General features: G+C 36.3%; 5 protein-coding genes across 8 annotated transcripts; 1 reads left to right on the top strand and 4 right to left on the bottom strand.

Annotated features, from left to right (window-relative positions):
- Positions 1–6,527: 6,527 nt before the first annotated feature.
- On the bottom strand, positions 6,528–41,258 carry ABHD18 (abhydrolase domain containing 18). The gene is made up of 13 exons (XM_082652929.1): positions 41,137–41,258; positions 31,774–31,882; positions 31,046–31,130; positions 27,191–27,291; positions 25,538–25,616; positions 25,087–25,181; positions 23,533–23,550; positions 19,768–19,906; positions 17,549–17,638; positions 16,775–16,876; positions 12,390–12,768; positions 11,771–11,933; positions 6,528–8,850 (listed from the first exon to the last, which is right to left on the bottom strand). Exons 2-13 carry the CDS (start codon positions 31,863–31,865, stop codon positions 8,799–8,801), a joined length of 1,395 nt encoding a protein of 464 aa, XP_082509055.1. The 5' UTR covers positions 31,866–31,882; positions 41,137–41,258; the 3' UTR covers positions 6,528–8,798.
- Positions 41,259–41,582: 324 nt separating this feature from the next.
- Positions 41,583–83,433, top strand: MFSD8 (major facilitator superfamily domain containing 8). Its single transcript, XM_082653027.1, has 12 exons — positions 41,583–41,689; positions 50,906–50,997; positions 55,345–55,388; positions 60,682–60,922; positions 61,745–61,858; positions 64,176–64,320; positions 65,040–65,095; positions 68,575–68,683; positions 76,165–76,299; positions 79,491–79,594; positions 79,682–79,929; positions 81,702–83,433. The coding sequence occupies exons 1-12, from the start codon at positions 41,625–41,627 to the stop codon at positions 81,906–81,908; spliced, it is 1,560 nt and encodes a 519-aa protein (XP_082509153.1). The 5' UTR covers positions 41,583–41,624; the 3' UTR covers positions 81,909–83,433.
- Positions 83,434–88,389: 4,956 nt separating this feature from the next.
- PLK4 (polo like kinase 4) lies at positions 88,390–105,533 on the bottom strand (the record flags this gene model as incomplete). Of its 2 annotated transcripts, none has more annotated exons than XM_082653860.1 (16): positions 88,390–88,990; positions 90,399–90,505; positions 91,976–92,116; positions 92,907–93,054; positions 93,206–93,297; positions 93,393–93,526; positions 94,433–94,582; positions 95,782–95,884; positions 96,258–96,362; positions 97,219–97,586; positions 99,488–99,594; positions 100,316–101,342; positions 103,554–103,668; positions 103,750–103,845; positions 104,585–104,680; positions 105,336–105,533. In XM_082653860.1, 16 exons carry the CDS (start codon positions 105,363–105,365, stop codon positions 88,888–88,890), a joined length of 2,922 nt encoding a protein of 973 aa, XP_082509986.1. In that variant the 3' UTR covers positions 88,390–88,887. The 2 variants fall into 2 exon arrangements, with proteins under 2 accessions (XP_082509986.1, XP_082509985.1); XM_082653859.1 differs by lacking the exon at positions 105,336–105,533 and adding an exon at positions 104,818–104,850.
- Positions 105,534–147,707: 42,174 nt separating this feature from the next.
- On the bottom strand, positions 147,708–198,169 carry HSPA4L (heat shock protein family A (Hsp70) member 4 like). Of its 3 annotated transcripts, XM_082653113.1 has the most exons (19): positions 198,033–198,169; positions 187,268–187,325; positions 185,160–185,300; positions 181,735–181,857; positions 178,842–178,941; positions 178,346–178,479; positions 176,325–176,569; positions 176,106–176,182; positions 175,318–175,469; positions 174,737–174,843; positions 173,379–173,512; positions 171,539–171,738; positions 165,689–165,787; positions 163,638–163,775; positions 159,799–159,924; positions 159,393–159,500; positions 156,891–157,010; positions 152,333–152,494; positions 147,708–149,334 (listed from the first exon to the last, which is right to left on the bottom strand). In XM_082653113.1, exons 1-19 carry the CDS (start codon positions 198,137–198,139, stop codon positions 149,143–149,145), a joined length of 2,523 nt encoding a protein of 840 aa, XP_082509239.1. In that variant the 5' UTR covers positions 198,140–198,169; the 3' UTR covers positions 147,708–149,142. The 3 variants fall into 3 exon arrangements, with proteins under 3 accessions (XP_082509239.1, XP_082509241.1, XP_082509240.1); XM_082653115.1 differs by lacking the exon at positions 159,799–159,924 and having other exon boundaries at positions 198,033–198,145; XM_082653114.1 differs by lacking the exon at positions 181,735–181,857 and having other exon boundaries at positions 198,033–198,145.
- A 7,272-nt stretch (positions 198,170–205,441) lies between these two features.
- SLC25A31 (solute carrier family 25 member 31) lies at positions 205,442–231,142 on the bottom strand (the record flags this gene model as incomplete). Its single annotated transcript, XM_082653870.1, has 6 exons — positions 205,442–205,642; positions 209,083–209,208; positions 210,884–211,038; positions 213,145–213,262; positions 222,257–222,384; positions 230,899–231,142. The coding sequence occupies 6 exons, from the start codon at positions 231,140–231,142 to the stop codon at positions 205,442–205,444; spliced, it is 972 nt and encodes a 323-aa protein (XP_082509996.1).
- Positions 231,143–236,314: the final 5,172 nt, after the last annotated feature.

Below are 236,314 nucleotides of genomic sequence, written 5' to 3'. Positions count from 1 at the left end.
GCCTCTCACTGCTGTGGCCTCTCCCGTTGCGGAGCACAGGCTCTGGACGCGCAGGCTCAGCGCCCATGACTCACGGTCCCAGGCGCTCTGTGGCATGTGGGATCCTCCCGGGCTGGGGCACGAACCCGTGTCCCCTGCATCGGCAGGCGGACTCCCAACCACTGCGCCACCAGGGAAGCCCGCATTATGTCTTTTAAAAGAGTACATAAAGTAAAAAATATTTTATTGCTAAAAATGCTAACCATCATCTGAGCCTTCAGTGAGTCGTAATCTTTCTGCTGTTGGAGGTCTTGCCTTAATATTGATGGTTGTTGACTGATCAGGGTGGTGGATGCTAAAGGCTGGGGTGGGCGTGGCCATTTCTTAAAATAAGACAACCATGAAGTTGCCGCATTAACTGACTGCTTCCTTTCACAAACAATTTCTCTATAGCATGCAATGCTGTTTGATAGCATTTTACCCCAGTAGAACTTTTTTCAGAATTGGAATCAATCCTCTTGTTAAACCCTACCGCTGCTTTACCAACTAAGTTTGTGTAATATTCTAAATCCTTTATTGTTATTTCAACAATCTTCATGGCGTCTTCACTAGGAGTAGATTCCATCTCATGCAACCACTTTCTTTGCTTATCCATAAGAAGCAATTCCTGGACTTCCCTGGTGGTCCAGTGGTTATGACTCTGCACTCCCAATGCAGGGGGCACGGGTTCAATCCCATGTCGGTGAAGATCCCCGCATGCCTCGTGGTTCGGCTGGAAAAAAAAAAAAAGTAACTCCATATCCATTCAGGTTTTATCATGAGATTGAAGCAATTCAGTCACATCTTCAGGCTCCACTTCTAATTCCAGTTCTCTTGCTATTCTACCATATCTGCAGTTCCTTCCTCCACTGAAGTCTTGAACACTTAAAAGACATCCCTGAGGGTTGGAATCAACTTCTTCCAAATTCCTGTTAATGTTGATATTTTGACCTCTTTCCATCAATCACAAATTATCTTAATGGCATCTAGAATGGCGAATCCTTTCCAGAAGGTTTTCAATTGACTTCGCCTAGATCCATCAGATAAATCACTATCTATGGCAGCTATAGCCTTACAAAAGCTATTTCTTAAATAATAAGACTGAAAGTTGAAATGACTCCTTGATTCTCGGACTTCAGAATGGATGTTGTATTAGCAGGCATGAAAACAACGATCTCATTGTACATCCTCATCAGATCTCTTGGGTGACCAGGTGCATTGTTGGTGAGAATAATATTTTGAAGAGAATCTTTTTTTCTGAGCAGTAGGTCTCAAGAGTGGGTTTAAAATATTCAGTAAACCATGTTATAAAGAGATGTGCTGTCACCCAGGCTTTGTTTTTCCATTTATAACACACAGGCAGAGTAGATTTAGCATTATTCTTAAGGGCCCTAGGACTTTTTGGAATGGTAAATGAGCATTGGCTTCAACTTAAAGTCACCAGCTGCGTTAGCCCCTAACAAGAAAGCCAGCCTGTCCTTTGAAGCTTTGCAGGCAGGCATTGACTTCTTCTCTCTAGCTATAAAAGTCCTAGATGGCATCTTATTCCAATGGAAGAATGTTTCATTTACATTGAAAATCTGCTGTTTAATGAAGCCACCTGCATTAATTATCTTAGCTAGGTCATCTGGATAAATTGCTGCAGTTTCTGCATGAGCACTCACTGCTTCCCCTTGCACTTTCATGTTTTGAAGATAGCTTCTTTCCTTAAATCTTATGAACCAATTTCTGCTAGTTTCAACCTTTTCTTTTGCAGCTTCCTCACCTCTCTCAGTCTCATAGAATTGAAGAGTCAGGGGCTTGCTCTGAATTAGGCTTTGGCTTAAGGGAATATTGTAGTTGGTTTGGTCTTCTATCCAGACCACCAAGACTTTCTCCATATCAGCAATAAGACTGTTTCACTTTCTTATCACTTGTGTGTTCACTGGAGTTGCACTTTTAGTTTCTTTCAAGAACTTTTCCTTTGAATTCACAAGTTGGCTAACTGCTGCAAGAGGCATAGCTCTATTCTCTGGAGGAATTTGTTCCCAGAAGTGTCATGATTACTTTCTGATATAAAAAAACCCTGAAGACCTGGCAGGTATCAGGACACAGAGCACATTACCAGACCAGCTGCATAGAATCTTTATCCATTTTGGAGATACCAAAGAGTGAATTAAAGATATGACCCTAAAGTAGAAATAAGAGCAAACCCCAGATAGTCCTGTCGGTACAGTTCTGCAAGTGACAGCAAACCTATCTCCTCTCAAGTAGATTTTATTACTCAAAAGGTCTTCCCAATGCATCTCTCAGATTACCAATTTATTTTCTCCCACTTTACAGCCTAAGACATATAAAATGACATCTAGAAGGAAGACTATGAAATAATAAATGTACAAACATATTTATATTTCCAAGTAGAAAATATATTCAGTTCCATGTTATCGTTGTGTATCAACTAGCCAATTGGTGTTTTGTAGAGGAGTTGCAGGTTGGGGAATTAGTTCAGGACTGAATGCTTAGCAGGCGATGCTGTTGGTATAGGATTACAGTTGAGGTTGAGTAAAAACGCAGACCAGGATCAGTGATTGCCTTTTGCCTGAGTGTAAGGACTTAAAGTCAGTTGTTATCTACAGGGCAAGGGAAGTGGATCAAAGGTCTATGAGTTCGTGACAAGTGTCTCTAAAACATACAATAGCAAAGGCATCTATTTTGGTGACTGATATGGATGGAAAAATCTTGAGGAGTAACTGCTCTAGAAGTGAAAGCAAAAATTTTCTAAAGAAATGCTTTAACTTTTCAAAGAGCCAATATATCTACTTTTTTTTTTTTTTTTTTTTTTTTTTGGTGGTACGCGGGCATCCGCCGCGGCCTCTCCCGCCGCGGAGCACAGGCTCCGGACGCGCAGGCCCAGCGGCCACGGCCCACGGGCCCAGCCGCTCCACGGCACGTGGGACCCTTCCGGGCCAGGCACAAACCCGCGCCCGCTGCATCGGCAGGCGGACTCCCAACCACTGCACCACCAGGATAACCCATATTTGCATTTTAAAAAGCAATTTCATGTGGTTAAGAAGGGAACATGTGGAACTTCCCTGGTGGTCCAGTGGTAAAGAATCCGCCTTCCAATGCAGGGGACGTGGCTTCGATCCCTGGTCAGGGAACTAGGATTCCACATGCTTCAGGACAGCTAAGCCCACGCGCCTCAACTAGAGAGTCCACGTGCAGCAACGAAGACCCGACGCAGTCAAAAATAAATTAAATGAATAAATAATAAATTTTTTTTAAAAAAGAAGGGAAGATGTAATCTTTATGGTTGAAGAAAATAAAGCAAAAGGGGTAGCGTTTCTTCCTTGCTCATACTTGTCTCTGCTTTATGTTTAAGGTTTACAGAAGCTTTGCTGCACGTAAGTGCATAAATGCATCCTCAGCTCATTCTGTTCTAATACACATCTACCCTTAACAATATAGAAGCAAAAGGGACACAGGCCCTCTTGGCTACTTTAATATCTCTTGGGTGCTGATAACACCCAGAAATTGGGAATTCTTTTCCAAAATCTATGTTGATTTAATGACTTTATATCCTTTCCTTCAGCAGCTATTCCTCTTCCCTTGAGTCCTTGAAAGCACATCGTTCTTTTTTAACATCTTTATTGGAGTATAATTGCTTTACAATGCTGTGTTAGTTTCTGCTTTATAACAAAGTGAATCAGCCATACATAAACATATATCCCCATATCTCCTCCCTCTTGTGTCTCCCTCCCATCCTCCCTATCCCACCCCTCTAGGTGGTCACAAAGCACCGAGCTGATCTCCCTGTGTTATGCGGCTGCTTCCCACTAGCTATCTATTTTACATTTGGTAGTGTGTATCTGTCCATGCCACTCTCTCACTTCGTCCCAGCTTACCCTTCCCCCTCCCCGTGTCCAAGTCCATTCTCTACATCTGCATCTTTATTCCTGTCCTGCCACTAGGTTCTTCAGAACCTTTTTTTTTTTTTTTTAAGATTCCATATATATGTGTTAGCATACGGTATTTGTTTTTCTCTTTCTGACATACTTCATTCTGTATGACAGACTCCAAGTCCATCCACCTCACTACAAATAGCTCAATTTCATTTCTTTTTATGGCTGAGTAATATTCCATTGTATATATGTGCCACATCTTCTTTATCCATTCATCTGTCAGTGGACACTTAGGTTGCTTCCATGTCCTGGCTATTGTAAATAGAGCTGCAATGAACATTGTGGTACATGACTCTTTTTGAATTATGGTTTTCTCAGGGTATATGCCCAGTAGTGGAGTTGCTGGGTCATATGGTAGTTCTATTTTTAGATTTTTAAGGAACCTCCCTACTGTTCTCCATAGTGGCTATATCAATTTTAACAGTGCAAGAGGGTTCCCTTTTCTCCACACCCTCTCCAGCATTTATTGTTTGTAGATTTTTTGATGATGGCCATTCTGACTGGTGTGAGGTGATATCTAATTGTAGTTTTGATTTGCATTTCTCTAATGATTAGTGATGTTGAGCATCTTTTCATGTGTTTCTTGGCAATCTGTATATCTTCCTTGGAGAAATGTCTATTTAGGTCTTCTGCCCATTTTTGGATTGGGTTTTTTGTTTGTTTGTTGTTTTTTTGTTTTTTTTGTGGTACACGGGCCTCTCACTGCTGTGGCCTCCTCTGTTGTGGAGCAACAGGCTCCGGACGCGCAGGCTCAGCGGCCATGGCTCATGGGCCTAGCCGCTCCGTGGCATGTAGGATCTTCCCGGACCACGGCACGAACCCGTGTACCCTGCATCGGCAGGCGGACTCTCAACCACTGCGCCACCAGGGAAGCCTGGGTTGTTTGTTTTTTTTGATATTGAGCTGCATGAACTGCTTGTATATTTTGGAGATTAATCCTTCGTCAGTTGCTTCGTTTGCAAATATTTTCTCCCATTCTGAGGGTTGACTTTTCGTCTTGTTTATGTTTTCCTTTGCTGAAGCACATGGTTCTTAAACCTGGCTGCACATTAGAATTGCCCGGGGAGCTTGGGTACCTCAAGGCAACTAAATCTGAATCTTTGGGGTGAGGTCTGAGCATTCTTACCTATGTTTTTAAAACTCCCCCACGTGATTTATTTTTATTTATTTTTATTATTTTGGCTGTGCCAGGTCTTAGTCGCAGCATGTGATATCTTCGTTTGCGGCATGTTTTTAGTGGCAGCATGTGGACTTAGTTGTGGCATGCATGTGGGATCTAGTTCCCTGACCAGGGATCCAACCCGGGCCCTCTGCATTGGGAGCTCAGAGTCTTACCCACTGGACCACCAGGGAACTCCCCACCAGGTGATTCTAATATGCAGCCAAGGCCTGAGATCCAATTAGAGCCATGGCTCTTAGGTTCTTCAAGTGTAACCCCTTAGATAACAGCATCAGTGTCCTAGGAAACTTGTTAGAATTACAAATTCCCCAGCCCTGCCCCAGACTCACTGAATCAGAAACTCTGGGCACTGGGGCCCAGAAATCTTTTTAACAGGTCTCCAGGTGATTCCTATGCAGGCAAAAATTTGAGAACCACTGACCTTAGAAGGGTGTTTTTCAAAACGTAATGTGTATTTGAACCATCTGGAGATCTTATTCAAATGCAGATTCTGACTCAGGAAGTTTGGGATGGCACCTGAGATTCTAAGTTTCTAACAAACTCCCAGAGGATGCTGCAAATCTACTGACCACACTTAGAGCAGTAAAGTGGTACGTACTTTAGGTAGGTACTTTATCCAGGTACTGTATATAGGAAAACTTTTATCCCAGCTAGTTTATACACAGATTAAACTTTTTACAGTTGTTTATACAGTTTTTCTTAATTAACACAATCTGGTGAATCTGCCTATTAGCTCTTTTAGTCCTGAGGAAAATCCTTGGATTTTTGGTCCAATATTTTCTAGTTAAAACTGTTTTCAAAGTCCTTCACAAAGTCATTGGTTTCTTAGGATTCTGCCTATAACAGTATTCCTAGAATTAGGTTACTCTGCTCCTGCAAAATGGTCAAAATGTACCTCTTTTCCCTTTGTCTAATCTGCCATAACCTTTCTTTTATTTCCAAACCAAGTTTCTACAGCAGCCTCTGCTCAGGACCCCTATTCCCAGTCCTATAGTTCTTATCTCTAGATTTTAATTGTTTGCAGTACATTTACTAGTGTAAATGTAATAATATCTAATAGTGAGTAACACAACATTTAGATTGGTCTGTCAGAATGCTGGTTTCCCTGACATCACACATTTTGGGGGGAAATTTGGCTCTTGTTGTAGATACTGAATACTGTTTTGCTAGAGACTCCTTTGCTTATATTTGCCTTACGCTGTTTGGGTCATAATATTACTAAGAAGGAACATACACTTAGTTCAAGTTTGGCTATATTAATCAAATGTGACATGGGTTTTCTGCGTTTAGAATAATATGTCTTGAACATAACAAGTAATTAATTTTTAAGACTTTTATTTGAAGTAAAAAATATTTGGAAATTATTTTTAAAATTTCAGTTACAGAGTCAATAATTCAATAATCTTTATAAAAGAAAGCACCACCTTAAAATTTACATTCATAAGAAACAATCTAAAATGCATATGCTAAAATGATTTAATAGTACTTACAACATTATCAAATCATGAAATTCAGAAATGTTTTTTAACCACAGATCTAAGTCGGGGTGTCAGGCTCAGATGTCTTCAGGGCTAAGTGGGAAACACAAAGTAGTGAAGTAGTCTCATACAAGAGCTTGGAGTCTGGTGGATTATGGCAAACTGGGGAATGCATACCCAGTCTAAAGACTTCTCGAATTCAAAAATTTTGCTGGAGGTATTATGCACACTGAATAAAACAACTGTGGGACAAGCTGTCCTGTACTGATTGCCAGTTTGCAACTCTGGGCTAAATGAATTTCTAGCAATTTATGTACCCAGTCTTCAAAATGGCAGACAGCACTTCTTTAGGTAGTTGTGTGCATATATTCTTAGAACATCTGGATAAGAGAAGAAATTTTAAAAACACCTCTTTCACATTTATTTGGGAGAAATTAGTTATGCCTAAGAATTAATTAAACTGAAATGAAATTTCATTCTTTTACCAATAGAAAGTTACATACCATAGTACATTATTGCTTAGTAGGAAATATTTATGTGAAAAATAAAGTACTGGTTTCACTAAAGCCATTGCTCAGAAAGCAATCACCTCACTAAATACATAAGAAAATACTTGTAATTCAGTTAACAACAGGGTTTACTTTATCTTTAAAGGGTATTTTGTTGGAGAACTTTAGTAGATTTCATACTTCTAGTGAAAAGTAAAGGTTCTAATCTGAACATGTAAAATTGCTATAGCTCAAATGGCTGTAACTATGTTTGTTTATGTCAAAGTAGATTTACAGAATTTACAACACTGTATGCCATCAGTGACTTCACATTAATCATTTAAAAATAGTTTTTAAAAATTAAGGTGATGGAGGCATTAGAGGGCCAAATAAAATCTCCTTTAAAAAGCTACAAAGGCATCTTATAATTCAAATATCCTTACTAGACTAGGAATACATATTTTAAAATAACCCACAGACAACACATATTTCAAAAAAATAAAACTCAAATATATTTTTTCTAAACCCCAAATATTTTCTACTTTTAAAAACATTTTAGTGCTTGGCTTGAGAAGTTTAACATAAAAAGAAAGCACCAGGAATTCCCTGGCGGTCCAGTGGTTAGGACTCTGCACTCTCGCTGAGGGCCCGGGTTCAATTCCTAGTTGGGGAACTAAGATCCCAAAGGCCGGGCGGTGCAGCCAAAAAAGTTTAAAAGTAAAATAAAATAAAAAGAAAGCACCAAGTGTAGCCATATAATATTTTTAAAAAGTACTAGTTATTATATCTTTTCCATAAAATAAAGTTTATACGGACAGATCAATTTCATATGTGGCCATTAATTTCTGAAATTAAAAAACCAAAGCTGTTAAGTACTTGGCCTAAAGTTAGATGTTTAGCAAATTCAGAGTATGTATACAAGAAAATGTTAAGAAACAGTTATTAATTAACGCAATAGGTCTTTCATTATTTCAGTGTTCATGAATTGAATCTTTTCAAGTAGGGGAAAAATGTTTGGCATTTTTTTCTAACCTAATATTTGGCGAAGTTTTAAAGTTTAGCCAAGTCTTATGCATCTTATCTGCATTCTCACATTCAATTTAATTATTAAAAGTACTTAAGTAGAAAGCAAACAGGATTTTTTAGTATTCAAAGTTAAAACTGATTTTACACATGATAAGTATCCATGGCAGAAAATTAAAGTTGAAAATAAGATTATAAATTCACTGTGGATCCGTAAAAGAAATAAACATGTTTCTCGAATCAAATCAATAATAGAAATGTCATGTAAGGTCATATATACAATATAGGGTGACATATTACAAACTAAGTTTGACTTAGCAGTTCTTTAAAAACCAATAGGGTTTCTATGAATAAATTTGTTTTAAATTAATAAATTATTCATAATTTAAAATATAAAGTTTACATAAATAGTAACAACAGACTAGATATTGATTTTATGGGATTCCCACAAATAGTACAAAATAGTTCAGCATTATTTCATCCAAATATTGGTTTACAATTATTCAAATGTATTTAAAGATTATAGTTGACTGATCTGTAACACTGAATTCCAGACTAAATTGACAGCAATTAGATATATAGTGCTGTCTGCTTGTTCTTCACATCATCAAAGGATCAAACTCCTTCCATAAGAAACATGATGGCTGCACTGGTTACATACGTGATCCCATTAGTTAGCGTATTTACGGAGGAAGCGTTCAAATGCATCATAGATGGCGCGCCTAAAATTAAATATGAAAGAAAAACTACAAGTAATTCGCAAAAAAAGGGGGACAGACAGTGTTTTTACTATAAGTTATTTGCAAATACCCTGTGTCTTGCAAGCTGACCTCCTCTCCAAATATCAATAGCTGTGGAAGAGGCAGGTACATGAGGCTGAGTGTTTGGATCCATGTAACTTCACCAGCACTGGAAAACTTCAAATGTACTTCCAACCGATGGTTCATAAATGCCAACTTTTCCCATGAAGCACTTTTTTGTGCCTTTAAATTTATATATGTATACATTTTTGTATAAAATATGAAATGATAAAATGAAAAGGAACTGGTTTCTTTTTATTCTGTTACTTGTTGAAAATTAACTGGCTATAGAACTTTTCAAATGTAATATTCAATCTACTGCATAGATTATGATATAGCAACTGAAATTAAAAGCCTTAGTTTCCGGGGCTTCCCTGGTGGCGCAATGGTTGAGAGTCCGCCTGCCGATGCAGGGAACACGGGTTCGTGCCCCGGTCCGGGAGGATCCCACATGCCGCGGAGCGGCTGGGCCCGTGAGCTATGGCCGCTGAGCCTGCGCGTCCAGAGCCTGTGCTTCACAATGGAAGAGGCCACAACAGTGAGAGGCCCGCGTACCGCAAAAAAAAAAAAAAAAAAAAGCCTTAGTTTCCTACATTAACTCCACTAGGTATTGTAGTATTTTAATTGGAAAGGAAGAGTCAAACTGATCTGGCCCAGGTTCACAAGATATTATTTTTAAGGCTTATTTTTTTTTCCTATTGTCAAATACATTTTCATTGTAGAAAATTCAGAAAAAGGGAAAAAAGTCATAATCCCATCACTCTAAGATATCTACATTTAATCTTTTCCTACAAGCTTTTTTTTAAAAATGCTTATGTCTGCATTTTCACCCAGTTTAAATGATAACTGAGATCATATTAATCCTGTGTTATACTTGTTTGACTAAGCATTTCCCCACATCCTTAAAAAGATATTAAGATTAACTTTAAAATTGGCATCTGCTACAGACTGTGATTTCCAATTTGTTGGAAAGACAAAGCTTTGTATAATGTTTGTGTGTATTTGGCTCAAAAATCTATAAAATGAGGTCTAAGGTTGCAGTCTGGGCTTCTGTACATGGTATGAGGAGCGTTAGTAAAGATATACATATGCATTTTAAATCATTTGAATAGTCTCTTATTCATTTGTATTATCAATCAGTTCTAAATAACTTAACCCAAATTATTAGAGCACATAAAGGATTGGCTTGTTTTATTTTTAAATCTGGGGAATGAAAAGCCTGAATTTGTAAAATTCTACTACTCCGATGTCATTTTTTTTTTTTTTTTGCGGTACGCGGGCCTCTCACTGTTGTGGCCTCTCCCGTTGCGAAGCACAGGCTCCGGACACGCAGGCTCAGCGGCCATGGCTCACAGGCCCAGCCGCTCTGTAGCACGTGGGATCTTCCCGGACTGGGGCATGAACCCGTGTCCCCTGCATCGGCAGGCAGACTCTCAACCATTGCGCCACCAGGGAAGCCCTAAATTTTGTTAGGTTTTGAAGTGACTAGTGGGAAGTAGGAGAAGCCAAATGGCTTAGCAGTTACTCCACCAGAGCATGTTATTTAATCTTTTTTGTTTCCTGTGTTTCTGTGTAAAGGTGATATTAAAAATAACATATGAAGCAATTGCTCTAGTACCTAGCACATGTTGATAGCTAACATTTATCTTTTTCTCAAATGAAGCCTTCAGATTAGCACTTATGAGTTTTTACTGCTGGCTTCTATTCTTCCTAATGCCTCTCAGCCACACTCCCACGTAGATACATAAAAGAGTAAAAGAAATTTGACAACGATTTACTAAAACAAGCATGTGCGTTCCCTGCATTCACATGTATAACAGAACTTTAGACTCTTGAGCAACCCTAGCAACACTAAGTACTCACAATTTTCGTTTGTTTTTGTCTTAGTTTTGCTGTGCCAGAGGGTCACTTGAGTACTGGATAAGTAGTCTGCTCACTCACCAACTAACAGGGACTCAAATGCTTGATACATGAGTATTTTTTAAAAGATCATACTATAAAAAGAAAGGGTTACTATATTCTTGAGGACATTACAGACTTGGAGAATTAGACTGTACCTCAAAAAGGTGATATCTATAAACTGAACTACATAAGCAACAACATACAAAGAATTATTCCTTAGGTTAAAAAGAACTAAAACATGTCAAACATACAGCACATGCATTCTTCTATTATACCACTATCCAGCTGGCAGTTTTGGAACACTGCACAGGGCACTGGTCTAAGCACTTTATGTGAACTAATTTAACCATTAATGATAAATATTCCAATGATACCTGTTAACAATCAAATCTGAATAGAAGTAGAAATAAAACAGCATTATCAAAAAACTAGAATAATAGCAAAAAGTCTTTATAAATTTTATCAAATACCAGAGTTGTACAAGGTTATTAACAATAAAACCAGTATTTCACTTCTCTTTTAGGGTTCAATATTCACCTGCTACTGAAAAACATTGCTACATTATTCCACAGATACTCAGGTCATTCTGAGAGAAGAACATCAGAGTGGAGTGAAAAGTTCATGATGAGCTAAAGCGAGTTTTGCAAACGCTAATGTTCCTCCCTACACCCTAAAACACCTGGCTATTAATATCTGAAGAGGGTAAAACCACACAACAAAGCATGCCTATCACATGCTATTTCCTAGTTCTCTAGAAGGAAAAGAAAATAAAAAGACAAGATAGGAAAGAGTATCACAGTGTGAGAATTGAGAGAGGCAGGAAGGAAATGATAGGGCTAAAATGTATAATAAAAATACCCAATCTTTATATTTGTTGAGCCAAAAAAGTCCCCAAAACAAACAACAAATAAATAGACACCTGTTAGACCAATCATCTTACCTGAAGAGTCCTTGTTTAAAAAGATAAGCACTAATATGACCCCCTTCTAGATATCGGATTTCACAACCAGGCCAAATTTCTTGTAGACTTCGAACTCCTGTTCGTGGAATATAGGCATCTTCTTTGGCTTGAACCACTATGATGAGGCTTGGGTCAACTGGAACTAGGTACAGGATTTTTTTAAGATGCAACATATATACTTTTAAGAAGCCCTAAGAATTTTATATAAATACTAGTAATCATATTGGAAAATAAAATACACCATACAATGCAGTAAGTAAAACATTTGCCGAACTAAAACTTTTGATTATTAAACTTCTGATTATTATTATCTAATACAAAATTGAGATGAATATTCTAAAGAAGATACAAAACCCAATGTTTTTAAAGAACTAATAAAATGGTCTTAGATTTTCATGGATAAAATTTAAATATGATACATTTACATAACCAACTTATCTTAGAAAAAACAATGTGGAGCCAACAATAAATATATTCTTGAAAATATGAAATTATCTTGTAAAGCATCCTTAAAAATATTTCACATATTTTACATATCATCAGCATGATTATCACATATCATCAGCAAATATTCTCAATTTCATATAAAAATTAATACCTGAGAAATTTGCTACATGAGTACATTCATCCATAACTCCTTTCATAAATATTAAAGGTTCTTTCTGAAGAGTGTTTCTTCTTTGTTCTTTACTGAGTAGGTGGTATGACTGAGGATTACAGCGCGTATAACTACTTTTGTTGGTTGAAAGTGTTTGATTGAAGCACCCCATCCTAGAGGTATCTTGCAACAAGAGTCCTTCTGATGTGGCACTGATAGATGTTTTACTAGATTTATGGCACTCAGCAGCTTTTTGGGACACAACTTGGTCCGCCATATCTAAATTTAAAGTTCTAGAAACCAGGTTAAGGTTAGTTAGCTTGTCTGCACTGCTAGGGAAGTGTTTCAGGAATTCTTGTCCCATTTTGAAAGAATCTGTCTGATTATATGAAAGAAAAGAAAATGTCATTTAATATAAAATAGGATTTTATTTAACAACCTTGTTAAAACAGAGAAAACACAAACGTCCATCAATGGATAAACAAAATGTAGTATATACATACAATAGATTATTATTCAGTCTTAAAAGGGAATGAAATTCTGACACATGCTACAACATGGGTGAACTTTGAAGACATTATGCAAAATGAATAAGCCAGACACAAAAGGACAATATTGTATGATTCCATTTTTATGCGGTACCTAGAGTACTCAAATTCATTCAGATAGAAAGTAGAATGGTAGTTGCCAGGGGATGGGAAGAGGGGTGAATAGAGTTTTGTTTAATGGGTACAGAGTTTCAGTTTAGGAAGATGAAAAAGTTCTGGAGATGGATGGTGGTGATGGTTGCACAACAATGTAAATGTACTTAATACTACTGAACTGTACACTTAAAAATGGTTAAAATGGTAAATTTTATATTGTGTATATTTTACCATAATAAAAACAAAAAGAGAAAAAGAGATGTCAAAATTTAACTGAGAATGAAGATAAATGATACTTTATTGCTGAATGTTTCTTACTAAATAGTAAAGACTATCATTTAGCCTGTGACATGCGTTTTGTTTTGTTTTGGCTGCACCTTGCGGCTTGCAGGATCTCAATTCCCTGACCAGGGATTGAACCTGGGTCCCCAGCAGTGGAAGCACGGAGTCCTAACCACTGGACCTCCAGGGAATTCCCGCCTGTGTCATGTTTTTTATTGCCAAAATTTTGAAATCCATGATTTGCTTTAACCTTAGAACTTCTAAAATTCTTATGAGTGCATCCTGGCAGTAATACACCAGCCACCCCAAATCCCTTTCTCAGGCTGAACTAAGAAAAATTAAAAATTATCAAGGTTGGACATCCCTGGTGGTGCAGTGGTTAAGAATCCACCTGCCAATGCAGGGGATACGGGTTCGAGCCCTGATCCGGGAGGACTCCACATGCCGCAGAGCAACTAAGCCCGTGCGCAACCACAACTACTGAGCCTGCGCTCTAGAGACTAAGAGCCACAACTACTGAGCCCGTGTGCTACAACTACTGAAGCCCGTGCGCCTAGAGCCCAAGCTCCCCAAAAGAGAAGCCACTGCAATGAGAAGCCCGTCCGTGCACCACAGCAAAGAGTAGCCCCCACTCGCCGCAACTAGAGAAAGCCCGCGCACAGCAACGAAGACCCAATGCAGCCATAAATAAATAAATTAATTAATTAAAAACAAAAAACTTATAAACATGTTCAATTTCACTTATCCTTAAGTAAATTTTTTTTTGCTGAGGGATGCAGGATCTTAGTTCCATGACCAGGGATTGAACCCATGCCCCTTGCAGTAGAAGCGTGGAGTCCTAACTACTGGACAGCACCGCCAGGGAAGTCCCTACTTAAATAAATTAAATAAAAACTATACCAAATTTCCCTGTCTGGCTGACCAAAAAACCATGTAAGTCTGACAACACACTGAATTTGTGAACTTATGGGAAAACAGACACACATGTTCCTGCTGGTAGTGTAAATTCACACAACTAGAATTAGACAAAATCTAAGATTACAACTGCTTATACCCTTCTACTCAGCAACAACATTTCTAGGAATTTGCACTTGTGAAATGATGTATGTACAATGTTACTTATTGCAGAACTGTTGGTTAATAGTGAAGGATGAGAAGCAACATAAATGCCCATCAACAGGATACTGGTTAATAAATCATGGTACATCCCTCCATATAATAGGTAGTTATGCAGCAGTGAAAAAGAAAAAGGAAACATTTGTGTATTGTCCATAAGAAAAGGGAAGAGAGAAAAGTTGAGATTTCTTTCAGTTTGAAAAATTCCTTGAAATACTAAATAATATAGTGGGTTATTTGTTGATAGAGATAGGACCTAGGCAAACTGGGAACAAGGGCAGGAATCGTTTTACTATATTTCTTTTTATGCTTTTTTGATACTTGAACTATATGACCATACAACCTATTTAAAAAATAAAAGAACGAAAAATGGGTTGAAGGCAAGGGAAAACAAACAAACCACAACAACCTGGTTAGCAGAACAAATCACTAAAGCTATCCAGATCACAGAAATATAAAAAGGAAGGAAAGGAGGTTTAGTAACATCAGGAAATGGAAGATCAAAGCATCCTAGAATTATTCAGAGCAGTACATCAACAAATTTAATTTCTTTTGATTGGGAAAACACAGTTTTTAAAATTAAAAAAAGGAAGCTGGCTTGATATTTCTTGAATATTCATAACTGTGAACTAGTTCTAACTAAGACAAAAGGACTCTTGTATACAATCACCAGGAGTCACAGAGAGAAAGGGCTGGAGAAGAATACACTGTCATTTCAGACAGCCAAAATTTATGAACCTCCCTTAAAAAAATGCATGTTAGGTTTTCTCATAAGCTCTCAAATATAAGTATCTTTCTGATTATATGTATAGTGGGACACAGGAACTAGCTAACAGGGAGAGCTATTTTGTAATACAGTTCTTAGGCAAGTAATTAACTGCCCTTTGAGGCTCCGCAAAATAGACCTATTTTACAAGAGTGAGCCCCCCCCCGCCTCCCTTCCCCCTCCCCTTCCCCCTCCCCCTCCCCCCTCCCCCGCCTCCCTTCCCCCCTCCCCTCCCCCCCCACCGCCGCCTCCCTCTCCCCCTTCCCCGACCAAGCTGCACTGCAGGCTGGATCTTCTTCCAGACCAGGGGTCAAACCCGTGCGCCTGCAGTGGGCGTGCAGGGTCCTAACCGCTGGACTGCCAGAGAAGTCCCCTACAAAAGTGAGTTTTATTTTGATGGAATTACAAATAAAAAGTCCTCGTTGATAGTAGAAAGAGTCTTTTTCCCTGAGGTTTCTTGAGGTTCTCTGTAACTTTTAAACTGAATGTGCAAAATTTTAAAATTCATGAAAAGAAAAAAACATTTCTGAAAAGAATTGGTCACCTTAGGAGGATAATAGAGAACCAACTCATTTCCCTGATAATTGGTAAATTAAGGTATATGCAATGAACTATGAGGTAACCAAATAATTGATAAGGGAAGTGGCTTTTTTTAAAATCAAAGTATTCCAATTAATAAATGAAAAAAGAGGATAGAATTAGAGTATCAGCATTTTGCAACACTCAATATAATAGACACAGACATTAAGCATCAACGGCTGCTTACACCACAAAATGAGCAGCCAGACATTATCTGCTTCCTATACTCTTACTAAAGAATGATAAACTGAGTTTAATCAAGCCTCTAGACCTAGTTGCCAATTTGCAGGCAACAGAGAGCATGGAGGAATATGCTAACGTGTACCATGAGAATGCAAACAAAAATCTAGACTGTGAGAAACTCTACAGGTAAATAGCCCAAGTTCTTCAATAGATAAATTATAAGGAAAAGAAAAGGATGAAAGGGAACTTATAGATTAAAAGACACTTAAAAGACCCATAAAATAAAAGAACTGAAGTGTCCAGGGATGCATATTTGACAGAAGGAAGTAATCACTATAAAAATCAGGATAATGATAACTAAATAGTAGGAGGAGAAAGGTCTTCTGATTAGGACACATGAAAGTGGTTTGTGGGTTGCGTGCTAAGTTCTGAGCTGGGTGGTCAAGTTCTATTCAAATGTGTTAGCCATTTAATAAATGTAGTAAGCTATGCACTTGCTTTGCATGATTTTCTATATTTTATTTTTAAATGAAGAATTTTATTAAGTAAAAAATATTACTGCTTTTTAAAAATCTGCAATTCAGGGAATTCCCTGGCAGTCCAGTGGTTAGGACTCCGTGCTCTCATTGCTGAGGGCTGGGTTCAATCCCTGGCTGGGGAACTAAAATCTCACAAGTCACGTGGAGCGGTCACACACAAAAAAGTTATATATGTTAAAAAAACAAAACAAAACTGCAATTCTTTTAAAAAATCTGAATCATTAAACATGATCAACATTTCCCCCACAATGTTCTGCAGAAGTTAAAAATACTTACTCCACAATATTCAAGCATGTGAATAATTTCTTCTTCATAAACTGTCTGTGTATAATACTGCTTTTCTAGCTCCCTCCAATTAATCGATTTACTTAGCACGCCCTGAAATAACAAACTAAATTAAGATCAAATCACACGTATAAAGCACGTTGTCCAATAGTTTTTATTATTATTACTGTGCAGAAAAAAATTAACAAAGCAGACTTGAGATCTCCTATCTTTAAACAAGCCTGCTTGTGAGGTTGGCCCTTGCCTAGAGTCTGGTAACTTGACAGTAAACAGTTCTTTACCCTGATATAAAACTTCCAACATGATAAAGTGGGTCACTGTGCCTAAACTGCTTATACAAACAATGTAGTTTCTACTGAACACCTGATTTCCTTCTGGAATTTAGTACATGCTAGGCAGAGGGTGCCTAAGCGACTGACCCCTGATATAAACCCTGGACTCCTAGGTTCAAATGAGCTTCACTGATGGACAACACTTTGCACATATTGTCATAACTCATTGCTGAGGGAATTAAACACAACATGAGAGACTCCACTGGAAGGTTATGCCTGGTTTCCTCTGGACTTTGCCTTGTGTGCCTTTTCCCTTGATTGATTTTGTAGTGTATCATTTTGCTGCAGTAAGTTTTAGTTGTGAGTACGGCTATATACTGAGTCCTGCGATTCCTTCCAGTGAATCACCAAGCCTGGGGGTGATTTTGGAACCCTGCAAACAATTACCGTTAATTATATATAATTATCTAAACATTAATTGCAATTAAATTACCGTAGTGAAGACCCCAGATGCTGTGGACCAAGACAGACATGGAATCAGTGGCATGGGCTTAGGCCAGCTGGATACTGCTAAGGAAGCCATCTGTAACATGATAACAGAGAGATTCAGTTTAAAGTTTACATTCACCAAAATGAAAAATATTTAATATTAAGAAGTACTTTGTATAGTAGCTGATGAGATAAGACATGAACACAAAGTCTCTTAAACACTCATTAGAATGTCTAGCAAACTCTCCAAATTCCCCAAACCATAAAACTCAACAATGACATATAACTGCCCTCTAAAAAAGCAATAAAATGTATTAGGAAATTTTAAGTACCTTAAGACCCATCACAGAAAGCTACTTTCTACTGATAAATATAGAGCAAACATGCTAGGATGTAGATGCTGGGCAGTAGGCTAAGCACACTCATTATGTAAGTGACCTGCTCAGAAAGAGCAAAATCTCAACCATAAAATCTCAGGCTTTCGAGGTTGACTGAAAGATGTCAAGAATTTGGTGAACTACAAAGCAGATTATAACTGATATAAACTGATATAAAATGATGTAGTATGTTTAGAGAAGGGAAATGTTATTTTTGGCTAGAGGAATCAGAGAAGGCTTCATGAAATGGTTGAGTCTTTTAGGTGAAATGAAAGATGGAGGTGTGGTCTTCCATATAAAGGAGACAGCATAATCAAAGGCAAGATGGTGAGAAACACAGGGTCTGGTAGGGAAACAGCCAATATATTTCAGTTACGCTGGTCAGTAGGGCACATGTGACCAATGGGGTAGGGGAGATAGGTAGGGCTAGAAAGATCGATCAGGATCAGATTAGAGGTCGCTTTGTTCTGTAGATAATGGGGAATTAATAAAGAGACCTGAGCAAAGGAGTGTTATTGTCAAGTGATTCAATGAAGCTAAATAGTATTTTATAACATTGATTAGAGAGGGTGAGATTTGAGGTAGGGAAACCAGTTTATATGTAGTAGTCCAGCTGACTGTTATAACACCCCGACCTGGGTCATAACAATGGAAACACTACTAGTTAGGAAAAGAAATCCTTTCCCACTCTTCAGTTTCACTGTCTTTAGTTGTTTTGAATTTGAGTTTTTGAAGCTAATTTTATCAGTTTCACTCTTTGGTAGTTGTTTTGAATTTGAGTAAGGTTTTACACTTAATTTTATAATTCAAATGACTTACACAATATATATATATATTTTAATGTACTGTATGACTAATATGTCCAGAAAATGAACCAGAGCATGTTCCTGGCCCTCACTGAATCAATTGCTTTATAGAGAAAACAGACTGCTAGACAAGTAATCACAGTATAATGAAATAAGTACGTGTTATTGAGAAACTAAGTATAGTCTAGGATAAGGCTGGGAATCCGGAAGAGTTTCTCACAGGAAGTAAGCTCTACTCTGGAAGCGAAAGGACAAGCTCTTATTCGGCCAGGTGAAAGGGAATGAGGAGGCACTAGATGGGTGCCAGCACCTGGCATTGCTAGTGCCCAGTTCAATAGCAAAACCTGTGGAAGGTTTTAAGCAGGAGAGAGCAGAGATCAGATTTAGGAAGACCACTCTAGTTAACAGTGTGGAGAAAAAGCCTTAAGAATAAGGTTAAGGAGTGAAAAGACTAGACAGAGAAACCAATTAGGAGGCCGTTTTAGTACACTCTAGAAAGCAAAGGTAAAACAGGTTGATGGAGAGAAGAGATAAAGGAAAAGTGTTTTCCAAATTAGCTATCTTCACCAATTTAACAGCAAAATAAGGCATTTATAGTTGACACTTGAAGTTAAGTTTATAATCAACTTTTAATAAAATATTAAATCTAACACCTGAGATATAGCTGTGGAGTAAGTAGTATAATCAGTGTCTACATGAATCATACAAAAAATATCGTTACTTCATAATTGGAATGAAAATTTAGAATCTGTTTCTGCTTTCACCAAAACTAAAATTAATTCTATACCTAAAGTGAATTTTTAAATAAATAGATTCCCTAGATCTTCCCCCCACCTCCCACACTATACAACCCCTTTCAGTGCTCACAGCCCACAGGCAAGGAGACTGGGCAATCGTTCAAGGCTGCAATTTTCTCCGGCATGCGTATACTATGAGACTCCCACAGAGGAGGATGTGTCATAAATCCATTACCTTGCTTGATTCCCTAGATTTTATAAACATAACCACAATTAAATATCAGTTAAAATGAAAATGCTTACGTGTCCTCCCATGGATATTCCGGTCATTCCTAGAGGTCCATAACCCTCCCTCTCTAGCCAGTGCAAGAGAGCTGCAGATTCTAAAACAAGAGCTCCTCCCATCACAAAAAGATCAGACACGTTTTTTAAGCTGGACCTTCTAGCCTCACAAAACAAAAGAGAAAATTATTCATTTTATGTATTTACATGATAATACATGCAAATTGAAAACAGGCAGCCAGAATACATGTTTTTCCTTTAAAGGACCAGATAGCTAAGTAAAACAATGGAATAAATGGATGGAATTGGAATGCTGCTAACATTGTTCTGCATATTAATCACCTAAAACTTATTTTTTAAAAAAGCTGTATCTAGGGACTTCTCTGGTGGTACAGTGGTTAAGAATCTGCCTGCCAATGCAGGGGACATGGGTTCGAGCCCTGGTCCAGGAAGATCCCACATGCTGCGGAGCAACTAAGCCCGTGCGCCACAACTACTGAGCCTGCGCTCTAGAGCCCGTGAGCCACAACTACTGAAGCCTGCGTGCCTAGAGCCTGTGCTCCACAACAAGAGAAGCCACCGCAATGAGAAGCCCACACACCACAACGAAGAGTAGCCCCCGCTTGCTGCAACTAGAGAAAGCCTGCGCACATCAAGGAAGACCCAACGCAGCCAAAAATAAATTAAAAAAAAAAAAAGCTGTATCTGCTCTACAACATATAATTTTCATTGAGTTTCAACTACCAAACTATTTTGAAGTCCAGAAAAGAATGTCTTATTTACTTGATATAACTTAAAACTGTTAAAATATGTATGAGAAAATATTTCTATACTGTCAATTTTTCATTAAATTACCACGACTGATATAAGGAAAAACAAATTTATAGTTGTCCCTTCTAAGAAAAAAATAATTACAATAGAACATAAAGCACATTTTTTTTAAAGCTGTGTAAAATAATTCACCTAATTCTAGGCATTTTTCACAGAACTAGAGCAAATTTTTTTTTAACTTATATGGAAACACAAAAGACCCCGAATAGCTAAAGCAATCTTGAGAAAGAAAAATGGAGCTGGAGGAAGCAGACTCCAGCTGATTCCTGTAGTATACTGTAGCTATACTACAAAGCTACAGTAATCAAAACAGTATGGTACTGGCACAAAAACAGAAATATAGATCAATGGAATAGGATAGAAAGCCCAGAAATAAACTCATGCACCTATGGTCATTTACTCTATGACAAGGGAGGCAAGAATATACAATGGAGAAAAGACAGTCTCTTCAATAAGTGGTGCTGGAAAAACTGGACAGCTACATGTAAAAGAATGAAATTAGAACATTCTCTAACACCATACACAAAAATAAACTCAAAATGGATTAAAGACCTAAGTGTAAGACCAGGTACTATAAAACTCTTGGAGGAAAACATAGGCAGAACATTCTGACATAAATCACAGCAATATCTTTTTCTATCACCTATTAAAAACAAAAATAAACAAATGGGACCTAATTAAACTCAAAAGCTTTTCCACAGCAAAGGAAACCATAAACAAAACAAAAAGACAACCCACAGAATGGGAGATAATATTTGCAAACAAAGCAACCGACAAGGGATTAATCTCCAGAATACACAAACAGCTCTTACAGCTCTGTGTCAAAAAAAAACAAACAACCCAATCAAAAAATGGTCAAAAGATCTAAATAGCCATTCCTCCAAAGAAGACATACAGATGGCCAAAAAGCACATGATAAGATGCTCAACAACACTAATAATTAGAAAAATGCAAATCAAACCTGCAGTGAGGTATCACCTCGCACCAGTCAGAATGGCCATCAGCAAAAAGTCTACGAACAATAAATGCTGGAGAGGGTGTGGAGAAAAGGGAACCCACCTACACTGTTGGTGGGAATGTAAATTGGTACAACCTCTATGGAGAACAGTATGGAGCTTCCTTAAAAAACTTAAAATAGAACTACCATATGATCCAGCAATCCCACTCCTGGGCATATCCAGAGAAAACCATAATCTGAAAGGATACATGCACCCCAATGTTCATTGCAGCACTATTTACAATAGCTAAGACATGGAAGCAACCTAAATGTCCATCAACAGAGGAGTGGATAAAGAAGATGTGGTATATCTATCTATCTATCTATCTATACAATGGAATATTACTCAGCCATAAAAATGAAATAATGCCATTTGCAGCAACATGGATGGACCTCAAGATTATCATACTAAGTGAAGTAAGTCATACTGAGAAAGACAAATAGCATATGATATCAATCATATGTGGAATCTAATTTTAAAAAAGATACAAATAAACTTATTTACAAAACAGAAACAGACTTACAGATATCAAAAACACACTTACAGTTACCAAAGGGGAAATGTGGCGGGGGAGGGATAAATCAGGAGCTTGGGATGAACATACACATACTATTATATATAAGATAGATAACCGGGACTTCCCTGATGGTGCAGTGGTTAAAAATCAGCCTGCCAGGGCTTCCCTGGTGGTGTAGAGGTTAAGAATCCACCTGCCAATGCAGGGGACACGGGTTTGAGCCCTGGTCTGGGAAGATCCCACATGCCACGGAGCAACTAGGCCCATGTGCCACAACTACTGAGCCTGCACTCTAGAGCCCGCGAGCCTAGAGCCCGTGCTCCGCAACAAGAGAAGCCACCGCAATGAGAAGCCCTTGTACTGCAACGAAGAGCAGCCCCCTCTTGCCACAACTAGAGGAAGCCCGTGTGCAGCAACGAAGACCCAACGCAGCCAAAAATAAAAAAATAAATAAATTTAAATTAAGAAAAAAAGATAGATAACCAACAAGGACTTACTGTATAGCACAGCAAACTCTACTCAATATTCTGTGATAACCTATGTGAGAAGAGAATCTAAAAAATAGTGAATAGATGTATTTGTATAACTGACTCACTTTGCTGTACAGCAGAAACTAAAACAACGTTGTAAATAATTATACTCAAATAAAATTAAAATCTTAAAAAAAGGAACAAGGCAACAACAACAAAAAATAAAATAAATAGCAATGTAAAAGAATTCAAATAATACTAGGCTCATGTATTACCAAAATCTTAAATGTTGCTTATTTTCACAAAATACGTAATTTATGAATATAATGTTAGAACATTTTTATAATACATGTTTTGATTAATTTAAATACACACCAATTCAATTGAAACTTTCTGTTTTAGAAACTGATTTTACATAAGTACATTTCTTTATAAGAAGCACTTAAATATATATTTTTAGAATCCGGAACTATTCTTATATAATTATAAAAAATATGATTTTATTACTAAAGTGACCAAGTTACAATCTATTTTTTTAAGTCTTTATTGAATTTGCTACAATATTGCTTCTGTTTTATGTTTTGTTTTGGTTTTTTTTGGCTGCGAGGCATGTGGGATCTTAGCTCCTTGACCAGGGATCGAACCCACACCCCCTGCATTGGAAGGCAAAGTCTTAACCACTGAACTGCCAGGGAAGTCCCTATAATCTATTTTTTTAAATTTAATTCATATAAAGACATACATAATTAGCTCCTATATGAAACCTTGCCAAAATGTACAAAAATTCATTTTGTCAATGGTTATTTATTATACAACCATGTAGAATAATTATATGCAAAGATCCAGGTACCACAAGAATGCAAGGGGCCCAGAATTCTGTTTTTCAGAAAAAATGGTTAGGCTATCAAAAATTTTAAGATGGCTGAAAATTCAGTATAAAGACTGGAAAATGAAGATAACACATACTTACATTTGGTCCTTGGGTTTCCTGCAGCCATTTAAGAATGTGGGTCAAAGAGAAAGTTTTTAAATAATTAAACACACTCTGTGTCTCAAAACACATTAACTTAAGCAAAATAGTTAAACTTGAAGACAATTTAATGCTGAAATAACTATTTTCCAAATAGGCTGTTAAGGAGTTCTCAGGTTTTTCAACTTAATTATTTTTCTTTTTTTAAAAAGCTTCATTGAGACATAATCACATACCATACAATTCACCCATCTAAAGTGTACAATTCAATATTTTAGTAATTCAGCAGGGTTGTGTAATCCCCAACTTAATATTAAAATGAAGTTTATTGGTCTCTTTTTTCACTTATAAAAAAATCTAGAAAATTCAGAAAATCATGTTAGAAGAAAAACTATTTTATCTACAGACAACCATATTAATATTTTTTTGTATTTCTTTCCAAAATTTTCCCTTAGGCACAGTTTCTAAATAGAAAATAATGGATTTTCTATTTTAGGTTTTTTGCATACCTATGCCATACCATAGAGTTTTATATTCTCTTTTTGCATTATAAATACTTTTCATTCATTACTGTAAACTTTTTAAATAATAACTAACTGTTAAAATTTACTGCATCCTTATTATTTACCAGTATTAACTATTCTAATACTCTGAATAACCTAAGAGATTATTCCCATTTACCAAGGAAAAGTTGAGGTACTAAAAGGTTAACTAACAGGTTCAAGGTCATACAGGTAGTAAAGTAATAAACATAACACAACCAACTGTACAACATTCCAATGCTATGAACCACAATTTACTTAACCATTTTTCTACTGTTAGACATTTAAGCTATTTCTAATGTTTTACTATTATAAGTTATAAGCTATTAAATATCTTTCCTCTTTTCTATCATTTTCTCTTTTCTTAATATTTTATCCTTAGAATAAACTTCCCAGAATCAAAATGTCAAGGGATGTGAGATTTTTAAAGGTTTCTGATGCATATAGTAAAAATGCTTTCCCAAAGGGTTGAACTGCTTTTCACAGTCATCAGTAATAAGAGTGCCCATTTCACAATAGCCTTATGACTACTGTGTTTTATTTTTTAAATCTTTTGTAACTACTCTTTTAACTTTACATTTCTCTTACTACCAGCAACGCTGAACATTTCTTTATATCTGCGCATCAGTTTCATTTCTTCTTCTGGGACTAGTCTGACATAATCTTGAAAATTAAGTTAAGAACTGTTCTAAACCTCAACTGATACTTAAATGTAAATGAGGGTTTCCTTAATAAGTCAAACACTTGACTTATTAATATTAAAATCCAGTATAAATCTCAAAAGAAACAGAAGAGCGGTTTATCTTCATTATACAACAGAAGCAAAATCCTTAAATTGCCTTTTAAAAAGGCATGAAACAATTTTTCACTTCTTTTCATTCTTGCTCCTTAATTCTTAAGCATTTTCTGAACTGACTAAATTTAACTGGTTTAGAAAAGCTGGTTACTATCATTCCTTTTGATGACTAAATCTATAAATAAATAAATAAGAGAAAAGATTTCTAGGTATCACAAAAGGATATAATAAGGGTTTTCTAACAGCAAAGAAGCCATTCGGGCTTCTTTAATCATAGGACGAGCCATTAGTGTTCGTCGTCTCCAGTAATGCTGAGGAAAGAAAAGATGATGTACTTAAAGAATATAATAAATAAATTAGGAGTGTGGGATTAACATATACACACTACTATATATAAAATAGGTAAACAACAAGGACCTGCTGTATAGCATCGGGAACTCTACTCAATATTCTGTAATAACCTATATGGGAAAAGAATCTACAAAAGAATGGATATATGTACAAGTATAACTGAATCACTTTGCTGTACACCTGAAACTAACACAATATTGTAAATCAACTGTAGTCTAATATAAAATTAAAATTAAATTAAAAAATATAATAACCACATCTGTTAAGGAGAGTAGCTTAACAAGTTAGGGATTAAGATGTTATAATAAAGTCTTACATGATCTCCTGTTCCAGCAAGATGAATGCATACGGGTCTATATTTGCTGTTCCATTCTTTAGGCACAATAAATTGGAACCTATTTAAAATAAAACACATCAGTGAAACTAAAAGCCTTTTAATACAAACTTTGAATTATTAAAAGTTTCATAATTAAATTATCTGGGACAAAAGGTCATTCAGAATTTTGACATTCAAACTGTAATTGACTTGCTGTTTTCCATGTCCTGTTGGATGAAAGTACAGGTGCTTTATGGCATGATTATTCATCTATAAATTCTATTTCAATAGATATTAGCAATGTAGAATTGTGTATTTAAAATATCATGATCATTTAGTAGTTTAAAAAAATCTGAGTTTTCAGGCACTGATGAATTTTCATTATCATTTATTTATTAAAATGCATTAAAATTCTGTTATAATGGTTATGGGAATGTAATAAACATAAACATATGTTTTGGTAGAAAAAAAAACCTGTAATTGACTGACTAAACTAATGTTTGCCCAACTGGCAACAAAGATACTGTAAATTTGCTTGGTGTTACGGTATTAAAAATTCAATTACAATATAAGCACAGAATTTATTGCAATCATTTTTACCTTATTCAATACCACAACTTTATATATGCATAATGAAATTTTCTTATTTTTAAAGACATCAATATATATGATTAAGTCCTAGAAAAACAATTCTTTAGATAGCTCCACTTCTTTTCCTTGCAGGAATAATGCTTGGCTGTACAAGCTGTTGATATCAATAACATAGTTCATGTTATCTTTTTTTCAACTTGCAGTATATAACAGGATTTGATTTATTAAAACTTTTATGTTTGCAGGTAAAAGCAAACCACACCAGAAAAAACACAGTCTTCTCTATTTGTCGTCTTCTTATCATAGTATCTTGGTCCTCTCATTTAATGTTTTTTCCTATATGACTTCTTCTTTTTTTTATCATTGTAGTAAAATGTATATAACATAAAATTTACCATTTTTACCATTTTTAAGTGTACAGTTCAGTGACATTAAGTACACTTACATTGTTATGCAATCACTACCACCATCCATCTTCAGAACTTTTTTATCTTCCCAAACTGATTTACTTCTCCTTTCAATTTCCTTAGCAGTTGACATTTTGGAATTATTATCACAGTAGAACACTGCACTCTGTCAGCTCAAGGTTTGACCTTAGGCGGTTGTGTTCTCAGGCAACATAAACCTGAATTCTGAGCTTACTTTGCCTGGGCAAGGGAAAATATCACTACTTATCTATTGTCAATAAATTGTTGAATAGAACATAGACAAGAAAATTTAGGATGGTTTAATGATTATATCTGTTTTGTGCTCATGAAAACTAACTCTTAATTTTCAGTCTCATAATCAAAACTACCAACATTAACAACTCTGCTTCATTTAGCATTCCCAGCACTGTGCTGCTTCTTGAAATTTTGAAGATTAAGCTGATAACTTAAGTTCAAATGTATACTAAAACTCTGTATTTTTACTCCGTCCCACCCCACATTTAATGGAAAAATGCTAAATAATTATTGCAATTAATAATAAGTAATTTGAAATATTATGGCATTGATATTATTGTAATTGTATAAGTGAACGTAAACAACCTACTACTTTAACTTTCTGAATAAAAATACTTACCTTGCAATAACAGATTCAACTGGCATGATATCAGGCACATAGTGGGCCATGGGGGAAACAAAGTGTCCATCTAGGATCTTACAGTCTGACTGCTCTTCAATCTAAAAAAAAGCAAAACGAAGATGCATACACAAGGACAGTGGTATCTAGGTCTATCATAGATGTTTTCTGTTAAAAAGTTCTATTCAATTGTAACTTTTTTTTTAGTGCCTACTAAGTATCCTTTTGCCCCATTCTGCTTTCTAAAGGCTCCTACACACATTTCATTTCCTTCTATGTTCTCTACTTGAGCCTACTTGGGAAAACAAACTATAAGTAAACCTTATTTGTACAATGATATACAATAACAAAATAAAATATTTGTTACAAGAATTCAACAATATAAAAACAATTTACAAACAAATTATAATTTACCACAATCAAATAAGGGTTGACATTATATATGTTAGAATGGCTTGTTTTCAGGTAACCTATTGATGAAATGAGTCATGTCAACACATTAAATAAGGAGAAATGTGACAGTTACATATGTAGCAAAGGCATTTACTAATATTCAACACCTAAGTTTTTTCTTCCACCTCAAATAGTTATTTTTTTTAAATAAAAAAATCTTTATCAGGCCAATAGTCAAAATTAAATTAGCAGTAAAGCATCACATATTTTCATTAAAACCAGAAACAAAAAACTGTATTTTTAGAAGCTAAATATATCAACCTCTTTAAAAAACAAAAATACTAACCAGTTGTTTCAGCATCATTTATTAAATAATCCACACTTTCTCTGCAAATGACTTAAAATACTACTTTGTCATGAAGTAACTTTCCATAAATTTTTTTGTAAAATTATTTTTTGGAAAATAATTTTACAAATTATTTTCAATCATTTATCATGTCTCATTAGCATATCATTTATTTCTAAACCAGTGTCAGGCTGTGCTGATCATACTGTGCCTTACAATACCCATTGATATATGACTGACATAGTTTTTACTTACCACTCTTCCTTTTCAAGTATTCCTGATCTGGCTGTACTTCCCAAATATATATTTGAGTTCTTCCCAAAATAATTTTAGGATCCTTTTATGGATCTTAGCACTAAACTTAATATTTTAATTGGGATTGCATTGCATTTTAATGGTAAGGAGACCTAACGTGTATAATACGAAATTTTTAATCCAGGAAGTGTTTACATTTTAGTCATCTTTGTGCCTCCTACAGTTTTTTTTTTTTTTTTTTTGCGGTATGCGGGCCTCTCACTGTTGTGGCCTCTCCTGTTGCAGAGAACAGGCTCTGGACGCGCAGGCTCAGCGGCCATGGCTCAGGGGCCCAGCCGCTCTGCGGCATGTGGGATCTTCCCGGACCGGTGCACGAACCTGCGTCCCCTGCATCGGCAGGTGGACTCTCAACCACTGCGCCACCAGGGAAGCCCCCTCCTACAGTTTTAAAGTTTTCTTTTATCTATTTTAGAAGAATTATTTGACAAAGCAGGCAGCACAAACTAATGTGAAAGGGAATAATAATTCAACAAATAGTGTTGGGATAAATGGCAATTTGGTAAGAAAAAAACACTTTCAGAGCCATATATAAGACAGATTTAAAAATTAATCAAACTACAACTCAACACTAAAAAGAGGAATAACCCAATTAAAAATGGGCAAGGTTTCACAGATATTTCTCAAAAGAAGATATACAAATGGCCAATAAGTACATGAAAGGATGCTCAACATCACAGTCATTAGGGAAAGACATATCAAAATCACAATAAAATTATACTTCACACCCACTAGGAAGGCTAGGGCAAGTAGAAATATTAGTAAGAACGTGGAGAAATTGAAAGCATTATACACCACTTGTGGAAAAGTAAAATGGTGCACTTTGGAAAACAGTTGACAGTTTGTTAAAAATTTAAGCATACAGTTACCATGTGACTGAGCAATTCCACTCCTAGATATATACCCAAGGGAACTGAAAAAAATATATCCACAAGAACACTAGTACATGAATATTCATAGCATTATTATTCATAACAGTTAAAAAGTAGAAACAACTCAGGACTTCCCTAGTGGTCCAGTGGTAAAGAATCCGCCTTGCAATGCAGGGGATGCAGATTTGATCCCTGGTCAGGGAACTAAGATCCCGCATGCCGCGGGGCAACTAAACTTGCGCACCACAACTACTAAGCTTGCACACCTCAACTAGAGAGAAGCCCGGGTGCCGCAAACTACAGAGTCCACACACTCTGGAGCCACAACTACAGAGCCCATGCACCCTGGAGCCTGCGTGTCACAACTAGAGAAGAGAAAACCCGTACGCCACAACTAGAGAGAAGCCCTCGTGCCACAACAAAAGATCCCACATGCCTCAACGAAGATCCCATGTGCCGCAACTAAGACCTGATGGAGCCAAAAAAAAAAAGTAGAAACTCAAATGCCCATCAACTGAATAATGGATAAACAAAATGTTGTACATATACACAATGGGATATTATTTAGCCATAAAAAAGAATGAAGCAGTGGTACATGGTACAACATGGATGAACCTTAAAAATTTGCTAAGTGAAATAAGCCAGAAACAAAAGGCCACATGTTGGATGATTCCATTTATATGAAATTTCCAGAATGGGTGAATCCACAGAGACAACAGATGAGTGATTATCAGCAGGTGGGAGGCTGGGGAAGTGGGAGGTAACAGCTAATGGGTACAGGGTTTCTTTTGGGGGCAATAAAAATGTTCTGGAATTAGATAGTGATAGTTGCACATCTTGGAAATGTAATAATAAAAAACAACAACACTGAATTGTACATTTTAAAAGGTTAATTTTTCTGTATTTGAATTATATCTCAATCTTTAAAAACCGAGAGTGAGAGAGCAAGAGAGAGAAGGTGGGGAGAGGAAGGATATCTGTAAGAAAGCATTCTAAAATCCTAACAGTAATTCCTCCTTGGGAGGAAAATGGAATTAGGAGGTGGAAAGTGGCATAAATTACAGTTTTGATCTTTACTTGGTATGTTTTAAATTTGTTCAAGCCTATGATTTTTTAATAGGAAAAAAACAGAGAAAATGGAAATATTTAGCAAAATTTGAGGGAGAAATGTTCTAAATCCAGAAGATACAAAAGGAACAGCTATGTGGTATAGAGGAGGGATTTCCAATTTATAAGATCCTGTTTTTAGCAGTGAAAGTCTTTTGAAAAATAAAATCTGCTAAAGACATCCAATATATAAATGCAACGAAAGTAGAGTTACTGTGGTTGAAGGCCATGAGGGATGTGAAGCCTACCCAGCTGCAGGCCCTCCCCTACAGCGCTTCAAGTATCCAATTACATAAGCCTAGAAGTGTTTTACAGGAAAACATGGCTGCTTAAAAACAAAATTATTTCAAATATATTTTCTCATATTCTCTAATTTTATAGCATTTTCTTTCTACCCTTCTCTCAGCAATTAACTATATCCCATAACATTTCCCTGATGTTATTTAACAGTTGTTTTGCTAGTAACTTCTCATGTGCTGATTCTCTCAGTAGAGTACTTCCCTGTATTACTTGTAATTCTTCTGAATGTTGAATAATTTAACTCTCTTGAGCCTAAAGATAAAAGATGAGGCTCAAAAAGATCCATCCCTAAATATTTTCTTGTATTTAGTTAAGTATTAAATATATGCTCCCATATAAACATGCATATAGTTACTATAAGCATTCAGTTAGGGTACATAATAGCATTTAAAAAATATTAAATGAAAAATCTATATTGTACTCATGTTTTAGAGTTTATTATTATACTCCAACATTCAGCCCACTCTTGCCACACAGTTATATAAAACCTGAATTTCTATAATTGCATTTCTTTCATCTGAATACCTTATCGATGTATATTGGATAATCACTTGAAACCAGATTCTGACATCTTTCTCGATTTCCAATAATCTTTCTGAATTCAAACAGTCTATTATGGGAAGGGGGGGAAAAAAAGAAAAAACTTCAGTATTCCCATTATATTGAGACTGATGAAAAGTAATTAAAAATTAGCAAGTCCAGTTCATAAACTATGTTAAAATTTAATTTTAATAATTAAAGAAAAAATTAGGCTTTGATTTTTTTCAAGCTTGACATTTTGTCTCAGAAAAAACATGAGAAATATCATTGCTCCAAAAGTAATTAACATATTCAAGACTCAAAATTAAAGGCACAAATCCCTAAAATTATTTTTCACAAGTTCAAATACTTCCATGAGCTACACTATATCACAGTTTCACAGTCGTTACAAATTCAAGTTACCCAAGAAAGTTTAGTCCCTGAAATCTGTAATGGATAAAAAATTACCAAAGTTAAAAATCTGTGTCTGAGAGCTCTTTATTTTTAAGTCTGAATTACTTTTAAAATAGTTCAATTTATGATTATATGGGTTAAAACTTAAGAGCAATAATTAGATAAAAGAGAAAAGGAAATAATTTCTTTCTTATATAGTAGTTAATGCTTAATTTACCAATCACTTTATATTTATAGTAAAGGACTTTGTAACTGAAATGAAGTTTCAAATGTTTACTAAAACAACAAATTTAGAAGAGGCATTCAGAAAAAAGGCTTACCTTTTGAGATCCTCTGGCCTTCCCCATCCTCTGATAAAAAGTTTTGTAAGGAGAAGTCTCCGATATAGAATATCTAACTTGCTCACACCCATTAGTAGCAAACAAACATCTATAAAACAAAAATTTAAATGACTTTAAAACATTTTATTTTACTCGGCAGGTCAACTTTCTAACCACCTCTACAAATATCAGGTAAAAATTAAACGTTGATCTACTCTCTTGGCAACTTTTAAATACACAACACAGTATTGTTAACTATAATTACCATGCTGTACATTATATCCCCACGACTTATTTATCTTAGAGATCTTAAAAGTACTCATTACAAGAAAAAAAACTGTAACTATGAGAGGTGATGGATGTTAACTAAACTCATTGTGGTAAACACATCACAGTATACACATATATCAGGTCATTATGTGATATACTTTAAAATAATACAACATTATCAATTATATCTCAATAAAACTGGGGGAAAATTTAAAAATGAGATTAAACTGGAACTTTGAATGTATTCTCTTGGAAATAAGATACAAGATACAGGAAAAAGAACTCGGATCAAAGTAGAGAAGAATTAGAGCCCTGAGCTACAGTAAACTCTGAATTCCTCTAGGGCAGGACCTTCCCATCCTCAGTACAGTGACTGACAGTAAATATTCAATATTTGTTGAATAGGAGTGGCTAATACCTATGTAGTACTATTTTATCTGCCAGACACCATTTAAAAACTACACACACACATACACACACACACACACACACACACACACACACACGTACGTTCTTGCTTAAACATCCCAACAATCTTATGAAGATATAGTACCCCAAGACAAGGAAACTGAGGCACAGAGAGGATATGATTTACTTAAGGTCACACAACAAGTGGGGGGCAGACCTAAGACTGAATCTCAGGCACATGGCTGAAGATCTGCTATACTACACTGCCTGTCTTCTACTCTACAGTGCATGAAAATTAATCAGTAATTTTAGTAGTAATTAATCAGTGCTACTACTACTTACGTACCACTTATCTACCTTTCCCAAACATTTCTAAAGTTTTAAAGAAAATCTGCCTCCGTCTTTTCAAACTGAATGGTGTAGTTTTGATTTCCAGGCAAAACCTGATTCAGGTTCAGGGTTTATTCTACTTAGAAAAATGGAAAATGGAAATTTGCAGCTCCATCAGTGAGCTTTAATAAGGGCTTATCTATTACTTTGAATGCTTTTTGGGGAACCACCATTTATGTCATATTTTTACTCTTTGATTTGTAACAAACTACAACTTTAACTTAATGCTCTTCTTTGTTTGCATAAGTGTACGATCTAATCCACCATCAATCGGACTGGCACTTTATTATTTTTATGACTGGACCAGCAAAACCAAATCATTCATACTGCCTCTTACGATTCTCAGGACCAAGAATAAACATTTACTAGATAATATACTTGTCAGGCCAGCGGTCCCCAACCTTTTTGGCACCAGCGACCGGGTTCGTGGAAGAGAGTTTCTCCACGCACGGACAGCGGCAGAAAGGGTTCAGGCGGTACTGTGAGCGATGGGGAGCGGCAGATGAAGCTTTGCTTGCTGGCCCGCCGCTCACCTCCTGCTGTGCGGCCTGGTTCCTAACAGGCTTCAGACCAGTACCGATTCGCAGCCCAGGGGTTGGGGACCCCTGTGTTAGGCAATACAATCAATAGCCAGAGTATAGTATCTAGTATTTTTTGAAACTGCCCACCTCTCTTTTTCCCCAATTTCCACGTGTTATTCATTTTTTATTCTTGATTAAATTTGCTTTTTGCATAATAATGCTAGGAAAAACCCCATAATGCATATCCATCTCTGTTTATTACACTATTCATATCTACTACTATAAGTAAACAAACTGGTATTCTGATTACTAGATTCCTATGAATTATCATTAATCAGTTCACCATAGCTCAGCCATTATTGAATGGCCTAAATGTAAGTTTCTGAATTTTTAAGAATGAGTATTATTTTTTTCATTCATGCAACAGTATTTATTAAGTGCTTACTATATGCCAAGAATTATTTTAGGTCCTGTGCTACAAGATGATCAAGGCACGTTCTTCCTCTCATGGATCTTATACTTCAGGGAAAGAAAACAAATTATTTTTAGGAAAAAAAGTAAGCAAGACTAGATGATGACAACATTATTATCATAATATAACAAGACAACATGATAAAGACCAGAGGGCTCCTTTGATGGTCAAAAAAAGCCTCACTTAACCAAAGAGGTAACATTTAAACCAAGACCTACATGACGAAAAAGAGCTGCCAAATCTTTAAACTGCAAATCTCATTAAAATCATATAAGTTCTGAAGTCTATTCATGTACTATGTTCCAATGAAATTTGTTAAAAACTATCTAGTTAGTGAATAGGGCACAGGAACAGATAATTTATACAAGAAGAAAGGCAAGTGACAGTGATCACATATTCTCTTCTTCATTTTCTAGTTGAAAAATATTCACTGTATGGGCTTCCCTGGTGGCGCAGTGGTTGAGAGTCCGCCTGCCGATGCAGGGGACACAGGTTCGTGCCCCGGTCCGGGAAGATCCCACATGCCACGGAGCGGCTGGGCCCGTGAGTCTTGGCCGCTGAGTCTGAGCGTCTGGAGCCTGTGCTCCGCAACGGGAGAGGCCACAACAGTGAGAGGCCCGCGTACCACAGGGAAAAAAAAAAAAAATACAGAGTAAAGTTAAGAAGTGTCTCTTCATTTCTGCTAAGCTTCCTCTCCTTCCAAAAGGTAACTGCTATTAATGCTGTACTCTTGTGACCACTTGTTCTATCCATTTATATACATACACATATTTTAGGGATTTTGGTGTGTGTGTGTGGTTTTTCTTTAGTGATTTTATTTTTAAAAAGATTTATTTATTATTTATTTAATTTATTTTTGGCTGTGTTGGGTCTTATTTGCAGCACGCGGGATCTTTGTTGAAGCGTGCAGGGTCTTCATTGTGGTGTGTGGGTTTCTCTCTAGTTGCAGCATGCGGGTTTGGGGTTTTCTCTTCTCTAGTTGTGGCACACAGGTTCCAGGGCACGTGGGTTCTGTAGTTTGCAGCATGCAAGCAGTAGTTGAGGCGTGCGAGCTCAGTAGTTGTGGCACCTGGGCTTAGTTGCCCTGAGGCATGTGGGATCTTAGTTCCCTGAGCAGGGATCGAACCCACGCCCCCTGCATTGCAAGATGGATTCTTTACCACTGGACCACCAGGGAAGGCCTGGTGTGTTTCTTTAAACACAGAAGAGATCAACTACAGTATTTGTATTTTTTGACATTTCTTCCTCACCCTGATTATTTATAAATATCTGCAAAGCCCTTTCAATTTCAGGATGTACAGGCCTACCTCATTTTTTCTATTAATGGGTGAGTTTAACCTATTTATATATTTTTATTATGATGATAATTTTTCTATTTTTTTGTTTTATTGACTTCAGTATTTTTTAATTATTCATATTTGTTTTACATTTGAGTGTATGTACATTTGAAAGTGATACATTTAAGATGCAATATATCATAACAGCTAAAAGCATATACTCTAGAGGCAAACTCCCTTGGTTGAATCCTTTACTATGTGACTTTGAGCAAGTCACTTATCCTTTCTGTAACCCATCTGTAAAACAGGGATAATGACAGTACTTACCTCAGATTGGTGTGAGAAATAAATGAGTTACTATACTTGAAGCACTTAAACAGCACTTTGCAAATTTAAGTGCTATACTTACTAATAATAGCAACATTATTATTGATTATCCTTATAACTATTTAATACTCAAACCTGTATTTCCATGTTCTATATAATATTTATTAACTCCTGATGATAACTAATGAAAGATATATTTGATCCCTTCTCCCCACCACCCAATTTTAGTTGATATTTTTTTACTGCTTATCTTTATAACTTTAAGTATACTAATATCTCTAATCCTTAAATGATAGCTCTATAACTGATTGTGAAAGCTGAGGAAATCTGTATACTTTTTTTTTTAAGAAGAAAAATTTTATTTCAAACAGGTTCAGTGGTATGTGTGCTACAGCAAAGGCTGATTGTAGCAGTTTCCTTTCAAACCTGCACTGATGTATAAATTAGACATTATTTGGGAATGATTAATTTCTGGTAAAATGTAGATTTAATCCAACATTACACCAATTTTTACATTTATTGTAGACCCTATTTTAGTACTAGAGGTTAAATTTTCATCACCAAAAAATGAGAATATCCTTACAGCTACTTCTAAGGTAATGAGCTGTGAAATTAATTCCTCACTATTGCTTTGAAAATATACCCCTAGGTTGTTAAGAGAAATTCCGACTTCATCCAAATCTGTTATTTAATTCTTCAGTCATCATCTACTGTTGGCTTGATTGTCACTCCTCTTCTTATTTGACCCCAACCAATTAAACGCCAGTGTTTCTCAACTCTTCGGCTAAGGGCAATTTTTTCTCCTGATTCTGTGCACACAGGATTGGTCAAAACGATTTTGCCCAAATCAGCCTTGACTGCACTAACTCTTCCTTCTGTCGACAGGGATCCTATGTTCACCATAAGTACTTCATTCTTAGACAGCTTTTGCACTTTTGCTGCTTTCTTGTCTCCTTCAGTGAGTACACCTAGAAGCCGTCTAAGCAGGAAATAGGAAATTTCCAATTCTGTGAAGACCTCAGGTAAAGCTCCAACTGCACCAAGTACCTGCCCCACCATTCCGTCAGCCTGGCACAAAGCGTGATCAATATATATATATATTTTTTTTGCGGCACGCGGGCCCCTCACTGATGTGGCCTCTCCCGCCGCGGAGCACAGGCTCTGGACGCGCTGGGCTCACGGGCCCAGCCGCTCCGCGGCATGTGGGATCCTCCCGGACCGGGGTACGAACCCGTGTCCGCTGCATTGGCAGGCGGACTCTCAACCACTGCGCCACCAGGGAAGCCCTACTTAGTTCTTCTGAGTTGTTCTAGCAAATTATTGATCCAAGGGGGTTAAAGGAAGCCCCAAATCTGTAGCCAAGTCAGTCAAATGTCTGGCTGGCATCAGAAGCAATGGCATCTGGAGAACTGAACCTTTAACTGGTGGGATCTGCACTGACTCCTGTAGTGTTAATCTATGGGTGATTAATATCACCCATAGATTAACTCAATAGAGTTCAAGTGAGTATACCCAGCTGTAGTAGAAATGGATCAGTTTATTCTTTACCCAAATAGCAAAATTCTTAATTAGTGTTCTGTATTTCAAATAAGAGACCAACTCTTTTTATATATTAAGATATGCAACTCTATTCAGGGGGCTTCTAGAGCATAAGGAAAAAATTCCGAGTGATGAATGATGATTTTAATTTTTTACTCTTTGTGAAACTGTGCAACTCAGATTGGGACTTGAACCCATGGGCCAGGGCTTGAACCCAGCCAAAACCCAGACTGGGACTCGAACCCACAGTCTTTTAACTGAGATCACACACCTGGTCTCAGGACTTAATGAAGCTCAGGTTCTTGATGTCTCATTGCAGAAAGAATTCAGGGAGAGACAAAGTGAAAGGTAAAAAGTGGATTTATTTAGAGAGAAACACAATCCACAGAGTGTGGGCCATCTCAGAAGGTGAGAAAGGCACCAGGGTACCGGGTTGTCAGTTTTTATAAGGGTAGGTAATTCCATAGGCTAGTGAGTGGGAGGAGTATTCCAGCTATTTTGGGGAAGGGGTGGGAATTTCCAGAAAGTGGGCCACTACCTACTTTTTGACCTTTATGGTCGGCCTTGGAACTGTCATGGTGCCTGTGGGTGTGTCATTTAGCTTGCTGATGTGTTAAAATGAGCGTATCCTGAGGTTTAAGGTCTAGCGGAAGTCGACTAGTCTGCCATCTTGGACCTATTTGGTTCTAATCAGTTTATGTCCTGTCCTCAGGCTCTGTCATTCTTTTAAAGGTTGTGCCCTGCCCCCTTCCCTCCTGTTTCACTTGGGTCTTTCTGGAATTGTTCAAAAAATAGCACTGATACATTTTCATGTACATTTATTAAACTGCAGGAGAACAACAGCATGTCATTACAAGACAGGACTTCATTATCTTTTGCAAGTATTATAGACTACTTATTTTCTCTACAGTGATAGGAAAAGAATGGGGGGCCAATATCTTCCCTTGTAACATCCACAGCTTCAAAAGCAATATGCATATTCCATGTTAGTGTAAAAAACAACAAAATTCTAACACTCATGTTTTACAGTAAGAAGAAAAGTACTAAACTATTCATGAGACAACCCATTTTTCTACACAGTATTCTTCTGGGGTGGTAATAGATAAACAAGCTAAGACAAACATGCAAAAGTACAAAGTTGCCAGAGAACAGGAAAAGACCTGAGAAAAATGAACTCCTCAAGTATTTTGTAAAGTTCTATATTTATTAGGTGCCTAAATTGTTTAGGCATTTCTAATTTTCAACCCTATACTAGGAAAGATGCTAAATCACTTTAATTTCATGTAACATAGGCCATAAGAGTCAGCACTCCAAATCTAGAGCCAGCATTTTCCTTGCTACATTTACCTGACAGTAAACAACTGACCAATCATGAACAGAAAGCAAATCAAACACACACATGGCTTATGATAATCTTCGTTCTGGGAGTCTGGGGTTACACAGATCTTCTTAAATCCCATTTCAGCCCCAAGAATGATATAAAATACCAGGTTTTCTGGGATGCTCTAAACATGTAGGTCTTTCTAGGCAGGGCTAACTGCTATCCAGTGCCACCATGAACAGATAATAATCCAAGCCCAGGGTAAAGATAACTCCAATATACCAAGAGGAGGCCCCATCTGGAGCCACATCAGATACTTTTTAAAGTCCCCACATTAAGCTGAACTGACACCAGTGAGCTTGTGCAGAAACAGGACCCACTTTTGCAGTGTGTATCAAGCCAAACTGACACAATTGTCATCTATACTTTTATATAGACAATGCAAAAAAGAAAAACAAAGTGAAACAAATATAGAAGTTCTAGTATAGTGCCAAGGAATGAAAAGTCTTTCTTGGAAATGAGCTCTATTGCTAAAATGACACTCAATGTCTATTTACGCCATCTAGTACTTTTACCGCCTATCACTCAAGTACTTAAGCATTTAAGTGCAACACTAATTGTTTCTGGACTTTTATCCTCATATAGTTGATACATATCTCAAAGGCATATATGAAATAAAAAAAAATACCACCATGTACAAGAACTTTACTCCACAAAAATGCAGACCTAATTTTTATCTTATAACTTCACTTTAAAATCACTTATTTTCAATGCAAGTTTAAGTAGCAACTTACAGTAGGGTTTAGATACACCAATATCCACTATTAAAATCTATTACGCTACCTCGACAAATTTAATTCCTTTCCATCTTAATTTGGAGAAGAATAAGAAAACAGGAACTTTGTTTATTTGTTTGGAGAGGTATCTATTCTAGCTGTCTATTCTATTCTAAGCAGTCACCTAAGGAAATACAACAGGTGGACTGTATCATATGCTTATGTGAAACATTTAGCAAATAATCGAATCTCTTTTCAAATTTAGTTCTTCTTTTCCATGGGCTTTAAAAGAAATAATTAGGTTTTTAAACAAATTTTTTTAATGTTTACTGTGGATGTTGTATGTTTCTAAGAAATGATTTGTTCCTTTTTTTTTTTTTATTGGTACAATACACAGAGCTTATTTAGATTTCACCAGTTGTACATGCATTCATCCCATGTACTTCTGCCATCTGAAGTCATCACTTGGAGGCAACAATGGAAAATAGCAGTGTCAGAAGACCTGGGTTCTTCACTAGCAGTGTGAAGGGGGCTTGAATAAGCCACCTTAAACTATAAAGAGGGAATAATAGCTGGCCTAATACATAATAGCAAATTATTTCATTTATATAAAAATTGATTACTTGTTTTGAAATATTTTAAGAGATATGGGAAAAGAATCTTGACCTTCTTTTCATAGGAAGGCTGGTGGTGAAAAGCACAGGTTTTATAGTCAGGAGTCCTGTGTTTCTTGGATTCTAGCTCTGTTGCTAATTGGAGGTGTGACCCTAGGCAAATTACTTAATCTCCATACTTTCAATTTCCTTGTATGCTTGAGACAATTCCACCTCAGAGGATTGTTGTAGGGATGAAATGAGGTAATTCAATAAGTGTTCATTCAACATATATTTATTTAGTAACCATTCTGCTTGGTGCAATACTGGTTAAAAGTTCCTTTATCAAATATACATATATATATATATGCCATACTCTGTGCTAGGCTCCAGAGATTTAAAAGAAGCTGAAGATATAGTAAAGCAACATTATGACAAAAAAATACTAATTTTACCCATGTACCTTCTTGGAAACAATCACAGGAATCTGATATGCTTTTGTGAGCTGTTACAAACAAATTTGCAAGACTGAATCCAAGTATACAATGTCAGGTCTGGATTCAGAAGATAATTCTGAACTAGTAGAAAACACATTTCAAGTTTAGCTGTTCACCAGTGGAATGTGTCAAACAGGATACACACAAGGTCACAAACAAGACAAAGATCAGAGTGATGTCATATACCATACAACACATAACCAGTATAGTGCCTGGCATAGGATAAGTGCTCCTAAATATTGATCGAAAACAACTGAATTTGAGTCTCAACTCTGATACTTTCACACTGAGTGATTCTGGGTAAGTTATTAACTTTTCTAAGCCTTAGTTCTCTGTAAAATAGAAACGTGTCTGCTTTACCTGTCATAGAACAGTTGTGATCAAATGAAATCACATAAGAATGTATCTAGTGCTAATAAAACAGTAATTGTGACACACATGACTACTGCTACCAATTAGCTTACAAGCCTGCTTGTAGGGGTAAGACGTTAATATGTAAGCACCAGGAAGGGAGCAGCACCAAGATCTACTGAAAACAAACAAAAACAACCCAGAACATATTTTCTAAAAATGTCATTTTCCTTGTGATGAAAAGATCTGGTCATTGTCAAACTGGTGCTGTGGCTTTTCTAACCCCCAGGTTACAGCAGCAGGCTCTGCTGAGTGGCATCTTGCACGGCGGAAGCTCTCAGTCCACGCAGGCGGCGGTGGGTTCGAATTTGAGGATCATCTTCATCCCAGGTCCTAATAAGGCACTACGGGTAAGGTGCCTTTGTAGTTAGCCGAGCAAGAAAACCACAGCGCGTAACCACCTCCACCTTCCACAGGGAGAAGGGACAGCCCGCCTGCCCACCTCACTCGGCCCGGGACCCCCGCATCTCCCGCCAAGCCTTGCGCTCTCAGTCCTGCCTACTGGCACGTAGGCAAGCGCGGCAAGAGGCTTGGGAAGCGCGGCTGGGACCGTCTACTTACTCAATGGCCGCTTGGTGGGCGCCTGCTGTCCAGCTGGCCGAGACTCCGAACACCGCGGCTCTCTAGCCTCTCGGGACTCGCCTCCTTTCTGAGGCCCAACCGCAGCTACAGCAACCTCTCCAGGAACTGAGAAGCGACGGGGAGCTGACAGGGAAGCTGGGGAGGAGGACGAACCCTGGGCGGGGTGGCTGTTTGGACACGCCCCCGAACCCTCCCCGGCTCTTCCGCGCCTTGTTCCGGGAGGCGGAGAGGCCCGTACCCTGGAGGTGGATAAGGACTTAGGGCCCCGCCCTTAACACTCATCATCCTCTCGGCACCGCCCCTCCTCCCGGGGGCCCCCGCCTCTGACCTGGGGTGCTCCGCCCACTCTGGTCTCTGGGCGTGCACGCGCACTTGCTGGCCTGTTTTGACAGCTTCAGGCCGCCTGGAATGGGAGGGAGCAGGAGGTATCGCGAGAGTTGGCCCCAAGCCTTGTGGGAACAGTAATTATGGCGAGCTTGGGGGTAGAGGCTGAGCAGGAGCCGCTCTTAGGCCACAGCATACCCGGAAGCAGGTGAGCGGATGTTGGGGGAAGGCCTTCTGACCCTCCTGCGCTATTGGGACTGGTCCCTTTCCCTGCATCAGGCTTTGTGGGCCGAAGGAGGGGTGTCAGGGTGGCGGGAGCCGGCGGCAGGTTGCGCGAGACTTGGAGATGCGCTTTCACTTCCGCGGGGCGCCTTGAGCCGGCGGGTTCTGTTGAAGGTGTTGAAGAAACGCAAACTGCCTCTTGTACCGTTACACCAACGCTGATGCAGCAACCAAGCCTCTGCATTTGGCCCTTTACAGAACTGATTATACGTTTCACACAGTTTTATTCGAGACTTGAAGATACCGGTCTCAGTATTCACTTAACTAATTGCCTGATAACTTCTTGATACTTTTTTGCAAGTAAACCTAAGATGACCTCCCCTTTCTCCTATGTCAAATGTATAAAGACTAATTTTTAAGCATTTAAGGGATGAAGTGTATTTTGACCCTTATTATCCTGGTTATTTTGACCCTGGAGTTGTTAGAGTTTGTTTCTTACTCTGCAGTTATGTATTTAAACCTTTAGGAAAACGAAGTTAAGTATTATTTTAAACATATATAATTATTACAGTAAAGTAACTAAATTCACAGGTAAACTTCAGCTGTCTATATGTGGAGATATGTCAGTCCCAACATCCCAATTCATCCCACTGCCCCCCCAACCATAAGTTTGTTCTCTACATCTGAGACTCTATTTCTGCTTTGCAAATAAGTTCATCTCTACCATTTTTCTAGATTCCACATATAAGTGATATCATGATATTTGTTTTTCTTTTTCTGACTTACTTCACTCTGTATGACAGTCTCTAGATCTGTCCACGTCTCTGCAAGTGGTACTGTTTCCTTCTTTTTATGGCTGAGTAATATTTCATTGTATATATGTTCCACATCTTCTTTATCCATTTCTCTGTCGATGGACATTGAGGTTGCTTCCATGTCCTAGCTGTTGTAAATAGTGCTGCAGTGAACATTGGAGTGCATGCATCATTTCGAATTATGGTTTTCTCTGGATGTATGCCTAGGAGTGGGATTGCTGGATCATGTAGTAGCTCTATTTTTAGTTTTTTAAGGAACCTCCATACTGTTCTCCATAATGGCTGTACCAATTTACATTCCCACCAACCGTGTAGGAGGGTTCTCTTTTCTCCACACTCTCTCCAGCATTTATCGTTTGTAGAATTTTTGTTGATGGCCATTCTGACCAGTGTGAGGTGATAGCTCATTGTAGTTTCTCTAATAATTAATGATGTTGACCATCTTTTCATGTATTTGTTGGCCATCTGTATGTTTTCTTTGGAGAAATGTCTGTTTAGGTCTTCTGCCCAGGTTTTGATTGGGTTGTTTGTGGGTTTTTTGATATTGAGCTGCATGTGCAGTTGGTATATTTTGGAGATTATTCCCTTGTCAGATGCTTCGTTTGCAAATATTTTCTCCCATTCTGAGGGCTGTCTTTTCATTTTGTTTATGGTTTCTTTTGTTGTGCAAAAGTTTTTAAGTTTAATTAGGTCTCATTTGTTTATTTTTGTTTTTATTTTCATTACTCTAGGAGATGGTAGAAAAAGATCTTGCTGTGATTTATGTCAGAGAGTATTCTGCCTATATTTTCCTCTAAGAGTTTTATACAATAGTATCCAACCTTACATTTAGGTCCTTAATCCTTTGAGTTTATTTCTGTGTATGAGCACCAAACCTTTTTTAAAAATCACTTTGTTTGAAACCCTTTGGAAAATGTATTTGTCAGGTCCCTGATTTACTAAATGGAATATATGGAATGTAATTTTGTTTACATTTTATCTTGAGATCATTAAAATGAATGTCACTGCTGAAATATATTGTGATAGAGTGACATCCTCCGGGCCTAATAAGGCATTTGGGACTATGTGCTGCTATACTGATTTGTTCTACAGTGCTATACTTTTCACATCTATTTTTCATTTTTCAGCCTATTCTGTTTCTGGCAGACTAATCATCATCATGTTTTTGTTATCTGTTGGCAACCTCTGTTTTTGTTGCTGTCTGCAAACTTCTCCCAACTTTTCTTTGGGACTTCTAGTTTGCTGTGGCTTTGAAAATCATGTATCTAAGCTTAATAGAATTGTAGGGAGTTAGAACATGGAAGCTCTGACCGAAAGCTAAAGGTCTCTCGTATTAATCAAGTGCATGAGCTTGAGTACATGGACTTTGTGATTTCTGGATTTTTCAGCATTGTTTTTGCTTCCTCCTAATTCTTGGTTGTTTTCCAGATAGATTTCAGGATCCTTGAGTTATGGTTAGATGTATTCTTATGGTACATTCTGTCACTTTGTCCAAATAAACCTACTTTAAAAGGGGATTTTTTTTTCTTTCTCTTTTGTTCAAGTAATTGATGCTCATTAGGGTCCATTTAAATTCAGATGTTCTGCCTATCTGAATTTAATTTCTAGATTTAACATTTTTAAAATAAAAAGAGTATTTTGAGAATAATTCAATAAGTGTACTGTCTTTAAAAACGTAGATTCCCTAGTAAAGGGAACATATGTAAAACTAACTGGCAAGCCCTGTTCACTTTGAGTAAATTGCAAAAAGATGAGCCTAGTTCACCACCAACCTCAGCCTTTTATCAAGTCCTCAGGAATCCCCACTGACCTTATCCATAGAATTTAAGAGACCAGGGTTGGCAGACTTTTCCTGTAAAGGCCCATATGGTAAATATTTTAGGCTTTGCAGGCCAGGAGGCAAAATCAAAGTTATTATATAGGTACTTAGATAACAAGAAAGAAAATAAATTTCCACAAAATTTTGTAGTAATGAAATTTAAAATGTAATAATAAATGAGTACAATTTTTTGTAATACAAGTCTAATAATGAATGTTATTGTTCATTGTCAATGTTATTGTCAAAGTTAATGTTTTCTGTCATGAAATTGATCACAAATATTCAACTGTAAAAACCATTCTTAGCTCATGGGCTACACAAAAACATGTGGTAGACCAGATTTGGCCTATTAGACTGTAGTTTGCTGATCCCTCTCTTAGAATATCCTAAAGTATTATAGGTGCTTAAAATTTTTCTTTGCAACGTTAGCCTAGTCTCTGTAAAACAAATATTACTAGAACTTATGGTTGTATACAAGATACTTTTATAGAACATTCTCAATTTATTTCTTTTAATTTCTATAACTTTTATACCATTGCACTATTTTGTCAGTGACCACACACTGCTTTCTTTTTCCTCTTTCAATATGGGTTCTTTTTTGCTGTTCAGTAGTTCACAGATGCTCTCTCTGGTAAAAGTACAATTTTATTTTTCCCCTCAGTAAATCCATGTGTATTCCTCATAGTTTTTGAGTCGCAACTTTGATAAACATGCTATCATTTTTTTTTAATTATTATTTATTTATTTGTTTTATTTTTGGCTGTGTTGGGTCTTCGTTTCTGTGCGAGGGCTTTCTCTAGTTGTGGCAAGTGGGGGCCACTCTTCATCGCGGTGCGCGGGCCTCTCACTATCGCGGCCTCTCTTGTTGCGGAGCACAGGCTCCAGACGCGCAGGCTCAGTAGTTGTGGCTCACGGGCCTAGTTGCTCTGCGGCATGTGGGATCTTCCCAGACCAGGGCTTGAACCCGTGTCCCCTGCATTAGCAGGCAGATTCTCAACCACTGCGCCACCAGGGAAGCCCCATGCTATCATTTGAGGTATAGTTTGTAATGAAAATTTTGGACAGGACAAAACCCTTTAGCATTGCAACTTTACTTGAAGGAGAATCTCAAATGGAGAACTAATACCAGAATACAGCAATGATAATAGAAAGGAATCAAAATGTTAAACAAATCACGTTGGAATGTAATAAAAATGGTAACTTGATTGAAGGACAGTTATATTCTCCTATGTTCCTACTATCTCCAACAAGGAAGAAAGATACATTTCTTCACCAAAGTTATACTTTTTTTTTTAATTTTTATTTTTTTTTTGGCTGCGTTGGATCTTCATTGCTGTGCATGGGCTTTCTCTAGTTGTAGAGAGCGTGGGCTACTCTTCATTGCAGTGTGCAGGCTTCTTATTGCAGTGGCTTCTCTTGTTGCAGAGCATGGGCTCTAGGCACACGGGCTTCAGTAGTTGCAGCATGCAGGCTCAGTAGTTGTGGCGCACAGGCTTGGTTGCTCCACGGCATGTGGGATCTTCCCGGGCCAGGGATCGAACCTGTGTCCCCTTCATTGGCAGGCGGATTCTTAACCACTGCACCACCAGGGAAGCCTCCACAGGTTCGATCCCTGGCCTGGGAAGATCCCACATGCCGTGGAGCAACTAAGCCTGTGTGCCACAACTACTGAGCCTGAGCTCTAGAGCCCGCAAGCCAAAACTACTGAGCCCATGTGCCACAACTACTGAAGCCTGCATGCCTAGAGCCCGTGCTCCGCAACAAGAGAAGCCACGACAATGAGAAGCCCGTGCACTGCAACAAAGAGTAACCCCCCCTCACCGCAACTAGAGAAAGCCCGCACACAGCAACAAAGACCCAACACAGCCAAAAATAAATAAATACATGAATAGATAAATAAATTTATTTTAAAAAATAAGGAAAAGTAAAATTTTTATTTTGAAACATTTTAAATCTGTAGAAAAATTGAAAAAACAGTGCAATAAATACCTGATTACCCTGTCATTGTTAGCCTTTTCCACACTGCACAAATCTTTCTACACACACACACACATACACATACACAACCACCCCTCTTTTGCCAGACTACCCAAAAGTAGGTTGCAGACACTATGGCACTTTATCCTAAACATTTTAGTCTGCAGCCTCCATCTCCCCAAAACATAGACATTCTTTTACACAGCTATGTCACTGTTACCAGAGCTAGAAATACACTACTAATTCAAAATATCATGTACTATACAGACTATACTCATATTTTTCCAGTTGTTCCAAAAATGTACTCTACAGCTATTCTTTTTTAAACAGGATCTGATTAATGTTCAAGCATTGATCCTTATGTATTTTTAGACTCCTCCAACCTAAAACTATCCCCTGACCTTCTCTTTTGTTCTTAATAACATTGAATCCTCTGGTAAGTCTAGATTAGTTTTCTGTTTTCTTTGGAACATCTCACGTTCTGAATTTGTGAACCATTTCTGGGTAGATCCTGGTCAAACATTTCTGGCAAGAAAATCCCATGGCTTATGTTGAGAACATCCCAGTGTATTCTGTCAGGAAGCATTGGATGCCAGGCCATCCCACTGTCGGGGATGCCACGCTTGACTACTTGGTTAAGAGGGTGACTGTTATATCTCTCAATTATAAAGGCTCATTTTCCATTTTCTGATTAGTGGATCGACAAAAGAGTGATACTTTGAGGACTTTTGACCTTCCAACCAGTTATTTTAGGATTCACTGATGATCTTTGCTTTCATCCATTATTACATGGAGAGTAAATGGTGATTTTCTATCATCCCTTCAATATTTAATAGCTGTCATTAAAAGAAGAAAGATTTTTGACTGACCTTCAAGTCAAAGTCACTCAAACAAACAATTTTATTACATTTTTTTTCAGAATCAGATTATTTACTTCTCTTAGTTCCATAACTTAGATAAGATATGAGCAAATTGGTTATTTGAAAATGTTCAGGCTTATTTTAGGGATAGTTCTTATTCATGATTATCAGTTAGATTTCTGATCTCCAGAAAATAATAATGAGTTCATTAAAACTATAATAGTAACCCAGTACTTTAAACTGATACAAGAATTCAGTGCTGTGGGATTGAATGGTGTATACCTTTTGCTGATATGTAATAATAGCAAGTCCCCTACATACGAACAAGTTCCATTCTGAGAGCGCATTCGTAAGTCCCTAGGTACCCAATAACACAATCGGCTATGTAGTACTGTACTGTAATAGGTTTATAATACTTTTCACACAAATAACACATAAAAAACAAACAAACACAAAAAAATACACCATTTTTAATCTTACAGTACAGTACCTTGAAAAGTACAGTAGTACAGTACAACAGCTGGCATACAGGGAATGGCATCGAGTGAACAGGCCAGAAGAGTTAATGACTGGAGGAGGGAGAGGAGGTGGGAGATGGCAGAGCTGAAGGATCGACAGCAATAGGAGACAGAGGGCAAGCTGCAGTTTCACTCATGCGTGACGTTGGTGGCACAGGTTCTGGTTCCTTGCTGGATTCAATTCTATCTACCCCCTTGAAAAAAACGATCCAATGATGTTCGGATAGTAGCTCTTTTTTTCTCGTCATGGATGACACGGTAGCACTGGATTGCATTCTGAATGGCTGCTGCAACCTTCATGTAATGTTCTACGTCAGGCCCTGTGCCTCACAAGCTAACAGTGCCGCCTCAAATAAAGAGAATCCCCTTGCCATTTCCTGCTACGTGAATCTCTTCGGTTCTTCAGTTACTTCTCCTTCCTCTTGTCTCTCTTTGTCCTTTCTCTGGGTCTCCAGTTTCATCAGGTCTTCATTAGTTAGCTCCTCGTGTTGCACAGCAAGGAGTTCGATGAAGTCGTCCTCTTGCAGATCTAGCTCCGGCTTCTCGCTGAGGGTCACTAAGTTGCTGAAGACCTCTTTGGACTCCTCATCCACGTTCTCAAATCCATGAAAATCGTGAACAAACTGCAGGCAAAGTTTCTTCCAAACCCCATTGATGGTGGTGGCCATAACCTCACGCCAAGCAGTCAGTGTTTTTTGTGGCCTTGTAGATGTTCTGGTCCTTCCAAAACTGTTGCAAGGTTGTTCCTGATTCATCAGTCACCTTTACTGCCTGACTAAAAGTGTAACGTGAATAATATTTCTTGAAAGTGGCTGTAACTCCCTGGTCCATAAGTTGGGTGAGGAACATAGTACTTGGTGGCAGATGCGCTACTTTGATGTTGGGATGAAAGTCGTTCATGAATGGGGGGTGGTCTGGAGCATTATCGAGCAGCAAAAGAATGTTCCAAGCAATAGTTCTCTACCTCCGGGATAAAGTGGTGGAAAAACCAATCCTGGAAAATGGCCTGTGTAACCCAGGCTTTGGGGTTACTCTTCCACACAACAGGAAGAGAGCCCTTGGCTATGTTTTTAAGGGCTCTTGGGTTCTCTGAATGATAAACTAAGAGAGGCTTCAGCTTCATATCGCCGGAAGCATTGCCACCAGACAACAGAGTTAGCTTATCCTTTGCTGCTCTATAACCTGCCATTGACTTTTCCTCCTTACTGATGTAACTTTGGTCTGGCATCCTCTTCCAGTACAGTCCTGTCTCATCCACATTAAAAACCTGCTTGGGTGAGTACGTGCCTTCATCAATAATTTCTCAAAGCATTTCAGGAAATTCCCAGGCAGCTACCGTATCTGCACTCGCTGCCTCGCCGCTTACTTTTATGTTGTGAAGCTTGGCTGTAGCATTGAACTGATGAAACCAGCCATGACTGGCATTAAAAGATGCGCCCTTTGATTCTTCACCGTATTTCTTCTTCAAGTCTTCATAAAGTCTTTTGGCTTCCACTTGAATCAGCATTAATCTGAGTGGGACTCAACACTGATACTGATCCTGCATCTACACCCTGAGAACTTTCTCCATCTCCGTCATTTTCCCACACTTCTTTGATATTATTGTCGACATCATTGGCACATCAGACTTCATGTATTCCATGATCTCGTCCATGTTCTTAGAATCGTGCTGATGGTTGAACGATTCATGTTATAAGAATGAGCGACGTCAACCATCTTTTTGCCTCGCTCCACTCTCTCAATTATATTCACTTCTGTTTCTGTCGTTATCACTTGGCACTTCTTAGTGGTACCAGACACATCACCGCTGCTTTTACGCTTGCTTCTGGACATCCTGGGCTTGAAATAAAGATACTGTTCTACTGTACTCTATACAGTACTGTACAGTAAAGTACACAAAAGCACAACCACTTTTAGAGGATGCACACATGTGACAATGTTTGCCAGACACGTGAACTAACTTATGTGATTGGACATGCGAACGCGTATTCGCATCTTTGAAAGTTTGCAACTTGAAGGTTCGTGTGTAGGGGACTTCCTGTATCTGCATTATGTATTCCAAATTTCAATATATTGATTTGCAAATACGAGCATCTGGGGTTCTGCTATTTTTCAGGTATGCGACATTACAGTATTTTTGTGGAACAGCATATACAGTGTTAAGCACTTCATATATATTATATCAGGAACTGATATATCTGGCACATAATAGATCTAATAAATGTTATTTCTCTTCTTCATTCCCTCTCTAACATTCCCAGTCATGTCACATTTAAAAAAACATACTTTCTTTTTTGAAGACTAACAGTACTAAGTCTGTTTTAGAAAATAATGTTGGAACATAAGGTGGCATTTTTTCTGTTGTGCTTGTTTTAATTATTTGAAAACATATAATGCTTATATTAGGGTAAATTTGTTAACTCTTTTTGTGTGCATATGTGAAAATGTAATGGGTACACATGCTAACGTTATCACCTGACAGGTAGGCTACGTGGTTAACATACTTGCCCTTAATCCAGGTCAAGGGTGATAATGAAAGGTCAACCCAGTCTGGAGGGGCCTTGGTCTCTCTTTGGTCCACTAACAGAGCTTGTCTGGTAACCTGTGTTGGAGCAAAGGCAAATGTTTCAGGAGGTTCCAGGGCTACGAATGTCTTAGGTCATATCAAACCTTCCTGGTGTCACTTCTATATTAATTTTGCTGAAAGTACCCAACTAAAATAGCTTCCTACAGCAAAGTTAATTTGCTGTCATCAAGTAGAGCATGTCATAATGATGACAGTTATTATCGTTTAATAGTTAATAGTTGTATATCCCACCTGTAGGAGATCTAATGGTTGTAGCTAGTTTATTTTGTTTATTTTGATATACTTTATTCATTTTGTCAGTTTAGCAAATTTAAACATGCTTGATTCATAAGTTTATAGCATGCCAACAATAGCAAAATAATTGGTTCACAAAATGTTTTGCCTTTTTAAGCTGCCTCATGTCTCCCAACTTCCTATGCACAGTGATCCATAAATATAATCCATGGAAATTAAAAGATATAATACTTATTTATAGATGAATTAGTATAGTAAAAACCAATATTAGTAAACTATACCTCTATCATATCATTTTCATGACTTTAGGAGAGAGAAAATAAAATTATGCCACAGAAAGATTTGCATGTACTGAGATAACTTTATACTACATTTTTCTTCTTTATACCTAGAGAATGGGATATTATAGAAACTGAGGAGCATTATAAGAGCCGATGGAGATCAATTAGGATTCTGTATCTTACTATGTTTCTTAGCAGTGTAGGTAAGTATTTGAAATTATACATAATTTAAAAAATTTAGATAAAATATCATATTTTAATGTCATTTAATTAAAAATTATTTTTTTATTATGGTAAAAACCACATAACATAAAATGTACCATCTTAACCATTTCTAAGATCAGAGTTGTAAATATCCCTACATGGTTGTATAACCAATCTCCAGAACTTTTTTATCTTGCAAAATTGAAACTCTATAGCCATTAAACAACAACTCATTTCCCCTTCCCTCAACCACCATTAACCATCATTTTGCTTTCTGTTTCTATGAACCTGGCTACTCTAGATAGTTCATATAAATGAAATCATACAGTATTTTTAATTTTGTGATTAATTTATTTCATTTAGCGTAATGTCCTCAAGGTTCATCCATGTTGTAGCATGTGTCAGAATTTCCTTCCTTTTTAAGGTTGAGTAATAGTCTGTTGTATAAATTGTAGGAGAGGGAAAACTTTTTCTTTACTTTCTTAGATTTTATAGCTAAGAAAGTAAACGAAAGGTTTTTAATTTGGGGCCTGCAAATTAAACTGACAAAAGGCAGATCAACAGGAGAAAAGCATAAAAATTTATTTGATGTTAATATTTTTATGTGAGATACGGGGCTTCATAGAAAAGTGAAAACCCCAAAGAAAGGGTTTTAGACTCAGGGACTTATATACTATTTTAACAAGGGTCTCTAATTGTGGAGAGGTGACTAGACAAAGAAAAGGGGTTAGCTTTCTAGGGATGGTAAATTGTGGGAAAGTGACTAGGAAATACATGGGGGAAACTAATGGAGGATGAGGGTTATTTGAGTAAGGTTTGTTTGTGCAGACTCATCTCAGCATTGATGCTCCATCTGCAGTGATAAGAATATTTTCTTCTTCCTGGTACTGGAAGAGCACATTTCTCAGGGGAAATTTATGCCCAGTTTTTAGGCAGAAAGGGGGAAGACAGAAAGCCCTTCTGTGTCTGCTGTTTGTTAGTTGCCTTCAGCTCAAAATAATCAATATGCCAAAGCAGCATATTTTGGGGTAGAATGTTCTGATCCCCTTCAGTATATACCACATTTTGTTTATCCATTTATTGGTTGATGAACATTTGGGTTGATTCCATATCTTGTTTCTTACAAATAGCTGCTGTGAACATGGGTGTGCAAATATCTCTTTAACATCCTGCTTTCAGTTCTTTTGGGTATATATCCAGAAGTGGAATTGCTATATCATATGATAATTCTATTTTTAACTTTTTGAGGAACTGCTATACTTTTTTCCATAGCTGCTGCTGCATTTTACATTCTAATCAACAGTCAGGGTTCAGATTTTTCCACATCCTCACCAACTCTTATTTTATGTTTATTTGACATTAGTCATTCTAATCGGGTAGTAGCTTATCGTGACTTTGGTTTGTATCTCCTTACTCACTTACTTACTCTCCTTACTCACGTTAGGCATCTTTTCACATGCATATTGACCATTTGTATATTTTCTTTGAAGAAATGTCTGTTCAAGTCCTTTGCCCATTTTTTAAATAAGGTTGTTTTTTGTTGTTGAGTTGTAGGAGTTCTTTATATATTCTGAATATTAATCCCTGATCAGATATATGATTTGCAAATATTTTCAACCATTCCGTGACTCTTATTCACTCTGCTGATTGTGCCCTTTTATTCACAGAAGTTTTAAATTTTGATGTAGTTTAATGTATTTGCTTTTTACTTTTGTTGCCTGTGAACCTCATTTAACTTTTATATTGACACATACCAATAGTAAAGTCCAAGAATATTAATCTGTATAGCTTGATTATTTTAACCTATTAACATTATTTCTGAAAATATATTTACTGAAAAAGTTAACCTTTATGAGGAAAAAAATTTTTAATATTAAGAACTGTAATTATGTTAAAAATGGTAAGGAATGAAAATATATAGGAATTCTCAATACTGTGATAGTTTATAAAGGAATGTTTTAGGGAATCAATTTTTTTTCCAATCGTGGACTCTAAGTCCATAGGCAATAATTTTACAAACGGTTTCTTTCCTGAGATGGATTTAGTGAAGGTCATTTGACTAAGTTGTTTTCCATATCCTTTCCATTTATCCCAGGTCACCCTCTTGTTCTCTCTCTCTTGCCAGTCTTCTTTATGATTCAACATTGAGCAAAAATAGACTTTAAATAAAGCTAAAACTAAAGAAAAGTACAAAATAAAGGATATTTTCAACAGTTTTTTGGATTGTATATCCATTATTATGCTTTCCACAAATATCAGGAAAAAATGTTGATTCAAATTGGCTTGAACAGTAATTTGTATTTTCTTGTAAGATATCCATAGTGGGACAACTCCAGGTGAAGTTCACTGGCTCTGCTTCTGAATAAGTTTTTTGGTTTTGCTCTCTTCTGCATATTGCCTTCATTCTTAGGCTATAGGAGGGATGCAGCAGCAGTTCCACGTGTCACATCCTTCCACAGTAATTTTTATTGATTGAAAGGGACTTATTTTTTAAACCTCCAAAGAGACAAGGAGTCCTTTCTTGGAGGTCCCAAAGTAGACCTCCCCTTATTTCTCACTGGTCAGAATTGGGTTACCTGTTAATTTCTAAACCCATCATCAGCTGGGATAGTGAGATCTAATCAGGATGTACCCTCTGGAATTTGGAGTGGACACAGTGTCCTCTAAAGCCTGTGGCTTTGTGGAGGAGTGATGGATACCTCAATACAACCAGGATTCTATCGGAGAGGAGGAAGGGGGCAAATGAATGTTGTGTAGGTAACAATCTCTGCAACAGATTGTTTTTTTATTTAAAGCATTTCTAATTTTTATACTCATTTATCTAAAATATAAGTAATAATTTCAAATTTAACAGCAAAAAATTTTTTAACTTTAGATTTTAATTGGCATGTGAAACATTTTACCTGTTTACAAGTTTCTTGATTGTGAGATAGTAGTCTTATTTTCAAACATTAGTTGATTCTTTTCATCAAGTCAATGTGTTAATTCAAAATACACTAAGATGAAACTAATAATTAAATTATTTTTTAAAACAGACTTTTAAAAAGGAATGTAGTACTGATACTGCAACAACATAGATGAACCTTGAAAGCATTATGCAAAGAAAGAAGCCAGACACAAAAGACCACGTATTGTGTGGTTCTATTCATATGAAAGTCCAGAATAGGAAAATCTATAGAGACAGAAAGTAGATTAGTGGTTGCTTAGGGCTGTTGGGGAAATGATAGAGGATAGAAGAGTATAGCTAAAGGGTCCAGGGTTTCTTTTTGAGGTGACTAAAATATTCTAAAATTGACTGTAGTCATGGTTGCACATATCTGGCACGCTAAGAACCATTGAATTGTACACTTTAAATGGGTGAATTCATTGTGAATTATATCTTAATAGAGCTGTTTTTTTAAAAAATAGCCTTGATAGAATTGTGATTGGATGTACCTAATATTTAAAATCGACAAATAACATTGGAGTTTATCATTACAGTTCTCAAGCAATAAAAGCTAGCAGAGATAATTTTCTTTTAAGGTATGCCCATCTTGAGAAATTCTGGTTCTTTATAGCCACTGCCCCCTTTAAAGATAATTTTCCTTCTTCTTAGTCCTCCCTACAGTGAATTATCTCTCCCAAACAACACAGATTAGAAGTCTAGCAATTCCTCTATAACAAAGTAGCCTTACCTCCATTCATTTCTGCTATAAAAACTTAACAAAACTCTCAGTAATTTTCTTTTCTTTTTTTTTTAAAAATAAATTTATTTATTTTTGGCTGCGTTGGTTCTTCGTTTCTGTGCATGGGTTTTCTCTAGTTGCGGTGAGCAGGGGCTACTCTTCGTTGCAGTGCGCGGGCTTCTCATTGCGGTGGCTTCTCTTGCTGCAGAGCATGGGCTCTAGGTGCACAGGTTTCAGTAGTTGTGGCTCGTGGACTCTAGAGCGCAGGCTCAGTAGTTGTGGCGCACGGGCTTAGTTGCTCCACAGCATGTGGGATCCTTCCAGACCAGGACGCAAACCCGTGTCCCCTGCATTGGCAGGCAGATTCTTAAACACTCTGCCACCAGGGAAGTTCCAGTAATTTTCATTTACAGTAAAGACACGTGAATGAGGAGAAATAGGTCCTCTGCTTTTATTATGTTAATTGTGGTGAGGGACTATAATTATATATATGTTTTCCAGCCTTTAATATTTATTTTCCTTCTGATAAATAAAACTCCATTGCTTAATAAATTAGACATTTGTGGTTATAAATTTGTAAATTCATAATGATGTATTAAAATCCATGCTATAGTTCAAAAATTTGTATCTATAGTGATGAAATTATTATAAGTATAAATAACAGAATTTGCCTCTTCACAGGATTTTCTATTGTGTTAATGTCAATATGGCCATATCTCCAAAAGGTTTGTGCACTTTATTCATCTCTTATGTAGCTGTAGTAGTAATAACTCTTATGTAGTTAAGAGTTTTCTAGAGAATCTCTTTGGTATTCAGAGTTAATCTTTACTAAAATAACTTGAGATAATAATTCTTCAAAAGAGGCTTATAAGTAAGGTGACTGTATGCTTGATTGTGCAAACCAGAGCACTCTTGAAGTGAAAAGAGTGCTTTAGCAGGAAAATAGGATTATATCCAGACAATCGCAGGCAAATGTAGATGTATGGTCACCTACTTATTAGCCACTTTCCCATCCCATCCGTACCCCTTCCCTAATAAAAAGGAAACTAAGCTAGACATAGTCTGAATTCCTATAATGTATAAATGATATTGCTATGGAATAACTTGTTGCTTTCTGATAGAATAATTTGGGTTGTCAGGTGACATTGTGAAAAGAATAGACAATACATGTGTTTTGATGCTGTGGTTACTACATGGGAAGGAGGGAGTGACAAGAAGATGCAAGTTTGGTGGGTACTCTAACATCAGTTGATCATCAGTTGATGATCAAGTCCTGTCAATTCTACCTTTTTAAAAAATATATTTGACATATAACTGTCAGTTCTGTCTTAAAATTCCAGTAATGAATTTATTAAAAATCAGTATTTAAGGTAGAGACATAATTAATCTATAATAATATTTCAGTTAAGGTTCTTGAAGGAGTTCCTCTGTGCTTCCTAACTCCTCTTCACTCCTTAACCTGCTACAATCTGATTAACTCCTCTGCTACCCTGCAACTGCTCTTGATGAGGTCTCCAAGGACTTAATCGCTCACCAAATAGTAGATACTTTTCAGTCCTTACTTTAGGTGACATTTGGGTAGTGTTTGACATTGTTGTCCTCTCTTTGCTTCTTGAAACTCTCTCTTAGCTTCCATGACATTACTCTTAACTCTTTATTCTTAAATTATTTTGTGTATTTTTCTTTATCAACTTGCCCCTTATATTTTGGTTTTCTCCAGAGGAGAGAGAGAAAGAGACAGAGAGAAAGAGAGAGAGAGAGAGTGAGAGAGAGAGAGAGAGAGAGAGAGAGAGAGAGAGTGTGTGTGTGTGTGTGTGTGTGTGTGTGTGTGTGTGTGTGTTTCAGCCTAGATCCTGAGCCTTGGCCAATATTAGATCTATAGACAGTAATTTATTATATCATGTACTTGGATGAACCTAAGGTCCTCAGATCTTTACACTTTTTCCTCCTTTTTTTTCTGGAGTGCTTTCCTTCCCTCCATCTCTCCTTTCCTCTGCCATTCCCTTCCTCCCCTTCTTCTCCACTATTTTTTATTAATTCTTCAAGGCTTTGATCCAATGTCACCTCCTCTGAAAAGCCTTTTCTTACTGTCCCTCACCCCAGTTTGCATTAGAAGGTTTTCCTATGTGCTTCCATATCCCTTTATCATTAATACTTATCATTGAGTGTTGTAACAGCGTTTAAAAATTATACCTATTATATAAGAAATTTATTGATATCTTATATTTCATTATAGATTTTTTAGTTTTTATAATTTTTTTTTCTTTTTTTTTTTTTTGCGGTACGCGGGCCTCTCACCGTTGTGGCCTCTCCCGTTGCGGAGCACAGGCTCCGGACGCACAGGCTCAGTGGCCATGGCTCATGGGCCCAGCTGCTCCGCGGCATGTGGGATCTTCCCGGACCGGGGCATGAACTCGTGTCCCCCGCATCGGCAGGCAGACTCTCAACCACTGCGCCACCAGGGAAGCCCAGTTTTTATAATTTTTAACTTAAAAATCCTATTTTCTTATGCTATCTTTTAAAAGAAATATAGGAAAAAAATACACATTTTACTTTTTAGTGATTTAGTGCCACATTTTCACTGCCATTTTGAAAATTAATTTAAACTAATTAAAAATTTATTTTACATGAAGTCATTACTCATGACACTAAAAATTCTTTCCATACTGGCAGAATTATTAGAATTGGAACAGAATATTTAACAATTCTGGAGCAATATCTTCTGTGCTAAAATATGTATTTCCATGTATAAAAACTCTTGATTTCTATGGTCCCTGTATCTAGTTTGTTTAACCTCAGAATTCTCAAAAGAAAGGTATTTACAAAATTAGGTCTACTCAGCATAATAAGTTGAATTTTGAAAAGGTACACTCCTTTCTCCAGATATTTGTAATCTCTTCAAAGGTAAATTTATTGAGAGCACATGAACATATCAGTAGTTCTTTGGCAATACAAGCATAACATTTTCACCAAAAACCTTGTGAGTTAATTTTCTCAAGTTATTTCATAATAATATTATAGCTCATTGTGTGCCAGGCACAATACTAAATCTTTCATCTAAATCATCTTTTAATCTTCATAACAACTCTGTGAGGTGGTCATTATCACTCCTGTTTAACAGATAAAGAAACTCAGACTAGAGAAGTTAGGTAGCTTGCCCAAGATCACACAGCTAGAAAATGGTAGAATCAAGCCTATCCGAAACCAAAATCTGACTCTACAGTGCTATGTTACCTACTGTCTTAAGATTTTTCATTCTTTTTTTAAAATGTTATTTGTTTATTTATTTTATTGAAGTATAGTTGATTTACAATGTTTCAGGTGTATAGCAAAGTGATTCAATTATGCACACACACACACACACACACACACACACATTCTTTTTCTGATTCGTTTCCATTATAGGTTTTTACAAGCTACTGAATATAGTTCCCTGTGCTATACAGTAGGTCACTGCTGTTTATCAAAATTTTCATTTTTAATTGAAGGCTACTATCTCTTTTACGATAATGTGTTACCAAATATTACTTAGCTTAAAAGTCATCTGTGAGAAAGATAAAAAGCTAGGCCCAACCACCCCTCTAAAACCCCCAAACAGTAAGTTATCTGTCCGAAAGGAATTTGGCACTGCTGTGAATCGCTGACTTGTGCTTCTGACCCTGGCTGATAGACAGCTATCAGCCCAGTGATTCCGTAGCCTGTGTTGCCCAGAGTTGTGATTGATTTCCAGGAAAACTCATATTCTTAAACCCAGATTTTGAATTGGAATGATAGGTTATCTGTAGGCCCAGGGACATAGTGGGACTACTCATGCATGTTACAATAAAATATAATAATAAAACTGACATATCAGTAAAAACAAAATACCAAGAAATATTAATTTTTTATGTATAGGTAACATTCATTTAGTGCATACTATAGGCAGACATGACCCTAGGCACTATACATGTCTTGGCTTAAATAATTCTCATAACAACTCTGTGAAGTTACCCCCATTTGACAGATAAAGAATTAAAGCATGCTGGTTTTTTTCCTCAGCTACTCAAAAATGTAGGATTTTTCAGAATCAGTTAAGTAGAACCTGGTTTGGAAACTCCTTGATGGCAAGAACTGTGTTTATTCAATTTGTATTCATATAGCCTCGCACAGGTTTTGTCACAGAGAAGGCCTTAGTGACAGTTAATTGGATGAATAAGCAATAATCTGTAAGTAAATAGTTGAGGAGGCTTGGAACACATCTCAGCTCCCGTAGCGAAGCATTACGAGTTCTAGAACTTTGACTTTGTCAATATTATTAACATGTTTAGAGAAGAATGTTTTGAAATTCAGTACTACGCACTGTGGGCTTTTTTTTAAGAGAAGAGATGCATCTAACTTTCACTGAAGTGTGCAAAACCAAGCAAGTTTACAGATAATTACCATACAATATGAGTGGGTAAAAGTCTTAAGAGCTTGATGTGTGAGTGTGTGTGCGTGTTCACAGGGGAGAGGGAGCTAGAGGGAGAGGGAGAGAGGCAGAGAGGCAGAGAGAGACAGAAGGAGTGGGGGCTGGGGGAGAGAGGGACATACACACAGACTGACACAGACAGACAGACATGGGGGTTAGGGAGATGTTGCTGATCCAGACTAAAGAGATCCTGGAAGACTTCCCAAAAGCAGTTATATCTGAGCTGAGTTTGGAAGGCCTACAGAAACTGGTCACCAGAAGGGGCAGTCTGGGCCACGGAGTAAGAGATGGCCAGAGGATTGGAAACAACATGCTGTTATTACTATAAGAGAGAGAGAAACACACAGGAGCACAGATAACAGTTCAATTACTGAACTGATACCTTCTGTTGTAGTATAGAACCTGTATCTTCCAAACCATTTTACTTTCCTGTTACAATTCTAGCAGAATTCTAGCAGATTCCAGTTTTCCAGTCATTGTAAAGAATAGTATCCAATAAAAATAGCAAATATTGTTAAAATTGTTAGAGCCATCTTCAAGAGTCAGCTCACTTCTGTCCATGAAATGGACACTTGACTATTATGATCAATTGATATCCTGAGAAGACACTTTTATCCTTTTGCTTTCAAACCACTAGATATTTAATATTAAAATTGTTTTCATTGCTTTTTTGAAAATTAATTTTTAAATTTATATGACATGAAGTCATTATACTTATTCACTCTTATTTCTCATGCCACACAAACAGAAATGTACCTAAATAACTTCATTTTAAGCTTTTTAAAAATATCTTTGGAAGAGAAAAGGCCATGGTTTTCCTTATTAAGTTGTTCTACCACTTAACCTATATATGTTTAAACTTATGTCCTAAAATTTAATGGCTCTTATTTTTCCAAATTATTATATAACCTACCATATTTTTAAAAACCCCATCTGTTGATTTATTCCATAGTCCCTTTTGTAAGCTAAAATTTTCTGTTTTCTGAAAGTATTTTCTGAGTTGTAATCATTTGGTTTTAACCTCAGTATTAATGATATATAAATCCTCTTTGGTAGAATCCTGGATTGTCTATGCTGAAAGGAAGAATTAGTAGTAGGTTTAATGAGAGAAATTTTATTATTGTCTTTAAGCATTTGATTATTGTGCCCAGTTAAAAAAAATAGATTCACAGTGCTAATGGTTGTTTAGTTTATAGAGTAGCATAAGGTAAATAATTGTATTTACTTTACAAGAATTAAAGAATGGCATATTATTTTTATGATGTTATTGTTAGGTATATAATGTGATTTTTTTAACAAGATTTTTATGACAGAATTTCTATAATTGTTCTAAAATATGAAGTTTCCTAAACATTTTTCCTTGTGTATAGTGAATTGTTAACACATTTAATTGTAATGTCAGAAGTTTGAATACCTTACTGTAAGTAATGGTGTTATAAAACTTATGTGTTAGAATTATTGTTTTTATTTTTTTAATAAGAAATGTTACATGGTCAGAAAAAATGTATTTGGATTTTTAACTTTACTTTTCTCGGATAACAATTCTTAAAGCATTGTACTTTTTTCTGCAGATTGATCAGACTGCCGATGCAAGTTTTTTGGGCTGGGTTATTGCTTCTTTTAGCCTTGGCCAAATGGTAGCTTCACCTATATTTGGTTTGTGGTCTAACTATCGACCAAGAAAAGAGCCTCTTACTGTTTCCATTTTCATTTCGGTGGCAGCCAACTGCCTCTATGCATATGTCCAGGTTCCAGCTTCTCATAATAAATACTACATGTTGGTTGCTCGTGGATTGGTGGGATTTGGAGCAGGTAATATGCATGCATGTATATTTTTGGTTGTGTTGGACTCACATTCATCCTGACATTTATGGCCTTCTCTCATCTAGGGTCACCTCTTCTCAATCTCCTATACGACATTCAACATACAGATGTCTCATTGCAAATATCTTTCCTATCATTTTGCCTTTGCTCATGATGTTCCCATTACCTATAGTTTCTCTCTTCTGTTCCCATGATTCTTCATCCTTCAAGATTCAGTTCAAGTTCCACCTCTTCCATGAAGCTTTCTTAGGCTACACTACTGCTTCTCCAACATGTCTCTGGCATTTGCTTATATACTGTTTTGCACTGTTTTCATCCCTTATCACCAACTAGCTAGTAAAGTTAGTGTAATTAGAGACAATCTATGACTTTTGAAAATATTCTCTAGCCCCTAGCAGAGTCTCTTCAACATAAATGCTCAGCAAATTTTTTTGACTCAAATTTTTAGGATTATTTTTATAAACATGCAGAGTGTGTAGCATATTTCTTTTAAAACAATGTAGCAATTAGTAGGACTCCATTCACTCAATGCTTTCTTGGTATTTAATGATGAAAAAAGTTTAAGTTTCCTGTATGCCATTTTTTCACTCATTCATTCACATCTTTAACTGTGTTTTCACAATACTAAAAGTAATATTTTCCATTAATTGATACATTTGTTCACTATACATGCCTTGTATAATCATAAAGAGGAAGCAGTAACTATGTTGTAGGTTAATATTTCTTCTTCTGTATAGAGCCAAATGAAGTCGAATTTTTATAAACTGGAGAATATTTTCTTTTACTTTGTATTATTGTGTCTTTTCTTAGGAAATGTAGCTGTTATTAGATCATATATTGCTGGTGCTACCTCTCTTCAGGAAAGAACAAGTTCCATGGCAAACACAAGTGCATGTCAAGCATTAGGTTTTATTCTAGGTCCAGGTAGGTGTTCTTCACTTATCATTACTTGGATTTGAATTGGGAAACCTTTTGAGGTTCAAATGTTAGATGCAATTCAAGTATAAAACCTCATAGCTGAAGGCAAAGGGAGGGAAACTGATATTTTTTGATCTAGCAGTGAGGCTAGGCTCTTTATATGTGTTAACTCATGTTCCCTAAATTAAATGTTATTAGTCCCACTGTACAGATTAGGACACCAAGGCATAGAGAATCTAAGTAACTTATCCAGGGTCACCCTGATATTAAATGGGAAATATGAGATTCAAACCTCACTGTCTGATTCCAAAGTATACATTCTGTCAGATAATCATTTAGCTTGACATCTCAGCAAGAGTTTGCTTTTTTTTTTCCTGTTTATGAGAAACAAAATTCTTTTAATTGAAGGATTTGAGAAAAGTTATAGGAGTTTTTTTCCCCTTTTTGCCCATACCTTTAAGACTTTTCTAAGGTTGAAGAAAATGAAAGAGTTTAAAAAAGATTTACTAGTCTCTTCTTCTTTCCAAGCTTTCATAGTTTAATGAATATAAAAATATATTAATGAGATTTAATATTTCCCTAAGGCCAATTAATTTTCTGCTAAATGAGTAGAGAAATTAATTTTTTATGCCTAGCATAACTTTGAAAAGCCATATAATTGGCCCATGCTTTTAATATTGCAGTTATAAATAGAATCAATTTGAATCCAGCTCAGTATACTTCATCATTAACACCCCAACCTCCAGTTTCCATTACTTTGCTTCAACAGAAGAAAGCCTAATTCATCATTCACCAGAATCTGGTATTTTAGTTCAGTGTTCTGGAATAAAATATAAGCAGAAATCTAGAACAATTGAACCTATTGCTTTACTATATGCATGAGGGCATAGTCTGGGTCTTGTTAAGCTTACCACTCTACCCTCAGTTTCTAGCACAGTACCTGGTATAGGCTTAGGTTCTCAGTAAATATTTTGGCCATCTATTTTAAAGATTATTCACGGGGCTTCCCTGGTGGTGCAGTGGTTAAGAATCTGCCTGCCAATGCAGGGGACACGGGTTTGAGCCCTGGTCTGGGAAGATCCCACATGCTGCAGAGCAACTAAGCCCGTGTGCTACAACTACTGAAGCCTGCGCCCCTGGAGCCCGTGCTCCTCAACAAGAGAAGCCACCGCAATGAGAAGCCCACACTCGCCTCAATTAGAGAAAGCCCGCTGGCAGCAATGAAGACCCAACGCAACCAAAAATAAGTAAATAAGTAAATAAAGTTTTTAAAAAAAGATTATCACTAAAACATTTTATATTAAAGATGAGTAAATGTAGGCCTGAAAAGATTAGATGACTTTTCCAATAATAACCACATCAATAAGCACAAACATTGAGTGCTAACCATATGCTAGATGCTGTTCTAAGTGCTTTAGGTGCAGTATTTTACTTAATCCTCACTCTAAGGTTACATTGTAAAGTCCTGGCAGAACGAGATATAGAATCTAAATCAGGAGAGCAAACCAATACTTACCCAATCTGATTTTTGCCACAGATCCAAATTGAAAGTGGTATTAAATATATATAATTTAAGTACCATATACACAGTAATATTTTAAAATATTGAGTTAAAATGTGACAGTTTCGGGCTTCCCTGGTGGCGCAGTGGTTGAGAGTCCGCCTGCCAATGCAGGGGACACGGGTTCGTGCCCCCGTCTGGGAAGATCCCACATGCCGCGGAGCGGCTGGGCCCGTGAGCCATGGCTGCTGAGCCTGCGTGTCTGGAGCCTGTGCTCCGCAACGGGAGAGGCCACAACAGTAAGAGGCCCGCGTACCGCAAAAAAAAAAAAAAAAAAGTGACAGTTTCTTATAATGAAATTGATTAAACTTTAATAATTTACTTATGGAAGAAATTGTATAACTTAAATTTCATACAGAGATGTATTTTAAAAAAAGAAAATACTGACAAGTTATGTTAGGTATAATCCCTTGTGAATGCCTGTACATCAGTGCTTCTCACCCATTTTTTATGTTATTGTCTCCCTAAGGAGGCTTTTTAGACATTTCTTTCCTAATCACTCCATCCCATGAAATTTTAATACCACAGACCTATATTGTATGTATTTTATGTACTGTATGCATATCTGTGCTTTATACAGAAAAAGAGTAAATGTTTTGCCTCTCCCCACCAAGAACCAATTTTCTTGCCCCTGCTGAGATGTCTGATGCAGATGGATGATTCCATATATTACTTCCAATTCTATGGTAAATATTTCTCACATTTATTTTAGCCTGTGCCTCCCATATAATAATTAATCTGTATACATTTTATTTTAATAAGTTTTTCAGACTTGTTTCGCACTCATTGGAGAAAAGGGCGTGACATGGGATACCATTAAGCTGCAGATAAACATGTACACAGCACCAGTTTTACTTGGCGCCTTCCTGGGAATTTTAAATATTATTCTGATTCTTACTGTATTAAGGTAATTAGATAGAAATGATAAAACTACTCTTGTAGATTGTGAAATTAAATAAGCATTATCATTGTTGGAGAATTATTATTTCTATGATGTCTTTATTTGGTTTTTGATGTTTAGTTGTGTTCATATTTTCTTATCAGCTAACGCATGTGGTACTGACAACTAAAATAATAGATGATGAATAAGAACAGATTATAAGGTCTTTAAAGATTCAAGGTTTGGTCTTGGTCTACTAATGATAGATTCTAAGTAGGGGAAATGGCATGAAAGCAACATTTTAAGTAGATTAATGATTAGGTTCAACCTTAGATACAAAAGTTACTCATAATGTGTATCTCTTATCTTTTATATATTAGAAAAAATTTTATAAAACTGCAGAAGTTTTGTTACTTTATATTTCTTTGGAGTGTTTTATCCAAGAGTCCAAAATGTTTATAACTCATGTTAAAAATCATTGGAAAACTTCAAATACTGATTAAGGCAGCTCATGTGTGCTTTTGGATGAATTGAGGGTTTTTTCATTTTATATGATAATATAATAATAATTGTAACTTGTATTTTAAAAATTTTATCGGTTATATATCATAATAATTTCATTACTCAGAAGACAGTAAAAGAAACTATACCAGAATGTGAAAAAATAGAAAGCTAGTAATAAATTTAAATTATTATCTATTATACTAAGCCTTTCATGGATACAATATTTATGTTTTTCTTTTAAGAGAACATCGTGTGGATGACTCAGGACGACAGTGTAAAAATATTAATTTTGAAGAAGGTACTATTGACCTGTTTGACTAAATTACTATAATATTACAAAGTGTTCCTAATGATTCTGTCTCTTTGATATTCACTTGAATTTTGTCTCTGAGGACAGTACAATGGGTAACTGGGGAAGATCTTCAAAGTTGAAAGTTAGCTAAGTTGATTTTTTTTAAAGGCATGCCTATGTCAGTGACTTGGTGTGCACAATTGGTAAGGTTAAGACCATTGCTAAAAATCACTTCATCTTGTTTTCAAAAAGCCAATATCCTAAAATCCTTGAGATCTTTGGAATGATTTCAGTATTATTGCTACCAAATGTATATTTCTGTTTCAAGTATTTCTTTATTCACTTAATCATGGGAATAAGTATGGTTTCTCTTTTGTATTTTTATTCTTTTGGTATACTCTACAAATACCCATTTTCATCCTTCATATCTTTCTCTGACTTATAAATAGGTACCCAGTCTGATAAGTAGGTATATTTTACTAAATAAACCATTATTTAAGTACTCTTAGTTATGTCCTCCTTGAGGATTGTCCCCCCATGCAAAAGAATGCAATTTAGTCCTTGTCCTCAAGGAGTTTATAAAGTTTTGGAAAAGACCCTGTTAATTTTACCAAGTTCTTTGATAGACATTTTATTTAATTTTTACAACAAAACTGGTGGAAGATAAAAGTAGTCGGGTGGAGAGCAGAGTGGTGAGGAGCTATAGCAAATTTTGAACAAAGGAGAAGTATGACGATAGATTGCAAGTGAGGCTAATCCAGATATGTAAAGGCCTGAACTACAGCAGTAACTGAGAATGGAGAAGGGATGAGATATGAGCTTTTGAAGAAAAAAAAAAAGATTCTGACAGGTTGGATAGGGAATATTAAGGAATGGAGGGGGTTGTTGAAGATGTCTGCTGGGTTTTGATTCTAGATAATTGAAAGAATGAGAGAAGGAGAATTTAAGAAGGGACACTGACTGAAAAGATAAGGTGATTTCAATTTGGTTCAAACCAAATATAATGCTACCCTAGAACAACTAAAAAATTCCAGAGGCATCTGTAATTCTGGCAGTAGAGATCAAAGCTAGAGATAGAAATTTGGGAATCATCTAGTGAAAAACACTACAGCAACAAAGAGAGAGTGAGAGAAAGGAGGAAAGGAAGGGGTAGATGAATCAAGTGTGGCAAAATATTGTTGAATCGAGGACATAGATGGATAAGGATGTGTTTGAAAGTTTTCAAAATAAAAAGAAAGAAAAAAAGAAACAATGAGTGGTGAGGAAGTGCCGGCAGTGGGTTTAAGCTACTGTTTTGAAAAGGTGTAAGATAGGATGCTAACTTAAAGGACCTATCTCTCTACCTCTTTAAAGGTAAAGAGAATGAGCAAGTTAAAGAGGTTGAGGTTGAGGGGCTGAGAAAGGGAAGATGCACAAGAAATCTTTCATAAGTTGAAGGGGATAACCATATAGATCCTTGCTTTATTGACTTTAATATGCTTAGAAAACACCTGGGAACCTTGTTAAAATGCAGAGTCTGTTTCAGTAGGCCTGGAGAGGAAGAATCTACATTTATAACAAGCTCCTATGGGAACTGATGCTGCTGGTCTATGAACCACACTTTGAGTAGCAAAGACATACAGGTACATTGTCAAATGTGGTAGCCACTAGTCATATTTGGCTGTTTAAACTTAATTACATTTAAGGAATTCCTCATTCTCACTATCTCACTAGCTACATTTCTTTTTTTTTTTTTTTTTTTTTGGCTCTGTGGCATGGCTTGCAGGATCTTAGTTCCCTAACCAGGGATTGAACCCGGGCCACATCAGTGAAAGCGCCGAGTCCTAGCCACTGGACCTCCAGGGAACTCCCACACTAGCTACATGTCAAGTGCTTAGTTAATGGGTATATGTGACTAACAGCCAGCTGTACTGGACAGTAGAGAGAAGGAACATTTCCATCACGTCAGAGTTCTATTGGACAACACAGCTCTAAAGCACAAATCGGAGTTTAAAAAGGAGAGATCTATTTTCTTTCATAAGATTTCTAGGTCCTTCAAAATAATTTTTATAAAACAAAGATCGTTTTTAAATTTTAATAAATGTTTAGATAAAACATCAAGTTGTTCCTATTATTAAAGATGTTATCATGGGATAGGATTTAATTTCCAATTACAGTTTTTTAATCAATATGCAGTGTTTTCTTAAAATTCTTATAATTAGGATACCTAGTCAGTTCCCACAGTTTAGGATGCAACATTTCTGAGTCTCCCCACTAAAGCTAGCACTGGTTGGAGGCTGCAGAAAAGTAAACTCCAGTCTAACTTGGGGCAATGTTGATATTTGATTCAAAGGAGTAAAGACTGGCTTCTAGATGGTGATTGAGAATCAGGGAGGTCTATCCAAAATAATTTGAGGCCCACAGGGACCAAAGTCTACCCCAGAAAAGGAACTGGACAAAGGTGTGACTGCTTTTCTTTGTGTGAAAGGGAGGTCATAACCCTATGTCAAGTGTCCAAGGTGCTTAATTGCCCCCAAGTATAGCAGACTATTTTCAAATCTCACTTATTATTGGAGGAAGAACTCCTCCTCAGGAATCCTGAGATATAAAGTCAGGCACTATTACGAAAAAATTATAGAAATTTATGTGTCTTAGGAAAATCACCCCCTGCCCCCACTTCTGCCACACATACACTTAAAGATAACATAAATACATTCTTGTATTACTTACCTGGTTTACTCTGAATAAGTGGGTAAATTATAAAGTAGCATGATGGATGTGTATACATACATGTATCAATATATATGGCTTCACATTTCTCAATTACATCAGATATAGCTTATATTGAGTGTGTTACTTAACTATATAGTTCAAGATAAGTGAACATCTTAACTCATTTGCCTTCCTAATTTATAAAACCACCATCAAATCTTGGTAGTTCTTTGCAAAACATATAAATGATAACGTAAGAACTTAAAAAAAATTGTGGTTAAAAAATAAGGATATTTACTAATAGTAATTCTACGTACTGTTGAAATTCAAAATATATATCCATTGAGGTGAATCATAGAACTGAGAACTTATTTAATAAACTATTTGAGGTCTTCATGAAATCCGTGTAACTTTAAAATTTAGGTAAGGTAGAAAAAAATCTGCAACTGAAATTTAAAGCAAATTTAGTATTTAGCATGAGATCATTTTATAGAATTCTATGGACATACATTTCTGTTTTTGATTGAGAGACACCGAATAGAAAATCTGAGTATTTCCTTTAGGTAACAAAATTGAAGTGTATGTCCTGGGAAGAAAATTCACTTTAATTTTAAATGCCATTTAAAAGTTATTTCTGTTATGTAAATTGTTAATTTTTAAATTGCTTTGAAAGCCTAAAAAAATGATTTTAAATGTTTAGTCATTGAATTTGCTACATATAATTTTACACTGTTTTAGTGTCATAAGAAAAATTAGTTGTGTAGGTAATATAATTTTTCTTCTGTTTACTACAGCAAGTACAGATGAAGTTCAGGTCCCCCAAGGAAATATTGATCAAGTTGCTGTTGTGGCCACCAATGTTCTGTTTTTTGTGATTCTGTTTATCTTTGCCCTTTTTGAAACGTAAGTTATTTTCTGTTTTCATCTAAATCTGATTGTGTAAATAACCTGTATTTCTTAATGCAATGTTAATCAGGAATATAGATGTTCTCAAAATCCTTATGTAAGGCATATTTTTCTTATCATGATGTAAAAAGCATATATAAAGTTTTTGCCTTTAACTTGAATGTAGTTAATTCTCTGCCTGTAATCTTACTGCCTTATCTTCCTTCCTTATAAGGGAGTCTGTTTCACTAGTCTTTCTCCCTTTCTTCTGAGTTTTATAATAAATACGCTTATAAAACTTTGTGTATTAATTTAATTTACTTTAAGCTATATAGCTCCCTACATATGTATGTTGGGTTCAGTCTAGAAATTTTAACTCTGTTTAAGCCCTGATCCTGAAAAAACTTAGTATATTGCAGAATCTCTGCCTTGTGTAGGCTTTGTTGACCATTAGTTATCATATGGCTTTTTTTGTTTTTTAGTTGGAGTATAGTTGCTTTACAGTATTGTGTTAGTTTTTGCTGTACAACGAAGTGAATCAGCTGTATGTATGCATACATCCCCTCCCTTTGGGGCGTCCCTCCCACTTCCCCCATGATCCCACCCACCTAGATCATCACAGAGCATTGAGCTGAGCTCCCTGTGCTATATACAGCAGGTTCCACTAGCTGTCTGTTTTACACATGGTAGCATATATATGTCAATCCTAATCTCCCAATTCATCCCACCCTCCCCTTCCCCACCGTGTCCACATATCCGTTCTCTACATCTGCGTCTCAATTCCTGCCCTGAAGATACGTTCATCTGTACCATTTTTCTAGATTCCACATATCTGCGTTAATATACTATATTTGTTTTTACGTTTCTGACTTACTTTACTCTGTATGACATACTCTGGGTCCAACCACATCTGTACAAATGACCCAATTTTTTATGGCTGAGTAATATTCCATTGTATATATGTACCACATCTTCTTTATCCTTTCATCTGTTGATGGACATTTAGGTTGTTTCCATGTCCTGCCTATTGTAAATAGTGCTGCAGTGAACACTGGGGTACATGTGTCTCTTTGAATTATGGTTTTCTCCAGATATATGCCCAGGAGTGGGACTGCAGTGTCATATGGTAGCTCTATTTTTAGTTTTTTAATGAACGTCCATACTGTTCTCCATAGTGGCTGTATCAATTTACATTCCCACCAACAGTGCAAGAGGGTTCCCTTTTCTCCACACCCTCTCCAGCATTTATTGTTTGTAGATTTTTTGATGATGGCCATTCTGACCAGTGTGAGGTGATACCTCATTGTAGTTTTGATATGCATTTCTCTAATGATTAGTAATGTTGAGCATCTTTTCAAGTGCCTCTTGGCCATCTGTATGTCTTCTTTGGAGAAATGTCTATTTAGATATTCTTCCCATTTTTTGATTTTTTTTTTTTTTGATATTGAGCTGCATGAGCTGTTTGTATATTTTGGAGACTAATCCCTTGTTGGTCGTCACTTTGTTTGCAAATATTTTCTCCCATTCCGTGGGTTGTCTTTTCATTTTGTTTATGGTTTCCTTTGCTGTGCAAAACCTTTTAAATTTAATTAGGTCTCACTTGTTTATTTTTGTTTTTATTTTCATTACCCTAGGAGGTGGATCCAAAAAGATATTGCTGTGATTTATGTCAGAGAGTGTTCTATGTTTTCCTCTAAGAATTTTATAGTGTCTGGTCTTATATTTAGGTTTTTAATCCATTTTGAGTTTATTTTTGTATATAGTGTCAGAGAATGTTCTAATTTTGTTCTTTTACTTGTAGAGATCCCGTTTACCCAGCACAACTTATTGAAGAGACTGTCTTTTCACCCTTGTATATTCTTGCCTCATTTGTCATAGATTAGGTGACCATAGGTGTGTGGGTTTATCTCTGGACTTTCTATCCTGTTCCATTGATCTATTTTTCTGTTTTTGTGCCAGTACCGTACTGTCTTGATTACTGTAGCTTTGTAGTATAATCTGAAGTCAGGGAGCCTGATTCCTCCAGCTCCATTTTTCTTTCTCAAGATTGCTTTGGCTATTCGGGGTCTTTTATGTTTCCATATAAATTGTAAAATTTTTTGTTCTAATTCTGTGAAAAATGCCATTGGTAATTTGATAGGGAATGTGTTGAATCTGTAGATTGCTTTGGGTAGTATAGTCATTTTTACAGGGTTGATTCTTCACATCCAAGAACATGGTATATCTCTCCATCTGTTGTGTCATCTTTGATTTCTTTCATCAGTGTTTTATAGTTTTCTGAGTACAGGTCTTTTGCCTCCTTAGGTAGGTTGATTCCTCGGTATCTTATTCTTTTTTGTTGCAATGGTAAATGAGATTGTTTCCTTAATTTCTCTTTCTGATTTTTCGTTCTTAGTGTATAGGAATGTAAGAGATTTCTCTGCTTTAATTTTTATCCTGCAACTTTACAAAATTCATTGATTAGCTCTAGTAGTTTTCTGGTGGAATCTTTAGGATTACCTATGTATAGTATCATGCCATCTGCGAACGGTGACAGTTTTACTTCTTTTCCAATTTGTATTGCTTTTATTTCTTTTTGTTCTCTGATTGCCATGGCTAGGACTTCCAAAACTATGATGAATATTAGTGGTGAGAGTGGACATCCTTGTCTTGTTCCTGATCTTAGAGGAAATGCTTTGTTTTTCACCATTGAGAATGATGTTTGCTGTGGGTTTGTCATATATGGCCTTTATTATGTTGAGGTAGGTTCCCTCTATGCCCACTTTCTGGAGAGTTTTTATCATAAATGGGTGTTGAATTTCATCAAAAGCTTTTTCTGCATCTATTGAGATATGATCATATGGTTTTTATTCTTTAATTTGTTAATATGGTGTATCACATTGATTGATTTCATATATTGAAGAATCCTTGCATCCCTGGGATAAATCCCACTTGATCATGGTGTGTGATCCTTTTAATGTGTTGTTGGTTTCTGTTTGCTAGAATTTTGTTTAGGATTTTTGCATCTATGTTCATCAGTGATATTGGTCTGTAATTTCCTTTTTTGGTGTTATCTTTGTCTGGTTTCAGTATCAGGGTGATTGTGGCCTTGTAGAACGAGTTTGGGAGTGTTCCTTCCTCTGCAATATTTTGGAAGAGTTTGAGAAGGATAGGTGTTAGCTCTTCTCTAAATGTTTGATAGAATTTGCCTGTGAAGCCATCTGGTTCTGGACTTTTATTTGCTGCAAGCTTTATAATTACAGTTTGAATTTCATTACTTGTGATTCATCTGTTTATATTTTTTAATTCTTCTTGAATCAGTCTTGGAATGTTGTACCTTTCTATGAATTTGTCCATTTCTTCCAGGTTGTCCATTTTATTGGCATATAGTTGCTTGAAGTAGTCTCTTCTGAGCCATTGTATTTCTGCGGTGTCAGTTGTAATTTCTCCTTTTTCATTTCTAATGTTACTGATTTGAATACTCTCCCTTTTTTCTTGCTGAGTCCGGCTAAAGGTTTATCAATTTTGTTTCTGTTCTCAAAGAACCAACTTTTAGTTTTATTGATCTTTGCTATTGTTTTCTTCATTTCTATTTCATTTATTTCTATTCTGATCTTTATGATTTCTTTCTTTCTACTAACTTTGGTGTTTTTTGTTCTTCTTTCTCTAGTTGCTTTAGGTGTAAGTTTAGATTGTGTATTTGAGATTTTTCTTGTTCCCTGAGTTGAGATTGAATTACTATAAACTTCCCTCTTAGAACTGCATTTGCTGCATCCCATGAGTTTTGGGTTGTCATGTTTTCATTGTCATTTGTTTCTATGTATTTTTTAAAATTTCCTCTTTGATTTCTTCAGTGATCTCTTGGTCATTTAGTAGTGTATTGTTTACCCTCCATGTGTTTGTGTTTTTTTCCTGTAATTGATTTCTAATCACATAGCGTTGTGGTTGGAAAAGATGCTTGATATGATTTCAGTTTTCTTAAATTTCCCGAGGCTTGATTTGTGATCCAAGATGTGATCTATCCTGGAGAATGTTCCATGTGCACTTGAGAAGAAAGTGTATTCTGCCGCTTTCGGGTGGACTGTCCTATAAATATCAATTAAATCTATCTGGTTTGTTGGTCATTTAAAGCTTGTATTTCCTTATTTATTTTCTGTCTGGATGATCTGTCTATTGGTGTAAGTGGGGTGTTAAAGTCCCCCACTATTATTGTGTTACTGTCGATTTCCCCTTTTATGGCTGTTAGCATTTGCCTTATGTATTGAGGTGCTCCTATGCTGGGTGCATAAATATTTTTAATTGTTATATCCTCTTCTTGGATTGATCCATTGATCATTATGTAGTGTCCTTCCTTATCTCTTTTAACAGTCTTTATTTTAAAGTCTATTTTATTTGATATGAGTATTGCTGCTCCAGCTTTCTTTTGATTTCCATTTGCATGGCACATCTTTTTCTATCTCCTCACTTTCAGTCTGTATGTGTCCCTAGGTCTGAAGTGGGTCTCTTCTTTTTTTATTATTTTAATTAATTAATTTATTTTTGGCTGTGTTGGGTCTTTGTTGCTGCGCGTGGGCTTTCTCTAGTTGTGGCGAGCGAGGGCTATTCTTCATTGTGGTGTGTGGGCTTCTCATTGCAGTGGCTTCTCTTGTTGTGGAGCACGGGCTCTAGGCACACGGGCCTCAGTAGTTGTGGCATGCGGGCTCAGTAGTTGTGGCTTGCGGGCTTTAGAGTGCAGGCTCAGTAGTTGTGGGTCACGGGCTTAGTTGCTTAGCAATATGTGGGATCTTCCCAGACCAGGTATCGAACCCCTGTCCCCTGTGTTGGCAGGCAGATTCTTAACCATTGTGCCACCAGGAAAATCCCTGAAGTGGGCCTCTTGTAGACAGCTTATATATGGGTGTTGTTTTTGTATCCATTCAGCCAGTCTTTGTCTTTTGGTTGGAGCATTTAATCCATTTACATTCAAGGTAATTATCGATATGTATGCTCCTATTACCATTTTCTTAATTGTTTTGGGTTTGTTTTTGTGTGTCTTTTTCTCCTCTTGTGTTTCCCTCCTAGAGAAGTTTCTTTAGAATTTGTTGTAGAGCTGGTTTGGTGGTGTTGAATTCTCTTAGCTTTTGCTTGTCTGTAAAGCTTTTGATTTCTCTGTTGAATGTGAATGAGATCCTTGCTGGGTAGAGTAATCTTGGTTGTAAGTTTTTCCCTTTCATCACTTTAAATATATCCTGCCACTCCCTTCTGTCCTGCAGCACCCTACTTATATATGTTGGGTTCAGTCTAGAAATTTTAACTCTGTTTAAGCTCTGATCCTGAAGAAAGCTAGTATATTACAAAATCTCTGCCTCATGTAGGCTTTGTTGACTGTTAGTTACCATATGGCTTTTAAAAAAATATATTTATTTATTTTTAAAAATATTTATTTATTTATTTATTTATTTATTTATTTATTTTGGTCGTACTGGGTCTTAGTTGCAGCATGTGGGATCTTTTTAGATGCAGCATGCAGACTTCTTAGTTGCGACATGTGCACTCTTAGTTGCAGCATGCGAACTCTTAAAAGTTGCAGCATGCATACGGGATCTAGTTCCCTAACCAGGGATTGAACCCGGGCCCCCTGCGTTGGGTATGCAGAGTTCTACCCACTGGACCACCAGGGACATCCCTTGTCATATGGCTTTTTAATTTTTAAAATACCTTTCCATTATTAAAATAGTATATTCTTGTAAATATTCCAAACACTACAACTGTATTTCCACATCCACTTCTTTCCCTGGAGGTAACCACTGCTGATACGTCAGTGTGTGTTGTTTTGAAACATTTTTTTCTATACAACTGTAAGTATTAAGGGGGGTGTGTGTGTGTGTGTGTGTGTGTCTTTAAACCAACAAGAATATGTGATATTATCATTTGACAACTTGTTTTTTTCACTTTTTGATATATTGTAACATTTTTATGCCAGTACATTTTATGCCAGATATACTTGATTTTTTTTTTTTTAAATTATTGAGATACATGGAATTTTTAGCTCGTCTGATTTTGGGGGTATTTATTTTATTATGGTATATATACATAACATAAACTTACTATTTTAACTTCTTTTTTCAATTTAAAGGATATAATTTATTCTCTTGTATATTTATTTCCCATTTTTGAACCATGTTATTGGACATGTATTAAACTTGTAGTCTGCTATGATTCTTAGAGCTTTTCTGCCATATTTTCTTTTGTTTTTATTGAGGCCAGATTTGTATATAATAATGTATTTGTTTCAGGTGTACCATTTTAATTACTTTTAATTGCACAATTCAGTGGCATTAAATATATTCACAGTGTTGTGCAACCATTACCACCACCCGTTTCCAGAACCTTTTTATCATCCCAAACAGAAGTGCTACACCCATTTATCACTAAGTCCCATTCCCCCTCACCCAGCCCCTGGTTTCCTCTATTCGCCTTTCTTTCTTTATGAATTTGCCTATTTTAGGTACTTCGTATGAGTGGAATCATGCATCTTTTGTCATTTTTTGTCTTGTATGTTTCACTTGGCATGATGTTTTCAAGGTTCATCCATGTTGTAGCATGTGTCAGAATTTTATACCTTTTTATGGCTGAATAATATTCCACTGTTATTTATAAACCAATTTTGTTTATCCATTCATCCGTCAGTGGAAATGTGCGTTATTTCCATCTTTTGGCGATTGTAAATAATGCTACTATGAACATCAGTGTACAAGTATCTGAGTCCCTGCTTTCAGTTCTTTTGGGTATATACCAGGAAGTGGATCATATGATAATTCTATGTTTCACTTATTGAGAAATGAGTGAATTATCTTCCAAAGCAGCTCATCTGATTTTAAAATTAAAGATGGTGATTTTTTTTAAAAGAATGAATATTTTGAATATTTTTAAATTCCTTTTTTTAGCCAGTTAACAGAAGGAGACAGAAAGTAGGAAAAGAAGCTTGGCAAGGAAGGAGACAGATAGTCATATAAAGGAAGAGCAGCATTCGAAGGTAGGGAGAAAAATATGTACATTCAAAGATAGGTATGAGAGAGACAGAGGAAGAGAAAAAAAAATCCCAGAAGTTTCTAATAACTTAATCATAGTAAGTTAATAACTTAATCATAGTAACATTATTTCATTGAAAAGAGACCAGTTTAAATCAAAACACAACCATGATTTTTAAATTATATTAGAATGGTAGGAATTATGGTTGGTTTGTTTCCTTTTCCTGTTTTTCAAACTTTTTGCAGTGTTGGACATGTTACTTATATAATTACAGTAAATATTAAAAAATAAAAATGCAAACAGCCAAACTTAGTAGCTTGTGCATGTTACAACAAAATGTACTTAAAATGTCTTAAAATTTCTGTTTCTGTAGATCTGGTGTCATTGTTAAAAGGGATGCAGATTCTTGAATGTGTTGGTATCATTATTAAATCTTACTGTTTCAACTTTAAATAACAATGCCTATGATTGAAATAAAAGAAGAATAATTTCTTTTTTATTTTTCTTAGCATTGTTACTCCATTAACAATGGATATGTATGCCTGGACCAGAGAACAAGCTGTGTTATATGATGGCATAATACTTGCTGCTCTTGGAGTTGAGGCAGTTATTATTTTCATGGGGATAAAATTACTTTCCAAAAAGTAGGTTATTTGTCTTCGGTTTTATTTCAAGTCTTTTTTTTTTTAAAGTGAAACATGAAACAGAGCTAATGATGTAAATGAATATATTAGTAAAGTAATATAAAGCTTTTCTGTCATTATGCATGAGTTTTAGTCCTTGAATGTTTGCAAACAGATTTAAAATTTATTAAGGGAGCATATTTCTGTACCATGTAGTATATTCTTTGGTAAAGCAAGATATTTTACAAAGTGAATAATTGTCTTTTAATGTATCTTTTGTATATTGTGTTTTATTTAAAGTATTTCTATAAGCGTATTTCATAAAACATTGTTCTGCTGTGAAAGATTAATGGTTAAGTGTGGAAAATTCTGGTTAAAATCACCAAACTTCTTTACTCTAAAACTTCTAAATCTTCAGTATATATACTGTATCACCTTCATGACAAGAGTACGTAGCATTTCGCAAAGTTTTTTGTAACTTTGATCACAGAATACTTTTTTAAAGAAGCATTTTGTAAAAGTATAACTGTAAAGAGCCCACTAAAAAAAATACTTGTATAAAATTAAGTTCATTCATATAGTCTGGAGTGGAACATTAGTTGATAAATTTAGACAGTTCTAATGATTTAATTATTCCTAAAATATTTTAACAATACTTTAGAACTTTAATAAAGTTCTAAAATCAATTAACAAATATTGAGTCAGTGCGTAGGGTTAGGTGTTATGGGGAATACTACAAAGATTCATATCCTTATAGAGCCAAGTAGAGGGGCCAAGATATAGACATAGACATAGATTCATATTCAAAGTTAAATAATAGTACATGCATTACATCTTGCTACAGAAGTAGAGTGGTCCTGCTGATAGGCATTCTTACAGATGATCCAATTTCATGTCCTTCAAAGAGCTTGTATTCTACTGGGGGGAAAGCTAATAAACACAAATGTGAAATCAGGTCATGGGAAGTACTATGAAGAATAGAGCAGAGGAAGAGAATAAAAAGTGGCAAGGCAGGGTTGAGAGAGAGGGGAAGTGTTGTTTTGATTGACTGCTCATGGAGGGCAGCTCAAACGGAAGTTACATCCAAGCAGAGACCTCAGTGAAGTCAGAGAACAGCCATGCAGTGGCCTGGAGCTCTCTTGCCCCAGAAGACTGTGCTTCGTACGTTTAAGGAACAAGCAGAAAGGCCGTTTTGGCCAGAGAAGAATGAGAGAAATGGCAAATGGGAGAAGATCAGGTTGGAAAGATGTGAAGCCTTGTAGGTATTCTGAGGGTAATGGGAGGTGTTGGGTTTGTTTTTTTGTTTTAGGAATCTTTGATCTTGTTTGCATATTTTATTTTAAAAATTAATTTATTAATTAATCCATTCATTCTTGGCTGCGTTGGGTCCTCGTCACTGCATGCAGGCTCTCTCCAGTTGCAGCGAGTGGGGGCCACTCCTTGCCACGGTGTGCAGTCCTCTCATTGCAGTGGCCTCTCCCGTTGCGGAGCAAGGGCTCCAGGCGCATGGGCTTCAGTAGTTGTGGCACGCAGGCTCAGCAGTTGTGGCACGCAGTCTCAGCAGTTGTGGCTCGCGGGTTCAGCTGCTCCACATCATGTGGGATCCTCCTGGACCAGGGGTTGAACCTGCGTCCCCTGCATTGGCAGGCGGATTCCCAACCACTGCGCCACCAGGGAAGTCCCTGTATATTTCATTGTTTGTTATGGAAAATTTCAAACATATACAAAGGTACAGAGAGAATCATGTACTGAATGTTTAATATCTATTGCCTAGCTTCAACAATTATAACCTTGGACAATCTTGATTCATCTATACCACCACCTACTCCACACTGCCTATCCCCTACATCTGGATTATTTTGAAGCTGATGTTAGACATTATTTCATGTCTTCCATAAATATTTCAGTATGTATCTCTAAAAGTTAATGATGACAGCATTTATCACATCTAAAAAAATTAACAGTGATTTCTAAATATCATCAGATATCCAGGGAGTATTCAAATTTTCTCCACTGTCTCAAATTTTAAAAAAAATTTGTTTTGTTTTATATTGTTTTATTTCACAGCTTACTCACTTGACTCAGGCTCTTACGTTTCTTAAGTCTCTTTTAATCTGTAAGTTTCTTTACCATCTCTTCCATCTCTCTCTTTTTCTCCCTTACAAATTGAAGCAACCAAGATGTTTGCCCTATAGTTTCCCACATTTTGGATCTTGTTGAATAAATCCCTGTGGTGTCTTTGTTTGTTTTTTAATATTTTCCTGTGTTTACTATATTTCTTGAAAATTGGTACTTAGATCTAGAAGCTTGATGAGACTTGAGTTCAGTGTTTTGGCAAGAATGTTTTATAGGTGGTGGTATGTGCTTACATCAGGAGAAATGTAAAGTTTTGTTTATCTCTTTTTATGATGTAAGTGGCCATTGACCATTCCTTAGATCCATTAATTTATTAATAGATCAGTGCAAAATGCTGGTATTTTAATTCTATCATTCCTTTATTTATTTGCTGGAACACTTTCTATAAAGAGAACTTTTCCATCACTACCTATTTGGTTATCCTGAGGTACAGTTTTTGTAGGAGAGACAGGGTGATCCTTTTCTTTTATTAACTGATTTTTAAAATACTGAGTGGGTTCCCTAACATCCTCTAAAAATGACCAAGAGTATTTTATTTTAATATAGTATGAATTTATAAATAACATTTTGATGTGTTTCAAGCCATTGTCATTACTGTTCTTTTTGGTGTTCACGTTGTCATATTCTTAGCCAGCTTCCTCAAATTGGCTCTGAGGCCTTTTTTTTGGTGGGGGGCCACGCCGTGAGGTCTGCAGGATCTTAGTTCCCCGACCAGGGATTGAACCTGTGCCCCCTACAGTAGAAGCTCACAGCCCTAACCACTGGACCTCCAGGGAATTCCCTCTGAGTCGTCGTAATCATAACCTAGTAGTCACTGGTAATTTCTGTTCTTCCTGTTATGATAAGATATCCAGGCTCATCTTATATATTTTCTGTCCCAGACCTGATATCAGCCAGTTTTCAGAGGAGTCCTGGTTCCTTTTAGTGGGAAATTATATTTTGCATTCGTTTAATTAGTATATCACTAAAAGTATCAAGATATTATTTTATTTATAGTCTTAAAAATTCTAAAAGTAATGAAGCTATGTTATAATACAATGTTTCATTTTTTAATTACAGTTTCTCTCCTTTAACAGGGTTGGCGAGCGTGCTATTCTGCTGGGAGGACTCATTGTTATATGGGTTGGCTTCTTTATCTTGTTACCTTGGGGACATCAGTTTCCCAAAATACAGTGGGAAGGTATACCTATACATAATTCTATAATGTTAGCCCCTGTTATTCATTTAAATTAACAAGTAATACACTGTACTGATTTTGTTCTTACAGATTTACATAATAATTCAATCCCTAATACCACATTTGGAGAAATAATTATTACTCTTTGGAAGATTCCAAGAGAAGATCACAATGAAGGACCAACTGGTTGCCCAGTTGAACAAGCCTGGTGCCTCTACACCCCCATGATCCATCTGGCCCAGTTCCTCACATCAGCTGTGCTAATTGGAATAGGCTATCCATCCTGCAATGTTATGTCATATACATTATATTCAAAAATTCTGGGGCCAAAACCTCAGGTGAGTCAGCTAGCATGACGCTGCAATTGCGTGAGGTATACTTGTAAGCACTCACATTTTTTGTGACCATTCTGTATTTGTTTTGTTTTTGGCTGTGTTGGGTCTTTGTTGCGTGGGCTTTCTCTGGTTGCTAAGAGTGGGGGCTACTCTTGGTTGTGGTGTGCAGGCTTCTCACTGGGTGGCTTCTCCTGTTGTGGAGCACGGGATCTAGGCACGTGGGCTCAGTAGTTGTGGCTCACAGGCTTTAGAGCGCAGGCTCAGTAGTTGCAGCTCATGGGCTTAGTTGCTCCGCGGCACGTGGGATCTTCCGGGACCAGGGCTCGAACCCGTGTCCCCTGCATTGGCAGGCAGATTCTTAACCACTGTGCTACCAGGGAAGTCCCTGTAATCTGCTTTTTTAAATAAATATAACAATACGCTGTAAATATTCTCCCATGACATTTAATTTTCTTTTAGGGAATTATTTTTAATGGAGACATATTCCATCTTATGTATGTACCATCATTTATTTAGTCATTTTCCTATTATTATATATTTAGCTTATTTCCAGGTTTTACTTCTGACTTTTCTTTTTAGTAGCAGTTATTTAAATGGCAACAAAATGAAAATAGTATCTTGTTCTTTATAAAAATTAAATTGATAGTTTTACATTTTCAAGGTAGAAATTAATGTTTATTGAAATAAAGCAAAGAAAAAAATTTTTAACGTCAGTGTATTAAAGCTATAATAATAGGTAAAACATTTTGGTAATTTCTGGGTTTTTTAATCTATAAAGTTATATTTTCACATTTTCAAAATCAAGAATAAAAGCATATTAATTACAAAAACAATACATGATGGTTGTAACAAAATTCAAGTAATTTGAAATGTATATAGCAGAAAAGGAAGGCTCTCCTTACCTCCATCACACTAAAGTCAACCACTGTTTACTTCATTTGTACACGTCACGATATTTTTTATGCCTTTTCAAACATATCCACCCTCATGCCTTTTTAAAAAAAGATAAAATGAATTATATCTCATGTATATAAACCTTTTTTACATCTTGGATTTTTTTTCCCCTTAATATACCGTGGCCTTCTTTCCATGTCAATGTGTATAGAGATGTTATTCTTGTTATAAGATCTTATTCTGTATAAGACCATATTCTTTTAAGCACCTGTTTAGCATTCCATTTATTAAATGTACCATAGTTTATTTACTTAATCCATGCTTGACAGGTTATTTACAATTGGAGGATATTAAAAGTAATGCTGCATTGCACGTTCTTGGGTATATTGTATGGGCTATAGTTTTGGATACAGTAGTTGGAGCAGTGACATTGTGGTATAGTGGAAATTAATACAGTGGAGTCAGCCAAACAGGGCTTCATATCTCTTGGATAAGTTACTTGAATTTTCTGAGCTTTAGCTTCCACATTTGTTAAGTGGGGATAATACCAATCATAGAAATTTGTGAACGTTGGAAACAATATATGTAGAGCACCTGACACAGCGTCTGGAAAATAGCAAGTACAGAATAAATGGTAGCCTTAAAAAGTAAATTTATGAATCATTTCAGCAGACAGTGTTCGTTCTTTTACACTTTTATTTTCCTAAACAGTATATCAAATAAGTTTATTGCTCATTATTTGCTGTATTTATAGAGAGGTACTTTAATTTAAAAATAACGGAGGAAGTGATTCTCGTGTTTGTCATAGTTTGGTAATATTAGCATCATCCTTGCTTTTAAAATAACTACACCTGAGTATCAGTTTGCTTCTCCCCCAACAGGGTATGTACATGGGCTGGTTAACAGCGTCTGGAAGTGCAGCACGGATTCTTGGACCTGTCTTCATCAGTCAAGTGTACGCTGCCTGGGGTCCACGATGGGCTTTCAGCCTTGTGTGTGGAATCGTGGTGCTCACCATCACACTCCTGGGTGTGGTTTACAGAAGACTCATTGCTTTTTCTGTAAGGCATGGAAGGATTCAAGAATAACCTAGCTAAGACTGTGGTGGAAAGTACTTGCTGTGTGGAACTTTGTCTTTTAAGGCTCGCTAGATGATTGCTAAGAGTCAGTTTCCTAAAGTCAGGTTGTAGATATTGCATATGTTGAATAACAAGAACATTGAATAAAATAGGGAATTCTGTGTGTAATTATGAATAGCAAGATAATATAAAAATTCTGGATCATAGTTTCCTTATCTCAAAAAAGAAATAGTCTTCATATGACATTTTTTGGGGGGTGGCATAAAGTCATGAGTGAATAGACAGTGGTCTATAAATGTGAAGTTATACTCTTAAGTCAAACTGCAGAGGCGTCATTAAAATAACGAGAATATGCAGTGAAATCATAAGGAGAGTTCTGTATGAATTACCTGTAATAGAATGAAATTATAGAAATCTTTTACCTAATAGAGGTACTTTTATTCACAGCTATCTCCTTTTTATTAAAAAATGCATTTTCTGTTATTATAAAGTTTTCCTTATGAAGTAAAATCATGACTTAAATTTTATACTTACCATGCCTGCCATCCTCCCTTAGCTTCTATAAGTCATGATTTTTAATACTACACTTTCCATCTTATTTTAGTTCAGGATCTTACTAATTAACCCCTAAGTTAATGGATGTGTATGAATAATGCTCATATTTGAGCAATAAAGAGGATTAAGAGATTAAGATGGATTTTGCTACCTGTAGTACAGATAACTACTTTTTTCTTTCAAGTCCTAATAAATAATTCACTTTAGAAACATAAGCCAGATATGTGTTATTGTATACATATACTGAACAGCAAACTGTTAAAATTATTGGCATTTTCTAATTCCCTTAAATTCTAGAGAAAAACTATTACCTTATTTATTTTTTCTCTCTCAGTAGTGGTAGGGAAGACCCAACGGTTTTCAATCTGTGTCTGCATAGCTACTCAGAACTGCAGAATTTTAAATTTGGATAAGCCCGACAGCCCCAATATAGGCAGGCTAATAAATCTGAGGTAAAATAGCTGTAATCTAACAGTTTACCGAGTTTACTAGAAATTGGCTAAATCACATCATGTACACTTTACTACCTCACATAAGTTTAATGCTGCTAAAAGGGACTAGTACAGAACTATCTATATGGATAATCAGTATTATCCAAAAATGCAAAAATATTTCTAAATACTTTTCCAAATGTTTCCTACTCTAAGTTATAAATATTTCAAATCTAAGAGTAAACACTATAATTTGCACTTTATGTTGTTTGTTGTACCTTTTTTTGGGGGGGTGGCTTGAATAACAAAAATTTATTTTTCATAGTTCTGGAAGCTAGAAGGCTTGAGATCAAGTTGTCAGCAGGGTTGGTTTTTTTCTGAGGCCTCTCCTTGGTTTGTAGATGGTTATCTTTTCCCTTTGTCATTTGTTTTTTTCCAGCTTTATCAATATATAATTGACATATGACATTGTATACGTTTAAGGTGTACAACATATTGATTTGATACTTACGTATTGCAAAATGATTACCACCATAGCATTAGGTAACACCTCCATCATATCACATAATTACTGTTTCTTTTTTCGTGGTGTGAACATTTAAGATCTATCTACTCTCTTAGCAACTTTTAAGTATATAATACAGTGTTATTAACTATAATCACCATGCTGTACAATAGATCCCTAGAACTTATTCATCTTATAACAGGAAGTTTATACTCTTTGACCAACATCTCCCCATTTCCTTCACGGCCTAGCCACTGGCAACTGTCATTCCACTCTCTGCCTCTAATAGTTTGTCTCTTTTAGATTCCACATACAAGTCATATCATATAGTATTTGTCCCTTTCTTTCTGACTTACTTCACTTAGCATAATGCCCTCAGGGTCCATCCATCTTGTCACAAATGGCAGGGTCTCCTTTCTTATGGCTGAATAATATTCATACACACACACTTACTTACATTTTCCTTATCCATTCATCTGTTGATGGACATCTAGGTTGTGCATCGTATCTTGGCTGTTGTGAATAATGCTGCAATGAACATGAGAGTGCAGATATCTCTTTGAGATCCTGCCTTCATCTTCTTTGGATATATACCCAGAAGTGGAATTCCTGGGTCACATGGTAGTTCTTAATTTTTTGAGGACCCTCTATACTGTTTTCCATGGTGGCTACACCAATTTACATTCCTATCAACAGGACATGAGGGTTCCCTTTCTCTACATACTTGCAAACAGTTGTTATTTGTATCTTTTTGATAGCCATTTTAACAAGCGTGAGGTGATATAGTTCATCGTGTACCTCTGTTTGACTTTATTTTTAGGCATTCTCCATTTTGTGGCTTGTCTTGCCAAAAGGACCCAGGAATCAAATAAAGGGACTTATACTAGCCAAAAATGGGACAATTAAAGCATTGAGAATAATATCTGCAGCCAATTTAAACACATCAAATGTGTGAAAATCTGTGAGTTCATAATGATACTAAAAGTAAGAAACACACTGGTCACCTTTGGAGGTTGCTAGGGCTTTAACTCTTTACTCTAAAAACCAGGAAATAAAGACTTAAGCTTCTCTTCTGCCTTTCCTGTATCTAAACTTCAGGGTAATAAAATATTGATGAGGGAAAGTTATCTCCTATAGAATAATCCAAGCTAATAAATACAAGGGACTAATAGAATTAGAAAAAACCCCATCTAGCATCCTTTAGTGAAATAATATTATAGATATGGGCACCATTCATCAGTGAATGATAAAACTAGTGAGGTGGAAGATTATTGAGGAACTTTCCAAAGGCTGGATGAAGCCAACACCTGAACGCACTGATCACTCTTAACATCATTAAAAGTGGGTAAGCGTTACGTGCCTCCTGATTTGATGCAGCAAGTACTCAGCACCACCTATGTAAGTGTTCCTGCCAAAAAACACTGAGTCAGAATCTAATCAAGCCTGTAGATGTAAACTACCAGTTTATAGGAAATACGAAAGATACAACTAAAAGCCACCTCTAGGAAGTAATCATCTAAGCCCAGAAGATGATATATTCTATAGACAAATGGTCCAGTTTCTTAAAATTAAAAAAAAAAATGCCGTGGAAAAAATAAAAGTTGAGAGATCAGCAGTCATAGATGAAAAGAAACTTCAGATATATAAGTCAAATGCATTATATAGATCTTATTTTGGATCTTGTTTTAAGTCAAATGTAAAAGTATTTTTGAGGTAACTGGAGAAATTTGAAACTGGACTCACCATTAAATATTAAGGAATTACTGTAAATTCTGAGATGTGTGTTATTGGTTATGCTTTTAAAAGCTCTTTATCTATTAAAGGTACTAAAGAGTTTATGATAGAAATTATATGATTTCTGGGATTTGCCTCAAAATACTCCAGTGGGGGAAGGATATCAGTAAGAGAGATGTAACAGGATTGGCAAAATATTTGTTGAAGTTGGGTGGGAGACACATGGAGGTTCCTTATCCTGGTATATCTGTACTTCTGTTTTTAAATTTCCACAATTAATTTAACGTAAGTTAATAACATAATCAGCTGTGTATTTTAGAATGAGCTGGCTGCAGTGTGAAGTATGAATTGGAATGGATGTGGAGGACATTTATCATGTATGTGACCACTCTTCACTTCCTGCAGACCCTTCTACATTTGCAGAATTTCTCACATTGAGCCTCTCCTTTTAGATAGAAGCCAAAATGCATTCGTTCTCTCTACCTTTGCAGCCAGGCCATGAGCTTGTGTTTCTGGCTCTGCCAGTACACTCCTCCAATGTGAAACTTCGTTAAGGAACTGAGAAAAAAGAGGAAGTGAGCAACGTAAGCAAAACTTACTTTAGTGAGGGAGCAAGGTCAGTGGCTAAATTCTCGAGAAAGCCGTCAGAGCTCCCAGAACAGTCCCCTAGCTTCATCAGCATGGCTGTGGGATCTGTGCTGAGCAGCGTTGTTAGGATGTCTTCTTCTGGGGAAGCTCCTACATTATGATTCAGCCATTGTTTTTAGCTGCAAAGCCTGAATCTCTTTCCCTCCTCGAGCGTCTGTGAGCGGATATCCTTTAATAAATATATTCTCTGTGTAAACTAACTAGGTTAGATTTTGATGTTTGCAAGTAAAAACCCTGACTCGTATAGGAGGCAAGAGTAGATGTTTAGAGACGAGCAGCAGGCTATTGCAGTAGTTCAGATGAGTGATGCTGGTGACTTGAATTAGGGAACTGACAGTGGAATTGGGAATTTAAAGCATGTAAAATATATTTTAGAGGTAGACTTGGATTAACTGGTGATTAGATGAGGTAAAAGAAGGTGTTAAGAATGAGTTCCAGGATTCTGACATGAACAGCTAGTGATGCAGATGCCATTTACTGGAATAAATACTGAGGAGAAACAGGAAAAGTGCAGTTGAACTAATGTTGTCATAGACAACAAAGGCATGCCAGACAGATATGCCCATAAAATAGATAAAAACAGAATGTATTATAAAATGAGATGAAAGAAATTACGAAGTAATGGAAAGATTAAAAAATAACATCGTAATTTGAAAAACTGAGAAATGGGAAAATTTCCCAATGAACTAGAGAAGATAATAGGAAGGTATGAAAATATTGCTGGCCGAGCTCAGGAAAGAATACAAAACTTAAAAAATAATTTCAGACATGAAGAACAAATTAGAAGGAACACAAGAGTAAATAAGATGCCATAGATAACTTCTTAAGGGAAATTAAAGATGGAGGAAAATTAACAAAGAGAAAAAAATGATGTGGAGAAAGTGATGGATATAAAAATTAGGCACAGGTGATTTAACATACATATAGCAGAAGTCCTTGAAGAAGAAAACCAAAAGCAATGAAACAGAACAAATTCTAAAAACTTTAATTCAGGAAAAATCTGCTGAAAGAAAATTTAAATATGCATATGAAAAGGAAATTCAACGTGAAAGAAGGGAGGAAAGGAAAATAAAAGCAAAGAAGTATGGTTAGTAGAAAACACAGAATAAGATGGGAAGTAAATGCAATAGAACTGTAATGACAAACAGTGAAAATAAATCAGAAATGATAATAAATGTAAACAAAGTAGACTACAGAGCTTATTACATTGGATTGAAAAAATTCAGCTGTATATTATATATAAGAGAAATACCTGAAACATAGACACATTAAGACTTATTAAGGAGATGATAAAAAAAATACACCTAAATTCTGTCAAAGCAAAATGTATTTGAGTCTTTAGCTTTCAAAATTAAGCTAGGACTTTAATTATTTCCATTTTTAAGAGGAAATTCTTTCTTCTAATCATATTTTTATCGCTAAGAGAAGGGTTTACATAATTTTCCTCCCCAAAGTTGGATTACCTATGTATTAAAATAATTCTAATAGATATTACCAAATTGCTTTATCATTTACACCGTAATCAACAACACCTGAGAAAGCCCTGCTCATTGTACCACTATTATTTTTTTTTTACGAATCTTTCATAAAGGGAAATGATTTTTGTTTTAATCTTGTATTTCTCCAACTACAGATGTGGTTGAGTATATTATATGGATTTTGATTCATTATATGGATTTTCTCCTTTGTGAATTATCTGTTCATATCTTTTGCCTATTTTTTTATTGGGTTGTCTTTTCCTTATTAACTGTGCAACTTATGTTACAAATTATTATTTTTCTTCTCATTGCCATAGGTAACAACCTCCAAAACAATGCTGAATAATTGTGACATTGGGTATTCCTGACTATTTAATGGAATTGGCTCCAATATTTCTCTGATTATAAAAATCAGCAGGAAGCATTAACAGTCTTTATATTTAAGTAGTTTCATTCTATTCCTATTTTACCTTGAGTATTTCATTAAGAATTGCTGTCCCACTATCAAATATTCTTTTTCCTCATTTTAGTTAATTGCATTGTTGAGGTCTTCAGTGTTAAAATGTTTATCATTAAAATATACAGATATTTTCAGATAAAGGTAGAGAAACAATGTACTTACCATTTGAAAAATTAATTTAAAAAATTTAATTGGGTCTTAAACAGGCAAAAAAACTAAAAATGAGTTTACTATGTAAATTATTTTAAATTATATATTTTTCTTTTTTAAAAAAAACTTTTGGCTGTGTTGGGTCTTCATTGCTGCACGCGGGCTTTCTCTAGTTGCAGCAAGCGGGGGCTACTACTCGTTGCGGTGTGCGGGCTTCTCATTGTGGTGGCTTCTCTCGTTGCAGAGCACGGGCTCTAGGCGTGCAGGCTTCAGCAGTTGCAGCATGTGGGCTCAGTAGTTGTGGCTTGTGGGCTCTAGAGCGCAGGCTCAGTAGTTGTGGTGAACGGGCTTAGTTGCTCTGCAGCATGTGGGATCTTCACGGACCAGGGATTGAACCCCATGTCCCCTGCATTGGCAGGTGGGTTCTTAACCACTGCACCACCAGGGAAGTCCCTAAATTAAGTATTTAATTAAATAAATCAAAAGATAAAGTAACACTGTATTTATTATTTTTTAATAAAATGCATTTTCAGAAATGTTTCATCACAAACTAGTGCTACAAAAATAAATATAAAACAAATATACATGTTTACATATGTTACTTGTAACATAAATACACATTATTTACATGTTCAAAATTCTGAAACTCCAGCATGTTTTGTCCATGATTCTTAACATGTCTAAGAAGTAGGGAAAAAAATAAAAGCACAAATATACCACACACCATTTATATTTTTGCTTTAAAAGATTGTTCAATACAAATATGTGAACACAGTAATTTTAGGAGTATATGTTCTAAGAGCAAAGTTAGGTGTCCTATTTTAGTCTACGACCACATTTTGTAAGTGACTCAAGTTTCATTCTGCTTTGTTCTCTCATTAGAATACATCTGTTATGGTATAGATTAAAATTCTCTTTTATAGAAGGGCTTTCTGAAGAAGTTTTTTAAAATGAAAAAAGTCACTTTACTTGAAAGCCAACAAAAACGTTATTTATTAAACATATATATATCTAAAAGGAGCTTTAATCAATGAAGACTAGGCGTTGAATTAGAAAACATCAAAAGGATGGAAGAAAGACACTGTAATTTCTGTCTGATGTATTCTGGTAATTTTTCATTTTCTCCATACCTAAGTGAAGCAAAAGAGAAAAAGATAAAATTATAACTTAGTCACCTGGTTTGTAAGAGTACCAAAAGTCACATTATATTTTTCAGTAATTCTTCAATGGCAAAGGCACTTCAGAGAGATCATACAAAATTATTAGATACTTAAATTAAGCATACTCAATTTGTTTACTTATTTTTTAAAGATTTTTTTGATGTGGACCATTTTTTTTAAAGTCTTTATTGAATTTGCTACAACACTGCTTCTGTTTTATGTTTTTATTCTTTGGCTGCGAGGTATGTGAGATCCCAGCTCCCCGACCAGGGATTGAACCTACAGCCCCCTGCATTGGAAGGTGAAGTCTTAACCACTGGACCGCCAGGGAAGTCCCTGTTTTCTTTTAAAATAGACCAATTTCTAAATGTATTTAAATAATAAAAAGAAAATTAGGTCAAAAAACTTGAACAGACTTTATAATTTCTAAAGCAAGCTGAAAATCTGGATTCTTCATTCAATTGAAGACCCTAATTTAAAGAAAATACTAAGCTAAACACATTATAAATACATTTCTATTAAATATTAAAAATTTCCAAATGACCATATCAAGTAAAATCTGAACTTTTATCTTCTGAACATGGGTTCTACCCATTTTATATCTGTATCTTTCCACTTTCTGGATCATTTGAAAGAGTTGATTTAACAAAACCTCTCACTTTATGAGTTCTTTAAATGATGGTACTGCATATATACACACAAAAGCAGTTGGTAGATATCCACAAGTTATATTTGTACCAAGTATTTTCTCTACAATATGCACTTTTCATAAAGTAGCATGTTTGTACTGGTACTGTCGGCACCCTACCTCTTTTCAGTAGGTTATGGTTTGAAATGTGGAGACCAAACTACTGCTTATTGTTACTATTCCCAGATCCTCCTTGTTAGCATACTTATTAGCCTGGCATACATCCTCATTTAGAATGAATATATACATTCAAAAAAGTCTTTTAACATTAATCACTTTACATTAGATCAGGGGATACAGCCTTTCATTTGGGAAAAATAATCTGGTTACCTTTTAAAAGAAAGCTTCCTTGTTTCTATGTTCTTTTATGTAAATTTTCTAAGTATATTTGAACTTAGAAGTCCATTACTTATGAAAAGGGCCAACCTAGTTAGACTGAAGGAATAAGAAGGCTAAAGGAGTCTAACCACTTGGAGTGGATAATCCATACCAATTACCCTGCATTCCTGTAAACACTCATAAAATATGCATTAGACTATATGAGCTGCTATGAATATTTAACAGTTTAAATAATAATATGAACTTTGTCAACATGAAAATAGTAACTTTATTAAGTCATTTATTTCATCATATAGATAAAACAAAATTAGAGCAAAGAGCTGAATCTCAACCAGTATTTTAAGAACTTACCTAGTTGTTTGACCATCTGGAGATGTATAACTAATAGAAGACACTCCTGCTTGCACGACCAACTGGGACCCATCATTAAACTGAACCCACACAGCTCCACTAGTTAACTAGAAAAGTAATAAGCAAGCAAAATTACTACAGAGGATATGAAGTTCTTAAAAGGTACTCATGTTTAAAAGGATTTTCATATAGTTTAAAAAGAAAACAAAACAACCCTTCAGGTAACTACAAATTTGGGGCTGTGATGGTAGTAACATTTGAGAATATTCATATCTTTTTCAGATTATTCCTTTAATGGATAGGGCATCATAAATTAAAATTATTCTACATAAATCCTGTTTCCCATTCATTTCCACTAGGCTATCTAAGCAACCTTTTTTTTTTTCCTTTCCCATAGTATTTCTAACCAAGAAGAGATTTAGGAAATAACCAAGCAACACTTTCTTAAATTAGAATTTCCCTCTATTCTTTGTTCTTAGGCCAAAAGAATTTCTATTCTGCTTGAGAATGTTACATCTTTGCTTTTGAAATTGGTTTCTTTAGTCACTGATGTTTACAATGTGCCACTCCAAACAGAGTACAGAGAAGACATGGACACTGGAATCAAATAGACCTGGGTTTACATCCAGATTCTGCAAACTAGTAGGAATGTGCAAGTCAACCATACATTATGAGCCATAATTTTACTATCTATGAAAGGCGATAACATCAACTTTACTAGGTTTTATTTTGGGAAATGAGACAATGTATGTGGAAAACATGGTACCACATAGCATGTACTCAACAAATGCTGAGTTCCCTTCCCGATATTTCCTACCCCCCATAAAGGACTAGGCTATATTTTACTTCACTGGTAAGTAAAAATTACATGTGCTGTGCTCAAACATCTCCAAAGTTCAAGCTTTCAGAAAATATACAAATCTAAGTTTACACCTACATAAAATTCTTTAAGTTTGAAACTCAATGTAGACCTAATTTTTAAATGCAAAAATTCTTTTCTGCCAAATAAAAATTACTCTATTAATATAGATTACAAATACTTTCTAAAACTTACGATGCCCTGGGCATTCTCAAATCCTAATGTTTAGCCATCATCATGACCTCTACTTTAAAAACAAATGGCAAGGGCTTCCCTGGTGGCGCAGTGGTTGAGAATCTGCCTGCCAATGCTGGGGACACGGGTTCGAGCCCTGGTCTGGGAACATCCCACATGCCGCGGAGCAACTAGGCCCGTGAGCCACAACTACTGAGCCTGTGCGTCTGGAGTCTGTGCTCCGCAACAAGAGAGGCCGCGATGGTGAGAGGCCCACGCATCGCGATGGAGAGTGGCCCCCGCTTGCCGCAACCAGAGAAAGCCCTCACACAGAAATGAAGACCCAACACAGCCAAAAATAAATAAATTAATTTTAAAAAAAAATGGCAAGAATAGGTCACCTAGGCCCTAGCAGGCAATTTGTTATCAACAATATCTAGAGCTTTCCATCTGTATACAAATAAAAAAATGTGAAAATTATTAATGATATAATCAATGCAAAAAGTGTAAAAACTGTCTTGCAAAGAGAAATCTAACTTCCCACCTGTGTAGCCCAACCGACATTTTTCACAAAAACAGACTTGAAAAGTTGTGCTGATTTAGGGAGACAATCTTTTAGATTACTAGGAGAGCTGTTAGTTCCAGAAGCTGCACCTGCAAGGCCAAGTCCTTCATTTGTAACCATCTACAAATAATAAAAGAAAGAAAGATATTATTCCTTAGCATTCTAATAAGCCAACTTCAGCAAAAGTAGATGATGACCAGATTTTCATTATCTTAAATTAATTTTTAAAGGACAAAATTAAAAAAAATACAATCACATTACAGAAAATGGAAAAGTATAAAATAGGAAAAAAAATCACAGAACTACTGTTTTGATTTTGGTAGATTTCTTTTTGTCTTTTTTTCCCAAGGTATAATTTTTCATAGCTTCAATTATAGTATGTATGTTTGTGTGTGTGAATACACACATACCCATATACACAAACAGAGATCTATTTCTTTAATCTTGCATTTTACTACATTGCTATATAGTTTTTATTGGCATGATAGTTCATTGAATAAAAATGTAAGTTTGTTTAACCATGATTCTATCATGGATATTAAGGCAGTTAATGATATTTTACTAGCAAAAATAAAACAATATATATGTTAATATATTTAGCTTTTTCCCAGAGGAGTCAGGTTAGGCCTTGCTGAGGTAATATTTAAACTGAGTCCTGAAAGATGAGAAAGAATTAGCCATTAAGAGGTTCAGGGAAAGAGTTCCAGGTCAAGTGAAGAGCATGTGAAAAGGCCCTGAGAGTTTGGCTTAATCAAAGAACTAGGCACAGAGAGTGTGGGGTAGCTCAGGATGAGACTGGAAAAGTAGGTAGGTGATAGTAAGGCCACAGTAGGGTGTTTTAGTTTGATATCAAGGACATTAGGCAATCATTGAAGAGTTTAAAGTACAGAAGTGACATATATTTACTTACAGAAGGATTAAGTATTGGTGCCTGTTTTGGAGAAGCTGCACTATTTATGATCATTCTATTCAGAGATGGTGTCTCTCTCATTGGGTAGTTTGGATCCACAGAAGGAGGAGGTGTTAAGGCCTTAGGTGAACTAGTACTACTAGGTTTTCTGAAGGAGAAAGATATGTCAAATACATTCTTTTAAAGCTTTCAATTTATAGAAAACAAAAGAATGTTCATAATGTAAACATTAAACTGTTTTTTTAAAAAAAACATTTCTACACATTTTAGCCATATTTAATAAATTTTCAAACATTTACCTTCCTACAATTATTGGGAAAAAGGGAGCACTTCCACTTTTCTTTTCCTCTTCTGAAATTATGGATTCCAGTGCTAAACAAATACGGTGGCCCTATTTCAAAAGAGTGCTTTCTGTCATTACTTCATCTATGTCATTTGTATTATTATTAATTGGTAAGAAAAAACCTACTAAAAGTCGGTACATACCTCATTAGCATGGTTCATATACATTTTTATTTCCTCTTTCAAGCTATTAACTTCACTTTCACCTTTTAAGGTGTAAGATTTGCCAGTCTTTTCGATCACCTGAATTAAATCTTCTGTTTTGTGTATCTTTGCTCCTTAAAAATTAAGCACAAAACCCTTTATTATTTCTTTAAATATTACTAGATTTATATTCATTATCATACCCCAGTACATAATGACTCCCAGATCAAGGTAACATTTATATTCACTTATTGGCCATTAATAAAATGAGGCTCTCAAAGTAGTATTCAAAAAATAAAGGCCATTTTTCTTTTCCGCATATAACTGGCTTAAGTTTGATACTTTTATATTTTTAAAAAACCACTACTCTCATACAAAAACATAAGTGAAGGACAGCTGTAATTATGTGTACTGTGTGAGTGCATGTACTATGTGTCCCTTAAAGGAGGAAACTTTACAAATTAAAAAGTAAACATCTTTATAGATTTAGAAAATAAAATTCTCTGGTTCAACCTTATCCTTTTGTGATATTTATTATCCTAAAAATTTGGTATGTGTCCGTTTAAATTTCTAGTAAGAAACAGGATATTGTTTATTTCATGTTATTTTTTTATAATATCAATCAGAATGTTGTTAAACTGGAGCCAAAAGGGGAAAGAGAATTAATATACACATTAGAAAATAAATTGTTTACAAGCAAGTATATACAAATTTTGATTAACATTTGACATATAGTATAGTGTGCTGTATAATTTTTATGTATGGATACACACACACACACACACACACACACACCTCGCTGTGTTGGGGAGTTCCCTGGTGGTCTAGTGGTTAGGATTCAGAGCTTTCACTGCTGTGGCCTGGGTTCAATCCCTGGTCGGGGAACTGAGACCCCGCAAGCCATGCAGCGCAGCCATAAATAAAATAAATAAATAAATCTCATTGTGTTGAATTTACAACAAACAAAAAACCAAAAAACCCCACAACTACTAAGTTACAAACTAAAGGGAAAAAAATTACCATTTCTAAATGGCACTTACCATCATAAAACCAAACCTCAAAATCAGCACCAGGGGAATTCTCCATCAAAACACATTTAGCATATCTTGTAAAATAAGTGATTTTGGGAGATTTAGATCTTACAAGCTGCACAAATCTGGAAGCATATTGATATTTTCGCCAGTACTTTTCTAGGGAGAGAAAACAAAAAAGTTACCTAACATTAGGGAATAAAGTGTTGACATAAATTCCGTAACAGTCTAACATTTATTTCTACTCTTCCTCAAAAATTCAAGTCGAAAGTTAATACTCCCATTACCCAAAGTTAACAGTTCCATTATCCAAATAAAAATATTTTAGAGATGTAAGTCTACTATTTTAATGAAAACTAAAGACAGTATAATAAAATTCCTAAGAAGTATATAACAAAATCTGATGATTAGTATCATGATTATTTATTAAAGATTTTTTTGATGTGGACCATTTTTAAAGTCTTTATTGAATTCGTTGCAACATTGCTTCTGTTCTGTTTTGGTTTTTTTGGCCATGAGGCATGTGAGATCTTAGCTCCTCGACCAGGGGATAGAACCCGCACCCCCTGCGTTGGAAGGTGAAGTCTTAACCACTGGACCACCAGGGAAGTCCCAGTCTCATGATTATTTTAAAAATCTCTTACTTTGAATCACTGACTCCTTATTAAAAGTAAGATAATGACTCCAGGAAAGTTTTAATAAATGAAATGAAAAGAGTTCTACCTGAGATATCAGAACCAAATGACTTTAGGAAAAGAAATGTAGCACTTTTTATATTAGTAAAACATAGAGTAGTAAATTTTAGCAGTTCCCTGTAACTATGGTCATTTATAATATTTGATAGTCTTGCTATGTGTCTTAATTTCTAACAGAGTTAGATTAGATAGGTTCTCTTATTTGCTTCTAAGTTACCTTAGGGGAAGTCTTACTACTCAGTAGTTAATTTCCCAATTCATAATATCCAGAAGCTAAGCTAATTTAGTTAACCACAATTACAAGTGATCATTATGTAGCACAGTAATGATTTCAAAAGTCAAAAACCAGATACTTCATGTTGAATTTTTAACATGATTCTAGACAAATTGTAACTATACAAGTGTACAAATTATATTTGTGTGACACATGACTAATATTCTATAGTTTTTACTTAAGTAAACAATAAAATACCATTATAACACAGAATATGACTAAATATTGGATTAGTAAGGTATAGCACATCTCACCAGATATAAAGTTATAAGAACATAACCTGCATCCCAACTGAAGCCAAAATATTTACAATTTATGATACCCACAGTATAGAGTTTATGTATATATAAATCCATTATCTAAATTTATTCCCTGGTAAATTTACATACCTGGTAAATTGTCAAAACTGTACCTACTGATGTTGTCAGTAGGTGAGGGCGGTCTATCTGCAAGAGGAAAACCTCTTCCGTCATTTGGATAATAAACAGTGATCTGGCAAAAAATTTTTAAGAATTCTGATTATATGCCATTAAGTTAGAGCACTATATTTTGTTACTAAAATTATAAAAAGAGCTCACATGTATATTATTTTTATTGAAAATGCTAAATATTCTCTAAAAGTAATTTTTTTGCTTTTTAAACTTAAGCCTAAAGTTTAGATTTTGTTCCTGGTTATAATTATTTTTTACACCACACTAATTTATTTAAAGGTATGTAGTATACTATTTTAGTTTTTGAATTCCAGAGATACTATCATATCAGGAAAAGCGACTAAAAGTTGTTTTTTAAATATCATTATAGAACGAATGGAATGATAAATGCTTAAGTGATAAAGCTGCAAGATAATAAAGGAAATCCACATTACCATATTTCCATCACTAGATATATGAAGAACTTCTTTCACATATTCTTGAGATGCATACTCCTTTAGAAGCTCCACACATACCTCCTCTGAATCAAGTATGCTCACCTAAAAAAAAAAAAACTAAAATCAGTAACAATTCTCTTATTTACCAGAACAGTTCTGACATACATATTAGTTAAGAGAAAAGTACTTAACCATGGCAGAAACAAAAATTAAAGTAAAAATCAAATAGCCGCTTCACTGCAATTGTCTAGACCACAGGTGTATTTCAGCACAACTGTGAAACATAAGGAGCAAAGGAAAGAAGGTATAATGAATGAAGTGTGAAATGATAACCAGTGAACAGAAAGAAAGCAGAAGGTAGGGTGGAGAATTTAAGGGCTTGAAAAGACAATAGCACGCCAAATAAAGGCAAGACTGGGTGAAAGGGAAAACAGGGACAAACAGGATGAAGACAGAATTAAAAAATCAAAATCACCATTCCCAGTGCACACATGACATTAAAAAAAAAATGCTGTACTTAATTTTGTGCATACTCCTTTTCTTTAAATAGTTTCAGATGTTAAAAAAAGTGATATTTTCTAGTTTATCTTTTTGAGACTAGATTAAATGTAGAAACAATGAAAACAAAAGCAAAAGATAGTATTAAATATTAACTTAGTTATTAGGATTGTGGATAATATTTAACACAGTATTTAGCCAGTATTACTTTTAAATGTTTTTCATTATCAATAATTTAAAATTCAAAAATTACTATCAATTCACCATTCTTAAAGTACCCAGAAGGAAACAATAGCTATTTTCCCATAAATACCCAGTCTCTTTTAAGTGAGTTTATCAAGTACGTATCAAAAATACAGGGACATTATAGGGAACTGAAAAGATATTATTATGTTTGATACCAGAAACCATATACTCAAGGAAAATATCATCCAGTGATTTAGAAAAATAATAGACATACCACAGCCTTCTTCGTTTTCTGTCTGATTGGTTTTAACCTGTAAGCAGTCAAAGGAGATGTAATGCTTCGTAATGTATGTTTCTGATACCCCAATGGTGGCTCCACACCCCTCGTCTTGCTTTGTTCGGAAGAAGGATCTAAGCCAAAAATAGATTCTTGTTGAATTATCTCAGGTTTACTGTGAAATGCAGTCATGTATTTCATGGTATTCAACTGTTTTGCAGAATGCGCATTATCAGAAGCATCAGGGCTCTTTTTGGCTCTTATATCAGTCCAGGCATTTCTTGTTGTGTCCTGCAAATCTGGATGGCCCTGGAAATCTCTGTTTGGGCTAATGCTGTTGCACTCAGTAGTTTCTCTTAAATGAGCTATAATATACATAGAATAAAGCAATTTAGTGAATAATTAAAAAGTCAAGTCTACACAAAACAATGTCATGCTGGTTACAATAGCATTCTTTTTTCCTGAGGAACAAAAGAAATCTAGTTTTAAAAAAAAGCTTGTAATTTTTCAGTTTAAGATACGGCATAAGGGAATTCCCTGGTGGTCTAGTGGTTAGGATTTGGCGCTTTCACTGCCAAGGGCCCAGGTTCAATCCCTGGTTGGGGAAATAAGATACCACAAGCTGCACGGCTCGGCCAAAAAAAAAAAACCAACAAAAAGATATGGCATAATAAAAGTGACTTTAAAAGGACATTTTAAGCCAGACTGCAAAGGAATACCTTTAGTCTAAGACTAAGAAAGAAAAGATATTAATATGAAATTAATGTTTCAATCAAAGCAAAAACTAGTCACCTAGGGTCACTTACTAATACTAAAGCAACTGCCAATGCTGCAACAAATAATAGATTTGAGAGGAGTTTCCAGGTAATCATTCTACATAACATGTAAATTCACTCTCTTTAAGCTAAGGACTATTTCATCTTTACTTACAAAATATGCAACTAAAAACAAAACACTCTAAAATATATGAAATAGGTTTATTATTAATACTTAATATTATAAATGTATTTGTACCCACATTTCTAAAACAGTTCTTGAACTTTATCCATTTAAATTTTATATAGTTTTAGAGTTCACATGGGAACATTATTTTTTTTAAAGCCCTTAAAATGATTAGACTATATAAAACTTCGTAAGGCAATTTTTCTAATGCTAAACTATAAAAATCTATATCACAGCTTTCTCCTTAAATGACTTTTAAGTGCCTCCCTCCATAATTCCCATTATGACAGAAAATATCCTACATCAAATAATATACTTTAAAATTGTAGCAGCACTACTAGAGTATTATAAACAAAGTTACTTCAGACATGTCCATGTTTACCAAATAAAAGTATCTATAAACACAATAGAAGGTTAAGTGCAAGATTAAGCACATGGCAGTTCTGTAGTTTTAAAAAACATAAACTTGAATTATCATCTTTAACAAGTACACATGAGAAGATTAATTCTCTTTTGGGCCCTTGAAAATAATATACATGAAAAAAATAGACTCTTGAGGTGACATAACTCTATGCTTAAATTACAGCCATATTACGCACTTGTCTGAGGTAACATGATACTTAGTAAAAAATTCTCTCCTCCTCTCCATGTTTCTTTTTTATTCTCTTTCTTCCATCATTATTTTCCAACCCATCTTCTGTGAATGTCATGTTCAATAATGAGAAATGTTTAACTTTCAAACTCTGTATCTATAAATAAAATAATGACTTGGATGAAAGCTGTTTAAAAATGTTTAGGTTTTAGTAGCTGTGCATTTTAGTGTATGTGAGGTCCCATTGGTACACTATGATGGTCCACATCACCGTCTACTTAAAAATAAAGTCAACCATCTTTTGATTATTTTATAGGCACTGATAGTAGGTACTTATTACAGAGAGGCTGCAAGAGCGGAGGGGTTAAGAGTAAAGTCTCTGAGCCAGACTGCTTGGGTTAGACTCCTCTCTCTTGTATTTATGGACAGTGCAGCTTGGCAAATTAACCTTTGCATACTACTATTTCCTCATTTGTAAGACAGGGCTAATAATAGTATCTTCCTCATATGGTTTTTGTGAGAATTATTAATAAGTTAATAATATATGTTAAGCATTAAGGACAGTGGCTGATACAGTAAATACTCAAACTGTGTTAACAGTAATTATTACTATTATTGTAACAGTTTATTGAAAATGTACTATTTTCTTAAGAAAACCCAAATAGAAAACTGCAATGCTTGGTAGGTGGCCAAGTCATTAACTTTTTATTAAATAGTCCATTAAAAACTCACCATTTATTTGCAGATTCCCAAACCACTGTTGCACCATTTCAGTCTGAGCTGTCTGGTCTGGAAATGGAAAAGGAGCTTTTCCATTTTTTGGACAAAGATGATTGGAGCTAAACAAAGAAAAAAAATTTCCCATAAACTAATAAAAAATTAAAAGGTAGTAACCTTTTAAGATAAAAAAACACTAAAAAAGGGAGCTCTCTTCTGATATGAATACCTAAAAATTTTTACATTAACTGTAGAACCCAACATTTGCATAACTAAATTGTATCTATGAAGCTAAATTCCCATGCCAAAATGCCCATGGCACTGTGACATTTCTATATGGCTACTGTCCTCTTTTAATTTAAACATAAAAATCAAAGATCAGAAAAAGAAAAACACTAGTCACTAAAAACTTGCCTTCATGTGAGAAGCAGTCAATATGATTACTCATCACTTAGGGTCAACTTCTCTTTCTCTATTTGTGTGTGTGTGTGTGTGTGTGTGTACAGTTACTGTTAAGAGTACTTTAGGAATCAGACATGTTTAATATATGATACATCGCACTGGAGACCTGCTTCATATAAAATTTAAAATGACACTAGAAATTCCCAAGTATTAAACACATACTACAAATACATTCATGAGCACATATACTCATTTTAAGAGATTCTTAACCACAATTCAAAATCATCATTCTGATTCTCTTCCTATTAAAAAACAGAAGTCATAGTTAAAAGTGCCCCAGGAATATCTGACAAGGTAACCCTTAGTTAGATGCAGCTTCATGTTTGTGCTAATACAATGTTTATTGAAAAGTAAAATGCTTTTTGATAGAATTATTCTTACAGTGCTTGATTGTTATCAGGTCTTTCAAAAGATCCAGAACCATTGGATGTCTTTTCTTTAAAGAAGTGAAGAATATTAGCATTGCTGTTTGTGGATGAGTATCTTTCTTCATCTTCATCTACTCCTGATCTTTTGGATTTTGGAAGCATTTCTGCTGAGTAACATCGTTCCATTGGATACGTTTTCGCTCGCGACTGACTATTAGAGATGCCAGATCTATCAGAGGAATGGGCTCTACGAAGGTATCGAGAATGTGGCCTTTCTTCTGCCTCTTGGATTGCTCTTCCCCTTCCACTATTACTGGTTTCTTGTTCTTGATTTCCCCACTGAGTATAAAGGCTGCTTCCATCTCCTGAAGAAGAAAAATCACTTGAATTTTTATTCTTTGGAAATATAGTCATTTTATTTGGGAGTGGCTGGTCAATCAAAAGTCTTCTTCTGTCAAATAAACTACCACTCATACTGGTACTGGAAGAAGCCGTAATTGCAGTAGAAATTGTGGCATGTCCACTATCAATAGAGTCTTCTACAGTTCCTAAATCTTTACTTTTTGTTGAAGAATTTCGGGACATAAAAGGATGGTCTAATACTGAAGACAGACTTAAACGATCTGCTGGATTTCTACGAAGTAACTGGTGAATAAGGTCCTTGGCTTCTCTTGACAAAAAAGTTGGCATTTCATAATCTGCCAATACAACTTTATTTAACGTGTTCTTGATGGTGTCAGTGTCAAAAGGTGGTCTTCCAATAAGTAACGTATAAAACATACAGCCCAAGGACCAAATATCAGATTCAAGTCCATGTGCACTTCGAGTTGCAATTTCTGGGGAAATGTAATTAGGAGTTCCACATAAAGTATAGTGCTTTTCGTGTGGCATTTTCAATTGAGTGGCCAGCCCAAAATCAGCGATCTTGATGTTCATATTACACGTAAGTAAGAGGTTAGAAAGTGTGAGGTCCCGGTGTAATATACCATGAGAATGGAGATACAGCATTCCTGTGATGATCTGGTGCATGAAGTGTCGAGCTATTAGAATGCAAAAATTAAAACTACAATTTAGAAAATCTGAAGATTCAGTATTTAGAATACATCATGAAACCCAAGTACATATGCCAGTATGACAATTAGTAAACTGGTTTGTAGCTTAGTTTTACCAGCCAAAATACCACTCTGATAATTTCATAATATTCTTTAATAATTCCTATTAAGACAACTAGGCACTCCTTTTAAACTCTGTCCTTTCCAACTAATGAGTTTTCTAAATACAGTTAAGGGAGGCTTAATTTTAATAGGAACTGGGAGTGACCAGAGTTAACTAGGGTAACCAGAAGTCCATAGAAAGAGAAAATATTTATAATTAAACAATTCATAAATAATTCAAATTGTAAAAAAGAGAAAAAAAGAAAAGCAAGCTGTATTTCCTTTGATGTCCTCCCAAACCCTCCTAAAAAGTAGTCACTATTAACAGTTTATATATATTCTTTTAAACTTTTCTTCCATGTGCTTATGTACACTTAAATCTATAGAAATACACTGTAATAAATGTTTTTAAAATATAAAAATGGTATAAAAATGGTATAAAAATATAGTTTATTACTTTTTTTTTGCCACTTCACAATATTTCTTGGAGATATTTCTATGTCAGTACACATAGATCTCCATCTTGTTAAATTGCTATTGATTAATATTTGGGTCATTTCAAGATTATAAAAAAATATAGCAATAAACATTCTTGTACATGCTTGTTTTCTTGTGCATATAAATGGGGTGCTTCATTATGGTAAATTCAAGAAGTAGAATCACTGGGTTCAAAGATAAAATTTAGTATTTTAATACCTTGCCAATCGCCCTTCAAAAGGCTGTTATTTTCAAGCATATCCTTGTTGAAATTAGGTAGTCTCAATCCAATGGGTAAAAAAATGGTACTCGTTATTTTAGTTGGCATTCTTATGATTACTACTGATTTTGAGCATCTTTTCGTATGTTTATTGGCCAATTATACTTTCTCTTCTGTGAACAGTCTGCTTACATCCCCTGTCCATTTTCCTATACAATTATCTTTTCTTTTAAGGCATGCCTTATATTTTAAAATTAATTGGACAGCCATTTGTCATACAAATATTTTCTTCCTATCTTTAACTTTTAAATTTGTTGACAGTATCCTTTGTCATACACATTCTTAATTTTAATTAGTCAAATTGGTAATTCATTTCCTTCCTATCTTTTGCAAGTTGTCTTATTTAAGAAGGCCTTACTATTATACAGTATTATGAAAAATGCAGTACTCATCATCAATATGTATATGAATTTATTTTCTTATTATGTATTATGTTCTTATTTTCAGTCTAAGGATATGAACATTTCCTTAACTCTTAACACATATGACCAAATTGTTTTCCAAATGGGTTAAATATAGATCAAATGGACAAAAAGCCTATCAGCAACCACCTTTCTTAGCTTTCAATCTTAGCCTGCAATGTCAGTTAGCAGGGTAAGATAATTTGAAAACAATCATTTGTGTGATGATATACGGACCTTACTTGATCCTGATCTGAACTGTAAAAAAAGTTACTTATAAGAAACTGGGGAAGCTGAAACTGACAATGTGTTTGACAGTAAGGAATTATTAGGTGTGATAGTGACTTTGTGCTTACGTTTTTTGTTTTTTTTTTAAAGTCTGCATTGTTTAAAGATAAAAAGATGTCTATGATTTGCTTCAATATACTCTGAGGAATTGGGGGAATAAGAAGGGTACAGATGAAACAATGAGTTGATAGTTTTGGAAGCTCAGTGGTAAGTTCATAGGGGCTCATTATATTACTGTCTCAACTTAAGTGTTTGACATTTTCTATAATAAATGGTTTCAACAGGTACTGTGTTTGACTTAGAAACTACTTTATAGTCATCAACAGCATCCTAAAAAGCTTTTTCTAAATTTGAAAAGATACACATTCAACTGTGACCAATGACTTAATTTAAAATGTTGTTTTGGCAAAAGATGGATAGCAAATTTCTTCTTCTACTTTATTTCTGTAATGCCTGAATTACTTACATGAATTAACAACTTTCTTAATTTGGGGGGGAAAAATCTCTTTTTATAGCCCAAGTAATAAGTGAAACAGTTTTACTAAATATGATAAAAAGTACATTCTTCAAAACTACAAAGAGTAAAATTTGTATTTTCCAAAACCAATTTTTTTTAAGAAAAATGAAAGAAAGAAAAGAAGCACAGCCTACCTTCATTTTCTGAGAATGGTTTTCTTCTGTTTTTTATATACCTGTTCATCTCTCCATTATGGCACATTTCTAATACTAGGTACACATAATTGTTATCTTCAAAATAGTTATACAGCTGAAATGTAAAAGGGCATAATAAATTATAATACAGAAAAATTCAATGCCCTTGGCCACTTTTATAAAATTTGTATCTTACCTCCAAGATAGAAGGATGTTTCAATTGGCAATGTATTTTCACCTCATTTTGGACTCTCTGTACCATTCCAGCTTTGTACATGGCTTTCTTATCTATCTAAAAATAACATGAGAGGTTTAAATGTTAATGATAAACTTTCAAATGTGAAGTTGTCATGTTAACTTTGAAAAGAGAAAGTATACTATAAAATATTCTGAAGTCCTTTTATCTTCTTTTTGAGATCAATTTATTTCGTTGTCTATTTTCCCCATGCACCTAGCAAAGTGCTTGACAGGGTGGACATTCAATAAACTTGCCCAATGCATTCTAATACACTCTACCAACTTAAAGAATTTAATAGCTCAACCATCATATCTATGATAATAACAACAAATAAAATTTAGCAAAGCTTTAAAACAAATCTTCCCTTTTCCTACTGGTTTAGGTGTTTCTTAATTTCCTTATGTTACTCCTATTAGACTGACTTCTAACAATCAAGAATAGTATTTTAGCTTTTTACAGTGTAATACAGAACTATGCACAGTGTATTCTTCTTATTATAAACAAATTATTATTTGTTCTTTGACTGCTACCAATTACTCTAAGTACATATAATTAGAACAGATACCAAATCTAATGAACATGAGTAAAGATAGAACACTTATTTAAGCATGGTTAAGGATCTCCTAAGAGATCCTTAAGTTTAACTGTTGGAACTACTGTCTTCTGCCTAAGCAATGGGTTTTTTACAGCATAAAGAAAAGGCTGGCAGGTAAGAAGTTTCTAACATCTCAAGTAGCAAACCTCTCTAGTTACTTGCAAAGCAGAAGTGAGAAACTGATTAACATATTCTTACCATTTTGATTGCAACTTCCAAACCAGTGTGAATGGACTCAGCTCTATAGACACCAGCAAATGATCCTTTACCAAGCAGATTTCCAACTTTAAAATCCTTAAAAGTTAAAATTAAAGAATATGTGTAATGATTTGCGACGCAGAAAGGAAGAAAAAATAGGAAGGGGCTGGAAAAAAGAGGCTAAAATGGATCGGGAGGAGAATTTGCATTCAAAATTCAAGCAGGTATCACACCTCGATACAGCAGGTGTCTGGGGTGGACAGCATGTTGACGCCTTGCGGGTCTCTGAGCTTCCAGGCTGGTCTCTGGATAGAGCACCCTAATGGTCTGGTTCCTCAGCCTCAGCATCCTCGTCCCACCCCCAGCCTGCCCCCGAGAGCTAAGGCCCTGAACGGAATCCCGCCGCAACTCCCGCCGGAGGTAACCGCCATCCCCTTGGAGAAGGGGAAGACAGCCTTGCCCTGCTCTAGCGCGGCAGCTCCGGCGGGATCCCTGACAGGAAGCCGCGGTGTCTAGGGACAGAAGGGCGGGGCCGCGAGCAACACACCTGTCCCACCGCCCCCGCGTCTCAGAGGGGCGGGCCGCTCCGCCCTCAAACAGCCGGGCCCCCGGCGGTTGGGACCCTCCCAAAGCACTCCGGCGTCCAACCTGCAGCCGTTAGCTGCGCTCTATCCCCTTCCTGCCAGGGTCTCGACGAGTCCCGGCACTCCGACTCCCACCCGCCCTACTGGGGACTGCCGAGTCTTTTCACCTCGATCTTCTCCCCGATGCAGGTCGCCATATTTCCAGGCCGCGGTCCGTGCTCCCTGGATTAACTCCCTTTACGCAGTCCTTTCGAGGCAGCGCTCCAAGTAGGCAGCGTGTCTTGGCGTCCATCAGGCTCGGCTCTTTAGGCCGCCGCTCCCGGCGACGACACCACAGCCACCGAAAGGTCTCCCGGGCACCTTCCGAGGCCTGGGCGGCGCCTCCGCGCTCCCATTTTGAAAAACTCCCGCCGGTTGCCGTTCTAGCGAGGTTGGAGGGGACGTAAGGAGGCGGGGCGTTCCGCAGAAGCTGCGCCTGGGCGCGCATGCGTGGCAGGCTCCTTATCCGCTCGCCTCCGGGCCGAGGACCGGAAGTGCTTCGGCGGCCTAGAACTTGGTTGGGAGCGTTGGCAGTTCGGCTCTTGGAAGACCCGCGCAAGACGGATAAAAAAGGTAGCCTAAGATATGAGATATTCACAACTAGTCAGTTACTCACTTCACGGTCTGAAAAGCTACTTCTTCCAGTTCTGTAAAGGGTTTAAAACAATTTTTGAATTCCAAATGCTTAAACTTGACGGAGCAGCGTAGGGGAAAAAAGTCAGTACCTGACTTAACCACCCGTTTACACCTCTGTACTTACTCCAGTTTTTCATATCTGTAATGAATGCATACGGTGCTTTAAGAAAATTGACTCCATTATTTATTTTGGTAAATTTCTATTAATTATAATGCCATCTGTAGAATAACACATTTGAGAGTTCTCACACACGTGCGATAATGTATTGATCAAAAAAGACCTCCGACGGGCTTCCCTAGTGGCGCAGTGGTTGGGAGTCTGCCTGCCGATGCAGGGGACGCGGGTTCGGGCCCCGGTCCGGGAAGATCCCTCATGCCGCGGAGCGGCTGGGCCCGTGAGCCATGGCCGCTGAGCCTGCGCGTCCGGAGCCTGTGCTCCGCAACGGGAGAGGCCACAGCAGTGAGAGGCCCGCATACCACACACACACACACAAAAGACCTCCGAGGGCTTTCCTGGTGGCGCAGTGGTTGAGAGTCCGCCTGCTGATGCAGGGGACACAGGTTCGTGTCCCGGTCCGGGAAAATCCCACATGCCGTGGAGCGGCTGGGCCCGTGAGCCATGGCCGCTGAGCCTGCGCGTCCGGAGCCTGTGCTCCGCAACGGGAGAGGCCACAACAGTGAGAGGCCCGCGTACCGCAAAAAAAAAAAAAAAAAAGACCTGAAATTTTTAGAAGTTTATAAAAATCTTATATGTTCTTGTATAATGTTATGTCATAATTCTTGTTATTTAAAATGTATATCTCAGAAATAACTAAAAAAAAAAAGACCTCTGAGGTTGGTATGATACACTTTATGCAGATGAGAAGATGGTGATATTCAGCAAGGACATGTAACAAACTGAGAACTACTCCACAAACTTAGGTCAGTTTCTAAATGGAAAGCTCTTTTCTTCTACATTAATGGATATATCAGGTTTATGTAAGTTTGTCTACCTGCAAGCTGTATAAAAGCTGTTCAGAGAAAAGTCAACTTTTCCCTTCGTTCCTGGAAATCCTTCCTTTAGGGTTATATATTACAACGCTTGAGCGGTTGGTTCCAGAGTCCAGTCTTCCAATTAGACTTGCTTTTGCTGTTAAACTTTCAGAAGTTCCTGTAATTTGCTGTCACTGTGGGGTTTTTTTTTGGGGGGGATTCTGTTAGTATCAGGGATTATATCGACTTAAAAAGAAAAGAATGTTTTAGAGCGGTTATAGGTTCACAGGAAAACTTAGTGGAAGGTACTGAGAGTTCCCATATACTCCCTCCTCTCAAACATGCATAGCTTCCCCCATTATCAACATCACTCACCAGAAAGGTACATTTTTAGTAAGGATGAACCTACTTGACTCATCATAATCATGCAAAGTCCATAGTTCACCTTAGGATTCACTCGTGATGTTGTATATTCTATGGGTTTGGACAAATGTATAATGACATATATCCATCATTATAGTATTTTCACTGCCCTAAAAATCCTCTGTGCTCCTCCTATTCACCACCCTCACCCCACCCCAGCAACCACTGATCTTTTTACTTTCTTAATCGTTTTGACTTTTCCAGAATGTTGAATAGTTGGAATCATATAGAATGTAGCCTTTAAAGATTAGCTTCTTTCACTTAGTAATATGCATTTAAGTTTCCTCCATGCCTTTTCATGGCTTGATAGCTCACTTCTTTTAGCGCTGAATAATGTTCCGTGGTCTGGATATATTACAGTTTATTTATCCATTTACCTATTGAAGGACATCTGAGTTGCTTCCAAGTTTTGGCAATTATGAGTAAAACTGCTATAAATGTCCACTTGCAGGATTTTCTGTGGACATGTTTTCAGCTCCTTTCAGTAAATACCAAGGAAAGCAATTGCTGGATCTTATGGTAAGGGTATATTTTAGTTTTGTAAGAAACTTCTAAACTGTCTTCCAAAGTGGCTGTACCACTTTTCATTCCTACTAGCAATGAATTAGTATTCCTGTTCCACATCCTCACCAGCATTTGATGTTATCATTGTTCTGAATTTTAGCCTAGAAATTCTAATAGCTGTGTAGTTGCATCTTGTTTTAATTTGCATTTCCCTGATGATACATGATGTAGGACATCTTTTCATATGTTTATTTGCCATCTGTATGTCTGTCTCCTTTGGTGAGATATGGATTAAACTCTTTGCCTTGGTTTTTTAATCGTGTTGTTTGTTTTCTTATGGTTGAGTTTTAAGAGTTCTTTGTATTTTAGATAACAGTCTTTTATCATTGTTTCTTTTGCAACATCCTCCCAGTCTGTGGCTTGTCTCTCATTATCTTGAGATGTCTTTCGGAAGGGCAAAAGTTTTTCATTTTAAAGAAGTCCAGCTTATCAATTATTTGTTTCATGGATTGTGTCTTGGTGTTGTATCTAAAAAGCCATTGTCATACCCAAGGTAATCTTAGTTTTCTCCTGTGTTATCTTCTAGGAGTTTTATAGTTTTATTTTTAGGTTTGTGATCCATTTTGAGTTAATTTTTGTGAAGGCTGTAAAGGCTGTGTATAGAGTCATTTTTTTGCATGTGGTTAACCAGTTTTTTTATCACCATTTGTTGAAAAAACTATCTTTGCTTCATTCTATTGCCTTTGCTCCTTTGTCAATGATTAATTGACTGTATTTCTGTGCATCTATTTCTGGGCTCTCTGTTCTTTCCCATTGATCTATTTGTCTGTTCTTTCACCAATACCACACTGTCTTGATTACAGTAGATTTATATGACCCAATACCCTTAGTAGTATCGGTCCTCCAACTTTGTTCTCCTTCAATACTGCACTGGCTATTCTGGGTCTTTTGCCTCTCAGTATACACTTTAGAATCAGCTTGTTGATAGCTATAAAATAACTTGCTGGGATTTCAGTTGGGATTGCATTGAATCTGTAGATCAAAGTTAGGAAAAACTGACATCTTGACAATATTGAGCCTTCCTATCCATGATCACAGAATATCTCTCCATTTATCTAGTTCTTCTTTGATTTCTTTCATCATAGATTTGTTGTATTCCTCGTATAGATCTTGTACATATTTCGTTAGATTTACACCTAAGTATTTCATTTTGGGGATGCTACTGTAAATTGCATTGTATTTTAAATTTCAAATTGCACTTGTTCAGTGCTGGTATATAGGAAAGCAATTGACTTTTGTATATAAACCATATATCCTGCAACCTTGCTATAATCACTTATTAGTTCCAGGAAGGTTTTTTGTTGTTGTTGTTTGGTTTCCTACATAGGTGATAGAATAATCTGTGACCAAAGACAGTTATGTCTTCCTTCCAAACCTGTACTTGTGTTCTTTCCTTTTCTTGTTTTATTGCAGTAGCTAGTACTTCCAGTATGATGTTGAAAAGGCATTATGGGAGGGGGCATACTTGCCTTGTTTCTGATATTAGTGGAAATGCTTCTAGTTTCTCACCATTAAGTATGATGTTAGCTGTAGGTTTTTTTCTTAAAATTTTTTTTCTTTTTTTGGCCATGCCATGCAGCATGTGGGATCTTAGTTCCCTAACCAGGGATCGAACCCCCCCCCCTTGCATTGGGAGTGCGGAGTCTTAACCACTGGACCACCAGGGAAGTCCCTGTAGGTTTTTTATAGATATTCTTTATCAAGTTAAGGAAGATCTCCTCTACTGCTAATTTATTGAGCGTTTTTATCATCAGTGGGTGTTGGATTTTGTCAAATACTTTCTCTGCATCTATTGATGTGATCATGTGATTTTCTCTTTATCCTGTTGATGTGATGAATTACATTAATTAAATTTTGAGTGTTGAATCTCACTTGGTCATGGTGTATAATTCTTTTTAATTCAATTCGCTAATATTTTGTTGAGGATTTTTGCATCTGTGTTAATGAGAGATATTCGTCTGTAGTTTCTTTCCTTGTAATGTTGTCAACTGGGTTTGGTGTTATGGTAATGCTGACCTAAGAGAATGAGTTAGGAAGTATTCCCTCTGCTTCTGTCTTCTGAAGGAGATTGTAGAGAATTGGTATAATTTCTTCCTTAAAAGTTTGATAGAATTCAGCAGTGAACGCATCTGGGCCTGGTGCTTTCTGTTTTGGAAGGTTATCCATCATTGATTCAATTTCTTTAATATAGATATAGGCCTAAACATTGTCTGTTTCTTTTTGTGTGAGTTTTGGCAGATTACGTGTTACAGAAATTGGTCCATTTCTTCTAGGTTATGAAATTTGTGGGCGTAGAGTTGTTCAAAGTATTCCTTTATTATCCTTTTCATGTCCATGGGATCTGTAGTGATGTCCTCTCTATCATTTCTGATATTAGTAATTTGTAACTTCTCTCTTTTTTTCTTAGTTAGCCTGGCTAGAGTCATATGAATTTTTTGATCTTTTCAAAGAATTAGCTTTTGGTTTTGTTGATTTTTCTCTATTGATTTACTGTTTTCAATTTCATTGATTTCTCTAATTCTTTTTTTTTAATATCTTTATTGGAGTATAATTGCTTTACAGTGTTGTGTTAGTTTCTGCTCTATAACAAAGTGAATCAGCTATATACATATGTATATCCCCATATCCCCTCCCTCTTACGTCTCCCTCCCACCCTCCTTATTCCACCCCTCTAGGTGGTTGCAAAGCACCGAGCTGATCTCCCTGTGCCATGCAGCTGCTTCCCACTAGCTATCTATTTTACATTTGGTAGTGTATATATGTCAGTGCTACTCTCTTACTTTGTCCCAGCTTACCCTTTCCCCTCCCGTGTCCTCAAGTCCATTCTCTACGTCTGTGTCTTTATTCCTGTCCTGCCCCTAGGTTCATCAGAACCATTTTTTTTTCTAGATTCCATATATATGTATTAGCATACGGTATTTGTTTTTCTCTTTCTTACTTGCTTCACTCTGTATGACCGACTCTAGGTCTATTCACCTCACTACAAATAACTCAATTTCGTTTCTTTTTATGGCTGGGTAATATTCCATTGTATATATGCGCCACATCTTCTTTATCCATTCATCTGTCTATGGACACTTAGGTTGCTTCCATGTCCTGGCTATTGTAAATAGTGCTGCAATGAATATTGGATTTCGCTGATTCTTATTGTTTCTTTTTTTTTGCTTACTTTTGATTTAACTTGCTTTTTTATTTTTCTAGTTTCCTGAGGGGGAGGTTTAGATGATTTTATTTACTTAATTATTTTATTTTTTTCTTTTCCATTATGGTTTATTACAGGATATTGAATATAGTTCCCAGTGCTGTACAATAGACCTGTTGTTTATCCATTCTGTATATAATGGTTTGCATCTGCTAGTCCCAAACCCCCAATCCATCCCTCCCCTACTCACCCTCCTCCTGGGCAACCCCAAGTCTGTTCTCTATGTCTGTGAGTCTGTTTCTGTTTCATAGGTAAGTTCATATTTTAGATTCCATTTATGTGATATCATATGCTATTATCTTTCTTTTTCTGACTTATTTCACTTGGTATGATAATCTCTAGGTCCATCCATGTAGCTGCAAATGGCATTATTTCATTCTTTTTTATGGCTGAGTAATTTTCCATTGTATATATACCACATCTTCTTTATCCATTCATCTGTTGATGGACACTTAGGTTGTTCACATCTCTTGGCTTTTGTAAGTAGTGCTGCTATGAACATTGGGGTGCATGTATTTTTTTGAATTAGAGCTTTGTCTGGATATATGCCACAGAATGGGATTTCTGGATCACATAGCAACTCTATTTTTAGTTTTTTGGGGAGCCTCCATGGTGGCTGCAGCAATTTACATTCGCACCAACAGTGTAGGAGGGTTCCCTTTTCTCCACACTCTCTGCAGCATTTATTATTTGTAGACTAGACTTTTTACTGATGGACATTCTGACCAGTATTAGGTGATACCTCATTGTTGTTTTGATTTGCATTTCTCTAATAATTAGCGATGTTGAACATTTTTTCATGTACCTATTGGCCATCTGTATGTCTTCTTTGAAGAAATGTCTAGTTAGGTCTTCTGCCCATTTTTTAAATGGATTTTGTTGTTGTTATTGAGTTGAATGAGCTGTTTGTATATTTTGGAGATTAACCCCTTGTTGTTTGCATCACTTGCAAATATTTTCTCCCAGTCTATAGGTTGTCTTTTCATTTTGTTTACTGTTTCCTTTGCTGTGCAAAAGCTTATGTTTTATTAGGTCCCGTTTGTTTATTTTTGCTTTTATTTCTATTGCCTTGGTAGACTGATCTAAGAAAACATTGGTATGATTTATGTCAGAGAATGTTTTGCTGTGTTCTCCTGTAGGAATTTTATGGTGTTACGACTTATATTTAAGTCTTCAAACCATTTTGAGTTTATTTTTATATATGGTGTGAGGGAGTGTTCTAATTTCATTGATTTACATGAGGCTGTCCAGCTTTCCCAACACCAGTTGCTGAAGAGACTGTCTTTTCTCCATTGTATATTCTTGCCTCCTTTGTTAATTGGCAAGATTAATTGACCGTAGGTGTGTGGGTTTATTTCTGGGCTCTCTATTCTGTTTCATTGATCCATATGTCTTTTTTTCTGACAATACCATGCTGTTTTGATTACTGTAGCTAATTGTAGTATTGTCTGAAGTCTGGGAAAGGTATGCCTCTTGCTTTGTTCTTTTTCCTTAGGATTGCTTTGTCAATTCTGGTTCTTTTATGGTTCCATATAAATTTTAGGATTATTTGTTCTAGTTCTGTGAAAAATGTCATGGGTAATTTGATAGGGATGACATTAAATCTGTATATTGCTTTGGGTAGTATGGCCATTTTAACAATATTAATTCTTCCAAGAGCATGGGATGGCTTTCCATTTGCTTAAATCATCTTCAGTTTCCTTCATCAATGTTTTATAGTTCTCAGCATATAGTTCTTTCACCTCCTTGATCAGGCTTATTCCAAAGTATTTTATTTTATTTTATTATTATTTTTTTTTGTGGTACGTGGGCCTCTCACTGTTGTGGCCTCTCCCGTTGCAGAGCACAGGCTCCGGACGCACAGGCTCAGCGGCCATGGCTCACAGGCCCAGCCGTTCTGCGGCATGTGGGATCTTCCTGGACCGGGGCCTGAACCCGTGTCCCCTGCATCGGCAGGCGGACTCTCAACCACTGCGCCACCAGGGAAGCCCAGTATTTTATTTTTTGATACCATTTAAAAAGGGATTTTTTTTTTTACTTCCTCTTTCTGATATTTCATTGTTAGTGTAAAGAAATGCAACCAATTTTTGTATGTTAATCTTGTGTCCTGCTACCTCGCTGAATTCATTTATCAGTTCTAGTAGTTTTTGTGTGGAGTCTTTAGGATTTTCTATATATTAGTATCATATCATTTGCACATAATGATAATGTTACCTCTTCTCTTCCAATTTGGATACCTTTTATTTCTTTTTCTTGTCTGATTGTTGTGGCTAGGACTTCCAATACTATGTTGAATAGAAGTGGGAAGGCCTTCAGCTTTTCACCATTGAGTGTTAGGTTGGCTGTGGGCTTTTCATAAATAGTTTTTACTATGTTGAGATATGTTCCCACTGTACCCACTTTGGTAAGAGTTTTTATCATGAATGGATGCTGAATTTTGTTAAATGCTTTTTCTGCCTCTGTTGAGATGACCATGTGGTTTTTGTCTTTTCTTTTGTTTATGTGGTGTATCATACTGATTGATTTGCATATGTTGAACCATCCTTGTGACCCTAGGATGAATCTAACTTGGTCATGATGTGTGATCTTTTTTATGTGTTGTTGGATTCAGTTTGCTAATATTTTGTTGAGGATTTTTGCATGTATATTCATCAAAGATATTGGCCTGTTATCTTCCTTTTTGGTAATGTCTTTGTCTGGTTTTGGTATTAGGGTAATGGTGGCTTCATAGAATGACTTAGTGTTCCCTCATATTCAGTCTTTTGGAAGAGTTTGAGAAGGATTGGTATAAGTTCTTCTTCGTATGTTTGGTAGAATTCCCCAGTGAAGCCATCTGGTCCTGGACTTTTGTTTGCAGGGATATATATATATTTAAATTACAATTAAGTTCAGGTTTATCCTTACTGATTTCTTCCTGCTGTATATGTTCATTTCTAAGAGAGTGTTTGAAGTCTCCAACTATGATAGTGGTTTCATCTATTTCTCCTTGCTGTTCTATCAGTTTTTGTCTCACCCAGTTTATGCTCTGTTGTTAGGTGTATACACATTAAAAATTGTTATGTCTTTTTGGAGTATTGACCCTTTTATCATTATGTAATACCTTTCTTTATCCCTGTTAACTTCCCTTACTTTGAAGTCTGCTTTGTTGCAAATTAATATAACTTCTCCTGCTTTCTTTTGACTAGTGTTAGCATGATATATTTTTCTCCATCCACTTACTTTCAATCTATGTGAGTCTTTATATTAAAGTGGGTTTCTTGTAGGTAAGTTTAGATAGTTGGGTTTTCACTCTGACAATCACTTGTCTTTGAATTGGTGCATTTAACTATTGAGCCGCAAAGTAATTATTGATATATTTGGATTAATATTTACCATATTTGTTGCTGTTTTCTATTTGTTGCCTTTGTTCTTTGTTCCTATTTTTGTCTTCTACTCTTTTTCTGCCTTTTAGTTTTAATTGATCATTTTATTTGATTTCATTTTCTCTCCTTTCTTAGCATATCAGTTATACTTTTTTTTAAAACATTTTTTAGTGTTTTCCCCAGAGTTTGCAGTGTACGTTGACAACTAATCTTAGTCCATTTTCAAATAACACTACACCATTTTGCTGTAGATTTAATATTTGTGTCCCTCCAAATTCATACGTTGAAACCTTATGGTATTTGGAGATGGCACTTTTGTGTGGTGATAATGCCATGAAGGTGGAGACCTCATGAATGGGACTAGTTCCCTTATAAAAGAGAACCCAGAGAGCTCCCTTGCCTCTTTTACCATGTGGAAGTGAGAAGACAGCCGGCTCTGAACCAGGAAGCAGTTTCTCGTCAGCCACCAAATCTTCTAAAGAACTTCTTTTAACATTTTTGTTTTCAAACTTTTTATTTTCAAATAATTTCAAACTTAGAGAAAATTTACAAACATAATAGAGAAATTTCTCTATCAGTGACTTCACTGTGTAGCCCCAGGTGTGCTGTGTACTGTGTAGGACCTGTGAGTAATAAACCTTGTTGTTTTTTTCAAAGTTTCCTGATGTTTATTGCTGAAGGCATCTTGCAATCATAATAAGAACCACAAGGGCTGATCCAGCCACAGCAGTGGTTCTGAAAGGGGAAATGTCTGTGTGTGGGACTCACTGTGGGCCTGGGTGAATGCCTCGAGGCATTTCTAGCCCATAGCATCACTATTGATATGCTGATACTGGTGCAAAACACACATATGTTTTATATCACAGGTTACTAACAAACAACAAAGAAGCATCCAAAAACAGCCGTTTCTGCTCCTCAGGTGCAACCATCTTCAATTTATTTAACACCTTAGTTTTGTATATTTTACCTTATTACTAAATAGCATGCTTATGTTCTTTGTTGATTTTTTAGTTTTAGATTTAAATCTATTTTCTATTGTAGATGAGGAATTATGTATTTAGTTGTTTTTACTTTCATCCTTCTCTGTCCTCCCTTCATCTAATCTCATCCTCCAAATGTAGTTACCTCATAATTTTTGTTTATCACAATATTCAGTTTATATTATAATTAAGTAAATATCACTAACTTCCAGCTGAGACATAAAATCCTTTTTCCTTTATTTATGTAACTTTTGGTTTTCCCTACAGTTAAAAAGAATGAGAAACAATGCTAGTACCCTGAACAATGCAAAGAATAGTGATGTATAGCTCTGAAGAAGCTATTTTAAGAACATCTCTGCTTTAAACTTATTCAGTGATGTATGTCAATTATTTCTCAGTAAAACTGGGGAAAAATATCTAATTTCTTAGGACAATTAGTTTCCCTCTGAAGTAGCCCAAGTCAAGAGATAAGAGTACTTTATTACGACAGTCTGTTGGCTATATATAGTATTTACAAATAAATGTGAGGATCGTAGGGAAGCTTCATTTTCTACCTTCTGTAGCCTATAATTTTTAAAATATTTATGTTGAACAAAATTCCCTCTCTCACTCTCTCTGTCTCTTTCTTTAACCAAGGGCTGGGTTCTCAGGGTAAATGCTCCTAGTTGAAATACATGTCCTCAAGTGGCTTACCTATGTGTCTCTGTCCATGGGTGACTTTGAAGTATGCATGCTTTTTCAAGCAGGATCATGCTGTATTTTATGAGACTAACTTTTTTCTTTGTGGTCTGTGGCTTAGTAACTGCTCTTATTCTATAGCAAATGACGAATGAGGACAGGCAAAAATGAGTTTTCATGGCTGCTTGTCTCAGGATGTGAACAGACTGTCTCCAGCAGCTGAAAACATTTGTGTCCACACAACAGGCCACCAGGCCTGGGTGCCGAATCTCCCTTACATGGCATCATTTGCCTCTAATCAGGATACATTTTACTCTTGTGGAGTGTTTGGTATAGAAAACTGGTATGGGTAAACTGACTTTCTCCACTGCTTATAATAAAATATTCCAGTTGACTTTATGAGGTGAAAACAGTTTTCATTTGGTGAGCTAATCAGTTAACAGCTACACCGAGTGTCTTTTTTGCAAAGGATATAGACACCTCAAACAGATTCATTGGAAAAAAATGCTGTCGTTGATTAGTTATATATGCCTAGGTATATGTAGAATGTAGCATATGTGCTAACTCTTATATAGCACCCTTATACAGCTCTTATTCTATTCTAAGTGCCTTACATACATTAACTAATCTTATCCTCTCAATAACTATATGCAATAGTTATTATTTTATAGATGAGGAAACTAAGGCATAGAGATGTCAAGCAACTTCACCAGGGTCACATAGCTAGTAAGTGGCCAATGCATGATTTGAATCCAGGGAGTCTAGTTTCAGAGTTTGGGTTCTGAGCCACTATGTTTCTTTGTATTTATTATCCCATTTTGTATTTATTATCCCATTTTGATCAAGACAGACTACCTGGGTCGGCCTGGTTCAGTAAAGGCCTCACATTTTTTCCTGGCCTAGAATGCAAGAAGCAGTCTTCTCCACTGTGATGCTTACTAAACATGAGCTTCATAGGTCTCTATCACCCTTCTTTCCCTCCAGGCTGATAAGAATTTAGGTTCCTTACCTCACAAAATGAGGTGACTTTTTCAAACAGAAAAGTAGCACCCAGAATGAATAGGTGCTCAGAGTGCACGATGGTGACAGTTCACCCCAGGTCATTGAAATGCATTATGTCTGAAAGTGACAGGCAAAGTTGAAGACAATGCTATAGTGTAAAATGTTTCAAGCCCGTTATTCACCCCAAGTTAGGTGACCCTTTTGTCTTTTAAGTGACCATTTATTAAGTGCTAAGTGCTTAACTGCATTATTTCATCTTATCCTCTCAACAGCCCTTGTAGGTTGTGGTTTATCTGCATTACACAGATGAAGAAACTAAGACTCAGGGAGATTAAGTAAATTTTCTTTGACTCCAAAGTCCCTTTCAATTGTATCAGAAATTTTCAACTTCTTTTGTTTTTGTTGCTGCTGAATCCTAAGTTTAATGAAAATCCCAATTGCAAAACAGACAGTGGCAGTGGGGTCCCAGAAGTTCACCTGTTAGCCTCATAACTCCCCTTTCCCAGACTCTCTAGTCCTTCACAGACCACATTTGGGAAACCACTGAATGTCCCCTGCAGTTTAACAGCTGAAAATCACATCCTGACTTGGTGTGGTTGACTGTGGTTGATGTCTCGTCTTGTAGGAAGATTTTCCAACCTGGGACACTTTGGGGACATTCCGCAGCCACTTAAATGTAGACTCCCCTTTAGACTAAACAGGAAGATACAGAAGGAAGTACACCTTCCTTGTCTACAAGGTTTTCAGACTTCTCCAGCACCAGGTGTTTTTTTCAAATTTCATTTTAATTTGTATGTAATATACTATTATTTTGAAAATATTTGTTAAACTATTACTCTCTCTTAGGTAATCAATGTTAACTTTGAAATGGTTCCTTCCATACCTTGCTATTTTTGTACAAATATATACATATTTCCTGTTACTTAAAGAAATGGGATCATTATATGTACTGCAATTTATATTTTTAAACTCCCAGTGTATCAAATTAATTACCCAAGATCACCACATATAAATTGAACTTATAATTTCCCATAGTATGGACATACCAAAAGCCTGATATTTTCATATAAGAACTTGTCACATTGGCTACTGGAAGTCTAAGGCCTTGTATTTTTGGTACCCCCTCCTTTTTATTCCTGAGAGAATTCTGAGTGGGGCTTCTGAATATTTTTGGGGCTAAGCTGCTTACAACATAAAGCTAGTGACCCCAGGAATGGGGGACTGACCTACCTTCCATGGTCTAAAGTACAGGATACCTTCCTTTCAGGCACTTTCCAGTATCCCCTACATTGGAGGGACCCATTGTCCCCTCCATACCTATTCTTTTTTTCTTTTTTAAATTTTTGTTTAACCTATTTAAACTAAAAAAGAAAAAAAAAAGCACCCACCCCCCCCCCCCAGTTCATCTATTTCTCCTACCCCCACCACCTGCCTCTTGGAACCACCAGTCTGTGTTCTGTATCTATGAACTTGTTTTGTTCATTTGTTCATTTTTCGTTTAGATTCCACATATAAGAGAAATCATGTGGTATTTCTCTTTCTCTCTCTGACTTACTTGTTTTACTTAGCATAATGTCCTTTGAGTCCATCATGTTATCAATTTGTGCAAGATTTTTTCTTTTTTATGGTCAAATAATATTATAGTATATATGTAAAATACCATATCTTCTTCTTTTTTTTTTTTTTTTGCGGTACGGGAGCCTCTCACTGTTGTGGCCTCTCCCGTTGCGGAGCACAGGCTCCGGAAGCGCAGGCTCAGCGGCCATGGCTCACGGGCCCAGCTGCTCCGCGGCATGTGGGATCTTCTTGGACCGGGGCATGAACCCGTGTCCCCTGCATCGGCAGGCAGACTCTCAACCACTGCACCACCAGGGAAGCCCACCATACCTTCTTTATCTAATTATTTATCAGTGGACACTTAGGTTGTTTCCATATCTTGACTATTGTAAGTAGTACTGCAGTGAAACATAGGGGTGCATGTGCATGTGTAGTTTTGACTTAGTGTTTTTTTTTATTTGGATAAATACCCAGAAATGGAACTGGTAGTTCTATTTTTAATCTTTTAAGGAAACACCATACTGTTTTCCATGGTGGTTGCACCAATTTATATTCCCGCCGTCAGTGCACATGGGTTTCCTTTTCTCTACATCCTTGCCAACACTGGCTATTTGTTGACTTTTTGATGACAGCCATTCTGACAGGTGTAAAGTGGTATCACATTGTGGTTTTGATTTGCATTTTCCTGATTAGTCATGATGAGCATCTTTTCATGTGCCTGTTGGCCATCTGTATGTCTTCTTTGGAAAACTCTATTCAGATCTTCTACCCATTTTTCAATTGGGTTGTTTGTGTTTTTGCTGTTGAGTTGTGTGAGTTCTTTCTATATTTTGGATATTAACCCCTTACCAGATATATGATTTGAAATTATTTTATCTCATTCAGTAGGTTGCCTTTTTGTTGATGGTTTCCTTTGCTGGGCAGAAGCTTTTTAGTTTGATGTTTTGCCATGTGTTTTTCTTTTCTTGGCTTTTGCTTTTGGTGTCAGATTTAGAAAGTCATTGCTAAAACCTATGTCAAGGAGCTTACCACCTATGTTTTCTAATAGGAATTTTATGGTTTCAAGCCTCGTGTTCAAGTCTTTAATCCATTTTGAGTTAATTTTTGTGTATGATGTAAGATAGTGGTATAGTCTCATTCTTTTGCATGTGATTGCCCAGTTTTTCCACCACCATTTATTGACAGCTTGTCCTTTCCTCACTATATATTCTTGACTACTTTATCATGAATCAGTAGATTGTATAAGTGTGGGTTTATTTCTGGGTTCTTGAGTCTGTCCCATTGATCTATGTGTCTTTTTTTTTTTTTTTTTTTTCCTGCACTGTGGGATCTTAGTTTCTTGACTAGGGATTGAAACCAGGCCATGGCAGTGAAAGTGCCAACTCCTAACCATCGGCCCGCCAGGGAGCTACCTATGTGTCTTTTTTAATCCCGGTGCCATACTGTTTTAATTACTATAGCTTTGCAACATAGTTTGAAATTAGGAATCATGATGCCTCCAATTTTCTTATTCTTTCTCAAGATTGCTTTGGCTATGTGGGTTCCTTTGTGGTTCCATACAAATTTTAGGATTGTTCTGTTTTTGTGAAAAATACCATTGGAATTTTGATGTTTTAACAATATTAATTCTTCCAATCCATGAGCACGGCACCTCTTTCCATTTATTAGTGTCTTCAGTTTCTTTCATTAATATCTTGTAGTTTTCAATATATAGATGTTAAATTTTGGGGTCAAATTTATTTCTAAGCATTTTATTCTTTTTGATGCAGTTGTAAGTGGGATTGTTTTCTTAATTTCTTTTTCTGATAGTTTGTTATTAGTGTATAGAAGTGCAACTGATTTTTGTGTATTGATTTTATATTCTGCAACTTTACTGAGTTCATTTATTAGCTCTAACAGTTTTTTGAGGGAACCTCTACTCTTTTCTATATATAGTATTATGTCATCTGCAGATACTGACAGTTTTATTTCTTCCTTTACAATTTGGGTGCCTTTTATTTATTTTTTTTGATTAATTGCTCTGGCTAGGACTTCATGTACTATGTTGAATAAAAGTGGCAAGACCGGGCATCCTTGTCTTGTTCGTGATCTTAGATGAAATGCTTTTAGCTTTTCACCTTTGCATATGATGTTAGCTGTGGGCCTATCATATATGGCCTTTATTATGTTGGGATATGTTCCCACTGTACCTGCTTTGTTGAGAATTTTGTCATAAATGGATGTTGAATTTTGTCAAATGTTTTTTCTGCATCAGTTGAGATGGTCATATGATAATCCTTCATTTTCTTAAAAAAGTTATGTGTATCACATTGACTCATTTGTGGATGTTGAAACATCCTTGCATCCCTGGAATAAATCCCACTTGATGGTGTATGATCCTTTTAATGTATTTTTGGATTCAGTTTGCTAATACTTTATTGTGGATTTTTGCATCTCTTTTCATCAGGGATACTGGCCTGCAATTTTCTTTTCCTTTGGCATCCTTGTCTGGTTTTGGTATCAGGGTTATGCTGACCTGTGAAATGTGTTTATAAGAGTATCCCCCTCTTTTATTTTTTAGAAGATTTAATTCTCCTTTTAATGTAAAAATTTATCAGATACTAAAAATTTTCAGATATCATAGAATGATAATGATTTCCAGTAGTCAACAAAAATTTTTAAATGTGTGGTGGAGTGAGTTTTTCTTTTTTATGGAGAAAAAAATAGCTCAAAAATTCCCAAAGTTTTTGAAAGACATTATTAAGTATACATATTCAAGAAACTCTTTAGATCCCAAGCAGGAAAAATACCATGAAAACCACACCTAGGCACATTGTGATCAAACCTATGAAAACTAGAGAAAATGAGAAAACTTTGAATGCAGCTAGAGAAAGGCAATATATTGCTGCAGGGAAACAATGATGTAAGTGATGCTGACTTCTCATGAGAGATAATGGACCAAGAAGACAGGGAATTGACATATTTCAGTGCTCGGGCGGGGTTGATGGGCAAACCCTGCCAACTCAGAATTTTGTGCCTAACAAAATCAGATGAATAGAAACAAAGAGAATTCATCATCTGTTAACCTGCATTACAAGAAATGCCAAAGGAACATTTCAGGCTGAGTGGAAATGATACCAAATAGAAATTCAGATCATCAGGAAGGAATAAAGAACACCAGAAATGGGAAATATATGGATAAATATAAACAAGTATCACTTTTTCTTAATTTCTTTGAAGTTTACATCAGTAATTAAAGTAAAAATCAAAACCTTTTACTTCGAGTTTTATGTTGTATATAAATGTAATATATATGACATTTACAGAATAAGTGGAAATTGGGTAAGTTAAATATGTTTGGAAGATTCTTTGAAGTGGTACAAAAGTAACCCCCAAATAGACTATGAAAGTTAAGGATATATATATTGTGATCCCTCAAGTGACTGCTAAAAACAAAAACAAAAAATAATGCAAAGAGGTGTGACTAGTAATGTCAGTGAAAATGGTGGAGTAGGAAACTCTGGGGTTTTGTACTTCCCTAGAAACACCCACAAAAAAACTGGCAAATTGTCAGGATCAAATTTATTGGAATCCTGGAAGGTAGTCAAAGGTTTATAGCAATGAAGTGAATGCTTTATTAGGAAAAGGGTGACTTAAGCACATAGGAGAGCTTTGTGGCATTTAAGTTACCTTTCCCACACTTCTCTGTTCCCAGATTGGTCCTGGTTTTGAAGGCATCAACCTGTGTTCTTGGTGTGGGTTCCTAGTCCCAGAGGGAACAGAATAGACCTTGTTCTCAAAGAATTTTGATTGTCTGTTTTGATTTGTCTTCGGTTCCTTGACATATAGATGTTTGCCTTTGTTTTACCCAATGTGGAACTCTCTGGGTGGAGAATTAGCTCCATGGAAGGCATCCCTTAAATACATTGAGAGACAAATGAACGAACCACTGCCACAAGTGAACAAGGTGCTGTGGCAAAAGATAACAGTTGGGACAAGCAATAGTTGCACAGTAGTCACACAACCTCAGAGGACAAACTGGGAATTAGATACTTTGGGGCAATAGGAACTTTCAGAATTTCCTTTGTATACCAGGGAATCTAAAAGGTTATCCACATGACCAGGGCAGAACACATACAAAATACTTGAGAAGACCCTAGCCTTTCAATATTGGTTGATCTTTAGTCTCGGCATAAGCAGGAAGTGAAGGCTAGAGTAGAGTTTTATATGGCCCACCTAAATGTTGAAGGAGTGCCCTCAAATCTGAAAAAAGAGAAGAATCCTTTTTTATCTTGTTTCTTTTCTTGGCTCCAGCATCCAGAAATCTCTGTCAAAGCATTAGCTGAATACTAAGCTAAAGAAACATATACTTCTGAGAAAAAAGTATAGTCTTCACAAAAATAATTTAGAAAGTTTACTAAACAGTCAGTTACAACCCACCATGAGTAACAACAAATTCTGAGGAGGGGGTGGTGAGAGAATATTATTTCCAGAGATACCACATTATAATACTAACATGTCCAGTTTTCCACAAAAAATATGAGGAATGCAAAGAAACAAGGTATGGCCCATTCACAGGAAAAAAAATTCACAGAAACTGCCCCAGTGTCTGAGGAAGCCCAGACATTGTACTTACTAGACAAAGACTTAAAATCAAATGTCTTAAATATGTCAAAGTGCTAAAGAGAACCATACACCAAGAACTAGAGAAAACCAGGAGAATGTTGAAATGTCTGAACAAATAGAGGATCTTAATATAGAAATTATAAAAAAGATTCAAATGAGAATTCAGTAAATAACGAAAATAAAATTTCACTAGAGTGTTTCAACAACAGATTTGAGCAGGGAGAAGAAAGAATCAGTTAACTTGAATAGGTCAATTGAAATTATCCAGTTTGAGGAGCAGAAAGAAAAAAGCATGAAGAAAAAGGAACAGAGGTTAAGAGACCTGTGGAACACTATCAAATATTCCAACATATACATAATGAAAGTTCCAAAAGTAGAGGAGAGAAAGGGACAGAAAGAATATTTGAAGAAATAATGGCTAAAAAGTCCCATATTTGATGAAAGACATGAACCTTCACATCCAAGAAAGTCAACAAACTTCAAGAAGAATAAATTTAAAATGATCCACACTAAGACACATTATAAACAAACTATTGAAAAACAAAAACAAAGAGAAAACCTTGAAAGCAGCAAGAGAGAAGTGAATCACCACAAAGAAAGGATCCTCAATAAAATTATTTCTTATTAGAAACCATGGAGACCAGAAGATAGTATGGTGACATATTTAAAATACTGAGAGAAAAAAAAAAAAACAAAAGTGAAAACCCTGTAAACCAAGACTTCCATATCTGGCAAAACTATTCTTCAAAAATGGAGAAAAATGAGCTTCCCTGGTGGCGCAGTGGTTGAGAGTCCGCCTGCCGATGCAGGGGACACGGGTTTGTACCCCGGTCCGGGAAGATCCCACATGCCGTGGAGCAGGTGGGCCCGTGAGCCATGGCCGCTGAGCCTGCGCATCCAGAGCCTGTGCTCCGCAATGGGAGAGGCCACAACAGTTGCCACAAGAGGCCCGCATACTGCAAAAAAAAAAAAAAAGAAGACGTTCCCAGATAAACAAAATCTGAAGGAGTTTGTTGGTTATAGAACTGCCTAAAAGAAATGTTAAAGGGAATCCTTTGATTAAAAAATGAAAGGACAGGGACTTCCCTGGTGTTCCAGTGGGTACGACTCTGTGCTCCCAATGTAGGGGGACTGGGTTCAATCCCTGGTCAGGGAACTAGATGCTGCATGCGTGCTGCAACTAAGAAGTTCGCATGCCACAACTAAGAACCAACACAACCAAAATAAATGAATAAATAATTTTTTTTTTAAATGAAAGGACATTAGACAGTAATTTGGAGCATATGAAGAAATAAAGAATACTAGTAGGGATAATTACATAGTTAAGTATAAAATATAATGTATTTTTTTGTTAGTAAATTTTTTCCTATATAATTTAAAAGACAAATGAGGAAGTGATAATAATAAGCCTATATTAATGGACACACCATGTATAAAGGTATAATTTGTGACAGGAACAACATAAGAAGAGATGGAGCTATAAAAGAGTAGATTTTTTTTTTTTAAGAGTAGATTTTTTGTATACTGTTGAAGCTAAGTTGATAGTTATTGGAACTAGGTTGTTATAAGTGTAAGATATTAATTGTAATCGTTAGGGTAACCACTAGAAAAATGACTTAAACTATATATATTGAAAGGAAATGAGAGGAAGTAAAAACAGCATGCTATATAAAAATCCATTAAACACAAAAGGAGGCAGTAATAGAGGATAAAAATGATATGACATACAGCAAACAAATAGCAAAATGGCAGAAGTCCTTCCATATCAGTAATTGTTTTGAATGCAAATGAAGCTGAAAGGATTTTAAAAGATAATCAAGTATATACTGTCTATAAGAGACTCACTTTGGATTGAAGGAAACAAATAGGTTAAAAGTGGAAAGATGAGAAGATATTCCATGCAAACAGTAACCAAAAGAAAGGTGAGTGGCTATACTAATATGAGATGACATAGACTTTAAGTCTATGTCTGTAGTTATAGGAGGAAGGGGGATCAAGTTGGCACAGTAGGAGAACCTGGAGCTCACCTACCTCGCAAACATCAAAAATACATCTATATGTGACACAACTCTCACAGAAAACTAACTGGAAACTGGCAGATCTCCTATACAACCAAAGTTGCAAGAAAGATCTCCATGTAACTGGGTAGGACAAAAGAAAAAAAAAAAGGGCCTCAGGTTGGGACTGGTGCCCCTGGGAGGGGTCTGGAAGGAAAAGGAGGTCCACATGGATAGTTCCTCAGACTAGGGAGCCCCCTTGCCTACTGGTAAATCCACTGAGGCAGATAGAAGGGCTGGAGAAGCCTAGACTCTACTCAGGAGCAGTGTCACACGTGCTGGCTTGCTAACAATCAGGGTGGAAATAGACTTAACACTGTCAGCTGCCGCCTTGCTGCATTTCCCAATCTGAAGGGGTGAACACCCCCATCCCCCTCATTTCACACCACAGCCTGGCACAGATCAGGGCAAAGATTCAGTGTCTCTGCGTAGAGACAGACCAGGGTGCCTGGGGTGTGATCTCGGTGGAACCACAGAGAACATTGTCAGTGCACCTAGCGGGGTGGTTGGGCAAGCCAGGCAGACGCTGTCAGTGTGCACATGGGGTGGTACCACAAGGACACACAGCAGCTAAGTGCCGAATCTCAGGCAGACAGGCCCTGGCAGAGGACTCATCTAGCCACGCAGAGACAGCCTGGAGGGCCTGGGGTGTGATTCACGGGGTGCTGAGGAGCTCTTTGTCAGCCTGTGCATGATGGTGGGCCCAGCCACAGCACACATTGTCAGCACATGCCCCGAGCAGCACCACAAGAATGTGCAGCAGCTAGGTGCTGAATCTCGGGTAGTCAGGCTCTGTGCGGTAGCATGTGGCAATTAGTTTCCCAGCAGGAGTGCCCCAGTTCTGCCCACTCTATACCACAGCTTCATGCCAGATCTGGGGCAGATGGGTTTTGGGAGAGGTCGGCCAGAGGCAACCCAGGTCTCAGGTGGCAGCATAGCTGCAGTGCCTCAATCCCCAGCCACAGCCTATTCCACACCACAGCCTTTCACTACATCTGGGATGAACACAATGGAAAAAGATGCTACCTTGGGCTGCTGAGCAGAACCATGGATGCCTGCACAGGCAGCGCATAGGGTCACTGTGACCACAGGGGCCTCGTTTGCTTCAGCAATCACCTCCTTTGGGGTAGGGCACACACTCAAGAGGACGGAGCCTGATTAAACCCAACCCGCAGGGCTTCTACTTCAACAACTGGGGAGTAGACCCTGCCCCCAGCAGGGTGGTGACAGCCACAGAAAAAAGAGGAGGCCCTGCCTCACATCCAGCGCAAGCTTTGAACACCACAACAGCAGTCACACCCCCTCTCAAGGAGATAATGACCAGCACACATTGAAAAAGACATGGCTGGCATCCATACCAAAACCAGCCCTTGCATCAAAAATATTGGACACACACAGTCTACACAGGGACTCTCCTACATAAAAACACCCCTTCAGAACCGTAGTGGGTAACTGTTTCTCCTAAATTAATAGAGACAGAGAAAGTTAAGTAAAATGAAAAAACAGAGGAACTACTCCCAATTAAAGGACAAGAGAAATTCCTTGAAAGAGAGAATTCTAAAGGCAGCAAGAGAAAAACAAGGAGTTACAAGGAAACCCCCAGTTCCCCTATCAGGTGAATCTTTTGCAGAAACATTGCAGGCCAGAAGGAAGTGGTATGATATATTCAAATTACTGAAAGGGAAAAACATGCAACCTAGGATACTCTGCTCAGCAAGATTATCATTTAGAATAGAAGGGAAAATAATTTCTAAGACAAGCAAAAACAAAGAATTCAACAATGCTAGACCTACCCTAAAAGAAATATTGAACGATCTCTAAAAAAGAAACAAGAATCTAAAGAAAAGGGGAAAATCCCAGTAGGAAAGGCAAATATATGGTTGAAGATCACTTAAGCCATTAAGTGATCTTGCTAGTATTCCGTTGAGGATTTTTGCATCTATGTTCATCAGTGATATTGGCCTGTAGTTTTCTTTCTTTGTGACATCCTTGTCTGGTTTTGGTATCAGGGTGATGGTGGCCTTGTAGAATGAGTTTGGGAGTGTTCCTCCCTCTGCTATATTTTGGAAGAGTTTGAGAAGGATAGGTGTTAGCTCTTCTCTAAAAGTTTGATAGAATTCGCCTGTGAAGCCATCTGGTCCCGGGCTTTTGTTGCTTGGAAGATTTTTAATCACAGTTTCAATTTCAGTGCTTGTGATTTGTCTGTTCATATTTTCTATTTTTTCCTGATTCAGTCTTGGCAGGTTATGCATTTTTAAGAATTTGTCCATTTCTTCCAGGTTGTCCATTTTATTGGCATAGAGTTGCTTGTAAGATTTTAAAAAATCAAATTTTTTTTTTTTTTTTTTTTTTTTGCGGTACGCGGGCCTCTCACTGTTGTGGCCTCTCCCGTTGAGGAGCACAGGCTCTGGACGCGCAGGTTCAGCGTCCATGGCTCACGGACCTAGCTGCTCCATGGCATGTGGGATCTTCCCGGACCGGGGCACGAACCCGTGTCCCCTGCATTGACAGGCGGACTCTCAACCACTGCACCACCAGGGAAGCCCTCAAATAATTTTTGTAAAACATTATAACTACAAGTAGCACTAAAAGATAATCATGAAAACGTAAAATAGGATATTAAAATAAAAAAATATGAGGGAGGGGAGTACAAAAATGTAGATATTTTAGAATGTGTTTAACTTGTATGCCTATCAGCTTAAAGCAAGCAGATATTGTTATGGGTCGGCATTCTTGAAATCCAGAGTAATCACCAATCAAAACCTTACAATAGATTCACAAAAAGAAAGGATCTTAAGCATATTATTGGGCTGACCAAAAAGTTCCTTTGTTCTTTTTCTTTTTAAATAAATTTATTTTAGTTATTTTATTTTTGGCTGCATTGGGTCTTCGTTGCTGCACGCAGGCTTTCTCTAGCTGCAGCGAGTGGGAGCTACTCCTCATTGTGGTGCACAGGCTTCTCATCACCTATGGTCTCTCTTGCTGCGGAGCACAGGCTCCAGGCGCACGGGCTTCAGTAGCTGTGGCTCTTGGGCTCTAGAGCACAGGCTCAGCAGTTGTGGCACAAGGGCTTCGTTGCTCCAGGGCATGTGGGATATTCCCGGACCAGGGACCGAACCCGTGTCTCCTGCATTGGCAGGCGGACTCCCAACCACTGTGCCACCAGGGAAATCCCATTCCTTCAGTTTTTAAGTAAAAATAAAAGACATTTTTTATTTTCACCAGGAACGTTATTGAACAACATATTCACCATTTTGTTCTACTACCTTCTGCCATTTTTCACGCAACTTCATAATTCCATCTTCCCCATTTTTTTACATCTTTATTGGAGTATAATTGGTTTACAATGGTGTGTTAGTTTCTGTTTTATAACAAAGTGAATTAGTTATACATATACATATTGTTCCCACATCTCTTCCCTCTTGCGTCTCCCTCCCTTCCACCCTCCCACCCCTCTAGGTGGTCCCAGAGCACCGAGGTGATCTCCCTGTGCTATGCGGCTGCTTCCCACTAGCTATCTATTTTACGTTTGGTAGTGTGTATATATGTCCATGTCACTCTCTTGCTTTGTCACAGCTTACCCTTCCCTCTCCCTATATCCTCAGGTCCATTCTCTAGTAGGTCTGTGTCTTTATTCCTGTCTTACCCCTAGGTTCTTCATGACATTTTTTTCCCTTAAATTCCATATATATGTGTTAGCATACCGTATTTGTCTTACTCTTTCTTACTTCACTCTGTATGACAGACAGAGTGAAGGTCCATCCACCTCATTACAAATAGCTCAATTTTGTTTCTTTTTATGGCTGAGTAATATTCCATTGTATATATGTGCCACATCTTCTTTACCCATTCATCCGATGATGGACACTTAGGTTGTTTCCATTTCTGGACTATTGTAAATAGAGCTGCAATGAACATTTTGGTACATGACTCTTTGAATTATGGTTTTCTCAGGGTATATGCCCAGTAGTGGGTTTGCTGGTTCATATGGTAGTTCTATTTGCAGTTTTTTAAGGAACCTCCATACTGTTCTCCATAGTGGCTGTACCAATTCACATTCCCACCAGCAGTGCAAGAGCGTTCGCTTTTCTCCACACCCTCTCCAGCATTTATTGTTTCTAGATTTTTTGATGATGGCCATTCTGACTGGTGTGAGATGATATCTCATTTTGATTTGCATTTCTCTAACGATTAATGATGTTGAGCATTCTTTCATGTGTTTGTTGGCAGTCTGTGTATCTTCTTTGGAGAAATGTCTGTTTAGGTCTTCTGCCCATTTTTGGATTGGGTTGTTTGTTTTTTTGTTATTGAGCTGCATGAGCTGCTTATAAATTTTGGAGATTAATCCTTTGTCAGTTGCCTCATTTGCAAATATTATCTCCCATTCTGATGGTTGTCTTTTGGTCTTGTTTATGGTTTCCTTTGCTGTGCAAAACCTTTTAAGTTTCATTAGGTCCCATTTGTTTATTTTTGTTTTTATTTCCATTTCTCTAGGAGGTGGGTCAAAAAGGATCTTGCTGTGATTTATGTCATAGAGTGTTCTGCCTATGTTTTCCTCTAAGAGTTTGATAGTTTCTGGCCTTACATTTAGGTCTTTAATCCATTTGGAGTTTATTTTTGTGTATGGTGTTAGGGAGTGATCTAATCTCATACTTTTACATATACCTGTCCAGTTTTCCCAGCACCACTTATTGAAGAGGCTGTCCTTTCTCCACTGTACATTCCTGCCTCCTTTATCAAAGATAAGATGACCATATGTGTGTGGGTTTATCTCTGGGCTTTCTATCCTGTTCCATTGATCTATTTTTCTGTTTTTGTGCCAGGACCATACTGTCTTGATTACTGTAGCTTTGTAGTATAGTCTGAAGTCAGGGAGCTTGATTCCTCCAGCTCCATTTTTCTTTCTCAAGACTGCTTTGGCTATTCGGGGTCTTTTGTGTTTCCATACAAATTGTAAATTTTTTTGTTCTAATTCTGTGAAAAAATGCCAGTGGTAGTTTCATAGGGATTGCATTGAATCTGTAGATTGCTTTGGGTAGTAGACTCATTTTCACAATGTTGATTCCTCCAATCCAAGAACATGGTATATATCTCTCCAGCTATTTGTATCATCTTTAATTTCTTTCATCAGTGTCATAATTTTCTGCATACAGGTTTTTTGTCTCCTTAGGTAGGTTTATTCCTAGATATTTTATTCTTTTTGTTGCAGTGGTAAATGGGAGTGTTTTCTTCATTTCACTTTCAGATGTTTCATCATTAGTGTATAGGACTGCCAGAGATTTCTGTGCATTAGTTTTGTATCCTGCTACTTTACCAAATTCATTGATTAGCTCTAGTAGTTTTCTGGTAGCATCTTTAGGATCCTCTATGTATAGTGTCATGTCATCTTCAAACAGTGACAGCTTTACTTCTTCTTTTCCGATTTGGATTCCTTTTATTTCCTTTTCTTCTCTGATTGCTCTGGCTAAAACTTCCAAAACTATGTTGAATAAGAGTGGTGAGAGTGGGCAACCTTGTCTTGTTCCTGATCTTAGTGGAAATGCTTTCAGTGTTTCACCATTGAGGACAATGTTGGCTGTGGGTTTGTCATATATAGCCTTTATTATGTTGAGGAAAGTTCCCTCTATGCCTACTTCCTGCAGGGTTTTTATCATAAATGGGTGTTGAATTTTGTCAAAAGCTTTGTCTGCATCTATTGAGATGATCATATGGTTTTTCTCCTTCAGTTTGTTAAGAATGTGTATCACGTTGGTTAATTTGTGTATATTGAAGAATCCTTGCATTTCTGGAATAAACTCCACTTGATCATGGTGTATGATCCTTTTAACGTGCTGTTTGTTGGATTCTGTTTGCTAGTATTCTGTTGAGGATTTTTGCATCTATGTTCATCAGTGATATTGGCCTGTGGTTTTCTTTCTTTGTGACATCCTTGTCTGGTTTTGGTATCAGGGTGATGGTGGCCTTGTAGAATGAGTTTGGGAGTGTTCCTCCCTCTGCTATATTTTGGAAGAGTTTGAGAAGGATAGGTGTTAGCTCTTCTCTAAAAGTTTGATAGAATTCGCCTGTGAAGCCATCTGGTCCCGGGCTTTTGTTGCTTGGAAGATTTTTAATCACAGTTTCAATTTCAGTGCTTGTGATTTGTCTGTTCATATTTTCTATTTTTTCCTGATTCAGTCTTGGCAGGTTATGCATTTTTAAGAATTTGTCCATTTCTTCCAGGTTGTCCATTTTATTGGCATAGAGTTGCTTGTAAGATTTTAAAAAATCAAATTTTTTTTTTTTTTTTTTTTTTTTGCGGTACGCGGGCCTCTCACTGTTGTGGCCTCTCCCGTTGAGGAGCACAGGCTCTGGACGCGCAGGTTCAGCGTCCATGGCTCACGGACCTAGCTGCTCCATGGCATGTGGGATCTTCCCGGACCGGGGCACGAACCCGTGTCCCCTGCATTGACAGGCGGACTCTCAACCACTGCACCACCAGGGAAGCCCTCAAATAATTTTTGTAAAACATTATAACTACAAGTAGCACTAAAAGATAATCATGAAAACGTAAAATAGGATATTAAAATAAAAAAATATGAGGGAGGGGAGTACAAAAATGTAGATATTTTAGAATGTGTTTAACTTGTATGCCTATCAGCTTAAAGCAAGCAGATATTGTTATGGGTCGGCATTCTTGAAATCCAGAGTAATCACCAATCAAAACCTTACAATAGATTCACAAAAAGAAAGGATCTTAAGCATATTATTGGGCTGACCAAAAAGTTCCTTTGTTCTTTTTCTTTTTAAATAAATTTATTTTAGTTATTTTATTTTTGGCTGCATTGGGTCTTCGTTGCTGCACGCAGGCTTTCTCTAGCTGCAGCGAGTGGGAGCTACTCCTCATTGTGGTGCACAGGCTTCTCATCACCTATGGTCTCTCTTGCTGCGGAGCACAGGCTCCAGGCGCACGGGCTTCAGTAGCTGTGGCTCTTGGGCTCTAGAGCACAGGCTCAGCAGTTGTGGCACAAGGGCTTCGTTGCTCCAGGGCATGTGGGATATTCCCGGACCAGGGACCGAACCCGTGTCTCCTGCATTGGCAGGCGGACTCCCAACCACTGTGCCACCAGGGAAATCCCATTCCTTCAGTTTTTAAGTAAAAATAAAAGACATTTTTTATTTTCACCAGGAACGTTATTGAACAACATATTCACCATTTTGTTCTACTACCTTCTGCCATTTTTCACGCAACTTCATAATTCCATCTTCCCCATTTTTTTACATCTTTATTGGAGTATAATTGGTTTACAATGGTGTGTTAGTTTCTGTTTTATAACAAAGTGAATTAGTTATACATATACATATTGTTCCCACATCTCTTCCCTCTTGCGTCTCCCTCCCTTCCACCCTCCCACCCCTCTAGGTGGTCCCAGAGCACCGAGGTGATCTCCCTGTGCTATGCGGCTGCTTCCCACTAGCTATCTATTTTACGTTTGGTAGTGTGTATATATGTCCATGTCACTCTCTTGCTTTGTCACAGCTTACCCTTCCCTCTCCCTATATCCTCAGGTCCATTCTCTAGTAGGTCTGTGTCTTTATTCCTGTCTTACCCCTAGGTTCTTCATGACATTTTTTTCCCTTAAATTCCATATATATGTGTTAGCATACCGTATTTGTCTTACTCTTTCTTACTTCACTCTGTATGACAGACAGAGTGAAGGTCCATCCACCTCATTACAAATAGCTCAATTTTGTTTCTTTTTATGGCTGAGTAATATTCCATTGTATATATGTGCCACATCTTCTTTACCCATTCATCCGATGATGGACACTTAGGTTGTTTCCATTTCTGGACTATTGTAAATAGAGCTGCAATGAACATTTTGGTACATGACTCTTTGAATTATGGTTTTCTCAGGGTATATGCCCAGTAGTGGGTTTGCTGGTTCATATGGTAGTTCTATTTGCAGTTTTTTAAGGAACCTCCATACTGTTCTCCATAGTGGCTGTACCAATTCACATTCCCACCAGCAGTGCAAGAGCGTTCGCTTTTCTCCACACCCTCTCCAGCATTTATTGTTTCTAGATTTTTTGATGATGGCCATTCTGACTGGTGTGAGATGATATCTCATTTTGATTTGCATTTCTCTAACGATTAATGATGTTGAGCATTCTTTCATGTGTTTGTTGGCAGTCTGTGTATCTTCTTTGGAGAAATGTCTGTTTAGGTCTTCTGCCCATTTTTGGATTGGGTTGTTTGTTTTTTTGTTATTGAGCTGCATGAGCTGCTTATAAATTTTGGAGATTAATCCTTTGTCAGTTGCCTCATTTGCAAATATTATCTCCCATTCTGATGGTTGTCTTTTGGTCTTGTTTATGGTTTCCTTTGCTGTGCAAAACCTTTTAAGTTTCATTAGGTCCCATTTGTTTATTTTTGTTTTTATTTCCATTTCTCTAGGAGGTGGGTCAAAAAGGATCTTGCTGTGATTTATGTCATAGAGTGTTCTGCCTATGTTTTCCTCTAAGAGTTTGATAGTTTCTGGCCTTACATTTAGGTCTTTAATCCATTTGGAGTTTATTTTTGTGTATGGTGTTAGGGAGTGATCTAATCTCATACTTTTACATATACCTGTCCAGTTTTCCCAGCACCACTTATTGAAGAGGCTGTCCTTTCTCCACTGTACATTCCTGCCTCCTTTATCAAAGATAAGATGACCATATGTGTGTGGGTTTATCTCTGGGCTTTCTATCCTGTTCCATTGATCTATTTTTCTGTTTTTGTGCCAGGACCATACTGTCTTGATTACTGTAGCTTTGTAGTATAGTCTGAAGTCAGGGAGCTTGATTCCTCCAGCTCCATTTTTCTTTCTCAAGACTGCTTTGGCTATTCGGGGTCTTTTGTGTTTCCATACAAATTGTAAATTTTTTTGTTCTAATTCTGTGAAAAAATGCCAGTGGTAGTTTCATAGGGATTGCATTGAATCTGTAGATTGCTTTGGGTAGTAGACTCATTTTCACAATGTTGATTCCTCCAATCCAAGAACATGGTATATATCTCTCCAGCTATTTGTATCATCTTTAATTTCTTTCATCAGTGTCATAATTTTCTGCATACAGGTTTTTTGTCTCCTTAGGTAGGTTTATTCCTAGATATTTTATTCTTTTTGTTGCAGTGGTAAATGGGAGTGTTTTCTTCATTTCACTTTCAGATGTTTCATCATTAGTGTATAGGACTGCCAGAGATTTCTGTGCATTAGTTTTGTATCCTGCTACTTTACCAAATTCATTGATTAGCTCTAGTAGTTTTCTGGTAGCATCTTTAGGATCCTCTATGTATAGTGTCATGTCATCTTCAAACAGTGACAGCTTTACTTCTTCTTTTCCGATTTGGATTCCTTTTATTTCCTTTTCTTCTCTGATTGCTCTGGCTAAAACTTCCAAAACTATGTTGAATAAGAGTGGTGAGAGTGGGCAACCTTGTCTTGTTCCTGATCTTAGTGGAAATGCTTTCAGTGTTTCACCATTGAGGACAATGTTGGCTGTGGGTTTGTCATATATAGCCTTTATTATGTTGAGGAAAGTTCCCTCTATGCCTACTTCCTGCAGGGTTTTTATCATAAATGGGTGTTGAATTTTGTCAAAAGCTTTGTCTGCATCTATTGAGATGATCATATGGTTTTTCTCCTTCAGTTTGTTAAGAATGTGTATCACGTTGGTTAATTTGTGTATATTGAAGAATCCTTGCATTTCTGGAATAAACTCCACTTGATCATGGTGTATGATCCTTTTAACGTGCTGTTTGTTGGATTCTGTTTGCTAGTATTCTGTTGAGGATTTTTGCATCTATGTTCATCAGTGATATTGGCCTGTGGTTTTCTTTCTTTGTGACATCCTTGTCTGGTTTTGGTATCAGGGTGATGGTGGCCTTGTAGAATGAGTTTGGGAGTGTTCCTCCCTCTGCTATATTTTGGAAGAGTTTGAGAAGGATAGGTGTTAGCTCTTCTCTAAAAGTTTGATAGAATTCGCCTGTGAAGCCATCTGGTCCCGGGCTTTTGTTGCTTGGAAGATTTTTAATCACAGTTTCAATTTCAGTGCTTGTGATTTGTCTGTTCATATTTTCTATTTTTTCCTGATTCAGTCTTGGCAGGTTGTGCTTTTCTAAGAATTTGTCCATTTCTTCCAGGTTGTCCATTTTATTGGCATAGAGTTGCTTGTAGTAATCTCTCATGATCTTTTGTGTTTCTGCAGTGTCAGTTGTTACTTCTCCTTTTTCATTTCTAATTCTATTGATTTGAGTCTTCTCCCTTTTTTTCTTGATGAGTCTGGCTAATGGCTTATCAATTTTGTTTATCTTCTCAAAGAACCAGTTTCTAGTTTTATTGAACTTTGCTATCGTTTCCTTCATTTCTTTTTCATTTATTTCTGATCTGATTTTTATGATTTCTTTCCTTCTACTAACTTTGGGCGTTTTTTGTTCTTATTTCTCTAATTGCTTTAGGGGCAAGGTTAGGTTGTTTATTCGAGATGTATCCTGTTTCTTAAGGTAGGATTGTATTGCTATAAACTTCCCTCTTAGAACTGCTTTTGCTGCATCCCATAGGTTTTGGGTCGTCATGTCTCCATTGTCATTTGTTTCTAGGTATTTTTTTATTTCCTCTTTGATTTCTTCAGTGATTACTTTGTTATTAAGTAGTGTATTGTTTAGCCTCCATGTGTTTGTATTTTTTATAGGTCTTTTCCTGTAATTGATATCTAGTCTCATAGCATTGTGGTCAGAAAAGATACTTGATACAATTTCAGTTTTCTTAAATTTACCAAGGGTTGATTTCTGACCCAAGATATGATCTATCCTGGAGAATGTTCCATGAACACTTGAAAAAAATGTGTATTCTGTTGTTTTTGGATGGAATGTCCTATAAATATCAATTAAGTTTATCTTGTTTAATGTATCATTTAAAGCTTGTGTTTCCTTATTTATTTTCATTTTGGATGATCTGTGCATTGGTGAAAGTGGGGTGTTAAAGTCCCTTACTATGAATGTGTTACTGTTGATTTCCCCTTTTATGGCTGTTAGTATTTGCCTTATGTATTGAGGTGCTCCTGTGTTGGGTGCATAAATATTTACAATTGTTATATCTTCTTCTTGGATCGATCCCTTGATCATTATGTAGTGTCCTTCTTTCTCTCTTCTAATAGTCTTATTTTAAAGTCTATTTTGTCTGATACGAGAATTGCTACTCCAGCTTTCTTTTGGTTTCCATTTGCTTGGAATATCTTTTTCCATGCCCTTACTTTCAGTCTGTATGTGTCTCTAGGTCTGAAGTGGGTCTCTTGTAGACAGCATATATATGGGTCTTGTTTTTGTATCCATTCAGCTAATCTGTGTCTTTTGGTGGGAGCATTTAGTCCATTTACATTTAAGGTAATTATCGATATGTATGTTCCTACTCCCATTTTCTTAATTGTTTTGGGTTCGTTATTGTAGGTCTTTTCCTTCTCTTGTGTTTCTTGCCTAGAGAAGTTCCTTTAGCTGTTGTTGTAAAGCTGGTTTGGTGGTGCTGAACTCTCTCAGCTTTTGCTTGTCTGTAAAGGTTTTAATTTCTCCATCAAATCTGAATGAGATCCTTGCTGGGTAGAGTAATCTTGGTTGCAGGTTTTTCTCCTTCATCACTTTCAATATGTCCTGCCAGTCCCTTCTGGCTTGCAGAGTTTCTGCTGAAAGATCAGGTGTTAACCTTATGGGGATTCCCTTGTGTGGTATTTGTTGTTTTTCCCTTGCTGCTTTTAATATGTTTTCTTTGTATTTAATTTTTGAGTATTTGATTAATATGTGTCTCAGCGTGTTTCTCCTTGGATTTATCCTGTATGGGACTTTCTGTGCTTCCTGGACTTGATTAACTATTTCCTTTCCGGTGTGCAGAGGCCGGTGTGATGTTGCACCAGCCTGAGGCGCGCTGTGTGTTCCCCCCGGGGAGTTGTCCCTGGATCCCGGGACCCTGGCAGTGGCGGGCTGCACAGGCTCCCCGGAAGGGGGGTGTAGATAGTGACCTGTGCTCGCACACAGGCTTCTTGGTGGCAGCAGCAGCAGCCTTAGCGTCTCTTGCCTGTCTCTCGGGTCCGCACTTTTAGCCGTGGCTTGCGCCCGTCTCTGGAGCTCCTTTAAGCACCCTTCATAATCCCTTCTCCTCACGCACCAGGAAACAAAGAGGAAAGAAAAAGTCTCTTGCCTCTTCGGCAGGTCCAGACTTTTTCCCGGACTCCCTCCCGGCCAGCCTTGGCACACTAACCCCCTGCAGGCCGTGTTCACGCTGCCAACCCCAGTCCTCTCTCGGCGCTCCGACTGAAGCCCGAGCCTCAGCTCCCAGCCCCGCACGTCCCGGAGGGTGAGCAGACAAGCCTCTCGGGCTGGTGAGTGCCAGTCGGCACCGATACTCTGTGCGGGAATCTCACTGCTTTGCCCTCCGCACCCCTGTTGCTGTGCTCTCCTTTGCGGCTCCGAAGCTTTCCTGCTCTGCCACCCGCAGTCTCCGCCCGCGAAGGGGCTTCCTAGTGTGTGGAAACCTTTCCTCCTTCACGGCTCCCTCCCAGAGGTGCAGGTCCCATCCCTATCCTTTTGTCTCTGTTTATTCTTTTTTCTTTTACCCTACCCAGGTACGTGGGGGGTTTCTTGCCTTTTGGGAGGTCTGAGGTCTTCTGCCAGCATTCAGTAGGTGTTCTGTAGGAGTTGTTCCACGTGTACATGTATTTCTGGTGTATCTGTGGGAGGAAGGTGATCTCCGCCTTCTAAAAAGTTTTGATACAAATATTGAATCATGAAGTTGTACACTGGAAACGAATACAGTGTTGCATTTTAATTATACCTCAGTTAAATGAACAAACCTGTAGTTTTGACTTTCACAGCTAAGTCTTTAGTCTACTTGGATTTGATTCTTCTTTATACTGTGACATAGTACTTAGTTGTGTTTTCCCCCATGTGGATGACAACTTTCCCCTGTACCTTTTAGTGAGAGTCTGACCTTTGTCCAATGTTCTATATTGTCACCAAATGAATGGTCTTTTTGTGGGCCCTCTATTCTGTTCCACTGCATTCCTGCACCAATATTACGCTACTTTAACTAAAGCTTAACAGCTTTATATGTATAATGCTGTAGCCAATACCCTGTTTTTATTTTTCTTTAAAAGTGTCTGCAGTTCTTGGCCTTTTGCATTTCAATATAAATATTAGCTTGTCATTCTCCAAAAGACACCTGCTGAGATTTTGACTAGACTTGCATTGCATTGAAATTGGAACTGTATTGAGTCTATGTAGCAATTTTGGGAGAACTGTCATTAACAAGATCAAGTCTTCCAATCTTTGAACATGGTATTTTTCTTCATTTAGGTCTACTATAATGTCTCAGTAATGTTTTATAATTTTTTCTATCTATGTAGATTATATAGAGACCTCTATATAGAGGTCCTTTTTTTTTCCCCTGAAACGTTGATTTATCTTTTAATCTTTGTATTTTCCTGTTTTTACAGTATTTTTACAATGAGTATGTTACCTTTTAAAATTTTTATTTATTTGAGGTATAGTTGCTGTCCAATATTCTATGTTTGAGATATACAACAGTGATTCATAATTTTAAAGGTTATACTCCATTTATAGTTATTATAAAATATTGGCTATATTTCCTGTGTTACACAATATGTCCCTGTAGTTTATTTATTTTATCCATAGTAGTTAGTTTGTACCTCTTAATCCCCAACCCATAACTTGCCCCTCCGCCCTTCAGTCTCTTCATGGTAACTACTAGGTCGTTCTCTATATTTGTGAGTCTGTTTCTTTTTTGTTACATTCACTAGTTTAGTTTTTAGATTTTACTTATAAGTGATATCATACAGTATTTGTCTTTTTCTCAGCTATTTCACTTAGCATGATACCCTCCAAGTCCATCCAGGTTGTTGCAAATGCAACATTTCTTTTTTATGGCTGAGTAGTTTTCCATTGTATATATACACCACATCTTCTTTACCCATTCATCTGTTAATGGACATTCAGGTTGTTTCCATATCTTGGCAATTGTAAATAATGCTGTTATGAACATTGGGGTGCATGTATCTGTTCAAATTAATGTTTTCATATTTTTCATTTATATACCCAGTGTGGCATTGCTGGATTATATGGTAACTCTTAAGTTTTTTAAGGAACCTCTATACTGTTTTCCATAGTGGCTATACCAATTTACATTCCCACCAACAGTGCAAGTGTTCTCCACACCCTCTCTAGCATTTGTTGTTTGTAGAGTTTTTTTATGATGGCCATTCTGACTGGTGTGAGGTTGCTACCTTATTGTAGTTTTGATTTGCATTTCTCTAATAATTTGTGATGTTGAGCATCTTTTTCATGTGCCTATCGGCCATCTGTATGTCTTCTTTGGAGAAATGTGTATTTAGATCTTCTGCCCATTTTTTGATTGGGTTGTTTGTTTTTTGATATTGAGCTGTATGAGCTGTTTGTATGTTTTGGAGATTAATCCCTTGTCAGTTGCTTCGTTTACAAATATTTTCTCCCATTCTGAGGGTTCTCCCATTCTGAGGGTTGTGTGTCTTGTTCATGGTTTTCTTTGCTGTGCAAAAGCTTTTAAGTTTCATTAGGTCCCACTTGTTTACTTTTGTTATTTTCATTTCTCTAGGAGGTGGGTCAAAAAAGATCTTGCTGCTATTTATGTCAAAGAGTGTTCCGCCTATGTTTTCCTCTAAGGGCTTTATAGTGTCCAGCCTTACATTTAGGTCTTTAATCCATTTTGTGTTTATTTTTGTATATGGCATTAGGGAGTATTCTGATTTCATTCTTTTACATGTAGCTATCCAGTTTTCCCAGCACCACTTATTGAAGAAACTTTTCTCCATTGTATATTCTTGCCTCCTTTGTTATAGATTAGGTGACCATAGGTGCATGGGTTTATCTCTGGGCTTTCTATCCTGTTCCATTGATCTATATTTGTTTCTGTACCAGTACCATACTGTCTTGATTACTGTAGCTTTGTAATATAGCCTGAAGTCAGGGAGCCTGATTCCTCCAGCTCCATTTTTCTTTCTCAAGACTGCTTTGGCTATTCGGGGTCTTTTGTGTTTCCATACAAATTGTAAAATTTTTTGTTCTAATTCTGTGAAAAAATGCCATTGGTAATTTGATAGGGATTTCACTGAATCTGTAGATTGCTTTGGCTAGTATAGTCATTTTTACAATATTGGTTCTTTCCTGGGCTCTCTACTCTGTTCCATTGATTACTGTAGCTTTGTGGTACAGTTTGAAATCAGTGACTGTGCTACCTCCAAGTTTGTTCTTCTGTCTCAAGATTGCTTTGGCTATTCGGGGTCTTTTGTGTTTCCATATAAATTTGAAAATTATTTGTTCTAGTTCTGTGAAAAATGCCCTTGCTATTTGATATGGATGGCATTGAATCTGTAGATTACCCTGAGTAGTATGGTCGCTTAAATTATATTAATTCTTCCAGTCCATGAACACATTATCCCTTTCCATCTGTTTGTTTTGTCCTCAGTTTATTTCATCAGTGTTTTATAGTTTTCTGAGTTCAGGTCTTTTACTACCTTAGGTAGGTTTTATTCCTAGGTATTGTATTCTTTCTGATGGGATTGTAAGTGGGATTATGGGTAAATTTTTAACTCAATCAATCTCTTTAATGTTTATGTTTGTTTTCCTTGATTAACTTTGGCAGAGGCTTGTCTGTTTTTAAAAATATTATTTTCAGGGCTTCCCTGGTAGCACAGTGGTTGAGAGTCCGCCTGCTGATGCAAGGGACATGGGTTCATGCCCCGGTCCGGGAAGATCCCACATGCCGCCGAGCGGCTGGGCCCGTGAGCCATGGCCGCTGAGCCTGTGCGTCCGGAGGCTGTGCTCCGCAACGGGAGAGGCCACAACAGTGAGAGGCCCACGTACCGCCTCTCTCTATATATATTATATATATAATTATATATATATATAATAAAATATATATTACTTTCAGATACATGTTTTCATTCTTTATTCCATTTACTATTGATTTCAGCTCTTATTTCCTTCTTTACCTTTTAATTTTCTTCAGGTTCATTTTGCTGTTACCTACCTTTTTACTGGTATTCTTAAGTCATTACATCTTTTACATCATTTTAAGTATATGCATTAAAGCATACAGGCATACCTCAGAGATGTTGCAGGTTCAGTTCCACACCATGGTAATAAAGTGAATATGACAAAGTGAGTTTCACACATTTTTTGATTTTCCAGTGCCTGTAAGTTATCTTTGGGACCTCCCCAGCAGTTCAGTGGTTAAGACTCATGCCTCCACTGCAGGGGGCACAGGTTTGATCCCTGGTCGGGGAACTAAGATCCTGAATGCCATGCTTGGTGCAGAAATAAAATAAATAAATTAAATAAATGAATAAATAAAAATAAAGTTATGTTTACCCTATACTGTAGTCTGTTAAGTGTGCAATACCATTAAGTCAAAAATTACATACATACCTTACGTAAAAAGTACTTGATTGCTAAAAAATACCTACCATCCTGTGACAACACACGGTGGCCATAAAGCTTCAATTTGTAAAAAAAAAACAGTAAAATGAGGTATGCCTGTATAAAATTCTAAATTAGTGCTTCAGCTGCAAGTTACCAAGTTGCATTTTATATGCAGGTTCATTGACTTAAAGATTGCTGAGTGCTTATTATGTGCATGCTCATGTACTGCAATGAGAGAAAGAGTAGGTCCAAAAGAGATTGAGGTTTAAGGGGTACAGCTGCCATTTAAAGCAGTTTATATTGTCATTCAAGTAGAAGTATGTTCTGATTTTCAACAGGATTTGACTTTTCTGTAAGTTCATTTTTTTTCAATTCAAGCATATGGAATTTCTTTTGGCTATGGTGTCATGTTTACTAAATATTACATATTTATGTAAAATAGTTTTACCTGATAGCTGAGTGACAGTTCATATAATTATATTAGATCTAGGTTTTAAAGTTCTATTCATTTCTGTTTATACTTATAGCCTACTACCAGTTATCACTGATATTGTGGGCCTAAACTTCTTTTCGTAGTTGTCAAATTGCTTTATATATTTAGAGGCTGTTGTTTCAGAGTTACATTTCTGGTGAATTGCTCTACCATTATTAAAACTCTGTATACCAATACTCCCCCCTTTTTTTCCCCACTGTAAAGGCAACTTAATCTGATTAATAAGTTTCTTTTGATTGGCACTTTTTCATTAATTTACTTTCAACTATTACATCATTATGTTTAAGAAGTGTATTTGTAAACACTACATGTAGTTCTTAAACTGCTAAGTTTATGGTACTTACGTTGTCATAACTAGTGATATTTGGACTTCTGTTTTATTTCTCTTTGTTCTTTGCTTCTCGTTGCCTTCAACAGGGTTAATTTTCTTTACTACAAATTCCTAGTTATTTGTTTTTAATTTAACGTGAATCTTGTTATGTCTAAAACGAATACACAAATCCTTTTCAGTGAGGTTAAACAGGAGACCAAATATAATTGTGAAGAAAAGTAAGGAAATGCTGCTCAACAGAACTGCTTCAAATTGCCTTTTGGCATTTGCAGGATGCATGAACCATCCTGAACCAATTTCTTTACCTTCCAGCAGAGGGGAGAGCTTGAGGATAAAGTATTAGGAGGTACTTACAGTCAACGGACATTCCTTCTTCACCTCGGGAAGGTTATCAACTCTTTGCTGTTTAATCACTAGGGATTGTGGGTTAAAAAAAAAAAGAGCAAAATCCTCTCCAGTTCTTCCCCAAATCAGGATAAGATGAACAGGAATGAACTGCCAACTGTTCAGCCTTTTAGACTTTGAAAGTACTCATTTCCATTTCATTGGAAAGTTAAATGGGGGTATAAATATTTTTCTGAGTTGAGGATTTATTATCCTTCTTATTCTCACAAATTGTTCAAGCACTAGAAGATTAAGCACCAAATGCTGTAATCTAGACCAGGGGACCTCAGTTGTTTCCTTATCCCAACATGCTATTTGACACATGTTCAACTGGAATAGCAATTCTCAAAAAGAGGTCAGGAGAAACTTGGGCAGGGAGCTCCTCTTTGTGTACTGAAAATTTCTGAAGTCTAGTTCATTTATCGCTAGATTTTCTCTTCTAATATAAAGTTAAGTTATTCGCTGACAACACAGTATTAGCAAACTACTATTGTAGTTTTCAGAATCGATATCATTTGATGGTTTAAAAAGTTTGTCAATTTACTCAGAACCCTCACTGCCAAGCAAATTTATGTAAATGACTCTGATGACCTGTCCACAAACCACCAAGTCAGTGAAGTTCAGTATGTGAACATTAAGCCTCAGGTGTGTAAAACTCATGGTTCAAAGAGTAAGTAGATAAATATATTTATAATTACATAACTTCTTGACAGTGTGCACTTGCCATCCAAAACTGAAATGCATTTATCAATTGCTATTTGTTCACTAGTATGAAGATGCCATTTTATATATATAATGTTTTATATACTTTGATTCTGTGAAATGTAAACATTTTAAATGTGAACCAAAATTGTATGCCACATATATATTAGCATCATATATAATAACATTACCGACTTAACATTACAAACCATTCTCAAGTCTGCTTATTGAAACTAAGGGTCTGTTATATGCAGTTTATAGACACATCACACTTCATTATGATTTTCTGCTTTGCACTGGTCAATCTGTGCTAAAAACAAACTGGGAAATTGAGAAATCAAATGCAGTAGTTTTCTTTAAAAAAAAAAAAAAAAAAGCTAGTAGGTACTAAACTGCCAGAAGGTATTTTATACTAATGACTGGAGTCGGAGTCACTATGTGTATAAATTATTTTAATAATGGTTGGAGAAAGGAAAAATGACTTGGATGCCATTTTAGTACTAAACAATTCAGTAACTTCATTAAAAATTTGCTTCTATATTAAACAACAATGGCTTCATCCTGCCAAATATAACATTTTTTACTTATAATGTGAGTCTCCTTCCAAGACACTAAGCCATAAAAGTATTATTTCAGGTGAAGAAACCACAACACTTTAATGTTTCCTTTGCTTAGCTCTCCATTTCTAATTACATTTTTACATCTACATTCTGGGTGGGTCCATAAGATTTCAAGAGCATGTTAACTCAAGGTCTTGGAAGCAAAAAATTTAAGAAATTCTGAAAAAAAACAAGAAGGATGCACAACACATGTACGTAATCAGAAAGCAGCAAAGAATTGAAGTTGTCTGATCTTTAACAACTGTTTTGAATTTCTGACCCTTTTTGTTACATTGATATCTAGATTAAAAACGAGGGACGTTGGTTACTTAATACACAGTACTCACAAAATTGACCTCTTTTGGTCTAGAACTACTTAAAAGTATTCAAAGGCCAGAATATGAAAAATCTATTAAGCCTTATTAAATTTTAGAGAAATTACATATGGAAACTTATAACATGGCTTTTCAAGTATAAATTTAAGAGTCAAAAAATTCTTAACAGTAAGATTTGGTTTTAAAGTAAAAAGACAGGTAATGAAATTAGCCATCAAAGTGATCGTAAAAGTATTTTTTTAAATCCATGAAATAAAAGGCTTAAAGAATAATCCAAAATAAAACAAACTATAATTGAGAGAAATATAATGATTATTTAAGAGTCCAGAACTGAGAGATAAAACAAGGTAACTGGAAAGACTAAGATAATTTCCACTTATAGTGTAATATACTATAATGCAATTAAACTATCTAAAACATGTTGAAGTTCACTAATCTCTTTATAGGATGGGTAATCAATACACTTCCCTAATACTCATCATGTGACCTAGGACATGACAGTAAATTAGAGATTCCAAAGCAAAGATCATTACCATTTATTTTTGTTGCTGTTGTTGATATGGATTTTGACCTGCCTGACAGACTAAGTCAAATGTTCGTGATTCAATTATTAGTTTTCTTTCTTTGACTTGAAAGCTCCAAGTTATTTCATAATGTATCTGAACAGACGTGCCTTTTGTTTTAATGCTTACTCGAACAATATGCTAGAGGTACCCCTAGAGATCTGGAAGGTGAAAGAGCCATTACCACTTATAGGTACTGACTACTGCCATAGACATTTAGGGGTTTTTCTTCTAAGCAGTTTGTTAATATTCTAAAAATTCCAGGTACCCTGTTATTGTATGAAACAATCACCCTTGAATTTAACAAGGGAAAAAAACTTAAGACATCTGGCTATATTATAAACCCAGAGCTGTCTGGTTAAGAAACATGGAAGAATATTAATTTTAGTTTATCGTGTATTAGAGATGTGAAAGTAAAATAACTAAAGCGTTTGTTTTGGTTAAAGACCTGGTCTTGATCTGCATTAAATCTTATTACTTTTTATCAAAAGAAAAGATTATGTGCTTCCTGGAAGTTGTCTTAAAATTATACTTTGGCTTAACCTTGACAAAAAAAAAAGGTAGTTTTAAAACTGTTTTCTCTTTTTTGATCAAAAAGTCTGTCTCTTCTGAAATTGACTAAGAAGATTAGTTTGGTAAATGACTGATAGTTATAAAACATACTGTAGTTAAGAGGATAATAAAACATTAGAATCAGACTTTATAAGCATCCTGACACCTGTGTCATTTGAAAAGATATCAGTGGCTGACTTTAATCAATGCCATCAGATTTTAAGTACTGAGGTATCAATACAATTAGATATGCCTCTCATTAAGTTTTACAGAATCCACTATCACAAAACCAAATTCCACTTAGAAGTTCTGAAGTCTAACCACAAAATAACATCTACTTTAGAACTGAAGTTTTTTTGTTGTCAGATTCTAAAAGTTGAGAAAGATGAAGTTATATTTGTCTATCACTTCTAAATCTATGATATGTAAAGTTAATGCCAAGACTTTAATTGTTGTGGACTACCAACTACCAACTATTAAAAACAAAACAAAATCCTAATGGGAATGTTTGTAGGCTTAGTATTACAATTCAAATTTATGAAAACAGAGGGATGGTTAAATCTGTTTTGGGTCAATTGATCACTGTATTCAAATGTCTATTATCTTTAAATATAGTCTTTCAAAACAGTTGCATCTGTGCTAATTTGGATAAACTGTTTTAACATATCACTTTATTATATTGATAATTGATCCCCAAAATTCACTTTAAAGACTTCTAGCTAGGAAATATAATCATAAGTATACTAAAAATTGACCCCCCAAAGTCTAAGAAATCTTTATTTCTTCTTAAAGTCTAATTTTTACCTTTTTAAAATTGAGATTATCTGTTATTCCAATAGCCTCATTCTTTGGTGTGCTGTTTGTATTGATAGTTGTTTTAAAACTTAAGTATTCTGTATATTGCTAAGGAATTAAAACATCACAGACTTTCTTTTGTTACATTATTTAGCAATCTGTTTTTAAAATCACCATGCGATTGGCTATCAGGAGTTGATTTCTAAAACCAAATAATTTATACTTTTCCAGAGTCGTAGTGTATTAGATTAATACATTAAATTAATCATTTCCTATTAATCCTATTAATCATTTCCTACATACTTAGTTCTTATTTGTTTACTACAGGAATACATCCTATTTTGCAATGTATTTTTAAAAATAACTTCTAAAATAGTGGCTTTTTACTTTGAAAAAAGATCTTTAATTTTTCATCTAAGCACTGCATATTTCATACAGATTAAAATTAAACTGAACCCATGCCTTCTACCCAAAACTATATTGAGAACATTTTCTCTTTTATTACTGTATTCAATAAATAATTATAAGGTTAAGGGCTTTTGAAAATCATTTAAGTTGAATAAATGGGTAGGAAAAGTATACATATTATCTTTGGATATATTTAACTTATTAAATGAAGTGTTACATAACTGCAGGAATTGGAATGTTATAATTCTGACTAAAACACAGAACTATATAAACTGACTTATGGACCTGGAAAATGTCAGGAGGTACTACACAATTCAGATGCAGAAAGCTTTGTTCCCATATATTCCCAATTAGTTTTGGAGGTACAGCTCCTAACAAAGTGGGTGGAGATTTTCTTCTTAAAAAGCTGTGAATGCCCTATGTGTACTGTTATATATTCCCTTTCATAACTTTTATGCTCTTACTGAAGTGAACCTATATATTCAACATACAAACGAAAAGTAACAAACATGCTTTTAAAAAAATGTATTATTTCATCATTACTAATGTATATAATTACTTCATTAGTTTGAAAACATTAAAAAATATATTGGGTCTATATGATTTTTTAATGCAAAAAAGGGACATCTCCCTCAAAAATGATGAATAAAAATCCCTGCAAAATGCACTGCTCCATACTTTCCTTTCAGTGCAGACTACACTGTAGAAACAGAATCTCTCTTAGAGAACTAGTTGTGAGAAGTAACGACTATCCCTAAAGATATTAAACTCTCAATTTTTATTACTTAAGAAAAGTCCATATTAATTTTTTTTTAATCCTTAATATAAAGATGATGTAGCTTTGGGGAAAACTGAACCTTTCAAAATTTTAACCTATGTCAATCTAGTTGATTGGCATTAAGAACACAAGTGCCCATGCATTGTCTATGCTTCTTTTTCTTGTAGGTTGAAAAGTCATTTCATTCTGCTCCCATATCAAGCTTCTGCACAGAACTGAACAGTGTGAACAAGTCTGGTGATGAAGCACAGATTAAGTCTTTAAAATATCTTAATTTCACAGCCCTTCAACACATATAATTTATATATGAAGCACCAAAACTGGAGCCAAGGTCTGAACAGGTATTGTAACAGCAGGAACTATAATTTAATCACATCATATCATATTACACTATGTAACATTCTATATTTTGCCTGTTGATGTGTAACACAGTTAAGTTTATTACAAGCAGTATGTCCTAAGACCTATGGTATAAGTGCTTCTTTTCAAGTATTACTGCTTATTTAGTGTTTATATGTTAACATTAAGTAAATCAGTGATAAATGTATACAATGCAATACACATTGTGCCGTTTCTCCCTGCCCTCTGTCAACATATTAACAAAATCAACTAAGAAGACCAAAACAACTATTAAAACTAAAACAAGGTTATCAACATCACAGATGCATGTCTGAGTAGGTCAACAGCATTTTCCCCTTAACATGAAGGTATTTTCATCAAAAATGCTTCATCATTTTTGGGCCAGCATCACTTTAGCAGCAACTGGTCTTCAGGACAAGTAGATCAGAAGTTTCAAGTGCTAAAGACACTGAATTACTCTAAGAAACATCAATCCACATGACTAATGAAAAGAAGCTAACTGCTGGTGTCACCTTAACATAAAATTGTGCATTTTCCTTTTCAATGTGTGATTTAGTTCATTTATATGATGAAAACAAAGTTTTGAAGTTCTCACGGCACACCAACGAGATGGACTAATTTGTCAAGGAACCTCTTATTTGTTTTAATATTTAAATTATAACAATACCATAACTAGAAAAAGGTCAGTGACTTGGTGGCTTTAAACCACATCAGTTTCAATATTTGTTTTTCAAAATAATGATGCAATTAAATCTATGCTTCTGCAACAGTAGCACAATACAGTATCCTTTCCTGAATAAAGGAGCTGAGGTTTATCCAAGTAGAAGCTTTAAATAAGGTTGCCAGCTACTTATCAATCTTGCATGTTTGACATAAAATATATTAGGAAAGCTTAAACTGACTTGTTAATGTATATTCAGCTAAATCTTCACATTAAGCAGCAATGGAAATGAACAAGAGGTGCACTCAATATAAAACACTTTTCAAAACTACTCCAAAAAACAAATGACAAAAAGTGGTTAAGAACAACTAAATGTCTGTTGTGTGTACCAGGTGTAAAAGAAGAATGGACCCTGTGGTTACTTGCACTGTTTGAATTACGTGAAGGTGAAATTAAGACTTAGTCCACTTCCATCTCTCCAGAAGATTTAGTATGCTGTGTGCTGTCTTTTGTTGTATCTGGTTTAGTTTCAGTCCCACTCTGTCCATCCACTGGTCCGTTGTGTTCACTATTAGCTTTTGCCTTGTCTTCAGCAACCTCTACTTTTGGTTTGGGCTTATAAATGATGGGGTTACAGAAATGATCCAGTTCCTAAAGACATGAAGAAAATTGATTATATTAAAAATATTATGTAACAAGTTACCATTAACATTCTAAAGTCCACATTAACTTTCTAAATTTCCACATAATTCCACACTCCTGAATAGCTGTTGGCTCAGCTAGATAACCAACTAATTCTTAAACTACCGATTTACCTTCTCAGCTAGTGTTTGTCAGGGGTGATAAGAAACTATTCAGTCTTTAATAATATATTCTGTATTTACTGTTCCTAAAATTTTTTCCTCATAATTTGAATACAGTGTATTTTGGCAGGAATCGTTTTTATTTTATTTATTTTTTTGGCTGCACTGTGCAGCATGTGACATCTTAGCTTCCCGACCAGGGATTGAACCTGGGCTCTTGGCAGTGAGAGCGCAGAGTCCTCACCACTGGTCCGCCAGGGAATTCCCAGGAATAAATTTTAATTCATTCCTTTAAATTATGCCGAGAGCTCTGTTATGAAAATTACATCATGTAATACCTATTGCATAAATTAAAATTTCTCAACATTTACAAAAAACAGTTTTAATAAATGGAATTATATAAATATACACACTGACTTCATTTACTTTCTGAAAACAGCTCAGTAGCCTTTTCTGTTGAAGGAAAAATAAGCCATGAAAGTAAATTCAACTTAATAATTTAAAAGAGATATATTTTCCATATCCTTGCTTTTTCTACACAGAAATAAAAGACCATTTCAGATAAAGCTACTGAAACACTTTAAGTTCTTTCAAGACCAGTGTCACAGATATTGGGATAGGGACGGAAACATAGAAAGTAACATCCTTGGAGAGTGTTTTAGTGCAAACTGTTCTTATCACACTCTGCATCTCATCTGATTAGGAGTAAATTACTATAGATTCTTTGTCAAACTTTCTCAAAAGGAAAATACTCTTATTTTATGATTTTAAAAAATACCCATTTTGGTACAGGAAAAGTTGCTCAACATCACTAATAATCAGAAAAATGCAAATCAAAATCACAATGACATATCTCACACATGTCAGAATGGCTATCATCAAAAAGAATACAAATAACAAATTTTGGCAAGGATATAGGGAAAAGGGAACTTTAGGTACACGTCTGGTAGAAATGCAAATTGGTACAGCCATTATAGAAAACAGTATGGGGGTTCCTCAAAAAGCTAAAAATAGAATTACCATATGATTCAGCAACTCTACTTCTGGGGAAATATCCAGAAAAAATGAAACTACTAATTTGAAAAGATACATGCACCCTAATGTTCCTAAGCAGCATTATTTACAATAGCCAAGATAAGAAGCAACCTAAGTGTCCATCAACAGATGAATGGACAAAGAAGATGTGGCACGTATATACAATGGAATATTACTACTCAGCCATAAAAAAAGAATGACAATTTGCCGCTTGCAACAACATGGAGGGTATTATGCTTACAGAAAAAGACAAATACTGTATGTTATTACTTACATGTGGAATTTTAAAAATAAAGCAAATGAGTGAATATAACAAAAAAGAAATAGATTCACAGATATAAACAAACTAGAGGTTACCAGTGGGGAGAGGGAACTGGGGAGGGGAAAGATACGGGTAGAGGATTAAGAGGTACAAACTAATATGTATAAAATAAATAAGCTACAAGGATATATTGTACAACATAGGGAATACAGCCAATATTTTATAATAACTTTGAAGTATAATCTATAAAACATTAATCACTGTGTGTACACTTGAAACTAATCTTGTAAATCAAATACACTCCAATTAAAAACACCCTAAAACCTGTTTTTGTTTTAAAAATGAATCAAATACCTACAGACATACTGAACTAGATTAAAAAGAATCACCTGAAATTCCATCTCCTATAGATTAACATAACTAACCTTTTGGTGAACATCCTAGATGTATGTCCATGCACACACACGTCTCCAAACATACAAATCTATGAACATGCTAATTGATACAGTGAGATTACAGAATCTAAATAAAGTTATCTTTCCTTTTTCACTGAATATGTTGTATAAATCTATATATCTAAATAGATTTACCTCTGATATCTTAAATACTATATTTAATTGTTGAAATGTGTTTTAATATTGAAATATGCATCAATTTATTTATCTAGTTTCTTACTGATAGGTATTTAGGTTGTTGCCAGTTTTTTGCTATCATAAGCAAGGGTATTTATCTGCATATACTTCTGCAACAGTCAAATTAAGGTGAATTCCTAGAATTGTGATTTCTGCATTAAAGGGTAAACTCATTTTAAATTTCTATACATATTCTGAAATGATGTCCCAGAAAAACGGTAAAAAATTTAACCAAGTTGCTCAGGAAGAGCATCCATTTCTTCACACCCTTGGCAATTATGGCAAAGATTGTGAATGTAAACACACAACCAAATCAGAGAGAAGAGATTCGCAATTCTTAGATTAGTAATGAAGATGAACACCTTTTCATGTTTATTGGATATGTATTTCTTTCTTTGTCAGATGTTTTACCAATGTCTTTACTCATTTTTCTACTTAGATGCTGATCTTTATTATCATGTTTGTCCCCGTGTTTTTCATAGTGTTTTCTATAACCTCTGATATTTTCAGTAGTAATGTTTTTTAAACTGGAAAGTTTATCTCATAAGTAAGATTTTACCATGGAATTTTACACGTTTCAAACTACGTCAAAGACAAACATATATTGCAGTTTTACAATGGAGGCTCAGAAGTATTATACAGCCTAGAAAAATCGGACATATTTGGAGTTGTCACATTGCTTTACTTCATTCTGTATTACACTTAAAATCTAAAAAACAGCTTTGTGTATATGACTAATTAAATCAAGGAACAGAGATGTCCCACCTAGAATGTTTTTTTTCCCCCAAATTAAAGATTAGCCTCAAATTCCTGTTTTTCTATATTCTTCTGCCAACTGATTATTTCTCAAAGTATGGCTCCTACTAACAATGTTTAGTGACTGAACCCATGAAAAAGCGAAGTTTATAGTTTCTTACCTTTGACTTTGCGACTATTTCTGAAACTTTGACCACAGGATCTTGAGTGAGACTTAGTTTGTTCTGTGCATTCATCTTACTGTTCAGCCAACTCATGGCTTCACTGATATATTTTTCAACTTTTTCCATTTCAGCAGGATCCAAATGATCGTATCTTTCATCCTATTAGGAAAAAAAAAAACTTTACTTAATGTAACAGGTTTTTCAATAAGCACCAATTTATTGATAATTTCTGCTTAAAAGAGTTAAGACTCTTATTGAGTGTATACCTCACACATACGCATGTGAAGAAGCCATTTACAGACTACACAGAACTGAAGAAACTGGGAGAAAGAAAAATCAGTATGGGGTTTTAAAAGGAAAGGCCTTCTGAAGAAGTCAGGTTTGGAAAAGAATGGTGAAGAGTATTAGAGGAAAAAGTAGTATTTAGCCAAGAAAGAAGCTGCATGGACTTAAGTTTGTCAGGGAGTAAAGAAAAATAAGTTAAGCAGGCACATAGCAAGCTAGACAGAAAATTCTGACTGTACAACAGAATATGTTTAAGTTGTTGACAAGAATTACTGGGTTGGCCAAAAAGTGCCTTTGGTTTTTAAGTAAAAATAAAAGACACATTTTCCACGTTCACCAAGAACTTCACTGAACAACGCATTCACCCTTTTGTTCCACTACCTTCTGCCATTTTTCAGGCAACGTCATAATTCCATCTTCCCAAAACTTTTTCTTTATGAGCAAAGAACCGTTTCCAGGCCTTTTACAGTCTTCCAGGGAACTGAAATTTTTTCCATTAAGAGAATTTCGTAAAGACCAAAATAAGTGGAAATCCGAAGGTGCAATATCTGGTGAATATGGCAGATCAATTAGAACCTCCCAGCCAAGCTGTAACAATTTTTGCCTGGTCATCAAAGAAACACGTGGTTATCCTGATGGAAGATTATGCGTTTTCTGTAGACTAATTCCGGACGCTTTCCATCGAGTGCTGCTTTCAGTTGGTCTAACTGGGGGCAGTACTTGTTGGAATTAATCTTTTCGTTTTCCAGAAGGAGCTCATAATAGAGGACTCCCTCCCAATCCCACCATATATGCAACATCACTTTCTTTGGATGAAGCCCGGCCTTTCGTGGTGGTGGTGGTGGTTCATTTCGCTTGCCCCATGATCTCTTCCGTTCCAAATTATTGTACAGTATCCACTTTTCTTTGCCCCTCACAATTTGTTTTAAAAACGAAACGTTTTCATTACATTTAAGTAGAGAATCACGTTTGGAAATACGATCAAGGTTTTTCTCGCTTAACCTATGTGGAACCCAAACATCAAAGTGATTAACATAACCAAGCTGGTGCAAATGATTTTCAACACTTGATTTGTATATTTTGAGTATGTCGGCTATATCCCGCGTGGTATAACATTGATTGTTCTCAATGTCTCGATTTGATCGCTATCAACTTTAACTGGTCTACCTGATTGTGGAGCATCATCCAGCGAGAAATGTCCACCATTAAACTTCACAAACCACTTTTGACACGTCTGTTCGGTCACAGCACCTTCTCCATACACTGCACAAATCTTGTTTTTCAGTTGCATTTTTACTTTGCTTGAAATAATAAAGCATAATATGCCAAAAATGTTGCTTTTTTCTTCCATCTTCATTATTAAAATGGCTACACAAAAATCCACCAATTTTGATGTTGTTTTTAAAATGCATGCTGATATGACAGCTGTCAAAATACAATCTAATAAAATTGTTTTGAATGAAGTTTAAGACAACTAAGTGCTAGTAGAGCCATCTTACAAAAAAACCGAATGAACCTTTTGGCCAACCCAATACATAATAAAATTTTGTCTGAAAGAGACAACTGCAGCTGTCACATGTAGGCAGCGATCTAAGATGTGATGATTTAGACTGGCAGTCTCAAAACCAGAAAGAAATGACAATGCAACATATAGAAAGAGGATCTCCTCCCCATTCATCCCTCTATCTGCATGCTTTTTTAATTTATTTTTTATTTTATTTTTTTTATTTTTTGCGGTACGCAGGCCTCTCACTGTTGTGGCCTCTCTCGTTGCGGAGCACAGGCTCCGGACGCGCAGGCTCAGCGCAGGCTCACGGGCCCAGCCGCTCCGCGGCATGTGGGATCTTCCCGGACCGGGGCACGAACCCGTGTCCCCTGCATCGGCAGGCGGACTCTCAACCACTGCGCCACCAGGGAAGCCCCCTGCATGCTTTTAAAAAAATCTCTAGCCTGAACCTCTTCCCTGAACTCCCTACTCTATAGCCAACTTCAAACTTGAATTCTTATTTGTAATGTTTGAAACGACTTACCTATGTTTCAAACTCATGATTACCTCCCCACCTACTCTTCCAAGTTCTCCCCGTCTCAGTAAATGGCAACTTCACCCTTGCAGGCCAAAAATCCTTGGAGTCATTTGACTCCTCTTTCTGTTATATTTACATAAAATCTATCAGTGAATCTTATTGGCTCTGCCTTCAAAATATATGCAGCAGAAATCCAACCACTTCTTCCCCCTCCACTCTCCGGGTTCAGGGCTCCGTCACTGCTTGCTTGTGTTATTCTAATGTTTTAACTAGTCTCTCTGCTTCCGTAGCCTTTAAAAGAAAAGTCAAAATTTAAAATTCTATGCTCAAAAGCCTCCAGTGGATTCCTATCTTAGTGTAAAATCCAAACTTTTATAATGGCCCACTAGGCCCTTCATGATCTGGCAGCTGATAATCCCATCCCCCAATGTTCTGAGCCACACTGGCTTCCTTACTGTTACTCCAACACATTCTCCCCTTTGCAACTGCTATTCCCCCTTTGTTAAGGACATTCTTTTTATAGTTATCATACGTCTTGAACCCTCACGTCCTTTAATTCTCCCCTCACATGATGTCATCTTATTAGTCTATATTTCTGACAAATCTCCTCCACCTATGGCAGTCCCTTACTTTTCCCATAGCCCTTATCACCATCTGACTACTTCATAGTAACTCATTTATTGTCTATCTCTTCCCACTGAAGCATATTAGAAACAAGTTCAGTGTTTTGTTTGATGCTGTAGTTCCAGCACCTTGAAGAGAGCCTGGAACGTAGTAACTCAAAATTCTTGAGCATAAGTGAAATCTTGCCTTGCTTTGAATAATATTTTAAACCTGCATCCTCAAGAAGACTGCTACAGCCTGGCGAACACTAGGTTATAGTAGTTGTATACAGATCTTCCAATACCAGATGTGAAATACTCTTGGTGTTTTTATTTGTCTGCTTGTTCCTTCTTACTTTTCCATTATCCTTACATTCTATTTGTACTTATATGGACACTGATATTGGCAGGCACATTCACAATCAGTACCTGGATTATTCTTTTAGGCAGGCTGGATTGCACTCTTTATTTTACAGAATTTACAAATCTTTATTTCTAAAATAAGTAATCACCCTCCACATTGTGTAGTGAAAAGCAGTATAGTTGTTAAGGGTCTGCATGTTTCAGATTGCTTAGGTTTTATCCTGACTGCTTCTCTTAACCTACCTGTGTAATCCTTGACAAGTTTGCTTAAGCACTCAATTCTCTTACATAATACATTCTTGTGAGAATAAAGTGAGATAATTCATGCAAAGTGCCTAAAATTTAGTAAGTGCTTGATAAATGTAAGCTATGATAATACCCTGCCTAAATCTTTCTGGTGCTGGCCTCTGCAGCCCACTGATGCAATTTTAACATCAGTGGTAGAACCTGGGGGAATTATAGTGGATATCTGTTTAAAACAGGAGTCAGCAAACTTGTCCTGCAGGCCAAATCCAACTTGCTGAATTTTTAAATAAAGTTATTCTGGAACACAGCAATGCCCATTCATTTACACATTGTGTGCTTGCTCTTGCGCTACAATGGCAAAGTTGGGTAGTTGTATAGAGATGGTAGGCCTACAGAGCCTAAAATATTTATTATTTGTTCATTTAAAGAAAAAGCCTACTAACCTCTGATTTAGAGGGCAAAAATCATCAGCTTAATTTTGTCAAATCTTACTGTTACATCCAAATGGAGATATTATCTATACAACTAAATATTTCAGGCTGAAAAACAGTGGAAAGGTTAAGGGTAGTAAGATAGATTTGGGCACATATATAAAACAATAAATGATACGGGAGTTACAGATGACTGAAAGACCGGAAGACAAAGTGCAACCAAAAGAAAAAGAGGCCAAGGGACAAAATGAATGCTAGCAGAGTCCAGTTTCAAAGAGGCCTGTAAATTAAAAAAGGTCCAAAAAAACCTTCTGCACTATAATGAAACACCTAAGAAGAAAACAATGCATTTGGTCACTGGATTAAATTTATAATATAGTTTTAGGGAATTTTAAAAGATTAAAGCCACATATCTGCACTGTATTTGAAATTATCAGTATCCTTTACTGATAATTTTACAATAAAGAAAAAAAAGTTTAAGTTTGGTGCACAATGTCTCTGGAATTTGGTAGCAACAACTGCTATAGCTTTGTAGTTGAGAATTTTTAGATTTACCCCACCCTCTCTGCGTAATACACACCAGTTTACTTTATGAATTCAATACCTTGTTTCTGTATGCTTCTATAACTTTCATGACAAGTTGGATCTTTTTTCCCAAGTCGTTTAAAGCTTTTGGTCTCTCTTCATGTTCCACGTACCTCATTTGAATTGGCTGGCCATATTTCTGTTAACACAAGTTTTTTAAAAAGAAAAAGTTATTAACAGAAAACAACTTCTATTGGGCCCTTACAGAATGATGAATAGGAAAGAAAGCTGGTCAGATTAAAATATGTCCCCTCTTGTTTTCCTACGTGGAGATGAGTTCCAGTTGTTATTTGCTTACTGAATCCTACACAGGAATGCCTATCTTCTCTCATTCATTAAGATTACCTCTTGATTCCTCTCAAATCCAAAGAAAAACTTTAATTACTTTAAAGTTACATGTTAAAAGTCTAGAAAACCATTAAGAAAACCATAAGGACTATATACTGTGTGCAGGACTCACGTATTTGAAACTTGGTTTCAAATATTTATAATGCATATAACTCTCTAAAAGCAACATGATTACTGGGATTTCCTGATATTTAATACCTATTGAATATTATTTGTTATATTTATTCATTAGATTAAGATGTGTATTTTAAGTATAGTGCTTAAAAACAAAAAAACCCATTCAGCCCCTTGCCCCAGGTGCCTGGTAGGAGGGAGTTTCTAAATTTTAAAACAGCCTCCTATAACTTTGAGGAGGGGAATGCATTAGAAAGACAAATATTTTCTTTCAAATCCTTTACATATTTAAATAAAAATCAGCTTATCTTAGAGCAATTTTAGGTTTTCAGAAAAGTTACAAAGGAAACAATAAGAGCCAAGCACCTCTTCTCTAATGTTAACATCTTATTCCTCGTGGTAACATTTGTCAAAAATAAGAAACCAACACTGGTGTATTACTATTAACTGAACTCCAGATTATGTGGATTTCATCTTTTTCTGTTCCAGGATACCATATTGCATTTAGTCTCTTTACACATCATACTTTTTATTGTTAATGTTTTTGAAAGCATTTTAATTCCTAAAAGCCATCTCAAAAAAAACAGTAAAGCCTGTGAAAACATCTGTAACATTCATTTCTATGGTTACTTATATATTTGAAGTGAAATAATCCATTCTGGGAGCTGCTGGGCTTTTCAGTTATTTCTATTAGCCTCAGCTGCCTGGTTTGCGCCTCCAGCCCCAAGTATATATATTTTAGGGAGATGGGGAGTAAAAACCACCAAGATAAAATACAGTAAAGCTAGTTTTGCGTTCATAAGCTTAGGTTTTCAAGTTGCTTTTTAATTATTCCCTTTGAAAGTAATTTATTGGCATGAAGGTAATTTTTGCAAGGTATTAACTTCTTTTGCTTTTAAGTTAAGTAACTTCTTTTGCACACACCACCCCCGCCAATCCCTAAAGGGCTTCCTTTTCCCATACGCTAGAAGTCCTTATTAATGTCATCACCTAGCATCTGTGTATTCACTTGCTACTCAAAGAATGGTTCAGGGACCAGCAGCATCAGAATCTCCCAGAAGCTTATTAAAAAGTGCAGAATCGGGCTTCCCTGGTGGCGCAGTGGTTGAGAGTCCGCCTGCCGATGCAGAGGACACGGGTTTGTGCCCTGGTCCGGGAAGATCCCACATGCCGCGGAGCGGCTGGGCCCGTGAGCCATGGCCGCTGAGCCTGCGCGTCCGGAGAGAGGCCACAACAGTGTGAGGCCCGTGTACCGCAAAAAAAAAAAAAAAAAAAAAAGAGTGCAGAATCATGGGCCCAACTCGGATATACTGAACCATAATTTGCTTTTCAGTAAGGGCCCCTGGTAATTCATGTGCACATTAAAGGACTGCTATGATTCACACTAAGAAGGAAAATTTCCTGTCATCCTTCCAATCTGAACTTCGAATCTTTTAAAGCATTTTTTTTTCTGCGTGGGGGGAGCGCTGGGTAGCAAGCAGGAGGAAAAGAGTAATAGTGGTCTTTTCTTAAAGTCAGACCACTGACCTAGTAGAAGAAGGGCAGCTGGTGGACACATCTCCTTATTTCTTAAAAGGACACTGAAGAGCAGGGGTACTATTTCTGAAGTTCTTTGCTGGCCTGGTGTCCCACTAATTTCACATTAGTTATAATGTGAAAATAGGAAAGGGCAGTGTATTACTCCTCAAACTCAGAGCAGTCAAGGGGGAAAGAAGCAGAGCAAGGGTAACTCCTTTAATGGATAAGGGGTCAGGCTGACAAATCACTTATTAATGACATCTCAGAAACATATGGCTTGTATGAAAGTAATATTAACACTCTGGTCATCTGCTAAATTTTTATATGAGTATCATGATAGACAAATATGATTATACATTATTTAATTTCAGTTACCATGTAGCATTACTCACCTCAAATTCAGAGAACACTTCCTCTTACACATACCTGCCTTAGTAATTTCTTATATATTTATTAAACACATACACTGTGCTCTTACACCATAATTTTTAGGACAACTTAATGTTCTGTTCAACACTAACATGGACTTTAAAAAGTTTACCTTTAGTTCTTGAAGCTTATCCACATAAATCTGTTTAGCTTGGTCTTCTCCTTCTTCATAAAGCCAATTTTCTGTGTCTTCCAATATTGCAGACAGTTTTCTCAAGTCCTAGTTATACATTTAAGAGATACTGATTGAAAATGCTCTCCTTAGAAATAAAAGTCATCAAGGAAGCACAAAATGTTTTTCAAGTGTAAAAAATTATTTTTTTCTGACTTTTTATTTATAAACATCTTTCTCACCAGCCTTCTGTAATTTGGAAAAATAACTAAGAACCATTCCTAAATGTGCTCAAAAAGATTGACAACAATAACACATTTGGTACATTTATTTACATAATTCGTATTAGCATTCTCAAGCAAACATTTAAATAGTTCTCATAAAAAACTACAAAATTTAGACTTACTTCTAGAGTGATGAATTTTTCATAGACAGTGCCAAGCTTGTCCCTAAAATCATATACATATTCTTCAACAGCATTCTTCGCATCATTTCTTTCTTTCTCTAATTTGTCCTGCATTATCATCTTCCCCTATTCAAAAAGTTTCAGATTAGCTGCCATGAAAACACTAGGGAAATACAAACCAAAACTGCAATGAAATACTACTTCACACCTACTAGGATGACTATAATCGAAGAAATGGAACATAGTAAGTGTTGGTGATGATTTGGAGAATTTGAAACCCTTGTACATTGCTGTTGGGAATGTAAATACTGCAGCTTAGGAAAAAACAGTATGGTGGCTCCTAAAGAAGCTAAACAAAGAATTACAATATGGGGCTTCCCTGGTGGCATAGTGGTTGCAAGTCTGCCTGCCAATGCAGGGGACACGGGTTCAAGCCCTGGTCTGGGAAGATCCCACATGCCGTGGAGCAGCTGGGCCTGTGTGCCACAACTACTGGGCCTGTGCTCTAGAGCCCCCAAGCCACAACTACTGAGTCCATGTGCCACAACTGCTGAAGCCCGTGCACCTGGAGCCCGGGCTTCGCAGCAGGAGAAGACACTGCAGTGAGGGGCCCCCGCACCGTGGCAAGGAGTGGTTCCCCACTCACCGCAACTGGAGAAGGCCTGCGTGCAGCAACAAAGACCCAATACAGCCAAAAATAAATAATAAATAAATTCTAAAAAAAAAAAAAAGAATGACACTATGACCCAGCAATTTCACTCCTAGGTATATAACCAAAAACTTGAAAGCAGGAACTCAAACAATTATTCGTATGCCAATGTTCACTGCAGCATTATTCACAATAGCCAAAAGGTGGAAATAACTCACTTGATCTGTAACAGATGAATGGATAAGTAAAATGTATATATACAAAATGGAATATTACTCTACTATAAAAAGAAATAAAGTTCTGATACATGTTACAAAGTGGATAAACCTTGAAAACATTATGCTAAGTGAAATAAGCCAGACACAAAAAGACAAATATTCTATGATTACATTTATATGAGTTATCTACCAAATTCATAGAGACAAAGTATCGATAGATTGGTTTACTGGGGATTGGGGGAAGGGAGGAATGAGAGTTATTACTTAATGGTTACAGTTTCGGTTTGGGGTGATGAAAAGGTTTTGGAAAAGATAGTGGCAATGGTGGGACTCCCCTGGTGGTCCAGTGGTAAAGAATCTGCCTTAGAATGCAGGGGACACGGGTTCGATCCCTGGTCAGGGAACTAAGATCCCATGTGCCACCGCTATTGAGCTCACGTGCCTCACCTACAGCCTGCGTGCCGCAAACTACAGAGCCCATGCACCACAACTAGAGAAGAGAAAACCCACACACCACAACGAGAAAGAAGCCCATGCGCTGCAACGAAAGATCCTGCATGCCTCAACTAAGATCCTGTGTGCCGCAACTAAGACTCAATGCAGCCAAAAATAAATAAAATAAATGAATAATAAATAAATCTTTAAAAAAGATAGTGGCAATGGTTATATAACTGTGAATATAATTAATGTCACTGAATTGTACGCTTAAAATGGTCAAAATGGCAAATTTCACGTTATATATATTTTACAATTTAAAAAATTAATAATACCAAAAGCCACTGAACTGTACACTTTAAATTACTGAATTGTATGGTATGTGAATTATACCGCAATAAAAGCTTTTTAAAAAAAAAAACATAGGGCTTCCCTGGTGGCGCAGTGTTTGAGCGTCCACCTGCCGAAGCAGGGTACATGGGTTCGTGCCCCGGTCCAGGAAGATCCCACATGCCGCGAAGCCTGCGCCTCTGGAGCCTGTGCTCCGCAACGGGAGAGGCCACAACAGTGAGAGGCCCGCGTACCGCAAAAAAACCCAAAAAAAGCAAAAAAAAACTCCATAGACTATGTCATTGTACATATTGGTGTTCAAATCCCAGCTTTCCCACTTACTACCTTTGAAATTGCAGCGAAGTCACCTAACCTAAGCCTCAGTTTTCTTATTCTAGAGCGCTAACTTCTATCTGTCTCGTATGGCTGTTAATAAGATTGACGTAATTCACATAAAATATTTAGTACAGTGCCTGACACATAACTGGTACTGAATAAATGTTGGTTTTGGTAAGTGACACAGTACAGTGGCTGTGATCTTGAGCTTTGGAGACAGACTACCTGGCTCCAAAACAAAAGGTTACTCTTTGAACTTCGGTGATTCAGTCTACCTCTGCCTGTTTCCTCATCTATTAAATGTAGATCTCTAACAGTACTTACACTTCGTAGGTTTGAGGATTAAATAAGATATCAAAGTATTTAAAGATGTTAGCAAAAATCATTATTGTCAAATCAAAAGCAAAGAAAGAATCTGAAGACTAATAAAAAAATTTGTACTTTAACAAAAACATAGTATTTTAAACGTAATACTACAATGCACTGATATTTGTGAATTTAAAATAGTGAGACAGGAAATCTAAGAAAGAGTGGATATATGTATAGGTATAACTGATTCACTTTGCTGTACAGCAGAAACTAACACAACATTGTAAAGTAACTATATTCCAATTTGAAAAAAAAATAGTGAGACATGGACTTCCCTGGTGGCACAGTGGTTAAGAATCCACCTGCCAATGCAGGGGACACAGGTTCAATCCCTGTTCTGGGAAGATCTCACATGCCCCAGAGCAACTAAGCCCGTACGCCACAACTACTGAGCCTGTGCTCCAGAGCCTGCGAGCCACAACTACTGAGCCCGCATGCTGCAACTAGTGAAGCCCGTGCACCTAGAGCCCATGCTCCACAACGAGAAGCCACCGCTTTGAGAAGCCCGCGCACTGCAATGAAGAGTAGCCCCCGCTCACCACAGCAACAAAGACCCAACGCAGCCAAAAATAAATAAATAAAATAATTTTATTTTAAAATTTAAAAAATAGTGAGCCATTTAAAAATTTAAGAAAAAATCTTATACACAAAATTTATCATTAGCTGCACTTCCCCACAATTCATTCCTTTGAGAAAATTAGTCTCAAATCATACAAATTCAGAATTATTCAGGATTATCTCAGAATTATTTCTAGAGATAGAAATGCTTCACATAAAGTGTAGCCTTTAATAACTAATGAATAGGTGATATACTTAGGTACTAGAAAGAGCAGCATTGTAAAGTCAAAAATCTCTTTAGGAAATTCCCAGAATAACATGCAGCAAGTGGAGAATATGTGGCACTTCAAAGAAAACTGACCTTCTTTAATGCCAGTCAAGCCTGTAGAAATTAGTAACTACCACTTAAGTGTAAATTTTAATATAAAAAAATTACTTTTACACACAACTATTGGTAAAGAAACCAAACTCTTTTCCTCAAGAGACTGTAAAATGAAGCATGTAAATACGTAAAGAAAATTTCAAGAATGACAACAGATTCTAAAAAGTATTAAATGGAAGTCAGAAAACATTCTGAATTGAACGTTAATCTTTAAGGACAACACATTAGAAGAGGGGAGCTGGTAATACTTTCCTATACAATGTCTGCTGGGTGTGCTACTGTTAAGACATAATAAAAGGGGGTAAGAATTACTAGTATTGGAAAGGCCTTTCTCTATAGTGGAGACAATCCATGTTTTTCATGTAACTAAGGTGAAAGTTACACTGTACATGACACAAATACAGCTCAGCATTTTGTCCAAAATAAAATAGTTCAATAATCTATTTAATAATTCCTTATGAGTTATAGCCTAGTTCCACAAATTTGACAGATAATCATTTACTTCTACAAAAATTTCAGAACATGCCACCACCTATTTCAACATCAATTCTGATTTATATACCTCATTTTCAATGTAGATGTTGAGAAGATCTTGGCCCAATTGCCTACACAGGCTACTCTGGATAGGTAGATCAATACTCTTGATTCTTCCTTTTTTAATGGTCTGGTTTAATCGCTCTTGTTTATCTGAGGGTACAGACTGCAAAAGAAATGCAAGAAAAGTATAAATTTCTAAAACTAGCTTAAAAATATATTTAAGAGACTGATTTCTGATGAAACAAAGTAAAATCAAACAAAACTATTATCATCTACTATACTTTAATTAAAAACATTATTTTAATATTGATAGTATTTTACACCCTGTATACACTAAATATTGTGCTGGAAATGCAAATTAAAACCACAATGAGGGCTTCCCTGGTGGCACAGTGGTTAAGAATCCGCCTGCCAATGCAGGGGACATGGGTTCGAGCCCCGGTCCGAGAAGATCCCACATGCAGTGGAGCAACTAAGCCCGTGCGCCACAACTACTGAGCCTGCACCCTAGAGCCCGCATGCCACAACTACTGAAGCCCGCATGCCTAGAGCCCATGCTCCGCAACGAGAAGCCACCACAATGAGAAGCCCGCGCACCGCAACGAAGACCCAACCCAGCCAAAAATAAATAAAATAAAAACCACAATGAGGTGCCATTTCATACCCACTAGGATGACTATAATAAAAAAAAAAAAAGAGGAAGAGTTGGTGAGGATATAGAGAAATGGAAACCCTCATACATTTTTGACAACATAGTAAAATATTGCAGCCATTTTGGAAAACAGTTGGGCAGTTCCTCAAATTGTTAAACACACAGATACCATATGACCCAGCAATTCCATTCCTAGGTACACGCCCAAGAAAAATGAAAATATCCATCCACACAAAACCTGTATATGTTCATAATAGCATTATTCGTAATAGTCAAAAAGTAGAAACAATCTAAGTGTCCATCAGCTGATGAATGAATACATGTGGTATGCATCCGTATGATACATTACTCAGCCATAAAAGGGAATGAAGTACTGATATATCCTACAACCTGGATGAACCCTGAAAACACGCTTAGTGAAAGAAGCCAGTCATTAAAGGACTACATATTGTATGACTGTTTTTATATGAAATGTCCAGAACAGGCAAGTCAATGAGACAAAAAGATTAGTGGGTGCCTAGAGCTGGCAAGGGGAGGGTTGGGAGGAAAATAAAGAGTTACTGCTAATGGGTACAGGGCTTCTTTTTGGAGTGATGAAAACGTAAAATTGTGATAATGATTGCATAACTCTGAGTATATTAAAAACCTTTGAATTGTACTTTTAAATGGGAGAATTGCATGGTATGTAAATTATATCTCAATAGAGCTGTTGAATAATTAAAGGCAAACATATTGAATAAAATAAAAAAATTAGAAAAATTAGTTTCAGGTTTTATATTACTTGAGCAACTAGGATTTATAACTGAATCTTTATAGCCTTTGGAAAAAAATCTATACAGCTAACCATCACAGATTAAATTCTGCTCAGGTTAGAAAAATCTGTCAAAGATCATAGTTTAGAGCTGTAGCCACATTCATCGGGGTGACTGGGGCAGGGTGTTTCTCCCTTCTCTTCTATCAGCAATCATTTTCTTAATAAAATAATGACTCTTAATAAGAGAGTCATTTATCCTTTAAAATTTTACTTCCAAAATATTATTTTGCACAAAAAAACAGCTTTATGACATGCAGCAAAATGCTTAGAGTGGTTAATATTCAGATGCAGCATTATTGCTAATTTAAGTTTTCTTCATTTGTCCTATTCTGGTTTCTATTTTCTGAGATTACATGATTTTTAGTGAGGAAAAAAAAGTAATGAAAAACATCTTTTTTCCCCGCCAAAAAAATAATTTTACTCATATTAGAGTTCATTCTTTTAAAAATCTTCTATAGTGAGTCACTGAAGTGTATTTATTCTGGTTATATACTTTCATAATACGAAATTTAAAACACCAGGTGTATTAAAAGCATGCATTACACAGCAAATGTATTAACTCAAAATATCAATCTCAAAAAGACACAACCACAGTAATAGTATAACAAACCTTTGTTTTGGTTCCTGTATGATCAATTTCTTCTTCTGGAGTGTGTTCAGCATGACATTTTTGATGACCCTCTTCTTCCTGGTCAACCTGCATTTTATCCTGCAAAGAAAATATGTAATTGACAATATCTGTAGTCTTTTTCTTTCTTTCTTTTTTCTATTTGTTTGGTAATGAACAGCATCTTAGAGTTCAAGCCTGTTTTCAAATATGTGAACACAGTGAAGTAGAAGCTGTTTTTGAGAGTAACTATAAATAACTAGATTAACAGGTAGTAAGTAAAATGAAAAGATCTATTTGATGCTATGTGAATAAATCTTGTTTCATTTACCTGTGGCCAAATAACTGCAAAATAAATGGAAAATTGTTCTCAAGTCAAATTCACAAACGAAGATTCACAAAAAAAGAGAACATTAAACTTGACATGAAAAATGTTTATAAAGAACTTAATGTGGGAAAATAAAGAGAAAAAGATACAAAATTTAAGTATTAACATAAATTCAATTACATTTTTTAAATGTAGGAAAATACTCAAACGAAATGTATCGAAACTGCCTAAGTAGATGTTTCTGAATTATTACAATTTAAACTTTTAATATTTTTCTTAATGTCTAAAAGACAAACTTTCAACCCATAAGATTGCCAAGATGGACTCTCCGCTTGGCAAACAATCACAAGTATTAAGTTTTTCTGGTCTTTCATAATCTTACCCACCACCATCCTCCTAAAAAGGAGAAAGCTTGGAATTCAGGAATCAGGATAATTTAGGTCTTCATATATATATATATATATATATATATAGTTAAGTATACATATAATGTCCAGAAGGCTATCTTGAATAAATGCTTATTTGTGCCAAAGAGAAAAACAAGTTAGAAGATAATTTACACCACTGTTCTTCGTAATTAAAAGGTCAGCTACTGAAATTCCACCCCCAATCCTCCCTGCCCTACCACCTTCCAACTCTACAATTTTCCCAACCCTATGATGGAAAAGCGGTGGAAAATGTGTTATAGTGGTGAGTTGCGGTAATGCAGAAAGACACAAATACATTAATAACTCTATTTCATGTAATACTAAGAAAACAATGCTGCCAATTAAGGCCAAAATACTTTATCACTTGGCATTTTTATTTTATACTTATTGAAAAAGTTCTTCTATTGTGTATATATTCATATCTCTAAAAGAAATAAACCAAATAATATGGTTAAGGTATTTCTAAAACGACTCCACATTAAGAATCCAACTCTTCTAAATCACTTAAGTTGTTGATGTCTGAATTTTTCTACACAATATTGTTCTCTGTGCCATCAAGAGCATTAGTGACCCAGCCATTTGTTTAAAAATTGCTCCTGTATGGTCTCTAATGTTTTTTTATAAGCCACTGACACATCTTCTACAAGTTTTTTTTTTTTTTTGGCCGCGCCATGTGGCAGGCGGGACATTAGTTCCCCGACCAAGGATTGAACCCGTGCCCCCTGCAGTGGAGTCTTAACCACTGGACCGCCAAAGGAAGTCCCCTATTCTACAAGTTTTATGATGTTTTTTTCTCTGTCTTACCAGAAGGAGTCAATAGATTATTTTCGGACAACAACCAGGACTGATATTCCTTCCTTGAATGGTCCTTAAGTTGTTTAATGTCAAGGGGTTGCAATTGCCTACTCATGCCATTAGGAATAACAACCAAGTTCACACATGTACAGATGATGAGAACTTCTCATGATTACTGCCATAGGCAACAGTGAATATAAGATATTATCATTTGCATGACCCATCCCAATTTCAGATATATTAAGTGGAAAACTGTACATCTTACAATTGATATGAGAGTAATTTGTTAGTCTTTTAAAATAATTTTAAGAAGGTTCATAGGAATATTATCACTAGTGGGTAAGTTAATGGACGTGCCTCTAGGCTGGCTTCTCTAATTGATTTTAAACTCCACGAGGGCTGAGACTGTCTTTCTATTCACTGCTATATCCAAACACACAATTTAGGTACTTCTAGTTATTTGCTGAATAAATGAAAAAGCACTTAAGAATAAAATCCAGAATAATTATCTAATCTGTCCCTTGATCTACCTTCTCAATTTCTTTTTTTTTTTGTCACTCTCCCCTTTTCTGTATTTTATATTATCAGCTACCTTAGTATCTGTAACAATAAAAAAGGATATCCTGCCATCAGGGCCTTTGTTATTCTCTCTGTCTGGACAACTACCTACCTGATCCTTACTCTCAAACTGCCTTTTCATCTTTCAGGCTAGCGTTCCTTTTCCTTCCTCACAGGTGGCTTTCCTCATCACTTAATTTCCACTATGCATCCCCTGCTGTTAATTTCCTTTATATTTATATGGTATCTTGTTGCTTCTAGCCTATCCTCTTCCATTAGAATGTAAGTTACAGATGGGTGGGGACCTTCTTTATCTTGCTTATTACCACTGTATCCTCAGTGCCTGGAACAGTACCTGGTACATATAAGTAATCAGATGTTTTGAATTAAAAAATAGAAAGATAAACAACCCAAATTGTCAACAACTGGGGAATAAATTGTGGTACATTAGTACGATAGTCTCTTTGATCCTTCACTGTGCCATGAAGCCTAAGTTGTAATACCTTCCTAAAATGTCCAGATATTAATAAATACCTAGAAGAAAAGTGTCCATTTTCTGAGATATCCTTATACTGTATTGAAGAAAAGTTGGCAATCTATGTTATGGTTTTTCAGGAAAATCGAAGCCATCTTAATTTTTAATGAAAAAATGAGGCCCATAAAATAATCTCTCATAAATTGACTCTCATGCAAAGAAAGACAAAAACAAAGAACTCCTACTGTTGCTCACTGATATATGTCTGGGTTTCATCGACCTAAGAGCCAGCAATGTCAGCAAATAGGGAACAGTAAAAAAGAACTTATTATCTTCTTACCTTCTGCTGTAAAGCTTAAAACAATTAGCTTCCAGAGTCTACTTTGAATTTGTTCACATTTTGGGAGCGGGTAAGGGAGAGACTGCTTTATAATGGTATTTAAGCCTTAAGCTTTTTTTTTTTTTTTTTTGCGGTACGCGGGCCTCTCACTGTTGTGGCCTCTCCCGTTGTGGAGCACAGGCTCCGGACGCACAGGCTCAGTGGCCATGGCTCACGGGCCCAGCCGCTCCATGGCATGTGGGATCTTCCCGGACCAGGGCACGAACCCGTGTCCCCTGCATTGGCAGGCGGACTCTCAACCACTGTGCCACCAGGGAAGCCCAAGCCTTAAGCTTTTAAACTTCTGGATACAGAATTAAAGAGAAAAGTCCTAGAGAGAACCATTAAGCAATACAGTACACAGGATGTTTTCTACACAGTAGGGTACTCAACATCACCCCTTATGTTAAAAGCAATGACAAGGAAATAATTTACGTTATTAGCAAGAATAAGGAAATAAACTACAATTTATTCAACACCTATTGTATCAGCTAAGGTAGGGATTTAAAAGGAGATTAATATATGTGAATGTGCTCACCAACAATGCTAAGTATATGATCCATAATGTTAGTTACCTTTTTTTTGGCTCTTGATTATATAAATTATAAAAGAAATAGGAACATCTCACTTAAGAAGAAGAAATACCTTATATGGGACACCAACTACCTGGGTTCTAGTAAGCCGAAAACACTCTTGTAAGCAAATCAATCTATGAATGGCCAAAGCAGATGTTATAAATTCATACATTTTATTCACAAGTGAGTTTTTTAAGTCCACATTCAAGAGATCATCCTAAAGGACTGGCTAACTGGATTTCAAGCCCACAGACAAATAGAAGCAGCAAATAAGAAATGCCAGGAGAGGTAGAAAATGGGTGCCATACTCTCCTTGTTTTTAGTGCCCAGGATTCACTAACATTACACAGAGAAAACTAAAGGTCTAAGACATTACACAGAGACTTTGAAGAAAAAGAGGTGAGGAAAGTGAAACAGCTTTTAAAGAACTCACTCTAAAAGGCACTGCTGGTGGGAATGTAAATTGATACCGCCACTATGGAGAACAGTATGGAGGTTCCTTAAAAAACTACAAACAGAACTACCATACGACCCAGCAATCCCACTACTGGGCATATACCCTGAGAAAACCATAATTCAGAAAGAGTCATGTACCACAATGTTCATTGCAGCTCTATTTACAATAGCCAGGACATGGAAGTAACCTAAGTGTCCATTGACAGATGAATGGATAAAGAAGATGTGGCACATATATACAATGGAATATTACTCAGCCATAAAAAGAAATGAAATTGAGTTATCTGTAGTGAGGTGGATGGACCTAGAGTCTGCCATACAGAGTGAAGTAAGTCAGAAAGAGGAAAACCAATACCATGTGCTAAGAAATATATAAGGAATCTAAAAAAAAAAACGGTTCTGAAGAACTGAGGGGCAGGACAGGAATAAAGATGCAGATGTAGAGAATGGACTTGAGCACAGGGGTAGGGGGAAGGGTAAGCTGGGACAAAGTGAGAGAGTGGCATGGACATATATACACTACCAAATGTAAGGTAGATAGCTAGTGGGAAGCAGCCACATAGCACAGGGAGATCAGCTCGGTGCTTTGTGACCACCTAGAGGGGTGGGATAGGGAGATGCAAGAGGGAGGAGATGGGGGATATATGTATATGTATAGCTGATTTACTTTGTTATAAAGCAGAAACTAACACACCATTGTAAAGCAATTATACTCCAATAAAGATGTTAAAATAAAAGGCATACAGAATGCTTTCAATTTTAGCAAAAAAAAAAAATATTGAATGGATTAAATGTCTGCCATACATTGTTGTGAACTACAATTAGGAAAATTAACTTTTCACCTATTACTCTTATGTTTATTTATGAAACATTGACTGTATCTTCACTAACATATTAGGACAGTATTTCCTTCTCCTCAATTCAAGGAAGGGAGGATGTAATAGGAAAATAACACACGGGAAGAAGAATGAAAGAAAATGCCATGGTCCTTAAATGAAGTACTTTAAGGAGTAGTGGTAGAATTCTGATCAATCTGGAAGAAAAGATTTTATAGTAGCTGTTAGTACAAACAGACAAAAAGACAACTTTCACAAAAGGGAGAAACTGTCTTGAAATTTAAAATCTTAAAATCCATTCTTAACATGCAGAAATATATGAAAAATCTAGGGCAGACCTCCAATTATGATTTGAAAAAAATCCAGCAAAAGCCATTAAAAATAACTTACAAATAGTATACATAAAAAGACGAAAACTTTATGTAATGGAATATAATAACTTTCTCCTAAGATTCCTTCATTCATAGTATGCCAAGAGTAAATACAATGTTAGAGTCATATAACTCTTTCATAAAGAAACTGTCAAAAATCTGTTTTAATGTTACTGAATGTACAGCACATTCTTCTGCTCAACTGCCACAGATATCTCCTAACTAAGCTCTGAAAATTTCTTTATTAAGCATGTATTCTCAATCTAAAAACACATATGTATACAGTTCAGAATTTATCATTCCGAATTGGATTTATGTGTAAGCTAAAAAGCTAGCTATAATAAATGTTTTTAATAGAAATAAAGAATTTAGGAACAATGACTCCAGACACACATATGCACATTTTCCATATAATGCTACGAAAAATACACAAACCTCCGAAAAGCATGTTACAATGTGAAAAGATGTAGAGCATTTAAAATAGAATTATTCTTTAATGATTTTATTTTTAAAAGTTTATATACTTATTCCTATAGCAGAACTTCAGAGCAAAACCTCAGATATTAATATTTTCAACTATTAAAAGTACCAGGTAGAATTAAGATACTGCATATATTAGAGGAACCTTTTTTGAAACAGAATTTCTACATACCACATCATCTTTGCTTTCATTCTTAAAAGAAGTTTCTGTCTCCATAGGAACATCACTGTGATCCCCTTCTATATTCTGCTTCTCAATTACTGATGCACTAGCCACACTGAAGATTCCATGGATGTTAATACGAACTTTAACCTTAACTTTGGAACTATCACCATCAGACTGTGGGAAAACATTCTGAATAGTGAAGCTCCCTTAAGGAAAAAAGAGCTTTGATCAGTACATAGGCCTCAGATTAACTCATTCAATTCATTTATTCAATAGTTTTACTATCATCTTTCAGATGCTGGCAAAAGAAAATCATAAATTATCATATGCTGATTAATTTCTGTGGGACATGCATTTCCCCCAGATTACCTTTTTAATATACTAATAAACCTGGTATAAACACTCAGACAGGTTAAGCAACCTGCCCAAAATCATCAACAACAGGAAAAAGGAGAGTTGGGATCTTAACCAAGGACAATCTGACTGAAGGCAATATCACTTTTAAGTTTTACAATGTTGCTACACTAAAACCAAAATAACAAAACACAATTTCTGAGTTTGAAAACCAAACAGATATATTACCTTTTTGCTATAAACTTTGCAAATCATAATCATCTTGGTAATTCATAAATAAAGCAATTTAAAATTTTTTCTGGATTTTTCCTATAGCAAAATTGCTAAGTTATCCAGTCACTACTACCTACTGAGGTCACTTTAATTTTTCACTTTAAGAAATCTGATGTTTTATTTTTCAGAAAAAAAAAATCTCAAATATATAATGTTATCCATAGTAAAGAGACACTACCAGGCAGAAAAACTGTATATAAAAAATCTGGCTGACCTATATTAGAGGTTGAATTGTGACCTCCCTCTGGCCCCAATTCATATATTGAAGCCCTACTCTCCAGTAACCTCAGAAGATGACCTTATTTGGAGATAGGGTCTTTACAGGTAATCAAGTTAAAGTGAAGTCATCAGGTGAGTTCTAATCAAATGACTTGGCGTCCTTATTTGGAGACAGATACATACACAGGAGAACGTTATGTGAACATGAAGAGAGCCATTTATGAACCAAGAACAAACACCTGGAATGGATCCTTCCCCCACAGCCCTCAGAAGGAACCAATCCTGCCAACAACTTAATTTTGAACTTCTAGACTCCAGAACTGTGAGATGATAAATTTCTATTGTTGAAACCACCTAGTTTGTGGTACTTTGTTCCAGAAGCCCTTGAAAACTAATACCATTTTCAATAATGTACTTCTACTGCTTTAAATAATGTACATGAAAAATTAATATTGTCTCCTTTTTTAGTCTATCAATAAAAGTAGCACATATAGAAAATTTTTTAATTTACTATTCCTTTTCTTTTAAATGATGTAAATCATACTTTGTTTTATATCTTCTAAAAGATTACTCAGCTAAAATGGATATTACAGTCTCCTATTTCCACTTTTGTATTAATCTAATGATTAACTGGCTTCTAGTTGTTGCCAGTGAACATAAGTTTAAAATCAGAATATGTAGTCAGTCTGGCAGCACAATTTCAGTTTACCGATTAAAGAGTTCTTCCATTAAAAAATAACCCTCACCCAAACTTTTCAGGTCAATTACAGAGCATTTTAAATATACATTTCAAAATGAATTAAAAAGATTCAAACTTGCTGTTATTCCAGAAATAAACTCTGAGCACTAAAAAGTGCACATTTAGAAAAAAGTATGATTATTTTTCTTTAAAAATCCAGTGCTGGCTTAGCTGAAATGTTACTCTGTTTCCTTGATTCAAATATTAACATATTTGTAAGAGGCTAAAATTTATGAAAAAAAAGTTTTGGAGTTCTCTTACCAATTCTTGGATCTGGATAAGGCACTTCATGTAAATTAGTATAAAATGCTTCTAGTTCAAATGGTTCTTTCTTGTGGAAAGTAATGACTTTTGAGAATGGGGCAGGATGGTTCTTACAGAATACTTCACATTCCCTAAAATGGAGCGGGAAAACAGTTTAAAATAAATAGAAAGTTGCCTATGAACCTAATTACAGAATCCATCTCATTTTTAATTCATGATAAGCAGCAATTTTAAAGGCCTCTGTGCACAAATTTTAAGAAAAAGCATTACTGGTTTTGCTATAAATAAACATGCCTTTTGACAGGTTTAGGGCTCAAAGTTCTAGAACGTCTGACATAGTAACAGACAATTCTATCCTACTGAGAAAAATTATCTGAGAATAGGTATATTTTGTTTGTTTGTTTGTTTGTTTGTTTTGGCGGTACGTGGGCCTCTCACTGTTGTGGCCTCTCCCGTTGCGGAGCACAGGCTCCGGACGCGCAGGCTCATCGGCCATGGCTCACGGGCCCAGCTGCTCCGCGGTATGTGGGATCTTCCCGGACCAGGGCACGAAACCGTGTCCCCTGCATCGGCAGGCAGACTCTCAACCACTACACCACCAGGGAAGCCCTGAGAATAGGTATATTTTAAGGCAATATATAAGGATGTTTTTGCTCACATCTGAGGACCAAATTCTATCGATATTTTTGAAATTTGTGCAAAAATTTCAATTTCTTGGGGGTGCAGATGTATAGAACACAGAACAAAATCTTAAAAGAAACTTCAAAACCTAAATACAGGTTTATTTTATTATACCAACTATACTTCTGAAAAGCAGTCAAATATAATATTTGAAATACAGATTTTTATTTTAGTAGGAAAGTAAACAATTTATATCCTGGGCAGTTCATGGAAAAGGAAATGTTAATGTCAAAGCAAGAAAAGACTTGCAGCTCACAACAGTCAGAAATGCAAATTTAATAATAAAGTACGATTTAAAAGTGATGCTTTTATTTGGATATTCAAAGAAAATGACTGGATAGATATATACCCAGCTGTTAACAATAGTTAGTTACCTCAATAAAATGGGCTAAGGGAGTTGGGATATGGCAAATGCAAATTTTTAAGTTTTTATATTTCTATACTGTGATTTTTATTTGAAAATGAGAATGTTTTACTTTTGTAATAAAATACTAATTAAAAAATATGCCATAATGGTTTACAGATAATATATCATTTTCATATTCTCCTTGTTTCTAAGATAGTATTCTAAAGTGTTTGACAAGTTTAAGAAGTATAAATTCCTCTAATTTAGAATAGTAGGTTCAATTGATTATTTATGACAAGCTCTAACCAAGGCTTTAGAAGTAACTTACCCAGTCCCATCTTCAAAAGAGGTCTTCCAACTTAATGTGATTGAATAGGGAACAAGGTCTGTTATGGAAAATTCACGCACTTTAAATGCTGGTGAGAGAATCGCACACTGAAAATAAGATGTATACCATATTTAAATCAACAAACACCAAACATATCCTAGGTTACCATGATTGAACTGCTTAATAAAGTTCTTATAATAAAATAGTTACATTTTAAAAATTTCTGGGTTTTTGGTAATAACTAGTTAAAATTTTAAAGTGTCAGAGCACTCTTTCTGTGACTTTACAAAAACTGATGTAAAATATGTTTAAATCTCAAAAAAAAGAATTTTAAATAGGAATAATTATAAGAATTAATAAAATAAATGCTTTTTCGGTATAATTACAGACATACTGTCCTATGATAGTTTAAAAACAAATGGGACAGACACAACCCTTATATTTTAGGAATAATTTCAATTTAATTTTAGCTTATTGATAACTGGTTGGACAAGATAATATTAAAAAGTTCTTTGAGGCCTATCACCATATTTCTGGCAAAATATACATTCTAAAATTAAAAAAAAGACTAATAATCATACCTGTAATGCACACCCTCTTGCAACAGCTTCATCAGCATTTAATGTGGTACTTATGTCTTTAAGAAAGAATTTAGTGATTTGTTCCTTCACAGCAGGAATTCGTGTTGCTCCCCCTACAATTTCTATACTACTTATGTCTTCACATTGTAAGTCTGGAAAATGAAAGGTTTAATTGAGAAAAATAAGACAGTCTTTATAAAAATGTGAACAGTAGACCCCAGAAAGTACTTTTTTAAAAAAATGTATTTTTTTATTTGCTCAAAACGAGGTAAAATGGAAAGAAGTTAAAAATAAATTTTGGAAAAAGGCAAAATTTAATAGATATTAATTATCTACTTATCAGGCACTGTACTTGGTCTAGATGATGTAGTGACCACAAGAACAGACATGCACCTCATGGACTTCAGAGTCCTTCAGTTTTAACTTCCACCTCACAAATTGCCACAGAAGGTAATTTTAATTGATTACAAAAAACTCTAACAAAAAGCAGTCATGTCCTCATTTCAACTTTCAATCAATCTTTAAAATCTTACATATAGACATCTTCAAATATAACTAGCATTAGTTTTATGATGTAAACAATATGAGTCAGAAGGAGTTCTCATAAACTTTGATTTCTAGTGGCCCTGCTCTTATGAATAAACAATGAGTTATAATCTCCTTCTCTAAAACAAGAAATATAAGTCTTCAAAAAGCACATGAATTTTTTATTGTTTTTACCATTTTCTACCCCATTCAAGTAACACCATGGTACAGTTTTGATGGTTAGTTCAGTAACTTCCACTTACTAGCTTGTTCCATTACTGCTTTTAATGGTGGGTCAACTCTGGCTAAGAGGGAAGCACATAATTGTTCAAACTGAGCCCTATGGGAAAATGAAATAAAATTCATTATTTGGGGATATAAAAATTGAGCATATCTTCTAAAATAACAGAACGAAGAAAAATCAGACATGAACTAAACATAAAATAAGGAAACACTTTTCAAACTGAAAGCATGCATGGTACCTGTTCATTTTACTAGAAACATCAAGGTCATTCATGAAACACTCAATGTTCAGTGGAAGGTCTGATGCATTTGCACTCATTAGCTTCTTTAGTTTTTCACATTCCTGATATAAGCGCAACAAGGCCCGAGAGTTTTCTTTTACATTTATCTTATATTTTGTCTTGAACTCATCACAGAAGTAGTCTACTAAAACCTCATCAAAGTTCCTGCCACCCAAATATGGATCAAAGGTAGTAGCCAAGACCTGTTTAATTGAAAAACCAGAACTGAATTTTCAGAAATATTAGATGTTTTCAGCACCCCCTCCAAAATACCTTTTAAAATTAAAATCAAAACCAAAGACCTTGACAAAAATCACAGGGGTACCAAATTTGGAACCAGTTATATTAATTATTACTTATATTTAGCCAACATATCTAACCACTCTGAATTATCTGCTTTAAGTTATAGATCTATATACCTACGTGAAAGAATAATTCTAATTCTGAAATAACTGAGTTACAATGACTAAAACTTCATTATCTCACAACCCATGGTTCTATAACAACACTGAACAGGTGGGCCAAAAACCAAGTTTAAGAGAGCAAAGAAAGGGTCCTAAGTATGTAACCAAAAACAAAACAGCCAAGAAGAGCCAATCCAAAGATTAAATCTAAAATATTGTAATTGGTCAACTTACAAATCAGGAATTAGTGCCCCCATCCCTCATAAATATACAGAAGGAACAAAAAAGCACGCGAGGGAACAAAAAAGAAAACAAAAAAAATGAAGAGGAGAGACAAAAATTTAATAAGCTTGTTGAGCAATAGGCCCCAGTTAGCAGTCGAGTGGAAAAGGAATAGACGAGTCACAGCACTTCAACGATATAGTTCTTGAAAACAGGACCAAGACATCTAGTCTCTCTCCCCGAGGTAGAGGGCAAAAATAACTACTTATAATAGTCATGACTAAAAAAGTAGAATCCCACTGTTGGTGTGGTTCATCAACTTCTTTTTCACAAGGATGGGTGGTGGAATAGTGGTAAACATCACAGTAGGATGTGAGCACAGACTGATTGGGATGTTATCCCAGATTAGCATGAAGAATCCATGGACAGACTTCTCATGAGGTCCAGTATTACCCAAAATTAGATGTAAAATTGTGTAGGTATGTGACTAGTGCAAATGTGCATCATTTTGAGAGAAGGGCCATAGCTTTTATCAAACTTCCAAAGGGGCCTGTGATCTAAAAAATTATAGCTCTATACTCTAGGGTATTCACTAAAAAGGAAGAAAGGAAAATGTTCTTTTTTAATTAAGTTAAAATTCAACACTAAATACCAAGGATTAAATCAATTTGCAAGAAACTATTCTACATTCACTATGAGTCATTTCCCTTTAATTTTCTGATTACAAGGATGTTAACATAGTACTATAAACGGCAAGACGAAAGGCTCTAAAAGGTGCTGGATAACCCAAAGCATTTACTCTTCTGAGCTAATCTATACATGTGTGTAATGGGGGGAGAGAGAGAGTGTGTGTTAAGTCTGGGTAAGATAATCAATGTAGAAATGAATACAAAACCAAACAAAGGCTGTAAGAAGATAAGCATATAGAGGTAAATAATACCACACTGTAGAAAATTTTGATTAGGACTCCAGGATAGAAAGGTTTCTAAAGACAATGGGAATCATTTTAGAAATGTTTCCTATGTACATTTATAAATATGTAATTTATGCTCCCTGATAGGTGACTGAAAACCTCAACAATAGTAAAAATAGCTAACACGTAATATCTGCTATATGGCATTCCAAGCATCTTATAATCATTAACTCATTTTATCCTCAACAAGTCTATGAGGTACTTACTGATAATATCCTCAGGTGAGGAACCTGAGATTTGGGGAGGTTAAGTAACTTGCTCAAGGTCACAGTTTTTAAGTGGCAGAGCCAGGATTTAAACCCAAGCATTAGGGTTCTCTATATAGTCTCATATGCTCTTAGACATTAAAATTAAATATAGTAAATCATTTATTTACTTACTTTAAGTTTTCCTTTGTTAAAAGCACAAACTGAGATCTGGTAGGCAGAATGTCCCATATCAATAAATATTACATTTCTTGGTTTCTCATCTAACGGAGGAAGATCCTGTTTATAAATTCCATATGCCAGTGCAACTATGTAAGAACAAAGAATTAGGTTAATTCCAGCCTAGCAATCACTTGGGAAACAATAGGCAAGTCATGTTGATACTACATTTTAACATACAGTAGAGTAATACAAATTATTAGTTTCAAAGTAAATTCACTTTTCACAAATTGGTTAATGTTTTTTTCTCTACCCATCTATAACCCTATAATATTAATGACTCTTATAGCCAATGAAAGACATGTTTAAACTCTGCCATAATGTTGTGCTCCAAAATGACAAGCTTATATCAGTACATAATAGAGTTAAAAAATAAATGCTTTGTATTAATTAGAAAAAAGACTATAATAATATTTTTCTGACAGTAATTTTCAAATTGCAAACTGCTCACCTGCAGTAGTTTCATTCATTAGCCTTAAACAATTTAAGCCTGCAACCTGGGCTGCAGCCATCACAGATCTTCTCTCAGCATCAGTGAAAAAGCTCGGAATCTGGTGTTGCAAAACAATAATCGTTATTAGTTCAATGTAATAGATTTTACTTAAACATTTCATCAATTGAAAAATGAACTTATGTACAGCTTAAGGCAAAGACTGGTGTTCTAATAAAATAAATGAGGAAAAAATACTAGTTTCTTTTTTAAGGTTGGCAATTTCTACATCATAAAGTTTGACCTAAAGTATGAACACAAATTTAAAGCAATTAGTAAAACAGAATTAATATTGTAGGATTTCAAAAATATGTTAAATCCTTCTCATGTTGGTCTATAAAAATACTTATTTGTTAATCTTTAATAATGAAACACTAAAAACCCAAGAGTCTATTAAAATGAGATTGGTTAAATATGTTATATCCACATAATGGAATCCTACATAGATGTTAGAATCAGATCGATCTGAATTGTCATGGAATAGTATCTTTATTACATTAAAAAAAGGGGGCATGTAGAGCATGATTTCATTTTTGTGTATGTATGTACTACTAGAAGAATATATTTCCAAATGTTTACAATGGTTGTATTTCAAAGGGAGGGGGAACTATATTGCAGGGGACTTATGATGAGCATGTGTTTCTTTATAAATCACGAAAAAACATTAAATATATTTCTATTAAAAGATAAACTCTTAATTTAAAACTAATAATTAAGATTACATATACTTATTACTGTCAAACTAAGAAGCACTTTCACTTGGTCTACAGACAAATTTCTAAAAAGCTAATTAAGTATATCCATGTATAAAACTTGGGGCTCTTCCAATTTTAAGTAAGTAGTCTCCTCCAATCTTAGTGCTTTTTGAATTTAGAAATTTCATTTAATAGATAATAACACAAAAAGAACTTGAATTTTGATAAGTCTGTATATCCTGATTTTGGTATTATCCTTCAGACAAAAATCTAAATTATAAGGTATGGTTCACTTAATTTTCACTAAGCACTTATGTACCAGTACTCTTCTAGCCATTAGGGATATGACAGTGCATAGAGCAGAAAATACTTCCCTTTGTACAGCTCACATGGGTCTACTGCACTGATTACAAAGTTAATAATGCCCAAGAAGTTCACAATGCCATGTTCTGATACTAATTTCTGACATGAAAGTAAAATCAAGTATGGCTAAATAAATAGGGATGGATTTGAATTTAAGATACATTTTTAAAATGTGCACCATTCTGACATATACTTTCAAGTAGCAGTATAATGGAAGCGTTATGACCACAAGTTATTTAACTTCTCTGTGTCTCAGTTTTTTCATCTGTGAAATTGAGGTTAATAATATCCTACCTACAGAGTGGTTCTGAGGATTAAATGGGTTAATACACGTTAAATGCCTTTAATAGGGCCTGGACAATGGTAAACTCTATCATTTACTATAACAAAATGACTGGAAAACAAAATACTAAGCTAATATTTTTCTCTCATTTAAAAATTCTATATACACCTGACAGGGACTTCCCTGGTGGCACAGTGGTTAAGACTCCATGTTCCCAATACAGGAGGCCCAGGTTCGATCCCTGGTCAAGGCTAGATCCCACACGCATGCCGGAACTAAGGAGCCCGCCTGTCGCAACTAAGACCCAGCACAACCAAATAAATAAATATTTAAAAAAATAAATAAATACACCTGACAAATTTTAATTACTAAATTCATTGAAGAGTTCATAATACGATTCTATTTTTCTGATGACATGAGACTCCTGAACTTACGTAGTCAAGTTTAACAATACTAAGAATATATTCACATTTAGGTGACAACATATAACTTAAAAACTAGTTATCAATATATAATGGGATCTCAAGAGATAAAACAGGGGGTAAAAGATTAAACGCTTTGTTAAGAATCTTTAAAAGACAGATCTTTTCTTTCTGAAAAGTACTGCATGATCTCACCTATATGTGGAATCTAAAAAAGTCTAATTCATATGATAGAGTAGAATGGTGGTTAACAGGGGCAGGGAGTCGGGGAAATGGGGAGACAGTGGCCAAAGGGTACAAAATGTCAGTTATGTAGAATGAATAAGTTCTAGAAATCTAATGTACAGCATGGTGACTACACTTAACAATACTCTATTATATACTGGAAATGTGCTAAGAAAGTAGATCTCAGGTATTCTCACCACACAAACACAAAAAAGGAACCACAGGAGATGGATACGTTAATTTGCTTGACTGTAGTGATCATTTCACTATGTATATCAAAGCATCATGTTGTTCATCTTATATAAAAACAATTTTTATCTTAAAGGCTCAAGTGGATTTTGAGGGGTGATAAATGTGTTTATTATACTGATTGTGATGATGATGGTTTCACGGGTGTATGCGTATGTCAGAACTTCTGGAAGTATACACGTTAAATACATCTAATTTATCATTTTAAAAAAAGGATCTTTTATTTCTGATACAGAATATACAGAATCTCAAATTCCCAACTGGGCATTTTCAACCTTTGACATAAATGTTACTAAGGTCGGTCCCTAGGAGTGGGACATTAAGTGCTACCTGGAAAGATTCTTAGGGATAAGTGGCAGGTACAGCAGTCACCAACTAATCAAATACATTAGTTTTTATTTTAAGATTCACTGATTATCACAGTTAACTTTATGGGAAACTCAATCCTGAACTTTATCAAATAAAATAATTTTTTAACATAAAAGTAAAAATGGATTTAGGTTATTTACTGGATAAGGGCAGAAGGAATAAAGAAAAGGGAAGAAAAATATTTCATTACAACATTAATACACTGGAAAATATGATTCAAGAGTGTTCATTACTGAGGTAAAACTTACTGAAATCACACAGTCAGCCACTGGTTTCTTCAAAGCATTTTCTGAAGTCTCTTTAAGCTTAGCCAACAGCATTCCAGTAACTTGCTCGATTGCAAAAGGTCTCTCTTCTTCTAGGTATCGCGCCTAAAGCCAAAAGAGGAGATATTTATCAAGAGTCATTTATTGACCTAGTATTTTATGAGCACCTACCTTATACATGATCGATACACAACAGTGAAAAGGCAAAGTCCTTGCTCAATGAAGTTATATACCAAAAGGATTGCTCTCGTATCATTATGTCTCATCTCTGAAGTTCCAGTGCCTTACACATAGTATTACAACCAAATAAATTATCAAGAGTGTCTTTACATGCTCCAGATCCCCATCTCCCAGAAGAGCAAGTTTTATCATTCACTACTCTTATAAACAAATAAGGGGAAAAAGATCAAATAATCTTTCTTTTGGAAGTTAGAACTCTTCTTGGGTTTAAAATGAAAACTTTAGTAATACAGTTTTTGTGAAAAGGAAATGAGAACACAGCCAAAAAAAAATTCCTTATTTAAAAAAAAAGAAATTTAATATATATTACTGTATATAGATGTATACATGGAATTTTTAAATTATTTTTTAAAATAACTACTTCATCTCATACACAGGTTTAAGACTAGGTTGAATTTAAGCACCTAAAATGAAACTTTACAGTGCTTCTTGACCAAGGAATACTGTGCTTTATTCAAGTAATCAAACCCTTTCATAATGACAACCACAATATTTATAAGCAATACAAAGTTACCTTAGAACCCATATGATAACTACATCCAACTTACAGAAGAAAACGCTATGCCTTTTAACTTTGTACCCCAATGGAGTGAATACACTAAACTTTGGAAGGGCTTTAAAGAACTTCTCAAGCAGCACAATGCATGTTTGTATATAAGTGTATAAGTATGCATAAATAATTATTTAAATTTACTTTGAAACAGACTTAAAATTGATAGTCATTTGTTTCCATATCAATTTACAAGTAAGTTCAAAACCAAGCATTACATGAAATTACTGTCTTTAAACATGGGAAGAAATCAAGCACATTGAAACAAGGGAAAATGAATCAAGTACCCATGTGTCTTAGTCTGATTATAGGAGGCACAACAGTACAGTATTTTTAAAAATAATATAAAAGTTAGATGAAATAAACATCAAAGTTTATTCAAACAAATGTCAGAAAAAATAAGTGGATAAAATGCTTGAGAAGTTGAATGCTAAAGATCTTCAGTCTTCAAAAGATGAAGAAACTTAGTTTGACACAGGACTGATTAACGTTTTCAAAGCCTCTTCAGCTAGCTTACATGCACTCACTATGACTGTATAAAAATTGTATCACTTAAAAATTAGGTTTTGGCCTAGTGGTCCGGTAGTTAGGACTTGGCGCTTTCACTGCTGTGGGCCGTGGTTCAATCCCTGATCGGGGAACTAAGATCCTGCAAGCTGCACAGCCTGGCCAAAAAAAAAAAAAAGACATACAAGGTGTTAAAACTTTACTTCGGACTTCTCTGGTGACATAGTGGTTAAGAATCTGCCTGCCAATGCAGGGGACACGGGTTCGAGCCCTGGTCCGGGAAGATCCCACATGCCATGGAGCAACTAAGCCCATGTGCCACAACTACTGAGGCTGCGTGCCACAACTACTGAAGCCTGCATGCCTAGAGTCCGTGCTCTGCAACAAGAGAAGACTTTACTTCTAGTGCATTCTTTCATAAGACATGGCCACCAAAACTAGAGGGCAAAAAAAGATAGAGAAAGTTATGGAGTAGATGGTAAAAGTTCTCATCACAGGGGAAAAAAATTGTGCAGTGATGGATGTTAACTAGACTTACTGTGATCATTCTGAATGTATACATATATTGAATCATTATGTTGTACACCTGAATTAATACAATGTTATATGTCAAAAAAAAATTAGGTTTTGGCTTTCTGTAAAAATAATTTATTTTGTTTTTATCAAACTACTCATAAAGCATAATTTTTAATTTTCTTTTGAAAGTATAAAAGCAAAAGAATTTAAGTAGTTTAGAATAAAACTGCTCCACAAAGAGTCATTAACCAAAAGTTATCATATCTAAAGGACATGTGAATATTATTCTTTATCTCATTTATTGCTATCATGACCCATCCAGCTTCCTAGTCAGAAACTCCTGATCCACAAATTTCACCTCCTGATCCACAAATTTCACCATTTTTCAACTTGTCTTTAATCTCTCATGGTGTCTTTTTTGAACTACTGTAAGTCTCATGTCTCCTTACTACAACTCATCATCCATCCTGTAGTCAGAACCCTCTTCTAAACATGGAAATATATATCAAGTTTAAAATCAGCTATTAAAATTTTTAACTTTGAGATGTAATTCATATCACATAAAGTTTATCCTTCTGAAGTATATAATTCAGTGGTTTTTAGTCTATTCAAAGCTGTACACTGATTACCGTTAACTGTAGTACATTTTCATCACCCTAAAAAGAGTGACCCATTAGCAGCAGTAGTAGTAGATTCACCCATTCCCCCTTACCCTTAACTCCTAGCAACCACACATCTGTTTTCCATGTCTATTGATTTGCCTGATTCTGGATAGCCATAAAAATGGAATCATAGAATATGCGGCCTTTTATATCTGCCTTATTTCCAGTTAGCATGTTTTCAAGGTTCATCCATGTTGTAGCACATATCAGTACTTCACTCCTTTTTATGGCCAAATAATATATTCCATTGAATAGCTATACCACATTTTGTTTATCCACTCATCAGCTGATGGACGCTTGGGTTGTTTCCACTTTCTGGCTATTATAAATAATGCTATTATGAACATTAGTGTACAAACTTTTGTGTGCACATATGGTTCAATTCTCTTGTGTATATACCTAAGAGTAGAATCGCTGAGCCATATAGTAACTCTGTGGTTTGGGGTATTCTGTTAGTTTTTGTTAACCAATCTATAACTTTCTGTCTCAGGATGTAGAAGTAAAAATTCAGAATCCATCTCTTACTTGGAAGAAGAGTTTGCTTTAATACTTCTGTAATATGTTATAAGATTCTTCTAAATTAGAGAAAGCTCATTATAGAAATTAACATACTTTTGGGGTCTATTTTTCTAAATCACATCTGCCTTTATTCCTTAAAAGTGGTTCACCTGTGAAAGTTCTCCAAATAATAATCCTTTTTTCTTGACAATAAAAGTATTTGGATTAAAAAGATTATTATTCTAAATCAGATTCTTTTTTTGCATTCACTAAAGCATATTACGAAAACTGCCTGTATTTTTGGTATAAAGGTACTGCATCCAGAGGAAAGGAGTTAAATTAAAAATTTTTTAAATATTTAAAAACAGGCAATATTATCATATTTGGTTTCTTTAATTTGAACATATGTTTGCATTCTGGGAATATAAGCTTACCTTAACTCCTGCACTTCCATTAGACATCTTCTGCAGCTCATAGGGAAGCCTGATCCTTTCAGTTTGCACAACAGGATCATCAAATGATCGCCCATGAAGCTTTTTGAAACCATGAATTGTATTTCTTACATTCGTGATTATCTGTTGGCAGTAAACACTTTTATTTATCAATTACTTAATTAATGCAAAATAAACACTATGCTAATACTTGAGAATCACCAAGTCTCCTTATCCTACATATCCAAGTTCAGAATCACACACAATCATTCATTCTTCTGGTTTCTAATTGATAGAAAAATTACACTATTGCCCCTCCAACTCTGCTCCTACCTTAGGAATGTTAGATTCAAAAAAGAAAACTTTAAAACTTTTCAAATAATACAATGAAAATCTATCTACAACTCATTTCTGGCTTTCTTCAACACTTTTGGGCTAATAAAGTAGTATCTTTGATTTCTTTCTTTCCACTTTCATTTGTGTTTTTATTTAAACTATGTTTTTTATTGCCATGTTCTTCTTTTACTCTCAATATCTTATTCTTTGTGGTACTATGTTGCTTCCACTGCTGAAAACTGCTCCTAGGCTAGTAAATTAAAACTCCTTCCATGTAACATGATGCTAAGTTAAAGTGTCTTAATTTGTAAATAGCTTGTATTTTGGCAAAGTAATTTTTTTTTTCTTTAACTAGAACATGTAGTTCAAACTATAGAATATTATTGAGATCCAGTTGCTTCCCTCTCAGTGATCTTTAAAGCCAAGTAGATCTTGATCTTCAGTTATGAGATGAAAACTACTGGGATGCTGAATTACCACGTTGATCTCTTTAGCTTTTTTGGAGAAGTAACTCATAGTTTGCTTTCTTCAGAGAGTCTGAGGTCTACGATACACTTAGAACATCAGCCAGGGGACTTCCCTGGTGGTCCAGTGGTTAAAGAATCCGCCTTCCAATGCAGGGGACACGACTTCGATTCCTGGTCAAGAAACTAAGATCCCACATGCCGCGGGGCAACTAAGCCTACACGACACAACTGTTGAACTTGCGCGCCTCAACGAGAGAGCCCATGTGCCGCAAACTACAGAGCCCAGACGCTCTGGAGCCAGAGAGCCCATGCCCCACAACTAGAGAGAGAAAGCTGGCATGCCACAACTAGAGAGAAGCCCACAAGCTGCAACTAGAGAGAAGCCCGAACACCGCAACAAAGAGATCCCGCATGCCTCATCGAAGATCCTGTGTGCCGCAACTAAGACCCAACGCAGCCCCCCAAAATAAGGAAAATTAAAAAAAAAGAAGAAGAAGAAGATCAGCCAGAATACGAGATGTAAACTTTAGTGAAGGGGTCCTTTTGGCACAAACAACATTTGTTTATATGTAATATGAAAATGGAAAAGAAAGAAAAAAACACATTCATACACAGGCCAACTGTAAGACAATCTTGATTAAAAAAAATCTTAAGCAAAAATTCGTGGATAAATGAGTCAATTGAATAATTGAGTACAAAAAGTCATGAGGAAAAATGCCCCATTAAACAGACTTATTTTGTAATAAAGAAGACTCAGGTATATATTAAAATGTAAGAAATAATTGTTAAGGGTTTTGGTTCATGGTAATAAACAAAGTCCAAGGAAGATGAACCTATAGCATGGAATGTTAAAAGTGAATGTTTTATGCAAACGGATTTCAGAAGCCTAGAAATATAAATACTTAAACAGATTCCATGTAAAGTAGTAGTAAAATAGTAGCCACAGAGGATTACTCTGGATATTAGTTTCTCCATTTTTTCCCACCTTCTTTTACAAAGACATCATTCACTTGTTGTAGAAGTATATATTCTAGATAGGAGGATATCCCTCATAGAAAGTGACCATACAAGGAAAAACTGACGCCATTTGGTAGCATACTCTGACTTCACAACTAAGATTTTTTTAAAATAAAATTCAAGAAATATTTTACAACTCAAAGCAAAAATATCTAATAAGATACAAAGATATAAGGACCAGTCATCTTCTTTATTCTCTTTTTTCACTCTCAAGTACATAAAATGGGAGCTTAGTTACCAATATGAAGTTAACTCTGCCTGTAAGTCAAAACATCTACAGGAACAATTTACCTGGCTCTTAGCTGCATTTCCAATGGCTCGCGTTCTTGATCCCAAAGATATACAGGCTCTAAACAGGAAAAAAACAAAAAGTTTGTTCTCAAGGTTATTTTTATACTAATGTGCTATTACTCTGCTTCTCTCTATATAAAAATGAATTAAAGGAATGAATATAATTATGTATTACTCAAAAAAATAGGTTACTGAAATCAGAATTTTACATATTTTTAAACTTTCTTAAGTAATAGAACAGTGGTCAGAATAAAGGTTAGAATTTTTCTTAATGGGCTAATACTTGGCAACACTGTATTGGTCCCAAAATTGTTTTTCAAATTCTACTGGTCTATGACTTACTAAAAAGACTAACTGTATTTAGTAAGGCCAGGCTCCTTGGATCTAAATCCTGGCTCTGCCCATTAACAGCTGAGTAACCTTGTAGAAATTACCTAACCATTATTTGCCTCAGCTTCCCATCAAGAAGATAGTGTTGATAATAATACCTACTCATAGAGTTGTGTGAAGATTAAGTGAGTGAGTATAGGGAAATGCTTTGAACAATATGATTGTTGCTTTTATTACTGCAAATGTAATTTGGCTTATAAAAACAAGTGTAGAGTAACATTTTTATCAAAAAAACTTTCAAAAAAAAATTTCATGTTGTGATTCGAGAAAATGTTTCCATGGTTTCAGTTGTAATTACAGGTAATTATTCATTCAATCAAAAAATATTTACAGGCATTGTGTGTATACTAGCTACAATCACTATGCTTGGAGAATATAGTCTATCAAAAGAAAATCAACATATAAAATAAAATTATGAATGATACTAGCAAAAAAAGAGAATAATCACTTCTAGATAATAAGGCTTAGGAAAAGCAGGTGGAAGATGTGATTTCTGAATTAAGACTTGAAAGAAAAGAAAGCATTTTAATATGTATCTGTTTTGTGGAAAAGGACATTCCCAGTATATGTCTATTTTCAATATGACAGCCTGAGTGATCCTCTTAAAGACAAACTCCTCTGCTAAAAACCCTTCAATGGTGTCCTATCTCCCCAACAGCCAATAAAGCCCTTCATGGTTTGGTTCTTAGCTGCTCTACTCTGGAACTTCAATCTAGGTACACAGGTCTCCTTGCTATTTCTGGAAGAGGGCAAGCACATTTCTGCATCAGGGGCTTTGTACACGCTGTTCTCTCTTTCTGGAACACATGCCATGAGCTCTCACTTCTTTCATGTCTCTGGCTCAAATGTCAGCTTATCTGAGATACCTTCTCTATCTTATATAGATAACATTCTTGCTCCTCCCCAATACATACATCTCCTGTTTCCCCAATTTTATTCTTCTCCATAATGTATCACCATCTGATACAATTTATTTTTTTACTATCTCCACAGTAGGATGTGAACGCCATGTAGGTAGATAATGTATGTCCCATTGCCTTGATCTGCACTATCCAATATGGTAGCCACTAGCCACATGTAGCTAGTAAAATTTAAATTGACTAAAATTAAAAATTCAGTTCCTCAGCATTAGTCACATTTCAAGGGCTCAAGAGCCAAGTGCTTAACAGCTACATATGGCTACTGGATATGCAGAGAACAGAAAATACATAGAACATACACTGTAGAATAGAAAGTTCTGGATAGCACTGGTCTAGACATCTGGTACATAACCAAGGTACTTGCTGAAAGAAAGGGAAGATGGCTCCTAAGGTTAATGCTCACTTGGAGACTAGGAAGAATACAACTTCGCTAGTTTCATAGGACATTTTGGTAGATACATCAGAGGGCCAGATTATACAGTGTCTCAAATGATATGTTATAAATTTGAAATATATTTCAGTAGGTATGAGAGTTCATTAAAGGCTTTTGAATAATAGAATGAACATTCCATGCTTACATATAACACAAAGTGGAAAAAAAAAAAGATCCCAGAACAGTGCTTTTCAAGGGCTGAACAAGATTATACTGTTATACTGGGGACACAGGATTTTTCAGGGAAGGCAAGCAGTTAAGTTCATTCAGTCAATTTAACAGATGAATGCTGAGTAACTACTACATGCCTGGCACTCTGTTGGGTACTAAAGCTATAATAATAAGGGGAAAAAAGTCAGACATCGTTTGGCTCCCTTGGAACTTATATTGCTATAGAGTCACAAGTGAAAGTAAACTAGGTGGTACAAAAACGGGTACACATGGTGCAACAGCACGAATTGACCTAAAAGAGGATCAGGAATGGCTTATCGGAGAAAGTGATGAGATTTGAAGGAAGAGTAAATGATGATGGATTCAATTAGAGGAGTGTTTGGTGGAGATCATTTTTTTTGGGGGGGGGTTCGCAGGCCTCTCACTGTTGTGGCCTCTCCCGTTGCAGAGAACAGGCTCCGGACGCGCAGGCTCAGTGGCCATGGCTCATGGGCCTAGCCGCTCCACAGCATGTGGGATCTTCCCGGACCAGGGCACGAACCCGTGTCCCCTGCATCAGCAGGCGGACTCTCAACCACTGTGCCACCAGGGAAGCCCTGGTGGAGATCATTTTGACTACAGGAATGGGAGGAGGGCTAGAAGTTATCAATAATCTCTATCAGTATAGTAGCAGCTGAGACAGAAGGAAAAGGAATTAAGAGATTTTAGGAGCTAAAACTCAAAGGACTTTGTGATGAACTAGGTCTTCGCGGTGCAATCCGGCAGCCACCAGACACACGTGGCTATCAGGCACATGAAACGCAGCTAGGCTGTATAAGTACCTCACTAACCAACTGTGACACTGGAGCTCCAGCGCAGTTAATCTGAATTGGATGTATTTATTTTAAGTGTGAAATACACTCTGGATTTTGAAGATTTAAAATTTAAAAAGAAATGTTACAATATCTCATTAATTTTAAAACACTGATTACATGTTGAAATAAGATTCTGAATATAGTGATTTAATCAAGTATATTAAAACTTTGCCTGTTTCTTAGCTTTTTAATGTAACTACTAGAACATTTAAAATTATGTATGTGGCTCACATACATTATATTTATTTTGATTGAACAGTGCTGGAATACATAATAGAAGAGGTATCAAGAATAATGTCTAGGTTTCCAGTTTGTGTAAGAGGGTAGATAGTGGTGCCATGCAATGGGACAGAAAACACTGTAAGAGAGACACGTCTGGGGATGGACCTTCACAAGTTCTATTTTGGACATGTTGAGATTGAGGTACCTTTGAGACATCCAAGCAGATATATATGTAGGACTAAAATGTTAAATGTGATGAACAGATGAACGAAATGGAAGTTACTTTTAATTGTGATCTGGCCAAAACAGGATATAGTAAGAATCAGTGGTTCAGGTGACATCTTCATTTCTCTTGCAAATAACTCCTTGATTCAACACAGTCTTTGCCAGAGTAGATATCTGCATACCTGATATAGCAATCCACGTGGATGGTTGGCATTCCACCCTAAAACTCATCAGAGAAAACATGGATTTGCCATCTCTTAGCCTGTTTATAGTTCATCTTACTCTCAACTCCATTATTTGGATACACTTCTGAATACTTTTTTCAATACGAGGCTACCAACATTTCAATGCACAGAAAATCTTATTCTTAGGTTGATTCTCAAGAGTTTAACTTGTTAGAACACTTAGTTCCAAATAAGATTGATTCAACTATCATTTATTAAGTGCTGTATTCACTGAAATATGTTTTGCACCTGTATCACTTCACAAGGAAAGCTAAACAGTTATCATTATCAGATATTCTTTTAGGTTAAAAGCAGACAACTTTTAAAGTTTAAAAATTTAATGTTATAACTTGGAAATACCCAGTTTCAATACAGAGAAAATTGTCCTCACATACTAAAGTTCTTCAAATTCCTTCCTTCAATTTTCTTTTTCAAAAAGATTCTAGAACACAGCCATTAAATAAATACCTGCCAAGGATTCTCAGAAAAATCAAAATAAGTTAAATACCTATTCTCTTTCAACACTTTTACCTGACCTTTAGTAATACCAAGGAAATTACACACATATTAGGTTGATATAAAAGTTCTTATAAAAAGGATATTCAACAGTTTATCCAACTATGTATCACATAATCCAATTATATTATACTTTTTATATATTATTTCAACTACTATTTAGAAATTCCATTTTATACCTAAAAGAAAAAAAAAAGGAGAGTTCACAATGCAGCTTAAATATATTATATCCAGTCTGATGTTGCCACCACAGTGGTAGTCTTAGATTCTCAAAGAATGCCACAAAACTCTAAACAAATAAGCAAAGCTTCTGAATGTCCTATATCACTTTTAGTAGAGGAGGGGCATAAAAATCAAATGACAGGATATTACTTTAAGAAAGATGTACTTGTATTTTCCCTTAAAATCTAAGATTAACTTTCTGTCTCTCTTATAAAGCCTATTTTTATAAAGCCAAGGCATGGTTAGGTTGGAGAAAACACATACTGCCAATAGACTATGAAACTTCTCACCTAAGAGGGCAACACTAAATTTGTTTGCTTCTTTATAAAGCAAAGGATTCAAAACCTCCTGATCTTACCATTTACACTTTAAAAATAGCCCTATTTTTAGAAATCTCTGCTTTCCCTTGCCAGTCCCATGAGACCATAATTACTATTTATAGCCTCTTTGGCTATCATTGAGTAGATGCTAAGAAATACAATAGCTGAATTAATGATATGAGAGGACAATCAATTAGTTTAAATCAAAAGGTCCGCTCCTTGCATGGCCAATTTGGCTCTGAATCAAATTGTCAACCGCTGATATGGTTGCCAAGATGTCTATAGAGCAGGGTTTCTCAACCTTGGTACTGCTGACATTTTGGGCTAATTTTTTTTGAGGGAGTGGGGCTATTTTGTGCACTAGAGGATTTCAGGAGCATCTCTGGCCTCTACCTGCTGGAAGCCAGTAGCACTCCTCCTTTCCCCCTCCCCATGTGACAACCAAAGTATCTTCAGATATTGTCAGATACGCCCTAGGGGACAACATCTCCTCCAGCTGAGAACTACTGCATCATTTCCCAAATAGTGTTCTGTACAAAATGATTCCTTAGTGGTTCAAATAACTTGGAGACAACATTCTTAGAGTGTTTCAATGCCTATAAACAAATTAAGGGATCTGAGAGTTTGACAGTAAAGAAAACATCTAGTTATTATTTCTCAAAATTAACTATCTGGAAAAAAGTTGCCCTAGAAGGGGTGGGGGAGGAATGTTCTCAAAAGGACTGATTGTTGCCATTTCCTTTTTAGCTTGCTACTTAAAAGTATAAAACTTCTAGGCACATATGATTTAGTAATAATATAAACTTTCAAATCTTTCAATATGGACAATGCATAAAACATTTTAACAGATAAAAATAATAAAAATTCCTTTAATAGTTTCCAAACGCTTCTAATAAGCATAATTCACAAATTAGTTTATAACTTGAACCCATTAACAGAAATCACAGACATTTATATAGGTAGACACAATAATTAAAAAGCTGATTAGATACATTAAATGAGACATATTGTTTATTTAAATTAATTATTAGATTAGATACATTATTTTAAAAGCTGACTATCTTACTTAAAATTCATCAGTTCAAAGACAAATATCCATGCACAGTAATTTTAAGTCTTTTGATTATGACTGCCTAGAACAGAGGTTTGCAAATTACCCCTTGCCACTTATTTTTGCAAATAAAGTTTTATTAGAACATGGCTATGGTCATTAATTTGTATTTTAGTGATCACATACTAAAAAGACTACCAATGACATGAAACACCTTCAACTCGTAATAGATATTATGTAATTTGTACCTATCATTCCTTGACTTCTAGAAACTTTTCAGAATTTGTCACCCACAAATTCAAGGCAATGACTGGAGATTCATTTTGTTTCGTGCATAATATTCATACTAAAAGATTTTATAGTTCTAGCTTTGGCCGTGCTTAAGTGTGAGATACCTGCCCACCCACTCCTTTAGGCACAATTTCATTTTTTAAAAAAAGAAGGGTGTGGGAAAGCTGTTCATTGAACTTTGTTTGTCAACAGCAAAATATTTTGAAATGTACACTAATGGTAGTGTATAGATAAACGGAATGCTGTACAACCATTAAAAAGATGAGATAAATTAGAGTCATATGAGCAAGTCTGAGATGTCCACAGTATATTTTGAAAAAAGCAATTGCAAAATATGTATAATGTAATTCTATGTTAAAAAAAAAATCCCAGTTATATACATATACTTGCAAATGTATAGAAACACACTAAAGTTTAGGAGGTGTCTGGGAAGAGAAAAAGGAGATTTACTTTATGTAATTCTTCAGTATTTAAAATATTTTAAATCAAAGTTAATGTAAGCTAATAGTAAAACATACAAACAAAACCATTTCATATAGTAAAAGAATATTTAATTAAAAAACTGCAAAAATATTCTCCTACTCCAAACTGCTATTATCATAAAAAGTCCTCCTACCCAACTAGCCACTGTTAATGTCTGTAGTTTTGTCATTTTCTGTGTACAAAAATTTTTATTTTCAATACCCCAAGGTAGGTGATTTCTACTTTTGTGCATTGAAGAGGACATCTCACATATTTGAGGTGTAGTGTATAAATAATATTTTCGCATATTTTCAGATTATACATACACTGGAAAAGAAATAGGGAAAAAGTAATGAAGACAGAAAAACAGAGAATTGAACAGTAAGTCGGATCCTACAGAATGTTGATGACAAAACAAATACGTACACCTAACAAAAATGTCTTGAAATAATAGTTTGATTAAAAGATCCATTTTCCTTACTGTAAAATAAGTTCATAAAAATTCAAAACATTACAGACTATGTATTAAAAGCACACTCTATAATTCTACTGTCAAGAAATATCCATTGTTAATAGTTTATAGTCTTTCCACACTACTTTCCTCCATAGGTTTACACTAACTTATTTTGTGTACATATTTTTTAATGAATTTCTAAATTGAAACAAGATTTTTACATGTTCTTAAAATAACTTAAAAGCATATTAAAACATTTTAAAACAAGATAATACTTCTTAAAAAAACAGCCAAAAATAGATGACTTGACTGATATTAAAGATCCTTCTCTCTACAGTAACTGCCCAAACAATTTGTCCCATGACACCCCCATGAACCCAATATATAGATACCATCCATATGCCAATGGATAATGTAAGGACATTGGGGTTCAGGGGTCAAAGCAGCCTGAAACTGAATCCAGTTCACTGCTTACTAGTTCTTGGCCAAGATACTTAACTTTGCTTAAGGCTTCTTATGGAAAAAGATAGCTAGTATTATCAAACTCATAGAACTGGTGTGATATGTGTGACAGCGCAAACACAATGCTTAGCACCTAGACATCACTATTATCAATACAGGCAGGCAGCATGTTTTAGCTGACCACATGCTTTAATCTGATACTGAATGAGGATTTCTGGCTGCAGTTTTCTTTTCCCATGTGTGAAACTAATCACTTTGATATAACTGAGTCTAGCATGGAAATTCCAATCCCTACATCTATACTTAATCAAGCAATACAAACATATCTAAGGCCTTAAGAATGTACACACTCAGTAATTCTACTTCTAGGAACTTATTTGAAGGAATTAAGGGTCAAAAATTTAGTTATAAAGATAGTTATCGCAACACTGCTTATAAAAAGAAAATATAAACAACCTGAATATCCAATAAGGGATGAATTAAATTAAGGAAATGATTATACAGACACTAAAACTAATAGTATAGAAATATATTTTATATATAAAGAGGACACCAAATAGAATATAAAATATAATCTACCCTTGAAATACACACAGAGAAAACCATCTGGAAGTTTTATTTCTGGATGGAAAAATTATAATTTTCATTTTCATCTTTTAACATGCCTATATTTCTACAATAAACATGTACTATTTGCATAATAATTTTAAATAAGAAAATATTCAGAAAAAATAAGTTAATATTTTATTCAATTTATGCATGTTAATTTCTTTCTTCCTCTTCAATTTATGCACGAGATAAGAGAGGCTAGTACAAGCACTCCCAACTTTACAGAAGGTGAATCTGAAAAACAGGTTTAACTACTTGCCCTTGGTCCCTTAATTGTACACCAAACTTAAGGAATTATCTTTTTCATTAAATTGTTCTTTGTTTATACGTGGGATTCTCCCATGAATCCATAATCAAGTTTGTTAAAGAATGAAACAAATGTGAAAAAGTATGGATGTTGAAACCAACTAAATCAAACATTTCCTACCTCTTTTCCACAGGACCTTTTTATCAATATTTTATCCTATTTTAATCTATTCTATTCTATTCGCCTCAGGTCACGTGGGATATTAGTTCCCTGACCAGGGATCGAACCCGTGCCCCCAGCAGTGGAAGCTCGGAGTCTTAAACACTGGCCTACCCAGGAAGTCCTCACAGGATCTTTTTATAATGTATTTGCATCTCAGAAATACCTGTGTCATATTACCTTGATGTCAGCAACTGGAATATGGAAAAAAAATTTTTTTGAAATGCTAGTTTTTGTGTATTATTAAACACTGTGGTGTATTAGAAAAGTTACAGGTCCTCTAATAGTTATGCTTTTTGCAAGACAGGCATTTAACGAATAAATGTCTAGGGATCAGAAAGGGCTATGTTTTCACTCAAAAATGTAAGCCCTGCAAAGCAAATATACAGTATAAGAACACTGGACTACAGTGAAGTATTAGTTCAGTAACAATAAAAGACATATTTCTGAGATAAATGACAGTACACAGCCACAGAAAGAAGGGAAGAGTTGCTGATACAAGCTAGGAATACAGTCCTTCCACCTTTAGAACTTTCTACTTTGGATTAGGCTCATTAAATCTAGATATTAGAAGTGACTCTCTTACAATCAGAAAGATCATTAACTCTCAGCCACACAGAATTTGCCAGTGTGCTTAAGAATATTAACAAAGAGACTTTTAGAAGACTTAAATAAGCAGCCTAATTCCTAAATAACTCTCTTTGAAAGTTTGGCCAGGCTCTTTAAATTTAAAGAGTCATGGACCCACTACTAAGATTTCTGAGCCTGGAAATGCAGTATCTATTTTACAATTCTGGTTTATGACCTTTTAGGATAAGGCTTTAAAGATAAGGGGAACGTCCATCCTACCTCTCACTTTTTCTCCATAGGCTAAGTCCCTGAAGCCAAAGACTGCCCCCATTAACCTTTACTCTGCTGAAAGAGCAGAGTGGAATTTCCTAGTCCTTTTCTGGCAGAAGCCCATATCTGCTGTGGCTTAAAACAAAACGTTGTAGAGATGAAGTCATAAATAGTTCACAATTACTACTTCACCTTCTCATTGTGCATAAAAGCCAGAAAAAGATGTAAAAAGAAGAGTTCTAACAGTACTATGAAAATTAACTGACCTATGCTCACATTTGAGAATACAACGATCCAAAATTTCAGTAAAAGAAATGTAATGCATATAATCTAGAAAAACGTGGTATAAAACCTTATAGAATATTCTTGGAAAGAAACCAAAGCACAAAATGATTCAAGTAAGCTATCGTCAACATCTCCTTGACATAATTTAAATTACTCATAAAAGTGTAGTAATATAATTATTTAAAGGCTTAGCTTAACACTGACAAGATTAGTCTTATATTTAAAGTATTGTATTTTGGACCATTCAGAAGGGTCAAATTAACATGTTTAGTTGCCTCTCCATAGGAAATAAGATATGGACAGTTGGTTTCCTCATAAAATTACCGGTAACAGGAGTCTACAATAAGAAGCTAGTTTTTCATACCCTGTCTTACTTAATTCTATTCTTTGCTAACTTCCCAGATCAGAGAAACAATGGAACTATGGAAACATGTTTCCATGACATAATGCCACTCCTCCTAAGTGTTTCGTTAAGTGTTCGTAATGGAATCACTTCACAGTCATGCTTATACAGGGCAGCGGCCTCTGACTCTCCAACGGTTCATTCTGTAGAAATATGCTTTTGGTAGGTTCTAACTCCCCCACTTTCCTTTAATGGATGAACATTACCAATACTTGAGGCCAACGACTCCCATCCCTGATTCTCTCCCTATTAATGTACCATTAACCTACGCCCCTGGAAACCGATCCGATTACCTCGAATTCTCAAGGACACTGAGATAAAAACGTGAATATCTCAATCTCTTCTTTAAAAACAAACAAAAAAGGTTTTCTGGGTCAGATGAACTTGCAACTCATCTTCTGATATTTGCAGTCTAAGCTTTCATTTCCTACTTTTTTTGAGAGAAAGCTGTCACGCTGACAGATGGGGAAAGCAGGAAGGGAAAAAAGAATAAACAGTTTTTCTACTGAGCGAGCGGCGATGCCCGCCCGCGGCCAATAATCCCACACAAGCCCCACTAGGGGTAACCAAAGATCTTTCTCCAGTGTTCCGGACATCGTGGTGGTACCACTCCAATCCCTTTCCCGAAAACTAAAGCAGGGCCGCCGGCGGACAGAGGCGTGGTGGGCGGCGTGGGGGGGGGGGGAGAGGGGGCGTGGGTACAGAAAGGAGAGATGGGCCAGCTTTCCGAGTTAAGTCCCTTGTCCTTGAAGGAAAAGCAGCTGTGCGGAGCGAGTACGTTCGACTCCCACCTGGGCGCGCCAACCCGCGGTCCCTAGAGATCGCAGTTGATGCACTGCACCTGTCATCTCAGAGTTCCGCGCATCAGAAGAAACCAGCGGGCGGGACAAGCGTAAGGGTCGGGAGGAGACGTTTCCTAGGGTTATGACCAGACAAGGCACTTACGGGGTACACCTGTCGCTGTACTCATTGGCGATGGTTTCGATGCCGCCACTCCTCGCTACCGCGATGTAGCAGTTGAGAAAGCCGAGGTCAATGCCGACCACAGACATCCCGCCGCCTAATGGTCGGGGGGATGGTGCTGAAGCCCTCTGTGCGGGGACCGCGTCCTCTTCTAGGCTGTTGTTACTGGAACTGCGACTCCTACGAGAAGCAAAGGAGAGATGACCCGAAGTCGCTGCGCATTAAAACGAGGGCAGCGCGTGGGGGAACCCTGGAGGAGGTGGAGGCCGCCCGCGCCGCAGCCCCCTCCAGCCAGGTCTCTCTCCACTGCGGTTCGGCCGCCTCCAACCGGCAGTTACTTGGGTCTGCGCCTGCGCGTTCGGTCGCTGGGGAGGCGCGCCGGCTCCCCCTCCGCGCCCGAGGCTGCTCCCGGCCTCGACTTCGGCCGCTTCCGTCAGCACTCGGGCAACGGCTGCCCGAGGAGCTGCGGGTTCGAGAAAGATCTGGAAAATGGAGGCGGCTGAGGCCGCCGGGAGTGGGAGGGAGGAGAAGGGGGAGCGGGGAGGATCGGGCAGGAGAGGAGGAGGGGAAGCAGAACTAGCTAGCTCGGTCGCCACCGCGCGGCAGCGGGGCGCACTGCGGCTGGTATAGGTGAGAGCGGCCGCCGGCGGTTTGCCCACGTGTTCGGAAGGACCCCTTCCGATTGTTTTGGCAACCGGGGGTGGCCGGTCGCAGGGGCAGGACACTGCCCAGGCCTGCCCGGTGTCGGGCGCGCAGCGTGGCGGTTGATGACCCGGCAACCACCTCCTCGCTCTTTCCCCCGAGGGCCCGCCCGCAGCCTTGGCTCCCCCCGCAACCCCCGCCGGCCTCGCCGCCCCGAGGTGCCCACGTGCCGCCGGCCGGCCCGCCCGCAGTCCTGCCGCGCCGCGCCCGCCCCTGTGAGGTGGCTCCCATTGTGCGGCCGACAGCGGCCTCGCCTCGCCCTACGGGGCACCGCCGATCCCGGGCGGGGGCGTGGGGGAAGGAGTCCTTTTCTCCTCACAAGTGACAGTGTCTGGTATGAAAGCCAATGGGACTTTTTTTTTTCCCCCGCCTCACCAGGGCTTGAAATACCAAAAAAAACTTATGTCAAGAAACAACACACTGACAACTTTCCCTTCGTTTAACTTCCCTCATATCCTAAAAGGTGCAGTCTCATCCACTAACCCTTACCTCTGAAAACCAGTTTTACAGGAAAGCAACCTTACGCCTGTGTGTCGCCGTGACACCAAGCAAGCCTGTGCGTGGCCTCCAGCCTCTGCCCTTTCGTCCGCAGAAAAGGAGCCTCCGCTGCCCCAGCTGTCTGCTTTCTTCATTTGATCAGCATCTGTGTCTGCCTGAAGTTTGGCTGTCCTGTTCCTTCTCATTCGTTTCTTTGTGAGTTTCTTCCTTGTTCACTTCTTCCTGGGGTTCCTGTTCCTTGTTATTCGGTGCTTCGTGGTCCTGTCCCTTGTCGTTCAGTTCTTCCCGGGTTTCCTGTACACTCTCGTCCAATTCCTTGTGTGATTCCTGTTGCTTCTCGCCCGATTCCTCAGGTCTTTCCTGTTTCCCGTTGGTTGGTCTCATGAAAGAGACTTTTTTACGAGGTTTTTCCGTACGCTCATTGTCCTTATTTGTCCACTTTCTAAAAGAACGTAGACTTCTTACCACTATCAATGCTGCAACAGCCGCAGCAGCAAGGGTGGCTATAGCTCCTGCTGCTGTTGCTATGAGGAATGTGAAATCCATTTTCAAGGGCGGTACTGTGGAAACCGCAATGTAATGTTTTGGCTCCGGTCTTTCTACGTTAAAGAATCACACCGCTCTTCCGTCTCACAAGCACACCGGAGAAGTTGGTGACACCCGTCGACGCCGTCCTCTGTCCTCTCCGACGCGGCGGGGGGTCGCGGCCTCGCCTCCCAGCAGGCAGTGCGTGAGCAGCGAGGGGACTGGGTGCCGCTGCTCCCAACAGACCCCGGGCCCCAGTGCTGCTGGGCGGCTCCCGGCTTCTCCCCGCTCTCCTCAGTTGCCCCTGCGGCCACCATCCTTTTAGGCCCGCCACCGTCCGGATTTTGTCCAGAATATCCTGAAATTCTCCTAGGACCATTTATTTCTCCATGTTGTGTGTACAACTTGAGGGTGTGAGAATAATTTTCCTATTAAAAAAACACAAAATATCAGAGTAAAAAGAAAGATTTGGGGTCAGGCGCAAGGGATTATTATCATTACATTCTCTACATTTACTGGGAGTAAATGAGAATACCTCCTGGCTAGGTTTGGGGTCACATAGACTTGGGTTGTAGTCCCAGCCTCACCTAAGTTACTAGCAGTAGGACCTTCGGCAAGTTACTTAACTATCCAAGTCCCATGTTCAAAACCTGTTAAAAGGAAGACGACAAATACACCTATGAGGCTGTTTTTATTATTAAATAATGTGAGCATAGCCACAATGCCTGGAACCAAAAAAGCCAATACATGGTAGGTATGCCCAGCTGCTGCTACAACATAGGGATTACGTTGATTTATGTATATTGATCAATGTATCCATCAATCCTGCTGTATTCTCAAAAATGCTAGTATTTGTAGAGTTTCTTGGATTTTCTGTATATAGAACCATATGGCCTGGGAAATAACCAAATTTTTTCTTCATTTTTCATATTACTTCTTTTTTCTTAATTATGTTGCCTAAGCTCTTCAGTACAATGGTGAATATAAGCTATAGCGGTGAGCATCCTTGTCTTGTGCTTAACGTTAAAGAAAATACTTCTGCGTTGATATAAAAAAGCTAAAATTATCCTCTTTTCCTTGCTAAGAGTTTTTTCTCGTAAGTGGATACTGAAACTTAACAAACGCTATTCATCATCTATTGAAATGATCTTTTTTTCTCCCTAAATCAGTTAATGCACTGAGTAATACTAATAGATTTTTTAACATCCCTGTATTCCTCGGATAAACCTGTTAGGCCACCCATGATGGTTCTGTTTTTAGATATATTGGATTTAGCTTGTGATTATTTTATTTAGAATGTTTGTATCTATAAGGTTTAATTTTCCTTTCTTTACTCTTCTTGCTAATATCAAGATTATACTAGCTTCATAGAAGAAGTTGAGGAGGTTTCCCCTTTTTCTTTTCTCTGGCAAAGTTTTGGTAAAACAAGCCTGAAAACCATCTTGGCCTGGAGCTTACAAGTAGATTTATGATCATGGGTTAAGTTTCTTTAGGGGATACAGTCTTTGTTTTCTATTATTTCTTGTATCAATATTGATTTATATTTTTATTGAAAATTGACCATTTCATGTAAGCCTTCACGTTTGTTGGCATAAAGCTGATTATTCATTTATTTAAAAAATCTTTTCTATATGTCCAATATTCTCATTCTTAATATTATTTGAATCTCTTTTCTTGGCTCCTATCACTAGTGGTTTCTTAAAGTGCTTCTGGGTTTCTTGCCTGTTTATTATGTCTTTGTTTTCTATTTCATCTGCTCTTTATTATCTCCTTCTATATTTGTTTACTTTGTCCTTTTTCTAACACCCAGCTCATTAATTTTGTCTTTCTTGTTTTCTAATACATATATTTGCAGCCATAAATTTCCTTCTACATACCATTTTAGCTGAATCTCTACCTGAATTTTCAAACAGTTGAGCTAGAAGAGTGGGCAGTGTAGAAAAAAAATCAACTTTACTGATATTACAGAAATGTGTCTATGGGCTTATAATTATTGCACTCCAGAATTAAGCAGACTTACCTGCTTAGTTATAGTAATATACCTAGTTTTACATTGGGGCCTGCCCCTGAAAAAATGCAAGAAGAGACCAAAATGTGTGTAGGCTCCCAAGAAAACTGAGAAAGAGTCTAAATTATCCCCCAATTCACCAAGTTACTTCTCCCACCAAAAAGTCTTTTACAGCCAGTGTTTATCTTGGTTTACCAATATGTTTACCAATTTGTTTACTTCATTGCTTCTTGCATACCTCTTTCCTTCTGGGTTTTCTTTCAGTAAAGGTCTCTGAATGGTGAATTTTTTGTTTCTGTCTAAAAATCTTTACCTTTTGAATAATAATTTGGTTGACAATTCTTGATTGACAGTAACTGTCCCTTATCTTTTGGCATCCATTATTATTGATGAGTCTAAATAGTGTTCCTTTGCAAGTCATGAGTTTTATTTCTTTGATATTTTGTAGTTTCATTAGGATGTGTCTACTGTGGATTTTAAAAAATATATGTATAGCTGATTCATGTTGCTGTACAGCAGAAACTAACACAACACTGTAAAGCAACTATACTCCAATAAAAATGAAAAAAAAAATGATTTCCCAAAGTTATACAGCCAATAAGAGCTGAGTAGGGATTTGATTCCAGAGCAGGTATACCCAACCTTTACCTGACCCTGTTTCCTGAAAAGAGGACTACTGCAAGAACCAGATGCTGACCTGATTCCAATGATGGAATCAACAACAACTACCTGTGCCTCTCTGGGCAAGCCACACAATCTCTGGGGTGTAGTTCCTTCTTCTGTAAAATGAAGATGTTGGATTTTGCATTCTACAAGGCCAACTGTGAGCTCTCAGGTTATATTATCCTAAAATATACTAGTTGTATAGTATTAGTAAAACAAATTTAAATTAGATATAGGGAGTCCAAGATTTGCCACTAACTTTTGTGATTCATTTAACCTCCCCAGTTATCATCTACCTTTATTATCTACCTCACTTCAAGGGTTATTTCTAATATGTATGTCAGTGCTTTAGAAATGTGTTTGTGTAATACAGCACGAATATAAAGTACTATCCCAACATCTTCAATAAAATTTATAGCATTATAAATTTTTTAAATTTACTGGGAATTTTTTATTAACCTGAGGATGGATGGATTTTTTAGGTTCTGGAGAAGTCTCAGACATTGTCCTTTGATTACTGCCTCTCACCCCTTCTTTTCAGTTTCTTCTAGATCTCCTATTAGAATGTGTAGGGTCCCTTTATTCTAACTTCTATGACTCTTAGCCTCTTTTTGTCATGTTTTTAATTTCAAGCACTCTACCATTTCTAGATGTTCTTTCAAACTTGTCTGTTCTTTCATACTGTACTATTTGTATTATTTTGCTTCCTTTAAAAAATCTATTAAATCATTTTAAACATTCTAACTTTATAGCCTTTTAGAGTATTTTATCACATTTTTAGTTCTTAGAATTAGGGTGCTAATTGCTAATTCTGATTGTATCTACCAACTCTGCTACACAGTGCTTGTTTCCTCATATGATTTATGTTTTCACCATGAATTCATCCTCAGTAAGGCTGCTTTTTCTGTGGGATTTTTGTGTGCCCTGGGTCATAGAAGTGTCCCAGAGAGGTTTTGTATTTGTTTCTTTCAGAGCCCTTAGGAAGTCTCACTGGTCCTAGAACAGTTTTACTTATTCAGTTTGGAGTTCCTGTATCACAGATAGTACTTATGTATATATTCTATACTTTGTTGTGATACAAGCCTGGGGGTTATGATTTCTCACAGATGACTTTCCTTTTTCCTACTCACTGCTTTGAGATGGTTGGCAATCCTCCTTGTCTATTATGGTTTGGTGCTTATCTTCCTAGTTTTTCCTCTTAAATAAAACTCCTTCCAACCTTTCAAAACTTTATTGGACAGTTTGTGTGGTTGGTAGGCACAGCATGTTCAGTTTCAGTCCCCTAGGTTAACATTTTATTTTCTTTTGTCCTAACTATATACATGTTGCAGGATTCAAAGAACAGGCTTTTGGTCTAGCAATTTAGTAATTAAATTGTTTGCTCTCTATGGATGCCATTTTTAAAGACTTTTTGCCTCTAAGCATGTCCCCAAACAAATTAAAAACTTTCATCTTTTCTTAGTTTATCTTTTTACGGGACACTATTCCTAATTTTTATTACTTTAACTGATTTTCTTTGGGCCATCTTAAATCTTCCTTTTGTTGTGGTAAACAGAACTAATGACAGTATAGAAGCGTCTTCTATCTTGTTATATAACTTTCTGCGTTATGTTGACCACTGCAAGAAATCATGTTAAGAGTTTTCAAAAGAGTTAACTTTTTTCCTCAAGTGATAACACCAAGTATATTAAAAAGTATAGTTTGTATTATTTTCCATGAAATATACTTCGCCCTGTGCACCAGTAAGTTCACTCACCCTATTTTGGTTTTGCCCACTCACAGCCTCACAAAATCCTTCTATAGTTTATCCCCACTAGCTTAACATTCCTTTACCCACTAAAACTTTTAAGTCTTGGGGATTTCAAATGTACTATCTTCTACAACATTTCTGAAAAACAAGACAGACTCCTGTACAAAACCTTGAAAACCCTGCTTTCTGTCTTTAAGCCAGTTCCCAATTCTAACAAAAATTTGGTTACTCTCTGCTTATTAATAAGTTAGAATCAAGGAAAATAAAGCTCAGGAATAAGTTTTAAACTTCCTTTATTATCATCAATACAAAGTACACAAAGTAATTTTCAAGGGGATATTTTTTGTTCAAAGATATATTCACATTAGCAAGAGTTTATTTATTTTATAGATAAAAGTTAGCAGATATGCCATTTTTATATCTTTTACTTTCCAACGACAGTTTGCAGTGTCATTAAAGTCATTATCAATTTTTTTATGATCAGATCTAGAATCTGTGCTTATCAAAAGCTATATGATACCATAAACACAATACATAGTAATAACCTGAACTGCTTTAGTAGAGATGTTGTAGAATAAAGCTTACTTATGCCCACAGATATCACGATGACATCTCCTAATAAGCTCTGAAGAAATATTTGTCATATCATATGATTTTAAAAGATGGGGAGACAGTTACATTAAAAGAATATCATTTTAAAAGAAGATACTTTCATTTCTTAGATTTTAGCATTATAAAATTTACTTTTTTAATCACAAAAGAAAAAGATTTTAAACTAATAAAAATAACATGTACCACTTAAGTAAAATTCTTCATTAAAGTGAGTTTGAGTCTAAGTAGGAAAGAAACCACATTTATTTGATCTTTTAGTATTTAAATCCTTGAAAAAAGCCTATGCTTTGGGCTTCCCTGGTGGCGCAGTGGTTGAGAGTCCGCCTGCCGATGCAGGGGACACAGGTTCGTGCCTCGGTCTGGGAAGATCCCAGATGCTGCAGAGCGGCTGGGCCCGTGAGCCATGGACGCTAAGCCTGCATGTCTGGAGCCTGTGCTCCACAATGGGAGAGGCCACAACAGTGAGAGGCCCGTGTACCGCAAAAAAAAAAAAAAAAAAAAAAAAGCCTATGCTTCACTGCAGAATTAGCACTTTAAGAAAATACTGACAGTAATAACACACTATCAAAATGTATACAAATGGCAGCTACGTAATTTGTATGTTTAATAAGTTAACTATATCCATTTTTCAATTTAATCTCCCGATGAACTACCTCCAATATCAATATTAAGGAGGTCTTTAATTTTATCATATAATACCAACACCAAAGCACCCCCTGTACCACGAAGGATATTGGAGAAGGCACCACGAAAAAATGCGCCAATTCCCTCATGTTGGTATATCTTCACAAAGCAGTCTAAAGTTCCTTTATATTGCCGTTCAGCCTCACCACTCTATACAAAGAAAGACAAAGAGTTTGCCATTATCTTAACATCTTTTATCATAAGACAGATTTAATTTAGCAACAGGGATAGATTAAAATTAACACTGTGTTGAGTAAGTATGTTGAGTTAATGGTCATATGTTGAGTATTGTTCCCACTGACTGCAAAATACTCACGCTTTTCAGGCACACTTGAAAAATGGCCACATATTACACTTAACAAATTTTAAAAGATTGGCATCACATACCATGATTTATCCTCTCACCACATTGCAATTAAGAGAGAAATCAAGAACAAAAAAGATAACCAGAAAAATATCACGTTTGGGTATTAAGAAAAACACATCTTAGAAAATATTTAAAACCTAACTAACAACCACAAAACTCCTCAACTAAATTTGTAAGACGCAGCTTGAGTGGTAACTTTAACCACCAGAAATAAAGGAAATAATAAATGCAAGAGAAAGCATAAAAAGTCAAAAGTTAGTTATCTGAAATACTTTGACAAATTTCTAGAAACACTGTTTCAGGAAAAACAAGAAAAGGCGCCCAAATTATTAAAAGTGGCAAAGGTAACATCATTGTAGATGACCCAGAGATTAAGAAAGAGCAAGATGATATTATGAACAACTTTATGACAATTATTGTGAAAACACAGAGGAAATAAATTCCTAAAAAGTATAATTTACCAACAGAATATCAAAAAACTTTAGAATATACTAAATTTGTTAAAGAAATTCAATCAGTTGTTATAAATCTTCTCATAAATTAGAAAACCACGTGTCCAGATGGCTTTATATGTGAGTTCTACTAAAAATTCAATGGAAATTTAATTCCAATCTCACAGAAATTATTCCAAAGAAGAGAAAAAGTGGGGAGACTCCCTAACATATTTTATGAGGCTTGCATAGATAGGCCTGATACCAAAATTAGACTAGGATAACGCAAGAAGGAAAAACATGACAAGCTTATGTCACAGAAACCATGGATACAAAAATCCTGAACAAAACCCAGCAAATCAAACCCAGCAAGGGGTATAAAATACAATACATCATGACCAAGCTGGATTGACCCCAGGCATATAAGAAAAATATGATCATCTCGATATAGAAAAAAACATGACCACCATTCATGATTAAGAATTACTGGAATCCATAGGCTTCCCTGGTGGGGCGCAGTGGTTGAGAGTACGCCTGCTGATGCAGGGGACACGGGTTTGTGCCCCGGTCCGGGAAGATCCCACATGCCGTGGAGCGGCTGGGCCCGTGAGCCATGGCCCCTGAGCCTGCGCGTCCAGAGCCTGTGCTCCACAGCAGGAGAGGCCACAGCAGTGAGAGGCCTGCGTACCACACACACACACACAAAAATTACTGGAATCCAAAACAGAAAGGACCAGTCATAATATAATAAAGGATAACTACGAAAACCCCACAGCGAACATTAAACTTTGTAATCTGTAACATTGAAGGCATTCCTGGTAAGACTAGGACCAAAACAAGGTTGCCAGTTATTACTTCTTTAATGTAACACTGAATCAGAGGTCTCAACCAGTGCAGAAAGGCAAGAAAAGGAATAAAAGGCATAAGAACTGATAAGGAAGGGAAAAAAGCCTGCTATTATTTGCAGATTATATCACTCTGTGTGTAAAAAAAAAAAAAAAACTTCAAAGAGTGTACATATAGATTAGTGTTTGTAATATGGCTTAATAAAGTTGTGGGATATAAAATCAAAATGCAAAAATTAAGGAATACTGTTATGAATTGTGTCCCCACAAAATTCATATATTGAAGAGCTAACCCCAGAACCTCAGACTGTGACTAAATTTGGAGACCGGGTCTTTATAAAAATAATTATGGTTAAATGAGCTCATTAGAGCGGGCCCTAATCCATTATGATAAGCCTTATAAGAAAAGAAACAGAAAAAGGACCATGAGAAGATGTAGAGAGAAGAAGGGCATCTACAAGCCAAGGAGAGAGGCCCTCAGAAGACACCAACCCTGCTGGACACCTTGACTGACTTTTAACCTCCCAAAGTGTTAGAAAATAAATTTCTGTTGTTTAAGCCACCCAGTCTTTGGTACTATGTTATGGCAGTGGTACGGTTTTATACATATAGCAATGCACACATATATATAAAAATCCACACCCACAATTTTTTTTCTGAATTATTTTGACAGTAAGTTACAGGTATCATTGTCCCTTATTTTTAAACATTTCAGTGTGCATTTTCTAAGAATATTTTCTTACATACCCGAAGTACAGTTATCAAAATCAGACAATTTAACATTGATACAGTACCATTTACTTAATCCACAGTCTATTCGCAAATTAATTTTCAAAAGTGTTTCAGTTTAGTAAACTAGAGCTAGACATAGATCAAGAGGAAACACAGATATAAAAGGAACAACTTTAAGGATAGTCCATAGATGAAGCAATAGGTTAGATATGCTTTACCCTTTCAGGTGGCCCACTGGGTTCTTCCAGGACCATTTTGTAGAGGATAATGAGGATAACTACACCTCACAGCATTGTTCTGAGAATTAAATGAGTTAAAATGCTTAGGACAGTTCTGACACATAATAAACACAGCTTTCTGGCCTCATTATTTTCACTTGCCCTCATGAAACCTATCATATGGGTATACTGAAATTCTTCTCAAGCCATACCTCTAGGTATGTTTTTTACCCCTATGCTGAGAATGTATTCTTCACTGTCTGGAGAAAAAGCCTATTTACTGAGATTTAGCTCTCTAAGAGGCCATATCTGATCACTTTAAGCACTTGGGTACCCCTCCCCTATTGCATTCCTGGAACCTATGCACATTTCTACTTAAACCATTAACAGTATGCCTTCAATACTATGCTATGAATTTGGGTGCAGGTTCTGCCTTATTTTATTTGTGTCACCAGAGCTTGGTGAATAGGCACTCAATTATTTGTTGAATGAATGAATGTAACAAGTAACAGCAATGGAGATTGACTTTATCAAAATTTTGGTTTGGGTATTTACATTTAGAACATACATCATTATAAACAAGTCTTCATCCTTGGAGTTAAAATTTATTTACTTTTATTAAAATATACTACAACAAATGATTACATATATCAGTGGCCTATGACTGGGCTTATTCTACTTAATCTAATAATATTCAGTTAAGAGAGACACATGCTCATCTAATCCTTGCCATGCCCCTCCACTCTCCAAACAACAATACATGCTATAGGAGTAAAAGACATTTCTGTTCTGATAGGAGACATGGAAGAAACTTTGCTGGATGATGGCTGCTTTGGGATAGGAAAGAATACAAGACAGAACACATTATGTATTTATTTTAGTAAGTAAAACAAATGGCCTATGCCTTTCAGCCAAAATGTCTCTAAAATTTTAATAAATTACATGTGAATATCAAATACTGGAAAACTCAATTAAGCTTACAAATAATATAAAATACCTGCATCATCATACGTCTTCTAACTGTGTCAAAGGGATAGGAGAGTATTCCAGAGCATGTAGTCACAACTTGAGCAATGAAAAAGGAGACAAGAAAAGGAGTTTCCTTTGGTTTTGGTAATAAGCCCTAGAAAAGAAAAATTATCAAGTAACCATCGAAATTTCCAAAATATCTTAAATCATTAAGTCAAAGGATAATTCTTATAAGTATATGAAAGAGGGCTCAGTTATACTTAAAATGCAGTAAAAAAAAAACAGTTGGATTTAATGTGGTAAGATTAAAATAATAGCGGGAGATCAATAAGAAATGAGAATCCCACACATGGCTATATTTTAAAAGCGTATTTGAAAAAGAATAGCATATCTGCTATTACAGGAGAAATGTTATTAATAGCACTGAAAACTAGAGATGGCAGCCAGTGACCAAAAAAGTTCCTTCCTGGTTCTTCCTCATAGAGTTGGAAAAGATGAAAGAATGCCTGTTATTATTAACAGATGATGTTTGATAAGCAGCTTTAAAGCTCTAAGCTAGTGAAGAAACATTCCTAAATTTTACAACTACTACAGGTGATAAGAGGAAAGCAGAGGGCGATTAAACATAAATTTTTCTGTGATTAAATAAACATATATAAGATCCTGTAATTTCAATTAATCTATTTCTCTGTCTAAAAAAATACACTACAAACTAAAAGTATTATGTCCAGACCACAATAAAAATAACATTCAACTACTGATACATTTATACTAATGAGGGAGGGCCGAGATAATATATAAAACTATTATAAAATTTCCCTCAAGTTTTAATCTTATTTAGTAAATAATACTGGGATTAATTTCATTGCTTCTTTTTAGAAGCATTATGATGTAGTGATTAAGAGCATGGGACCTGTGCTTGCCACATAAATAAATGACTTAGCCATTCCTAGGTTATTTATCTTTAAAATGGGATATATTAAAAGCTATCCTAGAACACTGTGAGGATATAAAGTCCTTAATAAGGTTCTCAAAACTACGCAATAGCTCAAAAAATGGTAGCCATTATTACAATCTTTCTCTTTCCTACCTTATGAAGCGCTATTTACATCTGAACTGACAAGGCAAATTGCAGAACAACCTGGAAAATACAATACAAAATCTAACAGTACCCAATAGATCACTGAGCTATAGTAGCATTTATCATATTTAACTAATTAATTATGCCTTGCCTGCTTTCCATTGATGATAGTAAACTGATAATATGCATGTAAAAAAGTGATAATAAGGGCTTCCCTGGTGGCGCAGTTGTTGAGAGTCTGCCTGCCGATGAGAGGGATGCGGGTTCGTGCCGCGGAGCGGCTGGGCCCGTGAGCCATGGCTGCTGAGCCTGCGCGTCCGGAGCCTGTGCTCCGCAACGGGAGAGGCCACAACAGTGAGAGGCCTGCGTACCGCAAAAAAAAAACGGATAATAAAATGAATGTAAAATCAGAAAAACTCTGTTAGAAGATGCCTTCCTATACACCAAAGATCTAATTATGATATAACCTAATCAGCATGTTTTCTATTTGAGTCTTTCGGTGCAAACAGCACAAAAACCTAACGTTTATATTTATGCTTTATATCCAAAGTCAGATCCATAATACAGTTGTAATTTAATTAGGTTATGGCAAAGTCATGATTAAACAGAATGCTATAATATCTCTTATGTCATCATTTATTTTGATTTCTATAATTAAAAGTAAACATACCTGCTGAACATATTACTAATTAGAATAAAAAGAAACAAACAATTTATTTAATATATACTAGTTAAAGTACCAAATTACCTTAACTGTGTCGTAAGTTCCAAAATAAGAGGCTCGGTACACAATGATGCCCTGAACTGAAACACCAAACCCTCGGTATAAACCAACAATTCCATCTGATTTTGCTATTTTCATAATACAGTCACCTAAACCCTTGAATTGTCTCTCTTCAGGACCTAAAATAAAGCCATTTAAAATTTATTAGCAACATTATATCAGATAAACACTTTAATCGAAGTAAATTAAACATTTTACAGATTTAAATTATCTGGAACTAACATTTAGAAATCTTTATAACCAAAAAAAAGGCACAAGTCAAAACCTTTCCATTCATTTAAAGATAATTAAGATGTCAAGTAGTATCTTAAGATATTTTAACTGAAAATATTAATCTCTTATAAAAGCAATCTAATTCAAGTAATCTGACTGGCTTAAAACATTTCAATAAAATTATGAGAAGTTACTAGTCAGCATTCAGAAAATACTTGGGCATGCAACACTCTACAACTTGCCTCAGCTGAAGAGCAAAAGGACGGATGAAGCAAAAAGACAAAGCTAAAAACTAGTAACTTTAAGGATCACTGGCATTTTAGATGAGGTGTCATATTTTTCTAGTGTTTGCTGGTTTTGTTTTTATTTTCCCTTGACCTAGAACTCCTTGATATTTTACAAATATTATATATAGAATACAATCTTTCAAAATAAACTAAGTTCTCCCAATTTTGAGAGGAAACAAAACTACAGAATTGAAATTAAACCAAGGCACGTGTGTTATTTTCAGTTTCTTAACAATAACAAAAAAATTTGGAATGCCAGTTAAACATCATAGATGAAACTCCTATTCCCATCTTTGTTCAAACTGCCACCCCTTCTGAGGCATTTTCTCTAATCACTTATCTAAATTGATGTCACTCTCTTCTCCTAGATTTTTTTCATGGCACTTTTTTGCTGACAGTATATTTTAGCTATTTATTCTTTTTTTTTTATTACTCGTGATCTCCACTAGACTGTAAGGTACATGAACCAGGAGCTCCATGTTTAATATGGTGTGTGTGTACGTGTGTGTCTATTACACATACACAACCTGTATATCAAGCAGGGCCTGGTTCACCTCACGCACTCAATAATACTCATTGAAAGAATCTCTGCTCCCTTAAGAAATTCTATTAAAATAATAATAAAGAAAAAACAAGTTTAAAGCCAAATAAGCAAAAAAGAGTACATGACAAGAATAAAATCCACAAATTTTAGCAAGATGGAAAGGAGGTGGAGGATGGTAACTCACTAAGTGGAGCAGAGAAAGTTGAAACCTAATTTCTTGCAAAGGGAGATATTGTTGAGAAGCGAGCCATTTGATTCCAATAACCACAGAAAGACTTAAAATTAGAGGAATTAGGTACTATTGTGGTGAGAACAAATTAGCATCCGGATGCTCAAAATCCACAACCTCACCCTGAGTAGCCAAGTGACTTACTCCTCTGTCATGCTCAGAACTGAACACAAGGCTCCAACTTGTGTTGCAGTCACATGGGGCCAACTGAGTGACCTCCACAATTACTGAAAATGACTCACACAAAGATACATCATTGTGAATGTCAGATCATCAGAGATATAAGGTAATTAAAAAGAAAAAAAGCCACATAAAAAGGATCAACAGTAAGAGAATGATTTCTTAAGAGCAGTATTAGAAACTAGAATCCAGATTAATGCTTTCAAAATTGTGAAAGAAAATAATTTTAAATCCAGAATTTTACATATGGCAAAATATTAAAAGGATGAAACATAGACATTTTCAGATATGCAAGATCTCAATTTATCTCCTATCCACCCTTCTCAGAAAGATATCAAAGAACATATCTACCAAAACAAGGGTGTAACAAAAACACAGAAAGATGTGATAAATAAGTAAGGACAGAGGAAAAGGGAATCTCTAGGATGAGAGTTATACACCTAATGTAGAGAGAAGCCACAGTCAAGACAGGAAAGTAAGTGCATGAAGGGATCTAGGGATCTCTCTAAACAAACAAACAAACAAACAAACTGGAAATAAGTTATAAGCAGTCTCTGTGCTTACTCTTCTTGTTACTACAGTATTGGCCTTCCCCTTCCCTCTTTTAAGAGAAAAGAAAAAAGTAGTACTCTTTAGGCTCTATAACTTTATCATTTGGTTGAGAATAAAATTTTTAGATGGAATACAACACTGTTGTTATAAGCATAACTGAAATAGATAATACAGTGTTCAAAAACACAAAGAAGAAAGAGTATTTCTAAAAATCCCATACCTTTTCCAATATCAACACCTAATCGGGTTCGGGCAAAATCTAGTGGATATACTACACATAAGGATGTTGCCCCAGCGGCTCCACCAGAAGCCAGGTTTGCCAAAAACCACCTCCAGAACTGAAACATATTAATTAAAACATGGTTATTAAACTATAGAATCTGATTTTTAAATACCTTTGTTTTTATAAGGTTAAAAAGCCAGATTTACAAACTGCTTTTATAAAGTGAACACCTATAATAACGCATATATTATCATGCAAAATACTTCCCTTCATGTCCATGCAGCCTTTATTTCTTACCAGGTGGTCTGGGAGATACAGCTTAGATGCTGACATACTAAAATTCCAAGATATTTTAATGTCCTCCAGCAAAAGTAGCCCAAGTTAGCAAAAGAGGCCACATAAGATATTCTGCTCTTTAGACTGTATAAAGTTTTTCGTTAATAATATATTTTAGTTGTGACTAAAATGTTAGGCATCTGTGGAGGCTTTAGTGGTTCCCCTTCTTGGCGGCAGTGGAGAGGGACAGTAATACATCATAATGCCACAATTTCACTTTGTATTTTAGTAGAAATAAATGTAAGTAGCTCAAAAATATAATTGTGTTCAAATGCCAACATGTAAATTGGCAGAAATCAATTATAATGTGGTTGAGTGGCATGTAAGACCTTATTGATCTACTAGTTCACGTGGGCTGTTGAAGTTCTTTTTTTTTTTTTTTTTTTTTTTTTTTTTTGCAGTACGCGGGCCTCTCACTGTGTGACCTCTCCCGTTGCGGAGCACAGGCTCCGGACGCACAGGCTCAGCGGCCATGGCTCACGGGCCCAGCCGCTCCGCGGCATGTGGGATCTTCCCAGACCGAGGCACGAACCCGTGACCCGTGATCGGCAGGCGGACTCTCAACCACTGCGCCACCAGGGAAGCCCATGAAGTTCTTCTTGATAAACCTTTGAAATGTGCCCTGTTTAAGTCCAATAAACTGCTTTTCAACATCTAGAGCTCACTGGAGAAGAAAGGAATATTTGAATTGGAACTGTCATAGAAAATCTAGGGTACAAGGCCACAGTAACCATTCTAGCTAGTCAAGCTCAGTTTCTTGCTTCTCTAGCTCTTATTTCTAACAATTTTAAGTCTCAGATGCTTTGGGACTCTCAATTTTCTCTTGGCCTGGAATGCCCTTATTTTAATATTTTCTTCCTATCTTTTTAAAACAAAAAGTTATCAAGTTATGCTCTAACTCAAATTCTATTTCTTCCACAAATTCTCTGATCCCCAACCCACCCCAAACTGTATGTAATCATACCCTCTCCCCATAAATACTTCATCTCTCAGAGAATTAAAGGTGAATCATGTGATCAATATGTAAAATGTGTCAACATGTTCCAGATTCTCATTTTTTTAAAATAGTATTTACAATAACTTTCTACTTTCAATTTATAATTATTTGTGTACCTGTCTTGTCTTCTACGGACCATAAATTTCTTCAGGCCAGAATTTTTATTTTTACTTGTTGAGATATATTTACACACCATACAGCTCACCCATGTCAAGAATTCAGTTCAATGGACTGTTGGCATATTCACAGAGCCGTGCAACCATTACCAGTTGCAGAACATTTTCTTCACCCCGAAAGGAACCCTGTACCCACCAGCAGTCACTTCCCATCTTCCCAATTCCCCTGAGCCCTACATAACCATTAAGCTACTTTCTGTCTCTACAGATTTGCCTATTCTGGACATTTCCTATACAAGAAATAACACAATATGCAGTCTTTTGTGACTGCCTTCTTTCATATAACATGTTTACAAGGTTCATCCGTGTTGTAGCATGTGTTAGCACTTCATTCCGTTTCACTGGCAAATAATATTTCACAACCACATTTTATTTATCCATTCATCAGTTCATGGACATTTAGGTTGTCTACATTTTTATGAGGCCTAGATTCTTAATTCATTTGCTTATTTCAGAAAGCAAGTCATGGGGCCTTGCCCAGAGTAAGAGTAATGCATTCAATAAATATTTGTTTAATGAAGAGTACTCAGACTCCCATCATGCCTTTTAAGTGAAACTCATAAGTTCTACTGTATAGGTAGCCACGGTTCCTAATCACACAGAGATTAGACCAGAAGGTTGAATCTCACCCCAGGGTAGCTAACCCATAGTCTAGAATAACCTGATAGAAAAAGTAGAACTGGGCCATAGTTTAAGTCGTAGGAATTTGACTCCAGAAGTTCTATGCCGGTTATCAGTAGGACAGAAATGGAAAAGATATTAAATAATTTTTTTTTAGGTTTCAGTCTACTTTGAGACGGTTGAAACCTATAGATACTCTTCCAATAAAAATCACATATATATAAACATATACTTTTAGTGTAAGTTATTCCTCAAGCATGCATGGATCTCTGGTAAAGAACCTCTCACCATCTGAAAGGTTAGAAGGAATCACTATGATCATAACACTGAACTTAAAAGAAACAAAGAAAATATAGGTAAGTAAAAAAGGGCAATAATGAGAAAACACAGAGCAAACACACACAAAAAGCAGATCATTAGAGACAGAGATAGACTAAGTGACCTGGGAGACAAAGATAAAGAATACAGTTTGATCCCTAGAGCTATCTTTGGTTCAAATTCCAATGCCAGTGTATCATTGCAAGAAATACCCATTTTTCTTGAAGTAATTTAAGTCTCTGTTTCTTACAAGCAAATAAGCCAAACCAAATATGATATGCAGCACAAAGATTTATAAAGTACATCTTGAATTCTATTTAACCTTTTTCTTTCCTTCCTAGATAAAAGAAAACAGATCCATGACTTTCTGGGTGAATGATTATATAATTTATTATTCAAATGAGAACCCCTCTGATAGTGAAAGTGGGGCCTATGAAAAAGCAGGCAGGCACAACATGTATAAACAGTATGGCCAAACTACTAATGGAAGGAAGGAAGGGAGGAAGGGGGAGGGTGGAAGGGAGGAAGGAGAGGGAGATAAGAAATAAGAATCTATGCTGAATGATAATCCTGCAAGTGTTTGTGTAACAAGTCTGTCCCTCCACAATTAAGCTTGAAAATAAAACAGACCCAGGAGAGGTTGTATATCAGCATAAATGAGTTTTTAATTATAAGTTAGTAATTTCAGATATTACTATACTATAAAAGGAGAGGGCATGAAAAAGAATCAGGCAAGGAGAGGAGAACAAAAGAGTCTAGGGGGTTTGGAGGTAAATAATCCTGTTTATTTGCCACTGCTGACAAATAGATGATAAACAGACTTGATGCCTCCAAGAACAAATACCCTGAGACCAAAGTTCTTTCTAACAGTTTGTCTGGGCATGGAAGAGTGCTGGAAGTTCTAGTCTTCTCTACTGAGGGTTGTGCTGGTAGCTGCTAAGGAGTGGCAGAGGCATATTTTATGCCCAGTTCAGCTAATACTCATCTAGTCTAGTCACCTCAGCTGCGAGAGGAATAGAGTGCAGTAGAAAGAACTAAATTTGGGAATTAGAAAGACATGAACACATGACTAGGGTAAGTGCTTTAAGCTCTGTCTTGCTTTCCTTATCTGTCCATTTGGGATAAAAATAAGGATGAGGTAAAAATTCAGTGAAACAGTATATAGTAGGCACACATCTCCCTACCATGGTTATTTTTTTTAAACTTTTTACTTTGAGATAATTGCAGATTCACATGCATCCTAATACATATGGAGTTTATGAACTTTTCAACCAATTTCCCCCAATGGTAATATCTAGCATAACTATAGCAGAGGAAATTAACACTGATAAAAATCTACCTTATTCATATTTCACCAGTTACACACACTTATTTGTGTGTATATTTAGTTCTATGCCATTTTATCACGTGCGCAGATTCATGTAACCACCAATCACCATGGTGAACAGTTCCATGATAAAGACCCCTCATTGCTACCCTTTTATGGCCACCTCCCTCTCTCCTAGCAACCACTATTATAATTTCCATCTCTATAATCTTCTCACCTTAATAATGCTATATACATGAAATCAGAAAGCAAATATAATTTTTGAGATTGGCTTCTTTTCACTTAGCATTCAAAGTTGCTGTAGGTATCAAAAGTCTGTTCTTTTTTAAAACTGGTAAAATATACATAAAATTTACTGTTTTAACCATGTTTCAGTATATAATTCAGCAGCACTAAGTACAATACTGTATAAGCATCATTACTATCTATTTCCAGAACTTTTCATCATGCTAAATATAAACTGTGTACCTATTAAATAATCTCCCTCCCCCCCAGCTCCTGGTAACCTCTATTCTACTTTCTGTCTCTATGAATTTGCCTTTTCTAGGTCCCTAAGGGGATTATACAGTATTTGTTTTATCAAAGGGTTGTTCCTCTGTATTGCTGAGTATTTGTTTTATCAAAGGGTTGTTCCTCTTTATTGCTGAGTAATCTTCCATGGTGTGATGTACCATAGTTTGTTTAAGCATTCACCTGTTGAAGGAAATCTGGGTTATTCCCAAATTTTTGTCTATAATGAAACAATCTTCTATGAACATTGTATACATTGCTTTTTTTGTGAACAGAAGTTTTTATTCTCTGGGATAAATGCCCTAGAGTTGGACTGTATGATAAGCATATGTTCAGTTTGTAAGAAGCTGTCATACTCTTTTCTAGAGTGGCAATATCATTTTACATTCCCACCAGCAATGTAAGAATGATTCAGCTCCTCTGCGTCCGTGCCAACATCTGGTGTTGTCACCATTTTAGCCATTCTGGTAAGTGTGCAGAGATACCTCACTGTGGTAGATCAACCACTTTTAAATCACATACACTGTACTTGTTTTTTCTACCTTCTCTGCTTCTTTTAAGACCAGGTAAGAAACCAAAAATATTGACTTTTCTTTTTCAGTTCTTTTTTTTTCTTCCCCACTTTTCTTGGTAGGGGGATGGGAGCAGAGATAGGATACAATTTTGATGTCCAAGGGGAGAAATAAAATGGTCATTAGTATCCAGATTTAGTAAATAATATATATTTAAACATTACACTATTACTTGTGACTGAATACCTTTACATTCTAAATAAGATAGCATGCTCTTTATAGGTATACTAAAAATGTTTTTACCTCAGGCTCTACTAATTTGAAATTTATTACAGAATTTTAGCACAGATCAAAGTTAACTTCAAAAATTTTAGAGCTATGTTATTTACACTGTTAGAGATAGATGTTAGTAACATAAATTTTCTGGTTAATTCTGGAGTTAATTGCTCCATTTGGCTTAGTCTTATAGGAATTATCTTTTGGGGGAGATGGGGTGGAAAATGTTCAATAAAGAGTTAACTCAGCTGGCCTGTGTTGCCCAAACCCTATACACACTGAAAAGATCTTCAGGACCACCCTTGCTCAAACTCAAAGGTTCCTTTGAGATAACCGTCTGAGCCCTTGGAATATCCTACCTAATTAGAGTGTCTTTATATACCTGAAGCTTTGGGTAACACCAGATAGTTTATACTAACCTTGATTTATGGTGAACACCCCTTTGTATGCTTTGGGCTAAACTATATCAGTTTGACCTCTTGAGTGGGTGGGGGCAGCGGCTGGAGACTGAGTAGCTAAGGTCAGTCACATTACACATGCCTATGAAACTGACTCCCCAAAAAGCCTGGCCACCATGGCTCAAATGAGCAACCCTATTTGGCAGCACATTATATGTGCTGTCATACATTATTGCTGGGAGAATAAGTGCTGTCCAGGTGACTCTACAAGGAGAGGACAGCTAGAAGCTTGCACCTAGTTTCTCCTGGATTTTGTCCTATGTGCCTTTTCCCTTTGTTGATTTTAATCTATATCCTTTTGTTGTAATAAACCATTAGTATAACAGCTTTTCTGAGTTCTATGAGGCCTAGTGAATCGCTGAACATGAAGATGGTCTTGAGGACCCTCTGACATAGGTTCTTAGTCAAGAGAAGTTCCAACTATTAGAGTTGTTACCTAAAGATGACAAACATTTTTCTGAGTGCCTACCATAAAAGCACAGCACTGGGACTTCCCTGGTGGTGCAGTGGTTAAGAATCTGCCTGCCAATGCAGGGGACACAGATTCGAGCCCTGGTCCGGGAAGATCCCACATGCCATGGAGCAACTAAGCCTGTGCACCACAACTACTAAGCCTGCGCTCTAGAGCCCGTGTGCCACAACTACTGAAGCCCACGCACCTAGAGCCCATGCTCTGCAACGAGAAGCCATCGCAATGAGAAGCCTGCGCACCACAATGAAGAGTAGCCCCCACTCACCGCAACTAGAGAAAGCCCACATGCAGCAACAAAGACCTAACACATCCAAAAATAAATAAATAATATTTTTTAAAAAATACCAATTACTTAAAAAAAAAAGCACAGCACTACAGTAAGCACTTTATGTGTCTTTACATGTTTAGTCTCATCTAAACCTTACTCATCTAAACCTCATGAGGTAGGTATTCTTATGTCCAATTTTCAGATGAGGAAACTAAAGATCAGAGAGGCGATATTCAAAAATTCACACAGCTAAATAAGTTGAGTGCCAGGACCTAAATCCAGATCTTCTGAATCTAAGCGTAAAGAATTTTCTTTGTTACCTTTATACCTCCAACTGCATAATAGCGCAAAGCACTCAATAAAGGAAATAAAGGGTCTAAAAGGAAATTAATGGAAATAGCAACAAAGAAATGTTCCATAAATAGTTGCTTTTAAAGAATCTGCTAGGACAGCTTGGTTGGTTGGCTGGGGGAAGAGAAAAAGACAAAGGATGAAGGGGTAGAGAGACTTTATAAGGGCGGGTGAGGGGAAGATCTTTACAGTAATGTAGGTGGTCTAGTGTATACGGAGGTAACAAAACAAATGGAGACCAGGACAAATGACACATAGTTCATACAAGTAGGAAATTTTGAAAATGAGATTTTATAACCAAGGGAGTGATTACCCTGAAAAGTAAAAGCACCTTTGTGATTAAAAAAAAGAGAATTCTCTAACTTTTTTGAAATTAATTTTTATTGGAATATAGTTGCTTTACAAGAGAATTCTCTAAGTTAAATTTATCATTTTCCTGTATTTGACTTGATCTTCCTACACACTTTAATCTCAGCCAAATAGAGCCTCAGTCATAAAGAAGAAACAATTTGCTTCTTTAGGAAATAAATTACTTCAGAATTAGGAAATACACATTTGTTGACTGCTTTTTTTGCTTATCAAAACCAGATTAAATGCTGAATTTTTCTAGTGCAGAATAGGGATTATAAAATGTAAATTATATTAAAATTAATATTTATTCAGAGAAATATTGTGTTGAGACAAAACATCTCTTAGTTATTAAAACTGTGTTAAGAGGTTTAGAGAAACTGGTAAAAGTTAGTACAATTCTATGTTTTCCATATGTCATTTCTATAACTTAATACATATTATAGTATGCTAACAGTTACTATGTTTTTTCTCAGGTATTATTAATCTTTTTTTTTAAGGTATTTATTTATTTATTATTTTTATTTATTTATTTTGGTGTGCTGGGTCTTCGTTGCGGTGCATGGGCTCTCTGTTGCGGCATGCGGGCTTCTCTAGTTGTGGTGCATGGGCTCTAGAGCACATGAGCTCAGTAGATGCAGCTCGTGGGCTTCTCTAGTTTTGGTGCACGGGCTCCAGAGTGCGTGGGCTCAGCAGCTGCAGTGCGTGGTCTCTTTAGTTGTGGTGCGTGGGCTCCAGAGCAGGTAGGCTCAGTAGTTGTGGCGTACAGGCTTCTCTCTAGTTGTGTTGCACGGGCTCAGTTGCCCTGCAGCATGTGGGATCTTAGTTCTCCAACCAGGGATTGAACCCATGTCTCCCATATTGGAAGGCAGATTCTTAACCACTGCCACCACCAGGGAAGTCCCTAACAGTTACTATGTTTTAACTATTATTTTTTTCCACCATTTGAGCACCTCCTCTCCAAATAAAACCCCACAGGTAATGAATGGATAAAGAAGATGTGGTACATATATACAGTGGAATACTATTCAGTCATAAAAAAGAATGAAATAATGCCATTTGCAGAAAGATGGACTAGAGATCATCATTCTAAGTGAAGTAACTCAGAAAGAGAAAGACAAATACCATATGATATCACTTATATGTGGAATCTAAAATATGACAGAAATGGACCTATCTATGAAACAGAAACAGACTCACAAACATAGAGAACAGACTTGTGGTTGCCAAGGGGGATGGGGGTGGGGGAGGAAGGAGGGAGAGGCTGGGGTTAGCAGATGTAAGCTGTTTTATAGAAAACAGATAAACAACAAGGTCCTACTGTATAGCACAGGGAACCACATTCAATATCCTGGAATAACCATAATGGAAAAGTATATAAAAAAAGAATATATATATATACATATATGTATAACTGAATTGCTTTGTCATACAGCAGAAATTAACCAACACTGTATTGATAAATCAACTATACTTCAACTGAAAAAAACTCTCAAGTAAGACAAATCCAACTACTTCTTAAAAAATTTTAGAGATATTAAAATATAATTACCTGTTTTTCCTAAAAATAAAACTACCATATGACCCAGCAATTCTACTCCTGGGTGTATATCCAAAAAAATACAAAAACACTAACTCGAAAAGATACATGCACCCCAATGTTCAAAGCAGCATTATTTACAATTGCCAAGGTATGGAAGCAATCTAAGTGTCCATCAACAGATGAATGGATAAACAAGATGTGGTATACATAAACAATGGAATACTATTGTGCTATAAAAAAGAATGAAATTTTGCCATTTGCAGTAACATGGATGGACTTTGAGGGCATTATGCTAAGTGAAATAAGTCAGAGAAAGACAATACTGTATGATATCACTTATATGTGGAATCTATAAAATACAACAAACTAATGAATAAAACAAAAGAGAAGCAACTCACAGATACAGAGAACAAACTAGTGGTTACCAGTGGGGAGAGGGAAGGGGGAGGGGCAGACAGGGATGGCAGAAAAAAGGGGTTACTATGAGACAATATGAAATCATGTGTGTAAAACTTTTGAAAATTGCAAAGTATTATATAATTTAAAGAATCTTTCATTCAATTAAAAAATAACAAAATAAAATAAACAATAATTACCTGTTTTTCTTTATTAACTCCAGACATGAACAGTTGTTTGTATTTGTCTTTGAAAGCAAAGTTTAGAGCTTGTGTTGGAAAATACCGGATAACATTTGCCAAATTGCCACGCCAATAACTGAAGAAACCTACAAAAGAAAATATAATAAATATAAACTTATATTGTATTATTGTTAAATAATTTGCATAGTTTTAACAAACTTAGCTGTTCAAACTATCTAAAACATCTTTTCTCATGAGAAAAAAAATAAAGTTTATATGTGTCTCCAACTGAAGAAAAAAGGCAGTGTTAACTCCACATACCCCATTTCAATTTTGTTAATTTCCAATAGGAAGCCTTGAATGCCTAAAAACCTATGGAAAGCATTACCAGTTGAATATAGGGCTCTTTAGTAGTAGAAAAACAGAGCTTACTAGTATTTGTCAGAGAAGCTAGTAATCCTTAGCCTCATTTCCAAATCATAAAATACAATTCCTATGGTGACAAGGCTATTGGAACAAAACTGTTTTGTATCTACACTCCTGAGAATGAGAAAGGGATAAAAGAGTCTTATCTTTATATTTTAAAACCTAGCCAAAAAAGAATCAATTTACAATTCAAGGCAGTCTCCAGAGGCTAGATGGAGAGATAGCAGGAAACTTTCAAGGTCAATAATCTTCCCACTTCAAATCTCCATGGAATGACCAAACTTTATAATTCAGTCACTGTGTTACCCTGATAATTCAAAATTCAAAACTGCCTTTATAATCCATAGCTGCCCTGGAATACAACAGGCTAGCCCTTCAGGACCCACAGCTGTTTTTACAGATGGTTTGACTCTGCTACTCTGAATAGGATACCTCTAGTCCCAGCTGGGAGAATAGGATACCCAGAATCAGTCTTCTAAAGATAAAAATACAAATGAAGATAATCTCAGTTGACTAGGCCCGGTGCTCAGAAACTGAAAGTTAGATTAGATAAACACACAAAGGGAAAGATATTTATTTGTTAAATAACTATACTTTGTGGGAAAAAACACTGAATATTGGTGATCCCAAGCTAAATATAAAGCAGTTGCACAAAGGCAATTAAGTATATTAATAGCAAGAAATCTTCTCAGTCCTCACAGCTGATTCAGTTACAAGGCATTCAGTTGTAGGCATAAATGACTAGGGCATTTAACACATAATGGTAATAGCTACAACTTCTTGAGCAATTAATATGTGCCAGGCACTGGCAAACGCTTTATATATTTCATTTCATCACCACACTATGCTTATGACATACGTTCTCCTATAATACCCATTTTATACATGCATAAATTGAAACTTTTATAAGTTTGGAAACTATAACCAGGATTTTGAATCAAGGCTTCTGTCTGTCTCCAAAGCCCTACTTCAGCTTTGGGTTTCTGGAGAAACAAATCTTAGAGAACTCCTAAAATTATTAAAGTATGGTAAATAAAGCTCTATTTTTTAAAAAATGGAAAATGATTACTGTAAAAATTTTTGAGGCAATATTAACAAAACAATAATACTAATTTCTAGGAACTGCTTTTTATTCATTTAATTCTCATAATCACCCATGATGTAGGTACTATTAGTCTCTCCATTTTAAATATGGAGAACTGAGTTAAAAAAACTTCTACGGCAGAGAGAAGTTAGTTAAGTAACTTGCCCAGTGTCACTTAGTCAGAAAACTGTAGACTTGGATTCAAACTCAAGCAATCTGGCTCAATAATTCAGTCCCTTAACTATAATACTTTTCCATAAATAATTTAATCATACAAATATTGTCTGTACTAAGAAAGGTTAACAATTTTTCTTTAATGGAAGCAAAATAAAAATCTTAAAACATGAGAAATATAAGCAAATTATAAAGGGATATTTCTTGCTAGTTATGGCCACATTGAATTACTGAGGGAAGTTGGTGAATCTAACTTTTGGAGGTATTTTTAGAGATTTTTAAGTTCTTCATAGTTAATAAAAAACATTTAATAACATAGTTAAGCATTTTTATTTTGTGAGGTCAGATCTGTGGAAGAGAAATGTTGAAAGTACAATGTGACGGTGTAAATGATACTGAAGAATAAGGTTTGATTTTCTAGACCATGTTTTATAGTAACACAACAACAGACTACTTGCAGAGGATCTTAAAAGGATAAAGAAGAACATACTGGCTGAAGAACTACAATCTGATCAAATGGGATTTAAGTTGAAATCATCATTTGTTTAAAAAAAAACAAAGTAATAAACTGAGTTTAAAAAAGTGTCATGGGGCTTCCCTGGCGGAGCAGTGGTTGAGAGTCCGCCTGCCGATGCAGGGGACACGGGTTTCTGCCCCGGTCCGGGAGGATCCCACATGCCACGGAGCGGCTAGGCCCGTGAGCCATGGCCGCTGAGCCTGCGCGTCCGGAGCCTGTGCTCCGCAACGGGAGAGGCCACAACAGTGAGAGGCCCGCGTACCGCAAAAAAAAAAAAAAAAAAAAAAAGTCATGTATCAAAAATGTATTAGAATTCCCATTTTATACATGGCTCTTATTTATTAATAGTCATTCTGGAAATGGTTGATTCTGCTAGATGGTATTGAGATATTATAGGTTTCAGATTATGAGTTATTAGTTATAATTATGATTATAGTACTGAATTAATATTTATTTCACAAAAAGTATCATATAAATATAAGAATAGGATAAAGGTTTGTAACTTTGGCTAATGTACTGAATATAAATGGAAGATTCTGATGACAAAGACATCTGCAAATTAACGAGACCATGACAGAGTGACAGATTTATGACTAAAGGGGTTTGCTAGCATTGACAGAAGAACATATTCCTTTTAGCAAGATTGTATTTGCATGAAAAAACCTAGAGGATTCATCAAAACAACTGTCAATGTCTCAATGAAAAATCTAGAAATAAAAAAATCCTTAGAAGTATAACAGTGGCAGCTCTTAAAGAGTTATATATGAAAAAGTATCTCACACACATAAAATACTTTTGCATGTATTTCTCAGGATTCATGGATTCCCTGGAGCTACAGATATCCGGTTAAAAACCCCTGCTTTAAACTCTTTTTCCACAGATCATACTTAAAAAACTTATTCCCTTCTTTGCATCTCACTGCTGTACCATGCTTTTAGGAGCTCCAATGTCTTAGTAGGAGTGCAAAGAGGAGGAACCTCAAAGTGGAACTCTGAATGCATCTTCTATAGAAATATTATTTCTGGGGACCAGGTTTCAAGGTTTTATCCACATGTACTCTAAGTACACTGTGTACTATGTAGGTTCTTTAGATAGATTACAAAAATCTACTCTACATGTAATGCAAATTTATCCCAAATACATTCATTTACAAATGAACATAAGGAATACATGTTTCTAAATTTAGGAATGTATTCAAAATGATAAAAGAGTTAAAATTTATTGAGCACTAACTATGCAATAGATACGTGGCTGAGTATTTTACAGGCATTATCTTGTTTAACCGTCGCAACTACCATATGAGGTAGGTAATATTTTTACACCTTGTATAGAACTGAGAAAATTGAGGTTGAGAGGGGTTAAATAAAAATTGTTCAAGGGGCTTCCCTGGTGGCGCAGTGGTTGAGAGTCCGCCTGCCGATGCAGGGGACACGGGTTCGTGCCCCGGTCCGGGAAGATCCCACATGCCGCGGAGCAGCTGTGCCCGTGAGCTATGGCCGCTGAGCCTGCGCGTCCGGAGCCTGTGCTCCGCAAAGGGAGAGGCCACAACAGTGAGAGGCCCACGTAACGGAAAAAAAAAAAAAAAAAAAAAAAAAAATTTGTTCAAGGTTACAAGGTAAGGGAAAGGTTGGGACTTAACTCCAGAATTTTCTAGATCTGACTCCAGACCTAGAGCTATTAAATCTCTATTGCCTCTAGGTAAAAATCCATTTTGGATAAAAACAGTAGTACTTTGTGGTCAGAATAAAACAAGGGAAAAGCAAGTGTGATGCAAATGTAGCAGTATTTGACTCTCTAGTTACACAGAACAAAAGGACAGTTTCCTAATATATAATCACAAAACTGATAGAGACAAACATAGGGGTTGTGGTATATTTCTCTGCTAATAGCAGAACATCTAAGTTTTTTTTTTTTTACTTAATTGCTAAGTAAAAATAATCTCTTCAAAATTTAAGGGTGAGAAAAACCTACTCTGAACTTAATTCTGAGAAAATAATTAAGAATACAGAACTGATGGGAAAATGGGAAAAAGTTACTGGGCCATTTACTTGTCCACTTACTAGCCAAGAATGGAAATGCTAGGCATGTTTGGGTATACAGTTGACCCTTGAACAACGTAAGGGTTAGGGTGCTGATTATCCTTGCAGTCAAAAATCCAAGTAATAACTTGTAGTCAGCCCTCCCTATATGTGGTTCTTCCATAACCACGGTTCTGCAACCATGGATTCAACCAACCAGGGATCAAGTACTGTAGTATTTGCTACTGGAGAAAAAAAAAATCCATGTGTAAGTGGACCCACACAGTTCAAATCCGTGTTGTTCAAGGGTCAACTGTATATTCTAGACTAGCAGGCTCCAACATGCTTTGACAGTCTGCCTATCAGTTAAAAAAATGTAATCATGACTCTCAAATATGTACATACTTAAAAAAGTAAATAATATACCTTTGCTACTATACTCCCCTGTTATGTACATTTGTAAAACTATTCCAAAAGAGAAATGAAAGAATGAGTTAAAGATTCTTCATATACACAGCACTGTAAATCAACTATACTCCAATAAAAATTTAAAAAAAAAGATTCTTCATTTAAACATCTTTTATTTGGTACCAAGTGCATAGGAACAAAGTTCTTGGTCTTATGGAGCTTACATTTTGAGAAAGACAGACAATGAACAAATAAATATGTTCAAGAAAAAAATAGTATATGTAGTTGGAGAATGAGGAAGGGCTATTTAGATAGGATGGTCGGGAAAAACTTTTAGATATTAGGGCACAACTGAGCATTTGTTTTAATAGTTAAAAAATAGTATTTTCAGATATCTTGCTAATCATGATGTTTTCATACTATCATCTGCTATTATCTCAAGGCACCCTTAGGATGAGGTCCATTCTTAAAAATAGTGTATGTGAATCTATATTTCAAATAGTATTCTTGACAATTTCAAATATTCAAATAGTCTTCTTATCTCTATAAATCCATTTATCTGAGCCAACATAAACTATAATATGTTCATTATACAATAATTGAGTAAGGGTACCTGTTATCCCCTTTACCCTGTGTAACTCCTACTCTTTTTTTCAGGATACCTTAGCATCCTGTGATATATAACTGACATTTGGCCAACCATAGGTGCCAATGCCAATTCATTTACTAAATATCAGTAAAGTTTATGTTCCCATTTTATTTAGATAACACATATACCTAACATTTTCTTTCCATACCCCAAAATATCATCTTCAAGATATAAAAACCTCCCTGCTTTAGCCTTCAGGAAAATATGTTTGGAAAAGTTCAGATTAAAGACAGCTGATGAATTCATTGCCAGGAATACCTAAAAGAGAAAAGAGTTCTGGTAGGCTCTTAAACATGAGATTTAGAGATAACATCTTTAAAAGCCTATGTTACAATATATTAAATAAAACAATTATAATAATTAAAATATATTTACCGATGCATAGCTTGCTCAGTGAAAAAAATCACAGCACAGACACCAAAATGTTAACTGTGGTGTTAGCAGTGCTTTTAAAAAACTTTTTGTTTCTCTATATTTTTCAATTTTCTATAGTAAACATGCATTATTTGTGTAATACAGGTTTAAAAAGTACTAAATAAAAGTACACATACAAAGTTGGAAGGTCATAATACCAACTAAAGAATAGAATAAATTTTTAAAAAAGCATTAGTCAGGATAAATCCAGAAGCTTTCATAAGCCAAGGAAAGCTTATAAGAAGTATCAAAGACACCCAAGGAGGTGTTTAAAGCTATGTTCAGAGGAAGAATGAAGAGCTCTCTCCTTGAGGTGTAAAGAAAGAGATAAGGTAAGAAGATAGTGAGAGAGCATCTAGTTGTGCCTTCTGAATTCATTGTCTCTTATGCTTATTCCATATCGCCTAAAGAAAGGAAAAGTTATCAGTAAAACTTGAGCAAACAGGAAAAACAAGAGAAACTTCAGAACACTGAGAATGTAATGTATCTTGACTTTCACAAAAGAGACAGAAGGTAAATTCCAGAAAATAACAGCCTCAGAATATGATTGCCTAGTAAAGTTCCATAATGATTTAGCACAGTGATTCTCAGCGCTACCAGGTTCAAGTCTTCTATACATAATAAATATTTTACAATGTTTCCTTTACTATCTAGAAGTAGAATTCAAAGACAATGACCTCTTCACTAGTTCAAAAAAAATCAATATAATGCCCTTTCTGCTATATACAAAGAGAAAATAAGAGTTTATAATAAAATATATATATTACTTAGTAAATTGGTGAGGCGTGATCACATCATAGACATAACAGTCCAATGCTTCCCTCTATTTATAATGAATCAGTTGTGCTTAAGACACACGTTGACATTTGGAAAAAAGGGCTTAACAAATATATCTATACAATCATCATGAATTCAATAGTTAAAAATGCAGATGATATAAGTAGTGACTAAATATCACACACAGAATTGCTAACATGAGTTTTCACAATGATGAACAACTCTCAGTAAAATTCTGAATAAAACAAAATATAATCTTTCCTCTACTTACAAGATAGCTGCATTACTAGATCACTGTGTGATTCTGCCCCAGACAGTTTGTGTTTATAGGTAAATAGGAGTTCGTTTCTAGGCTTAGATAATCATAAACAGGTTTTACTGCTACATGAATGTCCAGTGGGAGATCTGAGTCATGAGGTTGCAGGGCAAGTCTTTGTTGTGTAGGACTGGCCATGTACAGCAGCAGCAGGATGTTTAGCAGCCCTGGATTTTGCCTTTCATATCATTGCAATTAAGGATTACTCCCTTCTATCTTTGTGTTAAACAAAAAATTCCTCACAAGTTTCCAAAAATGCCCCTAGATGGCAATATTATCCCTGTTTTGAATTACTAATCTTTTAGCATAGCATATACCATGGTGTACTCATAACATGGCCTTGTATACACTAGAAAACATTTTCTTAAAATTCTGCTTAAAGGAAGCTGGAACCAGAATGCTATTCATAATAGTCTCAATTTACAAGAGCCATACGGAATAAATTTAGGTTTAAATACTACAAAAAACATTTAAAATATCAAACGATTTAGCACTGGTCAGCACAATCTATCCAGAATATTTAACTTTACCTGACTGTATATTTAAAGCAGATTAGCAAATAATAAAGAGGCTCCTACTTCTCCGAAGAGGAATGGGAAGCTTGCTCTGATAAAATGGGAGTGAGAAGATGTGAACCACTCACTTACCATTAAAGATCTAAACTCAGCTCCCAGATGGGCACTTTAAATCCACAGTTTAGATGATGCCTTAACAGTCTACCCTCAACCTGAAATACTCTGCTTGTGCGATCCTAGCTCCTTGACCAGGGACTGAACCCGTGCCCCCTGCAGTGGAAGTGAGGAGTCTTAACCAATGGACCACCAGGGAGTTCCCAGGAATCCTTTTTTATGGGAAGAAGAGTAACCTGCCCTAGACTTAGGAGTGAAAGAAAGGACTGCACTGGAGTTGAAGCCACTACACTTCTTGTTCAGAATACACAATAAATAGACCTCTTTCCTTTTTAGAGTTCATATAGAGGTTTCAACTGAATCCAACTATATCAGAAAATTTCTGATCAATTTATCCTCTTATCCACTTAGCTAACTTAAGGAGCCATTCAGTAAGAAGAGGGCATTGAATGATTAATAAAGCATTTTCATTATCTAGTCCTTGAAATCATTTCAATATTAATGGAAAAAAACTCCACAAAGAACCAAAATATCAAAACTTTAAGTAAAAACAGAGCCTGACGCAAAAAAATTAATACTGATCCCGCCCTTACTTAAAATTTTTATATCTTGCTCATCATGGGTTTTTCGCATTAATTTCGATTTTTAAAAATACTGCATTAAAATATTATTTGTTTCTACCACTGAGGTTTTTGGCGTCCCCCTAAAATTTGGGCATACGTGAGTGCCTCCTTGGTCTCAGCCCTGGTCTTTAGTAGTTCTTGAGAATAAACAGAACCTCTTTTCACTGAATACGTACTAGATACTGAGAGGCCCCAATGCTTCCATATTTGGAATACTTCTCTTAATATTTCAACAAATATTTAAGCAACTTAAAGCACCTATTAACATACAGCCAAGGGCCTGATGGCATCTACCCCAATACGGGGAGGTCAACCATTTTCCTCCTGAGCCAGACACAGGTGCATGGAGGTGCAGAGCCTCCTGCGAAGGAGAAATTTAGAGAAAGAGAAGGTGGTGGTCTCCCCTGTCCCAGGACTGGTCACGTGTAGGCCTTCTTGGCCCTGGGAAACCAGAGCCTCTTAGACCGGTTAAGAAATTGAATTATCGAAGTCAAAGAAAACAAACTCATCACCGACACACACGGCCGTGGCGACCGCAAGCGTCCCCGCCCGGGCCACCCACCCGCTTTTCTGGAAAGCTGAACCGGCGCGGGGAGAGGCTGGCGCGGCGGCCTCGCGTACACACCCTGTTCACGGGGAATCCGCACCAGGCAGTCCACGAGGCCTTTGTACTGGGCCTCGGGGCTGATCTGCTTGGACGACGCCTGCACCTGCAGCAGCAGCTTTACCCGCTCGACGGGCGCCACCGTCGTCTTGGACATGGCCGCCGCCACCCCGCCCGCCAGCAGGTCCTTCCCAAAGGACGCGGCGTCAAAGAGCTGCTTCTCCGCTTTCTTCTCCAGCTTCTTCTTCGGAGGTACACTCTGCATGGTGGGACGATGGACGTAAAATCGGGCAGCAGAAGCTCAAAACGAGAGCGGGGGAGACGGACGAAGGGAAGCCAAAAACCGCTTCAGCGTCGTCCCGGCTGGAAAACGGCGCTCAGCACGCCGGGAAACCAGCGCGCCGGGGGTGCGGAGCTGCACAGGCGTCTCCAACCGCCTTCCGCCACCCGGCGCCGGCCACGTGACTACCGACACGTGGCTACTCCGCGTGGTGCAAGTCTCTTAAAGTGTCTTGGCAAGTGTTGGTGCGGGGCTGTCCTTGCGGCAGGCAGGGCTAGGAGGCCAGTGGGTTCTGACCCAGGAAGGTGCGGGAACGGTCGCGGGAAAACCAGTTCTGTATAAGGAAATTTAGTAGCCCAAACCAGGACAGAGCAATAAACCAACTGTGTGGGATTAACCGAGTTTAGTTTTAGTTCCCAGGGTAACCCTTAGGCCAGGTACTGGGACGCTGCCTGTTAAGAACCCTGCGGCAGAGCAGGGGGTGAGCAGCGGGCTATCCAGCGAAGCTTCATCTGCCGCTCCCCATCGCTGGAAGTACCGCCTGAACCATCGCTGGCCTTACTGCCTGAACCATCCCCAGCTTCCCTGTCCTCGGAAAAATTGTCTTGCATGAAACTGGGCCTTGGTGCCAAAAAGGTTGAGGACCACTGCCTTACACCTTCTGTTAGAAATTGCTTTAATTTCTGCTCGTCTAATTTAGCAGGGGTCATTTGCCTAGTCACTGTCTGGTTTTACTGACTGCACCCCATAACACAAGATGTTCCTCTTTCTCCTGTATTTTATTTAAATTGGTAATTCTGTATAGAGCAGTGGTGCTCAAGCCAGACTGCACACTCAAAGGTGGGGAGTGGGGGAGTGTTTAGTCTAACTGATGATTGGCTTAGGTCCTGTTAAATCAGGATATCTAGAAGTGAACCCTGGTGTCTGTATTTGAATTTGAATTCCCCAGGTAATTCTTTTTTTTTTTTAGATTTTTTTTTTTTAAGCCTTGTATTTTATTTTCTTCCTTTTTTAGGAATAGTTAAATTTTGGCTGCATTGGGTCTTCGTTGCTGCCCATGGGCTTCCTATTGTTGCGGAGCATGGGCTCTAGGCACCTGGGCTTCAGTAGTTGTGGCACTCGGGCTCAGTAGTTATGGCTCATGGGCTCTCGAGCACAGGCTCAGTAGTTGTGGTACACAGGCTTAGTTGCTCCACGGCACGTGGGATCTTCCCAGACCAAGGCTCGAACCTGTGTCGGCTGCATTGGCAGGCGGATTCTTAACCATTGCGCCACCAGGGAAGTCCTCCCCAGGTAATTCTAATGTGCAGGGCTGAGAATCAATGACCTGTTAGAGAACAGTGGTCCACAAACTTTGATTTTAGGATAGCTTTTCACTCTTAACATTGAAGACCACAAAGAAGCTTCTGTTTTGGTGATACGTGTTGACATTAACCATTTCAGAAATTGAAACAGAAAAGTTTAAAAATCAACTCATTTAAAGTAACAATAGTAAACCCCTACATAAGAAACATTTTAAAATAAAAAATAACTATTTTCAAACAAAAAAACGTAGTGGGAACAGCCTTGTTTTATATTTTTGAAAGTCTTTTTAAATGTCTGGCTTAATAAAAGACAGCTGGATTTACATAGCTGCTTTTGCATTCCATTTGCTGCAATATCACACAACATGTAGCTGGTGGAGAACTCCACTGTACGCTAATGAGTGAAACAGGCAAACAATGTCTTAGTATTATTAATAAAAGAATATATTCCTGATTCATCTTTACAGCTTGTTTGATGGTTTCTAATAAAGGAAGATTCCATCTTATCATCTCTTACTCTGTAGGACTTGCAGTCTTGAAACACATCTATAAAATGTGAGATGAGTTACTGGCTTTTTTGAACTTGAGGTTACATTTCTTTATTATCTTAAGTGTGTCCGAACTCTTTTAATAGTACCTGTCACTAATAAAAAAACAAATATTTAGGCCAGAAGGATTCCAGAGCAGGAATTCTGTTAATATTTTGATTACCTCACATAAAGCTAGTTGGCAAGTCCTACTGGTACCATGTTTGGTGCTACCTTCCTTTCCATAGTGGCTTATTTGACTCAGCTGGTTTTTCAGCCTGAGTCTCTACATTTTACATGCTGCTGCCAGATTAATCTTTCTGAAGCAATTGCATTAATTATTCCTAGCTTGAAAAATTTAAAGTTTTCTCATTGTGTTGACTTCAAAATCCTTTGTGAAACCCATTGCAAATTCAAGAAATGATGGGCATTTTATCTGCAAAAATCTGAAAAATGAAATGTTTCATTCTCTTTTAAGGTAATTCGGAGGACTTAGGGAGAAATTTAAAGGGTGAATTGCCTGAACCACACTCCAAGCCAGACCGTCTTTTTAAGGTGCTAAGAGAGGTCAACAGAACCATCTCTGGTCACAGGGAACGTAGTATCTCGGAGGCCGCAAAAGCAAGTCTTCTGCCAGGGCAATTTTCTGTCCCTTCCTTTCTTGCCTCCCTTGCCCCTCTCCCCTGACATTTGACCCCGTAGTTGACATGTTCATAGCATATTCCTTTATGATATCCTCTAGCTTACTTTTGACATGTATTCTTTGTTAGGAGACAGCAAAAGTGAAAGTACTTAGAAGTGTAGCTTTTTTTTTTTAACCCTATTAAGAGCTCTGAATCAGCTCTTTTCCATAGATATAACTGAAAATGTTTATTTTAATTTGCTGCATTGTATTTTATTTACTGATTTAGGGAATGAAAAAAGTTCTGGTGATTTATATGTTGATATTAAAAGTATAGAGTCTCAGGGCCTTTGCACTGTTCACTCTTCTTTCCTTGGCAATCAGCTTGGTTAGTTTCCTCACTTACTTGAGATGTGGGATCACCTCAGCACCACTTTCCCTGGCCACCCTGTCTCCCACACCTCATATCTTATTTTCTTGCTTCACTTTTTTTTTTCTCTTAGCTTTTGTCAACATAGTTACTTATTTGTGTTACTTGTGGTCTACCTCCCCCACGGGAACATAAGCTCTATGGGGGTAGGGATTTTTAGCTGTTTTGTTCACTGCTGTATCTCTGGCATCCAGAACAATGCTTGGTACAGAGCAGAAATGTAATAAATGTTTGTAGGGTAGGATGAACGGACAAAAAGGCAACACAACTGCAAACAAACCTCTAAACCATCTTTATTAAAAACTATCAATATAGTATAAAAATATCTTCAATTATATAGAATATAGAAGTATAACTCTACAAAATTAAATTATTTCCACACAGTTTAGTATACAGATTAAAGTTTTAGTAACATTCAATAATATATTTTAAAATATCCAAAGTATAAGTCATCGTTTTAGAAGTGTTTAGTGCAGAATACTTTTTCTTAGCTTTCCAAAATTTTGTACAGTAGAAGGTATGATTTAGCTGACTCCATGGTTTTCAACCAATGGATATTTAATAATAATAATAATAAATGGTGGTGGTAGTAGTAGTAGTAGTAGCAGCTAACACTTTTATAGCACATAGCATATGCCAGGCACTATTTAGAGGGAAATCACACAGACAACACATGATTATTCACAATATTATTTTCAAGAATGTTCAAAGTGGACAAACCTAGTAAATTGATTTCATAGCCTTTCCCATTTGTATTAGAAATATAAAAAAGCAGGCACTGCAAATTTACTATCTTGCCAGCATGCATCACCATCAAGGGTCCCTTGGCACAAATAAGAAACATTCTCTTCTCTAACCTGACCAAAAGAAACAAAGAGTGATAAAGAAAGAGAAAGGGGTTAGAAGCTAAAATGTAATTTTGTGGGGCTAAAAAATATGTGATGGTGGTAAGACAGCACTTGACTTTTTTTTTTTTTTTTTTAAATGCTGGTTATATAGGCTTTTGCATTACAGTCTTTGGTAAAAAAGAACTTTTGCAGGATGCTAATAAACTCCAACTTAAGAATGCTTCTATATCTGCTAAAATATTCTTTGTCCCTCTTTACTTAATAAAATGGCAGATAGGCACTTCTTGTCTAATAATCAGACTGATCTGATTATGTGTGTTCAGATGTGAGTCTGAACATATATGGAAAAATGGGCAGCTAAGTTAACTTATAATGCTTATTTTGATATCCATTTAGAGATAAAAGCCAAGATAATGTTTAGTTTTATTTCTTAAAAATGTAATGTCTCTGCAACATGGTCATTACAGAGCATATCTACAATGTTGCAAATGACTTTGCCCTTATTACCATCAGTAGTCTGCTTTGTCTTTTTATTTCAGTTATTAAATGGTGGTCTCATGATTCTTTGACACCAGGAAAGCAGTTCAACAAACCAAAATTTCATTAAATGAAACAAAAAGTTCCTGATGGTAAAATCCCAAGTCTTAGTTCAGTCTGTTTGAAAATCTGAGGTGATCAATAGCTGCATTTATAAATAATTCCCAGTATTAAAAATAGCTCATGCTGTTTTGGAGGACATATCAAGAAATTTAAGACATTTACTAAATACTTTTAAATAATACCTCAGTACCTATATATGTACACAAGCAGTCCTAAGACAGTAGTAAAGAGTCTATCTACCATTTGACCAATATTATAATCTTAAGGGGGAGGATATTGCAAGCCATTTTCTACATTTCAAGAACCAAAGTTTCTTTCCCTGTTTTGAATGCCAAAATTAAGGCCCACAAGTCACTAATGGGACAAGTATAGTGGTTTGCATCTTAAATGACTGGGTGAAAATCTCTTAAACTCATGACAGAGGAATAATAGTGTTTCTTCTAAGACCAAATGTTTCAAATGGTGCATTCAATACATTTTGCAGTTAATTCAGAGTAAGCTGGAGGTCCCACGTTTGAGGTAGGGGAAAGGCAAGGGACTGGCTTTAGATGTGCCGACATAATTTGCCTTCCAAAGTTAAGTCCTGAAGGATAAAGAACCCAGCATTTTAAAGTCTTGGGGGCATCTGAGACTTCAATAGAATCCATTGGGTAAATGTCAATTAAGAATTGTCATGTTCTTCCTTTCTTTCAATCCACCAAATTCTGACAGCCAATGAAAATTCTCATCTTAGTACTTTTCTTTCTCTACTCAAAGTCAAGTAAACTATTGTTCATTAAAATGTTCCCCTTTGGGAAAATCCAATACATAATGATCCATACTTGTA

The sequence above is a fragment of the Grampus griseus genome, assembly GCF_964374135.1.
Source record: "Grampus griseus genome assembly, chromosome: 4".
Taxonomy (NCBI): Eukaryota; Metazoa; Chordata; class Mammalia; order Artiodactyla; family Delphinidae; genus Grampus; species Grampus griseus.
The sequence above is the reverse complement of the archived record's forward strand: the minus strand, read 5'-3'. Positions and strand labels throughout refer to the sequence as shown.

Excerpts from the sequence above, each read along its gene's own strand:
- ABHD18 (XM_082652929.1), bottom strand. The coding sequence starts at position 31,865 with ATGGGTGTGAGCAAGTTAGATATTCTATATCGGAGACTTCTCCTTACA. Across the intron at positions 25,182-25,537 it reads TTGCTGGAACAGGAGATCAT|CATTACTGGAGACGACGAAC; the intron begins GTAAGACTTTAT and ends TTCTTTCCTCAG. Across the intron at positions 17,639-19,767 it reads GAATATCCATGGGAGGACAC|ATGGCTTCCTTAGCAGTATC; the intron begins GTAAGCATTTTC and ends ATCATGTTACAG.
- MFSD8 (XM_082653027.1), top strand. The coding sequence starts at position 41,625 with ATGGCGAGCTTGGGGGTAGAGGCTGAGCAGGAGCCGCTCTTAGGCCAC. Across the intron at positions 65,096-68,574 it reads AAATATTAATTTTGAAGAAG|CAAGTACAGATGAAGTTCAG; the intron begins GTACTATTGACC and ends TGTTTACTACAG. Across the intron at positions 79,595-79,681 it reads TCCCAAAATACAGTGGGAAG|ATTTACATAATAATTCAATC; the intron begins GTATACCTATAC and ends TTGTTCTTACAG.
- HSPA4L (XM_082653113.1), bottom strand. The coding sequence starts at position 198,139 with ATGTCTGTGGTCGGCATTGACCTCGGCTTTCTCAACTGCTACATCGCG. Across the intron at positions 159,925-163,637 it reads ACATCTACATTGAAAATGAG|GGGAAGATGATAATGCAGGA; the intron begins GTATATAAATCA and ends CTTTTTGAATAG. Across the intron at positions 152,495-156,890 it reads TAGAAGCATACAGAAACAAG|GATGAAAGATACGATCATTT; the intron begins GTATTGAATTCA and ends TTTTCCTAATAG.